At 42.2% G+C, this 288,358-nt stretch overlaps 2 protein-coding genes and 1 pseudogene across 2 annotated transcripts; all 3 read right to left on the bottom strand.

The window, feature by feature from the left end:
- Window positions 1-57,042: 57,042 nt before the first annotated feature.
- Window positions 57,043-164,825, bottom strand: LOC124805335 (galactoside alpha-(1,2)-fucosyltransferase 2-like). Its single transcript, XM_047265855.1, has 6 exons — window positions 164,763-164,825; window positions 151,116-151,821; window positions 124,142-124,314; window positions 82,360-82,507; window positions 79,198-79,326; window positions 57,043-57,613 (listed from the first exon to the last, which is right to left on the bottom strand). Exons 2-6 carry the CDS (start codon window positions 151,485-151,487, stop codon window positions 57,287-57,289), a joined length of 1,149 nt encoding a protein of 382 aa, XP_047121811.1. The 5' UTR covers window positions 151,488-151,821; window positions 164,763-164,825; the 3' UTR covers window positions 57,043-57,286.
- Window positions 164,826-179,654: 14,829 nt separating this feature from the next.
- Window positions 179,655-287,960, bottom strand: LOC124709054 (myrosinase 1-like). Its single transcript, XM_047240702.1, has 11 exons — window positions 287,795-287,960; window positions 271,166-271,299; window positions 250,325-250,459; window positions 244,546-244,668; window positions 238,386-238,569; window positions 227,018-227,112; window positions 215,368-215,515; window positions 203,769-203,911; window positions 192,816-192,953; window positions 190,337-190,443; window positions 179,655-179,825 (listed from the first exon to the last, which is right to left on the bottom strand). Exons 1-11 carry the CDS (start codon window positions 287,958-287,960, stop codon window positions 179,672-179,674), a joined length of 1,527 nt encoding a protein of 508 aa, XP_047096658.1. The 3' UTR covers window positions 179,655-179,671.
- Window positions 210,221-210,338, bottom strand: LOC124709307 (annotated as a pseudogene).
- Window positions 287,961-288,358: the final 398 nt, after the last annotated feature.

The following is a 288,358-nucleotide window of genomic DNA, read 5'->3' as shown; positions in this document are numbered from 1 at the left end:
ACAAATAAAGAAAAGATGTTACGTGGACATGTGTCCGGAAACGCTTAATTTCCATGTTAGAGCTCATTTTAGTTTCGTCAGTATGTACTGTACTTCCTCGATTCACCGCCAGTTGGCCCAATTGAAGGAAGGTAATGTTGACTTGTGTTGGCATGCGACTCATTGCTCTACAGTCCTAGCATCAAGCACATCAGTACGTAGCATCAACAGGTTAGTGTTCATCACAAACGTGGTTTTGCAGTCAGTGCAATGTTTACAAATGCGGAGTTGGCAGATGCCCATTTGATGTATGGATTAGCACGGGGCAATAGCCGTGGCGCGGTACGTTTGTATCGAGACAGATTTTCAGAACAAAGGTGTCCCGACAGGAAGACGTTCGAAGCAATTGATCGGCGTCTTAGGGAGCAGGGAACATTCCAGCCTATGACTCGTGACTGGGGAAGACCTAGAACGACGAGGACACCTGCAATGGACGAGGCAATTCTTCGTGCAGTTGACGATAACCCTAATGTCAGCGTCAGAGAAGTTGCTGCTGTACAAGGTAACGTTGACCACGTCACTGTATGGAGAGTGCTACGGGAGAACCAGTTGTTTCCATACCATTTACAGCGTGTGCAGGCACTGTCAGCAGCTGATTGGCCTCCACTGGTACACTTCTGCGAATGGTTAATCCAACAATGTGTCAATCCTCATTTCAGTGCAAATGTTCTCTTTACGGAAGAGGCTTCATTCCAACGTGATCAAATTGTAAATTTTCACAATCAACATGTGTGGGCCGACAAGAATCCGCACGCAATTGTGCAATCACGTCATCGACACAGATTTTCTGTGAGCGTTTGGGCAGGCATTGTTGGTGATGTCTTGATTGGGCCCCATGTTCTTCCACCTATGCTCAATTGAGCACGTTATCATGATTTCATACGGGATACTCTACCTGTGCTGCTAGAACATGTGCCTTTACAAGTACGACCCAACATGGAGCTCCTGCACGTTTTAGTTGAAGTGTTCGTACGCTTCTCAACAACAGATTCGGTGACCGATGGATTGGTAGAGGTGGACCAATTCCATGGCCTCCACGCCCTCCTGATCTCAACCCTCTTGACTTTCATTTATGGGGGCATTTGAAAGCTCTTGTCTACACAACCCCGGTGCCAAATGTAGAGACTTTTCGTGCTCGTATTGTGGACAGCTGTGATACAATACGCCATTCTCCAGGGCTGCATCAGCGCATCAGGGATTCCATGCAACAGAGGGATGATGCATGTATCCTCGCTAATGGAGGACATTTTGAACATTTCCTGTAACTAAGTGTTTGAAGTCACGCTGGTACATTCTGTTGCTGTGTGTTTCCATTCCATGATTAATGTGATTTGAAGAGAAGTAATAAAATGAGCTCTAACATGGAAAGTAAGCATTTCCGGACACATTTCCACATAACATATTTTCTTTCTTTGTGTGTGAGGAATGTTTCCTGAAAGTTTGGCCGTACCTTTTTGTAACACCCTGATGACATAATCGTGTTTTCAAAAGACGTCAAAGAGCATGCGATTTACTTACAAGAAGTTTTCCAACGTCTCAGGGACGCTAAATTAACATTAAATTTGGAAAAGTGTTTAGGCCATGTTATTAGCGAACACTGAATCAAAGCCGATCCATGGCTAATAACTGCAGTTAAAGGTTTTCCAACACTGCAATCTATCAAGGAGGCACAGAAATTTATAGGCCTCTTAAATTATCATAGGAAATTTGTAAAAGACTATGCAGAAGAAATAGCATAACCTATCACTCAGTAATTGAAAAAAAGGTATTAAATTTCAGTGGACAACAGAATATGACACAGAATTTGAAACACTGAAATACAAATTATACATAGTCCTGTATTAATCTATCCAGATTTCAGCAGAGAATTCATCCTGTCCTGCGACGCATCTAGACATGCTATCGGAGCAGTTTTGGGTCAACACATTTATGGTGCAGAACATCCAGTAGCCTACACATCCAGACAAATATGGCAGAAAAGAATTACACAACGGAAAAGGAGTTAGGTACTGAGTGTCATCTATGGTATAAAATATTTCAGGTGGTACCTGTATGGGAATAAATTCAAGATAATCACGGACCATGCTGCTCTCAAGTTGTTATTTGGGCTGAAAGATCCACTGAGTCTTTTCATGGTCTCTATGCTTCTCAGAAGTGGACTTGGAAGTTATTCATAAGCCAGGGAAGAAATATTATTATGCAGATTGTTCTTGTAGAAAGATATTAGAAAGAGTAGGTCACTATGCAGAAGAAAGGAAAAAATCACAGACTTTATATGCAGGTTGCAAAAGATATGCGACACAACTGTAGTTTTGCCTACAGGATGAGATCCTGTATCGAACAAGCAGACTCAGATCGAGAATCGTGGTTCCCAAACACCACTGATAGAAAGTCATGCAAGATGCCTATGATCACATTCTTTCAGGTCACAGTGGTCAAAGAACTACTGAAAGGTGCATTGCTGAACATTTCTGGTAGGAGGCAAGAAAGCACAATGTAGCACAATATGTGCGCAATTGCATACTGTGCATCCAGCGAGCAAGCTGTTGATGTCATCATATACTGTTACGAAGACTTTCAGAAGTGTCACACCCATATCAAATAGTAGGAATGGACATTTATGGTCCTTTAATAAAACACCAGCCAGGAATAGGTACATACTAACGATTAGAAAGCATTTCTCAAGATATCTAACTATAGTAAGTCTTCCTGATCAACAGGCAAACGCCATTGCACAGTCTCTGGTCAATAATTGGATTTTAAAATTCGGCATACCAGAAGCACTTATAGCCAACAAAGGCAGTAACTTCATTTCCGACCTTGTGAAACAACTTTGCCGTTTGCTGAAAGTACATAAATTACACACCACACCATTACAACCACAGGCAAACAGATGGACAGAAAGGGTCCACTGCACTAAGTAACTGCTTAGTTACTTTATCAACAAGTAACACAAGAACTGAGATATCATCTTCAATACTGCGTAAGCACTTAAAACGCAAGCTGGTTGAAACGTTTTGAGGGAGTAACAGATGCAATGCCACCAACAGTAGCAAATACTGTTCCAAAGAATGCTGAAGCACAGAAATGGAAGATCGCTGCTCCACCAACACAGAACATGCACTCGGGCCATATAAACTTTGGCCACATCTGCAATACAGAATCTACCATTCTAATGAAAATGTAAATAAACTTTGTATACTATATATTCTAGGGATAATGTAATAACAAGGAGTCAGGTACAGAAAAGGGAATTAACAGAATACACAAAGGGGAATTCTGGGTTTTAAATAATAGGATTAGACACCATGTGCTTAAATAAGTATGTCATTCAGTAGAATGTATTGATAAGGGTATCCAGGTCATACAAAGTCCACAATAATGTTTCTTTTGCCGTAATTATGTAAGATGCACTTAGCAATACTTTTCATGTTACAGGTATTGCCTCCTGCCACGATGGTGTCCTACATCATTGCAGCACTACTTTTCTTGTTTGCAGGTATGAATAACATGAGCTATAGATTACAGGTGCACCAGTTGAGGAGTTCTGTCACTTTTGCTAGACAGGACATGGAGGTACTAACAAATCAGCAATGGACAATAGTATTGGATTATAATCTTTGGCACATACATAATGAACTTTGATGGCTAGAACTAGAATTTAGTACCTTAAACTCAGATGCAAGAAAAGTGGAGATGTTTGATGAGATAGCAAGTGAGTATAAAGCTCTGCGTCAAATAGAAGGATTGATACCACATACAGTCAAACGAACAGGACTACAATTACAAAAACGGTTCAAATGGCTCTAAGCACTATGGGCCTTAACATCTGAGGTCACCAGTCCCCTAGGCTTAGAACTACTTAAACCTATCTATTTAAGGACAGCACACACATCCATGCCCAAGGCAGGATTCGAACCTGCGACCGTAGCAGCAGTGCAGTTCCGGACTGAAGTGCATAGAACCGCTCGGCCACAGCGGCTGGCGACTACAATTGCACCAGGTCTCAACAACGCCACTATCGCCTGTCACACCACGAAATTAAATGACTTAGAGCAAGCAGTATTCAATAGCACTAAGGCCATTAGGAAAGTTACACAAAAATTGAACAAGTTTCTCCAAGCTACCATCATGGCATTGAATACCGATTTAAAGACAATACAAAGCAGACTAGATATAGAGGATAGGAAGATCTCAGTGGTGGGATTACTTCGATTACTCACAGATCAGTTAGTGGATGCATGGCTAACAGCAGAGGACCTCAAGGAAAGCATCCACCATGCAGTACAGTGATATTTGTCGCCAATTTTACTATCGCTGACAAACTTTATATTCGTAAGGACCCAGATCCGTAAACATCACTACAATTAATCTTCCCTCCTGATAAGGAAGACTTGCTGCAATACTACCACTAAGCTAAGCTAAGCATATTAGCTATTGGACACAGATGACGTAAAATTACGAATTCATATTTCCTTCCCGGTGACTGGCAAAACAGATGTCTATGACTGTTATACAGTGCAGTCCTCAGTGAAATGGGGCCAACCTAACAAATTTGTACAATTTCAAACAAGTTAAGTATTCCTAATCTCAAACCATTGAATGCTACTGCAGTAATGACAGCTACAGAATTAATTAATTGCACACATGAGTGGTTTACCATAAGCCCGTCACATGTCACTGAAGTGTTGTGGTATCAGATGACAAATGCAGCGTGTTGACACCAAATGTAGTAGATGGGTGCCAGGAGGCGCCGTATTAAAACTCGGCCGAGCTTTTCAAATGATTTATTCATTTCCACTAAAGTGCTTCGTCGATCTCGGTCCATGTCACAGGGATCCTGCAATGCTGACTGGGACATTGTCACCCCATCTGTTGCTGCATGTAGCCGAGTGAAGTGATGCGCCCCATCATCCAGGAGAGCTGCCACACTTGAATGAATCTCGTTAGAAAATGGCACCTATTTATACTTGGCTGCTTGCCTCTGTTTCGTTAATGTGTCGCTTCGCGGCACATACGCATCAGACCTTGGTTGCGCCAGTGGGCCCCTTCTGCCTATAGCTTGCGCCATGTGAACTGCTGCGTTTACTCTTTTCAGCGATTCGACGGCCCTGTGGCCTCCATTCCACTTCACAATCGCTGGTCAGCGTAACTCACTGCTACCTGGCCCGCACCTGGCTGTAACTTGTGCTCAGAATATCGCACAAAACTAACTTTCTCTATCCTAAACGGTGGTGCCGCTACAGAATTACTGATAATTGTGAATCCCAGCTATTTTTTGAGCCAAACAAAGCCTCAAATTGCCCATGCAACATACTGACTGCTACACCATATGTTTTTCGAGCAAGTACGAGAACACCAGTTTTATGCAGTTAACCAACCAACTGGTATCTTTGCACATTATTTTGATCATGATGTTGCTACTACAATCAAACATGTTGAACTCAAAAAAAAAAAAAAAAAAAGTTCAAATGGCTCTGAGCACTATGGGACTTAACGTCTGAGGTCATCAGTCCCCTAGAACTTAGAACTACTTAAACCTAACTAATCTAGGGACATCACACACATCCATGCCCGAGGCAGGATTAGAACCTGCGACTGTGGTGGTCGCGCGGTTCCAGATTGTACCTCCTAGAACCACTCGGCCACTCCGGCTAGCTGTTGAACTCAACTTTGCAGAAGTGGACTGATAGTTAATGGCAAATAGTGTTCTCTCTCAGGTGTGAAATTTCACTTACCCACAACCATAACTGGTTTGAATATTGTCACTTACTTCATGGTACCCACTAATTTACTGGCCAGAAACACCTACGCAACTATTGGCTCTTTAGAATTTGACTTACCTAACAACTCCCTTGATTCCTCCATCCTGCAGTCATTAGATGTTCTTATTACTACACAAGAAGGCAAGATTGATGCCAATGCTATGATGCAGCATGATGTACAGTTGAAAAAGGAACATAAGACGCGAATTATGGTACTTGGCACAGGTATTTCTGGAACATTCTTGCTTATAATTATACTCTGTACTGCTTTCCTGTGTATCAGACGAAAGCCCAAGACACACAATAACACATCACTACGTCAAATTCCAGTTGAATGGTTACAAAAATCCTGAGCATATACATGTCTTGCTAAAATGTAGGTAGAGATAATTGTTGATTGCTGCTTCATTATATTGTTACTGATCGTCATTCTGCCGTATTTCTAACACTTCTTCCAGAAATTTATTTAATGTTGATGTATTTCAAGCTGTAGCAGAATGAACGTCTTATATAATTTTCTAGTCAGACTAAGGTTTCGACTTTGTTTTTGTTTCTTGTTTGTCAGCCATTTGTAGATGGACAGACAAATTTTGCGGATGGGGGAGGAATGTAGGGTACATAATAATTGTGTGTAAAAATAATGTGTTATTTATGGTTATTCAAAGCAGAGATCTGGCAGAAAAATAAGTAAAGGCTTATTATAGGTTAATTGAACATTTTATGGACTTTGACACATTAAGCCACAATATTTGGAAGCGGAAGCAGTCGAATAGGGATATCAATGGCCAGCGGAGTTTTCACAGCAGCAGTCAGCACTTCGACAGATCAACGACCGAGCATATGGGTAATCCTTCCAAGGAGAACAACGACCAGTGCAGTTCACACATCAGTGGTGAACCCTCCAGGGACTGTCATCATGCAGAACTCATGTGTGTGACATATCTGGCAGTGCAGAGGAAGACGACAGGGCACAACCACGCCAGTATAGAGGTAAAACAAGGAAAGTCAGTACATGTGTCGACAGTGGTCACTTTTCTGCCCAATGTGAGAAGCATAGATCAAGGACTGAAGAGTCAGTCGCCGGCCTAGAAACTTCGCGACATTGGCCAACACACCGAAAAAATATCTCCAGCAAATGGGCATGAAAGGGTTCTTTGAGGTCAGAAAGAAGAGGTGAAGAAACATCGCCTTAACAGATGGACCAATGGTGGACGTCATACTTCACTGCAACGACTTAGCCGCTACACTGCTCGACAGAAGAAGATGTCGGTACCGCGCCAATAGGTCAATGCAGAAGATGCTACCCCAGATGTTACCAGAAAGTAGTTCGTGTGGTACTTACCCAGGTGGCTGGTGAGGACGAAGGGTCACCTGCAAACCTAGGGGTTGATGGACTCCGCTAGAAGACGCCAAACCTGAGGATCACTGATTCGATTCCGGGACAGAGCACGCTGTAGGTGCTAGTTAATAACACAATGAGCGAATTCACAAGGAGAAGACCACGCCGCCGCCGCAGTGGGTCATGGGTACGGTACTGAATAAAAGAATATGCTGCCTGACGCTCTGCTGCAACACGAGCCGTTGCCGCATCACTGGTCCCTCTAATCTGCATGCTACGACTCTGCACCGCTGCCAGGTGGAAATGAGAGAGGTTAAACACAATATATTACTCTGTTATTTAAAGGGTGTTATGTGTCAATAGACGACTGATAGTGGAAACATCAATGTTTCACTCACACCTTACCCACTGAGCCAAGTAAAGAACCCATTCAGCCACCCACAAGATGTTGCTTTCCCTCCCACCATCTACGGCAAAACAATGACCTTTGCTCCCCTCTGTCACTTGCACTCAATATCTAGTGTCAAAAAACCCGACTCGCTACAGTGGTAACGGACAATCAATAATGCATGAAATAACAGCAGAAAGCAATGTGAGATTTACGACAAATGTATCCGTCAGGACAGTGCTGCGAAAGTTGGTGTTAATGAGCTATGGCAGCAGGTGACTGACGTGAGTGCCTTTGTTAACAGCATGACACGCCTGCAGCGCCTCTCCTGGGCTAGTGATCATATTGGTTGTACCCTAGACGACTGGAAAACTGTGGCGCGAGTCCTGATTCCAGTTGTTAAGAGCTGATGGCACTGTCGAGTGTGGCGCAGACTCCATGTAGCCCTGGACCCAAGACATCAACATGGCTCTGTGCAAGCTGATGGTGACTCCATAATGGTGTGAGCTATGTTTACATGCAATGGACTGTGTACTTTGGTCCAACTGAACCGATCATTGACGAAATAGTTATGTCAGGCTACTTGTAGGCCATTTACATCCATTCACGGAATTCATGTTGCCAAACAGTGATGGAATTTTTATCGATGATAATGCACTGTGTCACCAGGGCACAATTGTTTGCAACTACTTTGAAGAACATTTTGGGCAGTTCAAATGAATGATTTTCTCTCCCACATCGTGCAACATGAATTTCATCAAACATTTATGGTACATAATTGTGAACACAGTTTGTGCACAATATCCTGCACAGGCAACACTTTTGCAATTATAAATGGCTATAGAGACAGCTTGGCTCAATATTTCTGCAGGGGACTTCTGTCAACTTGTTGAGTCCATGAGTATTAGGAAGTATCCCAAGACTTATGTCACCTGAATGTATGTAAGCATTTTTCGAAGGCGATTTGTAACTATTTAGCTTGTAATATATACAGGAGTCACGAATCAAGTAGGAAAGGGAGATGACCTGATGATGTTAAGGAAAGAAAATATTAAGTTGAGGAGACTAGTATATAAGTACTCACAAAAGGAGAAGGCTTAATAGTAGGTGTTTAGGTGAACATAGTTCTAACTTCCTGACTATTAACGAGGAGGAGAATAATTTGCTAGGCACATGGCTGCCTTAAGCATTTGCACACTTGCCAGTTCACATATATATATATTAATTGCGAGAATTATCACCTATGAGGCCACTGTTTTAGATGCAACAAAGAAAGGAAGAGCTCTAACTACAACACTTTATATGGATAAAATGTTACTCATTGTCAAAGCTTTGTAGGTGTTAGAATAAGACAATAAGCAGACTTGAATGAGTATTTTCCTGTGAGCATATATTTAGTTCAGCTTTGAGTTTTATTTCATTCCATTTCTTGTTTTCATAGACTGTTGCTTTTGATTTGGTCTGATACTCTACACAGAAGCTGAGTTTTTCCCTGTAATAGATAATGTTGTCATATTCTATGTAACTGTGTTACCTTTATGAAAAAAATATCTAATGAGTTAGGCCAGGATCACACATAGGAAGCCAATAAATGAATATGAATGTATCTATGTGAAAGTCAATAAGCGAGATTCCTAAAAGGAGATGAATGTATATATCTATTTTGTAAAAAAATTACCTTGTTATTTTTTACTGAAAATCTTGGAATCTGTGTGGGAAATCGCCAGAGCATGGACTATAAATGATGTAATGTTAAACTATGTTATACTGAAATACAACTGTGATAGTAAATAAGATAAAAGAGAGGGCAATGCTGGACATATACCATGTGAACATTCGGAGTGTGTTATTACAGATGACAAACTGAAATGTTGGTGTAAGCTTTGCACTGGCTATGCACTTACCTTGAGATGGACTTTGTGAACTGCTAATTACTTCTGGTGTTGTGCTGAATTTTGAATCACACACATCAAAAAAAGTTTTGCATCACCTTGGTTCAGAGAGTTCTGGAACCTGTACAGAAAATTGGAATAGAGATCAACATAAACATCATTTCTGCCCTTTTTATTGCTCATGAAAACCACACATTGCCGTTCTACCACCATACAGCGAGACCTTCAGAGGTGGTGGCCCAGATTGCTGTACACACCGATACCTCCAATACCCAGTAGCATGTCCTCTTGCATTGATGCATGCCTGTATTCGTCGTGGCATACTATCAACAAGTTCATCAAGGCACTGTTGGTCCAGATTGTCCGACTCATCAACGGCGATTCGGCATAGATCCCTCAGAGTGGTTGGTGGGTCATGTCATCCATAAACAGACCTTTTCAATTTATACCAGGCATGTTCGATAGGGTTCATGTCTGGAGAACATGCTGACCACTCTAGTCGAGCGATGTCGTTATCTTGAAGGAAGTCATTCACAATATGTGCACGATGGGGGGGTGTTGTGGTTGCAAAGATGGACTTCACCATGGACGTCAGGAGTGAAGTTGCGCATCATGCAGCCTATTGTTGTTTGAGTTGTAACACGACGTCCTGTGGCTGCATGAAAAGCATTATCAATATGGTAGCGTTGCTGTCAGGGTTCCTCTGAGCCATAAGCCGTAGGTGGCGGTCGTCCACTGCAGTAGTAGCCCTTGGGCGGCCTGAGCGAGGCATGTCATCGACAGTTCCCACCCTTCTGTATCCCCACCATGTCGGAATAACATCACTTTGGTTCACTCTGAGACGTCTGGACACTTCCCCGGTTGAGAGCACTTCCTGTCACAAAGTAACAATGCAGATGAGATCGAACCACCATATTAACCATCTAAGAATGGTTGAACTACAGATAACATGAGCCCGTGTACCTCCTTCCTGGTGGAATGACTGGAAATGATCGGCTGTCGGACCACTTCCGTGTAATAAGCGCTGCTCATGCATGGTTGTTCCAACTTTGGGCAGGTTTAGTGACAACTCTGAACAGTCAAAGGGACTGTGTCTGTGGTACAGTATCCACAGTCAACGTCTATCTCAGGAGTTCTAAGAATTGAGGTGATGCAAACTTTTTTTGATGCATGTAACAAACACTGTGAATGAAATATAGTAAAGTGAGTTTTCTTGTTTGAAGATAAATATAACAGTAATTGGAAATCATCTTTTATTGCAGAGGAAATTTTTTCCTTATCAAGAAGTTCTACCAAACCTCATCTATTTATACAAAAAACGAAATTTTCATTTTGTTTAAAAATAAAAAATGTAAATGTATTTTTTGAAATTAAGTTCTATCAAACATTGTCTATGGAAATGATTGAAATTTTCATTCAAAAACTCAAAGGTACATTTCAACCATAAAAATTTTAATTTTTAAAAACCTAAATCTTCTCGATACAAATAAATGCGAAACAAAATGTACTCCAAAGCTGAGCTATTTCAAAACTTGGAAAATTATTGTTAAGAATATGTGGATTAAGTTATACTGATTTAACAAAAGATTATGCAAATGTAACTAGACAAGACCTAGGACAATTTATTGATTATTTTAATATGAAAGAAATGAAGAAGAGACAACTAAGATATAAAAATATAAAAAACCTTCGAAGAATTTTTAAACAAAAAATTTAAAAAAAATTCTTAACATAATAATCTATGTTATTATAAACCCTCTGTACAACGTTAATAGCAACAGTAAGGAATTAAATGAATAATGTTTAAAAGAACATCACAAAAACTGTAAAACAGAAAATTTAAAAAAATATTCTAAACTGAATAAACAACAATTAATCTCTTTAGATAAGAGAACAATAATAATAATGACAACAAATTGAATAAATAATTTTTAAAAGAACTTCAGAAAATCCATAAAACGAAAAACTTTGAAATTTGTTCTAAACAAAATAAGCAACAATTAATCTATCTTATCAATAGATCTGAGTGTAATATTAATAATATCGATATGGAAATTACTTTGAAATGCTTGTAGTAGATAAATATCAAAATATTAAACAATAAAACTACCTGATAAATGTTTCAGGTAATAATTTTCTAAATGATGACAATTTTTTAAATAAACTCATAAATGAATGAATAGAAAAGATTCTCCTTTTGAATCTAGAATAATAACCTATGAAATTGACAATGATGGTAATATTGTTGAACAAATAGAACTTTTAATTAAATTCAAGAAGAAGTAATCACTACATTTTAGAATATTATAATACAAAGAAGATCGATTAAAGATGAAATGAAATTTTATTCTAATTTTAAAAGAAAAGACTAAATGCAAGAATTTAATTTTGAAACATGTAATGAAGTTATAATGAGAAGAAGTAATTAAGAAGATTGTTATCAAAAATCAACAAATAAACTATTAAATGAAATGGAAGCAATTCAAAGAACAAACCTGGTTTGTCTTTATTTTATACAAATAGCTTAGAATTAAGTGTAAATAAACACAATCCAATTTCTGGTACTTCTTGTATCGATTTACCAAAAGAAATTAAAGATAAAAAGCTGTAATTAATGTTAAAATATAGATCAAAAATTTCTTCTTTATTCAATAAGTTCAACTTTATATCAAGTAGATAGTGATGGAGAAAGAGTTAGTAAATATTAAAATATTAGAAATATAAAAATATTAAAATTGGATAAATTTTTTGAAAAAGAAAAAAATCTGTTATCCTTTTCAGTTAACAGATATTCAAAAACTTGAAATAAGCCAAACATTTCGATTAAAGTTTACACTTTTGATGTAAAATTTATTGTATATTATTTGCACCATACAAAAAATAAACAAGAACAACAAGTTAATCAGCTTTCAACTTGAAATAAAAATAATTCCTATTACTGTTGAATAAAAGCCTCCCTAGATTAATTAGTTCACAAACAAGTGAACACAATGAAAAATTTTATCCTTGTGATGGATTTTAAGATATTTGCATTCATACGATTTTATGAAACAATCACAGAAAAGACTGTAAAGAGCATAAAGATAGACATGCCTATAAAAGGTAAAAAATTAAATTACAATATTATGGTAACTCATTATGAGTATCTTTTGTCATTTATGCAAATTTTGAATGTCTTTTAAAAGACGTTAACACTAGTCAACCCAATCCTGAAACAGCTTATATCAATAAATATCAAAAACATTTACCAATTTCGTTTAGTTATTATGTCAAATATTCTGATAATTATTATAAAAAATCTACTGCATATACTGACAAAGGTTCTTAAAGAAGAAAGAATTTATTGAAATGTTAAAACAAGAATCTAGAGAAATTGCTGAAATATATGATCGAAAAGTGTCAATGATAATGATAAATAAAGATAAAATAAATTTAAAAAGTCATTTGCGAAAAAGAATTTGCTGTATTAAGATCCTAAATTTATTCCAGTTACATCCATTAGTTGACAAATTATGATGTTCATTTGTTTATTAAGTTATTAGCAATAGAACAAGAAGATATTAATGCTATTCAAAATAATATTCAAAAATATATTTCATTCATTTAAAAGGCTGAAGACTGTTTAACATTAATATACTTGGATAATTTAAATTTATGGCTTCAAGAATTGATAAATTTTCTTTTAATCTTACAAAACAACAATTTAAAGAAACAGCAAAATATTTCGAAGACGGACAATTAGATTTAACAATTAAAAAAGGCGTTTATATTTATAAATAAATGGATACTGAAGGGAAAAATTAAAAAAGCAAAACTATCTAAAAAGAATGTATTTATGCGATATAATGAATAAAATATGTCTCATAATATCGCAAAAACAGTTTGGATGAAATTCGATATGAAAAATTTAGATAAATATATAAAAAATTATATAATAAACCTCATATTCTAATCCTAGCATATATTTTTCAAAATTTTAGAGATACATATATTGAATCAAATAAAATCAACCCATCTTTGTATCTTACAACACCTGATTTATCTTGTGATTCTATGTTAAAAAGGCAAAAATTGTATTAGATTCATGACTATTTTGATATGATTTTATTTCTTGTAAAAGAATTTCTCGAAGTACTAAAAGATATGGTAAATGAATAATAAATATAATGAAAAATTTTGAACCAGACAAGCAATCAAATTTTATTGCCCATTGTGATTTAAATAATTACATGGTTGAGCTGTGTCTCAGTTTTTACCATTTACAAATTTCGTGGGGATAGAACCAAAATATTTTAATTCTTAAAAAATTCTTAAAATATCAGATGATGATAAGTATGGTAATTTTTTAGAAGTCGATTTAGTAATTCCTAAATGATTTAACGATTTACACAAATTTTACTATTTGCCCCAGAAGCATGATATAAATTAATAATAACATTAAATAATAAAGAAGAATACGTTTTACATTATAGAAACATTAAATAGTGTTTAAATCTTGGATTAAAATTAATGGAAATTGTAATATTTCTGGCTTAGTCTGCCATGATATTAGACTCCAAGAAGCTGTTCCGAGAGCAGTGGAGATGCAAAAAGTATATAGATGACGAAATGTGATGTGAGGTACCTGTGACAGATGTTAGATTTGGTACCATTCCCGTGAGAAAGACCACCTGCATAATGCTACTGCTCTGTGATTGGCTACTGTGTTTGGAGGAAGGGCGCCAAAATGTTAAAGTATAGTTATTATTATTAGTTAAACTACTCATTGGAATGTCTCCACTTTTTAATATAAATATCTGACTATCAGTCAGCGATTTTAGAATTATTAAAAACAATTTAAATCAAAAACAAAAGACTGACAAAATTGCAGACAAAGCATTTCTACATGATTTAAACAGTTGTATTAATGTTCATCCAAAAAACAAAACAAAAATTGATTTCTTATGCGAAGTAATTTGTTGCATAGAGAATTAACTACAACAAATAATGAAAAAATTATTAGTTTTTAATATTTTTCTTGATGTGGTAATTTTTGACATGTTTTCAGATATATTTTACCAACAAATGTTCCACAAAAACGTTCAACGTTTTGATAATGCCTTTCTTTATGTATTTGAAATATGGAAGCTATTTCCTTTTTTTTGATTGATTAAAGTTACAGTTATGAATATTTTCAGAAGAGTTTTAATTTTCATGACTACATGTTTTCTTTATTTTAGTTATTAATAAATATCTTTATATGTTCATATTTACTTTCTGTATGCTTTTTTTGTTTCTTTTTTATACAGTCGATACAACCCATTTGTGAAGGTGTATCCTTATTCTTAATATTTATTTTTTGATGACTTTCTTTATCTTGTTTGCTAATGGACAAATCATTTTATTTTCGCTATCTAAAATTACTATGGTTTAAAAATAAAATTTAGTAAATTTTATTATGTACAAATGGAGTCATTGGTAAATCTAAATAGCCTACTGGCCATTAAAATTGCTACACCAAGAAGAAATGCAGATGATAAACGGGCATTCATTGGACAGATATATTATACTAGAACTGACATGTGATTACATTTTCAGCAATTTGGGTGCATAGATACTGAGAAATCAGTACCCAGAACAAACAGCTCTAGCCATAATAATGGCCTTGATGCGCCTGGGCATTGAGTTAAACAGGGCTTGGATGGTGTGTATAGGTACTGCTGCTCCTGCAGCTTCGACCCGATACCACAGTACATCAAGAGTAGTGACTGGCGTACTATGACAAGCCAGTTGCTCGAGCCCCGTTGGCCAGACATTTTCAGTTGGTGAGAGATCTGGAGAATGTGCTGGCCAGAGCAGCAGTCGAACATTTTCTGTATCCAGAAAGGACTGTACAGGACCTGCAACACGCGGTCGTGCATTATTTTGCAGAAATGTAGGGTGTCGCAGTGATAAAATGAAGGGTAGAGCTACGGGTCGTAACACATTTGAAATGTAACGTCCACTGTTCAAAGTGCCGTCAATGCAAACAACAGGTGACCGAGACGTGTAACCAATGGCACCCCATACCATCATGCCGGATGATACAGCAGCATGGCGACGACACATACACGCTTCCAATGTGCATTCACCACGATGTGGCCAAACACGGATGTGACCATCATGATGCTATAAATAGAACCTGGATTCATCCGAAAAAAAAATGACGTTTTGCCATTCATGCACCAACGTTCGTCATTGAGTACACCATCGCAGGCGCTCCTGTCTATGATGCAGCGTCAAGGGTAACTGCAGCCATGGTCTCCAAGCTAATATTCCATGCTGCTGCAAACGCCGTCGAACTGTTCGTGCAGATGGTTGTTGTCTTGCAAACGTCCCCATCTGTTGACTCAGGGATCGGGACGTGGCTGCACGAAATTTTAGACCCATGCGGATTAGATGCCTGTCATCTCAACTGCTGGTGATATGAGGCTGTTGGGATTCAGCACAGCGTTCCGTATTGCTCTCCTGAACCCACCAATTCCATATTCTGCTAACAGTCATTAGATCTCGACCAACGCGAGCAGCAATGTCGCAATACGATAAACTGCAATAGCGATAGGCTACAATCCGACATTTATCGCAGTCAGAAGCGTGATGGTACGCATTTCTCCTCCTTACACAAGGCATCATAACAATGTTTCACCAGGCAACGCCGGTCAACTGCTGTTTGTGTATGAGAAATCAGTTGGAAACTTTCCTCATGTCAGCACATTGTAGGTGCCGCCACCGACGCCAACCTTGTGTGAATGCACTGAAAAGCTAATCATTTGCATAGCACAGCATCTTCTTCCTGTTGGTTAAATTTCGCGTCTGTAGCACGTCATCCCTGTGGTGTAGCAAATTTAATGGCCAGTAGTGTAACAACAAGCTTATATATAATGATAAAAAAGTATTAATGATTGCTGATGAAAAATAATATGTCGTTTAAAGCAAAAGATATTTGTGGTATTTTGGATAATTGGAATCCTAGAATGGCTTTAGATAATAATATTAAAAGTAAATATATAAAAATTTATGAATAATTAAAGGGTAGCCAGATCTTACACTTATATTCAGATACAAATTATAGAAATGAACCAAATTATACTCTTTAACTATGAAATCCAAAATACTTTTTTCAGAATATTTTCAGTATTAGATTTATGAATTAATTTTACCATCAGTTCGTAAACACGGCGAAAATAAAATAGAGATTAATGTAAAACAACTCTTTGGAGGTAAAATACATTATTTAAAAGATCTAAATAAAATTAAGGATAATCAGATGAAACATATTATACAACCATAGAAATTTTATATGAAAAAAGAGCAATTAATAGTTAATTGCCAAATGTTTTTCATCAGTTAACTGATGAAAATTGCAGACCTAGTTTTCTAATTTTAATCTTACATGATAATATTTTTAATTATGATTATTATGTTATTTGAATACAAATAAAAATGTTGAAAATAAATAAAAATATTCAGAAATACACATCCAAATTGTGAGGAATGTTTAAGAATTAATTATGTACCAAATCCAGTAGATTTATATCAAGGAATGATAGGTACTTTAAGAATTATTTGCTATCGAAATTATTTCAATGCTATGAATAATTATTCACAATAATAATTGTATGATGATATAACTAACCTAGGAAACATAACTTCGAATGTAAAACTAAATTTTCAAGTATTTTTTTCATATTCAAATTTTAAATAACATTCATAACGATTTTTACATCCATCTAATAAACAAATTTCATTAAAAAATGGTTCAAATGGCTCTGAGCACTATGGGACTTAACATCTATGGTCATCAGTCCCCTAGAACTTAGAACTACTTAAACCTAACTAACCTAAGGACAGCAAACAACACCCAGTCATCTCAAGGCAGAGAAAATCCCTGACCCCGCCTGGAATTGTATGCGAGAACGCTACCGCACGACCACGAGATGCGGACAAATTTCGTTAAAACCCGTTTAAAACTTTTGCCCAAGTGTTAGCGGATTTCATGACTACTTGTTTTCCTGCAGAGGTGCTGACTCAATTTTATCACTGACAAAAGACAGTGTGATTATCTATGTACTTTAACTGAACAAAGACTCGCAACTTTTTTGTATTTTTCTCTTCCTGGTCAGCCATTGTCTGGTATGGTCATATAATATATATAGTTGATCTATGTTATGTAGAGATATTGTTATTTGTGCTCATTTTGCATAATAATACCTATTTAATTTCATTGTATTTGTTATCACGACTAATCATACTTTTTTTCCTCAGCTTTATTCATGAATTTGATACTTAAATGTGGCTTACTTTGTGTTGGGATGTATGTTAGTGAATGATCACTTATTAATGGCAGCAATCAGTCTACCATATTTGGTTTGCTTTCAGAGTAAAACCTGCATCTAAAATTTTTTTTCTCAGAAAACAAAGTTTGATAGCTTTTAGGCATAAGTCACGTCCCAAAACTGTATTCACCAGCAGACAGTCCCAGTAGAAGAGCTTAACTAAAAAATATGAACCATGATGATGGTAATTAAATTCCAATTTCAATATTAAAACATTTTTACATGATTTTTTAAGAACACAATTTTTCTTGATTTAATTGAAGACTTAGTTAAGCAAAGATAATCTGAATTTGAATCAGATTGCATTTGAGTTCAAACATTTTAAAAGCCAGAATAATATAAAATTAAATAATAAAAAATTAAAATAAATGATAATTTAAAACCAGCACTAAAAATGCTCCCTTACTATAGGACTTACTTATGTATGTACATATGTATGTAAATGTATTATTTAAAATTGTGGTATCTAAAAAAATGTATACTTTTGTTACATGAAAAACCACTGTAACGAGATACGAGACAATTTCAACAAACTGGGTAATATGAGACGTGGAGCACGATCCTTAAAAGAAAAAAACACGACCCGAGACGTTGCTGGAGCGCAGTAAGAAAGCAGGTAAGGAGATTACTGTTTTCCTTTGCCCTGGTGTGCAAAAATCTGTTAGGATGTGTTAAATTCCAAAAAACGTTGCTCATAATAGCCTGCTAATTTTTTGGTGAATTTTGCAAAACGAAATGTCGGCAAGATGGCCGCTTTCTAGAACGACTGAGAATCGTCACTAGATTGTTTTATCGTAAATCGCTATCTATTAACAATAATTCTTATAAAATAACTTTTGTATTGTGCACCTTGAGTAGAATTAACGACCAATTTCATTAAATTCAGTGAGGTGTCTTTTTTTTATAATTCATCGTCACAGTTGGTATAAACTTTAAAATGGCTACACCACGTGGAGTAGTGTCAGATGTACACAGTTACGAGCAAAATATGGCGAGTTGCGAAACTCAAAATAATGAATTATCGGCGGGTGAAAATGCAACTACGACCGAACATCCGAAGAACCCACCAAGAGTGAATCAGTACCTACTAATTTCGCTTAACTGTTCACATTTTTCAGAGAACAGATGCAAGTTTTATATCATGCTGTTCATGAACAAAATGCATACTTTATAGAAGTTCAGAAAAATGTAACAGACAGTTTAGATGCAAAACTACAAATGTGACAGACAGTTTAGATGCAATACTACAAAATGTGACTGACAATTTAGATGTAGAACTACAAAATGTGACTGACAATGTAGATACAAAACTGCAAACTGCAGCCACTGAAATCAAAACTAGTATGACTGGTAGTTGAGAAGCAAAACTTCAAAATGTGACTTTCAGCTTGAATAGAAAACTGCAAACTGCGGCCACTCAAATTCAAAATAATATAACCACATTATTAAACAAAAATTTGAGCGCCATAGCCCATCAGATACAAGAAAATGTTGCCACACAAATTCGTGACGACTTTGATAGAAAATTCAGTAACATTGAGTTGGGTTGTTTTTGGGGAAGGAGACCAGACAGCAAGGTCATCGGTCTCATCGCATTAGGGAAGGAAGTCGGCCACGCCCTTTCAGAGGAACCATCATGGCATTTGCCTGGAGTGATTTAGGGAAATCACGGAAAACCTAAATCAGGTTGGCCGGACGCGGGATTGAAGCGTTGTCCTCCCGAATGCGAGTCCAGTGTCAGTAACATTGAAACTAACTTCAAAAATATTAGTGATGAATTTGAGGAAATGCGAAAAACATACAAGTACTTGCCCAAAGCTGTCAATGTTGTAACCAAGCAGATGTTGTTGTTGTGGTCTTCAGTCCTGAGACTGGTTTGATGCAGCTCTCCATGCTACTCTATCCTGTGCAAGCTTCTTCATCTCCCACTGCTACCTACATCCTTCTGAATCTGCTTAGTGTATTCATCTCTTGGTCTCCCTCTACGATTTTTATCCTCCACAATGCCCACCAATGCATGGGGCAAATGTCGTGGGAATGTGTATTTGATAAGATGTAATCAGGGCAAAAATCTGAATGATGAACTTCGAGAAGGAAACAATCCAAGCTTCATTTCACACAGTAATAGGTGGAATACCAACCACAGTTACCGTTGACATGGGCACGGCTACAAATTGTATGTATTTTGAATTCTACAATAAGATTTGTGAAATTCAGGCACCACATAACCTGCTGGTATACAATTGTAGGATCATCGGTGCATTTGGAAACAAGTCAAAGGGAGTATGTATTCAGACTCATGTATTAGTTGAGGCAGATAATGGAGCTATGGAGAGCACATTCCAGATTTGTGAAGGTTTATCAGTGAGCTGCACATGAGGAATAGATTTCTTACAAGAAAGATTTTCCATAATTGACCTTTCATGTGGCAAATAAGCATTAAAAGTGAATAGTAAGGGGATAGCCCCACCACTCATTAAAGACAGACTGATTCACAGTAAGTTATGTCAAGGAGTCCGGATCAAATACATAAAACCAGATGTAATTTTATGTGACAGTCAGTTTCCCATGTTGCCAGATCAAACACAGCCCAGTCAACAGCAATTTGATGTCCAGTCTTGCAGACATGAAACACAAAGCAAAGTTTATGAATCAGTTTATTTAAACACTGTACAACAAAACGAACTGATTGACCTTTTAAACAAAGATGCACCTGTTTTTGATGAAAAGCCCAGTATAATTAAAGGATATGTGTGTACAATGCAAGTAAAGTCTCACGAAACTTTTGCCACTATACCTATTCTGTCCCGTGGGCCCACAGAGAAGCTGTATCAAATGAAATCCGTCGCATATTAGAACCATCCATGTCACTATACAGTAGTTCACTACGCGCAGTGGCTAAACCAGATTATAAAGAAATATTTTACTGAGTAAACATTTTCTAGACTGGATGTAGCTATGTAAACAATATGAGAATTTGTAAATGTGTTAGTATGTAAGACATTTCACAGTGTAAAGTCGTGGACAAAACGAGCGAGACCTCTCGCCTTTTAGTTTGCCGATCGGAAGAGTTCTAAAGTCTGCTACACAGCATAACAGGCAAGGCGACGAAGTGCTACCAACATACCATGCACAGGCGTGAAATTTAAAAACTATCTGAACTTTGTCAGACTGTTTTCAATCCTGTGTAAGACTATATTAATGCTGATTAGTGTGTTAAACGCAACACGTAAATATAAGATATAAATGAAAGAAGACACGCTAATTAGTATGAACCGTACTAATGTAAATGAATTTCAGCTTATCGAGATAACATAACTGTTTTAGTAAGACAAGGTACCCCGAGTCGTTACGAATTAGCAAAATATATTACACATTCAGCGGCGAAACGGTCTGTGTCAATGTTCACACCAGTCATACTGGATTACCGTTGCTGACCTACCATGAAAGTATGCAAATGTAGCAATGCTTGCAGATTCAGAACGAAATTCAGTTAAAAATAATTCAGTGCCACACTTGTATGAAATTCTACAAGTGTTTCATATTAACATCCACAGGGCGCTGGTATAGAATAAAGGTAGCAATAAAACGTATTGGGGGCGCGAGAATTTCTTGAAATTGCTTTACTGATAGTCTATCTGCCTCCATCGAGATTAGAACCGAAAACAAAGCAGACCTCCCTTGCAGTAGCCAACACCTTTCACAACGCTAGCAGACAAACCCAAGGAAACAGCCCACTATTATTACCCCAGACATGAATAAGCCGGGAATTTCGCAATGAAAATGGCAAAATGATCTGCAGTTTCTGTTGCATAGAGCTTTCTGGACTCACAAACATGAATTTCCTATCTTTATTTCACTGCTTATGTGACAATCATTAGGGATGTTTATCGAAATAACAAAATATTGTTATTAGCGAGTAAATTTAGTAGGATAATTCTGCTCCACCCCAGGAAATAAAGGGCTACATAGCTGCCAAACGTATTCTACAATGTTTCGAATTCTCCATTAGACTCGCGACAGCCAAAAACGTTCATTAGCCGAAGTGTTTCTTAAGCTAGCTAGCAATGAGAATCCTTGCACTTTTAAAACGCGGTGGTATTAATAGAATCTGAATAACAAGTGTATAGGCAAATGGATTTTATTTGCATTCCTGTAAACGTATCTATCAAAAGCGTAGCTACGATGAATATGCTGAAGTATCGACTACAATTAGAACATTTCGAATGTAGAGTAGGGGGTATTATTTATGCGGCCCTCATCTTCAGTAACTTTCGTAGCTATTTTAGTTGTTAGGATTTCGTCATCTAAATCGGTAAAGATGGAACCTTACTAGTCTCACTTTCTTGGCCGTCTATCAGTCTACCCAACCCTCAAAACCCGTTTACCTCGAGTACGGGTAGACATAATAAGCGGAAATGTATCGCACTTCCTGCGGTATACAGCCCTTGGTGGTGTAAAAAAGTGAGCTTCTATGTCAATCTAAAGATACGGCCGTTTATGTAAAGAAAATCTACACGAAAATTCAAAAAATGGCTCTAAGAACTATGTGACCAATCTGCATAGGTCACCAGTACCCTATACCTTAGAACTACTTAAACCTACCTAACCTAACACACATCCATGCCCAGGGAATGATTCGAACTGACGGCACAAACAGCAGCGCGGTTCGTGACTGAAGCACCTAGAACCGTTCGGTTAACGAACCCGGCGAAACCCTTTTCACCTCATGTATATGTTGTTGTTGTTGTTGTTGTGGTCTTCAGTCCCGAGACTAGTTTGATGCAGCTCTCCATTCTACTCTATCCTGTGCAAGCTGCTTCATCTCCCAGTACGTAATGCAGCCTACATCCTTCGGAATCTGCTTAGTGTATTCATCTCTTGGTCTCCCTCTACAATTTTTACCCTCCACGCTGCCCTCCAGTACTAAATTGGTGATCTCTTGATGCCTCAGAACATGTCCTACCATACGATCCATTCTTCTAGTCACGTTGTGCCACAAACTCCTCTTCTCCCCAATTCTATTCAAGACCTCCTCATTAGTTATGTGATCTAACCATCCAATCTTTAGCATTCTTCTGTAGCACCACATTTCGAAAGCTTCTATTCTCTTCTTGCCCAAACTATTTATCGTCCATGTTTCACTTTCATACATGGCTACATTCCATACAAATGGTTCAAATGGCTCTGAGCACTATGGGACTTAACTTCTGAGGTCATCAGTCCCCTAGAACTTAGAACTACTTAAACCTAACTAACCTAAGGACATCACACACATCCATGCCCGAGGCAGGATTCGAACCTGCGACCGTAGCAGTCGCGCGGTTCCGGACTGCGTGCCTAGAACTGCTAGACCACCGCGGCCAGCTCCATACAAATATTTTCAGAAACGACTTCCTGACACTTAAATCCATACTCGATGTTAACATTCTTCTTCAGAAACGCTTTCCTTGCCATTGCCGGTCTACATTTTATATACTTCGACCATCATCAGTTATTTTGCTCCCCAAACAGCAAAACTCCTTTACTACTTTAAGTGTCTCATTTCCTAATCTAATTCCCTCAGCATCACCCGAGTAAACTCGACTACATTCCATTATCCTCGTTTTGCTTTTGTTGATGTTCATCTTATATCCTTCTTTCAAGACACTATCCATTCCGTTCAACTGCTCTTCCAAGTCCTTTGCTGTCTCTGACAGAATTACAATGTCATCGGCGAACCTCAAAGTTTATATTTCTTCTGCATGGATTTTAATACCTACTCCGAATTTTTCTTTTATTTCCTTTACTGCTTGCTCAATATAGAGATTGAATAACATCAGGGAGAGGCTACAACCCTGTCTCACTCCCTTCCCAACCACTGCTTCCCTTTCATGTCCCTCGACCCTTACAACTGCCATCTGGCTTCTGTACAAATTGTAAATAGCCTATCACTCCCTGTATTTTACCCCTGCCAACTTCAGAATTTGAAAAAGAGAATTCCAGTCAACATTGTCAAAAGCTTTTTCTAAGTCTAAAAATGCTAGAAACGTAGGTTTTCCTTTTCTTAATCTAGCTTCTAAGATAAGCCGTACGGTCAGTATTGCCTCACGTGTTCCAACATTTGTACGGAATCCAAACTGATCTTTCCCGAGGTCGACTTCTACCAACTTTTCCATTCGTCTGTAAATAATTCGTGTTTGTATTTTGCAGCTGCGACTTATTAAACTGATAGTTCGGTAATTTTCACATCTCTCAACAACTGCTTTCTTAGGGATGGAATTATTATATTCTTCTTGAAGTCTGAGGGTATTTCGCCTGTCTCACACATTTTGGTCACCAGATGGTAGAGTTTTGTCAGGACTGGCTCTCCCAAGGCTGTCAGTAGTTTTAATGGAATATTGTCTACTACTGGGGCCTTGTTTTGACTCAGGTATTTCAGTGCTCTGTCAAACTCTTCACGCAGTATCATATCTCCCATTTCATCTTCATCTACATCCTCTTCCATTTCCATAATATTCTCCTCAAGTATATCGCCCTTGTATAGACCCTCTATATACTTCTTCCACCTTTCTGCTTTCCCTTCTTTGCTTAGAACTGGGTTTCCATCTGAGCTCTTGATATTCATACAAGTGGTTCTCTTTTCTCCAAAGGTCTCTTTAATTTTCCTGTAGGCAGTACCTATCTTACCCCTAGTGAGATAAGCCTCTACATCCTTACACTTGTCCTCTAGCCATCCCTGCTTATCCATTTTGCACTTCCTGTCGATCTCATTTTTGGGACGTTTGTATTCCTTTTTGGCTGCATCATTTACTGCATTTTTATATTTTCTCCTTTCAGCAATTAAATTCCATATTTCTTCTGTTACCCAAGGATTTCTACTAGCCCTCGTCTTTTTACCTACTTGATCCTCTGCTGCCTTGACTCTTGCATCCCTCAAAGCTACCCATTCTTCTTCTACTGTATTTCTTTCCGCCATTCGTGTCAATTGTTCCCTAATGCTCTCCCTGAAATCCTTACAGCCTCTGGTTTAGTCAGTTATCCAGGTCCTATCTCCTTAAATTGACACTTTTTTGCAGTTTCTTCAGTTTTAATCTACAATTCATAACCAATAGATTGCGGTCAGAGTCCACATCTGCCCCTGGAAATGTCTTACAATTTAAAATCTGGTTCCTAAATCTCTGTCTTACCATTATATAATCTATCTGTAACCTGTCAGTATCTCTAGGCTTCGTCGATGTATACAACCTTATTTTATGACTCTTGAACCAAGTGTTAGCTATGATTAAGTATGTATCATGATTAAGTATGTATTATGTATAATGTTAATGTATACTGTCTAGTGAGGATAAACTGTATTCGCCAGCAACTCAAATCGTTTTACCACGGAACTGTTACGAAGCTACATTCAAATTTTGTTCGAAGTCGTCTGCAATATCCACTTATAAACACCCTAGGAACGTCATCTGAGATATTCACCTCTGAGGACGCTGGCAGATACTGCAGTACCGTAACAAGCAGTTAAGAATTTATTGTTATTGGTCCATGCATGACATTTTATTTCAGTATCGATGAATTAGGCGTCCTTCCTCTTCTGCAACATGAAATATATTTTGGTTATTCTATCTCAAATGAACTGCACAGAAAACCATTCACCAGAAGTGAATAACTTTTTAGCAACACCAGATGATATTAACAGCTTACATTCAGGTTACCACCCTCTTGCTTTCTTGTAATCCACATGGCTACCGTCGACTTGTGAAGACCAATGGTTCTTGCTATATAGCCATTTGAAAATCCCTCTGCATGGAGTGCTATTATAGCGCTCTAGTCTGCCTCAGCCAGATGGGCCATTTAGCGTTGACTGAATGATTCGTCGCGGTTAGTATCTGCTGTGAAAACAGCGCTAGTAGGAAACGCAATGGCCGAGTATGTGTAACACGGAATTCGATGGCATAAACGAGAGATCGCAAGCCCGTACCCGTGTCATTACATAGTGGAGCAACTTTGAATCTGTAATTTTTCTCGGAAGGGACTTGTCCGCACTTGTCATGTCTTATCCTGCTAAATAATCCATGAAATGAAATGAAATGTTTACCTTTTGCATATACGGCAGGCCTAGCGCAAGAAACATTTCTGAAAAATCTGAGGCAACCTGAAGAACACTCCGTAAGTTTTAGCTGTAGAAGGTTGCCTTATAAGAAGGAAAACATGTTTACCTCGCTCGCCGTGTTTCCAAGTGGCGCAGTTTACTCTGAGGCATACATAGCTCTCGCCGGTCATAAGAAGCGACTCGACTAACGAGGGGAATTCGCCAGGTGCCATAGGCTGATTGTCCGGAAACTTTGCACAGTGAAGGAGAGGACAAAATAAGCGAACATGTGTTTCTGCTTATCTGCAGACACTCGACCGTTTCCGAGAAAACGACGGTCAAAGTTATGAACGCGCTGTTGCTATAATGTAGATACCTTTTGCGCCCGAGAATGCAATTGAAGCGGTGTCTCAGTGACTACTGTCGTTCCTTCTTAACTTTGATTCCCGAGTTCGAGACCATACTGTTTTTTTAATTATTTTTTCCTCCCTCTCTATCAGAAATATCTACGAATGTTTTTTCCAATTTATGTTGAAATAACGTTGTCGTTATTCGTCAGTTAACTTTCTGTGTAATTAATGAATTAAAAAGAAATAAACGAATGAGAAAATAATGTGAAATGTTTTTGAACCTCCTTACGGCCTGTAAGGTTGCAAGTACATTCACAAATATTTCACATCGTTTTCTCATTCGTTTATTTTTTTTAACTTCTTTCATTACACAGCTAATTAATTGACGAATAACGACAACCTCGTTTCAACATAAATTAGAATAAACATTCGTAGGTAATTCAGAGAGTGAGGGGGGAAAAAAAGGAACAACCGGGTTTTGAATTAGCAGCGCAAAGTTCTGAAGTCGCTGAGCCACCGCTTCAAGTGAATCCTTCCACGCTAAAAGGTATCTACACTATAACAACAGCGCTTTGAAGACTTTGACCGTCGTTTTCTCAGAAGCGGTCGAGTGTATGCAGATAAGTCGAGACACATGCTAGCTTATTTTGTCCCCTCTTTCACTGAGCAAAATTTCAGCAAGATTGGGGTATGACACTTGGCGGGTCCCCTCGTAAGTCGCGTGCGTTGTGATTCAGTACACAGAATGTGTCCACTTTCCTCGACTACTCATTGACGTGTTTGGAAACTCTCGTTCTTGTAGTGGCAGTTCGCATTATGAGGACTGGTTTTCCTGATAAAGATCTACTAATACACTTTGATCCTGATTTACGTTATTGTGTAGTAGACCTACTGCAACGACTTGAACCGGAAATATTTGGTTATTTGGATAGTCCGCTTCTTAGTTGCCATATTTCGCTATAATATTTTCCTTTGTTTCAAAATGGCAAGTTTAGACGATCACTGCAACTTAGTAACATCAGTAACAATTTAATACTTTGAAACAGTTACGTGTGGTGTACGAGGAGTGTACTCAATTGAACGAGGAATACATTAAACACGAAAGCTGCGTCCAGTAACAATAATTAACTTTCGGTTACATGACAAAAAACAAGTCAAAATACTGTCAATTCATCTCAGTACTTAGTAAAACTTAAACTGGAACGAACGCAAACGTACTTTTGTGGGGAAGGCAAACGAAAGACTGCGCTTTATTGGCCGCACACTAAGAATACGCAACAGGTCTACTGAAAACGTTGCCTGCACTCCGTTTGTCCGTCCATTGCTATCGTATTCCTGCACGTTATGGGATCCTTGACAGACGTCATTGACGGTGCACGCCAAAAACGTCCAAGGAACAGTAGCACGATTTGTAATGTCACGAAATAGGGGAGAGAGTCCCAGATTTGATAAGCGAGTTTGGGTGACATTCATGAAAACAAAAGCGTTTCTCGTTGCCGCGAGATCTTTCCACGAAATTTCAATCACCAACACCTGCTCTAAATGCCAAAACATTATTTCCTCGGGAACTTACACAGGAAGAAATGACCATAGTAATAATGTAATTCAGGGTTCGCAAGAAAAGATTGAAGTGGTCCTTTTTCCCGCACGCTGTTAAAGAGTGGCACGGTAGAGAAATAGTCCGAAGGTGGTTCGTGACGCCCTCTGTCAGGCACGTAAGACTGGACTGCAAAGAAATCCTTTAGACGTAGTCATGTAGATGTCACAACGAAATTATGTTGTAATTGCGACATGTGAGTTACATTTGATATGAACATCGATGTTGTTTGCTGTTTATTTATATTTTGTTCATTATTTGCTGCTGAAATAAAATGTCATGCATGGACCAATAACAATAAATTCTTAACTACTTGTTACGGTACTGCAGTATCTGCCAGCGTCTTCAGAAGTGAATATCGCAGATGACGTTCCTAGGGTGTTTATAAGTGGATATTAAAGACGACTTCGAACAAAATTTGAATGTAGCTTCGTAAAAGTTCCGTGGTAAAACGATCTGAGTTGCTGGTGAATACAGTTTATCGTCACTAGATAGTATATATTATCATTATACATTAGGTGCAAGGGGTTTCGCCGGGTGCGGAGGCCGAGAGGTTCTAGGCACTTCACTCAGGAACCGCGCGGCTGCTTGCATCGTCAGTTCGAATCATTCCCCGGGCATGCATGTGTGTTAGGTTAGGTAGGTTTAAGTTCAAAATGGTTCAAAAGGCTCTGAGCACAATGAGACTTAACATCTGAGGTCATCAGTCCCCTAGAACTTATAACTGCTTAAACCTAACTAACGTAAGGACATCATACACATCCACACCCGTAGCAGTCGCGCGGTTCCAGATTGAAGCGCCTAGAACCACTCGGCTACAACGGCCGGCGGTTTAAGTAGTTCTAGGTCTAGGGGACTGGTGACCTATGCAGTTTGGCCGAATAGTTCTTAGAGCCATTTTTTGACCTTTCGCGTAAATTTTCTTTACATAAACTGCCGTATCTTTAGATTGCGGTGACATAGAAGCTCACTTTTTTACACCACCAAGGACTGTATACCGCAGGAAGTGCGATACAATTCCGCTTATTATGCCTATCCGTACTCGAGGTAAACGGGTTTTAAGGGTTGGGTAGACAGATAGACGGCCAAGGAAGTGAGACTAGTAGGGTTCCATCTTTACCGATTTAGGTGACTAAGTCCTAACAACGAAAATAGGCCGGCCGGAGTGGCCGTGCGGTTCTAGGCGCTACAGTCTGGAACCGACCGACCGCTACGGTCACAGGTTCGAATCCTGCCTCGGGCATGGATGTGTGTGATGTCCTTAGGTTAGTTAGGTTTAATTAGTTCTAAGTTTTAGGCGACTGACGACCTCAAAAGTTAAGTCGCATAGTGCTCAGAGCCATTTGCAGCATTTGAACGAAAATAGCACGACAGTTACTGAAGATGAGGGCCGCATGATTAATTACCCCTACTCTTCAATCGAAATGTTCTAGTTGCAGTCGATACGTCAGCATATTAATCGTAGCTACGCTTTCGATCCAAATCACGTTTACAGGAATGCAAATAACAGCCATTTGCCTATACACAAGTGCGAGCATTCCCATTCCTAGGTGGCTTAAGAAACACTTTGGCTAATGGACGTTTTCTGGCTGTGGCGAGTCTGATGTAGTGTCCACTACTGTACATAGTAGTCTTAAGACAATTTTATTTTCGTCATTTTCATAAGTAGATCGTAAGTAAACCTTTTGCTGAACAAGAAACTTTCACATTACTAATAGAAGATCAGGAATAATCTTTTAAGCAAAATCATTTCATTAATACTATGAAAAGGAATGCGACAAGAATCTCATTTTGATGTAATCGTAATAATATTTTTATGGATGCAATTATTCCATTTCTTTTGTTGTGCAATTCTAAGTAAAGAAAGTAAGGCAGAAGACATACAGATGATAAAGTTTTTCTATCGTTACGTTTTAAGTGTTGAACAGATGCAATGATTTGTAGTATAAAATAATTTTCTGTTTATGCCTAGCATAAAGTTTGCAAAAATAAACAGCAAGCTACTGTGGATTGTAATTTTAAACTGAAGTGATAACACTATACAGATTTTAGTTCGATAGTAATGAAATGGCAACATTGTGCCATATGCAGATTCGTATTCTGCACTAATTCTTGCAACTAATTTCAAAGATACACACCAGATTGTGTGAGGTAAAAACAGTCAGTGATGTTCTTAGCTCCAGTAGTAATGTCTAAACTCACATTACATACCGAAAAATACTGTAAAGCAAGCCACACAACGAAATTAATGTCATGAAGAATTGTAAGAGGAAATATTTAGGAAGTTACAGCACATAAACACTATATAAACCATACAGTTAGTACCTATTACAAAACACATAAGCTGTGTGATTTTCCTCTAAGCACATTTGTAAGAAAGCTGACATGTACCAACAGAGGTTAAGTAATAAGTTGTCAATCACTGTCAGTGGTGAAGAAGTGCATGTAAATTTGCATTTCATGGGGCGGCTCTTCATACCAGAGCAAAGAGAAATATGTGTTATCAAGAGAAGTTATACATGTGATAATAACATTTTGCCTGGTGAAATAAATACAAACACTTTGCAGTAATGTCGATTACGGATGGCACTCTTAGTGGCGAGTGAACTTAATTTGTCTACTCACCCAGATAGATTGAACAACATCGGGGAGAGGCTACAACCCTGTCTTACTCCCTTCCCAACCCCTGCTTCCTCTTATAACTGCCATCTGGTTTCTGTACAAATTGTAAATAGCCTTTCGCTCCCGCGTTTTACCCCTGCCACCTTCAGAATTTGAAAGAGAGTATTCCAGTCAACATTGTCAAAAGATGTTGTTCAATCTGTATATTGAGCAAGCAGTAAAGGAAACAAAAGAAAAATTTGGGGTAGGTATTAAAATTCATGGAGAAGAAATAAAAACTTTGAGGTTCGCCGATGACATTGTAATTCTGTCAGAGACAGTATAGGACTTGGAAGAGCAGTTGAATGGAATGGACAGTGTCTTGAAAGGAGGATATAAGATGAACATCAACAAAAGCAAAACAAGGATAATGGCATGTAGTCTAATTAAGTCGGGTGATGCTGAGGGAATTAGATTAGGAAATGAGGCACTTAAAGTAGTAAAGGAGTTTTGCTATTTGGGGAGCAAAATAACTGATGATGGTCGAAGTAGAGAGGATATAAAATGTAGGCTGGCAATGGCAAGGAAAGCGTTTCTGAAGAAGAGAAATTTGTTAACATCCAGTATTGATTTAAGTGTCAGGAAGTCATTTCTGAAAGTATTCGTATGGAGTGTAGCCATGTATGGAAGTGAAACATGGACGATAAATAGTTTGGACAAGAAGAGAATAGAAGCTTTCGAAATGTGGTGCTACAGAAGAATGCTGAAGATTAGATGGGTAGATCACATAACTAATGAGGAAGTATTGAATAGGATTGGGGAGAAGAGACGTTTGTGGCACAACTTGACCAGAAGAAGGGATCGGTTGGTAGGACATGTTCTGAGGCATCAAGGGATCACCAATTTAGTATTGGAGGGCAGCGTGGAGGGTAAAAATCGTAGAGGGAGACCAAGAGATGAACACACTAAGCAGATTCAGAAGGATGTAGGTTGCAGTAGGTACTGGGAGATGAAAAAGCTTGCACAGGATAGAGTGGCATGGAGAGCTGCATCAAACCAGTCTCAGGACTGAAGACCACAACAACAACAACCCAGATAGCAGCTTTGAAGGGATGTTATATTCTGCTGAAGTGGAACACAGTGAAGCATTGTTACTTGAAACTCAGATAGTGTGTATCACACATAATCTGTGGGACAGACTGTAGCGCTGTAACTTAATGAATGTGATGTCATGAGTGACTATTACACGCCGATGTGAAGCTAAGTGCTTAAGAAACGAAAACTTTGATAAACACTTTGCAAACGTGTGTAATGTATGGCATTCTGAGGACACCAATGAATGTGCAGAAACCGAAACTAACATGAATGTGTTTGTGCAGTGACGGTGTTGATGTCAACTAACAGTACAGTGCATGAACAAAAACGACACATTAGACCTTTTGTATCACAATGCAAACATGTGTAGTATGTAACATACAGCTATCACTGAACCAACTGATGTAAATTAGTGTTGCAAGTTGTTACAACTATGTACTAATAAAAATTCTTTTTAGGGAATATGTATTAAAAATTGTGTCACTGGACGCCATCTATGAACGTTTCATTTAATGCCTGTATCCTGAGCTGAATGGATTCTGTCGAGTACAATGGGTCCAGAACTCTGCAATCTTCTTGGTCCATCACAGACAACACAGATCGTCATGGCTCACACGTATGCAGATTTGTCAACATCGCGAGCACGCCGCCATGACCGCTGTACATCACAGCAACGGCGAATGCTGCAGCACGACTGACTTCACCTACAATGCATCGCCATCGCCCTTACAACCATTGAGCAAGAATGACTAATGTTCAACTGAGTGAATTTTGTAAACTGTTGCAAAACCACATGTATTTCTGTAAGAAATTCCTAAGTGTTTAATATGAACATTTGAAAACTCAAAGTAAAATCACAAGGACAAATAACTGTAAAAAGTGCTCATTTCCGACCTTAATGTTCTTTTCTAATGATGTAATTTGTTCATCCTGATTAATTGTACTAAATGAACTTATTTTGTCAATGGGTAATGTTATTAAAATTTCATGAGAAAACATTGTGTACGAAAAAGGAACTGGATGCCTATGCCTTTCCTGTCGTTTCAACAGGTTACAGTAGGGCTGCACCTGAATGGGAAGGCAAATTACATTCCTGGCAAAGCAAAAACACACTCCAGCCCAAACGAATAAAATGATGAAAAAAAGGACAATCTAAAAACTAAAAGTCAATAAACTGAGGTAAATTTTTAAAACTTTTTACAAAGACTTGACAAAGTTTTGAAAATTTATGGGGCTGTATAATGTTTCCCCAAGTGTTAGCGGATTTCGTGACTATGTGTTTTCGTTCAGTGGCGATGAGACGATTTTATCACTGACAAAAGACACTGTGATTATCATGTAATTTAAGCGAACAAGGACATGCAACATTTTAGTTTTTCTTCTCTTCCTGGTCAGCCATTGTCTGGTACAGTCATAAACTATATTGCTTGGTCTATCTTTCGTAGAGATTTTATATTTGTGCTGATTTTGTATAATAATATCTATTTAATTTTGTTTGCTATTACGACAAATGAAACCTTTTTTCCTCAGATTTTTTGATGAATTTGATAATTAAATGTGGCTTACTTTGTGTGGGGTATCTGTTAGTGAATGATCACTCATTAATGAAACCAATCAGTGTAATACGTTTGGTTTGCTTTCAGAATCGAGCCTCCATCTAAAATTTCACTTTTCACAAAACAAAGTATGACAGCTTTTAGGTGTAAATCACATCCCAAAATTGTATTCGTCAACAGACAGTCCTGGTAGAGGAGCCTAGATAAAAAATATGAATCATGATTGTGGTAATTAAATTCCAATTTCGATATTTAAAAATATTTTTACATGATTTTTCAAGTACATAATTTTTGTGGATTTAATTGAAGACTCAGTTAGCCAAAGATAATGTTAATTTGATTCAGACTTGTAACAGCCACAATAATATAAAATTAAATAATAAAAATAAAAAAAAATTATAACCACCACTAAATCTTATTCCAAATTTAAAATTTTCAAATAATTCCTATATTAGGTCATTTCGTTAACCTTTATTTGAATAGCAAAAATATAATATATTCTCAAATAAAACATTAAGCTGATTGAATATTATATTAAGTACCAAACATGTTTAAATTTTCAATAACTAACTCCAATTACATATACAACTTTTTGCTATTATTTTTAAAAGTTACATTACTTTTATTTCCCCTACTAGTGTGTGAATTATGAAAACCTAACCATGCAATGTATACTTTATTACCTTTCTCATTTAAAACTTTTGTGTCAAGTTAAACATCTGGAAAATTAAATGTTAATAGATCTTGTTTATAAAAATTTCGTTCTATTTCTTCATTGTTTACATCTTTCAATTTAAATATGATTGAATTATAATGAATAACATCTCCAATTTCATACATCTGGGATGACCCATTTGCTATATATCCTTTTTCGATAATTCCTTTCAATGTATTCTTACTTTATCACCAAATTTATATTTAGCATTATTGTCTAAATAATTAGTTACATGAACAGGTTTAAATAACATTTTTTCATTTTCTATATTTTGGGTTAATTTTTATTGTTGAATATTTTGTTATACACACAGCAAGATTTTTAACTGTATCAACTAAATTTTTTCCCACACTGTTTATTTTAATGTTTATTAAAATCTTTCAAAAACATAAGCTTTTCTTTAATTAAAAGTTAAATAATAGTTAATATTAGCTTTTATTAATTCTTCAAGTTCTTTACTATAAAATTCTTTACCACTATCTGTTTGTAAAATTTTTGGATTTCTTGACTCAAATATTTTTTCAAAAGAATCAACACATTTTTACCTGTTTTTCTTAAAGTGGAATAGCCCATTATAAAATTTTGAAAAAGCATCTATGCCAGTTAATAAATATTGTATCCTTTATTTATTTATGAATTCTTTTTAATTTACCAGAATCCTTTTCGACTAAATCAACTTCCCATAAACAAACTACTCCAAAAGAAATTACATTTTTTCTATTAATATTTTTCTCATTGATTTATGTAATTTACTAATAATTTAATCAAAACTAATTAATCCATAGCCTATAACTGTTTTAACAATTTTTTTATTTTTTATTACAAATTGGACAAATTCCATCACTTCTTTGTTTTCCATCTTAGTTGTTGTTCTACAAGGATTATGTATTTCAGTAACCTTTTTACTCTTCAAACAGTAGATGTGATTTAAATTATTTCACCAAATATAATTAACTTTACATCTAGCGGAACTCTTTTAACAGGATCTTTGATTTATGGAATATTGTAATTGGTTGGATGAAATTAGTTATTTTGCAAAGTTTGTCAAAAACACTTATCGAAAGTTTAAAATCATTAATAGTGAAATCTCTGTTTAAATTTTTATCAGTAAGAGCAACTTCTTTAAGAATAAAATCGTTTTCATTGCAACTGTGCATTGTTTGTTCAACTCCTGTTATAACATTAAATCAAACAATTTGTTTATCATATAATTTGTCATTAAGATTACTTAAGTATGGAGTTATTTACGTTTTTGAAAAATTAATCTGTAAAAGCTTTCTCTATTTCTTTTTTGTAAAGTAATTTGTTAGATTAGTTTTATTAAGTAGATTAAAATCCGTTTTGCTGACTTAATTAATCAACAGCGTTAAAATACTATCACATTCAGATTTTCTAATGTATTCCTTTTCGACTGTTTAGTGACAGTATCATAGCCATTTATTGGAATGTTTTTGTCTTCTATTCTCCTACCTTTAAAATCAATATATTTCGTAGAGCCTGTGAAAATGTTCCATTATTCTTTATGAAATCGTATAATTATAAATTCTATTTTGAATTAATTGATGCTGCCACATTAACTGCGTTGACTGACGCTATTTTATTTTGAATTCTTCATTAATTTGTTTACTTATCTTGTTTCCAAAAATGTCCATCTATTAAATCTGAGAATCACTAAACTAATTATTCATGCACACTAGTTTTAAAACATAGACACATAAATAACCACAAATATGTTGGTTAAGATTTTGATTCCTTTTGTATTAATAATATTAATAATATAATTAATAATAATAATAATATATAATAATAATAATTAATAATATAAATCGTTTTTCCTAAATAATTTACCACTTCTGTTTCCTGCAAATGACTCAAAAAGAACGTTTATATTTTTATTCTTACAATAATAAATCCAATGAGTACCAAAATGATGTATCTATACTTTTCCATATTCTAAATTTTTTGTTTTGTCAGGTCATTCATCAATCATTTAAATAGCACGATATTATTTATTTTCTAATTATTTTACTAGTTATTTTATATCAAAGTAAGATAAATTTCATTACATTTTTTGATTATATCTTTGAATTTTTTTACCTTTTTCAATTTGTTTCGTTTATTTTGCATTCATGTAATGATGATCCAAAAGACATAAAACCAAATAAAGGAAATAAATATAATAATTAGGTGAAAACAATTTTTGAATGTTATTATCCTAGTTTTTCAGAAGAGATCTTAATGATTCATTTCAAATTGTTGGTGAAGATTCAGTAAAACCATATGAAGGAAAACCAGCTGAACGTACTTGGGTGAATGATGTTCATCAGTAAACTGATAGATAACAGTAATCTGTGGAAAACTGGCATGAAATAAAATTATCATAATGAAAAACTTGAAAAAAAATTACTTATAAAATTAATGATTTTATAATTAACTATCCAAAAGGAAAAACAATTTTATTAGAAATGTAAGCAATATACCAGGTACATTTTGGGAAATGGCTTCATTAATGATGCAATTAATAATTTCAAATCTGAAATGCATTTACTTGGTTACACTTGGTGTGGCCCTGGGACTAAAGTAAATGAAAGATTGACACAATATCATGGAATAAATACACTAGCTGAAGCATGTAAACTTGATACTTTTATAGAGGTAATAAAGTACTAAAAAAGATATGAAACTGAAAACAAACTTCATTTAGCTGTAACAGAAAGAATGTGTGCTTGATATGCTTCAATTGGTGAAAAATTAACTGAAAAATAAATTAAAGGAACAATGTAAGGAAAAAGAAAATCAGGCCTTGGATTCAATGTTAATGATAATGGATGGGTTTTATAATAAATTATGTAATAATTTTTCATCTATATAAAAGAATATCTTTAGTACTGATTGTACTAAACTTCCTAATTGTGAAATAAGACAAAAATCTATAACTTGCTCAGTTGCATCAATAACTGGTTGATCTTTTTTAAAATTTCATAGTCTGTTCTTGGGTGTATTTACAATGTTTTAACTCTTCTTTTAATTGTTCTTTTAGTTTACTTTTTCCTTTATTTTTTAACAATCTCTGGATCGTATTTTCAAAAATTAGCTAAGGACAGTAATACAGTAATCATTTTATTTTGTGTTCAGTTTCTATGTACAATATTTACGTTTAATGTTCCTTTTTAATGTTTAAAAATCTTTTCTCTCTATTTACCATTACCAATTTGACTTGATACCCATTGTACTGAAACAAATCTTATCTGTACTTCAATGTCTACTACACATTTATTTAAAATCGTCAAATTTTAAATTACCTGAAATAAATTCACTGTAAATATGTTTTAAATTTGTGTCATCTTGTATGAAAATATTTAAAAAATTGGATTATCTATAAGTAATTGTTTTGATATTTTTAAATAAGTTTGAGCTAAGTAATAACATGTATTCTTTTATGTCTCCTCTTCCTTTATGTCTCCTGTGGTAAAATATTCTCCAACTATATCGTGATTTTCAAGAATGAAAATGTCATCTAACAGGATAATTTCATCATTTTTTCAATAAAAGTAGTAATTTTTTCATTAATGTTATCTTGACATTTTTCAGATTTTGTTATAAATGACTGACATTTTAGTTGATCTAAACTTTTTGAATCAACATACAAATGATTAATTTTATCCAAGTTTCACCATACTCTGGCTACAATATTTCCACAACCACATGGTCCTATTATTGAACAACAAATAGAATTTGGTAACACCTTACTGTGTATATTTTTAACTTTTTCAGGTATTACTGGGTTTGGTTCCCAATCTGTCATTTACTTACTTAATTTTTTTAAATACAAATGAGCATATTAGTTCAACTGAGTGATTATTCATCTATTCTTAAAAACGATTAACTTTTCCAATAAAAGGAACTTATAAAAATGTTTCAAGAGTTCTTTTTTATTCAACTTTAATAACTTCAATTTTATAGAAGAAAGAAATTATATGCTAACGAAGAAATAATAGAAATTTCTGTTCATCAATATAGTTTGAAAAATTTGTTCAATCGAAAAAAACTAATATGCACATTTGAGAAGGCAAAATTTTAAACAGTAATGTTATTGAAAGTGCTATTAAATTGTTTGTGGTTGAAGAGAATTGTATTGGTCAAATTTTAGGATTTAATAAAAAAGTTATTGAAGCAAATGAAATAAAATTTACTAATAATTTTTCTAAAATTGTTCCATTTGAATTAATAAACATTAATTGTGTTGTAGGTGATGGAATGATTTTTATATATAATGATCATTTCCATACAGAAGCTGATGTCATTTCTTGAAATAAACCAAATGCTGATTCTGAAGAGCCAATAATTTATGAACCGAAATATTCCAATTTATGATACCACTCAAAATTTAATAATTACTATCAGTGAAGAAAATAGCAAGTTGATTCACTTCAATGGGACATGTGTAACAGTAATTTTAAAAATGACTGAATGAATTTTTGCCTTAATAAATCATAGACAAAATCGAGAGTTATCAGTATTACTCATTTCCTGTTCATGAGTAAACAAAAAATAATTTAAACATTCCTAACAAATTAATGTTGATAATAGTGACAAATTTATTTATACTAATTGATCACAACTTTATATGACATTTGATGTTATTTACACGGATGGAATGAATTTTTAGCATATGATGGTAAATCGAAATTTAAGTAATTTATGTGCTAAAATAGTTTGATTATATTACAATTTAAAAAAAGAAAAATATTTTGTCTAAAATAGACTTCCACTTATTTCTTCATCAACTCTTATTCGTTTAATTTTGTCTCTATCAAATTAATTAGGTATTGAAAGACATATTCTTAACAATGATGAAATTAAGAACAAATACATTAAATTATTTTATCCATTAGAATTATTTGGTGGATTTTTTAAGGATTTCAAAGAAATAATCTGGGAAGGAGATCCAACAGTAATTTTCACTTGGAGTTCAAGAAAAGAACAAGTAGATGCTATTCTTTGATGGAACTAATAATGACATTTGACTTCCAAAGGAAGGTGAAATTGTTAAAAAAGGTATGGGAATTCGTGTTCCACTTGTTAAATATGAACAAGAAGCTCTTTGAACTACCAACAATTGAATTTACCAGATTTTGAACTACATGTTACTAATTATCATGTTGAGTTGAATTTAATATAACTTACCTTAGTATCGTTGTTTTCCAAATTAATTGAAAAACAATCAGTTAAGTGATTCTTCTTTATTTGATCATGTTAAATTGCAAAATATCTGTGTAAAAAATGAAGGAACTGAAGTTTTCGCTCAAGAATCGTGGAATCTTCATCCTCTAATAACTTTTTAAAAGATTACTATGCTCTTAGAGATTATAAAAGAATAACACAATTATATACCAGTTAAAAGAAACTTCAATATTATTCACAATTATCCTTTCTATGTAAGAAAATGTCTAGAATAATGAATGTTTTAACTACTCAAAAGAACAACAATGGAATTATGTGCATTTTTAATGAAAATATACCAAATGATTCAATTGCATGTATAATTATATATGGTATAAAGAATGTAACTTACAATTCACAGTATAGAATCTTAAATGAACATTTTTAATTTCATAAATCAATAAAAAATTTAAAAATGTTTTGAAAGTGTTCTCTTCATATTTACTCTTCCTTTTGAAATATTTTCAGAGATATGGAGAAGATTAAAAATGAAAAAAAGATTTTCAAAAATTAGGGGAAACGTTTTAATTTTTTTACAATCAAGATTTTTAAAATTTTCGAAATTTACATTTTTGAAATTCTCGATTTAAAAAATTGGCAAATCTATATTTTTTCTATATAAATAAAAGCAAAATAAAACAAAGATGAATGACTTCATTAAAAAACAAGTAAATGAACTTATCAGTTATAGTAATGGTTATGCACAAGTGTTCACTAAATTATCAGAGCTGAGAAAATCTTACAATGTTTTAAAAGGCCGAAATTTTTTATATCTAAATATGGACAAAAAGTCTTATTACTTTTAGATGATAAATGTAAAATTATTCTTCCAGATCCCCATACTAGAATCTTTACAGAGCATGATGATAAATTACGGAATACTGTTGGATTAAATTTTATTTATCGAGGTGAACGAAATGAAAATCGTTCTGTTCATGTTATTTAATTTGCATATATTTTTTGTGTATTTTTAATTTAGTTTTTTGCATATTAAATTTTAATTGATTAAATTAATATTTTAATTAAATTCAAATTTGTTTCATGGATACAGATTAATTTCTGAATGAGGGAAACAGCAAAACAAAAATCTTTGTGTTAAATACGAAATTTTTTTTAAAGATGTGCTCTTTTTGCCAGAACTCTCATAAATATACTATTCCTAACACTTTAATCGATGCTGGATGTTACAAATTTCTCTTCTTCAGGAACGCTTTTCTTTTCATCGAAAGTGTGGTATTAGAAGCAGGAGCAGTGGGCAAGCTGATGAGGTGAGTGCCAATGGGCCGCCGCCATAATGGTTTTGCAGAGACTCTGTGGTGGGGAGAGACACATTGTATACACGCAAGTCTTAATTGGGTGTGAGGTCAAAATAACGTGCACGAGTAAGTGGTGTGTGCATGTGTCACAAATTCACAGCACACTTGTTAACTACTAGCATGTGACGTTGACAACGGCTTCTCCATGTGTGAGTGGACCCTCTGAAATCACAGAAATAACAGCTAAGTATTTTACTTGCAGCAATTTAAGCTGCACTCTTAGGCTCATGCCTAACCATAGCCACAGAAATCGCGACGTTTTCGGAGAAATCGGCCAGATATTTGTTATATACAAGAATACAAATGTCATTGCTGGTCATTTCACTTGCAGCCATTTCATCCTTTGTTTTCTAATCAGACAGAAGTCACAAAACCGAAGGAAATAATTCCTGAGACAACGCATATTTAAATAACATGGAATATAGCAGAAGACACTTGTGTTGCATTAATAAGAGAATATCGTACTGTTTTAAAAAACCCCAAGATGATACAAAATTTTAGTTTACAGCAGAATATGAACTTATTTCTTTTGAATCCATAGTCCACTTCCTTAATCATTACACTAAACTCTTCATTCATAGTATTCCGATAAATTGTTGGTATACGACAAATCGCACAAATCTAAGGGCTGTCAATTCGACTAAATACCTAGGAATTACAATTACGAGCAACTTAAGTTGGAAAAACCACATAGATAATATTGTGGGGAAGGTGTAACAAAGACTGCGCTTTGCTGGCAGAATACTTATAAGACGTGTCAAACCCACTAAAGAGACAGCCTACATTATAATTGTCCATCCTCTGCTGGAATATTGCTGTGCGGTGTGGGATCCTTACCAGGTAGAATTGACAGAGGACATCGAAAAAAGAGCAAAGAAGGGTAGCTCATTTTGTGTTATCGCGTAATAGGGGTGAGAGTGTCACTCATATGATATGCAAGCTGGGGTGGCAGTCACTGAAACAAAGGCGGTTTTCTTTGTGGCGAGATCTATTTACGAAATTTCAATCACCAACTTTCTCTTCCAAAAGCAAAAATATTTTGTTGACACCCACCTATGTAGGGGGAAATGATTATCATAATAAAATGAGAGAAATCAGAGCTCGAACGGAAAGATTTAGATGTTCCTTCTTCCCACAAGCCATTCGAAAGTGGAATGGTAGAGAAGTAGTATGAAAATGGTTCCATGAACCCTCTGCCAGGCACTTAAGTGTGAATTGCAGAGTAACAATGTAGATGTAGATGTCTTGAAAGCTTTTACGTTCAATGCATCATTAACCAACATTTAATTATAAGAAATTGTACCAAGGGCGACGTGTTTGTGGTAAATGTTCAATGTGCAATTGTGTTAAAGTGGCATACTGCGAACTATAATGCAGAAACAGTGGAATACATCAAAATCAATATGGTGGATTGAGTAAGAGCCTGGTCTTATATTTATTTTAGATGTAAAAATTTCTGTTTTGATAAATTATTGTACTTGTACTTCATGTACACTATGTTTACAATATTCTAATCTTGAGTATTTACATACTATATGCCTTGAAGTAATTTGCTGAACAGTGGGTTGGGTTGGTTTTCTGGGCGAAGAGACCAAACAGCGAAGTCATCGGTCTCATCAGATTAGGGAAGGAAGTCGGCTGTGCCATTTCAAAGGAACCATCCTGGCATTTGCTTGAAGCGATTTAGGTAAATCATGTAAAACATAAATCAGGATGGCCGGACGCGAGATTGAACCATTGTCCTCCCGAATGCGAGTCCAGTGTGCTAACCACTGCTGAACAGTATCTGAAGACTTTGTGTGTATAGGGCAAATCAGCATTTCCCTGACGTTTTTGACTCGAGTGGCAGCGACTGAATCAGCGTAGTTGAGCGGCGCACTTGGACTTATTGTTTTCCCTTATAGGAGCAGTTAAGTTGTCGTCAAAAGATGGACTGTGCAACATAAAGTGTTCATAGTAGATACATTCTATAAAGCTTCAGAATTTGTGACTACCACTCAGAGGAAGTTCCGTCTACAATTCAACGTTCTATGCACAATTCCATCCTGTAATACCATTATGCTATGGGTTAACAACTACTGTGAGACGGGTTCTCAATGTAAAAAAAAAGTAACCGTGAGGCAGCATGAAGACTACAACGCCATTTTAAAACATTGAAGCTATGCATCATGCAGTTCAACAGAGCCTCACCGAATTTGCAAGTGACATCTTTATTCTATTGAGCTATCAAATTCGTTTGTCCAACGCATTTTACACAGTGTGAACGTTAATCCCCACAAAACTGTGATTGTTCAGGAGTTGAATCGTCAGATTTTGTAAAAAGGACACTTTTGCTGGAGTTATGAGAGACATGTTCAACGAGGAACTTCAGATTATGATTTGTATGTCAGATTAGGCTCATTTTTTCCAAAACGGTAATGTTAATAAACAAAACTGTCGTTACTTGTCTCCATACAAACGTCACCAACTGCAGCAGCACTCATTGCATTGTGACTTTCAGTGTGAGCTGGGGTAGGGAAATTTGGTTTTGTAGGTCTTATTTATTAATAGAAAGTGGGGAAACTGTCACTGTGAACTCTGATGGTTATTTGATCATGTCATGAATTTCTCATCCTGGTACTTCGTCGTCTTGGCATAGATCGTCGAAATGTGACAGATGGTATGACAGATCATACTTTGACTGTGTGCATGGCTGAAGTGAGGACGTTGTTTCTGTGGAAAGTGGTATCCAACAGAGGAGATGTTGGCTGGCCACCCTGTCCTCCCAACCTAAATTGTGACTTTTTCTTGTGGGGCTTCCTCAAGAATAAAATATACATTAGTAAGTTACATTCCGTTTCACTTATAGGATGTCATTGATTGAGAGATTCATGTTATACCCTGTAATATGCTGGAGAGAATGACGACAAACTTCATGCAGAGGATCAATGAGTGTGCCAAAGAAGTGGGCCAGTGCTTAAAAGACATTATCTTTCACAAATGATTAATTTTTATCAAAATTAACATATAAGACGTAAACTGTTCTTCACCATGTATAACATAAAATAAAAGAAGCTGCTACATTTTAGAATGTCACTGAGTACTGTAAATTCAGAAACCATCAGATAATACAGGCTCACACTGCACAGTATCTGTAGGCGTTATTTGACATAGTTTACATTTTCGAATTGTTCACATGCTTCAATGGACATATTTAACCAAGAGACACACGTTTTATTATTCGCTTTTTGTACTTTTGTACTATATGCTTTTTGTTTTACAGAGTGTTACTCCTTTTACAAACTTCTCATTTACACAACTTGTTTGATATTTGCCCATCTTGATCACTTGGTGTTGTACATCAATGGGAAACAATTTTGATATTTGTGTCTCAGGTATGATCACATATGCTAGGATATCAGTAACTTAACCAGTCCAGGTAAAAACTGCCCATTTCTGTAAATGTTCAATGTGTGAAAGTGTTGGAGTATTGTCTTACTTAATAATGTTTGTGAAGTTGAAAGCTCATAGCTTGTCTGGATGGGATATTTACTTTTAAATTTCTTGGGGTTATAAGTTTTTATTTTTTGCCAGACTTCGTATTTTAAAAAACACAAAATGGTGAGGAGGTGAAGGTACTGTTATCAATATCATTACATCAAAGTTACATAGTCGATAAAGTACTGTACTATGGGGACAATAAACAGAAACTGTTCGTGACTGAATTACTAGCACTGAAAAAAAAAAAGCCGGCCAGAGTGGCTGAGTGGTTCCAGGCACTTCAGACTGGAACCGCGCGACCGCTACGGTCGCAGGTTCGAATCCTACCTTGGGTATGGATGTGTGTGATATCCTTAGGTTAGTTGGTTTAAGTAGTTCTAAGTTCTAGGGGACTGATGACCTCAGATGCTAAGTCCCATAATGCTCAGAGCCATGTGAACCATTCTTTTTGAAAAAACCATCCAATCTACTGAATGAAAAAATTAACTTCGGTTGCTCTCCACTTCTTGATACTACCAAAATGGCTACTGGTAGTGAGAAACCTTACTGATTGCCGAGTCTGTCTTTGTTAAGAGGTGCCACACTACAAATTCATTTTCCAATAGTTTATTTCAGATTTCAAATGCATTATTATGTATTCTTCGTATTAGCAGTCAATTTCTTTGATATTTGTAAATTCTTCGCCTTATAATAAATGAAAAGCGCTAGTTTGTTATTGTTCTACAGTATTAATTTATTATGTTGACCGGTTTTCGGCTTACAAGGCTATCAACAGATGTTGCTTTGTGTTTGCAGCAGTTTTCACAATGATATCCGTACCAGTGTGGTTGGAAGATAGCCTAACAATCCTAATACTAGGTTATGAATGCAAAAATAACAAATAGCAGGGAAACACTGGTAGAATGTAAACCTGTTCCTTCATAATCATTATTCTTCACCAACACTGAAGTAACAGAATTTTATTTTTCATTAGTTGCACAGCTTTAGGCAGCATCTCAGTTTTCACCCACAGACTCATATGGTACTATGTGTCAAGTTCTGCAGAGAACAGTCACATATGGAATTAGTCAGTTAACTCATCTGATAAGACATCAAGAAATTACATGCCAGCCTCTGCCGAATCGAGTCACAATTGAACCTGGCAGGTTATTTCATATAGCTGGATGTCAAGAACTTATAACACTGTTATCTTTGAAATGTGTTTACTCCACAGTGTAAAGTGCCTTAAATCACCTGCAAGCAACTCACTCTGACAATGGCCTAAAAATTTTCAGCTGAAATACCTGAACAATACCCCAGATGCACTCCCAAAAAATGTTGGAACATTGTACTTCTGGTCATTTTATATATAACTTCAAATATTAGAAAGAGTTTTAGGTAAAAGGTAAGAGACAAGTAAATCTTTATTTCAAACAGTAACAGTAGGAACAGTAAGTAAAAGCAATGAAAAAATTAATGTCGGTTAATAGCTTTTAAAAGAATAGGTAGATGTAAGGAACAATTTATATGTTTCTCGTATTTTAAAGATATTATGACCTATGGGATAGAAATGGGGTCAGCTGAGTGATGCAAAAAAATTCATATATATATATATATATATATATATATATATATATATATATATATATATATATATATCTGTGTGTGGATGTGTAGTTGTATAAAATACTACCATTTGCATGGGAACATAAAAAAATTCAAATACTACCGTTTGCATGGGAACATAAAAAAATTCAACACAAATGAAGATATACATAACTCGCTACAAGAGAAATAATAAAATCAAGAGTTCCACAATACAACACAGCTAAACTAGAAAGACATACTGAATATATGGCAATAAAACTGTACAAATGTTTAGCATTTCGTAATTTAAACGGTAATCTGGAAGAGAAGTTTAAGCAAGCAATAAAACTATTGCTCATAGAAAGTACTTTCTATTCAGTAAATGAATAAATACGAAATTCAAATAATTGTAAATGGACATACAGCGTAATGCAGTGAAGATGTGCTTCATAGGTACAAAATAAATTCAAGTCGTGTTCGTAAGTATGGTGGAACAGAAATAAAATATGTATTGGTAAACTGTGCATTAGATACAAAATGTGTAATTATGTCTGATGCTATTGTAATTAAAAATGATGTAGTTTGATATTAAGTAGTGTATGTGATCATTATTGTGTTATGCTGACAATGAAAATATATACTTATAACTGATCCATATATGTACTTCCAAAGCTTCTAAGAAAATAAATAAGTAAATAGTTAAGCTGTTAAAAGTTTCCACCAACTGGCAGTAGGTTATAACTCTTCCTTCTTTATGTGATAGGCTTTGGCATGTTTCATACTCTTTCTATTCCTCTGTTATTTGTCTTTTCTGGAGTCTCCATCTCTTGTTTCATTCATCTGACACTCCGTCACTGACAGGAAGATATTTCATTACTAATTCGGAATTCTATCATCTCTCAAATATCTGGTAATTTATGCAATTATTTCTATATTGCTTAGTGTACAAGGCACACCTCATTCGAAATTACACTGTAAATCTCGCTTCGAGTGATACTCACACTATGACACAGAACTAAAATCAGCAACAAAAACAAAGAAAGCTGTGTGGCTACCCTGTCCCAGTTCACACTACTTGAGCTGAATAAACACTAATAAAATTCGTAAGCTAACAGCCTATTTGCCAGAGTAATTTCTAGTCCACACAAAATCCATACACAATGATCAATATATCTGCTAACTACGTTTTCTGGTTAAACAGGTCAACACACCAACATTGGTTTATATCTTTGAAGTTACTGTTTTTATCTGTGCACAGTATCAGAAAGTCTTAGCGCCGAACTGAAGTCAGAAACAGGATTAGAGAAACATGTTAAGACTTTTGTCTCATTGATGCATAGCATCCTACAAACATTTTTGAAGACATAAGTGGCAACGGGTTTCCACTTTGGTCTTTTATCTTCCGCTGTGTTTCTCATTTCTCAATTCAGCCATACCGAAATTAACAATGAGGATTATGCTAGAGGTAGAAGTCCTGTATTTAAGTCTGTTCAAAATGTAAGTTTTTCAAATATTAAAGTCAAATATACTTACCTACAGTGAAAAAAGGTCATTGTTCAAAAATTATTGTAGCACAGTGATGTTTCCTCTTTCATGAGAAACTATGAAGACATGAGAGACAAAAAGACACAAAAACCAATGCAGTATAAATTAGATTGTTAATGACTTTGAAACCACAACGAATTTTACATTTCTGATGCTTAACATCCAACGTCTTTTAGGAGCTATGTGCCAATTTTACACAGGTGATGAGGGTTACGTGATCCTATCATTTGATACCCCTCACAGTTCCATGAATGGAGGCACTCACAATTGCGTAAATAACTTCCACACCCAGAAAATACCATATGATTGTGTAGACCCCCATCAGGTGGTATGTAAGTGCTTGCTGAAAGAGCAACCAATACATCAGGTATGTATGTAGTTTTCTCTGCTTAGTTTCTTTCTGGTTGGCTACTGTCTGTATACATGCAGCTGTCTAAGAAACTGATTGATAGATTAAAACTATACTAGGTGGGTCTCGAAACTGTGACTTTTACCTTTTGCTGGCAAGTGCTCTACTGGCTGAGCTACCCAAGTACCACTTATGACCCGTCCTCTTAGCTTTACTTCCGCCAGGAACTTGTCTCCTGCCTTCCAGACTTTACAGTTCTGAATGCACTGCAAGACAGGCCTCCTGGAAGAAATGGTAATTTTGGAGAAATCGCTTAGCCACAGCCTGCAGGGTTGTTTCCAGAGTGAAAGTTCTCTAGAAGCCATTTGAGAAATTTGTCAGTGCTTCCTAAGAGACTACAGACTGACAGGGCTTGCTTATCCTGCAGCGTTTTTCCAATGCAAGAGATGAGGCATTACCTGCAACACGTTGTTTTGATTCTGTTGCCTGAGCAATCCAAGTTCAAGGCTGGAACATTCCTTCTTCGGAGAGAGAACAATAAAGATTGAAAAATATGTACTTTTTATCCCTACTTCTTTTTACATGATTAGTTGGAATACTCTCTTTCAGAATACAGGGAGTGAAAGGCTATTTACAATTTGTACAGAAACCGGATGGCAGTTACAAGAATCGAGGGGCACGAAAGGGAAGCAGTGGTTGGGAAGGGAGCGAGACAGGGTTGTAGCCTATCCCCGATGTTATTCAGTCTGTATATTGAGGAAGCAGTAAAGGAAACAAAAGAAAAATTCGGAGTAGGAATTAAAATCAATGGAGAAAAAGTAAAACCTTTGAGGTTGGCCAATGACATTGTAATTCAGTCAGAGACAGCAAAGGACCATAAAAGCAGCTGAACAGAATGGACTGTGTCTTGAAAGGAGGATATAAGATGAACATCAACAAAAGCAAAATGAGGATAATGGAATGTAGTCGAATTTAGTCAGGTGATGCTGAGGGAATTAGATTAGGAAATGAGACACTTAAAGTAGTAAAGGAGTTTTGCTATTTGCGGAGCAAAATAACTGATGATGGTCGAAGTAGAGAGGATATAAAAAGTAGACTGGCAGAGGCAAGGAAAGCGTTTCTGAAGAAGAGAAATTTGTTAACATCGAGTATAGATTGAGGTGTCAGGAAGTCTTTTCTGAAAGTATTTGTATGGAATGTAGCCATGTATTGAAGTGAACGTGGATGACAAATAGTTTAGACAAGAAGAGAATAGAAGCTTTCGAAACGTGGTGCTACAGAAGAATGCTGAAGATTAGATGGGTAGATCACATAACTAATGAGGAGGTCTTGAACAGAATTGGGGAGAAGAGAAATTTGTGGCACAACTTGACTAGAAGAAGGGATTGGTTGGTAGGACATATTATAAGGCAACAAGGGATCACCAATTTGGTATTGGAGGCCAGTGTGGAGGGTAAAAATCGTAGAGATAGACCAAGAGATGAATACACTAAACAGATTCAGGAGGATGTAGGTTGCAGTAGGTACTGGGAGATGAAGAAGCTTGCACAGGATAGAGTAGCATGGAGGGCTGCATCAAAGCAGTCTCTGGACTGCAGACAACAACAACAACAGTTGCAGTAATTTCTCTTGAAATAAAGGTGATAACGAATTCTTGTGAGCATGTTCTCTGGCAACTCATTACTGACTGATGCCGCCTGCGCGGATGTGATATCTAGTTCTTAACTTTATTTGTCCCTTGGGACTGGCTGCGAGTGTGTGTAGGGTATAGTGGCATGTTTTTGTTGTATGACGACGAAGGAGAGGAGAGGAAATGCGTTGCCAGTTGACAGCCTACTCCTGTTGAATAGCAGCAGGATGGCTACACTATCCATGAGACACCATGGTATAGAATTTAACCTATGAGAATGCAATGGAGTCTGAGCATAGGTATCCTCACATGGCTTCTCCTTGCTGGCCAAAGAATATCGACAAAAATTTTGTCAGCATCAGGTTTCGAATGGGCTACCTCTGAGATAAATGCCAGCCACCACACAAGGAGCTCTTTTGAATCAAAAACAGAACAGCGCTATCTTCTAGGCCCATCCTTCGCTAGGTGAGCAGTACATGATAATTGCACATGTTTCATCAGAACGATGAAGCTTGATGGATTTCTGTGTAAATTTAGGACTGAAACTGTGAACTCTGATTAGACTTATGATTTTTTACAAGTAACTTCACCTCTGAGAATGTCATGTGTATATAAAAACCTAAATGTCAAACTGAAGTTCTCCTTATAACCAGTTCAATGAATATATTCCCATCTTAGAGGAAACCAATGTTATAAAAGCTCCAGAATCTCCATTAATAACAAAGTACTGTAGTGCTCCACCTTTGAGAAAGTGTCCGTTTTGCTTTACAGCGTTGCATTACTTTTGAATCTGTTAGAGAATAACTAAGTATTGAGAATAAATAATTCATTCTGCTTATGGTGCTAATAAAACAAAATCGTAGTTATGAAAGAATAATCATGGTAACATTTAAAATTTCATAGCCATAAAAGTCACCTATAGTACAATATTCTGAGGTATTGTGCTCCACTCGAATGAATTTCTTGAAAAAATTTCTTTGATTTCAGCACAAAAGCCCGCACTGTGTTAACGAGATGAAAAATAACAGTCAGGCGGTTGCAACAAGCATGAACGAAAGTAGACTCATAGAATGCTGATGGAATTCACCTTTACACTTTAGTCTGCAATATCTGCACTTACATTTACTTGTCACTGCCATATACTCTTGAGCATGAGGTTTCACCATCTTTAGAGTCTCATCATCATCACCATCTTGCCCAATACAGTACTGTGCAACACTGGACTGGTCCGCTTGGAAACAAAATTTTGCTCCTCACCACTAGATGCCAATCCAGCCAGGAATGTGCTGCATGTGCTACATCATGGCAAGGTGGTGTTTCTGTGTGTCACTATGGAGGCCGCCATCTTTGGATCGTCACTTCAAGATGGCAGCCTAGCAAGGGATACGCTGCGTTGTCTGGATATGTTAGGAACGCCATGGTTATACTTCTCTATGATGTCACTATGATGTGCTGGTACTCAGCTTCGAATGTTTGGATATCTGTCAACTTTCGTGGTCTTGACGAGTTAGATTTCATCGTTTTAACTGAAGCTGGTATTTTATGGGTTTTGTTTTCTAATTTATGTCCTGTGAATATACGCTATTTTAAAACACCAGCACACTGAGAATCTCTAGAAAACGTGTCAGTATTGGTACGACATGTTATAATTAAATGTAAAATAATGTTAGATCGGGGTTAAAGCTTTCAGGAAATATAAATTAAAGAGCATGGTCAAAAGTTACATGTGTTCCTGGTGGAGTATCAGCTTTGGACTATGGAGCTACAAAGTTAAATTTTTCTGGCTCGCATCCAGCTACTCCTATTTCTTTTTATTCTTGACTTTTTTAAAAGATTGTGGCACTTCCTTGATAATTTAATAAAAATATTTTCTGTAGTATCCAATGTTATGCACATATAAAGTGCATCTCACGAAGATGGACGCCGAGTGAGATCACAGGTATTTTCTTCGCTAAAAGAACTTATTTGAGAAGAAATAGTGTCAAATTTAAATTTTATTTATTTTGTATACTTGCTGTAGTGTCCATTCTTGTCACACAACTGAATATTAATGTCCCAGCAGAGCTTGTTCTTGAAAAAACTTGTTCTTTAGCTGAAGTCCCGATAATCGTGACATAACCCACATTTTGTGTGAGATAAACACAAAAAATTGTATTCAAGTTTTCTTGATAGTGCAAAATCCGTTTAAAAAAAGACAGCTACTAGTTTCATCAGTGTCTATTGTCGCAATAAAAGTGTAATTAAACGCATCTAAATCGTATTTAACTAACACATTTCGTATTGTTTACTTGTTAGATAGACGCGATCTAGGCTTAAATGTTCCGCGTTATAAACGTTTAAAAACCTGACCAAACACGACTGATAACGTAAATTCTCTAAAAGCAAAGTAACTACAAATTCATTCTTCTGTCATTGTACCTTTAAATCAGTAAAAAAACAACAGCCATCGCACATACGACCTTTGTGTCGTTTTTTGTTCACACACAGCCAATCTAGCGTCTTTGACAAATTTAAAACATTCCTTAAATTTAATTATTCTTTCGAAACTGACCGTGAGTGACAAATGTGGGAGCTGTTATAGGGGAGTGAATAGAGGGATTTGTTGCAATCTTGTAGGAAATATTTTCACTGGGTGGTGGTGGTGGGGGGGGGGGGGGGCATGCAGTGTGGAGAATGTCGCGAGAACAGAAGAGGCTCTCTCCTGGAACTGCAGAGTATGTAGTAGGAACATTTTGATTGGGGAACAAGAAAGGAAACAGTTGGAGGAAGCAAGGAAGGGACTCATAAGGATCAAGGATGATAGGGGGAGGAGAGCGGTTGGGAACTGGCAGCTGGTTGGAGGATAGGAAGAAAGGGAACGCGATCTCCACTGCCAGAGTTAAGTGAAGAAGAGCCTCAGGTAGAATGAGGAGCAGGAAATGTGCAGCACACTTAAACTGAGGCCAAGAAGCCTAGGAATGTTCAAAGTATTAGGAAGAAGAAAGGCTGCTGCTAGGTAGTAGCCATGGGTGAGGTGTAGGACCTCAGTTACAGGAAAGTTAGGGGCAGCGTACCAGGCCACCAGTATGTTCAAGCCAAATGCAGGGCTAAGTCATGTGATAGAGGACCTAGGGTCTTTATGTAAGGAATTTCTAAAAGAGGACCCTGTAGTGATAGTGGGTGGGGCGGGAAACAGTTTAGACAGGGATGGGGCATATGATATAGGTGGTGACCTTCCCTGACTTATGGCACCAACGTACACTTTGTTGAGTTGTTCCGGCATCATGATGGACCACACCTTGATGGAGCTCTGAGGCGAATCAATGTGGGGCTAGGAATGGCTTTGAGAACAGCCAACTTCGCTCATGTTTCTCTGGTGCCTGTTGGGACTATCAACAGATGAGGTTTCACTAGGCATGGCCTTCACGTAAACAGGACTGGGAAGGAAGATTGGTACAGTTGATTCATAGGAGTTTAGGGGGTGGATCTTGGGCCACACATGGACAAATACCTGTCATCATAGGTAGGAAATGTAGGTCTTTTTTAGGATAAATCCAGACAACAGGTTCCCCTGCCCAAAGAGTATCTCTATCAGTTTAAAAAATAATGAAACAATCACTCACAAGACAGATTTTAACACTTCAGATATCACACATACCACATGTCACAAAGAAAAACAAACCACTGGAAAGAGTAATATGGGGCATTTCAGAGACTTAACAATCCTCCATCAAAAAATGCAATCAATAAAAAATAAAATACAACTATTAGCAGTTGAGCTCCACTCTTTGAACTGCACAGTAGTTTGTATTACTGAGCACTGGTGTAGAGATCCAACATACAGTATTATCATTGTACGAAAGGGCAAATTCTTGTTGCAAAACTACTTCAAGGGGTAGAGGATCATGCATTTACATCAGAAAAGGAACGCAGTTCAAATCAAGACGTGACCTCAGTACAGCAAGTGAAGACAAACACTTTGAAATATCAGCTACTGAATTAACAGGGCTTGATATCACCAAGAAATTAATCAACTTGTGTGTGTATAGATCTCCCAGTGGTAGTGTGGACACTTTTTTCAATAAATTAACAGAAGTTCTAGATAAGTTCTCAAGTACAAAGGTCAACATAATTCTGTGTGGGGACATTAACATCAACACTAATATCATAAAAGAATCCAGCAGCACCTTCATAAATATCCTTCAAAGTTTTGGCATGTCCCTATCGGTCAATAGTGGAACTGCATCAGTAATTGACCATGTGGCCACAAATATGGACAGGGAAAAATGTGATGTAGCTGTAAAAAATCTTGGACTATCAGATCATCTCTGTCAAATATAAACAGTAAAATCAGGCATTGAATCATTCCCTAAACTACAAGCCTAGAAACGACATCTATCAGAAATCAAAATAAAAGATTTTTCAAAAGAACTAGGAAAACAAAGTTGGGATGAAGTGTATAAGGAAACCAATGTGAATATGAAATTCTCTAAATTCTCCACATTGTTTAAATTGAACTTTGAAAAGGCATTTCCAAAAGTATGCATGTCTTTATCAACAACTCACAAAAACAGATCGATATCAGCAGGTATTAAGAAGTCCTCCCAAACACTTAAAACACCTCAGTTCCATGAAAAAGATTCGCAATGATCCAGAATTCTTAAATTTCTATCATAGATACGAAAAGATCTATAGGAATGTGCTGATTGCTGCAAAAAAGTCATTTAATGACAAAAGAATATATAATGCAGAGAATAAAAGCAAAGCAGTCTGGTATGTTTTAAAAAAAGGAAACAAGGAGAGGCAAACAAATGCAGAATAACATACTGCTAAGGGAGGGGTATAAGGTAATAAATGATCCACAACACTTAGCAAACTATGTAAATGAGTAATTTTCAAGTATTGCAGAGAAGTTACAGCAAAAATTCCCCAAAACAAATATAAGACCTGTAAATAATGTTGCTCTAAATACATGATGTTATTCCAACTACAGAGAATGAAGTCAATAAAACTGTTCAAAAACTAAAAAATAAAAAGTCAGTAGGCTTACATGAAATACCAATGTGTGTACTGAAACAATGCATAGGGATTATACAAGGTCCCTTAACAAGTAAATGAATCTTTCACATCAGGGACATTTCCAGAGCAGTTCAAACAGGCAAGAGTTGTACCTTTGCTTAAGAAAGGTAGTGCAGGAGACATGGAAAATTACCAGCCCATTTCTCTGCTGTCAGCATTCTCAAAAATAATAGAAGCAATTATGAAAGACAAATTGATGAATTACCTGAATAAATACAATCTTTTAAGCGAAGCACAGTTTGGTTTCTGAAGTGGGAAAAATATGGAGTCAGCCATAGCAGAATTCACAAAAGTTGTACTTGATGCTCTTGATAAAGATGAGTGTATCACAGGCATATTTTTGTATCTTTCTAAGGCGTTTGATACAGTCGTCCACAAGATTCTATTAAATAAATTAGAAGCATTAGGAATAAGAAGGGTAGCTAATGGCTGGTTTTGATCATACCTAGCAGATAGGGTACAAAGAGTAGAGATAACACATACTTCAAATAGATCTAAACATTTAGTAAAACTCTTATCAGAACCAAAATACATTAATAAACGGATTCTGCAAGGTAGCATATTAGGACCAATTGGTCAATAAGCAATAAAGTGACATTGAACATAGAGAAAACTAATGCCATTAATTTCAGTTTGAAGAGGAAAAACGACAATGTTAAATTAAATGTAGATGGAACCTCTAAAGACTGTGTAACAAACGCAAAATTTCTTGGAATGAATATTGATTCTCAGTTGAAGTGGTGTGAACACACAAAGGTACTTGCAAACAGTGCCTTTTAGTTACATATTATTCATATGTACACTCAGTTCTTAGCTATGGCATTCTTTTTTGGGATGCAAATGCACAAAATATGAACACAATTTTCAAACTCCAGAATATAGCCACAAAATAATGACCAAAAATACTAGTCAAGCTCATTGTAAAGATCTGTTCAGAACACTGGGGATTTTAACTGCTCCATGTGAATAGATTTACCAGTCAGTTGTACACATCAAAAATAACATTGGTAATTACTGGACAAACAGCTCTATCCATGGCCATGCAACAAGAGATAGATTCAGCTTACATTTACCAAGAAAAAATAAATTTAAAACTTAAAACAGTATTTTCTACCAAGGAATAAAACTGTACAATAAATTCCCAAAGGAGATTAAAGAAATTGCAAAAATACACTTATTTAAAAAAGCAGCAAAAAGGTACCTGTTATACAATACATTTTATACATTGAAGGATTACTTAGATAAAACAGAGTAGAGGTATGATAAAAAATTTTATACAAAAATAATAATAATGATTATAAAACATCCAACATTCCACAGAACACCTTCAATTTATGTTTTTTCCTTCGTTTTTCCTTTCTAGAAATACTTACCTCCAAGCTATGCACAGCATAATACTAACACCTCTTCCTCTTTCTGAGCTCAACATCTCACTCATTATGGAGGGATGTTGACTGAATTTTTAAGGATAGCAAATAGGAATGGCCCAGAGATCGCCAGTGTGTGTGTGTGTGTGTGTGTGTGTGTGTGTGTGTGTGTGTGTCTGTGTGTCTGTGTGTAGTGAGTGAAGTGTTATGATAAAATGTGTGTAGAGAGTGTGCACCAACTGATAGTGAGATATGAGTGAACAGTGTGGCATTACACTATTAATTGAGTTATTTGTAAAAAACGTATTGTATACCAGGAGTAAATCTAATGATTGTCTCTAACAAGAAGCCTGTAAATATATGTGTATACGAATTAGCTTATTTTAAATTTGTCTAAACTTGTTAATACTTTGACATGTGCTATATCCTTGTAAAAAGAGATCTACAGATGAATAAAGGTACTACTACTACTACTACTACTATTACTACTGTTTCACAGGAATGAGTAGTAATTTTTAATAAGTTACAAATTAAGCATGAAACGCAGAAATACCAGTAACTGTTCAAAACACATTGATCATCTGGCCAAACAAACTGTCATTCTGAATAGAAAGCATGGAAAACATTGACACATTTGAAAAGGAAGCAAAAGGTAACTTAATTTCTGCTGGCTATAAAGTATAAAAGAAAATTTACGAGCTAGCTATTTAGGAGACTTCTTTTCCAAACAAGAACATCTTCAATTAAACTACACAGGAAGACAAAATGTATTGTGGTATCAGTAAATGAATGTGTTTTCCAATTCTTTGAGTTAATTTCAAGTGCGAAGGAAGAAGTTCATTTTTCTCACAGTGAATTGAAATTTTTCGCAAAAATTAGAACATACTTCAGACAACCAGCAGACGTTTACCATTGTAGAGCTTAATGTTGTGTAGTTTTCGTAATGCATATAAACAATGAATATGAAGTTTGCAAATTCTCATTTGCGGAGAAAGAAAAGGCAGTAATAGTTTCCAAAATTTGAATGAGAGTACCAACTGAAGATGTTATGAGTTCTTGCTTTAATCTGTGTACAAGAATCACTACCATAGTTACGATGATACACTGAATTTACAATCCTTTAACAGTTTCAGAAGAGTGTTATGATAGTACTACATTTAATATTCTGGTGTACAAAGCACTGATACTTTGTATATGTAGCTAAATGACATTACATTATGTGTGTGGTCCTCAAATGGATCAGTTAAAAGAAAGTCAAACTATTTCAGATTTGTAAACTGCTATTATAAAAATGTTCCCTAAGTGTTGGTATTGTATCAATATGATAATGGTGCCAATTCCAAAATGAAACTGGGAGACATAAGCTCACCAGCATCATATCTCCCCATATAGAACAACAAGATGGATGCCCTTTGCTCAACAGGTGGCTTATGGCACTCAGACTGCATGCAACCACAGAAGTTGATATACTTCCCTACACTGAGCGAGGTAGCGCAGTGGTTAGACACTGGACTCGCATTCGGGAGGACGACAATTCAATCCCGCCTCCGGTCATCCTGATTTAGGTTTTCCATGATTTCCCTAAATCGCTGCAAGCAAATGCCGGGATGGTTCCTTTCAAAGGGCATGGCCGACTTCCTTCCCCATCCTTCCCTAACCTGATGAGGCCGATGGCCTCACTGTCTGGTCTCCTTCCCCCCCCCCCCCCCAAAAAAAAACTTCCCTACAATCTAAATTGAACACAGACACATCCTAGTGGCATCATGGAGAAGTATTAGCACGTTGAGTCTAATGTTTCCTGGGTGAACTATATGGAGAGTTAAAGATGGTACTCCCACTGTCCGTCAAAGATACCATCTCGAGTTTCTAACTGCGAGATAGCAACCCAGTCAGAAACGTGTTTAGCGAACTGTATGATGCGTGAAATGGCAGCATTGTGGTGCTAGTGGTGACATGCCTACTGCCCCTCAGGTCCTCCATCTTAAGATCCTCACTGTGAGATGGCGACCCAACTAGGAATGTGCTGTGCGAACTGCATGGCAGGCGACACGGCGTCTCCCCGTTGCAGGTGGTAGACGGCGGCGCGCCCACCAGTCATTAGGGCTGAAAAGAGACCAAAGGTGCCATAGGCGAGCACAGAGTGGTTGCAGCTGGACAGTAGTGCCAGATCCCACTCCGGCTCGTCCAGCACGCCATCCCCCACTAGGAAGGTATGTCGCAGACCCAGGGATCGCAGGTGTGGCAGCAGAACAACCTGCACCCAGTACGGGTCATCGGACGCCACCACCAGCACAAGTTCGCCACCTGAGGGCACCACCTGCATAACAATTGCAAATTTTCAGGAAGGGTGGAAGATAGGAGAGGGGGAAACAGAGAGCACTCAGAATACAAACTGTGGCCTTCAGGGTCAAAATTATAGCCTAGAACTCCTCAAAAATGAATATACAACTCCAGTACAATTTACGTTTGGCAAACAAAACAAGGAAGATAAAGGAAAGCTCAGCTAAAATATATACACTGCCCAGTCATATTAATGTGACCACCTCACAAAAGCTTGAATAACCACTTTTTATTTTTTGTAGTCCAGATCACTGTGAAACATTCAGGAAGAGGGTCAATAAGGTTCTGAAAGTTACTGGAAGGTATGTGGAGCCATGCTAACTTCAGTGCAATGGCCACCTGCGCTAGGTTTTTCAGCTGAGGATCCATGGTGTGAACAACCCAGTCATTTGGGTTTAAATCTGGGGAGTTTGGTGGCCAGGCGAGTTCGGTAAACTCAACCTGGTGCCCTTAGAACCACACACGTACACTGTGAGCTGAGTGACATGTTTAATTATCCTGCTGGTAGATACCATCATGACGAGGAAAAACAAACTGCATTTAGGGGTGGCCATGGTTCCTATCGAAAAAAGCATACTTTGTTGATCCATTGTGCCTTTCAAGATGACTAGATCACCCAGGGAACGCCCTCCCGCCTCGACCCTTCTGACGATTGTTGCAGGATGTTTATTTTCAGAAGTTTCATGCCATACATGTCAGCAGCCATCTGTCTGATGGAGTGCAAAACGTGATTCATCTGAAAAGGCCACCTGTCTCCACTCAGTAGATGTTGAGATGCGGTACTAGCATGTAAATTCCAGCCTTCATCACTGATGAGCAGCAGTCATCATGGGAACTAAAATCTCCAATGTTTTTCGGTATGCAGGAGAAAAAGAAATTGCAATTGGAAACCTGTGTCCAAAACCGTCATCGATTGAGGCAGCCGAGTATGACATTCATAACAGATGATGCCTTTCTATGCAGCAGCTAGCTGCGTTTTCACCACTGTTGATAGTGGCAATCAGTTGCGATCACTGAACAACAAAAAACATAGCGACGTTTCACCTACGGTACGTCGGCGTACAAAGTCACGTTTACTGATGGGGTGGTGTAGTTGCAGGCGCTGGCGTCTATAACGCCGACGCCCTGCAGTGTCACTGGATGACGTTTCCAGACACAGGTTCCTATCCTCGATTTGTTCCTCAAGACACCCTCCACAACCTCTCGAAGTTTGTCTCAACATTGCTGTGACACGCTGTATATGGAACATAGGGTTTAACATATCGTCAAAAATGAGGTCATTAGCGAAGTGAGCACTAGCACTGGTTGGTATTGGGTGAGGAAGCAAATTGGAGACGTCTTTTGAAACGAACGATCCTGTCATTCGCCTAAGACTAGAGAAATCACCTTAATGTGGATGGATTCGTAATGTTGTATTCTCGAATATGAGTCTAATGTCTCATGACTGTGCAATCACATTTGACAGCCCATCCTCGAACCCCAAGAAGTAGCGAACGGAAGACATTATGCCGTTACTGTAACGTGAATGGTAACTGCAATGTTCAAATGAATCCAGATCGTGAGTACGTGTAGAATACAGTCGCATCTTGGCAATTCGAAGTTCAAGGAACCACAGAAAAAGTTTCAATAATTGGGAGTTCGAGCTAACGAATGTTTGACTGATCAGGGAAGACTCAAGAAAAATTCGAAGGATGGTCATCGCCTCCAGACACAAAAAAATACTGCTATAGTGTCAATAACAGATGTATTTCTTACTTTTATGATGTTTTGATTACCAACGAATTTTCAAAGTCTATATTCCTAGGTGATAATAAATATTCAACAATACGTGAATCATTATTTTTAATACAGGTCTATAGTATTTAACTTGCCAAGAAATCTAAATTCTTTCTTACGTTTTTACTATACCAATGTATTGTGAACGAAACAATCGTATTTACGATGTACTAACAGCCATTAACAATAGGTACGTTTCGCCTGTGATCGAGTATCCAGGAATAATTACTAGCGTGCCCCTCATAGTGCAGTTAGGCGTTGCAGTCAGGGTCAGTATATGCTAGACTGGGAATTACATTTATCTGCGAGAGGGCGAGAGGGAGGTTCAGAAATACACTGTAGAGTGTCGCCATGTTATTTGAAAAGTGTTTTTCCCTGAAGAAGATGGGTAGGCCCACTAGGTAAGGGTGAGAAGTATTGATTGAAAATTTGCCACGTTAATAGGGAGAGGTAAGATGCTGATTGTTTATGTGTTGTAGAATGTCAACTTTCGATGTCAACTTTCAAGATTTAATATACATCACTTTTGTCAGATTCAGATTTACCTTAGTTCTAGAAATGCGTACCATATCATTCCTTTCCACATTCGGCAGCGGTTTTCAGGAGAGCTAACAAGTGAACTGACTTATGACTTAACACGTATCAGTATGATAACGATGACAAAAACGACTAATTACTGTCCCAAAAGATAGATTACTGAAATACATTCATATAAATGACTGGTAAGCACACTGCGGTGAGATGTAACCATTCCAAAGACAGTGCCACTATCATTTTGCTAAAGTCCTAACTTGTTCACAGAGGGTCCGCAGGAAGAGCTGTCTGTAAGTCTTCTTATCAGATCGCTGTGTTTCTAATTTTACCATCATGACCACAGTATGAAAAATCTCCGTTTTAGAAATTTTAAGAATAAGTCTTTACATAACGAATACCTTCTCTACTGTAGCGTTCCCCATAGGAGATTACTGTCAGTGCTATCGAGCTGGCTATGTTCAATCTTTTCCCTTAACCACATGTGTTAGAGTTCCAGACTGGCAAAAAATACTGTAGATTCGTCTGACAGACTGTTTATTAAGAAAGGGGTTTTCTTAGGATTATCCCAATGAATCTCTATTTGTTACGTGGCTTCTTGCTCAGCTGTGGTTGGTCGGATTCTCAATATGAGGTTGCAGTTCATACAATTATTTTATTGCCGATGGTGGTTTTCCCACTTATTTAGGGCATTACATTATATTTGGTTCCGTAGAGGATCATTGGCGAGCATTTTGCAAAAAAAGTCATCATGTATACAGCTGTGTTGTCTTTGAAAAAAAATTCGTTTCATTCGCATATTTCCTGTGATATTCCGTTAAGGACATTAGTGGTTTACTAGGCGGTAGTTCAGAACTATAAGGCTCATTTTTAAAGACAAGCTTTTTAAATGTGTGTTTTGCCCGCCAGTATTTTGATGAGCGCTACAGTTACATAATATTATGAAAAGGATAGATTGCTTCTCACGATATGGGGGAGACGATGAGTAGCGGTTACGTTCAACAAAAGGACTGTCAAATTTAAAGAACCATTATTTAAAGGTGGCTGCCGAATGATTCTACTGCCGCCAACATATACTGCGCGTAAGGACACGAAGATAAGATACGAAAAATTAGGGCACATGTGGAGGCATATTTATAGTCGTGTTTCCCGCGCTCTATTTGCGAGTGGAACAGAAAAGGAAATGACTAGTAGTGGTACAGGATACCCTCCTCCACGCACCGTACGGTGGCTTGCGGAGTATCGATGTAGATATAGATATAGAAACAAGTAAGCTTTAAGCCAAAATAGCCTTCATCAGAAGTAGAAAACATATACGCACACACACTCACGCAAACACAACTCACACACACATGACCACTGTCTCTGGCTGAATCATCTCCACTAAATGGTGAGTGGCAATCTATCCTTTCCATAATATTGTCACTAACCCATCTTAGATTTTCTGTTATTCTACAGTTAAACAAGAAAGTACAGGATTTTCTCGACGTGAAAATTTTTTGTCACAGACAGAAAAACACGTCGATACTTTTAACGACTCAGTAAGCGCGAGGCACTGACACGCGCTTTATTTTTCTCTTTCGTATTCCTCGGTTTATAGCATAGTTTACGTTGAACTATCGCAGTATATGTGCCAGTGTGGTGCCTGTTAGTGGTGTGTGAAACAGTTTTAATTTTCGTTTTGTCTTTGGAAAATCATTACTTCATTTTTTTATTTACTCTTTTTCAATGCTACATTTCGATTGTATTGTTAAAGATTTAAATAATAAGCAAATATCAAAATCTATAGCATGAACAGAATAACAGTTCTTAACATTGGAGAAAGAGAATCAGGAGGCTGGACAAAGATATTATTTGTTATTGAGCAAACGAACATCAGACAATGACCAGCAGTGTGTGTGATCAGGAATGCTGTGTAATGGCTGTGCTCTGTAAATACACTACTGGCTATTAAAATTGCTACCCCAAGAAGAAATGCAGGTGATAAACGCGGATTCGTTGGACAAATATATTATACTAGAACTGACACGTGACTACATTTTCACGCAATTTGGGTGCATAGATCCTGAGAAATCAGTACCCAGAACAACCACCTCTGGTCGTAATAACGGCCTTGATACGCCTGGGCATTGACTCAAACAGAGCTTGAATGGCGTGTACAGGTACAGCTGCCCATGCAGCTTCAACACGATACCACAGTTCATCAAGAGTAGTGTGACTGGCATATTGTGACGAGCCAGTTGCTCGGCCATCATTGACCAGATGTTTTCAATTGGTGAGAGATCTGGAGAATGTGCTGGCCATGGCAGCAGTCGCACATTTTCTGTATCCAGAAAGCCCATACAGGACCTGCAACATCCGGTCGTGCATTATCCTGCTGAAATGTAGGTTTAGCAGGGATCGAATGTAGGGCAGAGCCACGGGTCGTAACACATCTGAAATATAAGGTCCACTGCTCAAAAGTGCCGTCAGTGCGAACAAGAGGTGACCGAGACGTGTAACCAATGGCCCCCCATACCATCACGCCGGGTGATAACGCCAGTATGGCGATGACGAATACTCGCTTCGAATGTGCGTTCACCGTAATGTCGCCAAACACGGATGCGACCATCATGATGCTGTAAACAGAACCTGGATTCATCCGAAAAAATGACGTTTTGCCATTCGTGCACCCAGGTTCGTCGTTGAGTACACCATCACAGGCGCTCCTGTCTGTGATGCAGCGTCAAGGGTAACCGCAGCCAAGGTCTCCGAGCTGATAGTCCATGCTGCTGCAAACGTCGTCAAACTGTACGTGCAGATGGTTGTTGTCTTGCAAACGTCCCCATCTGTTGACTCAGGGATCGAGACGTGGCTGCACGATCCGTTACAGCCATGCGGCTAAGATGCCTGTCATCTCGACTGCTAGTGATACGAGGCCGTTGGGATCTAGTACGGCGTTCCATATTACCCTCCTGAACCCAGCGATTCCATATTCTGCTAACAGTCATTGGATCTCGGCCAACGCACGCAGCAATGTCGCGATAGGCTACAATCCGACTGATAGAGTTGGAAACGTGATGGTACGCATTTCTCCTCCTTACACGAGGCATCACAACAACGTTTCACCAGGCAACGCCGGTCAACTGCTGTTTGTGTATGAGAAATCGGTTGGAAACTTTCCTCATGTCAGCACGTTGTAGGTGTCGCCACCGGCGCCAACATTGTGTGAATGCTCTGAAAAGCTAATCGTTTGCATATCACAGCATCTTCTTCCTGTCGGTTAAATTTCGCGTCTGTAACACGTCATCTTCGTGGTGTAGCAATTTTAATGGCCAGTAGTGTAATATGTGAATCGTCGTAAATTAAAGTGACAAAATGCTGAAAGAATGCAGGATGTCGTTTAATGCCATGGTGTATTAGCCACAAAATTACGCCTGACGCACTGCGAGACAGGAGAATGCCAGTCCGCCACCAACAAACATTACGAGTGCTACTTCGACGACGCGTACGTTCGCTAACACAGGTAAGTGGTACACTCATAGCTTAAATGCAGCTTTTGGAATTTTTTGAGTAGTTTAATTTTAAATATTAACTGTTGGAGTGGTTTCAGAGTTTTAATGACTATTTTCTCCATCATGATAAATTTATATTTGTGGTGAAATATCAAGTCAGTGGTTAAAATATTTAACTTGCATAGCTATGAAATGGTATTTTTAATTCTCCCCACTGTAGTCTGTGAATATCATATGCCACTAAATTCAATCTAAAGCACGTTATTTTCGCTTAACTAAATAGTTTTGTAGCATTACGCATTGAGAAATCGTCGCAGTCAGTTCAGCATCTACGAAGGCGTGCTGGAAAGTAATGTCTCCGAACTTTTTGTGTCAAAGCCCTTGAAGCTTTATAAAGCAAATGTTGCTTGCATTCTACATACATATTCTTCGTGTCTACACATCTGCAGTACCCTGCCGCTAGAGGACTCCGAATTGTAGCGTTAAACACGGAGTTGTGTAACGTAACTATGTCGGTGCATGAGAAACAGCGTGCTGTAATCGAGTTTTGACCTTCAGCATGACAATGCCAGACCACACACGACCACTGAGATATCTGCGACAGTCTCCTTAGGCCCACTGTCATCGATTATCCTACATACAGTCACGACTTGACATCGTATCATTTTCGTCTGTTTCCAAAAGTTAAAGAACGCCTTTGAGGAGGACTTCAATTTAATAAGGATGAAGCGGTACAACGAGAGGCGAAGTTGTGACTCCGTCAACGGAATCAAACATTATGCAATAACGGTATCAATAAACTGATTTCGTGGTGGGAGAAATGTGTTCATCGCCAGAGTAACTGTTTTCAGAAATAAATACGTAGTCGTGAAGAATAAAGATGGTTCTTGGGATGGATTATAATCAGTAATGCAATATTGCTGGCAAAAATTAATTATATTATGAATGAAATGATTTTACAAACGTTCAAACGAGACTTACTTTTTACAATAATCTTACAACTAGCATTGCGCAAACATACCTTCAGCAGTCTTGAGTTTCTTAAAAAAATGATTCAGTAATAATAGTTCCTCTTATGATAATAGTTATCTGATTTCTCTGTACATCCGTTTATAATCTCTTGTAAATCATAGCTGGTAGCTGGCAGACACACCGCTCCTCTCAACCTCTCGCTTCAGACCTGCTACCGACTCGCTTCACACCCCGCTTACCACTGACTTCCTACGAACGCTAAAATGCCGTCTCTCCTGCCAACAATGCTTTCTGGTGCAGACATTCCCTCCTACCATTACAAAATGTATCAATGCGCGGTCTTTCCCGCTCTTTTCTTAAAATGTTTCTATACGCTCTCTCTCCCGCCCTTTTTAAAATTATATCAATGTGCGGTCTCTCTTGCCAGCAATACTTTGGTGCAGACATTCCCTGCTACCACAATTATTTCTAACATGACAAATATTATTTCTACTTAATCCTATTAATAAAATATAAACATCTTTCATAAATTGTGGTTTGACAATAGAAATATACACGTCTTACATAATAAACGGCTAAAACTGTTCATGGTTCATGGTGTGCAGTTCCCAGTTAAGATCTACGTGTTCGTCTTGAGGCAGCTTAACTGGCCGCTCGCGAATACCTAGACTACATCATCCAGTATTAGAGAATGACAGCACTCAGAGGCTTGTAACAAACATTATACGTAATTTTAAACCTTAAACTTTTTCTCGCCGTCAGTCCACACAAAATAATGAGAGGAAACAAATTAATCGCTTTATACAATTTCGCTGTTCGTACAGTGAAACTGCTGCATAAAACATGACGATTCAATTTGTTGTCTCTTTAACGCTATTCGTAATGCACTGTGCAGACAGTATTTACATTTGCCACTGAATGTACCTGCAAAATTCTATCATTATACAACACATATTATAGGAGATATAACATCATAAACATTGAGATGTTGAAAAACTAGCTTTTTCTTAAAACGGAGCTCAAATTTCCCTGACTATAACGATTCAATATTTGACAATGAGAGCACCTAGCGACCTTAAACAAACTTAAGACATAATTTCAAACCTTTTCTAAACTTTTTTTTGATTGCATGTTAAATGTTCAACACATTAGCTCATCTGCAAATTAATCAGAAATTTGAAGAAGTTTTATACAGATTGTTTTTTTTTGGGTGGGGGGGGGGGAGGGTGTTACTGGTGTTATACTAACTGACCAGCAATTTCGTTGGTATATTCTTTTCGAAGAGTGTAATATTATATTTGTGTATGCTAAATAATAACGTACAACGTAGTGTGCTTCTATGTGTGTGTGTGTGTGTGTGTGTGTGTGTGTGTGTGTGAGAATGTTTTTCTGTGGCTGTGTTATTTATTGTTTAAATGCAACGCTGATAGTTTTTCTTACAAGGTGTACAACTTTGCTCCCGCCATTTGCCGATAGGTGGCGACAACGGTAAGTAGCGGTCGAAAGAAACAGATCGCAGACGTCAGGCAGTTAGCTTGGACCTCGGTCAACATAACCTCATTCAAACATTTGTCGGTCAGTGCCTGCTTTATAAAGTTGTTGATTGAAAATGTCAGTTTACGAGCCTAACTCTCGTCATTTGCGGGAGGTGTTACTATTTTGTTTCAATATGAAGAAAGCAGCGGCTGAGTCTCATAGAAGGCTCTCAAGTACGTATGGTAAGGACGCTGTTAGTGAAATAACGTGTCGTGAGTGGTTTCAACGCTCAAGAACGGTGATTTTAATGTCGTAGACCGGCATAGTGGTGGAAGAGAAAAGGTTTTGGAAGATGCAAAATGTTCAAATGTGTGTGAAACCTTATCGGACTTACAGTCCCTAAGTTTACACACTGCTTAACCTAAATTATCATAAGGACGAACACACAAAGCCATGCCCGAGGGAGGACTCGAACCTCCGCCGGGATCATCCGCACAGTCCATGACTGCAGCGCCTTAGACCGCTCGTCAAAGATGCAGAATTGGAGACATTGCTGAGTGGAGACACGCGTCAAATTCAAGAAGAATTGGCACGATTAGTGAGAGTGACACAGCAAGCCATTTCAAAACGTCTCAAGGCTATGGGTATGATTCAGAAAGAAGGAACTTGGGTCCTATGTGAGCTGGAACCAAGAGACGTTGAACGGCGTTTGTGTGTTTCTGAAAAGTTGGTTCAGAGGCAAAAACGGAAGGGATTTCTACATCGCATTGTGACCGGGGACGAAAAATGAGTTCATTACGACAACCCTAAACGCAGAAAATGATGGGGATGTACCGGCCATGCTTCCAAGTCGACGGCCAAACCGAATATTCACGGCTCCAAGATCATGCTTTGCATTTGGTGGGACCAGCTGGGCGTAATGTAATATGAGGTGTTAAAACCAAGTGAAACTATCACATGTGCTCATTATCGAAGGCAATTAATGCGTTAAAGCAGAGCATTAAAAGACAAACGGCCGCAATACAGCGACAGGCACGATAAAGTGATTTTGCAGCACGACAACGCTCGACCCCACGTTGCAAAAGAGGTCAAAACGTACTTGGAAACGTTAAAATGGGAAGTCCTACCCTACCCGCCGTATTCTCCAGACATTGCTCCCTCTGACTATCACCTGTTTAGATCAATGGTGCATGGCCTGGCTGACCAAGACTTCCGATCTCATGAAGAAGTCACAAATTGGATCGATTCGTGGATCGCTTGAAAAGATGAACAATTTTTTCAACGCGGGATTCGTACACTGCCCGAAAGATAGGAGAAAGTAGTGGCCAGCGATGGAAAATACTTTGAATGATACACGTGTAAACAATTTGTTTCATTAAAGCCTCAAATGTTGGGGAAAAAACGGAGGAAGTAAAGTTGTACACCTTGTATAACTCGTTGGCCGCACCTTCGTCAGACTTTATTATGTTACACGGTTCCCTTGAATTATTGAATTTAAAAAACGCACACGTAAAGGCACAGTGCTCATACTGTGTGCTTGAATTGCTTTTTCTTCCATTTTTTACGTGACGTTTGTAACTAGGAACTAAGTTCACTCAGAAAAAAATCGATGGCCTAATTACTTACTGTTCGCTGATGACATTACAAAAATCACTGATCAGAAACTGAGTCAGGTGCCTAATGAAAAGGAACATTTTCCAACAGAAGGCTAGAATATCCACATAAACACAAAGAAAACTAAGATAATGGTTTGCCCAAGAGTGGACATACTGGACGCCTAACTGTTAAACAGGAGGCAGATATAGTTTCCTGTTCTGGAAGTGCTCTGCGCAACACAGTTAAAGGATCACTTTTTCGGAACTCCGCAGCCGTCTCCCCCGGCGACACAGAAGTTTGAAATTTGCCTCAAACGTGCCTACAACCTTCCTTTGCAAAAGCGTAGAGTCCCGCAACGTCACACTCAGGCTCGGCACGCTTCAATCAGCGAGGTGTCGACACCGCCAGAGCTCACAAGTGTACGGTGTGTTAATGATGTCACGTTGGGACCACATTTCACCACAATTCTGCTCAACGCAGTCTTGGACTGTCACACGATGAGAAGTTCGTTGCACCCCCTCTCACATACATTTCACCCCCTCTTTTGGCGCCTCTGCAATGGAGCTCAGAAACGGCAACGCCCAACGTTGAAATCACGCACTTTTGTTAGGGGCCGCCGAGGAAAACATTTTACACCGCCACTCAGAATCGATACGAAGAGGCTGTAGGGGTGGCATAAAGGGCGTCGATACAATCACCTCTTTCCTTGGGGCGTTGATTCCCCCACATTTCACCGAGCGAGGTGGCGCAGTGGTTAGCACACTGGACTCGCATTCGGGAGGACGACGGTTCACTCCCGTCTCCAGCCATCCTGATTTAGGTTTTCCGTGATTTCCCTAAATCGTTTCAGGCAAATGCCGGGATGGTTCCTTTGAAAGGGCACGGCCGATTTCCTTCCCAATCCTTCTGTAATCCGATCTTGCGCTCCGTCTCTAATGACCTCGTTGTCGACGGGACGTTAAACACTAACCACCACCACCACCCCACATTTCGAAGTCGAAAACGACAGTTCGCAGTGCAGTGGGCAAGAGGGCGTCGTGCATGACAACCTTACACCCTGGACGATTCAAACCTTCCCTAAGGACATCGTGGACCAGCAACCCTACTGAAGGGCGATCGCACCCCTTTGGAGTGCAATGCGGCCGTAATTTTTGCTCTGGTGTACAGGGTAGAGCCACTAGGGAACGTTCAGAAACATTCGACGAAATTTGAGCGCCATCTGTAGCAGTAAATAGTGCTTATGCTTTTTCAACAAAGAAATTTCGTGCCTTTTTGTGGCGTAATCACGGAGGCGTCATTAACACATGTGTGAATAAGACGACAAAGGGTCCCTTTGAGATCCCACTGTCCGGAAACACGCTTGGTGCAACCTACCAACCTCTGTTAAGGACGTTATAGAAATGTACCAGTGCAGAGACAGACTGTGATGAGAGTCCAAGGCACCTGCAGACAGCACACTGACAGATCTTCGGACCCGTTTGCCTACTAGCAGGCGCAAGGGCAGCAGTGTAGCTCGCCTGCAGCGGCCTACAACCCTCAAGAAAGATGGGCGGATGGCACGAGGGTGTTGCCGAACTTGGGGCCCCTAGAGGGACCCTTTTCCCTTTTACTCACGCTCTGTCAATGTGGCACCCTTCCTTGATAACGCCAAAGGCGGGCGCGAAACAGGACGGTTGAAAAACATAAACGTCCTTTGCTACTTCGGATCACGTTCAAATTTTATCAAATGGTTTTAGATGGCCCTTAGTGGCTCCTCCCTGTATATCAGAACAAAAAGTAAGGTGAAAGTGTGCTCTATATGGGTACGATGACTTTTAGTGGAGCTGCTGGCCCACGATGTCCTTAGAGAAGGGTTGAATCGTTCAGAAGCTGTGCTGCTCAGTGTACTGCAAACTGTCGTTTTGGACTGCGAAATGTGTGGGAATGAACGCCCCAAGGAAAGGGGTGGTTCCATTGACGCTCTTTATGCCTCCCATAATGCCTCTTCATGTCGATTCTGAGCGGCGGTGTGTCCGAATCGTCTTCCTCGGCCGCCCCGAAGAAAGCGCGTGATTTCAACGCTGGGCGTTGCAGTTCTGAGATCCATCACAGAGGCGTGAAGAAAAAGAATGAAAAGTATGTGAAAGGTGGTGCAACGGCCTTCCAATAGTGTGACCGTCCATGATGTCGTCGAACGAATTGTGGTGAAATTTGGTGCCAGCGTGATATAATTAAGCAACCTTATACGTCACATCTACATCTATATACCAATCAGGTTTCCGTAAACATCGAAGCACAACATCCGCACTGATAAAGGTGACAGATGACCTGAAACTTGCCATGGACAGACATGAAGCGACTATCATTTGCTTCTTAGATTTCAGCAAAGCATTTGATACTGTCGACTTCGACACTGGACTCGCATTCGGGAGGACGACGGTTCAATCCCGCGTCCGGCCATCCTGATTTAGGTTTTCCGTGATTTCCCTAAATCGCTCCGGGCAAATGCCGGGATGGTTCCTTTCAAAGGGCACGGCTGACTTCCTTCCCCGTCCTTCCCTAATCCGATGAGACCGATGACCTCGCTGTCTGGTCTCCTTCCCCAAAAACAACCAACCAACCAACAACTGTCGACTTCGACATCTTACTAGCCAAACTTAGCGGTCTAAATTTCTCACCAAGTGCAGTGCAATGGTTTCGCTCATACATGACGTCTCGTCAGCAACGCATCCTGTCTGGGAATATAAAATCACAATGGCGGCAGGTAGTGTCAGGCGTTCCCCAAGGCTCAGTATTAGGTCCTATACTCTTCTCTCTGTATGTCAATGATGTGTCATCGGTTCTGACCTATTGCAAATATCATATGTATGCTGATGACCTTCAGTTGTATCTAAGTGCGAAACCAAGCAATCTCAAGAAAGCTATTGAAAATTTCAATACTGACCTCGATGCACTGTCAAAATGGGCACAGGACATAGGTCTAAAACTAAACCCATTTAAAACCCAAGCGGTACTTGTTGGTCACTCTAAGCTCATTAGCCCAAAACATCGGGAATCCGTACCACCTCTTATCCTAAATGGAACAAATATTAACTTCTCTCCCTCAGCAAAGAGTTTGGGACTAATAATAGATGAAAATCTAAACTGGACAGAGCACGTAACTGCAGTGTGCAAAAAAGCATCAGCATCCCTTCATGTCCTACAAAAATATAAAAAACTCTTCCCTTTAGATCTGAAAAAGAAATTAGTACAAACGCTTGTACTCCCAATCATTGACTACAGCGATATTATCCTACAAGGCCTCTGTCAGGAAAATTCCCGACGTCTAGAACTGGTCATGAATGCCTGCGTCCGATATATCTGTGAAGTTCGACTTTTTGATCACATTTCACCAGCATATGCAAAATTGTCCTGGCTGCGTGCAGACAAACGCAGAGATTTCCATACACTCTGTCTCATCTACTAGGTCCCTCATATCTCTCCTCGTCCCTAACGCTCATGTCGGAACAACATGACAGAAACACACGTTCCCACTATAATAAAATCCTCTCCGTTCCACTGCATCGCTCAGTCACCTTCTCCAAGTCCTTTACCGTAGCGGAAACCCGACTCTGGAATAACCTCCCTCGTTATGTTAGAGAACTTAAAAACATGTCCAGCTTCAAAAAACAGTTAATGACGTATCTACTTAAGCAACAGTAATGCCTTCCTCTGTACATGAATGCACTTCACCTCATTACTTCCCTCTTCCCCCCCTCCTTAAATCTCCCTTCCCCAAAACTCGCTATACTAGTAAACATCTACTTTACACACCAAGATATTAATGTACATCTGCACAAACCTTCATTACTATTGCCAACCTTTCTCATGTTTGTCATTATTATTTGATTTTTTTAGTGTTCTTGTTATTGCTTTTATCATAATCTGTATGTATAGCACCTGTTGTAAAAATACTGCCAGCATTTACTTTATTAGGTCTTAGTCATCTTTATCATTATTATTTGATTTTTTTACTGTTATTATTATTGCTTTTATCATAATCTGTATGTATAGCACCTGTTGTAAAAAAAACTGCCGCATTTACTTTATTAGGTCTTAGTCACTACTCTTTATTCATATTGTCACTAGAGTAAGCTAATTTTCTCATTTAAACCATGGTCATGATGTAACTCTGATGTGTGAAATGCTGCATGTGCGGAACACTGGTCCGATGTAAGAGAGGGCCTGATGGCCCTAATCTGATCAGGTTGAATAAATAAATAAATATCTACATCCATACTCCGCAATCCACGTGACGGTGTGTAGCGGAGGGTACCTTGAGTACCTCTATCGGTTATCCCTTCTATTCCAGTCTCGTATTGTTCGTGGAAAGAAGGATTGTCGGTATGCCTCTGTGTGGGCTCTAATCTCTCTGATTTTATCCTCATGGTCATTTTGTCATCTGGAGAGACTGAATGCAGCTGTTGACGCTAGAAAGTGGAGTGTCAAGTGGAGGAATCGGAACATTTCCGACATATTCTTCTTTATGAATTCAGTAGAGGGCTGAGGCGTCAGAAACTTTAGCGCCGTGTATGGGGATAAAGCCATTGGACTGAGCACGGCAAGAAACTGGTTTTCTCGTTCTAGGGAGGATCGTTTCGACATTGACTCTCCACGTTTAGGAAGGCCTTTGGGGTTTGATGATGATCGTTTAAACGTATTAATCCACATCGATCCACGTCAGTGTACTCAAGAACCGACAAATGTGATGAGCCCTGATCATTCCACCAGCGTGTGACATTTTCATGCAATGGGGAAGGTTCAAAAATTGGGTGTATGGGTGTCGCATGCTCTAAGCCAAAATCACAAAAATCGGAGGGTGGCCATATGTGCATCTCTGCTTGCACGTCATCGAATGGCTCGTGAACAACATCGACGATTCCTAGTCTGTTTCGACACTGGTGACGAGTTGTTTGTTGTGGTCATCAGTCCTGAGACTGGTTTGATGTAGCTCTCCATGCTACTCTATCCTGTGCAAGCTTCTTCATCTCCCAGTACCTACTGCAGCCTACATCCTTCTGAATCTGCTTAGTGTATTCATCTCTTGGTCTCCGTCTACGGTTTTTACCCTCCACGCTGCCCTCCAGTACTAAATTGGTGATCCCTTGATGCCTCAGAACATGTCCTACCAACCCGTCCCTTCTTCTTGTCAAGTTATGCCACAAACTCCTCTTCTCCCCAATTCTATTCAATACCTCCTCATTAGTTATGTGATCTACGCATCTAATCTTCAGCATTCTTCTGTAGCACCACATTTCGAAAGCTTCTATTCTCTTTTTGTCTAAACTATTTATCGTCCATGTTTCACTTCCATACATGGCTACACTCCATACAAATACTTTCAGAAATGACTTCTTGTCACTTAAATCCATACTAAATGTTGACAAATTTCTCTTCTTCAGAAACGATTTCCTTGCCATTGCCAATCTACGTTTTACATCCTCTCTACTTCGACCATCATGAGTTATTTTGCTCCCCAAATAGCAAAACTCATTTACTACTTTAAGCGTCTCATTTCCTAACCTAATTCCCTCAGCATCACTAGATTTAATTCGACTTATGCTAACATAAGGAAAAAAAACCGGAATGGTTGAGTCCAAACAGAGCAGCAACTCCCCGTACAAAAACCTGCTCGCATCCACAAAATATAATGTTATGTATCTGGTGGAACAGTGACAGCGTGGTGTGTTACGAATTGCTTCCCCGAGGCATAACCGTCATTGCTGATATTTATTGTAAAAAACTGAGACGTTTGACAGATGCAGTCCAAGAATAGTTACCAGGAAGACTGCGTATGTGATGCTACTCCACTGTAACGCCCGCCCACATTCCGCTAGGCAGGCAAAAAACACAATGCAGGGGCTAGGGGAAATCATTCCGCACCCACCTTATTCACTTGATTTTGCGCCGTAGGTTTTTACGTTTCTCGCTCTCTCTCGAACGAACTTAAAGGAACTTCCATTGTGGATGAAAATGCATTACGAACATGGATCGATGAGCACTTCTCCTCAAAACTAAGTGATTTCTACAGTTACAGAATGGAAAAGTTACCCCAGCGTTGCCAGAATGTTGTAAATATTGAAGGAGAATAAAGGATGAGCAAAGTCTTGCCCTGATTATAACAACTTATTACAGAGTAACGGTTTGACATAATAATTTACATTTGATGCCGTTACATAGGTTAGCGTTGCTAGTTTTTTTAAAGACCACTTACGTGTGCTCCCTTGGTAGCTCGGAGAATCTCGAGGCGGTCTTCCAGTTCCCGCCATGTGTTTCGTAAGATGTGTTCTGTCACAGTACCCACAGCAGTTCGTCGACTGGTGTCACGAAGACTTCCATACATGGCTACACTCCATACAAATGCTTTCAGAAATGACTTCTTGTCACTTAAATTCATACAAAATGTTAACCAATTTCTCTTCTTCAGAAACTATTTCCTTGCCATTGCCAATCTACGTTACTAGTTTTTTTTTAAGACCACTTACGTGTGCTCCCTTGGTAGCTTGGAGAATGTCGAGGCGGTATTCCAGTTCCCGCCAGGTGTTTCGTAACATGTGTTCTGTCACAGTACCCACAGCAGTTCGTCGACTGATGTGACGAAGACTCTGTCCTTGATACAGCCCCAGAAAAAAAGGTCAAGGGGCGTAATGTCTGGAGAGGGGAGTAATGTTCGGATCGGTGGATTGGAAGGAACGGTCCAACACCCTGGCCAACCCGCTCTCCAGACATTACGCACCTTGACTTTTTTTCTGGGGCTGTATCAAGGACAGAGTCTTCGTTACACTAGCTGCTGACGTCGACGAACTGAAGGCTTGGATACAAGCTGCTGTGGGTACTGTGACAGAACACCTATTACGAAACACCTGGTGGGCACTGGAATATCACCTCGACATTCTCCGAGCTAACAAGGGAGTATACGTTGAGGTTTACTAATGTAAGTGGTCTTAAATGAACTAATAACACTAACCTATGTAACGGCATCAAATGTAACTTATTATGTCAATCGGTTATTCTGTTATAAATTTCTACAGGGCGAGACACTGCACTCACCCTGTACATTACTGATGGCAAAAGTTTCTGTTATGTGTGTCTGTTGTGTTTATTAAACTTGTGGAAAAACGCTACGAAATTACGCGCCAATCCAATAGTTGACGATGTCGCTGGATCAACATGTGAAGAAGTAGGTGCCTGCTGTGTGAGCCTCAAGTTCAGCAGTGTGAATTGAACGGTGAGCGAAGAAACCACTCGTGCCTCCACCAGCATTGTCCGCCTTCGCCATATCGACATTCTCTGATGAGGTGTAAACATGCAACATTTCGTGGCCGCCCCGTGGTTTCACCGTTCTCCATCCACTTTCCGCTAATTCTCGCGTCAGCAGCACGCGAACACCAGACCAGCTTCCCGTTGCCGAGATGCTCGTTTCCAGGCGTCCGGCTATAACAATCTGCCCTGTGTTAAACTCGTTTACGCCATCTGATTTCACAATTTGTGGCCCGAATCGTCGCTAGAATGATTCCCTACCCGTCTCTGCTCCGCTTACCGCGTCGCGTGCCCGCCACGGCTCTAGGCGCCGTTCAGCCTCGCTTTCGTAATGTTTTGGCTCATCAGTGTAAATGGAACGATTAGCCTTCTTAAATTTGGTGTAACAGTAGACTAGTGTAACAGTAGACTATGGAAGAGCAGATACTTTGATAGGATAAGGAAAGGAAAAGTCTTGCAAACTGTGGCAGTAGATAAGACAGGTGTTGTTCGAGTTAGGCTGAAGTATTGGGAACATCTGGAAAGCGGCAGTAGTGGAGACCTGCACCAAACGAACGTTTGGGTAGGAAAACGAGCTATAAGCTGTAACGACAGTCATTCTTAGTTACAAGTTATATATTTCCTATCTGTTCGGAAATAATTACACCAGTGTTTTACATCATTCCAGGTCTGCAGAAATACAGAAGAATGGAAAACGAAGTTGATCATCTCTCAGGTGACGTTCTGTTTGGCTTAAAATTTGATAACGGCAGGAAGAATTAAGAATATTTGTCTACCTAGAAAAAGCGTTCAACAGTATAAAATGGTGCATAACGCTCGAAATTCGGGGGAAAATAGGAGCAAGCTATGGAGAAAGAAGGGTAAGGTACGGCGCTTATAACAATCTAGAGCGAACAACTACAATGGAAGACCAAGAACGAAGTGGTCGGATTAAAAACTGTGTAAGACAGGAATACACTCTTCCACCCCTCCTGTTAAGTGTGTACATCGAAGAAGCAGTGATGGAAATAAGAGCTTCAGAAGTGCCAAATACACTCTAAGAAAAAAGAAAAAGAACGGCGCCCCACGAAGGAATTATTCGAATGGGGCGAAAATTGGAAAACGAGATATACTCGTACATATACAAGCAAATGATTACAATTTGAGAAAAGTTGGATGATTTATTCAAGAGAAAGACGTTCACAAATTGAGCAAGCCAATAGCGCGTTGGTCCACCTCTGGCCCTTATGCAAACAGTTATTCGAATGGCTCTGAGAACTATGGGACTTAACATCTGAAGTCATCAGTCCCCTAGAACTTAGAACTACTTAAATCTAACTGACCTAAGGACATAACACACACCCATTCCCGAGGCAGTATTCTAACCTGAGATCGTAGTAGTCGCGCGGTTCCAGACTGAAGCGCTTAGAACCGCTCGGCCACAGCGGCCGGCGCAGTTATTCAGCTCGGCACTGACAGAGATGTTGGCTGTCCTCCTGAGGGATATCGTGCCAAATTCTGTTCAATAGACGCGTTAGACCGTCAAATCCAGAACTGGTTGGAAGGCCCTTCCCATAATGCACCAAACATTCTCAGTTGGGAAAGGCAGGGTTTGACAAGCACGAAGACAACTAGCAGAAACTCACGCCGTGTGCGGGCGTCCATTATCTTGCTGAAATGTAAGCCCAGGATTGCTTGCCATGACGGGTAACATAACAGGGGGTGTAATATCATCGACGTACCGCTGTGCTGTAAGGGTGCCGCGGATGACAACCAAAGGCGTCCTACTGTGAAAAGAAATGGCACCGAAACCATCGCCCCTCGTTTTCGGGCCGTAAGGTGGGCGGCAGTTAGTTTGGTACGCCACCGCTGTACACTTCATCTCCAGACACGTCTTCGCTGGTCGCTGGAGCTCCGTTCGAAGCGGCATTCATCACTGAAGACAGTTCTACTACAGTCAATGAGATTACACGCCGAAAATGTGTCTGGTGACGCCACAGACAGCGGTGGGATACCTACCTGACTGGATAGTGCACCATTGACCAGCCCACTACATTGACACCCACAATGAGGCCTCTTTCAGATTCGGTCAAATGCTTATAACGCTGTCCCACACAAGTACATGGCATCTCCCTGCCTTTCACAGTGATAACTCAGCATCTACGCTGCTCTCACACCTTATATACCCTACTTGACATGGTAAAAACATTAGATATGGGCCGGCGGGGTGGCCGAGTGGTTCTAGGGGCTTCAGTCTACGGTCGAAGGTTCGAATCCTGCCTCGGGCATGGATGTGTGTGATGTCCTTAGATTAGTTAGGTTTAAGTAGTTCTAAGTTCTAGGGGACTGATGACCTCAGAAGTTAAGTCCCATAGTGCTCAGAGCCATTTGAACCATTAGATATGGGCAACGCTAATGCGCTCTGGCGGCCGTTAAACGGTAACTGTCATAGAGGATTGGAACTCATAATCATCTACGTACCAGCCGATGGTGTGTATGTGTACACATTGATATTGACATCTGATCATTTTTTTTACCTGCACTGTGTTTCTGATCAGGCAACGTATTTTCGATAAAACGTGTGTAGTAGGCGATTTCTTATACTGGCATGTGGGACGACTTTTAATAAAATAATTGAAAAGCCACGATCGCTTCAATATCGTTTACAAGATGACCGGTTTCAGCACACTGAAGGTGCCATCATCGGATCTGAAACGTGGATTAACATTTCAGATCCGATGATGGCACCTTTAGAGTGCTGAAATCGGCCATCTAGTAAACGATATTGAAGCGATCGTGGCGTTTCAATTATTTTAAAAACAGAGTAATCGCCCCACGACACACCATGTGTTCACTGGAAAACGACTTTTAATTATATGGCGTCCGTGAAGTACACTATTTGATCAAAAGTATCCAGACACCTGGCTGAAAATGACTTAAAAGATAGTGGCGCCATCCATCGTTAATGCTGGAATTCAATATGACGTTGGCCCACCCTTAGCCTTGATAACAGGTTTCACTTTCGCAGGCGTACGTTCAGTCGGGTGCTGGAAGGTTTCTTTGTGAATGGCAGCCCATTCTTCACGGAGTGTTGCACTGAGGTCAGGTATCAACGTCGGTCGGTGAGGCCTGGCACGAAGTCGGCGTTCCGCAACATCCCAGAGGTGTTCTGTAGGATTTAGGTCAGGACTCTGGGCAGGCCAGTCCATTACAGGGATGTTATTGTCGTATAACCACTCCGCCACAAGCTGTGCATTGTGAACAGGTGCTCGACCGTGTTGAAAGATGCAACTGCCATCCCCGAATTCCTCTTCAACAGTGGGAAGCAAGAAGATGCTTAAAACATCAATGTATCCCTGTGCTGTGATAGTGCCACGCAAAACAACAAGGGGTGCAAGCCTCCTCTACGAAAAAGACGACCACACCGTAACACCACCGCCTCCGAATTTTACTCTTGGCACTACACAAGCTGGCAGACGACGTTCACCGGGCATACGCCATACCCACACCCTGCCTTCGGATCCCCACATTGTGTACCGTGATTCGTCACTTCACACAACGTTTTTCCACTGTTCAATCGTCCAATGTTTACGCTCATTAGCCGGCCGCGGTGGACGAGCGGTTCTAGGCGCTTAAGTCCGGAATTGTGTGACTGCTACAGTCGCAGGTTCGAATTCTGCGCCGCGCGGGATTAGGCGAGCGGTCTAAGGCGCTGCAGTCATGGACTGTGCGGCTGGTCCCTGCGGAGGTTCGAGTCCTCCCTCGGGCATGGGTGTGTGTGATGTCCTTAGGTTAGTTAGGTTTAAGTAGTTCTAAGTTCTAGGGGACTGGTGACCTCAGATGTTAAGTCCCATAGTGCTCAGAGCCATTTGAACCATTTACGCTCCTTACACGAAACGAGGCGTCGTTTGGCATTTACCGGCGTGATGTGTGGCTTATGAGCAGCCGCTCGACCATGAAATCAAAGTTTTCTCACCTCCCGCCTAACTGTCATAGTACTTGCTGTAGATCCTGATGCGGTTAGGAATTCCTGTGTGATGGTCTGGATAGATGTCTGCCTATCACATATTACGACCCTCTTCAACTGTCGGCGGTCTCTGACAGTCAACAGACGAGGTCTACCTGTACGCTTTTGTGCCGAACGTGTCCCTTCACGTTTCCACTCCACTATCACATCGGAAACAGTGGACCTAGGGATGTTAAGGAGTGTGGAAATCTAGCGTACAGACGTATGACACAAGTGGCCCCAATCACCCGACCACGTTCGAAGTCCGTGAGTTCCGCAGTGCCCCCCATTCTCCTCTCTCGCGGTGTCTAGTGACTACTGAGGCCGCTGGTATGGAGTACCTGGCAGTAGGTGGCAGCACAAAGCACCTAATATGAAAAACGTATCTTTTTGTGGGTGTCCGGATACTTTTGATCACATAGACTACCGAGGCTCAAGCTACCGGACACTCACCGTGGAGTTGAGCCAGAGGGCGGCCCGGCCGTAGTAGCGCTCGTCCGCCGGCCGGTCCGAGTTGTAGAGCAGGCGCAGGTGTTCCGCGTAGTCGGTGCGCCGCACGTGCACCCCCGCGAACACCACCTCCTGCGCAAAAGCAAACACCCTGAGGTGTTGCGCCATCTGGCAGCAGCCACAGTGCACCACAAGCTAGTCAATAACGACCACTACTTTGAAACGTACTGACAGATTAAATCTGTACGCAAGCAGGTACCTGGAACCTTGCCTTTCAGTGATGCTGAAACGATACTTTCATTTCCTTCGTTCCTTCTGTTCGAACAAAAACGCTAGTTGCAAGTTCGGCACAGTTTGAGAGTTCGACACACAACACAAGCTTCTGGTTGGTTGTGGTTACAGTAAGAATGAACACTGTGGGACACTGCAAGTCCGAGATGAAGCCCATGTCTCTCATACTGTTATGAAAAGTTCAGCCAAACACCAGACATAGTCCAAATTCGCAGCGTAACGCTCCAACAACAGAGAAGCTGGTGAATACAAGGTAATTACACTGGTCAGTCGATTTGGAGGAGGGAACCAAACAGCGAGGTCCCGTTAGTTGGGGAAGGATGGGGAAGGAAGTCAAGTGTGCCCTTTCGAAGGAAGCATCCCGAGATTTGCCTGAAGCGATTTAGGAAAATCACAGAAAACCTAAAGGTTTGAACCGTTATCCTCCCGAAAGCGAGTCCAGTGTGCTAACCACTGCACCACCTCGATCGGGCAGTTACACTGGTGAGCAAAGCTTAAGGACGAAATTAACTTTCACATCACGTGTCACTGCCCAGTAACATAGCTCGATAAAACTTCGGCTAAAGAACTGCTACAATATAGCACAAAAAGTAACTGCACGAAACACAGTGAGACGAACGGAAGTGACACTTCCATTCAAAGAGAATAATTACACTGAATTCCCGGCGATTAGGGATGGTCCCCTGAACATTACAAAAGGCGGGACATGTTTCTCAATATGGCACGTTATGATCACGGACAGAAAAGCATGCTCTGCAACGTGATCACATACCGGCAACAAGGTCGATAAGGATTTCTTCTGGTAGGGCGTACCATTTTTTCCACCAGCGTGATTGACAACTGTTGAATGGTTGTTGGTGCATGTGGACGTGGAGCAATTTGTTTTCCCAACGAATCCCACATGTGCTCGATCGAATTTAAGTTGGGGTTCAAATGGCTCTAAGCACTATGGGACTTAACATCTGAGGTCATCAGTCCCCTAGAACTTAGAACTACTTAAACCTAACTAACCTAAGGGCATCACACAGCCGGCCGGGGTGGCCAAGCGGTTCTAAGCGCTACAGTCTGGAACCGCGCGACCGCTACGGTCGCAGGTTCGAATCCTGCCTCGGGCATGGATGTGTGTGATGTCCTTAGGTTAGTTAGGTTTAAGTAGTTCTAAGTTCTAGGTGACTGATGACCTCAGAAGTTAAGTCCCATAGTGCTCAGAGCCATTTGAGCCATTTGACATCACACACATCCATGCCCGAGGCAGGATTCGAACCTGCGACCGTGGCAGTCGTGCGCTTCCGGACTGAAGAGCCTAGAACCGCTCGGCTTAAGTCGGGGGCGGGCAGGTCAGTCCCTTCGCCAGATATCCTGTTGCTCCACGAGCTGCTCCATTTGTGGAGTTCGATTCGGTCGCGCAATGTCTCCCATAACAATGAAGCCAGAGACAAATGCATCCCATAAAAGACGCTGTGGCACAAAAATTTTGATCGGTGAGTGCATTGTGCTAAGAGATTTGGAGGTCAATAGGCCTGTGCAACATTATGCACCCCCTCACTATAATATCTGGACCACTGAAACGATGATGTTCGACAATTCTGGACTACCTTCATATGGCGAAAGATGGGAACAGCTAATGCATCAAGGAACATAGTCCAACAGAGGTGGGATATTGCATGGGTGTACTGACCTCAAAGTCTTTGAACACGGTACGCCCACTGATTAACATTATTATCACACTGTCTTACTTTCCCATGTGCGTCTTTTCAGGGTGCATTTTGCTCTGACTTCATTTTTATGGATGACAATGCGCGATCGAATCGAACCGCCCAGGTGGAGGAGCTCTCGGAACGAGAGGATATTCGACGAAATGGAATGGCATGCTCGCTCCTCCGACTTAAATCCCATTCAACATGTGTGGGATGTGTTGGAGAGTCGTATCGGAGCATGCATACATGGGTAAACGAGCGTCCAGAAGTTTCCAGCCACGCTGATGGAGGAATGACATGTCCTGCCAAAGAACTCCTTGTGGCCAGCATGAGAGCCTATTGCAGAGCACACATTGCCACCCACGGTGGTCACAAACCCTATTAAGAACCGTGTTCTCCCTTTTGTAATGTCCAGGTGACCTCATGATCTGCAGTGACTTCGGTGCAATTATTGTCTTTGAAAAAAGTGTCATTTCTGTTCTTCTCATCGTGTAATTGTTTCAATTACCTTTTGTAATACACTGTAACACTTCTTTCAATGTGTGGTCAAAGATATATCGCGCTATGTAACTAGGCAGTGTCACATCATGGAAAAGCTATTTTCGTCCATAGGTTTTGTACATTAATGTACATTATTATAATAAAAATATTAGCCATCTATGGCTCATTAAATAGTGACACGACGGGAAGTTATATCTGGGAGGAGGGGGGGGGGGCAGCTTTGAGCTTGATGGCCCTCTCCTCCCAGAACAGAATCCTGGATCTGCGCAGGGGGAAGGTATAAGACACCACTCACATCAGTACAAATCGAGAGAGACCAAGAAAAAGAGTTGACAGGCAGTAAGGTTGGGGTTGTTTGGGGGAGGAGACCAGACAGCGAGGTCATCGGTCTCATCGGATTAGGGAAGGATTGGGAAGGAAGTCCGCCGTACCCTTTCAAAGGAACCATCCCGGCATTTGCCTGGAGGTTTAGGGAACCATGGAAAACATAAATCAGGATGGCCGACGCGGGATTGAGCCGTCGCCCTCCCGAATGCGAGTCCAGTGTGTTAGCCACTGCGCCACCTCGCTCGGTTCTGACAGGCAGTAAGGACCTAATGAAATATATACGAGTAGCCTTGCAACTTTACGAGGATATGAAAATTATTTTCCTATGGGAAAATGAGCCGCCACCTACCTTGACGTTAGGACTGGTCTCGAGAACGGTCCTCCTGAGTGACCGCAATTTGTTCTCTGCGTACTCGCGCAGCTTCGGCCGGTAGCGGAAGTGGCGCCTCACGTCGGCAGCCAGTGGAATTATCGTCTCCGGTAGGATGATCCATACACTGCAGAATGTCAGTCCTTATTTAGAATCACAACAGAAACCGAGGGGTGCGTAACAACATAAAGATAAATATTGATATTTTGTTACTGATACGGTTTCGGGTATAAAAGTTGCGGTAGGCGCAAGCAACACACCTGTCAGCAGAGAGACCAAATAGAGACTCGCAAGCAACGCACTGCCAACGGCCTCTCGACCGCTGGTTCTTAGATAGCCGCCACGGACCATAGGGCCCAACCAGTCATCCAGTGAGTCATCGAGTCGAGTCTTCAGTCGCAGCCCAGTTACTTGCAGTCACAGACAGTCAGTCTCAGGTAGTACATAGCGATCAGAGCAGAGTACACAGCGGACTTGTACTTCACCAGCAGTGAGGTTAGCGTGGACTATTACGGAAGAGCTCGTACCATAACACCTGGACTATCTTAAGTTAAGAAGCTTCCTGTTTAAGTTAATAAAGAACCCTATTAATACTTGTGTGCAGTTAGTATTACAGAAAGAGGATATTGGCCACCAAACAACATCCTCTCCTTGCTTCCCATGGTACAAGCCTACAGTGACAACGAGACGACACAATAAAAGATATCCTCAGTGACAAGTGACAATCACTATTAAAGACGAAAACTTGCAAAGAAACTCTGTAACAAATTACGTGCTAATATTACAGGTACGATAAAAGTTTTCTGCAAGAACTAATGCCCAGACTCAAAGACAATGGTGTGGAAAACATAAGGATGAAAGTAGTTTTCGCGTAACGTGTCAGTGACAAGTAACATAGTTCTGTGAAAATTGGACCATACATAGGAAGAACTGCTGCAGTTTAGTACAGAAGGTAACTGAAATAAATACGCAACGAGACTAACGATATGACACTTTTATTCAAAAACAATGAGTACACTGATGTCACCGCGATTCACGGTGGCCCCTGTACATTACAAACTGCGCGACGTGGGTCTTAATAGGATTTGTGATCACGAACGGCAGTGCATGCTCTGCAACGAGCTCCCATGTTGGCCGCAACACTGGGAAGGAAAACACTCACATTGGGAGGAAGTACAGTTTCACAGTTGACCGGTGAGTGTGCTCAAAGATAAGGAGGTCAGTACGACAACGCAACAACACCTGGACCACCAAACGATCATGTTCGACAAATTTTCTGGATATATTACGTCAGTACCATCGCAAATGGTGCTCCGATGTGCGGGTGTCAACGGAGCACAACGTACTGGTCGGCGTTGAAAAAGAGCACCCCACGCAGTCGTCGCTACACTGTGAAGTGTGAGATCGCGTGTCTTGCAGTCCTGTTGCAACTGCATCCGCTGTTTGACGTCGGTCCCTTCTTACCTGTTGCACAATACAGCGATCATGTGCTGCGGTAATTGGCCTGCTCGACCACCTCCTCTCCTTCGGGCAACAGTGTCTGTGGTTCGGAATACTCTCCATGCACGTATAACAATGCTGTGAGCCAACGATTTACACAAAGTCTACGTTTATATAGTGTCTCCATGTTACGTTACTGTGTCCTTCAAACATGTATGCACGCATAAACCAGTGGTAAATATGCCTCGAAGCGCTAAAATGACGGTAATAAAAATTTTCTCTCTCCTCGTGCAGGAATCACCAAGTGCGAGCATAGGGCATAGGGACAACATGACACATGGAAGTTTGCGGCCGTCCGGCAGGCGTGCATGAACAGCCAAAGTGGTTAAGGCGACCATTTGCGATAAGCAGAAAATCCTGGTTCGAGTTCTGGTCCGGCACAAATTTTCATGTATCACTAATAAAACGTACAGCTGACGTCAATACACAATCGCAATATGCGAATCCGTTTCGTAATTCTGTGAACAGTACTAAGCTCCTGTGCTACACTAGTCGTCCTTATTCCAGTTTCTCGATTATTCTTTCCGATGTTAAGTCATCCAGATGTTGTCTGCGAGCCATGGTTGTAAGGAAGAACAGCATCACATAGGGCTATGTAAGTAGGCTGTTTAGGTTCTTATACTGGTAACGCCACTGCCACCTATCGCTCTATATGATAATTACTGGCTGTGCTGTGTGCAGTCTGTGGCTTGGTGGCATTGTTGGAATTTGCTATTGTAGTGTTGGGCTGTTGGCTGTTAACAGCGCGTAGCGTTGCGCAGTTGGAGGTGAGCCGCCAGCAGTGGTGGATGTGGGGAGAGAAATGGCGGAGTTTTGAAATTTGTAAGACTGGATGTCATGAACTGCTATGTATATTATGACTTTTCGACACTATTAAGGTAAATACATTGTTTGTTCTCTATCAAAATCTTTCATTTGCTAACTGTGCCTATCAGTAGTTAGTGCCTTCAGTAGTTTGAATCTTTTATTTAGCTGGCAGTAGTGGCGCTCGCTGAATTGCAGTAGTTCGAGTGACGAAGATTTTTGTGAGGTAAGTGATTTGTGAAAGGCATAGGTTAATGTTAGTGAGGGCCATTCTTTGTAGCGATTACTGAAAGTCAGATTGCGTTGCGCTAAAAATATTGTGTGTCACATTAGTGAATGTTTGAGTACGTTCAGTTTTGCTCAGCTGTTTGAAAAGCAAATAATGTAAGAGGTTTATCAGCACAGTAATTCATAAATTTTTCTAAGGGGACGTTTCATATGTCGACCCTTAGCCGAGGATACCTCGCTGAAATCTTCTGATTTTTTCTTGTAGTTTGTGCAATTAGTGCAGCATTTGTTTATTGCTAGCGCGTAATTGTAGAGAGAATTTCCTTTGTAGTTGTAATTTTTCATTCTTGTATAGTAAAACAGTTGTGGCATGCATGTAGATTTGCACCAAGTATTTCGCAGCTGCGCTTGCAATTAACGAGATATTATTTTCAGTGCTATGTTAATGTGTTTTCTTATTTTACTCTCCAAATTGTGCTTTTCTGTGTTATCGTGTGAAATATTGTGTCAATAATGGCGTGTGAAAAACGTAACACTAGGCTCCAAAGTAAACTGAGAAATAATAGTGACGACGAGCGTAGCTTATCAGCACCACTGTGTAATGAATTAACAGACATTCAAAGTAGTAATTTGATAATTGTGCATAGGGAAATGGAGCGGGTGGCAAATAATGGCGTAGACAGTGAAACAATTAGTGAACAGGGAAGCATTATCGATCGATCGGTCGGCAATGGCTCGCCTCAGGAATCCGAAATGACAGGGCAGAACCTCGCAAATACTGTAGATTCAGGCTTTGGGTCCTCACCGTTTTCTCAAATAAGTCAAGACAAATTTTCTGCTTGTCAAAATGTGAATGTTGCCGGTGCAAATTCACTGCCGAAAAGCACTGAGGAACATGTTTCAGACACCAGTGCATTGTTATTACTACACTCCTGGAAATTGAAATAAGAACACCGTGAATTCATTGTCCCAGGAAGGGGAAACTTTATTGACACATTCCTGGGGTCAGATACATCACATGATCACACTGACAGAACCACAGGCACATAGACACAGGCAACAGAGCATGCACAATGTCGGCACTAGTACAGTGTATATCCACCTTTCGCAGCAATGCAGGCTGCTATTCTCCCATGGAGACGATCGTAGAGATGCTGGATGTAGTCCTGTGGAACGGCTTGCCATGCCATTTCCACCTGGCGCCTAAGTTGGACCAGCATTCGTGCTGGACGTGCAGACCGCGTGAGACGACGCTTCATCCAGTCCCAAACATGCTCAACGGGGGACAGATCCGGAGATCTTGCTGGACAGGGTAGTTGACTTACACCTTCTAGAGCACGTTGGGTGGCACGGGATACATGCGGACGTGCATTGTCCTGTTGGAACAGCAAGTTCCCTTGCCGGTCTAGGAATGGTAGAACGATGGGTTCGATGACGGTTTGGATGTACCGTGCACTATTCAGTGTCCCCTCGACGATCACCAGTGGTGTACGGCCAGTGTAGGAGATCGCTCCCCACACCATGATGCCGGGTGTTGGCCCTGTGTGCCTCGGTCGTATGCAGTCCTGATTGTGGCGCTCACCTGCACGGCGCCAAACACGCATACGACCATCATTGGCACCAAGGCAGAAGCGACTCTCATCGCTGAAGACGACACGTCTCCATTCGTCCCTCCATTCACGCCTGTCGCGACACCACTGGAGGCGGGCTGCACGATGTTGGGGCGTGAGCGGAAGACGGCCTAACGGTGTGTGGGACTGTAGCCCAGCTTCATGGAGACGGTTGCGAATGGTCCTCGCCGATACCCCAGGAGCAACAGTGTCCCTAATTTGCTGGGAAGTGGCGGTGCGGTCCCCTACGGCACTGCGTGGGATCCTACGGTCTTGGCGTGCGTCCGTGCACCGCTGCTGTCCGGTCCCAGGTCGACGGGCACAAGCACCTTCCGCCGACCACTGGCGACAACATCGATGTACTGTGGAGACCTCACGCCCCACGTGTTGAGCAATTCGGCGGTACGTCCACCCGGCCTCCCGCATGCCCACTATACGCCCTCGCTCAAAGTCCGTCAACTGCACATACGGTTCACGTCCACGCTGTCGCGGCATGCTACCAGTGTTAAAGACTGCGATGGAGCTCCGTATGCCACGGCAAACTGGCTGACACTGACGGCGGCGGTGCACAAATGCTGCGCAGCTAGCGCCATTCGACGGCCAACACCGCGGTTCCTGGTGTGTCCGCTGTGGCGTGCGTGTGATCATTGCTTGTACAGCCCTCTCGCAGTGTCCGGAGCAAGTATGGTGGGTCTGACACACCGGTGTCAATGTGTTCTTTTTTCCATTTCCAGGAGTGTATTAATACAACAAATGGGACAAACACAGCAAAAGCTTCAAAAGTTAGACACAATGGAACAAAATCTTCGAAAGTTAGACACAATGGAACAAAATCTTCAAAAGTTAGACACAATGAAACAAAATCAGAGACAAACACAGCAAAAGCTTCAAAAGTTAAACACAGTGGGACAAAATCTTCGGAAGTTAGACACCACGCTTGAACAAACACGTGGAGATTTAACTACTGAGTTACATAACATTGAATCGAAATGTCAAAAAGTCTGTAATGACGTAAAAACACAAATTTGTGTGCATTTTCAACCTATTTTTTGGCGGCATGAAAATGCATTACAGAATCACGAAGCATCCATAAAAGAACTGCAAACTGTTGTTCATGAAAATCATGAGACCTTGCAAGCTAAAATTCACTCAGCTGCATCTACCGATTCGGTTATGCAACTTGCTAAAACTCAGGAAAACTTAAAGGACACAGTAGATACTCTGAAAATTCGTTCAGAAAGACACATGGATGAAATTAGTTCATTATCAGAGAAAGTAGTTGAACTTAAGGATCAGCTAAATAATTTATCTACAAAGGTAGATGATAATCTGAATGACATAAAACCGGTAGTCTTTAATGACACAGAAGAGTGCGAACAAATTAGGAAATTCAAACAAAATCAGAATCAAATTAATGCGCAACACCAAAGAGAAATCCGGGAAGTACAAGATCAGCTGACACAGGTAATACAAGAATTACGTGTTTCAGAGGATACTCGCGCTCCAACACTGGAAGAGGGACTTAGAAATACGGAAAATAATAACACAGGGCATTTCGGAAATTATGAAATAAATTGGCAAGGTGCACCGAATTTTGAGATGGAACCGCCGACACGACGTAACAATGACCGATATGTGACTCGCCGACACGATGATTTTGACTATAAACTGTTCATTACTACACGTAAATTTAAAACATTTAAGAATTCTGGCAACGACATTCATCCACAAGCGTGGCTCCATCAATTCTCTCATTGTTTTCCTCCCAACTGGTCATTAGAGCACAGATTAGAATTTATGTGTGGCTATTTAGAGAATGAACCAGCTGTAAGAACGCGATCGGTCATTCACGATTGTCACTGTGAAGGAGAATTTTACCATGCCTTCCTCTCAACATATTGGTCTCAAGCTACACAAGACCGAGTAAAACATAGCATCATGATGACGAAACATGTTGAACAATCTGAATTTTCCAGTCTTGTCAAATATTTTGAAGACATGTTGCATAAGAATCAATATCTTTCAAACCCATACAGCCCTTCAGATCTCATCCGCATTTGCTTAATCAAATTTCCTGAACATTTAAGAAACATTATTTTGGCAGGGCGTTGCAAAGACGACATTGAAGCTTTTCAGGGACTCTGACAAGAATTAGAAATTGACACTGACAATCGTGGGACGCGAAAACAGGAGCACAACAATTACAGGTCACATCCGTCGCAATTCCGCGATGAAAGAAATAATAACTGGACACGACAAGGCTATTCTTACAACGTAAATCGTGACCAAAACAGACACCACCCTTATGATAACCGTTGGCAGAATAATAGTTACAGAGAAAGATCGTATTTCCGTAGTAATGAATATGACGGAGACAATCAGACAATATGGGAACCAAAATAATTATTATCACGGGAGACAGAATAACTTCAGATGCAACAGTCCACCGTGCAGTGATAATTCAGGGAGAAATTCTCCACCACTTAACCGACAAGAAAGAAACTACAGGAACTGCCGACATGACGACAGACGATATAATTATAATGACAGACGTGAATTTCATCAGAACTGGCGGGATTCTAACAGGGCTGGGCCCTCTCGACAAGGTGGATTTGTAGAAGTTAGGTCTCCAAATCCCAATAACGACGCGCGCCAACAAAGAGACAGACAATGACTTGCACCACAGGCAGCCACGTGCGCCAGCTGGCTCAGAGAAAAATAACATAGATGCTAACCTTGAGAAAAATTTTAGCATTCCTTACCGACGTATATCGCATGATAATTGCGTTCAAATTGAACCTCTGCGCACTAGGAAGAGTAAAGGATTGCACCACATTTCACATATAAAACCGTTTATTGAGAGATAATCTGCTTTTTAATTTAGTCTTTGCTATAAAATATTCCATTTCACGTTACTAGTACTCTTTGTCACATTTAGAAACTGTTAACATGCAACAATGTTTTGAAGTTAAATATCCAGTCAAGAACCAAGAGAACTTATTTAAACAGAAATTACGAATGCATTGTTATAGTGAACAGAGGACACGGTGTTATTGTGTGTGTACATTCTTGCTTGTTAATTGGACAATTACATAATGACTATAAGCCTTACATACTTAGAACATATACTGCTAATGAGATTTTAATGCAACATTTTGGTTTACTTGAAAAGACATTCTTTATTTGAAGTACTTTCTGTGAGATTAAAGATGACTTAGTATTTGGTTTCTTTGACAGCTACACGATTATATCACAATGCTACTAATGTGTGACATAATTTACATTGTTGCTTTTGCGGTGTATCTGTTTTATATCTGCACAGTTTTTCTGAATCCTTCTGGAAGGTAAAACATGTTTTAGTAGTAACTTTTGTGGTATAGCTACAATGAGACACCCTTTTTCGTAGCACAACAATACGTTACAGTATAGTACTTTCTTGATCACAGTAATGTACGTAATAACTACGATATCTATACGCATAGCATTTCACTTTTGTTCATGATTAGGTAGGTACATTGACTTCTGCAGAACTTAGCTTACGGAAGACGATAACTACGACACTTCCACAGAATTATCTTACAGTAAGACACACATTTAGCGCTAAAGGATACATATTTGAGTGATTACTTTTGTACTTAATACATTTATTTTTAAAGATTTTTGAATTACAAAGATACAAAGGTTTTCTGTGATACATTGCATTCCATTACTGTAATCTGCAACAGCTGAGGGTATAATTACATTAATCCTGAGGGGGGTGCACACTTACTTTGTGTACCATGTGTGTGGCAAGCACAAGGAGCCCTAGCTAATATGGTATTTGCTTATACAACGTTACACATCGGTACCATATTTCTACAACACAAAATACACAGCTACCTGATTATTTAACAGAGAGACAAACATTTTTTTTACTACATCAGTGACATGTTTACGCAATTACACAGTTGGATAACTTCACACTTATGAAATTGTATTTTGTCTGTACTTTGTGAACTGTTCATATTTTTTCAGAACCATTGTGATACTATGAGAGCTTTGAATGATGTATTTGGTAAGGGAGCATGATTTTTAAGTACGTTTGAGGTAGATGACACTATTGAAATGAGCAGAGAATTTTTTTTAGGTTTTTTTATTATTGCAGAAAGCTACGACGATTTTTGAGATTTGACTGAGGTGTTATGATGTTATTTTTACGACAACGATGTGTATTATGCTGTTGAGGTATGTTTATGATCAATAAGCTGAGAATCGTACTTTAAGTGTTATGAAATGTGTGTAAATGAGTGAATGTATCACAATGCAGGCGAAAATTTTTTGCACACTGTTATATTCATAGGATTTTGTTTCTACACATTTGCAACGCAAATTCTCGACCTGTGAAATTTTTTATATGAGACTGTCACTGTAGTGCAAACTGGTGTCATAAATATTTCGGTAAGAAAGTTAAGTGCCCTTCACGTAATGCGTCGTGGGCACCCAGCTGCGCGACAGTCGCCTGGAAAAAAGTCATTAGTGTGTGCCTTTCAGAGGCACAGGTGGAGTAAAAAAAAAAAAGAAAGGAGGTCATTATCCTCGCTATTGACATTTCTTTGTCGAAAGCATCACAAATACGACACGCTCAAACTTGAAAACATATGATTACACTGTGCAGCTCTTAATTTATGATATTTACTAAATTGCCTAATGAAATGATGAGAAACTTTTACATCTATTGTCTTTCTAGTTGAGAGATTGCTCATTTTGTTTAATATCTGGTTTCTAGCTGTGTTGCAGCATTGGCTTTATAAAATAAAATTAAGTGCATTTGCTAATGTGAACACTTTCTGCCAACAGATCTATTAAATAATAATTTTATGATCCATATTCTTTGATAATGGAACACTTGAATGGAAAGAACAATAAGAAGGGATTAATAACAGTAACTGCATACATAATTTTCTTTTCAACTACTTGGTAATTTTTTTGGTAGAGTAAGTTACCGTGATGCATCACTCTAGTGTTAAGATGTGACATAGGTATCAAACATGGCCATTTTTACTGTAATATTTTTTCTGCTTGAGCTTTGTCATGTTTAGATATAAGCTATTGCATTTGCTGCTGCTGTTTGCCAGGCATAGTGCTACTAAATTTCACTTTGTATTACTCTGTTAAGCCAGTTTTACTACTGATTTATTTTTCTTGTTGCTGCACATTGGCTCATATTAGTTGTAATGTTGCATTTGCTTGGTAATTTAGATTTACTGTAGCTTGCTTTGCCAATTTCCATTTTTTTTGTCATTGCTGCTTGTGTTAATTGTTTTGTGCTGCTGCATTGCCTTGTCCCTTAGTTTAGCATCGGAGCTCAGTAGATTTAAGTTAGCTGGGGTAGGCTATATGTGAGAACGAGTTGTGATGAATTGGAAGAAATGCATTGAGAAGCTATAAGAAAATGGTTTGGCCAAAAAAGTATTTTGAAATAGGATATGAACAAAAAGTAGGGTTTAGGGACAACAGGTTTAGGTAGGATTTTCTTGGAAATAAATGATGAGGTAAGATACTGGAAAATAAATAATGAGGTAAGAAATATGTGAACATATAAATACAGAAAGCATGCTAGGATAGGATTTTTTTTGGTGGAAACAAATGTTGAAATAAGAGGAAAGATCTATGGAATGAAGTTTTGGGTTGGACTGCAGTACCAAATGTTACACTGAAAACGAACCCTGTCTTTCCTTTTGTATTATTCCGCTATGTGTTTATGTACCCCTGTGTATTTGTCTTTTTCCTGTCTTTACGTGTTTAGCTAATAAGATTTATGTTGTAGAATTTTTCAAATACTATGTTATTTTCTTTGTAAAGATGTTTAGACATTATTTATTCTGTTCTGTTTTAATGCTCATGTGTGAAGTTGATGTTTCGAAAGTTATTCTGATCTTTTATGTATGTACTCATGTCATAATTCCTGTAACACTGATGTATATGTTATTTCGATTCTTTTGTAAAGCCTGTACTACAAATGTTATCTGTATTGTTATGTTCTTTAATGATGTATTTTGTACCTTTGTAATTGTATTCTTATGTTATAAAATTGTAATTGACACCAGTTCATCATATTATTAACTTGTAAGTTACATTTCACTACACACGTTTCTGTTAGTCATAGTATATGGACAATATGTGAGAAGTACGGACTGTTAGTGTTTGCACGTGTGTTAATAATTCAGCAAGGGACTGGTTAACAGCATTGCTGGTTCTAAGGACAATTCCAAAAACTTTGTGAGTACACAAGTGGTGGTTTATGGACTTGCTATATTGTCCGCAAGACTCTTCGATGGTGATTGTGCACCTGCACAGTCGCAACAGATGACTGCTAGCCGTCTTTACAAGGACTACAGTGGGTCTGCATCTTTGATGGCCCACCAACACCATTATTTCTACAATGACTGCACTGGGTCTGCACCTCTGGTGGCCCACCAATACCGTAACCTCTACAAGGACTACAGTGCGACTACTCTGTGATGACCTACCTACCAATATTCTTCAAAACTTCGTATGACTCTGCTGTGGGTTTGCTCTGTTGTGGCCCATTACCTGTCTGCATGTCGAGAGTCAGCACTGTCTTTCCGTTGGAAGGACAACGCTACTTCTTCAAGACTGCATGGAAATCCACTACTTCCGTGTGCATTTTCTATTACTGCTCAGACTTTGAGCAAAACACTGCAATTTTACTGTGATGAATGATCAGGACTGTCATTATGGACTGTGAGAAAATTTTAGCTTTTGACCAGCATTGTATCAATAAGTGTGTGCATTTGATTTCTTTGTTATTGTAATTATGAAAAATTTTTTCAAATCCGTATTGGCCACTGCCCAAAATAATTTGTAAAATTTTTTGTGGGGAGCATGGGGGCTATGTAAGTAGGCTGTTTAGGTTCTTATATTGGTAATGCCACCGCCACCTAGCGCTCTGTATGAAAATCACTGACTGTGCTGTGTGCAGTCTGTGGCTGGGTGGCATTGTTGGAATTTGCTATTGCAGTGTTGGGCTGTTGGCTGTTAACAGCGCATAGCGTTGCGCAGTTGGAGGTGAGCCACCAGCAGTGGTGGATGTGAGGAGAGAAATGGCGGAGTTTTGAAATTTGTAAGACTGGATGTCATGAACTTCTATGTATATTATGACTTTTCGACACTATTAAGGTAAATACATTGTTTGTTCTCTATCAATATCTTTCATTTGCTAACTATGCCTATCAGTAGTTAGTGCTTTCAGTAGTTTGAATCTTTTATTTAGGTGGCAGTAGTGGCGCTCGCTGAATTGCAGTAGTTCGAGTAACGAAGATTTTTGTGGGGTAAGTGATTTGTGAAAGGCATAGGTTAATGTTAGTCAGGGCCATTCTTTGTAGCGATTACTGAAAGTCAGATTGCGTTGCGCTAAAAATATTGTGTGTCACTTTAGTGAATGTTTGAGTACGTTCAGTTTTGCTCAGCTGTTTGAAAAGCAAATAATGTAAGAGGTTTATCAGCACAGTAATTCATAAATTTTTCTAAGGGGACGTTTCAACTACAACTTCTCACTGATTGACACACACTCTCTTTTTCCTTTCTTTCAACTGTCTCGTGTTATTTGACGCAAGAACCGCGCTGACTTCACGTCGTGGTAACGTCCAACTTTCTGTGCAGGTCCGGAGAACGTCTGGCAACATTTACACAGATAAGTTAATGTTACGTTACTCTACCTGGCTTGCTCTTAAGTTTTTCAGAGCAGTATATTTCAAAAACAGGATCACATCACGAAACCACCTGACAGCTGCTACAATGTCTGTCAACCAGTTTTCAATCAAGCAACCGTTTTCAGATCATTGGTATCATTACACCACGTTAAAGGGAGGTTCCTTGATATCAAGTACATATTACACTGAAGAGCCAAAGAAATGGTGCACCTGCCTAATATCGTGTAGTGCCACCGCGAGCAAGCGGAAGTGCTGCAACACGACGTGGCACGGACTCGACTGATGTCTTAAGTAGTGCTGGAGGGAAATGACAGCATGAATCCTGCAGGGCTGTCCATAAATCCGTAAGAGTACGAGGGCATGGAAATCTCTTCTAAACAGCTCGTTGGAAGGCATCTCAGACATGCTATATAATGTTCATGTCTGGGGAGTTTGGTGGTCAGCGGAAGTGTTTAAATTCAGAACCACTGTGTAGCAATTATCGACATGTGGGGTGTCGCATTGTCCTATTGGAATTGCCAAAGTCCTTCGGAATGCACAATGGACATGAATGGATGCAGGTGATCGGACAGGATGCTTACGTACGTGTCACCTGTCAGAGTCGTATCTAAATTTATCAGGGGTCGCATATCACTCCAACTGCACACGCCCTACATCATTACAGAGCCTCCACCATCTTGAAAAGTCCCCTGCTGACATGGAGGGTCCATGGATTTGTGAGGTGCATCCGCTCTATGCAATTTGAAACGAGACTCGTCCGACCAGGCAATATGTTTCCAGCCATCAACAGTCCAATGTCAGTGTCGTCGGGCCCAGGCGGGCGTAAAGCTATGTGTCGTGCAGTCATCAAGGGTACACGAGTGGGCCTTCGGCTCCGAAAGCCCATACCCATGATATTTTGTTGAATGGTTCGCACACTGACACTTGTTGATGGCCCAGCATTGAATTCTGCACCAATTTGCGGAAGGGTTGCACTTCTGTCACGTTGAACGACTCTCTTCAGTCGTCGTTGGTCCCGTTCTTGCAGGCTCTTTTTACGACCGCAACGATGTCGGAAATTTGATGTTTTACCGGATTCCTGATATTGAGGGTAAACTCTCAAAATGGTAGTAAGGATAAATTCCCACTTCATCGGTACCTCGGAGACGCTGAATCTCATCGCTTGTGCGCCGACTATAGCACCATGTTCAAACTCACTTAAATCTTGATAACCTGCCATTGTAGCAGCAGTATCCGATCTAGTAACTGCGCCAGACACTTGTTGCCTTACGTAGGCGTTGTCGACCGCAGCGCCGTATTCTGTTTACATATCTCTCATGCCTGTACCAGTAGACAAGTGTGATGTGCTACGAATACATAGAAAGAAAGATCCCATATCATTTAGCTACAATATAGCAGGTCAGTAACTGGAAGCAGTTAATTCCATAAATTATCTGGGAGTACGCATTAGGGGTGGTTTAAAATGGAATGATCATATAAAGTTGATCATTGGTAAAGCAGATGCCAAACTGAGATTCATTGGAAGAATCCTAAGGAAACGCAATCCGAAAACAAAGGAAGTAGGTTACAGTACACTTGTTCGCCCACTGCTTGAATACTGCTCAGCAGTGTGGGATCCGTACCAGATAGGGTTGATAGAAGAGATAGAGAAGATCCAACGGAGAGCAGCACGCTTCGTTACACGATCATTTAGTAATCGCGAAAGCGTTACGGAGATGATAGACAAACTCCAGTGGAAGACTCTACAGGAGAGATGCTCAGTAGCTCGGTACGGGCTTTTGTTGAAGTTTCGAGAACATACCTTCACTGAAGAGTCAAGCAGAATATTGCTCCCTCCTACGTATATCTCATGAAGAGACCATGAGGGTAAAATCAGAGAGATTAGAGCCCACACAGAAGCATACCGGCAATCCTTCTTTCCACGAACAACACGAGACTGGAATAGAAGAGAGAACTGATAGTGGTACTCAAGGTGGCTTGAGATGTAGATGTAGGAATTGCTTAGTAGAAACAGAAAAATACTAGGAAAAAATGGTGACTGTAATTTTTGTGATTGTTCACAAAGTTAAAAAGTGATTTAAATTCATAAGGGGCGATCAAAACGTTTCTGTTCGACGGCCGTACAGTCCAGAATCGGTATGATAACCAAGCAAAATAGCCGTGAGCGTTGAGACAATCATCCCAACAACGCACCGGGTTGAAGACACCCGTTTGGTAAAACAGCGTGTCCTGCTACGTGCAGGGTCCGTAACTGCCTGCCGCACATCCTCGGCCGACAGGAATCGACGACCGTTCACGGCCTTTTTTTAATTGTCCGAATGCATGATGATCGCATGGGGAGAGATCAGGCCTATAGGTCGTGCTCGGGTGTCTGCCACTTCAGTTGCCGTAGCTTCTGCGTTACGACATTTCCGATGTGGTGACATAGTTCTACATCTAGATCTACATGGGTCTGCAACTCACACTTAAATGCCTGTCTGAGGGTTCATCGAACCACCTTCACAATAATAATGTATTATTCCAACCACGAACAGCGTGTGGAAAAAACGAACACCTATATCTTTCCGTGCGAGCTATGATTTCCCTTATTCTATTATGATCGTTTATCCATGTGTAGGTCGGCGTCAACAAAATAATTTCGCATTCGGAGGAGACAGTTGGTGATTGAAATTTCGTGAGAAGATTCCGCCGCAACGAGAGACGCCCATGTTTTAATGATGTCCACTCCAAATTCTGTATCATGTCAGTGACACTCTGTCCCCTATTTCGCGATGATACAAAACGTGCTGCTGTTCTTTGAACTTTCTCGATGTACTCCGTTAATCCTGTCTGGTAAGGATCCCACACCGCGCAGCTGTACTCCAAAAGAGGACGTGCAAGAGCAGTGCACGCAGTCTCTTTAGTAGATCTGTTGCGTCTTCTAAGTGTACAGCCAAAACGTAGACTTTGGTTCGCCTTCCCCACAACATTCTCTATGTGTTCTTACCAATTTAAGTTGTTAGCAATTGTAATTCCTAGGTTTTAGTTGAATTTGTGGCATATAGATTTGACTGATTTATCGTGTAACCTAAGTTTAACGAATTCTTTTAGCACTCGTGTGGATGACCTCACACTTTTCATTATTTAGGCTCAAATGCCAATTTTCGCACCGTGCAGATATCTTTTCGAAATCGTTTTGCAATTTGTTTTATCTTCTGATGACATTACTAGACGATAAAAGACAGCATCATCTGCAAACAACCTAAGACGGCTGCTCAGATTATCTCCTAAACTGTTTATATAGACAAGAAACAGCAGAGGACCTATAACACTACCCTGGGGAACGCCAGAACTCACTTTTGTTTTACTCGATGACTTTCCGTCTACGAACTGTGACCTCTCTGATAGGAAATCACGAATCCAATCACATAAATGAGACGATGTTTCACAAGCACGCAATTTGACTACAAGCCACTTGTGAAGTACAGTGTGAAAAGCTTCTGGATACCCAGAAATACGAAATAAATTTGAACTCGCTTGTCAATAGTACTCAACACTTCGTATGAGTGAAGAGCTAGTTGTGTTTCACAAGAAAACGACGTTTTCTAAATCCGTGTTGATGTGTCAATAGACCGTTGTCTTTGAGGTAATACATAATGTTTGAACGCGATATTCACTATGTGATAAAAAGTATCCGGCACCCACAAAAACATAAGTTTTTCATATTAGGTGCATTGTGCTGCCACCTACTGCCAGGTACTACATATCAGCGACCTCAGTAGTAATCAGAGATCATGAGCGAGCAGAATGGGACGCTCCGCGGAATTCACGGACTTCGAACGTGGTCAGGTGATTGGGTCTCACTTGTGTCATACGTCTGTACGCTAGATTTCCACACTGCTAAACATCCCTAGGTCCACTGTTTCCGATGTGATAGTGGAGTGGAAACGTGAAGGAATACGTTCAGCACAAAAGCGTACAGGTAGACCTCGTCTGTTGACTAACAGAGACGGCTGACAGTTGAAGAGGGTCATAATGTGTAATTTGCAGACATCTATCCAGACTATCACACAGGTATTCCTAACTGCATCAGGATCCACTGAAAGTACTATGACAGTTAGGCTGGAGGTGAGAAAACTTGGATTTTATGGTCGAGCGGCTGCTCATAAGCCACACATCACGCCGGTAAATGCCAAACGACGCCTCGCGTCGTGTAAGGAGCGTAAACATTGGACGATTGAACAGTGGAAAAACATTGTGTGGAGTGACGAATACCGGTACACAATGTACCGATCCGATGGCGGGATGTGGATATGGCGAATGCCCGGTGAAAGCCATCTACCAGCGTGTGTAGCGCCAACAGTAAAATTCGGAAGCGGTGGTGTTATGGTGTGGTCGTGTTTTTCATGGAGAAGGCTTGCACCATTTGTTGTTTCGCGTGGCACTGTCACAGCACAGGGCTACGTTGATGTTTTAAGCACCTTATTGCTTCCCACTGTTGAAGAGCAATTCGGGGATGGCGATTGCATCTTTCAACACGATTGGGCACCTGTTTACAATGCACGGCCTGTGGCGGAGTGGTTACACAACAATAACATCCCTTTAATGGACTTCCCTGCACAGAGTCCTGACCTGAACCCTACAGAACACCTCTGGGATGTTGTGGAACGCCGACTTCATACCAGGCCTCACCGACCGACATTGATTCCTCACCTCAGTGCAGCACTCCATGAAGAATGGGCTGCCATTCCCAACGAAACCTTCCAGCACCTGATTGAACGTATGCCTGCGAGAGTGGAAGCTGTCATCAAGGCCACATTGAATTCCAGCATTACCGATGGATGGCGCCACGTACTTTTAAGTCATTTTCAGCCGGGTGTCCGAATACTTTTGATCACATAGTGTATGTTCCAAAATCCCGCTGCCTATCGACGTTAATGATACAGGCTTGTAATTGAGTGTATTACTCTTATTTACCTCGTGATGACTGAGTGTTGTGTGATGTCCTTAGGTTATTTAGGTTTAAGTAGTTCTAAGTTCTAGGGGACTGATGACCGTAGATGTTAAGTCCCATAGTGCTCAGAGCCATTTGAACCATTACTCTTATTGCCTTTCTTGAATATTGGTTGGACCTGTGCAAATATCCAATATGGATATTTCGTTGAATGAGCGGTTGTGTATGATTGTTAGTAGGGAGCTATTGCATCAGCACACTCTCAAAGGATCCTAATTGGTATACAGTCTGGACTGTATCACTTGCTTTTCTTCTTTTTACGTTCCTTCACTGCTCCGAGAATAGCTACTATTAGGCTACTCATGCTGTTCTTGACTCGAATTACGGAATATTTACTTCGTTTTTCTTTTGGTGAGGGAATTTCGAAAGGCTGTGTTCAGTAACTCTAGCTTAGTAGCACTGTCGTCGATAGTATTTCCATTGCTATAGCGCAGAGAAGGCATTGATTATGTCTTTCCGCTAACATACTTTACACAGGATCCGAACTTCTTTGGATTCTCTGCCAGATTTCGACACAAAGTTTTCGTTGTGGAAATTACTATAAGTATCTCTCACTGAAGACCGCGCTAAATTTCGAGTTCTGTAGAAGGTCGCCAGTCTTGGAATTCTTACGTTTGTTAAAATTTGGCGTGCTTTTTTCGTTGTTTCTGTAACAGTGTATCGACCCATTTTGTGTACCATGCTGGTTCAGCTCCGTCGTTTGTTAATTTATTTGGTATCAACCTCTCAATTGCTGCCGATACTATTTCTTTGAATTCCAGCCTCATTTGGTTATGCTTACCCTGTTAATTTGGAAGGAGTGGAGATTGTCTCTCAGGAAGTCAAGTGAATTTTTATTTGTTTTTTTGAATAGGTATATCTTTCGTTTATTTGTGGAGGATTTGGGGGTTACAATATTCAGTCTCGCTATGATAACCCTGTGTTCACTCATTCTTGTATTCGTTTTGGTGTTCGTTATTAATTCAGGATTATTTGTTGCTAAGAGGTAGAGTGTGTTTTCACAACCGTTTACTATTCGAGTGGGCTCAAGAAATAACTGCTAGAAATAATTTTCAGAGAGTGCGTTTAGCACAATTTCGGATGATATTTTATGTGTACCTCCGGATTCAAACATGTGTTTTCGACAACATATCGAGGATAAATTGAAGTCACCACCAACTATAATTGTGAGTCGAGTACGTGTTTGAAATTAGACTCAAGTTTTCTTTTAATTTCCCAGAAATTGTATCATTTGAGTTGGAAATAGGATCTGATTATTATTTTATTCCGGTTGCCAAGAGTGACCTTTTCGGCTGAACTTATCTCCGGTTTTAGACAGCTTCCATTGCGTATAACGATTTGAGCATCAGTGCTTTCTATTACCGCTTGGAGCTCTGGTACTTTCCCAACAGAGCTACGAAAATTTACAGCTGTTATACCGATTTTTTCCGAATCTAAATTTTTCCTGTGTTCATTATCATGAACTTGGCGCACCATTCCACAACGGTGGTTATCGACAGACATCCTTCTCCACACACATTCTTCATTCTCCGCTGGATGTCTACCGGTGTTTGTCCTTCGGTAGCCAAGAAAAGAATAACAGAACTGTTTGGAAGCTTTTAGTAATAACGTCGCCATAGTTTACGTTTCCGCATTTACCACACACACGTCGGAAAGACACGAATGCTACACTAATCCCCTGTGTACATGTCAGTGCTTATACACTCGCACCGGAGTCGCGCAACGTTGCATATACGCTCCAGCAACGCCCTCAAACGAAACTGTTTGAGCAGCCCTTATATACGAAACAGTCAAAATCTTCTGTTGCTTTTAGACATGCATGAACTCGCCTTATGATGTACAGTCGTAACATTTAAAATTCTTCTAAATTTTGTCTAAGGGTATGTTCAAAATGGTTCAAATGGTTCTGAGCACTATGGGACTCAACTGCTGTGGTCATAAGTCCCCTAGAACTTAGAACTACTTAAACCTAACTAACCTAAGGACATCACACACATCCATGCCCGAGGCAGGATTCGAACCTGCAACCGTAGCGGTCGTGCGGTTCCAGACTGTAGCGCCTAGAACCGCTCGGCCACTCTGGCCGGCACTCTAAGGGTATGTCCCCACGACAATATGTAAAGTGTCTCTGCTCGAACATTTGAAATTCTGGTACATCAACTGATTCCCCGGTGTCTCCAGGGATAAAAATCCAAAAGGGCGAATGTGCGAGCTGTAGTAGCACCCTTTCTCTGTGCCTGTCCGCCACATTATACTTCACCCCATCTCTGTTAGTATGACTAGAGCTTGCATCTAGTAGCCGCCTTACCAATAAGTCACACGCTTCTTCTCATAAAGAGGGCACTTTCTACGGAATATCTGGAAGAGTATTCCGTAAGTACGCACATCAAAAACGTTTTGCTTCACCCCGGTTCCCAGAACTTCGCCGGAATCTGCGGACGAACGGTTCTAGGCGCTTCAGTCTGGAACCGCGCGACCGCTGTGGTCGCAGGTTCGAATCCTGCGTCGGGCACGGATGTTTGTGATGTCCTTAGTTTAGTTAGGTTTAAGTAGTTCTAGGTCTAGGGGACTGATGACCTCAGATGTTAAGTCCCATAATGCTCAGAGCCATTTGAACCATTTGAACTCAGAACTCCTGTAGATAGACGTTGACTGTGGATATTGCATCACAGACACAGTCCCTTTGGCTGTTCAGGGTTGTCACTACACCCGCCCAGAGATGTAAACAACCATGCATGAGCAGCGTCTATTAGAAGGAGGGGGTCCGACAGCTGATCAGTTCCAGTCATTCCACCAGGAAGGAGGCACACGGCTCGTGTGGTCTGTAGTTCAACCATGCCTAGACAATCAACACCGCGGTTTGATCGCCTCCGCATTGTTACTTTGTGCCAGGAAGGGCAATCAGCAAGGGAAGTGTCCAGGTGTCTCGGAGTGAACCAACGCAATGTTGTTTGGACATGGAGGAGATACAGAGAGACAGGAACTGTCGATGACATGCCTCGCTCCAGCCACCTAAGGTCTACTACTGCACTGGATGACCGCTACCTACGGATTATGTCTCGGAGGAACCCTGTCAGCAAAGCCACCATGTTGAATAATGCTTTTAGTGCAGCCACAGGACGTCGTGTTACGACTCAAACTGTGCACAGTAGGCTGCATGATGCACAACTTCACTCCCGACGTCCATGGTGAGGTCCATCTTTGCAACCATGACACCATGCAGCGTGGTACAGATGGGCCCAACAACATGCCGAATGGACCGCTCAGGATTGGCATCACGTTCTCTTCACCGATGAGTGTCGCATATGCCTTCAACCAGACAAACGTCGGAGACGTGTTTGGAGGCAACCCGATCAGGCTGAACGCCGTAGGCACAGTGTACAGCGAGTGCAGCGAGGTGTAGGTTCCCTGCTATTTTGGGGTGGCATTACGTAGGGTCGACGTACGCCGCTGCTGGGCATGGAAGGCGCCATAAGGGCTGTACGATACGTGAATGCCATCCCCCGACCGCTAGTGCAACCATATCGGCAGTATATTGGCGAGGCATTCGTCTTCATGGACGACAATTCGCGCCCCCATCGTGCACGTCTTGTGAATGACTTCCTTCAGGATAACGACATTGCTCGACTAGAGTTTCCAGACATGAAACCTACAGAACATGCCTGGGATAGATTCAAAAGGGCTGTTTATGGACGACGCGACCCACCAACCACTCTGAGGGATATACACCGAATCGCCGTTGAGGAATGGGACAATCTGGACCAACAGTACCTTGATGAACTTGTGGATAGTATGCCACGACGAATACGGGCATGCATCAAAGCAAGAGGACTTGCTACTGGGTATTAGAGGTACCGATGTGTGCAGCAATCTGGACCACCACCTCTGAAGATTTCGCTGTATGGTGGTACAATATGCAATGTGTGGTTTTCATGAGCACTGAAAAGGGCGGAAATGATGTTTATGTTTATCTCTATTCCAATTTTCTGTACAGGTTCAGGAATTCTCGGAACCGGGGTGATGCAAAACGTTTTTTGACGTGTATCTTATGTATGAGATATGTTGAATGGACGTACTGATCTGTCAGAAACTCACGTACAGTTGTGACACTCTTATCGGGCTTAATTTGGTGCCCACGGTTATTCCGAACATACTATGAAGATTTTCGTCAGGCCGCGGCTATCAAAATTTGCATTAGAATCTCTCAAACATTTCTGCCTTTAACGACTTAGTCATTGACCGAAAATTAAACACTACCCTTCATACTTCTTTCTTCTCCTAAACCTTGCTGCATCTGTAGACTATCCATAGGAGATACACGGCATGTAAGCAGTTTGCACAGCAAACCTTTATTAAACATTTTTTTCATGGTGGGTTATTGAACTATGCAGCTGGTTGTTAAGTGAGCAACTACTGCGCTCCAGACTGAATGAATTTACACTTACAAAAACGTGAGATTAAACCTTGAAAAGACAGAAAAAGGTAAACACTTAATTTGCTGCTTTGTAGACGTGTATCAGCAGAGAGCTGCGGCCTGACTGGCTTATTAAACGAACGGACACTTGTTTCTAAAACAAAACAAATCAGCAACTACTGCGCTAATGACTGAATGAATTTATCCTTGCAAAATCTCGAGATTAAACCTCTTGAACAGAAAAATACGGCCGGCCGGGGTGGCCGTGCGGTTCTAGGCGCTTTAGTCTGGAGCCGCGTGACCGCTACGGTTGCAGGTTCGAATCCTGCCTCGGGCATGGATGTGTGTGATGTGTCCTTAGATTAGTTAGGTTTAAGTAGTTCTAAGTTCTAGGGGACTGATGGCCACAGATTTTAAGTCCCATAGTGCTCAGAGCCATTTGAACCATTTTGAGCCAGAAAAATACGCACGAAATTTAGTAAATATAAATATAAAATATAGGAAAAGATAAACGCGTAACTTGCCGCTCTGTAGATCTGTATCAGGCGAGAGTTGGAAGCTCACTGACTGGCTTACTAAACGAACAGACGCCTGGTTACGCTTGATCGTGGCATTGTATAGAAGTGTCGCTGAAATAATTAGCATCTCATTTAGACAATGAACTGCAATCATTTATTGCCGGAATGATGCCCATAGAGGAATTATGGGCAAAGTGTAAACAGATTATAAACCGTGCTCTGGACAAGTATGTGCGTAGTAAGTGTATTAAGGACGGAAGAGACCCAACGTCTATAGCGAAATTCGGAAAATGCTGAGGAAGCAAAGGCTGTTGCACTCTCGGTTCAAAAGAGGACACGTAAATGATGACAGGCAAACGTTAGTAGAAAAGATCTATGCGCGAGGTATACAACTGTTACCTCCGTCATACCTTGGCTAAATATCTGGCGGAGAACCCGAAAAAATTCTGGTCCTAGGTAAAATCACTAAGCGGCTCTAATGCTTCTCTCTCTCTCTCTCTCTCTCGTTATCCCAAGGAGATCTATGTGCCTCTCTTACTATTTTATGGTTGCATTTGTGATTTCTTCGATGAAAAAGTTTCAGCTGTGTAAAGAGAGAACATTAGCAATTGTAATGAAGAGTTTTAAAAGGCGTTTCAGGATGTATGCTCATCATCTTAACAGTATAATATTCTATTCATAAATTGTTACACATGTACTAAATATATAAGTCAATTTTGTAGCTTTCCATTAGATGTCGTCAGGATAACTGGGAATTGAAAACTGAAAGAGGAGTGAAGGAGTGAGGCAACGCGGTTTCATATCAGCAAAACAAGTGTCAGTAGCTTCAGGTTTCGTCTTTAGATCATTAAACTAAGGGAACAAAGCAATAATATGTGTACATCGATCGTGTCCCAACCACATCCATTTTGGTGATGACTTTTTAATTTACAGGACCCGCTACTTTGTCCTCGACGGCGAGTGTTCATCAGAGACAAGGGTATCGTCAGGAGTGTCCCATGGTAGTGTGATAGGATCGCTATTATTCTGTATGTGTATCAATGATCTGGCGGACAGGGTGGGCAGAAATCTGCAGCTGTTTGCTGATGACGCTGTGGTGTACCGCCAGGTGTCGAAAAATGTTCAAATGTTTGTGAAATCTTATGGGACTTAACTGCTAAGGTCATCAGTCCCTAAGCTTACACACTACTTAACCTAAATTATCCTAAGGACAAACACACACACACACACACACACATGCCCGAGGGAGGACTCGAACCTCCGCCGGGACCAGCCGCACAGTCCACGACTGCAGCTCCTTAGACCGCTCGACTAATCCCGCGCGGCCCAAGTGTCAAACCTGAGTTCAGAAATGGTTCAAAAGGCTCTGAGCACTATGGGACTTAACATCTTAGGTTATCAGTGCGCTATGACTTAGAACTACTTAAACCTAACTAACCTAAGGACGTCACACACATCCATGCCCGAGGCAGGATTCGAACCTGCGACCGTAGCAGTCGCGGGGTTCCGGACTGAAGCGCCTAGAACCGCACGTCCACCGCGGCCGGCTCGAACTTGAGTCATTGTGGCAGGAGACACAAGATGACTCAGACAAAATTTCTAGTTGATGTGATGAATGGCAGCTAGCCTAAAATGTAGAAAAATGTAAATTAATGAAGGTGAGTAAGAAAAACAAATCTGTAATGTTGGGACAGCATTAGTAGTGTCCTACATGACACAGACACACCGTGTAAATATCTGGGCATAACGCTGCGAAGCAGTATGAAATGGAAGGACCAAGTGAGGAATGCGGTAGGGAAGGCGAATGGTAGACTCCGGTTTATTGGGAGAATTTTACGAAAGTGTGATTCATCTGTAAAGGAGACCGCAGTAGGGCGCTAGTGCGACCTATTCTTGAGTACTGTTAGAGTGTGTGGGATCCGTACCGGGTCGGATCAGAGGAAGATATCGAAGCAATTCGGAGGCAGACTGATAGGTTTGTTACCGGCGGGTTCGAAAGACACGCAAGTGTTACGGACCTCCATCAGGAACTCAAATGGGAGTCCCTGGAGGGAATGTGACGTTCTTTTCGAGAAACACTATTAAGAAAATTTAGAAACTGTAGGACGATTCTACAGCCACCAACATACATGTCGCGTAAGGACCACGAAGATAAGATACGAGAAATTAGGGCCCATACGGAGGCATATAGACAGTCGTTTTTCCCTCGTTCTATTTACGAGTGGAACAGGAAAGTAAATGACTAGTAGTGGTACAAGGTATTGTGGCATGCGCCCTACGGTGGCCTGTTGAGTGCGTATGTACTGAAAGTTTGCAAGCACTGTATAACAACACTTACATTGATCTAAGACACTACGGCCATTCCTCACCGTGAGAATAAATGCCGCCTTATGGCGTTGCTGGCATCTGACTCGGAAAATATACAAAAGATACAGAGATGTATGGGGAACCATTCTAAAGACTATACAGGCTGCGAGGGGGAAATATAATGACATAATCGACTTTGGCAAAGAGTGGATTGTTACGGCTTGGTGACTGGGAAAAAGTATCTGGAAAGCGGCGAAGATGGTTGGTTGTCAGTATGCTACTGCCTTGAGCATCCACGGAAAGTGATTGAAGGACGGTGAAGCTACGAGTAGGTGACAAGGTGAGCATCCACATCTCATCACAGTACGTGGAGGTCGGAGGCTTGCCAGGTCTGTAAAGCAAGAAAGGCGACGGTGTATGGCGACAGAGTACAATGCTCGTGGAGGCACTAGCGCTTCGCAGCTCACTTTTCACCACAGATTGTTGAACGTGTGTTCCCTTGTTGACCTAATCACATAGTCAGTTACAACTGCAGTGGGGAAGAAGTCGTGGAACAATGGAAACGTGTCGCCTGGTCGAATGAATTACATTTGTTGTTACACCAGGTCGATGGTCGTGCCTGGATACGTGGTCATCCAGGAGAATGGCTGCTCGAAACATGCGCCGCGCCAAGGACGCTGGTCGATGGGTTCAGAATTGTGTGATGAATGCCTGCAGCATCCAGTAGGATGAGTGGTGGGGTTGTTTCCTGGTGCGGCCCAGTAGATAGATACACATTACATCATTAGCAATGTGTGGCAGACTCGCTCCACTCTTGCGACTCAGCCCGGAGAAGGTTCGTAAGCATCGGCTTACACCATGCCGAGAATTGGCAGTGTTAGCATCCCCTGATGCAGACGTCGGGCAGAGTGACGGTCAGTGTCCTATCAGTGGGCCACGGCCTTGACGTCAGCGACGCCCCGTGTTGTGCTGCGATTTGGTTCTGCAGTGGTGGACGCTCAAACTTGGTCCACTCTGGCCCCACGACGTCCACTGCTTGGGCGAAGGAAGACTGCCGTGCATGGAACATGACCCACTGCTCTCTGGCAGGAGTCTGATGGTGCCTTGCGCAGATGGCACGACAGCAGTGCTGTGGCAGTAAGCATCGCAAGGAAGCTCAGTGATAGCAGTGGCTGGCCTGACCTGGTCTCGAATCCATGGCTGCAGCTGGTGGTGGCCAGTCCTCTTATTGTCTGGCATCGACCTGGAGTCATGGTGGTGCTGCTGGACTCTGAAACGGAACTGTCTCAAAATCCACAGCTATGTGGCTCTGGGGTCCACCTGTTACACTAAAACCCCACACCTCGTCACGTAGCTCATAACACGAGTCTTGCCCTGGTGTTGTGATACTGCCCTCTTCACTCTGGCTATTACTGTTGCTTGGTGCTGTATTTTGCTGAGTACAGCTAGTCCATCTTGGAATTCTTTTGTGTACATGTTATTGTGACATACATGTCACCAAGTGCGCTTACTGACCAGTGGTTGCTACTGCTATACTTCACTTGGCAGCTTCTTCCACATTACTCCAAACAAGAACTAAGTAATGATTCTATGTATGCCATGGGCGATACTCACCTTCGCATCCATGTCAACACTGGAAGTAATCGAAGGCATAATGACAGCTGTAGAGTACATGAACATTATTGCGAACTACTTGCTTCTGTTCATGCTTGATTTCTTCTCTGACGATGGCGGTATCTTCCAGCACGATAACTGTCCATGTCGCCCATCCACAGCCGTGCTACAGACGTTTGAGGAGCATGATTGTGAACCGACTTTGGTGCCTTGGCACCAATTTCATCTGATCTGAATCCGACGAGAAACACGCAATCGGGCGCCAGCTCCATGCCACAAACTGCTGGACTGTAATTTATGGCAATAGTGTGAACCGCGGGTAGACACCTAGTGCCACATATCTAGCGACTTGTTCGAATCCACACACTATTAAGCAGGTGGTCAAAATGGATCAAATGGCTCTGAGCACTATGGGACTTAACATCTAAGGTCATCAGTCCCCTAGAACTGAGAACTACTTAAACCTAACTAACCTAAGGACACCACACACATCCATGCCCGAGGCAGGATTCAAACCTGCGACAGTAGGGGTCGCGCGGTTCCAGACTGAAGCGCCTGGAACTGCGCGGCCACTGCGGCCGGCTAAGCAGGTGGTCACAATCGTTTCGATCGTCAGTATGATTTATGATAATGATACGTGAATCTTTTAATGTGAAAAACATTCAGATCGGGAGGGCTGCTCAGCGTGCAGCAGGAAGACATATGTTGGGAATTAGTAGCAGAGACAGAAAAACAAAGAAATTCAATAAAATGTAGTGAAAGGTGTAATCATGAGTGTAGCGAAAGTGTAATGGAGGTGAGTTCCAGGAGATGGAAGACTGAAGCGGCGATCCACTGTAAATTCTTCGATCACTTTTTGGGGTGCTAACGAGATTAGAGGATTTCTTCGTATGAAGCACGCAGCATTTTATCTTGGATGGATATAGAAGTAACGTCAGACGTGCTCCAGGAAAATGTGTAGGGACCATTGTTGTTCATGTTGCATATTAATGATCTGGCAGAATATGTGTTAATGTTAGCTTCAGACTTTTGCAGATGATGTAGATGTTTGTAAGGAAGGACTATATGAAAAACTGACGTAAGTATTCAAGCAGATTTTGATAAGATATCAAAGTGGTGTAGTGATCAGCAGCTTGATTTAAATGTTCTCAGATGAAGAAGCGAGTGCTTCACAAAACACAAAAACACAGTATCCTGACAACAGTATCAGTGAGTCGCAACTGGAATAAAATATCATACCAATGCCTCAGTGTAACAATTTGAGGGTATGTGAAAGGGAGCAATCACATAAGCTTAATCGTAAATAAAGCAAGTGAGAAATTGGAATAATTGGTAGAATACTGCCAAAATGTACCTGGTCTAGAAACGAGATTGGTTACAAAGTACTCGGGCGGTGCATCCTAGAATATTGTTCTAATGTGAGGGAAGTAGATCCAGCATGGGGTTCACTAATGGCGATCGGTTTGTCTGGCACACGGGAGGGAATCACGGAAATTCTGAAGAACGTTAACTGGCAGACAGTCGATCATAGACGCCAAATATCCCACGAAAGCCTGCTTACAGAGTTTCAACAATCAGTACTGAGTGAGAAAGCTAGGAATGCACCACTGCCTCATACGTAACGCTCCAGTAACGACCGCGTGGATAAGATTAGAAGCATGTTATTCTCACCGCCTTAAATACCCGAATAGAACAGGAAGGAAATCTGTTGTTGTTGTTCTTGTGGTCTACAGTCTTGAGACTGGTTTGATGCAGCTCTCCATGTTACTCTATCCTGTGCAAGCTTCTTCATCTCCCAAAACGTACTGCAGCCTACATCCTTCTGAATCTGTTTAGTGTATTCATCTCTTGGTCTCCCTCTACGACTTTTACCCTCCACGCTGCCCTCCAATACTAAATTGGTGATCCCTTGATGCCTCAGAACATGTCCTACCAACCGATCCCTTCTTCTTGTCAAGTTGTGCCACAAGCTCCTCTTCTCCCCAGTCCTATTCAATACTTCCTCATAAGTTACGTGATCTACCCATCTAATCTTCAGCATTCTTCTGTAGCACCACATTTCAAAGGCTTCTATTCTCTTCTTGTCCAAACTATTTATCGTCCATGTTTCACTTCCATACATGGCTACATTCCATACAAATACTTTCAGAAACGACTTCCTGACATTTAAAACTATACTCGATGTTAACAAATTTCTCTTCTTCAGAAACGCTTTCCTTGCTATTGCCAGTCTACATTTTATATCCTCTCTACTTCGACCATCATCAGTTACTTTGCTCCCCAAATAGCAAAACTACTTTACTACTTTAAGTGTCTCATTTTCTAATCTAATTCCCTCAGCATTGCCCGACTTAATTCGACTACATTCCATTATCCTCGTTTTGCTTTTGTTGATGTTCATCTTATATTCTCCCTTCAAGACACTGTCCATTCCGATCAACTGCTCTTCCAAGTCCTTTGCTGTCTCTGACAGAATTACAAGGTCATCGGCGAACCTTAAAGTTTTTATTTCTTCTCCATGGATTTTAATACCTACTCCGAATTTTTCTTTTGTTTCCTCTACTGCTTGCTCAATATACAGGGTCATTCAAAAAGGATACCACAACTTTAGGAATTTAAAACTCTGCAACGACAAAAGGCAGAGGTAAGCACTATCTGTCGACGAATTAAGGGAGCTATAAAGTTTCATTTAGTTGTACATTTGTTCGCCATTTCAGCCAATAAAGTTTTTGGTCCCTTTTTCTTCGAAGGTGCTACTGTAACTGGACTACAGTATCTGGAGATGTTAGAGAATTGGCTGTTCCCTCAGCTCGAATAAGAAGCACAACAATTCATATTTCAGCAGGATGGAGCGCCACCACATTGGCACTTATCTGTCCGTAACTACCTGAACGTCAACTACCCGAGGCGATGGATCGGCCGCCAGGCAGCCCGTGACAGAGCACTTCATCACTGGCCTCCAAGAAGCCCTGATCTTACCCCCTGCGATTTTTTCTTATGGGGGTATGTTAAGGATATGGTGTTTCCACCACCTCTCCCAGCCACCATTGATGATTTGAAACGAGAAATAACAGCAGCTATCCGAACTGTTACGCCTGATATGCTACAGAGAGTGTGGAACGAGTTGGAGTATCGGATTGATATTGCTCGTTTGTCTGGAGGGGGCCATATTGAACATCTCTGAACTTGTTTTTGAGTGAAAAAAAAAACTTTTTAAATACTCTTTGTAATGATGTATAACAGAAGGTTATATTATGTTTCTTTCATTAAATACACATTTTTAAAGTTGTGGTATTCTTTTTGAATCACCCTGTACAGGTTGAATAACATCGGGGAGAGGCTACAGCCCTGTCTCATTCCCTTCCCAACCACTGCTTCCCTTTCATGTCCCTCGACTCTTAAAGGCTGCGTTCACACTGCCGGCCGGGCCGGGCCGGGCTGACGCGTACTGGCTCGGCTCGTGCCTATCCAGCTCAGGCCGACGTGTAGTGCATTCACACTGCGCGCCGCGCCGAGCCGGGTCGGCGAAATGGGGGAAAATCCACTTTCCCGATTTTCATGTTCTAAAAATTCTTAGCGGTATATAAGACTGCGCCACATCGTTTTATGAACTCATTTTTTCCTTAAAAGCGTTACTTACGTCGTGAAAAAAGAAAAAGTCTACTTTTCGTTTCGCGTGATTTCTTAGTTTCGCAACGCTTCCCAACCGAATTTGAAGAAAGTATGCGGCTAAAGAATCTGATTTTTGTAGACGTGGTAGTGCAACATCTTAGCTTCGTATTGAATCATTTATCTTTTCATATTTCTTAACAGTCATTGTGAAATGATGCTATTTGTCAACGTTGTGCACTTGATTTACAAATCTTGTAGTGAAAAAGTTATGTAGCGGGTAGCTTACTGTTAGATCCGTTTTAGACCATACATTGTTGCGAATGAAATGTAGCTAAAAGTACCAAAAAGTTTTTGAAATGATAATGACACTGATATCTGTCTCTGGTCACAAGTAATGCGAGATATTCAGTGGCGTCAGTGCCGCGTCGGCAAGCCACGGAGTTAGAGCGGTTACAGCTTGGTTTAATGTAGTCATATAATGCAGGACAGAAAAAAACTAATTACAAGTGATCAGTGGTGTAAAACTAATCACAAAAACAAACTGGAGATTTGTGATACGTTTACTGCAGAAACTGAAGCGCAATTCTGTAGTCTCGTTGCCTACTTTGACAGAAAAAATAATGGAGGGTTAATGAAACTACTGTACATCGACACAGATGTGCGTTTCATTGTTCTTCATTGTTTTTTTTATTTTCTTCCTTGGCGGGCTGCGCTGCACTGTCAAGGTAATCCCCACTCTTTGGCTAAATGGATGTCAGCTGCCGGAGGCCAAATAAATAAATTTTAAAAAATCCCCACCCTTCGACAGCTGACAAGCAAGTCTGTAGAAAACGCAGCTGCAGTCAACAGTTGCTCGCCTTTAGCTAGTCTGTGCTGTCGTGTAGAACAATGTCTTCACTCTTTTATTCGTATTGTTTTGAATCTGCTGTAACTCGTCGAGTTTTGAAGTACAGAAGAACTAGGAGGTTATGGATTCATCCCATAAATAGCGACAGACATTTAGGAGGGTTTTTTTCTTTACATGAAGAACTTAAAAACTATCCTGAAAAATTTATTCATATTACAGAATGAATCATAATACATTTTAGTATGTGCTGCAGAACATTCAAGACAAAATTTCGAAACAGAACACAAATTTAATTCTAAATACAGTAGATTAAATAACTGAAATAAAAGTAATTTCTCATGTATCATTATAATAAACGTAATTTTTCCTCACTGATTGTGAAATGTGAGGTAACATCTTAAAATAAAAGACGTGTGCAGTCACACTTGTGATGAAAGCAGAAGGGAGACGTGTGATGCGTGTACTGCAGAAGCAGTAGTGCTGCTCCACAGGCTCGCGCCTGCGGTCGGCTCGCGCCGGCAATAATAAACATTCGAGATGTCGCCGGCTCGGCTCCGGGAGGCTTACACCTACATCTACATCTATACTCCGCGAGCCACCTTACGGTGTGTGGCGGAGGGTACTTATTGTACCACTATCTGATCCCCCCTTCCCTGTTCCATTCACGAATTGTGCGTGGGAAGAACGACTGCTTGTAAGTCTCCGTATTTGCTCTAATTTCTCGGACCTTTTCGTTGTGATCATTACGCGAGATATATGTGGGCGGTAGTAATATGTTGCCCATCTCTTCCCGGAATGTGCTCTCTCGTAATTTCGATAATAAACCTCTCCGTATTGCGTAACGCCTTTCTTGAAGTGTCCGCCACTGGAGCTTGTTCAGCATCTCCGTAACGCTCTTGCGCTGACTAAATGTCCCCATGACGAATCGCGCTACTTTTCGCTGGATCATGTCTATGTCTTCTATTAATCCAACCCGGTAAGGGTCCCATACTGATGAGCAATACTCAAGAATCGGACGAACAAGCGTTTTGTAAGCTACTTCTTTCGTCGATGAGTCACATTTTCTTAGAATTCTTCCTATGAATCTCAACCTGGCGCTTGCTTTTCCCACTATTTGTTTTATGTGATCATTCCACTTCAGATCGCTCCGGATAGTAACTCCTAAGTATTTTACGGTCGTTACCGCTTCCAATGATTTACCACCTATGGCATAATCGTACTGGAATGGATTTCTGCCCCTATGTATGCGCATTATATTACATTTATCTACGTTTAGGGAAAGCTGCCAGCTGTCGCACCATGCATTAATCCTCTGCAGGTCCTCCTGGAGTACGTACGAGTCTTCTGATGTTGCTACTTTCTTGTAGACAACCGTGTCATCTGCAAATAGCCTCACGGAGCTACCGATGTTGTCAAATGGCTCCGAACACCATGGGACTCAACTGCTGAGGTCATTAGTCCCCTAGAACTTAGAACTAGTTAAACCTAACTAACCTAAGGACATCACAAACATCCATGCCCGCGGCAGGATTCGAACCTGCGACCGTAGCGGTCTTGCGGTTCCAGACTGCAGCGCCTTTAACCGCACGGCCACTTCGGCCGGCCCGATGTTGTCAACTAAGTCATTTATGTATATTGTAAACAATAAAGGTCCTATCACGCTTCCCTGCGGTACTCCCGAAATTGCCTCTACATCTGCAGATTTTGAACCGTTAAGAATGACATGTTGTGTTCTTTCTTCTAGGAAATCCTGAATCCAATCACAAACCTGGTCCGATATTCCGTAAGCTCGTATTTTTTTCACTAAACGTAAGTGCGGAACCGTATCAAATGCCTTCCTGAAGTCCAGGAATACGGCATCGATCTGCTCGCCAGTGTCTACGGCACTATGAATTTCTTGGGCAAATAGGGCGAGCTGAGTTTCACATGATCTCTGTTTGCGGAATCCATGTTGGTTATGATGAAGGAGATTTGTATTATCTAAGAACGTCATAATACGAGAACACAAAACATGTTCCATTATTCTACAACAGATTGACGTAAGCGAAATAGGCCTATAATTATTCGCATCTGATTTATGACCCTTCTTGAAAATGGGAACGACCTGCGCTTTCTTCCAGTCGCTCGGTACTTTACGTTCTTCCAGCGATCTACGATAAATTGCTGATAGAAAGGGGGCAAGTTCTTTAGCCGTGTCGGCGCGGCCCGGCCGCCAGTCTGAACACCGCAATTCAAAACCATGTGTTTGATATCAAAGCGGGCGGCGGCCCGGCCAGGCTCGGCTCCGCCCGGCCGGCAGTGTGAACGCAGCCTAGGCTAGGCGCAAATTGAGAAGCGTATAGCACGTGTGACGTGACACGACACTACAGCGCGACACGCACGTGCCTTGCCTTACTTGTAGCGTTATATGTCAGCTTCGTGGCGAAGTGCCCATCACCTCGCTAATGACCATTCTTATTGTGATGTACACATTTTAGTAAGACACTACGCAAAACTCAAGAAGTTTGCAACGAAAATTAGGGGTCGCTATGATTTTGCGTTTGGTGCGTATTACACCATATGTTGCTGCGTATGAAATTTAGCTAACATGCTGAATTTTTGTTTAGACTTGGGAGGAGATCTCTATCTGCCTCCGATCTCGAGAAAATGGATCCCATGTAGCGCGCTCACTTACGATCTCACGCCCGCGAGAATGAAATACTCGCAACATCTCTCGTATCTCCTAAACCGCTCGAGACATCGAAAGGAAAGTTTGGCGAATGATAGCACACAAGGAGGAGAGTGTTTTGCCACATACGGCACTTTCTTATCTATGGCGATATATCACTACTTATACTTCTTTTTTTATTTATTTCACTCCAGTGACTGTAATTTTTTAAGAGTTACCGACAGCTAGCGAAACAAGAGCTTCCTAGTATGAAAATAAACATGAAAGTTCTTCTTTTATGTTACTGCAAACCGACACTATGAGGTTTTTCGTAAGCTGTTGAGCTCTGTGATCGCCAATTACTTGTTTAATGATGCCCTCCGTTTCGGAATTCTGTCGCAATAGCTGCTGTGAGATGAGTTTGGCAAATTACACTGTGGCAAAGGAAGTACAATTAAACCCGTCACCAAGAGAATTGTGGCCTTTACTCATAAATGCTAATGCTTCTTCGAATGAGAAAAGGTTAACAACTCACACAAAAACAGATTGGCAATTCTGTTGGAATTTTGGTGAATCCCCGTAACCCATCGTATTTTTAACACTGAGCGACGGGAATGGAAACTTACCAAAGGATTTTATTCCTTCTCTTGATTTGAGCAGTATTAAAGTAATGATGAGCGTTCCTTCAGGCGGAATGATAGACACATGCCAGATACTGTTCACTCGCCTAGGGCTTGCCAAACTGACAATGCGCGATCGCGAATAAAATAGTTGTTATTGAGAAAAATAAACAATTGGTCTGTCGCACAACACAATGGTCAGTGTATTGTCAGCAGCAAAGGATAATGCGCGCGACAGGAATGCACGAGCTAGCCATGTGTGCCTTGTGAGATGGAGTTCGAAAAACATTGTCATGAAAGTAGATCTGCCTTTGTCAGCAGCACATTTCAACAAATTAAATATACCTAATCATAACACTCTTTTAGGATATTCCTACTTTCGTAATAGTACCGACCATTTTCTTCATTTGTATAGCCTGTTGTTGTACAATTAGTTTATTAATGCTGATAATGTCCATGCAACAATTGAAGTGTTTTTTCTCACCACGGCGAACCAATTAAAACATTGTTATTTGTGACTGCTTTTCGACTGTTTCCAGCTTGCAGTGGAAATATGTTGTTCACATGCATGTAGTACAGTGTGTCGTATTACATTATTACATCCATATCATAGTAATCACAGTGAAACTTCTGTACTTAGGATCTTGGACGCTTTTTACCACAAGAACAAAGGGATCACACCTGTGGAGATTATCCCTTTCTAAATTTTTGTAACAGATCGTACAGATACGCTAGCTTACTAGGCAGCGAGAATATAACCTTGCTTTACTTTTCTGCCTTGATTCTTAATCACATGATTTTATAATATTCCTTGCTTCCTTATTCACTACCCTCTGTCCCTTCTTGCGATCTGAAAACATCGCGGAGGCATATGGTGCAATTCCAGGGGCCAATGGCTCATCAGTTACTGAAGTATATATTTTTCTTGACAGAAGAAAAACAAAACAAAACTATGCAGATATAAATAACAGATAAGTATAACGTGCTAACGAAGAAAGCTGGAGCGTTTAAATGGCGAAAAACGAAACACTACCCAAAGGCAATAAAATTCAGTACACAGTAAGGCAAAATTTATCGTATTGGCGATACTACCACTGCTGATATGCGCCGTTCCGATGTGAGCATATGGCCGGGCTATTTCTCCGCTCCCCGCCTCAAATTTCCCACGGTGCTAGCGAGGCAAGCGCTACGCGCGTCGCGAGAAACTGTGCCTCAACCACAACGCCGCGCGACCTGGCGCAGGCGCGTGTCGCGTCCCAGTCGCGTCGCGTCGCAATTTTCGCGGTCTCATTTGAACCTGTGATGTTACAAAAACGCGCGCTGCGCTGCGTCGCGCCACACGCGCTATACGCGTCTCAATTTGCGCCTAGCCTTATAACTGCCATCTGGTTTCTGTAAAAATTGTAAATAGCTTTTCGCTCCCTGTATTTTACCCCTGCCACCTTCAGAATTTGAAAGAGATTATTCCAGTCAACATTGTCAAAAGCTTTCTCCAAGTCTACAAATGATAGAATCATAGGTTTGCCTTTTCTTAATCTAGCTTCTAAGATAAGTCGTAGGGTCAGTATTGCCTCACGTGTTCCGATATTTCTACGGAATCCAAACTGATCTTCCCCGAGTTCGGCTTCTACCAGTTTTTCCATTCGTCTGTACAGAATTCGCGTTAGTATTTAGTGATTTATTAAACTGACAGTTCGGTAATTTTCATATCTGTCAACACCTAAAGCAGGTGTTTTTGCCTTACTGTGTACTGAATTTTATTGCCTTTGGGTAGTGTTTCGTTTTTCGCCATTTAAACGCTCCAGCTTTCTTCGTTAGCACGTTATACTTTTCTGTTATTTATATTTGGGATTGGAATTATTGTATTCTTCTTGAAGTCTGAGGGTATTTCGCCTGTTTCATACATTTTGCTCACCAGATGGTAGAGTTTTGTCAGGACTGGCTCTCCCAAGGCTGTCAGTAGTTCTAATGGAATGTTGTCTACTCCTGGGGCCTTGTTTCGACTTAGGTCTTTCAGTGCTCTATCAAATTCTTCACGCAGTATCATATCACCCATTCATCTTCATCTACATCCTCTTCCGTTTCCATAATATTGTCCTCAAGACCATCGCCCTTGTATAGTCCCTCTATATACTCCTTCCACCTTTCTGCTATCCCTTCTTTGCTTAGAACTGGGTTTCCATCTGAGCCCTTGATATTCATACAAGTGGTTCTCTTTTCTCCAAAGGTCTCTTTAATTTTCCTGTAGGCAGTATCTATCTTACCCCTAGTGACACAAGCCTCTACATCCTTACATTTGTCCTCTAGCCATGCCTGCTTATCCATTTTGCAGTTCCTGTCGGTATCATTTTTGAGACGTTTGTATTCCTTTTTGCCTGCTTCATTTACTGCATTTTTGCATTTTCTCCTTTCATCAATTAAATACAATACCTCTTCTGTTACCCGAGGATTTCAATCAGCCCTCATCTTTGTACCTACTTGATCCCTTGCTGCCTTCACTATTTCATCTCTTAAAGCTACCTATTCTTCTTCTACTATACTTCTTTCCCCCATTCTTGTCAATCATTCTCTAATGCTCTCCCTGAAACTCTGTACAACCTCTGGTTTTTTCAGTTTATCCAGGTCCCATCTTCTCAAAGTCCCACCTTTTTGCAGTTTCTTCTGTTTTAATCTGCAGTTCATAACCAATAGATTGTGGTCAGAGTCCACATCTGCCCCTGGAAATGTCTTACAATTTAAAACCTGATTTGTAAATCTCTGTTTTACCATTATATGATCTGTCTGAGACCTTCCAGTATCTCCAGGCTTCTTCCATGTATACAACCTTCTTTCATGATTCTTGAACCAAGTTATGCTAAGTTATGCTCTGCGCAAAATTCTACCAGGCGGCTTCCTCTTTCATTTCTTAGCCCCAATCCATATTCACCTACTATGTTTCCTTCTCTCCCTTTTCCTGCTCTCGAATTCCAATCACCCATGACTATTAAATTTTCGTCTCCCTTCACTGAAGGAAACCAATTTACCACGAAGGAAACCTAATACGTGGTAAATTGGAAAGCACCCTCTTCCATGCACTTCACAGCGGTTTGAGACTTTGAATATGGACAAAGATGGGCATATGGTGTCAGAAAACGTGCATGACCTTCAAGGATGCTTGTAGCTGAAGAATTTCAACCGTGGGTGGTGTATCAACAAGATGGTGCACCGCCACACTGGGGATTATTCGTTCCTCAGTTCATGGATGAAACTTTTGCGGACCATCCAACATCATGGGCACCACGTTCACTAGACATAACCTCTCCTGACTTTCTTTGTGGTGTTGCGTTAAGGATAAAGTATTCAGTTCTCCAGTTCCTGATGTGCATACTCTTACAGCACGAGTACGAGGTGATGTGAGTCTATGACGGAAGAGATGTTGTCAAAGACATGGAGATACATGAAGTTTTGCTTAGACGTTCGAAGGGCAACAAGCAGAGCACACGGAGAAACGTATCCACAAAAGGACTTCTGATATTTGCAACAAGCTGCATTGCTACACTCCTGGAAATGGAAAAAAGAACACATTGACACCGGTGTGTCAGACCCACCATACTTGCTCCGGACACTGCGAGAGGGCTGTACAAGCAATGATCACACGCACGGCACAGCGGACACACCAGGAACCGCGGTGTTGGCCGTCGAATGGCGCTAGCTGCGCAGCATTTGTGCACCGCCGCCGTCAGTGTCAGCCAGTTTGCCGTGGCATACGGAGCTCCATCGCAGTCTTTAACACTGGTAGCATGCCGCGACAGCGTGGACGTGAACCGTATGTGCAGTTGACGGACTTTGAGCGAGGGCGTATAGTGGGCATGCGGGAGGCCGGGTGGACGTACCGCCGAATTGCTCAACACGTGGGGCGTGAGGTCTCCACAGTACATCGATGTTGTCGCCAGTGGTTGGCGGAAGGTGCACGTGCCCGTCGACCTGGGACCGGACTGCAGCGACGCACGGATGCACGCCAAGACCGTAGGATCCTACGCAGTGCCGTAGGGGACCGCACCGCCACTTCCCAGCAAATTAGGGACACTGTTGCTCCTGGGGTATCGGCGAGGACCATTCGCAACCGTCTCCATGAAGCTGGGCTACGGTACCGCACACCGTTAGGCCGTCTTCCGCTCACGCCCCAACATCGTGCAGCCCGCCTCCAGTGATGTCGCGACAGGCGTGAATGGAGGGACGAATGGAGACGTGTCGTCTTCAGCGATGAGAGTCGCTTCTGCCTTGGTGCCAATGATGGTCGTATCCGTGTTTGGCGCCGTGCAGGTGAGCGCCACAATCAGGACTGCACACGACCGAGGCACACAGGGCCAACACCCGGCACCATGGTGTGGGGAGCGATCTCCTACACTGGCCGTACACCACTGGTGATCGTCGAGGGGACACTGAATAGTGCACGGTACATCCAAACGGTCATCGAACCCATCGTTCTACCATTCCTAGACCGGCAAGGGAACTTGCTGTTCCAACAGGACAATGCACGTCCGCATGTATCCCGTGCCACCCAACGTGCTCTAGAAGGTGTAAGTCAACTACCCTGGCCAGCAAGATCTCCGGATCTGTCCCCCATTGAGCATGTTTGGGACTGGATGAAGCGTCGTCTCACGCGGTCTGCACGTCCAGCACGAACGCTGGTCCAACTGAGGCGCCAGGTGGAAATGGCATGGCAAGCCGTTCCACAGGACTACATCCAGCATCTCTACGATCGTCTCCATGGGAGAATAGTAGCCTGAATTGCTGCGAAAGGTGGATATACACTGTACTAGTGCCGACATTGTGCATGCTCTGTTGCCTGTGTCTATGTGCCTGTGGTTCTGTCAGTGTGATCATGTGATGTGTCTGACCCCAGGAATGTGTCAATAAAGTTGCCCCTTCCTGGGACAATGAATTCACGGTGTTCTTATTTCAATTTCCAGGAGTGTATATGTATCATGGAGCCTTAGGAATAAATTTCTGTAATTAGGGAAAGACATTCTCACCATGTATGTATTGATCGTTTTATTCTGGAATAGGACATGAGAAATATGAACACCTAAATCTTTTCGTGCGAGCATTGATTTCTCTTATTTTATTACGATGGCCATTTCTCCGTACGTAGGTGGGAGGCAACAAAATGTTTTGGCATTCGGAAAAGCAAGTTGATGATTAAAAATTCGTGAAAAGATCTCATCGCAACGTAAGTGGCCTTCCTTTTAATGAGTGAGAGTTCTAGGGTAAGTTATTCCTAAATACAGTGTAAGACAAAAATAAAATGAAATAAAAAATAGAGAAAATAAAACAAAACATTGTACCACTAAGGAGTTATCCAGATGGGACGGAAAGCGATAGACGTGATGTACGGGCACACACAAACAAATGGTCACCATTTCAGAAAAATTGGATGACTTTTTCAACAGGAGGAGCTACACAAATTGAGGATGTCAGTAACATGTTGTCCACCTCTGGCCCTTACGGAAGCAGTTATTCGGCGTGGTATAGTTGTTGGATATCCTCCTGTAGAATATCATGCCAAAGTTTGTCCAGCTGGCACTTTAGCTCGTCAACATGCCGAGCTGTTTGGAGGGTCCTGCCTATAACACTCCAAACGTTCTCAATGGAGGAGAGATCCGGCGAACTTGCTGGTCAGTAGGGTTCTACAAGCACGAAGACAAATAGCACAATCTCTCGCTGTATGCGGGCGTGCATTATCTTGATGAAATGTAAGCCATGGATGGCTTAAAATGAGGGGCAACAAAACAGGGAGTAAAATGTCGTCGATGTACCGCTGTGTTGTAAGAGTGCCGCAAATGACAGCCAAACGGGTCCTGCTAAGGAAAGAAATAGCACCCTAGACCATCTCTCCTGGTTATCGGGACGTATGAAGGGCGACAGTCGAGTTCATACCCCACTGGTGTCTGGGGCGTCTCCAGACACGTTTTCGCTGGTCATTGGGGCTCAGTTACAAGCAGGATTCTTCACTGGAGACAATTATACTCCAGTCAATTAGATTCCAGGTCAGATGTGCCCGACAACACTGCACACGAGCTTGTTGGTGTACAGAGGTCAATAGTAGTGATCGCAAGGGGCGCCGGGAGTTCAGCCTCTTTCTGTGAGCCATTGTGGTCACTGAAGCACCAGTTGCAAGTCGGCTCGCTGATAATGATGAATTCGGGGCTCTGATTGCCTCTCGGACGATTCCTCGGTTCTCAAGTTTTGTCGTCTCTCTGGTCGACCGCTTCCTACTTGAAGCTGTGTTCGGCTGTGGTTCACCCATATGTGCCAATATCGTCGGATTGTGGCATCACTTCTATTCAAACATCAAGCGATATGTCGATTACTCCAACCGGTTTCTTTGGGCCCAGCTACACGTCCTCTCTCAAATGCTGACATCTGCTTATATTGTTCACGCTCCTAGTTGGGAGGTGTAGTTGCTATCCAACTGAGTACACGGAATGAGGCCCTGGTATCGACATGTTCCCTGTTTACCACCCTTGCCAGCTGAGCGGTGAAACTAAGTTGCATCTTCACACATTCATCCATCGGCCGCCAAAGTTTACAGTTTTGTATTTTCCGTCGATACCTGGTTGAATATCACATTGGGCCCTCTTTGCATAGTTATTTCGTGTTGCGTCGTTTTTTTTTGTTTTTTTTTTTGCCTTAGAGTATATAAAAGAAAAAGTACAGTACTGAGGATGTTCTACAGTATTGTTGGTGACTGTAATTCCTAGGCTTTTAGTTGAATAGTAAATTTGTGTGATTTATCGTGCAACCGAAATTTAACAGAATTTATTTAGTACTCATGTGGATGATCTCACATTTTTTACATTGCCATTTCTCGTGTGATGTAAATATCTTGTGTAGATCATTTTGCATTTCGCTTTGCTCTTTTATATAGTAAACTATATAGTAAACGATAGTAACATCTGCAAACAACCCAAGATGGCTGTTCAGATTACCTACTACGTTGTTTATGTGGATTACGTATAGCACAAGGCCTATAACACTTCCTTGGTCTCTTCAGATATCACTTCAGTTTCACTAGATGACATCCCGTCATTCATCGACATTGTTTGGAGGAAGCTGTGCCACTGCAGCATAAAAGTTGCAAAACAGTCGAACTTCTCCTCTATCCCTATATTCCTCCGTTGATCTCAGTTCTTGTATTTTTTTCCACAGGCGTTGGTTGAAGTGAAAATTGCTACCGGAAAGAAATGCATAAGCGAACACTGTTTTCATAGTTTTCTTAATAGTGATTTCAAAGTCTAGCACTGCAGTTTTCTGTGACCACTCTGACATCGCATTTTTCAATCCAGCAAAGGTCTTTCATACGCATTTTGACTTTTGTGTGGGAGCAAAGCAAATAAAACAGGAAATAACTTCGTGTCTTCTTCCGTGGTACCGAGGTCAACGTGACTTTTCTTACAGGAACTCACAAATCCAGTCGTATAACCAAGACGATACTCCACAGGCACGGAAATTGATTAGAAGCCACTTGTGAGGAACGAAAAAAAACGAGATCCTTGTACAGGCCTTGAAGGTCCAAGGGCCCAAGGTATGCCGTATCTTGTCTGCCTTGCGGATGCGGTATGGAGAAGCATGTGATCAGCACACCGCTCTCCCGGTCATTTTCCAGACCGGAGAGCCGCTACTTCTCAGTCATGTAGCTCGTCAGCTGGCATCGCAAGGCTCAATACACCCCCTACGAGTCCTTCCACCAGCGAAAAATCCTTCGCTCTACCGGGAATCGAGCCGCGTGGGATTAGCCGAGCCGTCTAAGGCGCTGCAGTCATGGACTGTGCGGCTGGTCCCTGCGGAGGTTCGAGTCCTCCCTTGGGCATGGGTGTGTGTGTTTGTCCTTAGGATAATTTAGGTTAAGTAGTGTGTAAGCTTAGGGACTGATGACCTTAGCAGTTAAGTCCCATAAGATTTCACACACATTTGGACATTTTTGAACCGGGAATCGAGCGGGGGTCGTCTGCCTGGCAATAATCTGTACTGACTACTCAGTTATAGACGCTAACAACGGTGTCAAAAGCCTTCTGGAAATCTAGAAATATGGAATCACCTCACGATCTCTTGTCGATAGCGCTCTTGTCAGTCCAAGTTTTGCTAGTTTTGGTTGTAGCTTTTCTTGGAAAGCAGAATGATCATGGATATTCTTCTTTCTGTGGAGTATTTTTAGGGATAGCCATTCGTGTTATACCCATATCTAGCAGGTCTTTTTCTACCTCAGCGAAGCATTCCTCCTCGATTTTATTAAATTATTTTCAATATGGAAACTCAGCAGAACTATTTTAATTGCAAAACCACACATACTTACTCGAAGACGATGGGCACGTGCAGCTCCTTGGCGTGTGCGACAACCTCCGCTAGCGACTCCGTCTCTAGGTCGACCTTGAAGAGGCGCCGGCCAGCCTCCTCCAAGGCGTCCTCGGGGCACCCCGACTGCGAGAGGAACTCGAGCATGTCCGGCACACCCAGCGGCTCGAACACCTGCCGATAAGTCGACACGTCATCGTTAAGGCTGTGGAGGGTATTCCCGCACCAAAGCATGCACTGCTGGCTGTAAACCACTCATACAACGTAAACAGTGGGGAAATGTGGAAAAGAGGTTTGAATGTTGACCAGGGTTATCTCCAACAGGTGACCATAAGAAGAAATGAGAGGATCCACTGATGAGCCGAAACATGATGACCACCGCCCACAGAGGGACTGAGTGCTGCCTAGTGAGACTGGGAGCACGTGGCATGGTAAGGAAAGGTTGAAATATAGGTAGAAACGAATACGGAATCTATCGGGTGATACGGGCCACAAGTGGAGGAATTCGCTGATGTAAGTGACCTCGGCAAAAAGCAGCTCGCTGTGAGCCAGCGATTGGGAAAGAGTATCTCTGAAACAGCAAAACTTGTCGCCTGTTTGCATGTTCCTGTCGTGAATATGTAAGGTAACTGGTTGAAGGACGGTGAAACGACGCGTAGGGACAGACGTCCACATCTCATCAGAGACAGGATGTTTGGACGCTCTGTAAAGCAGAAAAGGCGGCGATCTGTGGGAGATCTGACGACAGAGTACAATGCAGGTGCGGGCACAAGTGTTTCAAAGCACTCCATTCAGCGTGCTTCTTTGAATATGTGGTTCCAGAGTTGAAGACTACTGCATATTCCAACGTTGACTCGATGACACCATCAATTACGATTGCGTTATTGCAGTGGACACAAGTTCATTGAGATTGGACTATGGATTAATGGAGACGTGTTGCTTGATCGGAATCATGTTTCTTTGCAGGCTGGTGCAGGCAGTATTATACTATGGTGATCATACATCTGAGTTGCCATGGCACCACAGGAAGTAATTGAAGACATCATGGCAGTTTCGCACTGTGTAAATATTATCTTGCAGCAGTACCATAGTGTCCTCTTGATGTTGGGCATGTCAAAGCTGGCATCCGGTGGAGGGAGGCTTTGACCAGCCTGTAGCTTCTGACTTGGTCATTTCTTAATCTATCTAAAGTGGCTTGTGGTCAGAGCTGGTACTTTCCCAGGCACTTTCCCATCCACTTTCCCAGTATACCTGGTCTTGTCAAACACTCGTTAGAGAACAAAGTTGTAAAAAACACTCGTTAGAGAACAAAGTTGTAACAGGAAATAGCACTTTCATACGAGTGGCAGAAATAGAGTGATTGACGGAAAAACATGATCTGCATCTCTGGGGCTAATGGCCTGAAATGCCTCAACGAAAAACAATTTTGTGGAAATTGTTGGAGACTGCAAGCTTTAAGCGTCGACCAACGCCCTCCCGGATGAAGGAGGCACATTGGTGACTGTTTAGTTTGGGGATTTTGCTACCATTCTCGTAACGCTCACAACGTAACTTTTCTGCTTTTACTTCCCCTTTATTTGAGATGCCCTTTCTTGAATAAATATTATTCAACAATTCTCTGTCGCCTGTATCAATAGAAAATATGTTATTAAATTATTCGTTTAACTTTTACTTTGCATTTCTGTGTATCTTATTAACTCGCAATTCTAGCCAATGCACAGATTATTTGACAGCAGGATCACAGCTACAGGTTATTACGTGCAGTGAATTAACTGCGAGGCATGAAAGCAGACTGTGCGGTTTGACTCTATGACTACATGGAGCTATTCTTTTTAAACAGAGCTATGCATAGTCCCAGTACCGAAAGTACGAGTAACCGCACGTAAAGAAGCATCTGGTTTGCTCGTATGACATGCTGTTTAGGTACTGTTGCAACTTTCCGAACGGTTGAACATGGAATGTACAGCGGTTATGACACAGTAGTATACTGCTTGAAGATCGTATGTTGTGTCTAGGATTCTCAACCATGACAATGGCAACTTCTTCTGCAATTTGTGGCGCAATTGGCCGTCGGCGTCCCCTAGAGCAATTTTCAAATCGCTGTTAGCTTGAACCCCAATCATCATCTTCAGTCCTGCTGCAGAACATGGACCTTCTGTATTCCTACAATGCCTCGATATGTGAGAAGAGCAGCAGCCGTATTGCTGTTGTTTTGATAAAACAGCTTTACGAGTAAAGCCCTGCTTCGTGATCCAAAAAGTTCTCCATCTTGTAAAAAAGTTGCCTAGAACCTACACTTATCATCTACTATGGTCCAATTTTCAGGGCTAACTCATTTATTTTCATTTAAAAAAACATGTTTTGCACTTACTTAGAAAAAATTAAGAAATATATTTTTTATTATGATACACAATTATTATAAAATTTTTCCTCAAAAAAGGTGAATGTAAGAAAATAAATGTAATATTTTTTTTAAAAATGGTACACAAAAGAAAAAATATGAACTGAATTATGGTGAATATAAGCAATCATTTCCTCACCTGAAATTATTTTAATTATTTCCTCTTGAGCAGCTGTAAGATTTTAATAAACTGTTGTTTGTAAATGTTTTTTAAGACAAGGTTTGGTTACAGTTCCACCACATTCACATGTAACCTTAATTTTCTGGTAGTAAGATACACTTTCTTTACATACCAACAATATCTATGTTTTTGATACTTATCTTTATCAACTTGAGTAATATTCTTTTCATTCAGTCAGTTACCACACTGCTTTAGGTGTTTTGGTATTGTATATTTAATAGAAAACAAACATTTTAAAAAAATTTTCAGAGTGAATTATAGGTCATGAATTTCATTGTTTCTATTTTTAAGTTTCTTCATTCATCTGCATTTCAGTTTCATCTGTCCTCCTTCAACCAATCGGAAATCCCAATCAGTAATTAATTTAGAATATCTGGTAAAATAATCTTAAACTTATTATTAAGCGCCATTCAAATTTTTCTCTATATCTAGTTTTTTAAAATATTCACAAGTAATACTATATAAAACCTTTATCTCTAACTTATTTTTAAAATCTCTTTCAAGACACTTGTGTTGTTGAGCTACTTGATTAGTCTCTATTTATCTAGAAAAAAATTATCATATTTTTACAGTGTGTAATGTCTATGTGATAATGTATCTATATTATTTTCCAAAACAAGACTTTTGTCATTATGAGGACTCAATGTCTTTTTGTTTATTTCAGATGTATAGACTACATGTTTTTCACTTAGAATCATATTAACTATTCTGTACTGTTCTCTATTGTTAAACAATCAACCTTTATAATATTCTAAACTTATTCTATTTTTAACAATATATTCCTTAACTCCTATAGATTTTCTTCTATTTGATCATTAAATTATGAGCAAACATTTTTGCTCTTAGACTGCAACATCCTTCCGTTATTTTTCCATTGTATTCATCTTTTTACTTACTTAAAACTTTCTTATTTACATGTGGAATTTCTTGAATATTATCTGTTGGATAATCACTTGTACAAAGTAATCAATCATCGATTTCATATGTTTATAAAAATCTTTAGTTTTAATATTGTAAATGTAACTGTCTGTGTCTTGATAATGATAATGAATATTTTGTCCCTCTTTTGGTTCCATTATTTTATAGTGAAAATCATACCTCAGTTCTTTAGATAAATCAAGTATACTCATACCAACATAGATAGGTTTACTAAATGTAATTTTTATTTTGTTCATAGGAAAAGCGACAAGATTTTGATTAAACATTGTTCTTCCTTTAAAGTTTGGTTTTGCTATAAGCTTATCACACTTTTCTTCATCTGATACTAACTTTATATCCACTCTATTTCTAATATTTTCCACTGTCTTGCCAAATACACATCTATTCATCAATTTGTAGAAATCTTTTCCAAAATCATTTTTGGCTTTAGGTTCCATCTCTACATTTCAATCTGTATGCTTCTTCATCCAATCTGATTGTTTAAATTTTTAAACTCTATTACTTTTGTTAATTTATTTCCTAATGGTAGACACTGTTTAAGATTTCTATAGTGAACTACATAATTATTTTTATTTTCTATCATACTTAACAATTTCCTTTATTTAGTTCCTGGCACAAATTCATTTTCAGGAGCTAATGGTAAATCTTTGTGTAAAATGTGTAATTCTTTTCGATATTCTAAATCTACTTCAAAAATATGTCCAATTTTAACACTACCTGATATTTCAGTGATTTTTGTACAATCAAAACTATTTGGTTCTTCCCATTAAAAGCCATAATATGGTAAACATTACTAATAGCATAACCATATAAATTATTCACATCTGAATATGCTAAAAAATTCTATATCTTTTTAGCATCATAATCGCTTATATATTTACTTTCACTTTAACATATCTCTTACAACACTGTGATATTTCTCCTCTTATTCCCTTTTCAACCATTAAAATCATATCATAATCATGTAATAAATCAAGTGGTTGCTTAGCCATTCTCAACACTGAATCCCGAAAAAACCTGGTTCTGTAAATACAAAGATAGATAAAGATGATATGCTTTTATACAAGTCCACCTAAACTTTTCAATTACATCAGACAGTAACAATACATCATTTTTAAGATACAGATATTGATATTCACCAAGATATTTTATATTAAATTTTTCGCAAATTAATTTTGCATGTTTACCCTCTTCATCACTTATTTCACAGTCAGGGAGTTCAGTATAAAATTCTTGTTTTGTTGTTTGATCACTAGATTGAATAACTCTTTGTGAGAAATTTTTTAAAATATTTTTCACTTGATCCTTTTTGAAATTTGAAGAAAGTGTGTTAGGTGATTAAACTATAAATTTAAATATATTAATAAATCTCATCTTCAAATTTCCTGCCTTCTTACCAAAACTATGTATCTATCATAGTTATTTGGTTTTAAATTTATTCATTTTTTTATCATAACAAAATTCTTTTACAAACAGATGCGACTCATATGTAGATAAATTATGCAAATAAATTGATATGAAACTAGGATGTTTTAACTGTAAATTACAGCTATTACATAATGGATTTATAAATGATAAAGGTAACCAACCTTTTTCTGTTGAATGATGACATTTATACAATGTACATTTTTATCGATCTAGCATAGCTTGATTGTTCTTCAGGAGTTAATGGTTTCATTTCTTCAATTTCAGAATAAATTCTTCAAATTTCTTCGTTTTCTTGTTTTTTTACATTCAATAATTTTCTTACAACAATTTGTCCCTCTATAAACAAAAGGGTTTTTCACGTTTTTGATATTTCATTTTATATGAATTCTCTAGATTTGATTGAAAGCTGTAAATATTTAATTATAAACATTCAAAATCAACATAAATAACGAATGGAACGTTTTGTGTATATTGCCAATTTTAAAATGAATGTATAAAACTACCTTTGGAATTTTTGCTTTTAATGGTTTGTTAAATAAACAGTGTGTTGCTTGATTGCTTAATTTCTCGTTACTAGTGAATTTGGGTAAACATACATCACAAATTTTACTTCTTCATGATTATTTAATTTGCTCGATACAAGTCTAAATAAATTTTTTACTTAACAATAATGTGAATTAATTCCATTCTTGAAATAGAGGAGATTTACTTATTTCTCTCATAAATTTCTTGATTTTTAATAGATACACTAGATAGTCTTCATCAAATGAATTAACTTTAATAGGTACATTAATTTTAGTCTTGAATTTTGGAATATAGTCAAATACTGCAGGATATACAAAATTTTCAATTTTCAAATTAAATCAGAACAACATTTTTATATTTTGTAACTCTTTCTGCATTTTCACATACAGGATATAATGCAGATTTTATAGCCCACAGAAAACATTTTTGATCTTTATTTTTCACAGTAATACATACTTTTTTACTTTCTATTTAATCTGGTAGTTCAATGTAAGATGATCCTATCAATGGATCTTTTCTGTTAATTCCTAGTTGTAAACAAATAACTGTAGTTCATGGCCATCTTGATCCTTGTGATTGAAAATTAAAATTTGTTGATAAAATGATCTGTTTACTTTTCTCTCTTTCATTTGTCACCTATTCGAAAGTGGAATTCCATCATATTTCTGTTTGTCTGTATTTGGTACCCACAATAAGATTTAAAAGTTACTCTCAATCTGTGATGTACTTTTAACTGTTTTTTACAATTTTCATAATTTTCGGTTTTCTGCAGTCAAGAAATGATTAGTTTCAACTGAGTTTATTTTCAAAATAAATCTGTTTGCTTATGCAATATCAACTAGATAATTATGAACTGTTCTTCTGTCTCTTAGTTTCTCAAATAAAATAGAATCAAACTAAAATAATTTTTTATCAGTAGTTCTAGTTTTTTAGTTCACAAACAAATTGGTAGAAAATGGAAACATTTCTTTATAGTGGATTAGTTTCATTATTTTGAAAAATTTCACTACCACATTCAATTTTGTAATAAGTTAATTTTTTCCAAACCCTTCCAACTTCCATTAGATAATGTCCATTAGTAAATCTAATTAGATCAGCTTTATTTACTTTACTATAACCTTGTAAATTATTTATTTCAAAATAATAATGAAGCTGAATAACTGAATTTCTCCATTTTTGCTTCCCAATTTATATAAAATAAAATTCACTAGATTTGTAAAAAATAACCTTTTAAATTCGACCAATAAGAAACCTTATGTAACAGATATTTAAAAATTAAGTACAAGATGATTCTCCTTTCTTATTTTTCATACACTCCAAACTACATTTTATTCATTCGTTATTGTGGCTATCCTTATGTGACTGATTAACATCGAAACAATTGTGTTTTTAATCTCTTGATAAGCTTTCTTTTTTATTTTATTTCTTTTGCTTGTTTTTCATCATTACTCACCGAAAATATTTTCGAATGTTGAATGCTCGGAATTCGTTGTAAGTGATTTTTGTAATAATATTTAGAAATATTTTTTCCACATAAACAAGGAATTCGTTTTCTGTTGTAATTTCTAACATAGTATTCGTTTACACATTGTCTACACATCGTTTTATAACCATTTTTGTGAAGTTAAATTATCAATTGGCTTATCGTTATTACAGTATTTACAAAATTTAGGTTTAACACAACACTGTTCAGGTTGATGAACCTGCTCCGTTATATAGAAAAAAATTTTATCAGGCAAACAAAAAGCCTATTATCGACGCCATTTCTTCTAAATGGGGTCAAATATAGATCTAATCAACAACATGCTTACAAATGATAATAATAAGTGTTTATGATCATTGATGAAAAGGATAATCCATGGTTTAAAGCAAAAGATGTTACTAAACTTTTAGAATTTACAAATACAAGAGACCAAGTAGGTATTGAAGACCAGAAAACTTATACTGAATTGAAAACTTTATCAAGTATTGAGATGTATATACAACCTCATACCGTTTTCATTAATAAGTTAAGGAATAAATTCATTAGTACAGAAACATAGAACAATTACTTCAAAAAATGAAATAGAAAACCTCTTTAGTGATTTTGATTTAAAATTAAATTTAGGCACGCAAACAAAGGAGCAAGAATTTATTAGCATCATAATCAAGTGTTTTAAAAATGAAAGATTTGAAACACAGTTCTCTATTGGGAAGTACGTGATTGATTTATATCTTACAGAATACAGAATAGCAGTTGAATGTGATAAAAATGATCACAATGATCAAAATATATCAAAACAAATTGAAAGATAGATATTCACAGAAGAGCAAAAGCTTCTAAAATTAAACATTTTAATCCTGATGAAGAAAAGTTTATTATTCATGTTGTCATCAACAAAATTCATAAAACATTTTAAAAAGAGTGAAGATAAATAAATAAAAATAGGGGTACCCCAATTCGTTGCTTTCACAAAAATTCAACTTTTAATGAAAAATAACTCATTCAAGATTTTTTATTTGTAAATTTGGGGTGGTTTTTCTTTAATCAGTCGTTATTATTTCTACTCATTTCCTGTACATAATAAAAGTAAAAATAATTGAAATGTACCCAACAAAGATACAGGGATTGAAATAAATATTGGTGGTGGATGGCTTTGTCCAAATCAGGCACAGTTATACATGAAATTTAGAATTGTTATAGCTAATCCTAATTGATTGGAGTCAGATTATCCAAGATATGATGGCAAATCCAATAAAAATTAATCGATCCTTATGTGGCAAAACTGTTTGATTTTGTGACCATAAAGAGAGAAATTAATATTTTATCTAGAATAAAAAATTATTTTATTTCATCAACAGCTATATTTTACTTTAACATTTATTTATAAAACAAGTATCAAAGGTCATATACTTAATAATGGAAAAATAAAGAGTAAGAAAAAAGAAGTGCTTTATCCATTAGCAGTGCTTGGTTGATTTTTTAAAAGATTATACAGAAATTATGTGGGAAGGTGATTTAACTCTAATTTTTACAATGTCTTGTAGTCTTGGAGATGCAATTGTTAGATGACTTGACTATAATGAAGATGGAGTTGAAATTAAAGATACACCTTCTAAGGAAGGAAAAATTATAGTAGAATCGATGGAAATTCGTGTGCCAACTGTGAAATATGAAAAAAATTACGTATTAGAACAACGAGAAAATATTCTGAAATATACAACAATTCTAATACCTTTTTATACACTACAAACTGCAGAAGTTGCAGGATTGAGTCGTAAGACAAATTTTGAACTTGTTATCACACATTACTGTAACTCTGTAGAATTTGTAGTCACATTTCAGACAAATTGTAAAAATAATCAATTACTTGACTCTTCATTATCTGATCATATTAATCTACAGGATATGTACTTGAAAAATTGAAGAAACGAAATTTTCCTACAGTAGGTGTAGGATATTAATCCTCCAAATAGTTTCCTCAAAGCATAAGATCCATTTCTGGATTGTAAATGAGTTAAACTACTGAAAGGAGATCTGGTTATTAGCGTACATAATTTCATTTAAAATTATCCATTCTATGCCATTAATATGACTTTGAGAAAAAATATTGTTAAATGTCAAAAGACGACTATGAAACTTTGTGCAACTTTTAATAAACAAGGCCCTTCAGATACTTAAGCTTATGGAAAAATATATGGTAAGAAAAATTTTATGTAATATGTACAACAAAGAATACTTACTGAAAATTTTTGATTGTATGAATAAATAAAAAATTTGAAAAAGTTATACAAGTGTTAACTTCATGCTTATATACCTTTTTGAAACATTTTAGAGAAGATGAAATGAATAAAAACTGAAAAGTTTAGTGTGTCGATTATAAGATGATATCTAAGTTTTTTCATTATATTATTTCCAGATAGCACTTACTACGTAGGTTATGGTAGTATTTTGAATATACAGGGTGATTCAAAAAGAATACCACAACTTTAGGAATTTAAAACTCTGCAACGACAAAAGGCAGAGCTAAGCACTATCTGTCGGCGAATTAAGGGAGCTATAAAGTTTCATTTAGTTGTACATTTGTTCGCCATTTCAGCCAATAAAGTTTTTGGTCCCTTTTTCTTCGAAGGTGCTACTGTAACTGGACTACAGTATCTGGAGATGTTAGAGAATTGGCTGTTCCCTCAGCTCGAACAAGAAGCACAACAATTCATATTTCAGCAGGATGGAGCGCCACCACATTGGCACTTATCTGTCCGTAACTACCTGAACGTCAACTACCTGAGGCGATGGATCGGCTGCCAGGCAGCCCGTAACAGAGCACGTCATCACTGGCCTCCAAGAAGCCCTGATCTTACCCCCTGCGATTTTTTCTTATGGGGGTATGTTAAGGATATGGTGTTTCAGCCACGTCTCCCAGCCACCATTGATGATTTGAAACGAGAAATAACAGCACGCCTGATATGCTACAGAGAGTGTGGAACAAGTTGGAGTATCGGGTTGATATTGCTCATGTGTCTGGAGGGGGCCATATTGAACATCTCTGAACTTGTTTTTGAGTGAAAAAAAACCTTTTTAAATACTCTTTGTAATGATGTATAACAGAAGGTTATATTATGTTTCTTTCATTAAATACACATTTTTAAAGTTGTGGTATTCTTTTTGAATCACCCTGTATATTTTGGCTGAGAAATTAACAAAAAAGGTTTTGTCCCTTGCCCTGTGAGCTATGCAACCAAACTTACTTCCATGTGTGTTGGGTAGTCATGTTTCAGGGAAACTGGCCTCTCCAGAAATGGAATAAGAATTCAATTATCTCCAAAAATAAAAAGTTACAGCAAAAAGCTGTACAGTAGATACATTTTACATTTGTTAACTGTACAGCTGTTGCATATCGTATGTGTCAAACTGTAAAGTTTTACATGCTTCAAAACTGTACATTAGTTAGAAAATCTGTCAACAGATGGCTTTGATGTTTGTTCCATTTAAATTAATAGAGGATCATTCTTGTCTTTAAATTTGAATAACTTTTTTTCTAATGTTAATTTGAGTATTGTAATTATCAGTACATGTTATTTACATTTCATCCCATCAAATAAAACACAGAGATATGAAGAAAATAATTTATTTACATCCAAAATAAACAGAAAAAATGACTAAATTGAAATCAACTTTGTTTCTCGAGTAACAACTATATATCCGATTTTTCAATGCTTGCCAAACTCCATGTAAGTGTTGGCAAAAGGAGTGCGCATTACTGGAGGTCATTAAAATGCAAATACATGAAGAGAGCTAGCCATTTGGCTAAAGCAACCAACACCCTTGCCTATGAACTTAGTAAAAGCCCCAATAAATAAAGTGGTTCTGTTAATTGAGAACTTAGTCTTAATGTAGCACTGGGTACATAGGGTCAGAGGAGTCTGAAGAAACACAAGTTATGTTAATGACAATGTGGCGGTTGTTTTGCAGGTTTTGATACTGAGTTAATTTTTTCATACATTCACATTTTGTAAAGAAATACACTGAACTAGTGAGCCAGTAAAATTATAATATGAATTATTCTTTGTGAGATGAATTAAATTTTTTTCTTAGGTGTAACTTTTATAAAAAAATTATTTTCTTATGTTCACCTTTTTTGAAAGAAATATTTTTTTGTCATAAGTGCACATGATAAGAAAAAATACTAATTTTTCTTAATTTTCTAAGTAATATACTATAAAATACGTTTCTTAATAAAAATAAATGTGTTAGTGCTGAAAATAGGTCTATAGTCAATGAAAAGTGCAAGTTCTATGTAACTACTCATAATAATGCGAATCCTTCTACACACAGTCAGAACAATCATTCCTACAAGGTTTGCTACCCTTACGATGAATAGCTTTCTGTCTACACTGGCTCATCTAACAGAAGTTCAGTTATAACTATTCTGTTCAGCCAAATACGTCTTCTTATATTGTTAATATGGGTCGGTTGAACCAACTGTGAACAACCTGGGATTGAACCAAAATGGTCCTTTGGCACAATACTGTGCAGCCACAACTTGCTGGATTACAAAACTCATAACTCAATGAGCAGATGTTGCACTGGGTTGCACCTATACAGAGTGTCACAGGAGGAATTGTCGGTAAGCAGGGGTATGACAGGAACGATCATTCAATGCAGAACTCTAGACTGTATACCTTAAGAGATAGGAGCCCCTCTTCATTTCAGATGCTATGAAACAAATTTCTACTGCAAGCTCTTTGCCTTTCACATTTTGGTGGTAGGTAGTACAGATTAAAAGAAGAAAAAATTGTCAACTAACAGATTCCTAAAATACCAAAGAGCTATGAGCGCTTGTTCAGTAGAAAAGATGTATTTCACAGCAGTGAAGATGAGCAAGTACTCTTAAGGTATGCACTTTTTGATCCATATTATCACCCCCAAAAATATGGAAAGCAAAGGGCTTGCAGTGAAGAAATTTGTTTCGCAGTATCGAAGATGAAGAAGCACTCATAGCTCTTAAGGTATGCATTTTAGAGCCCCTGTTTATTTGATTTTTTTGCTTCAAATGATCGTTCCTGTTATATCCCTGAATACTAACCATTCCTCCAGGAACACACTGTCTAGTTCAAGGACCATGTTATTCAAGAAGGTTCATATACTTTACTGACCTTGATTTTCACCATTTTTCGCTCTCCTAGCGCAGAAAATGGCATTTCTTCCGTATTTTGACCTAAAGATGCAGTATAGGTGAATACACTAAAAGTAAACCATAGTAGTGTTCCTCAACTCTGCTATAATCACTCTATCGCGTAAAACTGAATTCACTGCCAGCAAGCCTTGACAGGACAGATGCAAACCTACTGTTAAGATTAAGCTGTGCAGCAGGCGAAGCAGCTGGTACTGTGTGGATTGTGATGGGTGTCAGGCAGGTGGACTTTAGGCATGTTTGAACTGTGCTGGATGTTGTAACTGTCCCTTTCTGTAATTCGCTAATGGCTGTACGAGGAGGCGACAGAGAGAAGATCTGGTACTCTCTTTCAGCAATTTTTGGTAAAGGTTCACAACCACCAACATTGCAATATAACGCCGAAACTACTCCACGACAATAAAAGGTACAGTTTCTGGTGAACAACGTGACAACCAAACGATCTAGTGTTTACTGAAGTCACAGTGTTCCTCCTTGCATTCGTTAATGCTAAACCTGTGGTTGAGTGGAACTGGAGAGAATCATTTTTAGATATACGTGAGAATTCTGCAATTAATAAAGTGTACTCCAAATTCTGGGAGGAAGCAAGAGCTCCCTCTTGTCTCTTACACCCCAATCCCCCCTACCCTCCTTGCGGACGCATATGGCTAGAGGTGGCTTTTAATGAAGGTGCCTGAGATCTAAATGAAGCCAGTAAATTACATTTGTTTAAGTGGAAGTTTCAATTGAACCTACTTTTAGTCAAACCACAAATTTCTTCCTGTCCAATTCTATTCCAGATTTCGAGACAAAGTTTCGTTGTGGAAACTATTAAACGTTTTTGCAGGTATATCGTATATACACGACGGTACATGACCTTTCCCTGCCCAACTTAGTCATGTTTTTTCTACAATCTTGTAGTACTGATCAAGGAAACGTCTGAATATTCTTTTCTCCTTCCACCAATCCATCTCGATGGCTGACTTATCAAGACATCTCGGCAATACGTCAGTCACGTCTTTTGTAAGCAATCTCATTTGCGGATGAACTATAATTTGTCAGGTTTTCTGATCGCCTTTTTGGTGAGGGTTTTCCACTTTAAATATTTCGACAATGGTACCCACGAAATATTGGATAACCCACGAAGAATACAGAAAGCCATACCCAGTTGGGGGGAGGGGGGGCGGATTGACATATGGTTCCTGAAGAGAGGCAGCAGTCATTTGAATAGTTGCTGAGGCAGCAGTTTGAATGATTCGCTGTTCTGGCCTTGTTAATATTAGCCACCATAGCGTTGCAATGTTCTTAGGAGGAAACTATGGCTGTCATATTATCCAAGGACATGCTGCTCTACCACGTTATCCATCGCCATTCCCTAGAACTGAAAAAAACAGCATTCCACCATCTTTGTCTGCCTTGACACTGAAAAAGGAGTTTAACCGATTTCCTGTGTCCTTTTGAAATTAGTAACATTTTATTTGGTCATCGGTCTTCTGACGTGCTTGCTGTGACTCGACACGAATTTCTCTGATGTGGGAACCCCTTCATATCACAACAGCACTTGCACTCCACGACCTCAATTATTTGTTCGATGTATCCCAAGTTTTGGTATTCCATTCTTATATTTCGGCGTTAGTTTTTGAACATATTGCATATTACTCGACTTTCCCTATAGCTTACACCTATATTCATGGCCACAAGTTAAAACAGGTGTTCAGTATGGTCTCCCGATTCAGCAAAATGCTGCATCCGTAACGTGGCATGGTCCACATCTCCTCGCAACGTATGCTGTGTAATCAGAGCGATATGTCGTCGTATGCTACCTTTCAGATCAGGAAGAGACCAGATAGAAGCCTGATAGACGTGTTCCTTCAGATATCCACACTACCACAAGTCACGCGGATTTAAGCTGTACATCTGGAAGTAAACATATATTGAAATTACCTAGAGATATTGCCGTCGCTACCGAAGGTTTCTCGAAGCAAGTCTTTCATGTGGCAAGCGACAAGACGTGTCGACTCATCTTGCATGGTGGTAAATTGGGTATCTGTGGTAAGTTCCTATGGGACCAAACTGTTGGGGTCATCGGTCCCTAGGGTTACGCACTACTTAATCTAACTTTAACTAACTTACGGTAAGGACAACACACACGCCCATGCCCGAGGGAGGACTCGAACCTCCGACAGAGGGAGCTGCGCGAACCGTGCCAAGTCGCCCCCTTAGACCTCGCTGCTACCCCGCGCGGCCATCTTGCATGAAAATAGTGGTTTAGACACAATTGCGTTCCTTAAACCTGAAATCATGTGCTGCACAAGGATGTCTTTTTAGCATGTAGACGTCACTGTACACCTAACAGGCCCAAGAGGTGTCGTCTCCTCGAAGAAAAACGGTCCAAAAATGAAGGAGCTTGTGAAATCACACCACACTGTCACATAAGCTCAGTACTGTGGATGTTCCGGGACAACATGTGAGGGAGTAGAACGCTATATGCGACAGTTCTGTGCATTCACAGCATTGTGCAGAGTAAAATGTGCCTCGTCCGTCCAAAAAATATTCCCTGGCCATAAATCTTTCACTTCTATGCACTCAAAAGACGAAGGGCACAGTTACAGAATTTAGGCCTATCTTGGAGCTGCATTTGCTGCACACTGTTAATCTTGTAGCGATACTAGTTGTAATACACCAACTATGTTACATAGTAATGTATAAACCTATGCTACTTTTTCTTGTTACTTGCATTTGGTAATAATTGCAATAACTTAAAAGCTTCACCTAAACTGAAAGAGAAGAATTTTACGCCACCGATAAAGCGACGTGAATAGACTGCTTACTTTGTACTCCTATTAACATAAGAGGGAGCACCTGAAATGAGCCGGCCGGTGTGGCCGTGCGGTTCTAGGTGCTTCAGTCTGGAACCGCGTGACCGCTACGATCGCAGGTTCGAGTCCTGCCTCGGGCATGGATGTGTGTGATGTCCTTAGGTTAGTTAGGTTTAAGTAGTTCTAAGTTCTAGGGGACTGATGACCACAGATGTTAAGTCCCATAGTGCTTAGAGCCATTTGAACTAACCTGAAATGACACTGGGCAGGCACACGCCTGAACGTTACGTATAGAATACAGTGAGTTGCTAGGAGCAGGAAGGCACGAGAGCGACGCAGCCAGAATTAGTATGGGTGTGGCACTTACGCGGGAAAGCGGAGAACGTCTCGATGTTTCTAGAACCATCTTCGCGTGGGTAGACCTTTCCATCAGCTTAAAAGCGCATCAAACAGCTACGAGTATGTCAGAGGGTAATCCCCGTCCTGGTCTGCTATGGAGTATATCGAGGTATCGCAAAAGATGTTAAATAGTCCCAAGAGTTCTTAACCCTCCAGGTTAAGAAATATTTATTTTAATAGTAGTCTAAAGAAGGTAATAGAGGGCAATACCTAATGGGCCAGATTCCTCTGTTTCAGTTCACATGTTTTCATTCATTTTCAAAACTGGATACTTCTACTGTGACTCGCGAGCGTGAAAGTATATGTTTCAGTGGAGGGGATGCCAGCTTAGGTGTGAGTGTGCTCGAAACAATATGTCGCTAGTGAGCCGTCATAGAGGCAGTTCACGTAAATGAAATTGTTCATTTATCATGTAATGTAGTATTTCCTGAGTACTATCGCTTTTCAGAAATTGCTCCGAGTGTCTGAAAGAGCGTATGAGTAGTGACAGGTTATTCCACAAAGATCACAAGCAGTGAAGTGTAGGAATAGGAAGTGACTCTGAATGTGTGTACACACATCATTTCCAACCGTCATGATATTAGAACGATGGTAGGAGTGCGTTATCTAGTCATTATTCTGTCTGAATATAACGTGTAAGTGATTTTAGGGCATGGCTTTGCGCTTGCGAAACCCTCCGAGTGTCTGAAAGAGCGTATGAGTAGCGACAGGTTATTCCACAAAGATCACACACAGTGAAGTGTAGGAGTAGGAAGCGACTCTGAATGTGTGTACACGCATCATTTACAACCGTGACGATTATTAGAACGATGGTAGGAGTGCGTTCCCAAGTCATTATCCCGTCTGAAATGACGTGTAAGTGATTTTAGGGCATGGCTTCGCGCTTGCGAAATTTCTGATAGTAGTTTGTTCAAAGTGTAACCACTACATGGCCGACAGGTCCCATGGTAGTTTATTATGCACAGACGAGAAGAGTTTATTCTAGAATATAACTGAAAGATCTGCGCCGCAGTGAAAAATTAATGAATGCAAATGAAACTTCCGTTACATGATATTTTTCCGTGTTCTTCCTATTTTAAAATACAAAGTGCTTGGGGTAGATTTTTGGAATTCCAGAAATGACTAATGTGACTAAAGTTTCTCTTCGCAGTGAGTACTTGATTCATGAGAGGAATGTTATATTTGACATGCATGACTGAAGTATCATAAAACCGCTTAAGTTCGCCTAATATTGCTATCCTTTGTGTACTCTCGTCTTACGCAATAGATGTCAAACATATCTGTAGCTATCAACCCCTTGCTAGCGCAACTGCAGTTTATTAGAGGACAATGCACCTCTCAATTGCAATTGAAGGTTTTCTGCAGTTCTGTTTATTCGTGGAGTAATACGTCCGACCACGGTCACTGTCGCTAACTCGCCGCGAGCGGCCGAGGAGGAGGAGGGAAATGGATACCCTGGGGCGAGGACACTGCAGTCATTCTGCAAGCTCACTGCGGGATGCCGGGCAGACACGCAAGCCTTGCTCAAGGAGGGACACGTTGCGAAGGGCCTGTCTGACAACGAGATGCGTCCCGAGAACTGATGGACACCTGCAGCCATTAGGACGGAACGCCAAGAATGTAAGCGCGAAAGCATGTGAGTTCTTCTGGCCTAGCGGCAGTAACTTTACCTGCCTTAGAAAGCAGGGATGTACCGACAGTTACAACACCCCACGGGCACAGGGAAAAGCGTAGACAAAGCGCGGGGAACTGGCGCAGGGAGGCGTGTGAAAGGAGTCGGCGTTGTTAAGATTTTTTTTTTCTTTTTTTTGACAGTAAGAACATCGCGGATGCCGGTAGGGCTTGAGAAGAAGCCGAAACATGAGTCTGTCCTGGCCTCACGCAGAGACAGTGGTTTGAAAGAAGTGTTGTGTAGCTGTTCTCACAACAGCTTCGGAATGCAGGAAAACATCGTAAGAATGTGAAATCGTGGGGAAGATGCCGATTCACGAGACACAAGCCAACCCACGCCAAATAGGAAATTTCCACCCCGCACGGAGAGGCGTGACTATGAAACGGCGATGTGTCATTGGGCTACATTGAAAATTTTGTCCGCTAATGACAACGCTGAAAAGACGAAAATTTCGAAGAGGAGTTGAGCTGAGAGAGGAGGAGAATCGAGAGGGAAGTCGTGGAGACACAGCGGAAGCGAGAGGACATGGGCGCTCTTCCACCCCTGCCAAGATCCGCCTTCCGACACTGCGACAGCGCAGATTCGGCCACGCGACCGAGAATTGCCAGACAACGCGGAGATTGGATGTGGGCTCCGCCACAAAGCCGCGATTGCTGATGAGGGCAGCCGACTCGCGCCACACAGCTCTGAGGAGACGTGCTGAACCGACGCAGCGCCTGCCGCCGACAGCACTACACGACGAACGATAACAAATAATGGTGAGACGATTTGTCCCCTGAGATTTATAATTTTGTTTTGGTTTGTGTAAACAGCACGAAAATAAATACATTTATTTCATGTTTTGATCATATAAGCAATCTTCTACATGCATACGTTAACCTCTTAATTACGAACCAATTATATTCGATTTCATTTCATTATTAGTATCAACCAATTGTTGACTCCTAATGTGGGGCAATCTCATTAGTCATCTACTCGTCATTTCGTGTTCAACAGCAAAGATAAGGAATCACAGTTAGTTCACTACATTTCTGTGGCGCTCATGGTATCTTACAAATGTAAGATGACCCGTTGGCATGCCACCCACCCTGGTTCATGAAGAAAGTGGCACGTATGCAGTTAAGTAACTGCTCATTGACATCCAACCGATACGATTCAAACTTATTTAGGTTTTGATAATAAAATAGCATTCTTCCAGTTGACGAAATAGTCAGGAGGGATTGATTAATACCTTTTACAATTTGCCACCGTGCTGCTACGTTCCACAGTATAAAATGCGCCGCAAAATATTTTGAACTGTTGACCAAGGGGAGACATTTCCTGTGACACAGCTCGAGCACTGGCTACAAAATTTGAGGCGTGTGCTGCAGGGTCGGCTACAGCTATAGCAACTTCATCAACAGCTGCCATGAGAATGGGCCGCCTCCCTCTACCTACTGCATCATCTAACTCACCCATTTCTTCAACTTCCTTGGTCAAATTCATTAGCCCATTTACTGAATGGAGCCTCTTCGCAGTTGTTCCTGTCAGCGATGTTCCCGCAAGGCAGTGCTGCTACTGCTGGCGTTGTGATAAAACAATTTTACCAGCAGTGTCAACAGCCATTGCACTTTGTACGGAAAGCTTCACCTTCTTAACTCTTTACACAAATAGTCACTTCAAAAAAGAAATCGCCCGTGTGGAGTTTGCTGGTCTCCCATCGGGCGCCTCCCCAGGTGGCGGATAGGGGAATGCTCACCAGATATGGTGGGTACCGGGGAAATAAAATACCCGGGGTGGACCAAAACTAGCAACTGCTGCCTTGTAGTATGATATTGGCTTATCAAAGGCTAAAGGAAGAAAACCTTGAGTAAAAATTACCTGGTCCTCCAGGTTGGGGGTTGTGCAGTGGGCCAGCTCCTCACTCACATAAAAACATAAAAATGCTAAAAAACCTAATAATATGCCTCGGAAAAATTGGAACTTTGGACGACGAACTGGCAATGAGAAACGGAAAATTATGTTTGGATGCTGGAATGTGCAAGGTATTTCCACTAAAACAAATTTACTCACCGCAGAACTTGACATGTTCAACATGGATGTTGTCGTACTCTCTGAAACAAAGAAGAAAGGCCAAGGAGAAGAAGAACTGGATAATTATGTACATATCTGGAGTGGGGTATAAAAAGCAGTAAGAGCCAAAGCAGGAGTCTCCATTATGATAAAAAAATCATGGAAAGAAAGAATCACAAATTGGACATTCATCAATCAACGTATAATAACTGTTGAAATGACATTATTTGCTAGGGAAGTTGTGATTATTGGCGTATAGGCACCCACGAACGACACAAAAGATAAGGAGAAAGATACATTTTGGGACTGATTGGGATTGATTGCAATTTGTGTACAATTTGATCTAAAAATTACCAACACATTTTTCAAACATAAGGACATTCATAAATATACTTGGCAACAGAACACCAAAGAACTTCGTTCTATAATAGATTATATTATCATTAGGCAAACAAGTAGTTTCAAGGCGGTAGACGTCAGATCTTATAGAGGAGCCCAGTGTGGATCAGACCACTATCTAGTTAAAATGAAGTCTTTCTGGCCATGGAAGAATGCAAGGAGTGATACAAGTAACATAAATAAAACGAACCAGACTGAGAAAGATGAAAATTTACCTTTTAATATTGACAGCCTACAAGACGAAAGTATCAGAACACTCTTTGCGGCCAGGATGGAAAGGAAACTGGTTGAATCATTTGAAGGAAGTACAGAGGAAATATATGACTATATAAAAGCTAATGTGAAAATCATAGCAACAGAGATGTTGGGTAAAAAAGATAGCAACCACAACAGTGCAGCAGAGTGGTGGTCAGAGGAACTAGAGGTCCACATTAGAGAAAAACGAAATGCGTTCCTTCAGTGGTTGAATGATAAATCAGAAGAAACAAGGTCAATATACAAGGAAAAGAAGAATGAAGTGACGAAAAAAATAAGGATGGCAAAAAATGAAGCATGGGAAAGAACATGTGCCAAGGTGAATAGCAAATTAGGATTTGGGAGAGCAAAAGAAGCATGGTCAGTATTGAAAGGGCTTCGACAGGATACAAAAAGGAAAACTAATCTCCAACTGATAACACAAAAGGAATGGGGAGAGTATTTCCAAAAATTATTAAATGAGGACAGAGAAGAATATCTAGAAGAAGGAACAGGGAAAGATAAAGGACATGAAGATGATGAGATCCATATTTTAGAAAGTGAAGTACTTCAGGCGTTGAGAACAGGAAAGAATGGTAAATCACCGGGACCAGGCAATATCAATCTGGAGTGTCTGAAATATGGTGGTGACAAAATTGTGAAACTGATAACACAGCTCTTCAACAAAATGATACATGGAGATTCAATACCCAATGAAATGAAGGTAGGTTACATTAATACAATATTTAAGAAAGGGGATCGCAAAATTTGTTCAAACTATCGAGGAATTTGTGTTACAAACACATTAATGAGAATTTTTGCGAAAGTAATTAAAAACAAACTGGAAAAAAATTTTAGAACCCAAGAAGAACAATGTGGATTCACGGCTGGGAGATCATGTGTAGACCATATTTTCACATTACGACAGATTTTGGAGAAACATAGGGAAAAATCAAAAAGTATAGGATTAATTTTCATAGATCTATAAAAAGCGTATGATACTGTTCCAAGAAAATTACTTTGGAGAGCACTACATATGGCAAACATAAACCCTTCCTTGATTAAAATAATACAACAGATATAAAGATAACATTTGCCAAGTGAAAGTTGGTAATAAACTTTCACAGAAATTTAGAACAAGCAAAGGCCTTTTACAGGGCTGTCCCATGTCACCATCATTATTTAAAATCTATATAGATATTAGCCTTAGAACATGGTCTCGTAAATGTAATACTATGGGATTAGAAATAAGAGATGGAGTTTACCTACATCATTTATTATTTGCTGATGATCAAGTAGTCGTAGCACAAGATGGGGAGGATGCTAACTATATGTGCAATCAACTAACAGTAGCACACAAAACTTGGAGTTTGAAGATTAATTACCAAAAAACAGAATACTTGACTAATGATTCAGATGAGCTATACATTGAAGGAAAGAAAATCAAAAAGATAAACACTTTCTGTTATTTGGGATCCATTTTAGAAATCGAGGGAAAATCAGACCCAGAAATCAATAAAAGAATTAGTAGCGGACGGAGGGTCATTGGGATGCTTAACTCAGTCTTATGGAGCAGGAATGTAATGAGCAGAACTAAAAAATTAATATACAAATCCATATTAGAGAGTGTGGCTGGTTCTGAGCACTATGGGACTTAACGTCTGAGGTCATCAGTCCCCTAGAACTTAGAACTACTTAAACCTAACTAACCTAAGGACATCACACACATGCATGCCCGAGGCAGGATTCGAACCTGCGACCGTGCCGGTCGCGCGGTTCCAGACTGAAGCGCCTAGAACCGCTCAGCCACTCCGGCCGGCAGAGAGTGTGGTTCTGTATGGAACGGAGACCTGGACAATTAACATGAAGCACATTAAAAAATTACAAGCTCTAGAGATGGACTTTTGGAGAAGATCGGCAAGAATCTCCAGGAAAGAAAAGATAAGGAACATCGAAGTAATAAGGAGAATGGAAATAAAAGAAAGAATATATGACGTAATGGATAGGAAGAAATTACAGTGGTATGGGCATGTACGACGAATGGAGGAAGCCAGAATACCAAAATTGATACTGGAGTGGGAACCAGAGGGGAGAAGAAGAAGAGGACGACCTGTGACCACCTGGCTCCAAAATGTACAGCACACAATGAGGAGAATGGGCGCAGAGGAAGAGGACACGCAAGATCGAAACACCTGGAGAAATATTTTGAGAGTATAGTTTAAGAACGTTTATTGTTTGTATTGTCATTTCCAGGTAAATTATTATGTTGGAGATAAGCCTCTGTAATGAGGAAAAGCTCAAAATAATAATAAATAAAAAAGAAATCGACACATATTGCCAAGCGACAAACAGCATACTAAAGTTAAAACTGGAAATACTTCACATTCTGATTGCTTATAGCGCCATATTTTCACCTGTTGGCAGTAAGTGGAACTATTACTTTTTCAGCATACTCTGTGAGCAGATCGATTAATGAACACACCTGCGTTGTTTTAGCTTCCTGTGGCATATACAGCCAGAATTGCAGCACTTGGCACATGGTCAGTTTAATTAAAGCCACCCAGTAGCTGCAGAATATCAATCAATAGGAAAGTACTGATAAATTGATACTGAATGTAGAATTATGTCCTTTAGATTGACATACTGTGTGCTCATATTACTTACTATTTTTTGCATGGAATAACATGTATTCACAAAGAGGATTTCAAAACGCGTTGAGCAGATGGGTCTACCTTCCTGTCTATCATCTGTTTTCTCTTCCATCACTATCAGCTAATTGCGAATAGGAGACCTCTAACTGTCACTACTCCACTGTACAGTATTTCACGCTCTGGCAATAGGCGACTCCAGTGAGGTGGAGCGAGTGACAAACTGACGTGCGGGCGGAAGTTTAACGTGCGTTCTTTCAGAAGATCAGAACTTACTGGTACTAATGGAATTGTGGCCCAAATTTTCGCTTAGGGTCTATCCTTTTTTTTCTTTATTGTAATTTCACTCCCCAAAATGGGGCAGGCTGGCAGTGGCACAATACGCTGCTCTTCAGCTAAGACAGTTATAGAAAACAAACATAGTCAAATGAGAAAAGAACACATAACATTGCTGTTGTTGTGGTCTTCAGTCCTGAGACTGGTTTGATGCAGCTCTCCATGCTACTCTATCCTGTGCAAGCTTTTTCATCTCCCAGTACCTACTGCAACCTACATCCTTCAGAATCTGCTTAGTGTATTCATCTCTTGGTCTCCCTCTACGATTTTTACCCTCCACACTGCCCTCCAATACTAAATTGGTGATCCCTTGATGCCTCAGAACATGTCCTACCAACCGATCCCTTCTTCTGGTCAAGTTGTGCCACAAACTTCTCTTCTCCCCAATCCTATTCAATACTTCCTCATTAGTTATGTGATCTACCCATCTAATCTTCAGCATTCTTCTGTAGCACCACATTTCGAAAGCTTCTATTCTCTTCTTGTCCAAACTATTTATCGTCCATGTTTCACTTCCATACATGGCTACACTCCATACAAATACTTTCAGAAATGACTTCCTGACACTTAAATCTATACTCGATGTTAACAAATTTCTGTTCTTCAGAAACGCTTTCCTTGCCATTGCCAGCCTACATTTTATATCCTCTCTACTTCGACCATCATCAGTTATTTTGCTCCCCAAATAGCAAAACTCCTTTACTACTTTAAGTGCCTCATTTCCTAATCTGATTCCCTCAGCATCACCCGACTTGATTAGACTACATTCCATTATCCTTGTTTTGCTTTTGTTGATGTTCATCTTATATCCTCCTTTGAAGACACTGTCCATTCCATTCAACTGCTCTTCCAAGTCCTTTGCTGTCTCTGACAGAATTACAATGTCATCGGCGAACCTCAAAGTTTTTATTTCTTCTCCATGAATTTTAATACCTACTCCGAATTTTTCTTTTGTTTCCTTTACTGCTTGCTGCACATAACATAGAATGGTATAAAGTGATGAATCAACAAGAACAAAGATGGATGTGTATAAATGGTAGATTTAAAAACAACATAGACAAGAGCCACACACACATACTGAGAATGAACACTGTGAGTCGACACGATAACAAAGAAACACCACAGTGGGAACACAAATGAACAATGCTGGTGACACTGTTGGTGCTGATGGAAGGCAGCACTGCACCCAGCACTGGAACAACAAGGACACCACAAGGAAAACGTTAAAAATCAGCGCACCGAAGGGGACAAGAAAAGGGAGGAGGGGGGAAGAAAGGGGAGTAGGGGGGAAGAAAAGGGAGGAAGGAGATGGTAGGGGGAAGCCAGGAGAACGTGTAGTAGGGGGGGCAGTGGAGAGGAGAAGGAAAGGACCCGAAAGCCAAGGTGGGGGGGAGGGGGAATCCTTTTTTTTTTCCTTTATTGAATTTCAATTCCCCCTGAAGGGGGCAGGCTGGCAGCAGCTTAGTATGCCACTCATCAGCCTACAGACTTTGTTAGAAAGATGAAGAGAATAAATAATAAAAACAAGCGATAGAATCGGAGACTTAGAGTAACATGGCGAAAAGAAATCGTGGAACTTAAAACAAAGAACAGAGGGATGATGACGCTAAGAAAATACATACAAAGTAGACAGGTAAAACAGTAGACAGACAATTAAAAAAAACACGGCGACAGTCTGGTTTCTGTTCGCAAAAGACATAAAATTCACACCCAGCGACAGCATGGTTTCTGTTCGCAACACGAGAAAGATGAACAACACTGAACGGTCACTGGAACACTGCACTAAAAAGTTGGCAAATGTGACATACCATAGCCGAGAGCAGGTGGGGGTAAACTGGACAGATGATGGGAAAATAAAAAAGGGGGAGCGGGGAAAGGAGCTGATGGAGGATGAGGCCCCATAAGAGGGGTGGGGGGCGCTGGGCAGATGCGACAGGGAGTGGGGTAGGCAGAGGAGGGGGATACAAAAGGACTCGGGGGGGGGGTGAGAAGGGAGGTAGGGAGAGGTTTAGTGGGGAGAAAACAGGATGGAAGGGGGGAAGAGGGAGCCCAGGGAAAAGACAGAGGAAAGGAGGGGGAGTGAGGATCAGAGTTGATAGGAGGGATAAATGGAGGGAGAGAGGGCATCATCTGGGAGGGGGAGTTGATGGAAGCCACCTTGGGAAAGGAGATGTAGGGTGTAGAGATGGAGGGTAGGGGGGACACAACGGTGAAGACATGGCAGGGGGCGGGGATGGGAGAGGAGAGGAGCAACCAGGGGGTGAGGGGGTTCAAGACGGCGGGAGGTGTAGAGGATGCGGATATGTTCGAGGAATAGGAGCAGATGGGGGAAAGGAATGAGATCATAGAGGATCCGCGTGGGGGACGGGAGGCGTATATGGAAGGCGAGGTGGAGTGCAAGACGCTTAAGGATCTGGAGGGACTTATAGAATTGGGGGGGGGGGGCAGATATCCAGGCAGGACTGGCATAATAGAGGATGGGACGGATTAAGGATTTGTAGGTGTGGAGGATGGTAGAGGGGTGCAACCCCAATGTCCGGCCAGAGAGGAGTTTGAGGAGTCGGAGGCAGTTGTGGGCTTTGGATTGAATGGAGCGGAGATGAGGGATCCAGCTGAGGGGACGGTCAATGGTGAGGCCAAGGTAGGTGAGGGTGGGGGTGAGGCGGACAGGACAGGCACAGACAGTAAGGGAGAAATCCAGGAGCTGGAAGGAGCGAGTGGTATGACCTACGATGATTGCCTGGGTCTTGGAAGGGTTGAGTTTCAGGAGCCACTGGTTACACCATGCAGCAAAAAGGTCAAGGTGATTCTGGAGAAGGCGTTGGCACCGTTGGAGGGTAGGAGCGAGGGCGAGGAATGCGGTGTCATCAGCATATTGCAAGAGGTGTACTGGAGGGGGGTGGGGGGTTGGGGCATATCTGCCGTGTACAGGAGGTAGAGGAGAGGGGAGAGGACAGAGCCCTGGGGCAAACCTGCAGAGGGGTAGAAGGTGTGGGAATTGGCATTATGGATGGTAACATAGGAGGGGCGGTGGGAGAGGAAGGAGGCCACCAGACGGATGTAGTTGATAGGAAGGGCGTAGGTTTGGAGTTTAAACAGGAGACCGGGATGCCAGACATGGTCGTAGGCCTTTTCGAGGTCAAGGGAGACAAAAATGGCGGAGCGACAGGAGTTAAGCTGGAGGGAGAGGAGATGAGTGAGGCGGAGGAGTTGGTCATCAGCAGAGAAGGAAGGTCGAAAGCCACATTGGGTGTTTGGGAGGAGGTGGTTTTGGTGGAGGTGGTGATTGATGCCCCGAGAAAGGATGGAATCCAAGAGCTTGCTGAACACCGATGTGACACAGATAGGACGATAGGAAGAGGCATCAGATGGAGGCTTGTTGGGTTTGGAGAACATCAGGATGCGGGAGGTTTTCCACAGGTCGGGATAGAAGCCAGTGCCAAGGATGACATTGTAGAGGGTGGCAAGGATTGAAAGGAAGGAGGGAGGGCAGTGTTTGAGGTGGCGGTAGGTAACGTAGTCGTGGCCGGGAGCAGTGTTGCGTTTAGTGCGGAGTGTGAGGCTGATGTCCTTTGTAGTGATGGGAGTGTTAAGTTCAGATGGTGGTGTGTGGTCCAAGTACTGGAAGCTAGGAGCAAGGGGAGGAACAGAGGTATTCGTACGGTCCATGATGTCAGGGAAGAGGGAATAATCAAAGTGGGGATCATCTGGGATGGAAAAAACATCCGAGAGGTGAGAGGCAAAGTGGTTGGCCTTACTGAGGTTGTCAGGAAAGGGACGGCCATTAAGGAGGATAGGGTACTGAGGGGTGGGGCGGTTCCCAGTAAGGCGGTGGAAAACAGACCAATACTTGGAAGAGTTTATGGGGAGCGTGGTGTTGAGTTGTGTACATGTCTGGCGCCAGGCACAGCGTTTCTCCGCAGTAAGCAGGTTGCGGATGTGTCGTTGTAATTGCCGGTGGCGGTTAAGTGTATCCCAGTCACGAGTGCGTAGAAAAGAGCGGTAGAGGCGGCGGGACTCTTGAAGGAGAAGGACGGCCTGTGGAGGCTGGGCGGGACGGTGGGGGTGGATGGCTTTGGTGGGGATAGGGGGAATCCATGAGGTTGATATTTTAAAGTGTACTTTCCCCTCCTTAAAATACGAGATCAAGTGTTGGTCTGCTGCAGTGGCTGGAGTCAGATCCGGGACTCCAGAATTTTCGGGACAGAGTGAACGACGATACCTCTAGACCGTGGGATGCACTCCATTTACTCTCCATCTGTCTGAAAAACAAACGCAAAGCGTCCTACCTCGTGGAGGCGATCGCGCAGCTGCGGCGGGGCGAAGGCGGTGAGGTTGTGGAGGCGCGCAGCCGTCCAGAGGGAGAGGAACTCCATGATGAGGTTCCCCAGGCGGCCGCCAGCGCGCACGGTCGCGGCGCCACGTGGTAAGCACTTCACGCTCACCTCGGACAGCGCGACGCCAGGGAAAGGATGGTTGTTGCTGGAGAAGCGATACGCGTAAGGCGCGCTCGCCGCCGCCACGTCGTCTTCCCAGAAGACCGACCGTGTGTACCACGTGCGGTGCACGCAGAAGCAGACCAGCAACGCTGCCGACGTCACCAGTGCCCATCGCAGTCCTTCAGTGCGTGGGCGTTTCCTGGCCATGCACAAGTCATACATCACTGTCCACCACCAAGAGTCGCTGATGTCACTGCCACGGTACTAGGCGGCCAGGAACATTAATACGAGTTACACAACGGTCTTCACAAACCCGCTAGTGAACGATGGCGATCGCAGCCAAAATGTGTGCCGATTTACCGATCACAATGATAGTATCCACGTATCATTCCACTAGTTCACTCCCTTCTAGTACACTTCCTACCCACGAAGCTCACCAGTCACACGCTTTTCATCCAGTAACATATTTCCACGTGAAAAGAAGCCTGTTCCGCAAAGTCACTGCTGTATGCCTGCGACTCCTTGCCACTTGGATCGTCCGCATCGACTGGTCCTCCTGGAAATGAAATAAAGGAAGATGTAAATTTCTCTAAGTTTTCGGGCTTTCCTGGTTATTATTGAATGTAAAATCTTCTGAGCCGTTAGGCCGTGTCCACGCATGTGATCAGCCAACTAGAGGCCCCAGAAGATGTTATGTTTCTCGTTTATTGGCAGTATGATGAAAGCTGTCAATATAATGTTGGATTACCGAGAGATAGTAATTCCAGCCAAATAATGCCATGAATGGAAACTATAGCGTTGTGCAGCATAGCGTGGGGTGCGTGATCCAACTCATGAAACGACTGAAAAATAAGTTTCTCATATCCAACTGTCAGTCCACAGCAGGCTCTTATAAAGAACTATAGATCTTCATTTTTTAACACCAATGGCATATCAGATTTCTGTCCAATAGGAACACAAATTGAAACCCGTGGTATGGAGCTATGTACATGAAATTATCACATCTAAACAGCGTAAAAAACTGTGTATTGGTCAGCCAGGCAGAGCTAAGGCGATTCGGCTACGTGAACATTAGAGAAGCTGGAAACTAAGTAAGAAAGATTCAAATTTTGCTGAGTATCTTTTAGCAGAAAATCGTTCATACAATGTAGAATGTGAAATTTTACATTCTGTTAAAAGCAGGAAGATGACTCTACTGGAAATCATCAAACAGATGACACAGAATGCCAGCCTAGTATTAAACGATGACTCAGTGTCCATTTTCCCCTTTGTTAAATTAAGTTTTCTTTACAAATACTCAGTGTCCATTTTCCCCTTTGTTAAATTAAGTTTTCGTTACAAATACTAGATTCAGACTTTAAATTCATTTTATATCTCATCTGTTGTTAAATGCACCTCCACATAAAAACTTCGTTTGCACAGCCTTTTTTTGTTTACGTAATTATTTCTGTGGGACAAAAATGTAATGTTACACTTTGTCAACACTCCCATTTCAGTATCTTTCTGTACAAATAATATCTGTGTAAGTCGCATATCATATTTATCTGTGTTTACGACATTCGGTTGTCTATCACCTGAAGGTGGCATGAGGAGTGTGATGTCGGTTCGTGGCCAAATAAATATAATTTTGCGGAATATCAGGAGTTTAATATAACGTGTTGTGATAATAACTTCTTGAAAGGGCTCTCACTGACTGTACCTGTCACCTGTTCTCTTTTATTAATGCTATAAAATCTACACGACCTTACTAGTAGGAGAAGAATTTGGCAGTCTACGTCTTCAAAGGAAAGGAGATCAGCAGGTGAGTGACTCTGTCTGGTCTGGGATCATTTATCAATCTTTAATGCCAATAGCCGCAGATGCTTTGATCAAAGTAACGCTCTACTACTTCCAAATGATTATCAGATCTTCAGTTGCTACAGACACATCTATAAGAGTCGCGATACCGCGATGCGAGTGAAGAGAACGTTCGCCACGTTTGCTCAAAATGTATGTGTCCCCCTGCAAAGCCAGTGTGAAATGTTTGGCTACTACAGCCAGCCCACATCGTCATTTTATCTGAGTTAAGACGAGTCGATAAGTGACCAAAAGTCCTGAGGAAACTTCAGCAACGGTGGCTGAATGTCGACCGCAAGAGGAGAAATATAAGAACAACATGATCAGGTTTGATAGTCCAGGTGATGTGACATTTAACACATTTTCTGCCACTTTCTCTGCTATTTACTGGGAAATTACTTTTTCAGGTGTAACGATTGATTCTCCGTGACTGTGCGTGTAAACATAAAGTCTACATTTATGCGATCATCTGTTAATAGTGAGCTTCCGGGTGTGAAGCCGAGTTGTTGTTTCCATGTTCTGCATGGTATTTCGACCAACCCAGCCATCCTCTTCAGATGCTACGAGGTAAGCTACACTACTGGCCATTAAAATTGCTACACCAAGAAGAAATGCAGATGATAAATGGGTATTCATTGGATAAATATATTATACTAGAACTGACATGTGATTACATTTTCACGCAATTTGAGTACATAGATCCTGAGAAATCAGTATCCAGAACAACCACCTCTGGCCGTAATAACGGCCTTGATACGCCTGGGCATTGCCAAACAGAGCTTGGATGGCGTGTACAGGTACAGCTGCCCATGCAGCTTCAACACGATACCACAGTTCATCAAGAGTAGTGACTGGCGTATTGTGACGAGCCAGTTGCTCGGCCACCATTGACCAGATGTTTTCATTTGGTGAGAGATCTGGAGAATGTGCTGGCCAGGGCAGCAGTCGAACATTTTCTGTATCCAGAAAGGCCCATACAGGACCTGCAACATGCTGTCGTGCATTATCCTGCTGAAATGTAGGGTTTCGCAGGGATCGAATGAAGGGGAGAGCCACGGGTCGTAACACATCTGAAATGTAACGCCCACAGTACAAAGTGCCATCAATGCGAACAAGAGGTGACCGAGACGTGTAACCAATGGCACCCCATACTATCACGTCGGGTGATACGCCACTATGGCGATGACGAATACACGCTTCCAATGTGCGTTCACCGCGATGTCGCCAAACACGGATGCGACCATCATGATGCTGTAAACAGAACCCGGATTCATCCGAAAAAATGACGTTTTGCCATTCGTGCAGCCAGGTTCGTCGTTGAGTACACCATCGCAGGCGCTCTCGTCTGTGATGCAGCGTCAAGGGTAACCGCAGCCATGGTCTCCGAGCTGATAGTCCATGCTGCTGCAAACGTCGTCGAACTGTTCGTGCAGATGGTTGTTGTATTGCAAACGTCCGCATCTGTTGACTCAGGGATCGAGACGTGGCTGCGCCAACCGTTACAGCCTTGCGGATAAGATGCCTGTCATCTCGACTGCTAGTGATAGGAGGCCGCTGGGATCCAGCACGGCGTTCCATATTACTCTCCTGAACCCACCGATTCCATATTCTGCTAACAGTGACTGGATCTCGACCAACGCGAGCAGCAATGTCGCGATACGATAAACCGCAATCGCGATAGGCTACAATCCGACCTTTATCAAAGTCGGAAACGTGATGATACGAATTTCTCCTCCATATATGAGGCATCACAACAACGTTTCACCAGGCAACGCCGGTCAACTGCTGTTTGTGTATGAGAAACCGGTGGCAAACTTTCCTCATGTCAGCACGTTGTAGGTGTCGCCACCGGCGCCAACCTTGCGTGAATGCTCTGAAAAGCTAATCATTTGCATATCACAGCATCTTCTTCTTGTCGGTTAAATTTCGCGTCCGTAGCACGTCATCTCGCGGTGTAGCAATTTTAATGGCTATTAGTGTATTATGTGTACTCGCTGTCTTGAGACCAACTAGACTGTGAGCTGCTGTTGGTGTCACGTCGTTATTTAGAGCCAAGAAGTCCACTGCTTCCTTTGAAGCTCTTTTGTTTTACAGAGCCTCCACTGATACTCCGTGAAACGCAAACTCCGTCAGCATTTTACAACTCTGATGGATCTGATAGTCGCCGAGATTTTAATGAATTGAGTACCGGACACCTAGCGTTAGTTTAATTGAAACATCCATCCCTGTTTATTAGATTTTCTTACATCTTCATTTCGATAATCTCCTTAATTATGCTGTCCCTCAAACTCGGCTATAAACAGCGGCGTGAGCCCAACAATAGCTCTCTGTTGGTCGGAGTCCAGACAGCAAGTACACTTAACAGCAAAATTCGAAGCACCCGAAAAAGACGCCTGGTTAGGTCGTCGAAATATTGTACAGAAAGTGGAAACAAGAACTCGGCTCCACAACAGAAGCCCCCTATTAACCAGTCACGCCGAGAAATTTGGAAATTTGTGGTAAGATCTTATGGGACCAAACTGTTGAGTCATCGTCCCTAAGCTTACACACTACTTAATCTAACGTAAACTAACTTACGCTAAGGACAACACACATACCCGTGCCCGAGGGAGGACTCGAACCTCTGACGGGAGGAGCCGCGCCAACCGTGGCAGGACGCCCCAAGACCTCGCGGCTACCACGCGGCTCAAGCCGAGAAAATCTGAGATATGATCACCTATACTCCGTAGGCCATCTGACGGTGTTGTGGAGAAAGGTAATTCTGGTACCTCTATCTTCCCGCCCCCTCCCCCGAATGACACTTTGAAAGAACGACTGTTGGTAAGGCTCCATACAAGTACTAGTTTCTCTGATGTTCTCGTGGTAGGCGTTTCGCGAGACGTATATGCGAGAAATTAATATTTTGACGAACTCATCTTTGAAAGTGAGCTCTCGGAATTTCAACAGTAAGCCTGTCCTTGGTGCTCAACGCCCCTCTTGTAGCGTTTGCTACTGGATTTTGTCGGGCGTCTCCATAACGCTCTCGCGCTTACTAACAGTCGTATGACGAAAAGTGCTGCGCTTCGCTGGATCTTCTCGACCTCGTCTGTTAATACAGACTCATGAGCTTACCTGACGTTATGTAACACCGAAAATGCAGGATGCATGGCACCTGCTACGGGTATATAATTTTTTTAAATTGTATGTAAATATTTGTAATTTAAATACTTTCTTTTAATACGTAAGGACATTTCTTTACTATATGTGTACATTGAGGTAGAAGTCTGTTGACGTTTCATTGTATTTATCTGTGTTTTACTGTGAAACTTGGAAAAAGCCAAAGGAATTGTTATTTGCATCGACTAGCAAAGAGAATAGTGCTTGTGCGTTGTAAAATCTTTGGGTAGGGGGTTGTTGTGCAGAGCGCGCGGAGAGAGCGGGAGACGGGTTCCAGCGCTTGTAGTGTGCGGAAGTGTGGTGTTAATGCTCTCGCGGTAGAGAGTACCATTTCGGCGGTATCATGTACGCGCGCCGGCCGGATGACTAGTAGCAGGAGGAAGCGCAGTGGACAGGTGGAGGAGGTTACAGTTACCGCACTGAAGTGAGTATTACCTGAGAATACCGCGCTGATGAGGGTACTCTGGAATCGGTCAAACGACTGTTTTGTAAGCCACTTTCTTCGTGGATGTATTACATTACCTTAGCATACTCGCAATGAATTTCAATCTGGATCTGCTTTTCGTGCTGTTTGTTTTATGTGGTCATTTAACTTTACGAGGAGCAGCTATCGAGTTTTAATAACCACCTCCAAAAAACAGAATTATGTGTTTCTTTTAGATGCATGCCTGGTGTCCTGGAACACAATGAAATAGGCGCAGCATTGTCAGTGGGCTGCACGTTCTTGATTTACCTCCTCTAACGGTTTGCTAAGATACTGTGCATTTGGAGTTTCAACATATCCCAAGACTGCAATTAAGCAACTGAAAAAAGGCGTAAATTTTATTTTTTGAGGTGATTATAAAAACTCGATGGCTGCCCCCTGTAGGTCGATCCAGATGGCTAGTCCTAGGTTCACTGATGTGCAGAACATAAGGACAAAAGTACCTTTGGCTTGCTTTGTCAGTAGGAGGTAACACAGCTCGATGACATTTGGGTCCGCAGCTCGTGGTCGTGCGGTAGCGTTCTCACTTCCCACACCCGGGTTCCCGGGTTCGATTCCCGGCGGAGTCAGGGATTTTCTCTGCCTCGTGATGACTGGGTGTTGTGTGATGTCCTTAGGTTAGTTACGTTTAAGTAGTTCTAAGTTCTAGGGGACTGATGACCATAGATGTTAAGTCCCATGGTGCTCAGAGCCATTTGAACCATTTGAACTATATACGGGAAGAACTTCTACTGTACAGTGTAGAAGATAGCAGAAAGCAATACCCATGAGGCGAACAGAAAAGACACTTTTATTCAAAGGTAGTAATTAAACTGAAGTCACCGCGATTTGTGGTGATTCCCTAGACTTACAAAAGGCGAGAAATAGTATTTAACACTTTGCCGTCCGCACGTCTCGTACAAATTTATTCGCTTGGCGCCGGCAGCGCTAATTAGGATTACTAGGCTTGTCGCTGGCCGCTTGTCACCTTTCCGTTGATGACAAGATTCAAACACATTGACTTTTGCGCTATTTAATTTTACCGGAAATCCTCTATTTTGCCGTATCGTTCCACAAACTCGAATTTTCTTTTCAAGTTACTTCTCTGCAAGTTCTACACTGTTATAAAAATTATCCGTGTAGAGGTGATGCCACTTTCCATAAGAAGGTGTCAATAGTTCATCACTGTTTTTGCTAAAGGTTGTCCAGCACCGGAATATATCTTGAGTAAGGAAATGTATCCCGTACCCGAATCACACAGCATCCAAATGAGAATGCCATATTTCGTAATTTTCAACGGACTGTAAACTTTAAAATTTAATTGTCCACGCTACGGTATCATTCCTTCGCCAGTTGAGATGTTTTGACTTAGATTAAACGTTTCTTTAAACTTTTTGGAAAAATAATCAATTACGAATTGCACTTTGAAAAGCGGTTTATTGTTGCTGTCGGAAAAATTTAAAAATGGTAATATTTCTCTGAATCGGTTACGGGACATCGTTTTGCGAAATATCGGTGTGTCTATCAAGGGATTCGTCGACCAGTAATCATCGATCCTTGATTTCTTTACAATTCCCATAAGGATAGCAAGCCCAAACCATTTTCTATGTTCTGGTCCCGTAACGTCGACAAATTTGGCATTTTTTTATCCAGTTTCCTTCTATTGCAATTTTGACTGTAATACTTGTTGGTTTCATTGCTAAAATATTCAAGTAGATCGTTCCCAATATACAATTATACGATGTCCTCGACGCTCTGTGTATCTTTGGGAAATATGGTTTGGACCTGGAGATCCTTCAAATTTATTATTGGTTCTCAGTAAATCATAGTCTTCTTCGTCTGATTCACCCGTATCAGTTGGCAACCATAGCGTTCGCCGAATTCTTCTTAGACGTATTTCACTATCTTCCGACGATTCTGCTTCACTTTCATTTTTTTGATATCCACTGTCTTCTTCCCAATCGGTGAAGTCGTCCGGAACGTCTCACAAGACGACGTCCTTGCATCATTGTAAATAATCCTATTGTCTCTTTCGTCTGCCATGATGAAAGGGCACAAATACTTATAAAAACAAAAAACTTGTTGACGTGTGTAGCTTATTGTTACCTAAACAAAACACCATCAGAATGAAAACGATACTAAAGTGCTGTTGCTGGCCACTGCGCGATACTATGCACACGACACCACTATGGTGTCGCTGGCCACTGAGCAATACTATGCACACAACACCACTGTGGTGTCGCTGGCCACTGAGCGATACTACGCACACGACACCACTGTGGTGTCGCCGCCCACTGAGCGATACTATGCACACGACACCAATATGGTGTCGCTGGCCACTGAGCAATACTATGCACACGACACCACTGTGGTGTCGCTGGCCACTACGCGATACTATGCACATGACACCACTGTGGTGTCGCCGGCCACTGAGCGATACTATGCACACGACACCACTATGGTGTCACTGGCCACTGAGCAATACTATGCACACGACACCACTGTGGTGTCGCTGGCCACTGAGCGATACTATGCACACGACACCACTGTGGTGTCGCCGCCGGTCGTTGACCGCTATTTCGCGCATGACACCACTGCGGTGTCACCAGATGGCAAAGTGTTAATAGGCTGTGTGATGACTACTGACGACATGCTGGCCACAAGGATGGTGAGGAGTTCTTGACGTAGGGCGTTCCATTACTCCACCAACGCGTTTGACATTATAGCTGGATGGTCACTTAGGCATGTGGATGTGCTGCTGTATGTCTCCCCAACCCACATGTGCTCGATGGGATTTAAGTTAGGGAAGTGGGCGGGTTAGTCTATTCGCCGAATGTGCTCTCGTTCCCAGAGCTGGAAGGACAACAATGTTGTAATTACGTTGACTGGTGAGTTTATCGTGTTCCAAGATTTGGGGGTCAGTAAGCCCACGCAACATTATGCCTCCTCCCACCATATTGCCAGGACCACTTCAACGATCATATTCACCAATGCTGCACTTACCCTCACATGGCGAGAGGTACATCTAATCCTGCCAGGAACATTGTCGAACACTATCGTTGTTTGTGTCTAGAGTCAAGTCCTGTTCCTACACTAATTACTATCCATCCTCTGCAGGTCTTGCATCATTACGCAGCACTCTCTAGTGTTCGAAGCTTCCTACACACAACAGAATCGTCCGCGGAAAATGTCGCACAGCTCCTGCGTAATCAACTACATCATTTATAAACACTATAAACGGGAACGATCCTAGAACGCACTGTCGGGGTACTCCAGAAATTATCTTTACATAAAACAGATATCGCCACACCTGAGCATTTAATGGTATATGTTCATTATCCCCTGTTAGTCATACCTCATTCGGGTCCCACAGACTTGAGCAATGCCGGCCGGGGTGGCCGAGCGGTTCTAGCCGCTACAGTCTGGAACCGCGCGACCGATATGGTCGCAGGTTCGAATCCTGCCTCGGGCATGGATGTGTGAGTTAGGTTTAAGTAGTTCTAAGTTCTAGGGGACTAATGACCTCCGAAATTAAGTCCCATAGTGCTCAGAGCCTTTTTGAACTTGAGCAATATTCCAGTATGGTTCACAGGATATTTTTTGTAAGAAATCTCCTATGTAGACAGCATTTCCCCGGCGTTCTACCAACGAACCGAAATCTGTTGTCTGCTTTACTTACGATCAAACCTACACGATGTCTACCTTGGCCCTCACTGCTTCACTCCCATAGACTGTATGACTTAATTCAGGCATAGTCTCTTCCGAATATACACTCCTGGAAATTGAAATAAGAACACCGTGAATTCATTGTCCCAGGAAGGGGAAACTTTATTGACACATTCCTGGGGTCAGATACATCACATGATCACACTGACAGAACCACAGGCACATAGACACAGGCAACAGAGCATGCACAATGTCGGCACTAGTACAGTGTATATCCACCTTTCGCAGCAATGCAGGCTGCTATTCTCCCATGGAGACGATCGTAGAGATGCTGGATGTAGTCCTGTGGAACGGCTTGCCATTCCATTTCCACCTGGCGCCTCAGTTGGACCAGCGTTCGTGCTGGACGTGCAGACCGCGTGAGACGACGCTTCATCCAGTCCCAAACATGCTCAATGGGGGACAGATCCGGAGATCTTGCTGGCCATGGTAGTTGACTTACACCTTCTAGAGCACGTTGGGTGGCACGGGATACATGCGGACGTGCATTGTCCTGTTGGAACAGCAAGTTCCCTTGCCGGTCTAGGAATGGTAGAACGATGGGTTCGATGACGGTTTGGATGTACCGTGCACTATTCAGTGTCCCCTCGACGATCACCAGTGGTGTACGGCCAGTGTAGGAGATCGCTCCCCACACCATGATGCCGGGTGTTGGCCCTGTGTGCCTCGGTCGTATGCAGTCCTGATTGTGGCGCTCACCTGCACGGCGCCAAACACGCATACGACCATCATTGGCACCAAGGCAGAAGCGACTCTCATCGCTGAAGACGACACGTCTCCATTCATCCCTCCATTCACGCCTGTCGCGACACCACTGGAGGCGGGCTGCACGATGTTGGGGCGTGAGCGGAAGACGGCCTAACGGTGTGCGGGACCGTAGCCCAGCTTCATGGAGACGGTTGCGAATGGTCCTCGCCGATACCCCAGGAGCAACAGTGTCCCTAATTTGCTGGGAAGTGGCGGTGCGGTCCCCTACGGCACTGCGTAGGATCCTACGGTCTTGGCGTGCATCCGTGCGTCGCTGCGGTCCGGTCCCAGGTCGACGGGCACGTGCACCTTCCGCCGACCACTAGCGACAACATCGATGTACTGTGGAGACCTCACGCCCCACGTGTTGAGCAATTCGGCGGTACGTCCACCCGGCCTCCCGCATGCCCACTATACGCCCTCGCTCAAAGTCCGTCAACTGCACATACGGTTCACGTCCACGCTGTCGCGGCATGCTACCAGTGTTAAAGACTGCGATGGAGCTCCGTATGCCACGGCAAACTGGCTGACACTGACGTCGGCGGTGCACAAATGCTGCGCAGCTAGCGCCATTCGACGGCCAACACCGGGGTTCCTGGTGTGTCCGCTGTGCTGTGCGTGTGAACATTGCTTGTACAGCCCTCTCGCAGTGTCCGGAGCAAGTATGGTGGGTCTGACACATCGGTGTCAATGTGTTCTTTTTTCCATTTCCAGGAGTGTACTTCTGGCCAAAAGACAGTTCTGATAGCTGGAATCGGAGGGTTTTTAATCCCGGATTTTGAGTTCTTGTGGTGATTTCCGTGGAAATTTTCATCCCATAACACTTTATTACTTTTTGTAATGACTAATTCCAGGTAAGCCGCTAATGATTTATTAGTGATCCTTCTTTACTACAAGCTTATTTCGGCTTTAACGCCATTGTCAAGTAAACCTGTAGATGTTACATTTGGTGAGTACACTTACATTTATAAAAGTCGTACAGAAAGGTTAGTTCACATTCATGCTCACATCTAGTTGGAACAGATGCCCATATTGCATCAGTGATTAAACTCTCGACTGTCTGTTTGTTGACAGATTTTTATAATCAAAGTTTTGTTCGTATAGAATATTTTTGCGAAACACTTTTGACAGCTAGAATGACAGCTTATTTTCGTATGTGCTTTGTGTTTACAGTGCAGTCTTTGCTAGTCAGTGATGTGAGTTGCGTTTCATTGCTATTATAATGGTGTTATCATTTGTATCTATGGTATCTTGATCTGTATGATTTGAGATGAAATCGCTCCGCGAAAAATCCTATAACGGTCAAACAGGAAGAAATTTTATCATTAGATTCAAAGAACACACAAGAAATTGCGACAGCAATCAATCAAGCTTTTACCAGCAGCTCAAAAGCCAAAACCAAGCAGCAGAACATATCAAAAATACGTTACAGGTTTTACATAGAAAACGAAAGGACATACCATGGACATATTCAGAGAATTATAAATATATACATGGACAAAAAATTATCCAAACTATATCATTAATGAACAAATCTATCTCAAACACATAACTTACCCAGAACATTTTAGTAACGTTTTGGAAAACGAAAACAGATAAAATTCAGAGTAGATAGAAAACGAAAGATGCCATAGATACAAATGATAACAAAATTATAATAGTAATGAAATGCAACTAACATTCCTGGCTAGCGAAGATTGTTCTGTAAACATAAACAATCTAAGAGAATAAACTGTCATTCCAGCTGTCAAAAGTATTTCTCAAAAATATTCCATACAAACAAAACTTTGGTTATAGCGACCTATCAACAAATACACTTGACAGTTTACTCAATTATGCAATATGGGCATCTATTCCAACTACATATAAGAATGTATGCAAACTGACCTTTCTGTACATTTTTTATAAATGTATACTCGCCAAATGGAACATCTACAGGTTTACTTGAGAACGGTGCTATAGCCCAAATAATCTTGTAGTAAAAAATAAAGCTAACTAATTAAACCATTAGCAGCTTACTTGGAATTATTCATTACAAAATATTATCTTATGACGTATTCTATGCTGTGGGCCCGATTAAAAAGAAGACAGTTCTTTATTTCTAACCGATATAACGAAATATTTTCATAAAAATTTGTATCCTATGTTTCACCACCTTAGGGGTTGAATTTCTAAAAACACTGAAACATATATGTTTTTATCTCTAACTAGGAAGTCAAATACAAGTTTTCAGAAACGAAGCTTTAAAGCGTTTTAGTACTTCTTCAATAATTAATTTTCACCGCTTTTTGTGTTGAATTTCCAAAAATTCTGAATAACGTATCTTTTTGTGACCGAGAAACCATGTACCAAATTTCGTAATTCTAGCTTCAAAACTGTCTTAATACAGACATTTTTTAAAAAATCCTCATCTTATTTCACGACCTTAGGGTCGTCATTACAAAATTCCTCTGTATTTTATGCTGTATAAAAAAATGAGACTTAACATAAAAACATCAAATTTCTTCAGAAGTGGTCTAAGAAAGTACTTGGTAATGAAGCTTCACTTTGCATATTCGTCTTCAGGTTTGGCAAGTGACTCTAGACCGCTCCCCTCCTCCCTTAGTTGATTTTCACGTAGAATAATTTACAGGACACGGAAGAAAACTTGTCAGGCAACATTCTTTAAACACAGTGCTTGACAAAGAAAAAGTGAAGTACCAGAAGACATGGATATCATCAATTTAACTTGGTACAAGCAGCGGGTATCGTAAACGTGAATTTCCCAGGTTGCCTCAAATTTTTAAAATAATTTTGTATTCTATTTAAAGAATTACCATAGTTTCAGTTCTTGCTCACGTTAAGGAGTGGGTGTAGTCCGGTGAGTTCTCTTCCCCTATCCTGAAAAGCACCCTAAGTAAAAGTTAATAACAAAATAATGAAAAGATAAAAGTTTATCGCTTACTGCATTTGCGATGTTCATTTAGTAAAACTTCAGCATCAGGCATGAAGTTTAAATTTATTACTTACTTGCCGCTAACTCTATTCACAACACATTTTGCAGATAGTATCCACATATACCATTCAATCCATATGCAAGACTGTACCATTATCCGACCAACAGTTCAGGAGATATGATGACGTAAAAATTGAAATGTCTTCTCATTAACGTCAAATATTCAACCTATTCATTCATTTGCGAAGTAATTGGACGTGTGAAGCTGTTCTTTACATGAATTTAGATTCTTTAAGGAATCGGGGGAAGGAGAGCGGAGGGTTTTCATGTTAGGAAAGTACTTTTCGGTTTTCTTTTGTGAAATGCAGTTTTAGGTTTTTGCATATTTAAAACAAATTGTCAACGTTTGTACCCCTTTGAAATCTTTACAAGATATGATTGGATGTTTGTGCAACCTTTTTCAGATCCAGCTTCATTTTATATAATTAATAATTACCGGATAAGTAACATATAATCACCCAAAAGTTCCAAATGCAATCATTAACGCGTGATGCGATGCGGCGAAAGCCGTAGCTTGTGAAACGACTGTACGCACAACGGTATTTGAGCGAAGTCGCCAAAGAGCTCAGCTTACCTGAACTGGCGGCCACTCGCTCAGTATAGAGTACTTCGCACCCAGCAGTGCGGCCGAGTTGTAGCCAAGCCACGTCTGTCGTGCCGTCGCTTGCCCGTCCACCGACCGAGCCGTCATAACTGATAATGGGCACGTTCGCAAACTAGAAAACCTTGTGGATATCTTTAGATAAGTAAACGGTAATTTCCGCTTCCAAGAAAATACGGTGTATATTTTGACACTAAAAAAACTAGTGTGTGGTTTTTTCCCAAACTGGAGCATCACCAATGCATAAAAGTTGAGGTCGTTTCGCTGTTTCCACACTTGACAATGACGCTTGACGCAAGTAGTGGAAAACGCTCATTACAGATGACGTAAGTCAGCACTTGTCGTCATTAACATATTCTGTTAGCATCTCTTTTCTTCATTTGAAAAGCTGTCGAGCAAATATCTGTTTTCGAAGGCCATTTTCAACGAATGAAGCAATGTTTTAGATGTTGAAACTCGAGGAAAAGTGGAGATTTTTGGACACCAAGTTTCCAGCATTCTAAAAATGTACGCTAATGTCCCTTAAAAAGTAGGCTACACCACAACACTCTTTCTGCAGAAGAGAGGATCTGTACTGAAACTAGTCAATAGCCCTCCTTTCAGCATGTACTTGACCGCTTGATATGGGCGTCCAATTCACAACATGATCCAATAAAGTTGAAATTTTAATTCTGTACATTTCGTATAGTTTTAACGATACTGATGAGGTGGTCTGTACGGTCATATCCAGAGCGTGTGTTCGAATATGAATCTGGCATAAGAGATTAAGGTTTCGTTATTTGTCGAGGAACTTGGTTACTTATTATGTATTATATTTATTTCGAAATTTAATTATTCAGTATTAATTCAGTTTGAAGTTACTAAAGTTAACATTGTTAATTACAAGCTTTCAAATCAGCTTCAAATAAAATACTCCTTGAGTAATAAAAAAATAAAAAAAATTAAAAATACTGTGCACCATGAGGAAATTATCCAAATGGGACGGACATCGGCAGATTTGATGTTCCTGTACGTACAAACAAATGATTACAAATTTCACCAAAGTTGGGTGACTTGATCAAGAGAAGGAGCTTAACAAATTGAGGTCAATAACACGGTGGTTTATCTCTGGCCCTTATGCAGGCAGTTATTCGGCTGGGCATTGATTGATATAGTTGTTGGATGCCCTCCTAAGGGATATCGTGGCAGATTGTGCCCAACTGGCGCGTTAGATCGTCAAAACCCACAGTTGGTTGGATGGCCCTGCCCATAACGCCCCAACCGTTCTCAGTTGGGGAGAGAGCTGGCGAACTTGCTGGCCAAGGCAGGGTTTGGTAAGTATGAAGACAACCAGTAGAAACACTCGACGTGTGAGGGAGGGCATTGTCTTGCTGATATATAAGCCCACGATGGCTTGCCATGAAGGGCAACAAAATGGGGCGTAGAACGTCATCGATGTACGCCTGTGCTGTAAGGGTGCAGCCGATGACGACCAAAGGGGTCCTGCTAAGCATGAAAACAGGAATAAAATCTGCTTCCCAATTACAGAACAACTAACATGATGATCCTAAAGGTTTAAAATCTCCCAAAGAACCGCAAAGAACTATGCAAGCTTTTAGGGGAGGCATGTGCGCGAAGGGGAGAGGGCCTAAACCTAGGGAAAGTATACAAGAACTTCGTGAGGGCACACGGACATGTGCTTTTGGATTTTAAGGAAACCAGAAAGTGTTTTTCCTTCACTAGAGACTCTGAAGGTAATGCAACTAAAATGCCAGGATTGTACCCTTGTAAATACGGAATTAGGTAGGCTCTTAGATGAAACAAAAGCAGACATCGCCTGCCTTCAGGAACTCTTTCTGCGAGGCGGGAAGATTCCAGGGCTCTCCTTACGTTACATCACAATAGCAGAAACACCAAATGTGAAAGCATTAATAAAAACCCCACAGTAACACAAAAAACCCAGTTTTGCTCTGAACACATCGCCACAGCAGAAATAACAGACGGACAGAATTTATATAGCTCATGTCGTTTAATACGCTCATACTCGTATGATACAGAACCCTTCTTAGGCGAAATAAAGGACATAGAACGACATTCAGAAAGAAAAAGACTGCTCATTCTAACCGATATCAAAAGCAAAATCCCCCATGTGGAACTCAGACCTGACGACAGAGGAAAACTATTACTTAACGGTAAATGAATACAACCTCTTCATAGTGAATAGGGAGGGACAGCCACCTACCTACCACAGAGACGCCGGTGGCGTAAATAACATAGATATTTCATAAAATTGTGGGGATCCACAACCTCCAGATGCTTAATAAATGTAAATATAGTCCGTAGTAGGCTGTAATGCGATGCTTATTTAATTGTACGATTAACTAATTTTGACTAAGCGTATTTGTCATGCACCTGTAAAACCGACGTGGAAAAGCAGTACATTGTCTGCATACATCGCCATGTATAAATAAACTTTACACACCTCACATTAAGATAAAACTATTAGTTTTCTAGATTTGAAAATAATAAACTTAAGGGGTATACACATAAGTTTGGCATCCATCGTGAGCCAACGACAACCGATACCATCATCCATAACGACTCATGTCATCCTGTTTTACATAAACGTACCTTTTTTCAAGCAATGATAAGTAGCTGTCAAACATTCCTCCTGATAATAAGGAAGTGAGTAAAAAATTAGACATGTTAAGGAAATAACTTGTAGAAACGGTTATGATAGTAGAATGGTTTCAGCTATGCACATTAAAAGACTGAACACCTCTTCAGAAAATAATGTAGGTAATATAACACAAACAAAGGAAGAGCCTAACGAAAAAGTCAACTACGCTACGTTGCTATACTATGGACGCGTTTCTGATGAGACAGCTAAGGCTTTCCGTCATACGAAGGTACAGACAAGTTTTCGCACACAATATCAAATTGACAGATTCTACGCCATGATACCCACAACGCTGACGTAATGAAGCAATCTAGGATCTATAATGTCAGTTGTGATGACTGAAAAAATTACATGGGAAAAACGGAGAGAAATTTTGGAACTATACTGAGGGAACATAGGAATATTAGTACCAGTAACAAATCTTCGTTCAGCAATCACTTACTGCTAACAAATATACTGCGAACGGCCCTAATACAGTAGAAGTTTTAAATGTTACTAGTAAAGGTATATTAATGAATGTATATGAAGAAATGGAAATTTATATCGGTTTTATTAAGCGACCAGAATGTGTGCTAAATGAACAAACTGAGTTGAAAAGCAGGATTTTCCTGCAGAATTTTAAAAAGGTGTTATGTTAGGCTCTGTGCATTGTATTTCGATGTTGCTTTTTCATTTTAATGCAACCTCCGACCCTTTGCTGCCTGTCTTTGCCGTGCGTAATCTTTTTCATTTTTAACGGTTCTTGTTCAAATGGCTCTGAGCACTATGGGACTTAACGGCTCTTGTCTTTGACAATTTAGATTTACAGTGATCAGCTACCAAAGGGTTTTTACAGTTGTTGTAAGCTTATAACGTATGTTACATCGAGACAACAGTATACTTGTAATGTCTCTGTTACACTGTATGAACAGCAATGGCTCCTTCACTTCATATCGCAAGTATTATTTGTTTCCTGCCCCTCCCTACATTTGTATCTATTGAAACCGTGTTTATTATTAATAAATAGTTCATCTGTTACTCGGTGCGCATACAATAATTTATACTAATTCCTTCCTTAGTTCTGCTGTTGCTTACCATATACCTCTCCTCGAAGTATGTGATGCGTTTCTATGTATTTGTCAATATTAGAGGCATGTATATAATAGCGAGAACAATGTTTTGGCACCTTTACGTATCCAATAATGTGTGATATAGTAATGTTGAATATGTATCGTCACAAACTGCTCTGCTTTAGAACTACGGTTTATATCTCAATGTTAGGCCCAATTTTACTTGGCCTCATAACCTTACTAGTTTCACAATTTCTTATTTTTGCCGTTATTTTCTCACGTCATTTTTCGATATGATGTATTTTTATTGAAATGACCAAAATGTTTTTGTAGGTATTTTACAGTTTAATAACGGAATTTATATCGTGACAACAATATAATTGTTGTGTTGTGTACCCCGCGGTGGCTCCTGCACTTCTTGTTGCAACTGTTATGTGTTTGCCACCCCTCCCTACATTCTACAATTGTTGACACCTTTTTTATTCTTAATAAGTATCAGATCGTCTGTTTACTTGATCTGTGTCATACAATATTTTATACCTGTTCCCCTCTTAATTCTGCTATTGGTCACCACATATCTTTCCTCACAGAATGTGATGTGTTACCATGTATTTGCTCAATATTAGAGGCATGAATATGATTGGAAGAATGTTGTTTTGAAATAGAAACATGTACAACAATGTACGATGTAGTGAATTTTGACTACACAGTGTAACAAAGTGCTCTTCCTTTAGGAGTATGATATTGATTTTTACGCATTTTATATTATGGAGTTATGCTTACTTTATGTGGCCTCGTAACTCTTCCTGCTTTGAGGCTTCCTTTCTCCTCTTTTTAAAGTTATTCGCATGTCATTTCTCTTTATATTGAACCCATCCCATTTTAATATGTATTATATTATCCTATTATCATACACCGTAAGTCATGAAGTACTTGATGTTCCCAGTTTTGGTTGATACATTTTATGACGCAGGTGACTTTTGACTGCCACCTTTTCAAGCATTGCATATTGGTTGTTACTTCAGAATAAAAAATTATGTGTGTTACCTTTCTGTACAAATAGTCAGGTCTGGCTTCTATGTGCCTAGGAATAGCTTTCAGACACTGATGACTTATGATGTAAGGCAGTCGTTATACCTGACACACCAGCAGTTCGTGGAGTATTCTATTTCAATTATTTGTGGAATTTTGTACGTACTTCATATATATTTTTGTTAACATATGTTTAAAATAATGTAGTTTGTCTGGTGATATGCCATGTACTGTATACGTTATGTCCATTTGTGTGCCCTTAATGTATCCTTTGGTCGCTGACTGTTTTTGTACATGACATCAGCTAAGCCTGGCACGCCAGCAATATATGTAACGTGCCTATGATATGTGCTATCGAGAACCTTAAAGTCTTTTTATGAATATGTCGTTGTGGCCGAGCGGTTATAGGCGCTTCAGTCTGGAACCGCGCGACTGCTACAATCGCAGGTTCGAATCCTGCCTCGGGCATGGATGTGTGTGTTGTCCTTAGGTTAGTTACGTTTAAGTAGTTCTAAGTTCTAGGGGACTGATGACTTCAGATGTTAAGTCCCATAGTGCTCAGAGCCATTTGAACCATTTTTATGAATATGTATCTCTGACAACAAATTACCAGCTGCCGTCAGTTACCATGTCGTTGTACATAGTTCAGAATACTATCTTAAAAGGTGACTCTGTAGTGTGAAACTTTTCGTGAGATGACGAAATATGGCTACTTTTACTTATAATTAAGAGTGATTTAAGAATGACATGAAATACAGATGTTACAAATGTAAGTAAAAATTCGTGTAGTAACGTTTATCTTAATGTGAAGTGTGTAAAGTATTATTTACACGTGGCGATATATACAGACAATGTGGTGCTTTTCCATGTTGGCTTTACAGCTGCTTGTCAATGACGCTTAGTCGAAATTAGCTAATCGCACGATTACATAAACATCGCATTATAACCTGCTACAGACCATGTTTACGTTTATAGATTTTTCTCTAGAGAACGCAAAACCTCTTTCACTGGTCAACACATGGAGGGTATTAGACAGAGCCACTTACAGTGACAACAATGCAGTCCTCATAATTACAGACAGATATGTCAATCCACGTAGCATGTACCAGGAACAGCAGCATCTACTCATAGGAAGGGCCGACTGGCAAAAAGTTCGAGACATTGTTGAGGTATCGTCACTACACACTTTTCAAGGCAGTACTGATTTTGAAGCGCATGTTCTGACAGAAGTCCTACAAAGAGCACAGGAAGCAGCTATACCACGGGCAAAACTGGCTGAGAACAGAAATAACAGTTGTTGACAGAACTGGCAGGATTAAGGAAGGATTCACGGCACAAGAGAGAGTGCTACCAACAACCAAAGACGGCTCCTGAAAGACAGATGAGACTCGACCTGCATCGTGACGAAATACCAAAAACAACTAAAGACAACAAGGCAAGACTACTGACCAATTTCGTCAAAACCCAATTACGAAACGACATCTGGGGACAACCATTCAATATAGAAACAGAACGAGTTGAGACACCGACAGTTCTGTCAACACGAAAACAAGCCGATGAAACAACGGCTTATCGGAGGAGAAGCACAGCAGAATATCTCCTGAACAGACTCCTCTCAGATGACGAACCCAAACAAGAGGAGCGACACCTAAGATACAGGATGAGGCATCCATACGTCAAAGACAGTGTAACCGTACCATTCTCACAAGAAGAACTCGCGATGGCAATCAGCAGGCTTAAAAACCGAAAAGCAACTGGCCCAGACAGAAACGTTAAAACAAACAGTACCATAAGCCACACCTTTTCTTACAAACATGTTCAAAGAGGCACTACCAACAGGCAGAATTTCAAACCTCTGCAAAACTGCTAATGTAGCAATGAGAGAGGACAAGTTACTCTCTCACACTCTCTCACCTAATTTTTCGCATACAGAAAATTATTAAAGATTTCATTATAACCTGACACACCTTGAGCAAGACTCTAGAAAGTTAACAGCCTGAGCAGATGTTGATGGAGCCTGGTAGGGCGCTAAAAGTATGAGATATTTTTATGATTCTTAGCTCATAGAAACAGCTTGTTGGAAGTTGAAAGCAATTGGCGTCGAGCCCATCCCTTAGTAAATCTTGCCGGACAGGTCCACAGCCACACAAGGCAGACAGGGCAGTGCCTCATCCAGACAGGTCTCCAGCAGACCAGCAGAACAGTGCTGTGCTACCTGCTGTGGTGCCAGCTGAGGCATGGGCTGGGGCGATGGTCTGTGGAGTCGTAAACCAGGCATTGTGTGCAGAGCCATGCATAATAAAAATTCCCTGCTGCTACCTGTGGTGGCCGATCAGGAACCCTGTTTGGCCTCTGACTTCCCACATATAGGGTAGGAACTCTCAGACAGCCCTCGAGATGTCCACCTTGGTAGCTGTGAAGTCAGTGCAGATTGCTAACCAAAGGGATCCGGGTTCGATTCATGGCTGGGTCAGTGACTTTTCTCTGCTTGGAGACTGGGTGTTCTGTTGTCCTTATGTTCGTATAGTCACAATTGACATTCCACTCTTGAGGTGGCAGTATGGGCACGTCCTGAAAGCCAATAAACTGAAAAAAAACCTCGAAAGCAAACAATGTCACGTGCTCGCTTACAAATCTGTGATCTTTCTCAAACGATTGTAAAGATAGTATATCGGGAAGAAATTTGGTTCTCTCACATCTTATAGCTTCATTTATCCAGTTCATGATAAGCTCTCTGTCATTTCGTTAACGATCATACCTATTGTGATATATCGATATTAGGTAAACTACTGTAAGGAATTCTTGAAGTTCGCCGTGAAAAGTATGGATCGCTCGAATTTTCGTTTGTTGCATGTTAGGCCATATGTTGTTGCATATGAAATGAATCTAACATATTAAATTATTCTTTAAACTTGGAGGGATATTGTTGTCTATTACTAATCTCCAGAAAATGGGTTGTATGTAAAGCGCTTGGTCCCAAACTTGCATGGCACTGAAAAAACCAGAATGAAATATTCAAGATTCCTCGCATCTCATACACAGTTTCGAACCTAGAAACAAGATTTTGGCAAATGATAATGCGCAAAGAGGAGAGTTTTTCGCCTTGTGATAAACTTCCATAACTAGCGAAACTTCCATAACTAGCTTGATATTAAAGAAACTACAGATTTTTCGTTGAAATAGCCTAATATTTAAGCACCATCGACAGCTGATGAAACGAGAATTGCAGTGAATTTGGAACAAAATATGTGACGAAATTACGGTTTATTTTTATGTCAAGAATGAGCACTTTCACAAATCATAGTCGTGTCTTTCCCTCAGTCGTTAGTTTAATAACCCCTATCCCTACACAGAATGAAGGACTGCCCTTTTTCACCACAAACATGTTCTAGTTCGTCAAAGACATTCGTAATCTGTTTACACCTTGATGAGTAAGTGATGTGCTGCTGCAAGTTTAAATGTTTTCGTATTTCTCAGATCACTGCGATACAGCACATTAAAATCTGCTTCTTTCGCCAAAAAACAACTTACAGCGCAAGAACTCTCAGACAACGCCAGTTAATGCACGAAAGCAAACAAAGTCACCGGCCTGCTGCCCGATCTGTAACATTTCTCAAACTATTGTGAAGAAACTATTCGATTAAAAAAATTGATTCTCAAACAGGTTGTAGCTTCATTTGTCAGCTTCATGATGAATTGCAAATCATTACGTTAATGGCCATATATAGTGTGATATTCCGATAGTAGGTAAACTGCTGTAAGAAATTCTAAAAGTTCGCAGTGAAAAATAGGGGTCGTTACGAGTTTTGGTTTGTTGCATGTTAGGTCATATGTTGCTGCATGTGAAATGTAGCTAACATATTGAACTATTCTTTAGACTTTGGAAGGGGTTTCTTTCAACTAAATGAAGATTAGGGACCCTAGGCCGGTCAGCCAAATGTCGGGAGGTTTTAACAAGAATGCTTTTACTTGTTCACTTTGCCTACTGGATCGGGTCGTTGGCTCTGGCTGAAGGCCTATTATGAGACCCAACCTGTTAGTTAAAACTGCCCCTTCACTAATTTTGATTAATTTTAATAATTAAATAGTGTTCAGGGAACTGATCACTACTAAACAAACAAGGATAGCATTGAACACATTTGAACAACAATCTTCCTAACATCAAACTGAACAATGACACACATTTATAAGTGATAAAATTAAGCTAGTAATGGCAATGGCCCTTAAATTCCAAATCTAACTCTTAAGGTCGGATAACGTATCTGTACTTGTTATTTTCTACTCTCTCCCCTTGTCAGACGGCGTAAAATACGTCAGACAAACCTACTGCAATTAACAAATTCTGAATAAGAGCGTGGCTGGAAAACTGAGCTCTGGTAATCACAGGCGTGCGTAATACGGGATTAAATGCCGAAACTGAGCATCACATTACCAAATGCAGCATCGTGGACAGGTCAGCAAGCTGCCGATGGCGTCTGCGTCGTCGAGGAGCCTCAGTTGCAACAAAATGAATTTATTTTCGCAAACAGGCTTGCTGTTCGTAAACTCCTATTCAGAAGCTAATTCTGCCTTCTTTCCAATCGTCTCACACTCGTTAAGACGGGACTCACCAGCCCAAAGGCGGAATCCAGTAACATCTTTAATAAAGCGTGGCTCAAGGAAATTGCTCTGCTCCTGTCTGCTTTCTGTGAGACAGTATTCCCAACCGTAATTAGCGGAATCAGTCTGTCTCTAACAGTAAAACATGACAGTACCCCTAACTGAATACTAGTTTCAGTTGCAGCTGCAGACTTATTCAAAGTTATGCACTGCACACTGAAAAGAATTTACTCTCCTACAGCAGAGCCGAAAGCACGACGTCCGCTCGCTACAGGAGCTAAGACGCTTCTCTCGATAACAGCTCCAAAAGCTTCCCTCTGCAAAAATCAGCACCCCCACGCTATTTTTCGAGCTGGCCAATCCCGTGGCTCGAGACCAGCACAGTTCGCTACCCCTATTATTTCCTGGCTTCTTCCAGCCAATTAAAACATTCTGCGCCTTACTGCACCTAGAATGTTCTGGAACAAACTGAAACTCTGTTCAAAATTGAACCCACAAATCGTGTCACCGTGTTCGCCCTCGCGCGGGAAAAGGTCATTGCACTAGCTTAACCGCGTTTCTTAGAAAGCCCCAGAAAACGTTAAGATTCGTGGGAAGGCTCCCTTGGACGCCAGCTCATCTCGACATAGTGGCGTCGGCGTAACGTCCAGCGCCAACGAGGCGCCGTCCCTCGAAGGCCTGCCTGTGTTGTCCGCGCAATGGGTGCTTACCTGCTCCGGCGGTGCATCTCTCCCAGTGGGACGCTTTCGCATGCAGACTCGTAATAGTCGGTTGTAAACTTCCGCACCCCTCTGCCCTGCCTTTGACCAGTGCCGCTCTTCCGCTCCAGCCAAACTCCGTGAAAATATCACCTGAACCCCGACTTCATGTAACATGCGAATTTCTTAAAGTTAATACGCATCTTCTGCCGTCTGATACTCCCTATATTAATTTCAATAGGCTGAGTGCCTGATAAATAACATAGTAAGCGATATCTAACCCGTATTTGCAACAATTATTATATTACAGTAAGGTGCAAAAATACTGCTACCTTACAACTTGAAAGATATTGCTATCTATCACCAATCTTGGGAAAATGGATTGTATGTAAAGTGCTTCACACTAAACATGAGCGGCAGTGAAATAGCCCGAATGAAATATTCATAAACTTACTAATATCTCATATACTGTTTGAAATATCATAGTAAGATTATGGCAGTGTTAATACGCGAAGGGGATAGCATTTTGCCATCTGATTAATATGCAAATTTCCATGTGCAGCATGATACTCAGGCAACTGCAGATTTTTCCAAAGAACTAATGTAATTTTTAAGGGCTATCAACTGCTGGTTGAAAGAGAATTGCTGTGAGTTTGGAATAATGTATATGAAGAAATTACAGTTTTCTTTCATACAGAGAACAGGTATTTTCATAAACTATTGACTCGTCTTTCCCTCATTTGTTGGTTTAATAATATACTGTTGTGGTATTCTGCTGCAATTTCAACTGCATTAAGACGTTAGTGAGGTCAATGTTCGTAAACCGTGCGGTGTTTTGACAAAGGAGGCACATTTTCACTTGGTAAGAAGAGAATTTCTACTCAAAACTCATTACTAGTAATGGTGCTCAAAAGAAAAATGAAGGGAGTGAAAAGTTCAAGGGAAAAAAATCACTATTTATGTAGAAATTTTGGCGGAATCCCATGCCAGAGCATATTTTAAACAATGAACTGTATGGATTGGAATTTGACAAAGGATTTTATTTCTGAATCTCAGTTATCTAAGAAATATGAAAACAATGAATACACAACAACCCGTCTTTTACTTCTTACCTCTATATAGAGTGAAGGATTCTACTTTTCTGCCACAAACATTTTTTAGTTCATCAAAGATATTGATAATATGTTTACACATTGACGGTTAGTTGGCAGGATTCTACAAATTTAAATGCTTTCATATTTATGAGATAATTGAGATGAAGAAAAAACATCCTTTGCCCAGTTTCAGTTCAGATCACTCTTTATTTAAAATACACACTGGTACAGGATTACGTTGGAATTTTTATCTCAACTAGGGATTTATTTCACCAGACGTCTTATTCCCCTATCTTTTTTCAGAGAAACGTTATCAGTGACGAATTTGGTGTAATACTAAATTCTCTTCTGGCCTTGTTAAAATCTGCTTCTTTTGCCAAAACACAGCAAAGTTTATAAATATTCATCTCACTAATATTCTAATGCAGTTGAAATTGCGACAGAGTCATGAAACAGTGTACTATTGAAATAGCATCTGAAGGAAAAAAAATAAACTGTAGTTTGTTCACGTATATTGTCCCTAACAAAAGCAATTCTCGTTTCACCAGCTAACGATGACCCTTAAGAACTACATTATTTTACTTAAGAAATCTGCAGTAGTTGTAGTTGAATATCGTGCTAGATATGGAAGTTTCTCGTGTTAATCATATGGCAAAATACTCTCCTCTATGTGTACTGTCTTGTCAAAATCTTGTTTCTATGTCTCACACCGTTTACGTGTTAAGCGAAATGTTACAAACATTTCATTCTAGCTCTTTAGCTGGTGTGCAAGTTCAGCACAAAGTGCTTTAGTGCAACCCATTTCTCGGGATTGATGATAGATAGCAATTTCCTTCGAAGTATAAAAAATAATTCAGCATTTTAATTAAATTTCATTCGCAGTAACGTATGATCGAAGATGCAACAAATATAAATTCATAGTGAACCCTATTTTTCAAAGCAAAATGTGAGACAGGCTTTAAGCCTATTTCACACGGAGTATGTTTCGCCATTAGTCTGCCAGATGTCGCGTATGTCTGTCGTCCAGCAGGGAGCGATGACAACTATCTCGCATACTGAACTTCTCCTACGATGTGTGATTCCACTATGAAGCCAGGAGGCCCAGTTGATAGGGTGACGGGCAGACTTTCCCATTCTATTGTAAAGAAACTATTCACTAAAAAAATTTGATTGTTGCACATCTCATAGCTTAATTCGTCACAATCATGATGTACTGCCCATCATTTCGTTAATGGTCAATGATCGCTACTTCGGTTGAAATTTTGGCAGAATCATATATCTCAGTGTATTTTTAATAATGAATAAAACTGTGCCGGACCGAGACTCGAACTCGGGGACCTTTGCTTTTCGCGGGCAAGTGTTCTACTGGCTAATATAGGCAAGTACGACTCACGACCCGTCCTCACAGCTTCAGTTCTGCCAGTACCTCGTCTCCTGCCTTCCAAACTTGTGCCCGCGAAAGGCAAAGGTCCCGAGTTCGAGTCTCGGTCCTGCACACAGTTTTAATCTTCCAGGAAGTTTCATATCAGCGCACACTTCGCTGCAGAGCGAAGGTTTCATTATGGAAACATCTCCCAGGCTGTGGCTAAGCCATGTCTCCGCAATATCCTTTCTTCAGGCAGTGCTAGTTCTGCAAAGTTTGTAGAAGAGCTTTGCTATAGTTTGGAAGGTAGGAGACGAGGTATTGACAGACCTGAAGCTGTGAGGACGGGTCCTGGGTCGTGCTTGGATAGCTCAGTCGGTAGAGCACTTGCCCGCGAAAGGCAAAGCTCCCGCGTTCCAGTCACGGTCCGGCACACAGTTTTAATCTGATAGGAAGTTTCATACCAGCGCACACTCAACAACAGCTTGACGGGGACGCTGCTACAGATCGTCGCGCCGCGAGATCTTCGTCCACTGGTCGCCGTGGGCCACATAGCTCCGTCTCTTGCCCACATTCGAGATTTCCTGGTCGAACTGAGCTACATGGGCGAGGATCTACCGGCGACGTGGGCGCCGAGCTCGAGAAGATTACTATCGCATCTATTAGGCACGACAAACCCGTAACAACGTCGAACAACAACACCCAGCCATTCGCTGAACCAAGGTGTGGGGAGCTATCCACCTCCCATGCCTGCCCACGTACGCTCGTTCCTTGTCGTATGCGGTGGTGAACGGCAAATTAGTCACACGCCAGCGCCTCCATTCCATCCATCTCACTGACGACCCTGTGTGTCTACACTCCGCAGTCGTCGATTCGGACGCGCCCCGCTTGACATGTGCTGTGACAGGCAGCTGCTGGGATCTTGTACAACGTATGCTCGCGCTCCTGTTGCGACGACAGCCAGATTCTATCATGCCAGACGAATTCCTACATCCAGATACCGTATACTTTCCCACTACCAGAACGAACGCCGTCAACGGACAAGGACATGGCGCTGTACATTTTGCAAGCCGCGCCCGAAAGCCTCTGGGCTTGTTGATCCCCCTGACGACAACTCATGAGGCGTTCAGCCACCATGCATTGTACTGCACACGACCATCGAATTATTTAGGCGCATTATTCGAGGATCCTCCTGCCCATTGGGGCGTTCCGAGTACTCGAAGTTGCCTTGAAAATGATTCACGGCACACGATTGATCCTCTGGGAAAACGGTTTAGAGGGAGTCCCCCTTGCATTCATTACGCGAAGACGACTCTGAAGCCGGCCAGGGTAGGCGCTACAGTCTGGAACCGCGGGGCCACTACGGTCGCAGGTTCGAATCCTGCCTCGGGCGTGGATGTGTGTGATGTCCTTAGGTTAGTTAGGTTTAAGTAGTTCTAAGTTCTAGGGGACTGATGACCTCAGAAGTTAAGTCCCATAGTGCTCAGAGCCATTTTGAACGACTCTGAAGCTTCTGGTGGCGGTTGTAGGATACAGTTGGAAAAAAAATACAACAGTAAATAAATACATGAAAAAAGAAGATTATATACGTATTTATACTCATAAATAAATGAATTTGATCCAATAAAGCTCTCTTGATCATGTCAAACCCCTTTCCTTCCTTGGCTATGGGAGGACGGGAATGGGACATTGAGGCCAAGTCTCGGAAGGCGACCCCTGCCCTCTTTGTCCCCAACCCTTCTTTCAGGTCATTGACAGAATAAAAAACGGCAGAGCACTCGCCCAGGAAGGCAAACCTCCCGAGTTCGAGTCTCGGCCAGCACATATTTTTAATCTGCCAGGAAGTTTCATACCAGCGCACACTCCGCTTCAGAGTGACAGTTTCATTCTGATGAGCGATATGGATCAAAACTGGCCAAAGGGTTCCATTTCTATAGTTCAGCTACCTAAGAAATACGAAAACATATGATGACGGTGTAACAAGCTGAATGGCAGTTCATAACGAACTATTGGACTAATATTATTGTGGGAGATTTCTGTCCTGTTTTTAGGCTTAAAAATGTATTACCTACTAAAAATCACAAGTCTATTTGCGCTACAGTGGTTCTATTGTTAATCAACGAATGAGTCTTCAAAATTCGGGTAACTGTATTACAAATTATCTTGCTGCGGCACCGCCTGCGCGTGGTCATCTTGTGTGGAAGGAAAAGGGGGTGTTACATACTGAATCCAGCCACAGATCCGGTACGGTAAGTGTTGAGAAACAATAAAACTGCAGGTGAAGAAAGATGTACTTTATTTATTGTGTTTGTAAAAATTCGAAAGGCGGCCACTGGAAGTGGCTGACATCGTCAGACGGTGCAGGGCTGTCTGCAGAGGGAGAGCTGGTCAGAGGACGGGCGGCGTGGTGTCCGCGTCCTCGAAGTCCTGCAGCGGCACCTCCTTGCTCTGGTAGATCTGCCCCAGCACCGACACCGACGCCTTGGCCGTCCTCGGCCGCTCCGGGTCGTCGAAGTCCACGTTGTACAGGCCGAACTTCCTCCTGCCGGAACCGAAACCAACTGTGTTTCAAGTATGCTGGGTATTAATGTGGTGCGGTGCCAGGAAGAACAGGACGTCCACTCAGGTCAGTACGTGGTTATAAAACAAAATCAAATTGGAATAGTGGAGGGGAGCAAACAGTCGACACAACACGGTATACAAGCGGGATTACCCCGAGGCAACTTCCTGGGGCCCATCTTGTTTAACCTGTACACCAATGACTTCTCGGCTACACAAAATACGACAGTAGACATCTATGCGGATGGCACGGCCATCCTAACCCTAGACCCCTAGACTGGAAACCGTCAAACATTAATTCACGATTGCAGACAGCACTCAGAACTGCCGAGCCTCGGTTGGAACGGTGGCGTGTTAAAATGGTTCAAATGACTCTGAGCACTATGGGACTTACCATCTGAGGTCATCAGTCCCTTAGACTTAGAACTACTTAAACCTAACTAACCTAAGGACATCACACACATCCATGCCCTAGGCAGGATTCGAACCTGCGACCTTAGCAGCCGCGTGGTTCCGGACTGAAGCGCCTAGAACCTCTCGACCACAGCGGACGGAGGCGTGTTAAAGTAAACGTCGACAAGTGCGAGGCTGTTCTGTTCACACCCAAACCGAAACACCTGCACAAACATCAAAACTGCAGACAAATAACACTACACACACACCCAAATACGTTTCTGTAAGAAAGTCAGATACCTCGGTATCTGGCTTGACCAGCGACTTACACGAGTGGACCACACTGAATGCGTAACCATCTGAGCAAACGCGTGACTCAAACAGTTTTACCCCATGCTCAACAGGCAAATCACACTAAATAGGAGGGTTCCAGGTCCATGTACTCCACATTAATTAGAACGTTGATGATGTATTGTAATATGATACCCTCCTCTGACATTACCTTTCTTTATATAAATAGTCGACTCCAGGGACATTTTCGAATCTTGTATAGGTGAACATTATCTCGGCTGTTTCACTGAAAGAATTCCGTATGATTTTGTATACGATGTGTTGTATTTCAGGCTAAAATGTATAAAAAGAAATTAATTTGTTAAAATCGAAATTTACTAACTGCTTAAATGGCTGAAATTACTCTTCTTTTAGAAATATTTGAAATTACGAAATACCTGGCATACTTAAAACTCTTGTTATTAATTGCACAATCTAGCGCTAATTATTAAATTTATTTTTGGATTCATTTACAAAATAATGGTATAACTTGGTGATAATTCTTCTTTTGTGAAGAAAGATTGTGAACTCTTTTGTTTTGTAAACTCTTTGGAATGTGTTAGTGCCGCAGAAAGAGTTAGTAATAGTGGGCATGCCTCTGATGGAAACGGACGTACTTTTAATTTTGGCAATAGTAATGTAATTTCTGGTTTTATGAAAATGGAGATTGTGAAGTCAGTGTGATGTGGAAGAATGGGATAAAATAAAAAAAGAGTCATAGAAACAGAAAGTATTTCAACAGTTATTATGTCAACTGGAACCCACAAAGTCACAATTGCAGCCTCAAGAATCTACCGCTAAACGTACTGCAGCCAACAACGAGAAAATGAAGATAATTAAAACTTTTTGTGTATCTTATGCCTCTCGAAACTTTTGAAACTAATGAAGAGACTGAAAATTTACTGGTGATGTGAGAGAGGTTAAGATTACAGTATGCAGTTCCAGTTTGGGGATACGCAGCTCCAACACGGCTGCGCCGCCTGCAGATCATACAGAACGAAGTGCTACGCATCGTAAGCAACGGTCCACGATACACACGCACCGCGGACCTTCCAGAGAATACCACGTTAAGACTCTCACGGAGGTATGTAAAAAAATTGCCACACGGTTGTACAAGAAAACGAGACACTCGAACAATCCTTTCATCTTAGCCTGGCTAACTACGATCACAGTCGTAGGTGGAAACACAATCGCTCAAAACACTACTAGCTAGGGACAATTAACCATCTGTAGATAACGTGACAAATACTGGTGAATCCCTGCAGCACAGCAAAATTAACTGGCACTGACAGGTGTAAACTAACCGACCAATCGACAACGCAAGGAAGTCGTATTTCACACAAACCCTAGCAAATCCCTTACGCAGTGATTGATTAATAACCAATCGACCACTTTGACGACAATTTTTGCTTTATACAGGTACAGACGCTGCAGCTGGCCTAGGAGATTTCGCAGGTGCGCAGCCCAGCAGTACCCCTCCTCGAAAGGACTGACATTCTTTATGACGACCTAAGCTATGACAAGGGTACCGATCATTGCACGATACCCAAAAATAACAACCACCCTACCATTGCACGACCTGTCGCAGATAGCAAGAAACTGCTACTGCTCTTACTACTCGATCAAACTATGGTAGAGGTGTTTTCCTTTGGCGCTTGCCTTCGCACATTTTTTCCTCTGTCCTTTAAACCGCTACTCTTCGTTCGCTTTTCGTCCATTATCTATCTCCTCGATGCGACCGTGTTATTGGGTAATCTTACCAAGACGCACGGATAACATCACGGCTCCACATCCCGTGAAGTCCTCGATTAGTAACTAACAAACACAGAGGTGACAGTAAATGTTTTGAGATGGTCACCACGTCGATGTGGGCATGGAGGGGCTCCACCCTTTATAAAAAATAGATACGGAGGAGTTGATCTAATAGTGAACAAGGAAGTGGGAATGCGTCTTCGCTACTATGAACTTCATAGGTAACGCATTATAGTAACCAAAATAGCAACGAAGCCAACACCCACCACAACACTACAAGTTTATATGCTCACCACCTCCACAGATGACGACATAATTGGAAAAATGTATCTATAATTATTATAAAAACGTATGTATGTATCTATCTCCACATCATCTTCTAAACCACTGGCTCAATTTCAACCAAACTTGGTACACATATCACTTATTGTCTGCAAAGCACCATTATGGAGGTAATAACTACCTACATCTCCAAAGGGTGTGGATTAAAAAGAAGCATAGCTTATGACTCGCAAGTAGCCAGATTACATTCATCCAATACTCGAGAATTAGAGCACTTAGTGACTTGTGACCAACTTTACACATAATTTCAAACCTTTACGAGACTTTTTCTTGCTGACAGTACCCAGAAAATGATGAAAGGAAAATAGTTTCTCCCTTACTTCACTTTCCCTGTTCATGCAGTGAAACTGTCGCATCGTGCGTGACGTTTTAATTTAGTACTTCTTTACTACTATTTCAGTTCGCACCACATTTTAAAGATAGTATCCACATATACCAATAGCTGTACCAGTAAAATTATTTTAGTCTATGACACATAGTTCAGGAGACAGGACGTCATAAACATTGAGCTGCGTGAAATCGAAACTGCAGGGCGAAATTAGCTAGAGATACAGGTGGAATGTGTAAACAGATATGTGTGAAATATATATATGTGACAAGTGCGTGTGCAGACAAAGCCCCTGAACAGATTCCAAGAAAAACTAGGTTCACATATTACTTAGTATGGGGAAATACACTACTGGCCATTAAAATTGCTTCACCAAGAAGAAATGCAGATGATAAACGGGTATTCATTGGACAAATAGATTATACTAGAACTGACATGTGATTACATTTTCACTTAATTTGGGTGCATAGATCCCGAGAAATCAGTACCCAGAACAACCACCTCTGGCCGTAATAACGGCCTTGATGCGCCTGGGCATTGAGTCAAACAGAGCTTGGATGGCGTGTACAGGTACAGCTGCTCATGCAGCTTCAACACGATACCACAGTTCATCAAGAGTAGTGACTGGCGTATTGTGACGAGCCAGTTGGTCGGCCACCATTGACCAGATGTTTTCAATTGGTGAGAGATCTGGAGAATGTGCTTGCCAGGACAGCAGTCGAACATTTTCTGTATCCAGAAAGGCCCGTACAGGACCTGCAACATGCGGTTGTGCAATATCCTGCTGAAATGTAGGGTTTCGCAGGGATCGAATGAAGGGGAGAGCCACGGGTCGTAACACATCTGAAATGTAACGTCCACTGTTCAAAGTGCCGTCAATACTAACAAGAGATGACCAAGACGTGTAACCAATGGCACCCCATACCATCACGCCGGGTGATATCCCGGTATGCCGATGACGAATACACGCTTCCAATGTGCGTTCACCGCTATGTCGCCAAACACGGATACGACCATCACGATGCTGTAAACAGAACCTGGATTCATCCGAAAAAATGACGTTTTGCCATTCGTGCACCCAGGTTCGTCGTTGAGTAAACCATCGCAGGCGCTCCTGTCTGTGATGCAGCGTCAAGGGTAACCGCAGCTGTGGTCTCCGAGCTGATAGTCCATGCTGTTGCAAACGTCGCCGAACTGTTCGTACAAATGGTTGTTGTCTTACAAACGTTCCGATCTGTTGACTCAGGGATCGAGATGTGGCTGCACGATCCATTACAGCCTTGCGGATAAGATGACTGTCATCTCGACTGCTAGTGATACGAGGCCGTTGGGATCCAGCACGGCGTTCCGTATTACCCTCCTGAACCCACCGATTCCATAGTCTGCTAACAGTCATTGGATCTCGACCAACGCGAGCTTGCTGTCGCGATACGATAAACTGCAATCGCGATAGGCTACAATCCGACCTTTATCAAAGTGGGAAACGTGGTGGTACGCTTTTCTTCTCCTTACACGAGGCATCAAAACAACGTTTCACCAGGCAACGCCAGTCAACTACCGTTTGTGTATGAGAAATCGGTTGGAAACTTCCTCACGTCAGCACGTTGTAGGTGTCGCCACCGGCGCCAACCTTGTGTGAATGCTCTGAAAAGCTAATCATTTGCATATCACAGCATTTTCTTCCAGTCGGTTTAATTTCGCGTCTGTAGCACGTTATCTTCGTGATGTAGCAATTTTAACGGCCAGTAGTGTAAATACTGTGGGAATAATAATGAGACACCTCAGTGTGGACATAATAATGTGAAGAGAGAAGTTGTAGAAGGAGTCGTACAGAAAGAGAGGGGGCAGTAGGAGATGTACACAGATCTGGGGGTGGGGTGGGGAGGAAATGCTCAGAGAGAGGGGGAAGGAGGAGAAGGACTAATAGAAGATTGGAATAAATATATACCTAGGTCACGCTGGGTGCTCGGCTAGTGATAAAAGAAATTACTCAGATTGTTAAAGAAGAGGAAAAAGTAATTGTGCTGTGGGACTTGAATTCGAGAGTAGGGAAGGGAAGAAGGAAATGGAGAAGAACAAGGCCTGAGAGAAAGGAACGAAAGGGGAAGCCGCCTGATAGAATATGGCACACAACATAATTTAAACATGTCTAACATGTGGTTTAAGAATCACGAAAGAAGGTTATACACTTGGAAACGACATGGGTAAATCAGAAGGAAAGAAATAGGCTTAGAAATCAGATTTTGGACTGTAAGACATTTCCAGGGGCAGTCACGAATTATTTCCATAACTTATTTGTTGTCCATTGCAGTTTAAAACTAAAGAAACTGCAGAAACGTAGGAAATTTAAGAGATAGGACCTAGGTAAATGAAGGAACCAAAGGTGGTTGAGAGTTTCAAAGGGAGCATTAGGTAACGTTTGAGTCAATCAGAGGAAAGAAATCCACTAGAAGATGAGTGGGTAGCTTTGAGAGCAGCAGAGAATCAAATAGTCAAAAAGACAACGCCTCGAGAAGTAATCGGTTCACACACAGAGGATATTTGAACGAGGAAAGGAGAAAATAAAGTTAGCAAATGAAATAGGCAGAAAGGGATTACTCCTCCGTGTGAACAGGTCTGGGAAGACCCATCGGTAGCGAACAACCACCAAATCATCCTCGACCGAGAGGCATCTTTGGATGAAGATACGGAGGGGCACGTGGTCAGCACACTGCTCTCTCGGCTGTCGTCAGTCTTCGTGACGTGAGCCGGTACTTCTCAGTCAAGTAGCTCCTCAGTTAGTCTCACAAGGGTTGAGTGCACCCCGCTTGTCAACAGCGCTAGGCAGACCCGGAGGTCACCCATCCAAATGTTAACCAAGTCCGAGAGTGCCTAACTTCGGTGACAGTACGGCAACCGGAGTTATCTCTGCGGCAAGGCCGTTGGCCGAAAGGGAATACAGATGTCCAAAAATAACATTGACAGTAAACGCGAAACAGCTAAGCTTGAATGGCTAGAGGACAAATGCAAGGCCGCGGAAGAATGCGTGGCTAGGGGAAAGATAGGTGTCTCCAATTGGGAAATTGAAGAAACCATTGGAGAAAAGGGAAGCAGCTGAATGAATTCAGCAACTCTGATGACATACCAGTACTAAACAAAGAAAGGAAGGCTGAAAGGTGGAAGGAATATACAAAACGGCTATTCAAGGGAAACAAGCCTGAAGGCAATATTATAGCAAGGGAAGAGGAAGCAGATGAAGATGAGAGGAGGAAGATGTGATATCGCAAGAAGAATTTGAGGTCCCTGGAGTAGACGATATTCTCTCAGAATTACTGAGATCTTTGAGAGACCCAGCTGGGATAAAAGTGTTTCACCTGGTTTGTTAGATATATTGTGAGACAAGCGAAATACCTTCACATTTCTAGATTTATGTAATATTTCTAACTGCAAAGTAGGCAGGTCCTGACAGTCGTGAATATTACCGAACTATCAGTTTAATAAGTTACAGCTGGAAAATACTGACGCCAATCATTTACGGAAGACTGGAAAAGTGGCAGAAGCCGATCCCAGGGTCCGGGGAATCGTAGGAAGATGCGAGGCAATATTAATTCTACGGCTTATCTTAGAAGATAGGTTGAAGAACGGCAAACTTACTTTTATGGCATTTGTAGATTTAGAGAAAACTTTAGACACTACTGAGTTGAATACATTCTTTCAAATTCTTTAGGTATGAGGATAAAACGCAGGGAGCAAAATAACGTCTTCAACTTGTACAGAAAGCGGACAGTAGTTATAGGAATCGAAGGGCATCGAAGGGAAGCGGTAGTTGAGCAGTGTGTGAAAGAGAATTGTAACGTCTAACCGACGTTACTCAGTCTGTACGATGAGCAAGAAGTAAAGAAAATAAAGGAGATATTTGGAAAGAGAAGTGAAGTTGTGGGAGAAGAAACAAAAGGCCTGCTGAAACATTGTAATTCTGTCAAAGCCATCAAAAGGCTTATGAGAACAGCTGAAGGGGTGGATAGCGTCTTACAATGAATTAATATGTAGGGTCTTCAGAAATTAAGTTAGACACGTCACCACACGTTAAAGCTGTTGCGCAACAAAAGAGAGGCGTTGACAGAACAGAGTACATGTTCCCAGTTTCCTGCAGACTCAGATCTGCTGTGCTACGGATAACAGGTACGTCACAGTGTCGGATTGAAATGGCACAGCAGGCAACGTAGGGTTGGAGTAATCAGGACAACACTGTTCTCATGGTGAAAAGATTCATCACGAAAATGCTATGTCACATCCAGCCATAATGAACTGGTGCCGGCAATAAGACAGAGGGCACACAGACGTGGATGGTGCAGATCGGGAAGTCCAGAACTTGCACCATTTGATATTCATGTTTTCAGTTAGCTTAGAGAACATCTGGGAGAACAGCGGCTCCCTAATGGCTCCATGAACAAGGAGCGGTTTACTGTCGTCGAGAAACTAAACGATTGGTTGATCTGACCTTTTTTTACAGAGACTTCGTAACTATGCTGAAAAATAGTGTCTATTTGAAGTGTAGTGCAGCATTCAATAAAAGTTACCTGGCTTCCCAAAATAATGTGTAACTTACTTTTTGAAGTCCCCTCGTAAGATGAACATCAACAAAAGTAAACAACGGTAATGGAATGTAATTGTAATAAATCAGACTGTTGATGTGGGTATTATATTAGGAAATGAGACTCGAAAGGAGTGGGTGAGTTTTATTATTTGGGCTCCAAAGTAATTGAGGTGGAACACGTCTAGTTAGGTGCATGCACGACAGATATACAGACGCAAAAAGAGATCCCAAATGGTTGGAATATTGGCGTGACATATGCTGCACATAAAAAGGCGACAGCTTGGAATGTACAAACTGTAGGGGGATCACGTTACTGAACACCGTATATAAAATATTCTCCTGCCTGCTTTATACCCGTGTAAAGCCTTACGCAGAAAAAGCAATTGGGAGATACCAGGTAAGTTTTAGATCTGGAAAATCAACTATTGATCAAACATCCACTCTGAGGCAGATACTGAAAAAAAGGGAATACAATATAGAAACACATCATATATTTGTTGACCTTGGAGCAGCATATGACGCCATAAAAAGAAATAAGCTTATTGAAGCTGTGAATGAACAAGGCATGTCGCAATATCCGTACGTCTCATAATTTTGACCTTGGGAAAGTAGTGTGTGAAATACGGATACAGGGAAATTTAACATCAAGTTTCGAAACAATCTGTGGACTGAAGCAAGGATATGCACTCTCATATGTGCTTTTTATCATTCAACTAGAGAAGATAATAAGGACAGCTCAGGTCAACACAACATGCACAATATACAATAGAATGGTGCAGCTTCTGGCTTATGCAGAAGGTGTGGGTATTATTGCAAGATCCGAACTAGCTGCTGAATAAACATATAGGGCGCTGGTGGTAGCAGCAACAGTAATGGGAATGAAAGTAAATATTAATAGAAGCAAATAAATGCGAATAATGGACCAGAACTAAATCTAATATTAGAAATTGACCTGGTGCAAATAGAATCTGTTAGTGAAATTGTCTATCTGGGAGCGCTGGTAACATCATATAATGATATTACTGTGGAAATAAAGTGGCGTATCCACTATCTAATAAATGCTGTTGTGGGCTGGCCCCACTACTCAAGTACAGAAATCTGTTCAGAAGAACAAAGTATCAGTTGCATAAAAGTTTAATACGTCCAGTACTAACATATGGCTCAGAAACCTGGACACTGACACAACAGTGTGACTCGAACGAAAGGTGTTACGCAAAATCTATCAGGTCACTGACGAAGGTGGAGCATGGCGTAGACGATATAATTTTGAACTTTACATGTTATGTAAGGAGTTTGAAATCATAACGTTCAAGAAAATATACAGCCTGAAATGGGTCGGCCAGATTTTACGCATGGAATATGAAAACCCGGCAAAAATAGCACTGCTGCTGCTACCGTCAGTGCGACGAAGAAGCAGAAGGAGACAAAGACTTCGATAGTTGGATAATGTACAAGAAGGTTTTATAATTATTGGTGGCAGAGGATGGAGAGGAGTAGGAGGAGGAGGAGGAGGAGGAGGAGGAAAATAAGGGATGAGGGTCGAGCTAGAGAGTACAAAAAATGAAGACTGGCAATAGCAAGAAGAGCCTTTCTGAAAGACGAAATTGCAAACAACCAGTGTATGTTTAAATGTTAGGAAGTCTTTTCTGAAAGTATTTGTCTGGGGTGTATCACTGTACAGAAGTGTAACGTGGAAGATAAACAGTTCAGGTGATTAGAGAATAGAAGTTTTTTTAAAAAATTTGATACTACAGAAGAATGCTGAAGATTAGATGGGTAGACCGAATAACTAATGAGGATATACAGTAGCGAAATGGGAAAGAAGAAATTTTATGGTACAACTTGATTAAAAGAAGTGGTCGACTGGTAAGACATCCTGAGGCATCAAGGAATTCTCCGTTTGGTAATGAAGGGTAGTGAAATAGGTAAAAATTATAGAGGGAGATCAAGGCTGGAATGCAGTAAGCAAGTGCAAATGGATGCTGGCTGCAGGAGCTAAGTAGAAATTAAGAGACTTGCACAGAATGGAACAGCTTGGAGAGCTACATCAAATCAGTCTTAGAACTGACGACAACGAAAACATTAGATAGAGTAGAACAGAAATTGATGAAGGCTTCGAAGAACCGTTAGTAGACATGGGCAGATTGCTTACATCAAAATGTAGGCAAGGATAAACGAAAGAAAGAGATATGGAATGGAGAGTAGCACAAAAAAGAACAACCATCTAAAAGTTAAAAGGTGAAAGAATGATCCGAAATACGCAACAGGATTCAGCCAAGGAGGTCCTTAAGTGCAGGATATCACGGGAAAAGTAGCCTATGACAGAAGAAATAGACTTTTGGCTAGTTGTGGTCTAGCACTGAGTCGCATGCTTTGGATGTGCTCTTTTAAAATACAGAATGGTAGTTAACTAGTAGGTGGTCAGCGAGTGCAAGTGGGAATCAGACAGTGGAAGCATTTGAATATTGGGATACAAAAAATCAATGACGAAGATAAATTACAAGTTGAGGAGGTATTACGCAAGGCAGATAAGGAAGGTAAGGACAGGTTGGCGAGAGTGCTTTATGGAATACAAGCCTTGATAAATAAAGAACTGGAGGGATAAATTTAGCTGAAATTGTCAGGGGAGAGTATTCGTGGGATATACAGTTGAAGACTTTGGACGTAGCAATTGTGGAATTTTAAAGGGAGAAGGGCAGGAGAAATGCAGGTTAACTTCGGAACACGCACAGTGCAGATAGAAAAGGATAAACTTGTAAGTGCTGGTACTCACGTGTATCCACTCATCCACTCTAGAGTGTCGATGAGAGCCCAGACGCTGTAGCCGATCACCGGTACATCGTCCTCGTTGATGGCTCGCAGAACGGCCGAGAGGTAACCCTGAAAATAAATTGTCGTCTGAAGCTCGGGCTAAGACTCGATCAGTAATTTATTTTTCGTGTACGGATTACAAGATGCTCACTATCCATCTAACATTTAGCGGGAATTAGGTCTAGTTATCTGCAATCAGCTCACGTCCTTCTGAGCAGAGTCCTGTTTTCGTACACACCAGCAGCTGTTGAGCGTCCTGTGGTTCTCCACGGCAGTATTTATCATTTCCTCCTTTGTAGCGGCACACTGTTAATCAGTTCATGCTTTTTCACACAGGAAACGGCAGTAGGTAATCAGACGGTGATTCTTTGTTTAGCACTACCGTGTCATGGTTTTATGAGAATTATTAACTGATTTACACAGACGAGATAACCTTAAAAACTGCAAAACTCTGCTCAACCAATTTTATACTTTAAAAAATTTAAACAAATACAAACACAGTTTCAAAAATAAACTATCTTCGATTAACATAGCGCACCAACAAGAAATAATGAATAAGAGGGAAAATTTCTAAGTTGTTGGACGTACATATCCCCAAAAATTTAGTCTGGGTATACCATGTAGTAGACTTCCTGCTTTTTCCTATATCGTGATTAAGACCTAGGTGTTTTCAGGATTTATGAAAAGATACCTCTTTGCTACACTAGGAGATGAAATTGTTAAACGGATCGTTGAGCTAAAATGAGGGAAAGGGATGAACGACAACGAATACGTGTTATCAGCTTATTGGAGTAGGTACCTAGGAGTCGAAAGTTTTGAGACATCAGATTTGTACAGAAGTTAAAAGATGGATTTTTGGAGTATACCTGCAGTTGGATATAAAATTCGGGAGCGTGTGATGTTTGTTGTTGGATAAGACAGACAAGTGGGAAGGAAGCTATTAGTTGTATCCGACTGGAACAGCACATCAGTGAAGTCTGAACAGGAGAGCAGAACGCCATACACGGTCATTGGGTCTTTTAGTGTCTGGGGAAAGGAGGTGGGAAGATCGACACTTGTGGCGTTGCTGGTACAAGAGGTGGACTAGGTAGAAGGCATGACCACCATTAGGAAATTTAGGACAGAAGAAAGAGTGAAAGGAGGACTGCGGAAAGTATCGCTCAAGGTGTTTGTATATGCTTTTGGAGAGATAGGTAAGGTTGTAAAGCATAAAGTTACGATAATGTATTTGGCAGGTTGATTAAAAGAGGATCGTGGCCAAATGGGAATGTTTTTTACCTTTTCAAGGACGAGTCTGTCTCTAACAACTGGGAGGGTGTAGTCGGTTCGTTGACGCTTGATGGTGTGATACAAATGAAGGAATGTTTCATAAAACGTGTATGTTCTGATGAACCAGAGTACTGGTGATTATGGGTTTGTTGGTGCTTAGGGAGCGGATGTCGGAGTGAAGGACCTTGCACAAGTGTCAGCTGATTTGAGGTTAGGGAAGCTGGGTAAAGGGTACATTAAATTAAGTTTGATAAGCCTTTGAAGAGGAGGTGGACCTTCTTATGGGATTAACTAGTTGCTACAAAGAGACGGAAGATGAATTTGAACTGTAACGATATTTGTCGGAGTGTGCGAGGGCGTTGAAAGGATATATTATTTTGCAGGACTGTTGAGATAATTTGGTCTATGTTTTCGGCTATTGGAGAGGAGAACTGTGGTTTCTTAAGAGATGGCTTCGCTTTACGCGTGTGGGATTGCGTGGAGTTGAGTGGAGTTCGCTGCAGGTACTACAGGTGGTGGGAGAGTCCAGGTTGGGACATTCCTTATGCAGATGATGTGATCTGCAGTGAGAACAGATGGATGGATTTTTGTATTCACGGGTCGTTGTAATGCAGCCTGTGGTTGGAGTCTGGGCTTCAGACGGTTCCACTTCGTGACGTTGTAAGGAAAAGGCACGTTTTGGATAAGTTAGTCGCCAGGGCCAGAATGAATTTTTCACTTAGTAGCGTAGTGCGCGCTGATATGAAACTTCCTGGTTGAGCACTTGCCAGCGATAGACAATGATCCCGAATTCGAGTCTCAGTCCGGTACACAGTTTTAATCTACCAGGAAGTTTTATAGTCAACAGTGGTTGGTCATTCCATCAGCAATAAACCGAAAACTAAGCACAAACTTTATTTGTATTGGGCATTTGCACTATCTGCTGGTGTGAGGAAGAAGTTAGGAATAAAGAAAAAAAGAGAAAAAAAGAGAAAAAAATATCCATTAGTGTTTGCAGCTTGTATCGCGGTGAAAATGTAAAATGTAGCTCGAGTTCGTTCCCATAAAGGAAAATGGAAAAGAAAGCTTTAACGTAGATAACGAGGTTATTATGGACGGAGCCCAAGTTTGGACTTCACATCAATGAGGAAAGAAACTCGCTGCCTGTCGTCGAGCAGGGTGGTGAGACTCACCCTGTGGTAGTGGATGCGGCCCGTGTCGTTGAGAACGCCTGGAGGGTCAGCGAAGCCGTTCTCCGTGATGAAGATCTGGTAGCCGGGGTACTTCTCGTGCACCCAGTTGAGCAGCTTGCGCAGGCCCCACGGCACGTCCTGAAAACCGAGAGGGAGGCGTCAACATACGGTTCCGACATCACAACAAGTGGAGCCTGTTATGCCACTCTCTCCAAAGCGTTGCAACCCCAAACATTCTCAGACTGTAATGAAATTTGAACCACAGATTATCCGCACAACAAATACACATTTATAGGGTTAGAACTCTGCATGTGCTTCTCACTTTGAGGATATGGTAAGTCGTGAAACACACACATGCTCAAATCGGAGTCACTGAATGTCACTGCGTGGAATCTAAGAATGTCAAGACATGTTCATGGGGGAAAGGAAGATAGAGGTTGGAATGAAATAGAACAAATAACGGGCAACGCTGGGAATCAGTCCACTCTGAGATGAGACTGGCACAAGAGACGAAATCACAGTGTGCCACACAAACTAGTAAGAAAGCTGATGTACTCAACAACAAAAAAGTTAATGTGTGTTACATTAGGTTGAGGTTCAGTGTTTACAAAGTGATTGTGATGTTGTACGCGATGTAGCACGGCAGAAAATGGAGCCTGTGACCACGGGAGACATTGCTAGAGGTTAGAGAAAACTCGTAAAGACAACACATACATGTCGTATTATTTCACATAAATCCGCCTGATAATGAAGGCTTCAGCCTCTGAAAAGCGTAGTGGGAAAAAAAATTTTGACTGCAAACAGTAAAGCTGTTGTTTCAGTCGATTCAGTAACACTCACTCTAAAACCTAAACTATCATCTTCGTATTTAAAACCTGCATCTCCATCTACATACATATTCCGCAAGCCACCGTATACTGCCATGTCCCTAGTCATTTCTTTTTCTATTCTACTCGAAAATGGTGCGACCCCTTCCAAATTAACGACGGGATAGACCAGATGTGGCTCCAATTCAAAGAAATAGTATCGGGATCAGTTGAGAGATTTATACCAAATAAATTAACAAACGACGGAGCTGATCCTCCTTGATACCCAAACCGGGTCAGAACACTGTTGCAGAAGCAACGAAAAAAAAACAAACATGCGAAATTTAAAAGGACGCAAAATATCAAAAATTGGCGATCCTTTACAGAACCTTGAAATTTTAGCGCGGACTTCAATGCGAGATGCTCATAATAGTTCCCACAATGAAACTTTGTCTCGAAGCCTGGCAGAAAATCCAAAGAGATTCTGGTCGTATGTCAAATATGCTAGCGGCAAGACACAGTCAATGCCTTCTCTGCGCAATAGCAATGGAGATACTATCGAAGACAGTGCTGCCAAAGCAGGGTTACTAATCACAGCCTTCTGAAATTCCCTCACAAAAAAAGACGAAGTAAATATTTCAGAATTCGAATCACGAACAGCTGCCAACATGTAGAAGTAAATGTCCTTGGAGTAGTGAAGCAACGTAAATCACTGAACAATAGCAAATCTTCCGGTCCAGATTGTATACCTGTTAGGTTCCTTTCAGAGTATGCTGATACAATAACTCCATACTTAACAATCATACACCTGTTCGCTCGACAAAATAAACGTACTCAAAGACTGGAAAGTTGCGCAGGTCATACCTATATTCAAGAAAGGTAGTAGGAGTAATCCACTAAATTACAGGCCCATATCATTAACGTCGATATGCTGCAGGATTTTGGAACATACACTCCTGGAAATTGAAATAAGAACACCGTGAATTCATTGTCCCAGGAAGGGGAAACTTTATTGACATATTCCTGGGGTCAGATACATCACATGATCACACTGACAGAACCACAGGCACATAGACACAGGCAACAGAGCATACACAATGTCGGCACTAGTACAGTGTATATCCACCTTTCGCAGCAATGCAGGCTGCTATTCTCCCATGGAGACGATCGTAGAGATGCTGGATGTAGTCCTGTGGAACGGCTTGCCATGCCATTTCCACCTGGCGCCTCAGTTGGACCAGCGTTCGTGCTGGACGTGCAGACCGCGTGAGACAACGCTTCATCCAGTCCCAAACATGCTCAATGGGGGACAGATCCGGAGATCTTGCTGGTCAGGGTAGTTGACTTACACCTTCTAGAGCACGTTGGGTGGCACGGGATACATGCGGACGTGCATTGTCCTGTTGGAACAGCAAGTTCCCTTGCCGGTCTAGGAATGGTAGAACGATGGGTTTGATGACGGTTTGGATGTACCGTGCACTATTCAGTGTCCCCTCGACGATCACCAGTGGTGTACGGCCAGTGTAGGAGATCGCTCCCCACACCATGATGCCGGGTGTTGGCCCTGTGTGCCTCGGTCGTATGCAGTCCTGATTGTGGCGCTCACCTGCACGGCGCCAAACACGCATACGACCATCATTGGCACCAAGGCAGAAGCGACTCTCATCGCTGAAGACAACACGTCTCCATTCGTCCCTCCATTCAAGCCTGTCGCGACACCACTGGAGGCGGGCTGCACGATGTTGGGGCGTGAGCGGAAGACGGCCTAACGGTGTGCGGGACCGTAGCCCAGCTTCATGGCGACGGTTGCGAATGGTCCTCGCCGATACCCCAGGAGCAACAGTGTCCCTAATTTGCTGGGAAGTGGCGGTGCGGTCCCCTACGGCACTGCGTAGGATCCTACGGTCTTGGCGTGCATCCGTGCGTCGCTGCGGTCTGGTCCCAGGTCGACGGGCACGTGCACCTTCCGCCGACCACTGGCGACAACATCGATGTACTGTGGAGACCTCACGCCCCACGTGTTGAGCAATTCGGCGGTACGTCCACCCGGCCTCTCGCATGCCCACTATACGCCCTCGCTCAAAGTCCGTCAACTGCACATACGGTTCACGTCCACGCTGTCGCGGCATGCTACCAGTGTTAAAGACTGCGCTGGAGCTCCGTATGCCACGGGAAACTGGCTGACACTGACGGCGGCGGTGCACAAATGCTGCGCAGCTAGCGCCATTCGACGGCCAACGCCGCGGTTCCTGGTGTGTCCGCTGTGCCGTGCGTGTGATCATTGCTTGTACAGCCCTCTCGCAGTGTCCGGAGAAAGTATGGTGGGTCTGACACACCGGTGTCAATGTGTTCTTTTTTCCATTTCTAGGAGTGTATATTGTGTTCGAACATTATGAATTACCTCGAAGAAAACAGCCTACTGACACACAACCAGCACGGTTTTGGAAATCACCTTTCTTGTGAAACACAACTAGTTCTTTACTCATACGAAGTAATGAGTGCCATTGACAAGGGATTCCAAATTGATCCTGTATTTCTGGATTTACGGAAGGCTTTTGACACTGTGGGACAAGCGGCCCGTAGTGAAACTGCGTGCTTGTGGAACATCGTCCCAGTTGTGTGACTGTATTCGTGATTTCCTGTCAGAGAGGTCACAGTTCGTAGTAATTGACGAAAAATCATCGAGTAAAACAGAAGTGATTGCTGGCGTTCCCCGAGGTCATATTATAGGCCCTTTGCTGTTCCTTATCTATATAAACGATATGGGGGATAATATAAGCAGCTGTGTTAGTTTGTTTGCAGATGACACTGTCGTTTATCGACTAGTAATGTCATCAGAAGATCAAAACAAATTGCAAAACGATTCTACATTAACTTACATTTTTATGTGTTTAGAGCAAGCTGCCATTCATCACACGAAGTAGAAATTTTATCTGTCATCCTGTACCCTTCTACAGTCACTGAACGATGACAGCTTCCCACACATCACAGCAAACAGCCACAGACTGCTGCTCAGCCTGTCCGTCAGGTCATTTATGTATGTAGAGAGTAAGAGCGGTTCTATCTCGCACTCCTGGGGCACCTTTGGCGATATCGTTACCTCCGATGAGCACTCACCGTCGAGGACAATGTATTGGGATCTATTAATGAAGTTTCAGAGTCACTCAGATACTCGTATTTGGGAACCTATTGCAGTGGGACACCGTGTCGAACATTTTCCTACGTCCTCAATTATTTGCTTGACGTATTCCAATCTCTATCTTCCTCTACAGTTTTTGCCCTCTACAGCTCCCTCTAGTACCATGGAAGTCATTCCCTCATGTCTTGGCAGATGTCCTATCATCCTGTCTCTTCTCCTTATCAGTGTTTTCCACATATTCCTTTCCTCTCCGATTCTGCGTAGAACCTCCTCATTCCTTACCTTATCAGTCCACCTAATTTTCAACATTCGTCTATAGCACCACATCTCAAATGCTTCGATTCTCTTCTGTTCCGGTTTTCCCACAGTCCATGTTTCACTACCATACAATGCTGTACTCCAGACGTACATCCTCAGAAATTTCTTCCTCAAATTAAGGCCGGTGCTTGATATTAGTAGACTTCTCTTGGCCAGAAATGCCTTTTTTGCCATAGCGAGTCTGCTTTTGATGTCCTCCTTGCTCCGTCCGTCATTGGTTATTTTACTGCCTAGGTAGCAGAATTCCTTAACTTCATTGACTTCGTGACCATCAATCCTGATGTTAAGTTTCTCGCTCTTCTCATTTCTACTACTTCTCATTACCTTCGTCTTTCTCCGATTTACTCTCAAACCATACTGTGTACTCATCAGACTGTTCATTCCGTTCAGCAGATCATTTAATTCTTCTTCACTTTCACTCAGGATAGCAATGTCATCAGTGAATCGTATCATTGATATCCTTTCACCTTGTATTTTAATTCCACTCCTGAACCTTTCTTTTATTTTCATCATTGCTTCCTCGATGTACAGATTGAAGAGTAGGGGCGAAAGGCTACAGCCTTGTCTTACATCCTTCTAAATACGAGCACTTCGTTCTTGATCGTCCACTCTTATTATTCCCTCTTGGTTGTTGTACATATTGTATATGACCCGTCTCTCCCTATAGCTTACCCCTACTTTTTTCAGAATCTCGAACAGCTTACACCATTTTATATTGTCGAACGCTTTTTCCAGGTCGACAAATCCTATGAAAGTGTCTTGATTTTTCTTTAGCCTTGCTTCCATTATTAGCCATAACGTCAGAATTGCCTCTCTCGTCCCTTTACTTTTCCTAAAGCCAAACTGATCGTCACCTAGCGCATTCTCAATTTTCTTTTCCATTCTTCTGTATATTATTCTTGTAAGCAGCTTCGACGCATGAGCTGTTAAGCTGATTGTGCGATAATTCTCGCACTTGTCAGCTCTTGCCGTCTTCGGAATTGTGTGGACGATGCTTTTCCGAAAGTCAGATGGTATGTCGCCAGACTCATACATTCTACACACCAACGTGAATAGTCGTTTTGTTGCCACTTCCCCCATAGTTCGCAGAATAGCGCTCCAAAAAGGATAAGCTGAATTTCTCACGAACGAAGATTTCTGAATCCGTTATGATTTGTGAAGTCCGCCCTGATAGCTGAGTGATGCCGGCACGGTAGCTCAGCGTGTTCGGTCAGAGAGCTGGCTGGCCTCTGTAGAAAAAAATAAATAAATAAATAAAAAAAAACCTGAGTGGAAAGACCAACAAAACGAACTTCAAAGGATGTCATGTGACGTCCGCAACGACCAAACACAACGATCAACAACGAACAAAAATGAGAAAAAAAGTGGTCAGCGTGACGGATTGCCGTCCTACGCCCGGATTCGATTCCCGTTAGGGTCGGGGATTTTCTCCGCTCAGGGACTGGGTGTTATGTTGTCTTCATCATCACTTCATCCCAATCCGGCGCGCAGGTCGCGAATGTAATAAGACATGGACCTAGGCGGCCGGACCTGCCCCGTAAGGGGCCTCCGGGCCAATGACGCCAAACGCTCATTTCCATTTCCATGATTTGTGAACAGAAGCTTTTCTGTCTCAAGACTAGGTATTATATTCAGAATTCGTTCACAAATTATCCAGCGTACCGATGTCAAGGATATAGGTCTGTAATTTTGCAGGTCCTTTCTTTTATCCTCCTTACATGTAGCGCTTTTCCCCAGACGCTTGGGATTTTACTCTCCTGTGTTTTTAATTCACAACAGTTACGGTCTTTCTCAAAGACACGAGTCCGCATCTCGTGGTCTAGTGGCTAGCGCTGCTGCCTCTGGATCACGGGATCCCGGGTTCGATTTCCGGCCGGGATGGGGATTTTCTCTGTCCGGGGCTGGATGCTTGAGTTTTCTCCATCATCATCATCATCATCCCTGAGAGTGGATGGATTGGACTGTGTAGCTGAATGGACAGGGTGACGGATTGTCAATCCTCTAGGCCCGGGTTCAATTCCCGGCTGGGTCGGGCTTTTTCTCCGCCTAGGGACTGGGTGTTGCGCTGTCCTCATCATCATCCTATCATCCCCATCGACTGCAGGTGGCCGAAGTGACGTTAAATTGAAAGACCGGCACCCGGCGAACGGTCTGACCGACGGGGGGCCCTAGCTATATGATTAAATAAATAAAACTCCTGTAAGCAGCTAATGGTCTGGATTTAATTGCAGTTTCATTCTGCATGTATAGTCCGCAAACGGCAACGTGTGGCCTCGTTTACTTCTGGTTCTGTTCGCGAATGGTGTACTCACGCTTGAACAAGCATGCCGTTGTCTAAACCGCCCGTTTTTCGTTGGCCCTTGTTTAACGCTGTAAGGATACCGGACTGATGAATAACACTGTTCAATCGGTCGAACGAGTTTTTTATAAGGCGCATATTTTGTGTATGAATTACTTTTCCTTAGTATTCTCCGAACGAAAATCAGCCGGGTTTTCCTGCACCAAGCTCCAGTCGGTTAATACCAGCCGTTTTATGGTGGTGGCAGTTTCAAAAGACGTGTCATAAGCCCTGTAATCGAACAGTAGCGGATCTCTATCTATTTACACGTAATACGTTACATTTATTTGTAGTCAGGATCGAGCAACAGTCTGTGCACCAAATGTCGATCGTCTGCGTGTCTTCCCGCATTTCGTTACAATCTTCAGGCGTTGCAGTCTTGCTACAGACAACGCCTTCGTCCGCCAAAAGCTTCATGGAGAATCCAACGATAGATCAATAGTGCCGGCCGGGGTCGCCGTGCGATTCTAGGCGCTACAGTCTGGAACCGCGCGACCGCTGCGGTCGCATGTTCGAATCCTGCCTCGGGCATGGTTGTGTGTGATGTCCTTAGGTTAGTTAGGTTTAAGTAGTTCTAAATTCTAAGGGAGTGATGACCACAGATGTTAAGTCGCATAGTGCTCAGAGCCATTTGAACCATTTTTGATAGATCAATAGTAAGTATACTGAAAACAGAAAAGGCCCTAGCACACACCATCGGTTTACCCCCGAAATTACCTTAGACTAGTTCATTTGGAGCCTTAAAACAGAGTTCTATTTGCCAGTGAGTGCTGAATCCAGTTACGAATCTCGTCCGGTACTCGGTAAGTTCGCCTTTTGTTCACTGAACAGTAGTGCGGAACTGCTTCGAATGCCTTCCGAAAGTCAATTAACACATCGTCAACTTGGGCACCTTTGTCTGAGGCGCCCTGGTTCTCGTAGACGAACACAGCGAGCTGAATGTCACAAGTTGTCCGTTACAAAATCCGTGGTGATTTTTATGACGGATATTTTCGTTTTCTAAAAATGTCATGATGTGTGAGTTAAAACGTGTCACATAATTGTACAATATAGGGGGTTCTATTCAAACCTCCCACTTTTCAAAGTCACAGGGAAAAAGCTACAGTAAATATGATAATAAAATTGCACCGTGTGGTATAGCAGCTCAAAGAATGTATGTTTCCTCGTCAGACGTGTCAACCACACCGAAGGAAAAAAATAGCAACACCAAGGAGGAGTTGTGCGACATAAACGAAAGTTGGTAGACGTGTTTTTACTTCCGAAAGATGATGTCTAATCATATTTCGCTCTAGTCGCATAAGAGTAGCGCTAGTAGCGCCACTACGGAGATTCAAATCAAATTTGCTTTAAATACACGCAGTAACGGTCGCGAGCGTTAGTTACCTTTGAAATTGGGCGGGCTGAGTTGATGTTAGTCAAGAATGCTTTTAAGGCGACAAAGACGCCATCATCAACACATCACTTGGTTTGTGAGATCGTGTTGTAGGACTAAGAGAAGCTGAATTTTCCTTCTGCGATGCTGATGAGAGATTTGTTAGGAATGTGGCCACTGTACATTATTAATGGCCACTTTGTACTACCGAGAGGAAAGACCGACGTGTTCAGCGTATAGCTCTGTAGCATTGGACTGCATCATGAGCAGCAGTTGACACCAGACACAACGAACTGTTAGAAATCGGTTACTTCCAGGACAGCCCCGAGCTAGGCGCCCTGTAGCGTGTATTCCACTGAAGCCAAACCACCACCATTTGCGACATCAATGGTGTCAAGCGAGAGCTCATTGGAGGGCAGGGTGGCGGTCTGTTGCGTTTTCTGATGAAAGCTGGCTCTATCTAGCTGTCAGTGATGGCCGTCTGTTGGTTAGGAAGAGGCCAGTTAAGGGCCTGTAACCAACATGTCTGCGTGCTAGACACTGCGGACCTACACCTTAAGTTGTGGTCTAGGGTGTGATTTCGTATGACGGTAGGAGTGCCCTCAGGTTATCCCAAGCACCCTGGCTGAAACTTGTACGTCAAACTGATGATTCGACCTGTTGTGCTACCATTCATGAACGACATTGCAAGGAGTACTTTCCAACAGGCTAACGCTCGCCCACATACCGCTGTTGTAACCCAGCATGCTCTGTAGAGTGTCGACATGTTGCCTTGGCCTGCTCCATCGCCACATATGTCTCCAATCGATCATATATGGGACATCTTCGGACGGCAACCAGAGATATCCTGAAACAGCGTTAACTGTCTCTGTACTGACCGACCAAGTGCAACAGGGATGCATCTCCACCCCACAAACTGGCATCCGGCATCTGTACAGGACAATGGATGCACGTTTGCATGCTTGTGTTCAACATTCTGGCCGTTACAAAGGTTATTAATGTACCAGCATTACACATTTGCAATGGCTTACCTCGTGCACACATTTATCTGTGATCTTACAATGGTAATCACTTCAGTATCTGACCTAGACAAATGTATTCCCGAAATTTCATTATTCTACATTAATTATTTTTTGGCGTTGCGATTTTTTTTCTTCTGTTTATTATCGACAGAGCGCAGCATGAAAGCATTAAGTGAAAACGGCGACTCCACAACAGCTCATGCATGCAGTAGTGTGGTTTGCAGAAACAAAATCGCAAAGAAATTATCGTACGTTGTATTGATGTGATTCACCTAACGAGAAAATAATTAAGGAATGATGTCTTAAGTTTCTGGAAACTGCAAATGTTCTGAAACATTCTTGTGTTTCGGAACTGACAGTGGAAGAAACAACATATGACGTCGAACGACAAATTATGTCGACAACAGTTTGCTAGGGATATGCTGCAGCGTACTGATATGAATGCCAGCTTCCTGGATAGAAGATTATTCTTAGATGAATCAACTTTCCATATATCAGGAACGGTTATTCGGTATAATGTTCGGATTTGGGGCTCGCAACATCTGCACGCTATCATTTTCATGATAGCCGTAAACTGAAAGTCTAGTCAGGGCTAGTGCATGGCAAGATTGTTGGACCGTTCTTTGTAGAAAACACAGTAAATGGACTAGTGGTATCTGGGCATATTTGAGAAGTTTGCTTACCTTCAGACACAAGACTTGCAGTCCAGCATCGTCTTTCATCAAAATGGAGCTCCGTCGGATTGGTCAGCGGCTGTTCCCAGTTCCTGGATACGAAATTTCCCAATCTCTGTATCGGACGCGGAGGACCCAATGCCTGGCCAACACGTTCTCCGACGTTATCCCACTGGATTTCTTCTTGTTGGGATTCGTGGAGGGCCGCGTATGTGTGTCCAAAGCGGGCGATATTACTATGTTAAGACGTGTTATCACTGATCTGACTACATCAGTGACAGGAGCATGTCACGAAGAACATGGCAAGAGACTGAATACAGACTAGATATTATTCTTGCTGCAAATGGTTCACATGTAGAGGTGTACTGATGATTATAAAATAAATTCTTTGAGACATTCTAGCATATGGTGCGATTTCGTTATCATATCTACTGTAGTTTTTTCCTTGGGACTTTGAAATGTGGTTTAAAAGGGGCGCTCTGTAGATTGGCTTCAGCTTTATGAGCGTAAAACTATGTCTTTTTAACGTCGATGAGGTATTTGGGCTTTCACACTCCACTTCGACTGTTTTAACCTGAGGTAAAACTGACTCATGTTCTGCGTATCTGTACACTGTGTTTCTACATCTTTCTACAATACATATACATCTATAGTTCGCAAGTCATCCTACAGTATGTCGTGGAGGATACTCCGTGTACATTTGTCACATCCCCATTTGTTGTAGCAGTGGCGAATGATACGTGAGTACATTTACTGTTAATAAAGCTTTGTGTAAGCTCGAATCTCTCTAGTTTTACCTTCATGGTTCTTTGCGAGATATACCAAAGAGGAAGGAATATATTGTTCGACTCTTCTAGGAACATGTGGTCTCAGAATTTTAACAACAGACCACGCCGTGATGCAGAACGCCTCCTTCGTAGTGTGTACCGGTAACTCAAGAGATATATCAGCATCATACACACTTTCGTGCTTGCTGAACGAATTTGTGGCGAAAGGCACTGCTCTTCTTTGGATATTCTGTATTTCCTCAATCAATCCTGACTGCTGGGGCAGCACACTGACGAGCAATAGTCAAGTGCTGATCGATCGAGGGTCCTGCAAGAATTAACCACTTACTGCTGGAATACTGTTCTGCGCAGGCTACGCGTCTCGATTCGTTTGGGTCACGGTTTCTGGGTGTTGCAGTTTTCACAAACGTTGTTGTAGTTAACGTTAACGCGTCATTGGAAGTTTAAATTTGTAATTCCGTCGTCATGAATATGCGTTGCGCTGCCGTCAACTTACCGTCATTCCTTCTCCCGTCGGGTAGCCTTCGATGGCCGACGTGATGACGCCCGTGTCGTAATCCTTGGATGGGATTGAGCCTTTTAGTCCTGATGTTGCTAGCGAAGTTGAGTAGTGGTTAAGCCCCATGAAATCAGCGGTACCTGTGAGCAATAATACAGCCTGATGAAATCGTAACATCTTTGAGCTTATGTATGAAAGCATGGTTTCGCGGCGATATGAATTATTAAAATTTTCTCGGGCTTCCAGCTTGTCCGGAAGACTTTTCGGAGGTGGCTCATTGCCCTTCCTTGACGTCCTCGTTCGACGGAAAACCAATGGGCACCTCAGCCACAGTGTCTACAGGAAACCGACACACACAGATCGGTACCTGCACGCTCTCAGCCACCACCATCCGGCACAAAAAGGTGGCGTTCTGAATACCCTCCTCCATCGTGCTAAAGTCGTCTCAGACGCTGAAAGTCTGCCACAAGAACTGAGCCACCTCCGAAAAGTCGTCCGGGAAAACGGGTACAGCCACGGACATGTGTCACAGGCTATATCTGGTGTGACACGCAAGAAACACACCAACAGAGAAGAGAACACCACCGAAGAAGAAAGCAAGAAACTTGTGTTTTTGCCTTTCTGTGGTACAGTGTCGGGAAAGATTAGCCGGCTCCTGAAGAGATATAACATTTCATCGGTGTTCAGGCCTCCAGCAGAAATTCGTCAGCTCATGAGGCCTGTGAAAGACGATCTAAGGCTTAGAACGCCTGGAGTGTACGAGATACCATGTCAGTGTGGCTGTTACTACGTCGGCCAAACAGTACACACTGTGGAGCAACGCCGGACGGAACACGAGAGGTGCTTACGCCTACGCTACCCAGAAAAATCAGCCGTAGCAGAACACGCCTTAGAAAATAGACACCGAGTTCTATTCGACGAAACATCTGTCTTTATGAAGACGAAGGGATTTTGGAATAGCGTCATAAAAGAAGCTATTGAAATAAAAACCTCTGAAAACACCATCAACGAGGACGGCGGTTTGCAGTTCAGCGCAGCCTGGGACCCGGCTATCGCGATGTTAAAACGGGCGCGACGGACGCGGGACGAAAACATTACCGTACATGGGAGGAAGAGAGCACTAATGACGTCACAACCAGCAGTGCGGCAATATAACGACGCGGCCACGGCGACAGAGCAGTCAGTCTTACCAACTGACAATGACTCGGTCGAAAGCTCGTGGAATCTTAACCACCTGATGCTGCTAGAAGCTTGAGAATATTTTATTAATCTTTAAGGTTACCTGTAACCTTTCACCTAACAGTCCCTCCTCTTGTTTCTGGAAAAGTACAACACCTTGTAAAATAAAAGTGCCGAAAGGCCGATGGGTGGAACGGTAGGCCTACATCATTGACAAAATTTTGCTGTTTCTCATTGAGCACATGTTCGTAAGTTTATTTATGTGCGAAGAAACCTTTTGAAATTACAGGGTATATCGGACATAGCGATATGGCGACTCCAAAATGTCTGTGTCATTGATGACATCCACTATTGTAAGAAGCTGTCATTCATTCAAAGCTATTGTTGCAGTAGCCATTGTCGTTTAACTACACTGTCGGGAAAGAAATTAGTGCACCCTTTTAGAGGTTTAAAATTCACTCAATATTACTGTTGCAACAGTGCGTATGGAGCACATGAAATGATTACATTTACACATCAATGGCACAAGCGGTCCTGGGGTAGCAGGTATCGATCCATGCTGCAACACCTATGTTGTAGCCTCCACAAGCGGCAGTGCAGGCACCGACTCTGCCATACAGTAGAATATACATAATGGCCAATATTGTATTGGGATATGTCATGCCACGCCTGCTCGATCTGTTCATATGGTTCTGTAAGAGTTGTTGGTTGACGAGTCACACGGGTCACTTTTCATCCCATCATATCCGACACGTGCTCTATTGGAGACAAGTCCAGACATCGTGCTGACCGAGGAAGTTATTGTATGTCTTCCAGGGCACTGTAAGTATTACGGACAGTGTGTGGGCGAGCATTATCCTGTTGGAACAACACATCACCTTCCTGTTGGAAGAACGGCAAAAGAACGGGTCTGAGAACATTCTCCACGTACCGGGCGCTGGTTAGCGTCCCCTCTAGAAACACCAAAGGTGAATGGGAGTTATAGCTTATCGTACGTCAGACCATAAGACCTAGGGTGGAACCAAACTGCCTTCGACGAATGCACTCTACGACACGCTCACCAGGTCTATGTTGTACGCGCAAACGACCATTCCTTGTGTGCAAGTGGAGTCTACTCTCATCGCTGGAGACTATGGCGCACAGTTCCATCTTCCAGGTGATTCTCTGACAGCACCAGTCGAGCCGTGCACATGGATGCTGCGGCTTGAGTGGAAGAAGAGCTAGAGGTGCGCATGTTCGTAGTCCCACTCCTAATAACCGGTTTGCACAGACAAGAGGGCTTGTCTCTGCTGTGGTAGCTGTATGATCTGCCACTGCTGCCTTTAACAATACCACGATCTTGGCAGACGTTTTGAAACGTCCCTTAGAAAAATTATTGAATTACTGTGCTGGTAAACCTCTTACGTTATTTGATTTTCAAACAGCTGAGCAGATCTGAACATATTCAGACATTTCGCTCTTTACTTATTCTGATCAACACTAAACTGACACACAATATTTTTAGCGCAACGCAATCTGACTTTCAAAAATCCCTCCAAAAAATGACCCTGACTAACAATAACCTATACCTTTCACGAATCACTTATCTCACAAAAATCTTCGTTACTCGAACTACTGCAATGCAGCGAGCGCCACTGCTGCCAGCTAAATAAAAGGTTCTAACTACTGTAGGGACTAACTGCTGATAGGCATAGTTAGCAAATGAAAGATTTTGATAGAGAACAAACAATGTATTTACCTTAATAGTGTTCAAAAGTCAATATATATATATATATATATGTTCATGACATCCAGTCTTACAAATTTACTGTCTCTGATGGACACACGTCCAGGTCAGCCGCTCTCAAAACTCCGCCATCTCTCTCACCACATCCACCACTGCTGGCGGCTCACCTCCAACTGCGCAGCGCTACGCGCTGTTCACATCCAGCTGCCCAACACTACAATAGCGAATATTACAACAACGCCAACCAGCCACAGACTGCACACAGCACAGCCAGTGATTTTCATACAGAGCGCTGTGTGGCGTTACCAACATAAAAATCTAAACAGCCTACTTACAGTTTGTGCTGCGTGGACGTCCAGAACATCGTCTATGGGTGTGAGAATGTTCACTGACCACTGACCACTTTTCACTGAACACTAACCACTACTACTAGCATCGTTGCACAATTGATGCAGTACGTCCAACTTGTGTGGTGATTCTACGAAAGGACCACCCCACTACTCGGAAGGCAACGATCTGACCCTTTTCAAACTCGCTCAGTTGGCTGTAGGAAGTACGAGTCGTCTTCGCGGCATGGTTGCCTGCTTGCTCCGCACATTTACACCACACTAATTTTTGTTCCGTCAATGTACAATCTGTTCCCAGATAGGTGGCAGGAAGAAAGATTTCCTGATGATTCGCCTCGCGGCCTCGCGAAAAAATTGTGTAGAAAGTGTCACACCGGAAGCGTGAGATTCATGTAGCCTACACGAAGTGCTCCGATCACATTTTCTCGAGGATGTGGTAAGGCTTCTTCCCCGTCCTTCACAGCAGCTGCATATGTGAATTATTAAGTAGGCCGCGTTCCTCCACCGTTTCCCAGTGGTTGCTACCACTATATGCCCCATCGGATAACATCTGGAGGTGCGTTCGGTAATCGGAGATGGAATGACAAGAACAGTTAGGGTCAAGACTTTTGGACTAATTTCGTGGTTAAGGCAGCTGCTCGTGAAAAGAAGAAAATACAGATATGATACCCGGTCTGGGACGCACCCCATTTGATGGTTAGCCGCTCCTGTTGCTGAAAAGATTCTTTTTACTTCGTGGTCAGTGTCAGCTCTTATATTGAAGCCATTTTCTAGTGCAATCTGAAACTGACATTGTTAATACATCCAAAAGTTGTACATATTGATATAATGGACGTGCAAACACTTCACAGAACAGATGTGTAGGACTTTAGAGATGAGGAAAACGAGGTTTACAAATGAACAGGAACAGTGCAGAAAAGATGGGAAAAATGATTATATACGAAATTTTGAATATGGCAGTAGTTAGCAACTGTAGAATTACGGACGCAACGGAAATCAAATAGCTAACCAGTTGTATGTCAGAAGTTTATTGAAACCTTTACCTAGGTTTCCGCAGATATAAACCTGTCTTCCTCACAAGGGAACCTCCCCATCGCACCCCCCTCAGATTTAATTATAACTTGGCACAGTGGATAGGCCTTGATAAACTGAACACAGATCGATTGAGAAAACAGGAAGAAGTTGTGTGGAACTGTGAAAAAATAAGCAAAATACGCAAACTGAGTAGTCCATGGGACACATAGGCAACATCAAGGCAAAAGTGAGCTCACGAGCGCCGTGGTTCCGTGGTAGCGTGAGTAGCTACAGAAGGAGAGGTCCTTGGTTCAAGTCTTCCCACGAGTAAAAATTTTACTTTATTTATTTTTGCATAGTTATTATCTGTCCGTTCCTTCATTGACGTCTCTGTTCACTGTATTACGTTTAGTGTCTGTGTTTTGCGACCGCATCGCAAAACCGTGCGATTAGTAGACGAAAGGACGTGCCTCTCCAATGGGAACCGAAAACATTTGATCGCAAGGTCATAGGTCAACCGATTCCTCCACAGGAAAACACATCTGATATATTCTATACGACACTGGTGACGGCATGTGCGTCAGATGACAGGAATATGCTGTCGACCCATCTAACATGTACACTTGGCGAATGGGTAAAAAGATTCTTCTTCCTTGCCCGATTTAGGTTTTCTTGTGGATGTGATAATCACTCCCAAAAAAGTGATGAAAACATAAGAGTTTGTCACATAAACTGAAAATAAAAAATTAAGGTTTTCACTCGATGGAAGATTTGAACCCAGGACCTTTCGTTCCGCAGCTACTCACGTTACCACGAGACCACGGCGCTCCTGCGGTCGCAATTTCCTTGATGTTGCCTATCTTCCGATGAATTACTCAGTTTGTATATTTTGCTTATTTTTTCGCAGTTCCACACAACTTCTTCCTGTTTTCTCAATTAATCTGTGTTCAGTTTTTCAAGGCCTATCCACTGTGCCAACTTATAAATAAATCTGAGGGGGGTGCGATGGGGAGGTTCCCTTGTCAGAAGAGGTTCTTGCACGTGTTATATATTGTGCGAAAAGAGAAACGAAGTTCAAAAATGGCTCTGAGCACTGTGGAACTTAACTTCTAAGGTCATCAGTCCCCTAAAACTTAGAACTACTTAAACCTAACTAAGCTAAAGACATCACACACATCCATGCCCGAGGCAGGATTCGAACCTGCGACCGTAGCGGCCGCGCGGTTCCAAACTGTAGCGCCTAGAACCGCTCAGCCAGCCCGGCCGGCCAGAAACGAAGTCACAAGGCTTATTCAACAATAAAATGAGTCCTACAAATGCTATGGCATAGCCATAAGGCTTGTTCAACAGTAAAAATGATCCGTGTAAAGGCTAAGGCAGACAAGCGTGCGCGTTCGCGCGCCGTATGTGTGTGTGTGTGTGTGTGTGTGTGTGTGTGTGTGTGATGCACATCTGCCTTAGATTTTACATGGGGCATTTTTACTGTTGACCAAGCCTTATGGCTATGCCATAGCATTTACATGGATACTGTTGACTAAGCCTTATGACCGTTTCTGTTTTCACACAATATATAACACGTGCTGTTACTTCCTCTGCGGAAGACGGGTTTACATCGGTGGAAACCTAGATAAAAGTTTCAGTAAACTTTTGTCATGCAACTGGTTGGCTGTTTGATTCTCATTCCATCCAGAAAAATGTAAATTATTGTGTCGTGGTGAAACAAAGTCAAATGATTAAGGCGGTAGTCCTCTTTAAAAAAATCTTTCTGTTTTTTGGCTTAAAATGTTCTCTGGGATGTCTGCTTTATTGTAGCGTGGACCCCAAGTTCGCCAGAATCTCCGTTATCGAGTTACAAAATAAATGTCTGTGAAAATCATTGATTGCGGGAAATAAGCACTCGCCACGTAATTTCATCGTGGGCATAACAGGCATTATGGAAATTATGAAAACGCTCGATCTTGAAACTACTTCTCCACAAAAAGCACTCCGTCTTCAGGCCACGAGTGGCCTACCGGGACCATCCGACCGCTGTGTCATCCTCAAAGGGAGGAGGTGGATAGGAGGGGAGTGGTGTCAGCTCACCGCTCTCCCGGTTGTTATGATGGTATTCTTGACCGAAGCCGCTACTATTCGGTCGAGTAGCTTCTCAATTGGCACCACGAGACTGAGTGCACCCCGAAAAATGGCAACAGCGCAAGGAGGCCTGGATGGTCACCCATCCAAGTGCCGACCACGCCCGACAGCGCTGAACTTCGGTGATCTCACGGGAACCGGTGTTACCACTGCGGCAAGGCCGTTGCCACTTCTCCATAAAAGCGGAAGAAAAACTTATCGAGCGAGCAGAGCAGCAGATAACAGAAGTTGCCAAGAGGCCCGCAGGACAACCATAGCCACGAGGAAGATGGAGGAGGACCTCCTTTCGCATCTGGAAGGATTGCTGAATGATCCAAGAATCACTGATTAGAGGTTTGTTTAACTTAACTACTAAAGAAAAAAGAAAACAAAATACACCAAAACTTAAAGGCGTTTTCCTCGAAACTGTATTTTTCAATTTAGTGGAAAACATAACTTGAGAATGGTACATAAGGTTTTGATCGCAGTTTGATACCGGCATTCTAAAGTGAATTCTCCATCGACGTACTTAGGCATTTTGCGATATCTTCAGAAGTCTATTTTAGGTGAACGCTTATGCCTAGATCTTCTCGGCGAAGGAAATGACATTTGTTTCAGCACATCACAGTTTGTCAGAACTTTATATTTTTTAATTATGCTATGTAAACCGATAGAAAATATATTGAAGATAACTTATACAAAATACTTTGTTACAGGTCCAGTAGGAGGGCTTCGGGAATTCCCTCCAGTGACCAGTGTTCTGGCTACAAGGGGTCCTTTCTCCTGGTGCAGCGGTTACAGCGAACGTCGGATGTGTACACAGAAATGATTTCTTAAAGACAAAATGCATGGAATAAAACTTGAAACGTCCCCTTTGGAAAATTATAAATTACTGTGCTGGTAAACCTATTACGTTATTTGATTTTCAAACAGCTGAGCAAAACTGAACGTGTTCAGACATTTCTCTCTTTGCTTATTCTGATCATCAATAAACTGACACACAATATTTTTAGCGCAACGCAATCTGATTTTCAATAATCCCTACAAAAGAATCGCCCTGACTAACAATAACCTACACCTTTCATGAGTCACTTACCTCACAAAAATCTTAGTTACTCGAACTACTGCAATTACAGCGAGCGCCAATACTGCCAGCTAAATAAAAGATTCGAAATACGGAAGGCACTAACATCTGATAGGCATAGTCAGCAAATGAAAGATTTTGATAGAGAACATACAATGTATTTACGTTAATATTGTTCAAAAGTCATCATATATATATATATATATATATAAATGAAAATTATAAGACTGGATGTCATGAACTGATATATATATATATATATATATATATATATATATATATATATATATATATATAAGTCTTATAAATTTCATTTTTCTGGCGGACACACGTCCAGATCGTCCGCTCTCAAAATTCTGCCATCACTCTCCCCACATTCACCACTGCTGGCGGTCCACCTCCAACTACGCAACGCTACGCGCTGTTCACATCCAACTGCCCAACACTACAATAGCAAACATTCCAACAATGCAAAGCAGTCACAGACTGCACACAGCACAGTCAGTGATTTTCATAGAGAGCGCTACGTGGCGTTACCAACATAAAAACCCAAACAGCCTACTTACAAACTGTATCACCATATTTATAATTACTTTTTATTTTACGCGAAAAAATGCCCACTCGCGCACTGAGGGTTCCGTAGAAACTTTATCATGTACGCAGACAGTTTATCCATCCTGGCAGTCGAGGACACTGACGATTTTTGGATGTTATCGACACTGATACTGGCAAGCTATAGGTCCTAGGGACTCCGAGCTTTTCGATAAAATTTATTTTCAGGTACGAAATTGGATAGCAAATGATAAAACAAATACTTTTTCGTGGTATATAATTACAAATTAACAATTCTGGATTTTTCGCTTATACTGTGAATTCTTGCTTCTTGTGAAAATCCATGATTCCAGGTCAACGGGAAGTACCCTATAGTTTTGATGAGTGAGCTTTCGAGTATCAATATATGTGAAATAAATGGACGTATCTTTTGATTAAATTGACTTAGAAGCTTAAAAGTTTTATACCGCCAAGGGACTATTAACCTTAGTATATGACGAATTTCAACTTGATATTTCTACTCGTTCCTGAGAAAAAGGATCTCATCAGTCAGACAGACAGACAACAAAGCGGTCCTACAAGGGACTGAGTCACCGAACCGGAAAAACACGAATATCACGTAATTTTCATGCATTCAAAGAGGGCTACCTCCCTCAGTAAGAGTTAAATGAATACGAAAGTAAAAGCCCGGTAGACTTAAAAGCGCTGAGCCGAGTAACATCGTAGGAAACTGCATAAAATCACACATCCCTAATAATGAACATTCGTGCACCTCTGGTGTGCGTATTTCAGCATGGAAGAGGCAGCCAAGGCGACCACCCCTTCAAACAGAGGGACAGAATTGCCCAGTACTCAAGTCGATAATACGTTTCTGCATAGGAGCCCGGACTGACTGACACGAGGGCCCCGGCTGAGCAGTCAGGCACGACACACACACACACACACACACACACACACACAAACACACACACACACACACACACACACAGAGAGAGAGAGAGAGAGAGAGAGAGAGAGAGAGAGATAGAGAGAGAGCGAGCGCATTGGTGGCCTCACAAGGTACGCTACCTAATCAAATCCGGACATTCCTACACTACTGGCCATTAAAATTGCAACTCCAAGAAGAAATACAGATGATAAACGGGTATTCATTGGACAAATATATTATACTAGAGCTGACATGTGATTACATTTTCACGCAATTTGGGTGCATAGATCCTGAGAAATCAGTACCCAGAACAACCACCTCTGGCCGTAATAACGGCCTTGATACGCCTGGGCATTGAGTCAAACAGAGCTTGGATGGCGTGTACAGGTACAACTGCCCATGCAACACGATACCACAGTTAATCAAGAGTAGTGACTGGCGCATTGTGACGAGCCAGTTGCTCGCCCACCATTGACCAGACGTTTTCAATTGGTGAGAGATCTGGAGAATGTGCTGGCCAGGGCAGCAGTCGAACATTTTCTGTATCCAGAAAGGCCCGTATAGAACCTGCAACATGCGGTCGTGCATTATCCTGCTGAAATGTAGGGTTTCGCTAGGATCGAATGAAGGGTAGAGCCACGGGTCGCAACACATCTGAAATGTAGCGTCCACTGTACAAAGTGCCGTCAATGCGAACAAGAGGTGACCGAGACGTGTAACCAATGGTAACCCATACCAGCACGCCGGGTGTTTCGCCAGTATGGCGATGACGAATACACGCTTCCAATGTGCTTTTACCGCGATGTCGCCAAACACGGATGCGACCATCATGATTCATCCGAAAAAATGATGTTTTGCCATTCGTGCACCCAGGTTCGTCGTTGAGTACACCATCGCATGCGCTCCTGTCTGTGATGCAGCGTCAAGGGTAACCGCAGCCCTGGTCTCCGAGCTGATAGTCCATGCTGCTGCAAAACGTCGTCGAACTGTTCGTGCAGATGGTTGTTGTCTTGCAAACGTTCCGATCTGTTGACTCAGGGATCGAGACGTGGCTGCACGACCTGTTACATCCATGCGGATAAGATGCCCGTCATCTCGACTGCTAGTGATACGAGGCCGTTGGGATCCAGCACGGTGTTCCGTATTACCCTCCTGAACCCACCGATTCCATATTCTGCTAACAGTCACTGGACCTCGACCAACGCGAGCGGCAATGTCGCCACGATAAACCGCAATCGCGATATGCTACAATCCGACCTTTATGAAAGTCAGAACCGTGATAGTACGCGTTTCTCCTCCTTCCACGAGGCATCACAACAGCGTTTCACCAGGCAACGCCGGTCAACTGCTATTTGTGTATGAGAAATCGGTTGGAAACTTTCCTCATGTCAGCACGTTGTAGGTGTGGCCAGCGGCGCCAACCTTGTGTGAATGCTCTGAAAAGCTAATCATTTGCATATCACAGCATCTTCTTCCTGCCGGTTAAGTTTCGCGTCTGTAGCACGTCATCTTCCTGGTGTAGCAATTTTAGAGAAGCAATAACAGAAAAATATATCGGTTAGGAGTGCTCAGTAATTTCGAACATGAACTAGTCAGTGGTTGTCACAAGTGACAAGTCCATCAGGGACATTTCATGCCTTTTACAGTTGCCAAAGTTGGCTGTTGCTGTAAAATGAAAACGCGAAGGAACAACCACGGCTAAACTAAGACCATGAGACGGCAAGTACTGACGGACAGGGCGGTCAAGTATCGGGGATGGTGGGTGTGAGAAACCGAGTGAAATCAGCGGAAGGAATCACTCCTGAGTTCCAGAGTAATACCAGCAGCCCAGCTAGCGCAATGGCTGTGCGTAGGGAGTTAAAAATAATGGGTTACAATATCTGAGTGGCTTCTCATAAGCCACAAATTTCTATAGTCAGTCTAGAACGACACTTGAGGTGCTGTAAAGAGCGTCGCCAGTGGACCATAGATGACTGGAAACGAGTGATTTCGAGAGACGAATCACGCTATAATCTGTGGTAGGCCGAAGGAAGTGTCTGGGTTTGCTAAAGGCTAGTCTGCCATCCTGTGTAATGCCAACGGTGAGGTATGGAGGAGGTGGTGTTACGGTATGGGGTGTTTATCGTGGTTAGGGTGTGATCACCTTATTAAGCTTCAGAAAACGGTATATGCGAATGAATATGAATTGATTTTACAGCATTGTGTACTGAGTACAGTAGAGGAACAGATAGGAAACGATGATTGTTTGTACCATTACGAGAATGCACTGTGTCATATAGCAGCATCTGTGAAGTAATGGTTTGTGGTCAATAACATTCCTGAAATGGATTGGCCTCCCCAGAGTCCCAACTTCAACCCAATGGAACACATTTAGAGTCAGCTAGAACGTCGATTCCGCTCCAGACCCTATCATCCAACATCACTACTTTCTCCGGTTTCGGCTCTCGGGGAAGAACGGGCTGCCATTCCTTCACAGGTATTCATACACCCCACTGGAAGTGTACCCAGTAGAGATCAACCCATCATAAAAGGAAGGGAAAACATACCTCACATTAATGTCCACTAATAGGTGTCTCGATAGTTTTGATCAGACATTGTAAGCTCTGTCCCTCTCTGCATAGAATGTATCACTATTGGTGACGCTGATGACTCACCCTTGATGAAGTCTATCTCCTCCTGGGAGAGTGTGGGCAGCCGTGACCTGGTGCGGCCCTCTGCCTCGCTGTTGGCCGCCACCCTCTGCTTCACCACCTCCGGGAAGTCGCCGCTGTCCGAAAAGATGGGGTGTGCGTACATCCCCAGCTGCCAACAGCAGAGCACATTACGTCATCCACTGTGAGCTCCACGATATCAAGGCGGTTATTAGCACGCTGCTGGAACTGTCCGTGCCGAATATAGCTAAAATGTGCCCAATAATGGGATAAATTGTAGGTTAGCCGACCGACAACAAAGACTCTTCACACCCTCTCTTACATTCATTTGTACATTAACCTTCAGTCCCATAAATCCTTAAGGGGGGGTAGGACGTCAAACGGGCCGTCTTGGAGCAGGAGAGACGCCACAGGACATTTTAATTTCCACTGTCTATACTTCTACGAATAAATTCATAAACTTTGTCAGCATGACCAGCATGACAATCATAGCAGTGGAAGTTGAAAAAAGTAACAAAATAATTTTTTTACCTGTGAAAGTTCATCGTTTTTTCACTTCTATTGGCTGCCTTTGTTGCTATAGGTACACGTTTCTTCATAAGTAAGAGAGATTCTTCGATGATTTTTGTACAGCATAGAAACCATACTTACAGGTGTATGAAACTCTAGAAATTATTTAATTTATGAATAAATGAATGTGCTGTTACATTTTAAACATGATGTTTATAAAAAACTCAAATTTTATAGTTAATTATCTCAATTTTTACCACAGTTTTTAATAGATTTGGAAAATTCTAGATTTCATACACCTGTACGTATGGTTTGTATGCTGTGCAAAATTCATCGAAGAATCTCCCTTACTTATGAAGAAAAGTGTACCTATAGCAACAAATGCAGCCAATGGTAAGTGAAAAAAAGGTGAAATACAAATGTAAAAAAATAAATTATTTTCTTATATTTTTGGACTTCCACCACTATAAGTGTAAATCCTGTCTCCTTTCTGGTCACTCTGACAAAGTTGTCTGAATTTATATTTAAAAGTATAGACAGTGGAAATTAAAAAGTCCTGTGGTGTCTCTCCTGCTCCAAGTCGTCCCGTTTGACGTCCTACCCCCTTAAATTATGAATGTAATCCTTTTTTTTTTAATCCACAGCACAATAATCCTAAAAGCGTAATTGTTCAGTTTCTCCTGTCATATTACGCTGTTCACTCACCTTATTTAAGAGCTCACCAAAAGCCTGAATAACCACCTTTTGCAGCACAGACTGCTACGAGATATGGAGGGGAAGAGTCAGTGAGGTTGTGAAAGGTACTGGCGGGGACTGCAACCATGTAGACCCCAGTGCTGTGGCCAGCTGCGCTAAGTTTCTTGGTTGAGGATCGAGCTCGATCGAGCTGGTCCAACAGATTTTCAATTACGTTTCAATCTGTCGAGTCTGTTGACCCTGGGAATACCGTAAACTCGTCCTGGTACACTTAGAACCAGGCACGTGCACTGTGAGCCGGGTGACATGTTGCATTGTCATACTGGCAGATGCCATTGTGCCGAGGAAAAACAAACTGCACGTAGGGGTGGATTTGGTCCCCAGGAATAGAAGTATACCTGTGTTAATGCATTGCGGCTTTCAGAATGAATAGATCACCCAGGGAATGCCACGAAAATATTCCCCATACCTTAGACTTCCGACTCTGGCTTGTTCCATTTCGACAGTTGTTGCAGGGTGTTTGCTTACAGACGTTTCACACCATACACGTCAACGGCCCTCAGTCCGGTGGAGCACAAAAGGCTGATCCGTCTGAAAAGGCCACCTATCGCTACTCATTGGACGTCCAGTTGCGCTACAGGCATGCAAATTCGAGCCTTCTTCGCCAATGAACGGTAGACAGCATGGGTGCACGAGCCAGGCGCCTGCTATGGAGACCCATACGGAGCAACGATCACTGCACAGTTGTTGAGGAAATACTGTTGGTAGCCCATGGTTCATCTGGTTCAAGAATTGCACGTCTATTCGCCCACACATATCTCCGCATCCACTGTTCACTGCTGTTATCTATGGCCAGTGGTGCACTACATTTGTCGCTGCGCCAGTTTTGGATAGCGCCATTTTGCTGTGCATGGTATACTTTCACCGCAGCGGCACGCGAATAGTTTACAAACTTAGGGGTTTCGGAAACGCCTCCACCGTTGGTCGGAAGCCCAGTGACCGTACCCCTAATGAGCGCCAGATAAACTGCTCCATTTCGGCATTACGTCAACGACACACTGGTTTCCGCGTCTCCCGACAGGCTTTATATACCCTTCATTGCTAGTGCTGCCATCTCGCGTCTGTGAGTGATTATTGCACATTGATGTCAAACATAGGTGTTGGTCCCCTTACTGCGACTGGATCATGTAGTTGATCGAACAGACCATGGGTGCACTGCCAGTTTATAAACTACTGGCCATTAAAATTGCTACACCACGAAGATGACGTAAACAGACGCGAAATTTAACCGACAGGAAGAAGATGCTGTGATATGCAAATGATTAGCTTTCCAGACCATTCACACAAGGTTGGCGCCAGTGGCGACACCTACAACGCGCTGACATGAGGAAAGTTCCCAATCGATTTCTCATACACAAACAGCAGTTGACCAGCGTTGCCTGGTGAAACGTTGTTGTGATGCCTCGTGTAAGGAGGAGAAATGCCTACCATCACCTTTCCGACTTTGATGTCGGATTGTAGCCTATCGCGATTCCGGTTTATCGTATCGCGACATTGCTGCTCGCGTTGGTCGAGATCCAATGACTGTTAGCAGAATATGGAATCGGTGGGTTCAGGAGGGTAATATGGAACGCCGTGCTGGATCCCAACGGCCTCGTATCACTAGCAGTCGAGATGACAGTCATCTTACCCGCATGGCTGTAACGGATCGTGCAGCCACGTCTCGATCCCTGAGTCAACAGATGGGGACGTTTGCAAGACAACAACCATCTGCACGAACAGTTCGACGACGTTTGCAGCAGCATGGACTATCAGCTCGGAGACCATGGCTGCGGTTACCCTTGACGCGCCTGCGATGGTTTACTCAACGAAGAACCTGGCTGCACGAATGGCAAAACGTCATTTTTTCAAATGAATCCAGGTTCTGTTTACAGCATCATGATGGTCGCATCCGTGTTTGGCGATATCGCGGTGAACACACATTGGAAGCGTGTATTCGTCATCACCATGCTGGCGTATCACCCGGCGTGATGGTATGGGGTACTATTGGTTACACGTCTCGGTTACCTCTTGTTCGCATTGACGGCACTTTGAACGGTGGACGTTACATTTCAGATGTGTTACGACCCGTGGCTCTACCATTCATTCGATCCTTGCGAAACCCTACATTTCAGCAGGATAATTCACGACCGCATGTTGCAGGTCCTGTACGGGCATTTCTGGATACAGAAAATGTTCGACTGCTACCCTGGTCAGCATGTTCTCTAGATCTCTCACCAACTGGAAACGTCTGGTCAATGGTGGCCGAGCAACTGGCTTGTCACAATTCGCCAGTCACTACTCTTGATGAACTGTGGCATCGTGTTGAAGCCGCATGGGCAGCTGTACCTGTACACGCCATCCAAGCACTGTTTGACTCAATGCCCAGGCGTATCAAGGCCGTTATTACGGCCTGAGGTAGTTGTTCTGGGTACTGGTTTCTCAGAATCTGTGTACCCAAATTGCGTGAAAATGTAATCACATGTCAGCTCTAGTATAATATATTTGTCCAATGAATACGCATTCATCATCTGCATTTCTTCTTGGTGTAGCAATTTTAATGACCAGTAGTGTATTATCCAGAGGACACAATACATCGGCACGTCGCAAACGGCTGCCACCACCCCGTTCAGAAGAATGGGGCGCCCAAAACAGCAGTCCACAGGGTGCGAACCGTCTCAGATGCAGTCTCTCCAGGCAACCGGAACACCTCAGAACCACATCACACCGTTTAAACGTTACTGATACTTCACCCGCCGAAGTTCTTCATGGGGACATATGCACCAAAACAACCTCCGCCAAGGTTATGCCCCATTCTAGCCTTATGCAGCCAACGCGGCTCTGGCTCTCGTGCCGACCAGAGATCTGTCGATAAAGCTCCAAGCGTTCTCAAGTGTGGAGAGATTCGGCGACGTTTACTGGCCAAGGTAGGGTTTGGTAAGCACCAAGACAAGCAGTAGAAACTCTCGCCGTGAGCAGGCGGGCATTACTTTGCTGAGATGTAAACCCAGAATGGTTTGCCACGAAGGGAAACAAGACGGGGCGTTGAATATCGTCGACGTATTGCTGTGCGGTAAGGGCGCTGCGGATGACAACCAAAGAGGTCCTGCTCCAGACATGTCATCGCTGGTCATCGAGGTTCAGTTCGAAGTGAGACTCATCACTGAAGACACGTCTACTCCAGTCAATGGGATTCCAGACGAATGTGCTCGACACCAGTGCAAAGGGCTTGTTGTCGTTCAGAGGTCAATGGTAATAGACGCAAGAGCGCCGTGAGCTCACTCCCCTTTTCTGAGAGCCACCTTACGTTGGTTAATGATAGTCGCATGTAATGATAGTGGCATGTAGGTTCGATGATAATGATGAATCTGAGTGCCTCTATGACGCGTGTTCGGTGCTATCATTCTGTCGTCTCTCTAGGTCGACCGCTCCCTTCTTGACGCTGTGTTCGGCCGTGGTTCACCCATTCCTGCCAACAACGTCGAACAGTGGCATCGCTTCCATTCAATTTGCCGATTAGTCCTACAAGCTTCTTTAAGCACAACCACACGTCCTCTCTCGACTGCTGATATCTGTGTGTATTGTTCCTGCACCTGTCTGCGAGTCACAGTTTCTGTCCAACTGAGTACACGGACTGAAATTCACAAAGATTTTATGCCCTGTTATCGACATGTCCCCTATATACTATCTTTTCTAGCTGCGCGGTGAAATTGCGCTGCAGCGTCACACGTTCATCCATCGTCCGCCAGAGTTTAGCATTATGCATTTTCCGTCGATACCTGTATGAATATCAATTTGTGACCAGTTTGCCTAACTCCTTCGTGGTGCGTCGGTTTTTTTTACAGTGTACTTTTGAATGTGATGCTTTTTGACTTTTAAGCAGAACTCACTTGTGTTTCCGTGAAGAGGATAGTTACGAGAGTATACACGGGAATTCCATCATTATGTTACACTCTCTCAGGGATGATGTAGAAGGTAAATGCAAGAAAGGTACCCTGCTCCGGAAACTACCGAGTCGAAAGTTATGAGCGAAAATAGTTCTGATATCTCTGAGCGTGGACCTCTTCTACTGTCGGCCGTTGTGGTCGAGCGGTTCTAGGCGCTTCAGACCGGAACCGTGCGACTGCTACGGTCGCAGGTTCGAATCCTGCCTCGGGCATGGATGTGTGTGATGTCCTTAGGTTAGTTAGGTTTAAGTATTTCTAAGTTCTAGGGAACTGATCACCTCCGCTGTTGTCCCATAGTGATCAGAGCCATTTGAACCATTTGAACCTCTTCTACTGCGAGCTCTTTGCTTTCCATGTTTTTGACGGAGGTATTATGGACCAAATCAAGAGAAAATTCTGTAGTGAACATGGGCTCTAAATGCATACCTTAAGAATTATGAGCATTTATACATGTACAGTATACGACATGTGTTCCACAGTAGTAAAACTTCTCAGTAGTAAGACCTTAGACCCATGTTCACTGGACATGTTTTCTTGTTTCGGTCTCTGACACCACCTCTCCAAAAATGGAAACCAAAGAGCTTGCTGCAGAAGAGGCCCATTGACAGAGAACGATTTTCGTTTATAGCTTTCAACTGTGCCGTTTCCGGACCAGGGTCCCGTATCCCAAACTGATACACTTACCTTCTCCATCATTCCTGAAAGTCTGTAACATCACCACGGATCATCTTGTATAGAGGCCCAGCACGGTTGCGGCTGAAGGGATTGTTTTCCATTTGCAGCGGTGATGTAGTTTACATCTTTCCTAGAGGTAGCCCATTGGAAAAGGACTGCAGTGCCAGTTTTTCGTTCTGTTTTTGAGAGAACCGCTAGTTTGGTAGGCCTACCTCAACCATGGGAAGGTGCTGGCTTGCTACAGAATACTGCCTTATTCCGACACCGACTCGGTCCAAGTGATAGAATTTCTCTGTGTTAACTGCTACAGGGCTTTGGATTTGGAGCTGGTATGTAACAAACTTATATGGTAACAATATTGAAAGTGATGTTATCAATTGGTTGTCTGCACACAAGGTTTCTGAGAACTGCATCAGCATTTATTTAGCGGTGAGTATTTGAATAAGACAAAGATGTACTCTTTCGCCATTGCTGTTGAAGCTATACAGGGCTATTACAAATGATTGAAGCGATTTCATAAATTCACTGTAGCTCCATTCATTGACATATGGTCACGACACACTACAGATATGTAGAAAAACTCATTAAGTTTTGTTCGGCTGAAGCCACATTTCAGGTTTCTGCCGCCAGAGCGCTCGAGAGCGCAGTGAGACAAAATGGCGACAGGAGCCGAGAAAGCGTATGTCGTGCTTGAAATGCACTCACATCAGTCAGTCATAACAGTGCAACGACACTTCAGGACGAAGTTCAACAAAGATCCACCAACTGCTAACTCCATTCGGCGATGGTATGCGCAGTTTAAAGCTTCAGGATGCCTCTGTAAGGGGAAATCAACGGGTCTGCCTGCAGTGAGCGAAGAAACGGTTGAACGCGTGCGGGCAAGTTTCACGCATATCCCGCGGAAGTCGACGAATAAAGCAAGCAGGGAGCTAAATGTACCACAGCCGACGGTTTGGAAAATCTTACAGAAAAGGCTAAAAGCAGAAGCCTTACCGTTTACAATTGCTACAAGCCCTGACACCCGATGACAAATTCAAACGCTTTGAATTTTCGGCGTGGTTGCAACAGCTCATGGAAGAGGATGTGTTCAGTGCGAAACTTGTTTTCAGTGATGAAGCAACATTTTTTCTTAATGGTGAAGTGAACAGACACAATGTGCGAATCTGGGCGGTAGAGAATCCTCACGCATTCGTGCAGCAAATTCGCAATTCACCAAAAGTTAACGTGTTTTGTGCAATCTCACGGTTTAAACTTTACGGCCCCTTTTTCTTCTGCGAAAAAAACGTTACAGGACACGTGTATCTGGACATGCTGGAAAATTGGCTCGTGCCACAACTGGAGACCGACAGCGCCGATTTCATCTTTCAACAGGATGGCGCTCCACCGCACTTCCATCGTGATGTTGGGCATTTCTTAAACAGGAGATTGGAAAACCGATGGATCGGTCGTGGTGGAGATCACGATCAGCAATTCATGTCATGGCCTCCACGCTCTCCCGACTTAACCCCATGCGATTTCTTTCTGTGGGGTTATGTGAAAGATTCAGTGTTTAAACCTCCTCTACCAAGAAACGTGCCAGAACTGCGAGCTCTCATCAACGATGCTTTCGAACTCATTGATGGGGACATGCTGCGCCGAGCGTGGGAGGATCTTGATTATCGACTTGATGTCTGTCGAATCACTAAAGGGGCACATATCGAACATTTGTGAATGCCTAAAAAAACTTTTTGAGTTTTTGTATGTGTGTGCAAAGCATTGTGAAAATATCTCAAATAATAAAGTTATTGTAGAGCTGTGAAATCGCTCCAATCATTTGTAATAACCTGTACATCCAAGAAGCAATGACAAAATAAAAGAAAGTTTCCAGAGTGGGATTAAAATTCAAGGTGGAAGGATATTATTGATAAGATCCACTGATGACATTGATGCCTTCAGTGAAAGTGAAGAAGAATTATAGGATGTATTGCATGCAGTGAACATTCTGACGAGTACAGAAGATGGATTGAGAGTAAATCGAATAAAGGCGAAAGCAATGAGAAGTAGCAGAAAAGAGAATAGCGAGGAACTTAACATTAGAATTGCGGATCACGAGGTGTTCGAAGTTATGGAATTCTGCCACCTAGGCAGCAAAATAGCCAATGAAGGAAGGAACAAGGAGGACATAAAAATCAGACAAGCACTGGCAAAAGCGGCATTCATGGTCAACGAAGTCTGCTAGTATCAAACATAGGCCGTAGTTGTGAGGAAGAAATTTCTGAGGATGTACGTTTGGAGTACAGCATTGTATGGCAGTGAATCATGGACTGTGAGAAAACCAGAAAAGAAGAGAACAGAAGCATTTGAGATGATATGTTACATCTGATGTGTTACAGAAGAATGTTGAAAATTGGGTGCACTGGTAAGGTAAGGAATGAGGAGGTTCCCCACAGAATCGACGAGGAAAGGAATACGTGGAAAACACAAAAAAAAGGAATAGGACTGTAGGACATCTGTGAAGACATCAGGGAATAACTTCCATGGTACTAGAGGGAGCTGTAGAGGTAAAAACTGTAGGGGACGGGAGAGAGGGGAATACATCCAGCAAATAACTGAGGAAGTAGGTTGCGATTGCTACTGTGATACGAAAAGATTGGCACAAGAGAGAAATTCGTGGCGGGAAGTATCAAACCAGTAATAACACTGGTGATTCAACAAAAATTGATTAAACAGCTACTTATTTGATTATTTGGACTCTGGCATTTTGTTTCAGTGAATAAATTCACTTCAGCCTATTTTCATTTGTACAATGTATCCAACCGTACACTAAGATCTAACTGTGATAATATTGATGTGACGCATTCTAAAAAATTGCAATGGTCGTTGGCATTTTTGAAAAGTCAGGCTATGGCATTTTTTGCGCCAGAATAATAGATTTGTACGATTCGCTTGTGTATGTCTGTCAAGAAATTACGAAGTGGAAATACATCAAAAACGGGGATTTTCGTGCTGATGTTTGACTGAGGCGCCGCCCGTAAGTGCACGCCACCCTTGACGGAAGCAGCTGCCCTATAGAGATGGACATTATCGCTTTATTTATTGCATTGTTGTAATCATAGTAACGGTGTATACTTAAAGGTTGTTACTGTTTTTCTGACCCACCACTAAACAGAACTACGAGTAGATGTTAATTCTATGGTCTTATACAAATTCATGGTTGCTTCGACATCGAGTACGTTGCAGTTACTTGAATTTTGTCAAATGCAGAGACTGACTGGAGGAGAGGGGCGAGAGAAATGAGCTTGCAATATTTGGAGACATTCTTCCACGCTATTTTCATGTGTTGTCGTAGCTGGGCAAGGAGTGCTTTGCGTAATGCGTCCCAAACGAAATGCCGTCCCTACATATTCAGTTAGGGACATCTCTGGCGAAAGTGATTATTGTATGCTGGAGCGCGTTTTGGTTCTCTTTTGGTCAACGCCTTACTCGCAAACGGCCATCACTGACGCAAAGCAAGAACCCAGCCTCTGAACACCACTCTGATCCGTTCATCCCACAAGTTGCTTCTTCTGCCACAGGAGGATGGCTGCACGCGGCCGTGACGTGGGAGAAAGCTGACACCCTTGGAATATGATTGCCCCCATCTAATATGTGTTACGGCATTCACGCGGTCAGCAGTGATAGCTCGTGTGACGCACAGTCATCAGTAGTGACCCACAGCTGAAACATACGGTCGAATGCTTTGGGCAGTACTCCAGGACATTCTTCAAAAATGTTCAGATGTGTGTGAAATCTTATGGGAATTAACTGCTAAGGTCATCAGTCCCTTAGCTTACACACTACTTAACTTAAATTATCCTAAGGACAAACACACACACCCATGCCCGAGGGAGGACTCGAACCCTCGCCGCGACCAGCCGTACAGTCCACGACTGCAGCGCCTTAGACCGTTCGGCTAATCCGGACATTCTTCCAGTTTCCTACATGTCAACTTGTTACCTCGCTGAAATACAGTTATTGTTCGAATTGTGATTGTCGACGTCATCTTAAAAATTTTGTTAAGCAAGCACGACGATCTAAACAAGAGACCTCTCGTCCAGGAAGGAAAATTTAGCCGCTACATGCTTAGGGTTTTGCTTCCTACTATTTTCATTGGACAGCGCTTTAAATTACTATCTCTACGGTTGTCAATCAGTCTCCATAAAAATATTGTGTTTCTGTGGAATACATTCAGCGGTTTTCATGTGTATTTTCTTCTAGAATTTTACTGTGCTCTTCACAATGTCCTAGAGAAGGTTAAATGTTATAGTATGACAGATCTTCTGATAATAATTTTCGCCGGCCGCGGAGGCCGAGCGGTTCTAGGCGCTTCAGTCCGGAACCGCACAACTGCTACGGTCGCAGGTTCGAATCCTGCCTCGGGCATGGATGTGTGTGATGTCCTTAGGTTAGTTAGGTTTAAGTAGTTCTAAGTTCTAGGGGACTGATGACCTCATACGTTAAGTCCCATAGTGCTCAGAGCCATTTGAACCATTTGAATAGTTTCCGTCAAAGCAAAGAAGATGCAAGTGTTGCGTTAAGAAACTCATGGAGAGTACGCAACAAAAGATCGTTATCTGAAACTAGAATGTTCACTACAGTTGTACCACAAGGAACCATAATGAGACCACTCTTCTTCTTGTCAGATATAAATGTTCTAGTATCACACATACAAGAAACAGAAATTGTTATGTTTGCTGACCATGCGAGTATAATAATCAAACCTAATGGAGAAACCTTAACATTTGAAAATCTAAGTAATATTTCCTCAAAAATTAATAAGTGGTTCTGTGCAAATGTACTGTCATCGAACTTAGATAAAACACAATACATGGAATTCAGTATAGAACAGGGCTTGACGACTCCATTTCACATAAAGCGTGAAGTAAATAAGTAAGTGAACGAGAACATTCTAAATTGTTAGGTGTTTATATTGATGAGAACCTAAACTGGGATTCATATGTTACACATCTTACCAAATGCCAAAGTCCTGTAACTACTGTGTTATTAATAATATAACAATTTGGCGATGAAGATGTCAAAAACTGACTTACTCTTTCTATTTTCGTTCACTAATGTCTACGCGTTATGTTCTGGAGTAAATCGTAAATCAGCGAAACAAAATATTTGCTGTACAGAAGCGTGTGATAAGGATAAAAAGTGGTATCCATTCTAGGACCTCTTATAGACGGCTGGGCAAACTGTCAACAGTTTAATAATACATTTACTCCTTTACAAAGTTTTGTTGCTGAGAGTTAACAAAACAACAGTAACATTCTTAAATATAATGGTATAAAGAAAAATTACTTACGCTGTCTATCAGTCATCTTCAGTGTGGCACTGGAAGTGAAGATTTAGCCATAAAAATTCTTTGATGGAAAGAATGTAATGGATAATATTAACTTCAAACAAAAACTGAAATCATGTCTGCTTAACAACTCTTCCTGCTTCACAGAAGAATTTCATGTGTGTGTGTGTGTATGTGTGTGTGTGGTTAAGAGACAGCAACTGAACATAATGAAGTCTAAATGACTGTATGTAAAATAAAAAATCCACCACACCCATTAATTCGATCATGTGAATGGTCGGCATGTTGTCTTTCTTTATTGAGAAATTGTGAATTGTAAAACTGATTCGTTCCACATCACAGCAAGTGGTCGTATTTTTTGTCCACAGAATGTGCAATAAAGGAAATTTTTTTTTTAAAGTGTGAATGCGTGCATGACAGGCCGTCGTGGAGCCATTAATGACGCCGCGCGGTCGCTGCTTACCTGGAACTGGAGCTGTCGTTCGGCGGCGTCTGCGTCCTCCGTGCTGTTGGTGAGGGGCTCGTACCAGTCGCAGTCCAGGGTGATCCCCACCCTGCCTGCAACACACCAGCGTCCAACAATGAGTCTCTACCACGCACCCCCGCAAAGTCCCCTAGCACAGACTTTGTTGCACGTGCTACAAATTTGACACTTGAATCCAACAAACGTGTTATTCTTCTTTAGTTTCTCCACGTGTATTTGATGGAAAAATATTCCATGGGCTTAGTGCTGGCTTTTGTTCACCGAAAGGAACGAAACTGTGTCGCTCGATCCTGTTGTCATCAGTTGTGCTTATGAAGTGAGCGCTCGGGTCAGCTTGTATCCTCTCCGCCCCCACACCTCCTGCCAAGAGCGTCGACTGGCACAGCATTCGGCGTTTTGTTCGCGGTTCGATCCACGCGGCACACGTCAGCATGGTGGCGGTAGTAGCCCCGTCGCTCCCAGAGCTCAGTTACCAATGTCTGACCGAGCAATTTGGGGTGACGATCCAAGAGGGTGCTGAGTCACCATGCGGTCTCCTCATCAGCGCCACTGATGATAGTGGCAGGATCGCTTTTTACATTATATTTGTCGTATTCCAAGGATCTCACAGAGATGCTTAAAGGAGACAGAGAACTACATTTAATTTACTTTAAGTAACTACAGCAATGTGACTTTAAACTAGTGTATTGCAAGGCTAATTATAATTAAAAAGGAACGTATAACAACAAATTTAACAGTCTCTGTGAAATACACTCTAAATTGTTTCTATGCACCGAGGAGAGGTAATTGGTATTCCCAATTCTTTGGAAAGGCTTGTGCAAGATATTTTCCAATTCACATTACGAACAATTAATATTAGATGGTTTTGGATTCGCAGAATAATAGCTTTGTTTGACGAATTAAGACAAAAACAGATCCTGTATGACAGTAAAGGATAAAAGTAAGCAACGTAAGGCAGCTTTCTTATTTGTATTAGGTTTCTTTAGTTAAAACTCCCGGGCTGAGAGGCCGTGGTAGATGTATAAAATTTCCATCTAACGTTTCGGCTCCATCTGCGGGAGACATCTTCTGAGGTCGTTCGGCTACTGCCACTGAGGCTCCAGGTACACTCGCATTTATAGAGCGCATAGAGGGCACCACCATTCGTCACGTGATGCCGACGGTATGCCTATCTTTGGAAGGCGTCATCATTCTCGATTAAGAGTAATCGATTGTCATTCTGCAGGCACAACGTCACATCCATATTTTGTCCAACTTTAAGACTTCCTCCTTTCTAATAAAATTATTATGGTGTTTGTGAATCTCTATTGCCTCTCTATAGAGGGGTAATATAGATTCACCGGCCGTGGAAGCCTACATTTGTATGTATTAGGTTTGTTCGCAGGTTTGCAGCGTGTATCCATAAGTTTAATAAACACAACAGAAAAACATAACATTATCCTTCATTATTTACAACAGTCTGCCAACACTGACGTAGCTTTTCGATTCTGTGACTAGAAATTATGTGGTTTTGAGGAGAAGAACTTGTCAAGTCATTTTCCGAGCGCATTTTCAAACGGAAAGGAAGTTCTTTGAAAATTATTTGATAGAGAGTGGAAAAGGTGAAAATCTCAGGGTGCAAGATACTGTGAATAAGGTGGGTGCAAAATGACTTCCCAACCCAACTTCTGTATAGTGTTCCTTTTCTCAGTCTAGCAAAGTGGTGAGTATTATTACTTCATGCAGTTTTCCTGGTTGTTGTTTTCGGATTGCATCTGCAAGACATCTCAGTTGTTGAGAATAAATGTCAGCGGTGTTAGTTACACCTCAGGAAAGTAATTCGTAGTACATCAACCCGTCTCTGTTCCACCAGGTACAAAGCACTATCTTTTATGGATGCGCGAAGGACTTTGTACACGGAGTCGCTGCTTTGATTGGGTTCAACCATTCCTTTCTTTTCTTATGTGAGCATAAAGATACCATTTATCGTCACCAGCAGCGATTCAGGACAGGAATGGTCGGTGTTGTTCTCGAACCAACTGATGACAAGCAAGCACAGATGCAAATGTGACCACCCGTTGGTTTGTGTGATTGCATGCGGTATCCATACACTCGATTTTCGAGCCTTTCCCATTGCATGCAAATGTCTCATGATGGTGGAATGACCACAGTTCATCACATTTGCCAGTTCGAATTCACTGACGTGGATCATTGTGGATTTATGCATTTAAACGATCTTCATCGAACCCTGACGGTCTTCCTGAATGTGGAGAGTCTCTAATGTCAAAACGATTCTTGTTAAAACGAGAAAATCATTTTCTTGCCGTGCTCCGTCCAGTGGCATTATCCCCATACACGGCTCAAATGTTTCTGGCTGCCTTAGCTGCTGTCATCCCTCCATTGAACTCAAACAGAAGAACATGTCAGAAATGTTCCGATTTCTCCACTTCCACTTCATTTTCTAGCGTCCACAGCTCGATTTACTACCTCCAAGTGTCAAAATGAGATTATGTAAAATCAAGTAGCAGCAGTTAACTGCAAAGAAAATACTAACAACCAATAAATCAACCCACAACAACAGGAATACTAACATGCAAAACATAAACGCTACGAACTTGTAACAACATCTGCATTGCAAATAAAGATTTGTTGAACTGCCTTATAAACTGTATAGTATGTTCCTCCCAACTGAATTTGCTATCAATCTGTAACGCCAATAATTTTACACTGTCAACCGCTTATTTCTGCTTGTCATCGTTTGTAAGGTGTTTGCTGCATGGAAACCTACACTCCTGGAAATGGAAAAAAGAACACATTGACACCGGTGTGTCAGACCCACCATACTTGCTCCGGACACTGCGAGAGGGCTGTACAAGCAATGATCACACGCACGGCACAGCGGAACACCAGGAACCCCGGTGTTGGCCGTCGAATGGCGCTAGCTGCGCAGCATTTGTGCACCGCCGCCGTCAGTGTCAGCCAGTTTGCCGTGGCATACGGAGCTCCATCGCAGTCTTTAACACTGGTAGCATGCCGCGACAGCGTGGACGTGAACCGTATGTGCAGTTGACGGACTTTGAGCGAGGGCGTATAGTGGGCATGCGGGAGGCCGGGTGGACGTACCGCCGAATTGCTCAACACGTGGGGCGTGAGGTCTCCACAGTACATCGATATTGTTGCCAGTGGTCGGCGGAAGGTGCACGCGCCCGTCGACCTGGGACCGGACCGCAGCGACGCACGGATGCACGCCAAGACCGTAGGATCCTACGCAGTGCCGTAGGGGACCGCACCGCCACTTCCCAGCAAATTAGGGTCACTGTTGCTCCTGGGGTATCGGCGAGGACCATTCGCAACCGTCTCCATGAAGCTGGGCTACGGTCCCGCACACCGTTAGGCCGTCTTCCGCTCACGCCCCAACATCGTGCAGCCCGCCTCCAGTGGTGTCGCGACAGGCGTGAATGGAGGGACGAATGGAGACGTGCCGTCTTCAGCGATGAGAGTCGCTTCTGCCTTGGTGCCAATGATGGTCGTATGCGTGTTTGGCGCCGTGCAGGTGAGCGCCACAATCAGGACTGCATACGACCGAGGCACACAGGGCCAACACCCGGCATCATGGTGTGGGGAGCGATCTCCTACACTGGCCGTACACCACTGGTGATCGTCGAGGGGACACTGAATAGTGCACGGTACATCCAAACCGTCATCGAACCCATCGTTCTACCATTCCTAGACCGGCAAGGGAACTTGCTGTTCCAACAGGACAATGCACGTCCGCATGTATCCCGTGCCACCCAACGTGCTCTAGAAGGTGTAAGTCAACTACCCTGGCCAGCAAGATCTCCGGATCTGTCCCCCATTGAGCATGTTTGGGACTGGATGAAGCGTCGTCTCACGCGGTCTGCACGTCCAACACGAACGCTGGTCCAACTGAGGCGCCAGGTGGAAATGGCATGGCAAGCCGTTCCACAGGTCTACATCCAGCATCTCTACGATCGTCTCCATGGGAGAATAGCAGCCTGCATTGCTGCGAAAGGTGGATATACACTGTACTAGTGCCGACATTGTGCATGCTCTGTTGCCTGTGTCTATGTGCCTGTGGTTCTGTCAGTGTGATCATGTGATGTATCTGACCCCAGGAATGTGTCAATAAAGTTTCCCCTTCCTGGGACAATGAATTCACGGTGTTCTTATTTCAATTTCCAGGAGTGTATTATGAGTTCTGAACTGCATATGGTGTTCGTTTTTGAAGTTTAGTGACAAAGAATTGGCCTCAAATCCTTTAGTAATGTCCATGAAAATGTCATTGACAGCTATTTCGAAAACTACACTTGATTTGCTATTTATTGCAATATTTTTATCACCGGCAAAGAAAAGCAATTAGGCACCTGTTAATATCACAGACGAAAGGTCATTAACATGCACAATTAAAACGCAGGGCCTTAAGGTGAAAATATTTTGAGATACTAGACTCACTGGTTTCTCATTTAGATAATGACTGATAGCTTAATACAAGAATCTTTCCTGTTGTCATACTTCAATTCCTTCTAATTTTTTCTCCTTAAATAAAGCTTGTTAAGTGAAAAATTTAAATTTGGCACTATTTCGCAAACCACCTTCTCCAGCCCACTGTAGTGGTAACTTCTTCATCAGCAGATGCCAATACTGCAGTCACTTGCAAAATGGCCGACATCGATGATCGTGTTAGACAGCGCTCTGTGATAGAAACGTTGAATGCAGAAGGTACAACGCCCATTCACATCCACGAAAGACTGAAAAATACGTACGGCGATGCAACAGTGGATATCAGCATTGTGAGACGATGGGTTCGTTGCTGTAACGAAGCTGACGGGCAAACACCGTCGGCTGACGAAACGCGGAGCCTCAGGCCGGTGACAGCAGTGACTCCACACAACATCCAGCGACTGGATGACGTCATTTGTGGTGACCGCCGGGTGACTGCAGATGATTTGTGTCGGATTACCTCCATCAGTAAAGGCAGTGGGATATTCAAAGGTTTGTGCAACGTGGGTACTAAGAATGTTAACCGATCAGAATAAAGACACAAGAAAAACAATTGAATCCCAAGCCCCTTAGTGCTTCTGTTTGGAGAGAGAGCAGTTTCTGGGAAACTATGGCCGGAGACGAAACATGGATCATTTTTTTGAACCAGAACAAGGACGCGGTCAGTGGAATGGTATCACAGAAACTCAACGAATAAGAAAAAGTTCAAAACTGTGCGATCGCAAAGTAACGACTACAATATTCTGGGATGGAGAGGATGTGATTATGGTTGATTTTTTGGAGAAAAGTTGCACAACAAATTCTGTAAAATGCGGCAGAAGCACGTCTTCAGGTAGTTCGCCCAACAAAAGCTGTGGTGGATGTTCTTCTTTTGCATGACAATGCAAGAACACACACCAGTCGTCGCACTACTGAAGAAATTATGAAAATTGGATGGGAAAACTTGTCTTACCACCCATACAGCCCTGACCTGGCACTATCAGACTTCTCTCTATTTGGGGTGCTAAAAGAAGCTCGTCGTCGGATTCTCTTTGAAAATGAGGAGGCTATGAACAGATCTGTGTTTCAATGGCCTTGGAAGCAGGACGGTGCGGTTTACCACACTGGTATGCATACCCTTGCTAAAAGATGGACCAAAACTGTAGAAATGGACGAAGATTATACTGAAAAGTCATAACTTAATCGTCGGTGTTGTGGTTTTCAAACTGCGTAGCTTCATTGGAAGTTCTTGACAAATACTCGTAAAAGAAAAAAGGAGACACTAATTTTGTTTTTGTAATCAGATGATCATAAAGACAAAATATTGTGCCCTTGGACAGCAACATTTGGCATTTTACCCATGGACTATTTTGTCAAGAGTCTCCAGATATGTCATCCACACTAAAATAGATCAGATGGATAAATATATTGCTCATCTCACGGTACGGAATTTGCACTTATGTTCACACAAGAGCCATATGAAGAGGAACATCTGGCAGAAAGAGCATCAACAGTGATTAGTCGGCAAAATATCAATCATGCCCAAGAATTACCCAAAATGTTGGTAGATTCTGTTGCGCCAGTACCTTTCAACTCTGCAGGTGCAACCCATGAGCGGGGAAACAGAAAGCTGTCACCGCATCCTGATGCAAGAAGCTAAGAATCTGCAGAGAGGCCACACTGACGTGGCAGAAGCCTCTGCCGTGGCCCTAGGGCGAGGTCACTTAACCACACGTCCATTAGCCCTGTTCGGCATCGTCCATAACATTCGGTTCCGTAGGATAGCCTCAGTATGACGGCATTTTCAGTTCGGTAGCCGAAATTGCTATTCTGTACGCTCCTGAGGCCTGTTACCGATTGGTCCGCCTGCTGAATTTTTGTCCACTGTACCGAGACGTGGTGAGTTGTTGGTAAGGCTGTTCATTCGGTTTGGTGTGTATTGACTGTGAAGACAATTTGTTATTTTAGAAATATTGAATGAGTTTTAGTTTTGGATGTAGTGATTATGCTTTATTGAAGAATCACTGGAATGTGACCATGTGGAAAGTGAGTTCATAAGGGTTATTATGCAAGCATTTCAACCGAGAATCAAGAAGTGGACATGGTGTGCATGGTACTTTTAAGGAGAAGCAATTTCGACAAAGGCAGGGAAGATTTGTTTGAGGAACTACAGCCATGCATGAGAGCCCATCAAAGAGCTACAGCGAATCCTTTAAACATGAAGATGTATTTGTTTAGAAAGTCCTGAAATCACTAAATCAATTGATTAATCCATATCAGTTACCAAATTTTTTATACGAAGCCCAGACATACTGATCGAAACCGATCAATAATAATTTGTTTCAAATATAGCACACATAAACAACAGAGACATGCGAAGCCATTTCAGTGTCATTGGGATGTGAGCGTAACAACCTTCTTATTTTCTTCCACTTTTTCCACTGATATCTTATGCGACCAACGTTATTCGCTGTAAACACACTTTCCGAAAATAATAGTGGGAATAGTGTGTATGGTAGTTGTGTTAGCTGGCCTCTTTGGGTGTGGGACGCCGTGCCAGGTGTCCAGTCGTTGGGTGAGCATGCCTGCAGCTATGGTCACATGTAATGATTACAAAGAATCCGCCTCTATTGCAAATAGAAACCGGATGTTGATCTAGGTTTCGTCGCGAATAGCCACGCCTTCTTCGGAACACACTAAAACTACAAACTGCCTAAAGTAGCATGGTCCAACATTAATACAGAACGCCCAAAAGGGCAAAAGACTCGGATAAAATGTAAAATAAACGGTACGTGTGTACCATGTCAATGGCTGTACTTAGCTCAAACCTCAGAAGCGTGCTTCCTCACCCCAGCCAACGTTCGGTGCGCCGCGGGCTCTCAGGTAAACTGAGGTGGCGCCGGCAGTTAGGCTGTGAGAATGTCAGAAAGGAACACGCATGTGCAAATTGAAAAATCGTCTTCTTCCGTGTGATTGGCATAAAACGTGTTACGAAAGTGATCCGATGACCGGATCAAAGGCGCACGAAGTTGATGCGTGCGTATGTATAATGTCCTAGCTCAAGGACAATTTTATAGATCTATATAACGTGGATAGGCTGAAACTTTATATGTGGGATAGCAAATTCCACGGATGATCAAAACGCATGCACGCAGGACAGACAAAATACCATCAGCTAGAAGCAGGCTAAAAATATGGGTTAGGGTGGGGGGGCGGGTGAATAACCCGTTTTTCGATTACTTGGGGTCGGTGATAGTATTTGATGACTACGCTGGCACAAGCGTGTCAAGTTACTATATTCTATTCTGTTCTATTCTAAGCGCTACTGACCAGAAAAGGGTTAAATTAGTATGGCAGGCTTAAAGTAGTTGCGTGAAAGGACGTACAACGTCGCCTTCATCGGCCTTAATATCTAATGACCGACAGAGGTAATTTTGAATAGTGCTGTCGGATATGTACCAAAATAGTATAAAAATAACCTAAAGCTAAACTAGTTTCTTAAAATCAGGTACTTGAGGTACTGAACCATGAAGCTTAATCAAGTGAGGTCTGTGAACGCGTATAGCGTGGAACAGACAAACTACCTTTGTGTTCTAATAGCTGTTGACGTCAAAGGTCGAATAATGTAACGGGCTTTAATATACATGTGTGAAAGGACGTACAACGCCGCTTTCATAGCCCTTATTATCTACTGACCGATAAGTACAGCTATTGACATGGTACACATGTACCGTTTATTTTACATTTTATGCGAGTCTTTTGCCCTTTTGGGCGTTCTGTATTAATGTTGGACCATGCCTCTTTAGGCAATTTGTAGTTTCAGTGTGTTCCGAAGAAGGCGTGGTTATGCGCGCCGAAACCTTGGTCAACATCCAGTTTCTATTTGCAATCGAGGCGAATTCTTTATAATCATTAAATTATTCACGATTGCTGACGCGCTGCAGTGTTGAATGTTCTCATGGTCACATGTATTTGATTGGCTGGAGCGAGGAGGTACGCCAAAACGGCACGGACCCGCCTCGATACTCCAGGAGCCGTATCGGCTCTCTACCGAATTGCACAGAGGCTCAGTTGCGCTAACTCTAGCGCTCGGTGCACTCAACTTCCGACCCGATCGGCAGAACTACCGAACGGTACAGAAAAATGCTGCAGCCACCGTTGCTGTGGCAGGCCTGGAACAATGCTAACACTTTCAAGCATGGCGCTGTGCTGCTTCGAGGGCGTACAGGGTCAGAAAGGATTGTAAGTAGGCTGTTTAAGTTTTTTTATAGGCTGTTTAGGTTTTTTTATTGGTAATGCCACCTCTGTATGAAAATCACTGGCTGTGCTGTGTGCAGTCTGTGGCTGCTTTGCATTGTTGTAATACTCGCCATTGTAGTGTTAGGCAGCTGGATGTGAACAGCGCGTAGCGTTGCGCAGTTGGAGGTGAGCCGCCAGCAGTGGTGGATGTGGGGAGAGAGATGGCGGAGTTTTGAAATTTGTCATGAACTGCTATATTTATATATGATGATATCAAGGTAAATACATTGTTTGTTCTCTATTAATATCTTTCATTTGCTAAATATCCCTATCAGTAGTTAGTGCCTTCCATAGTTTGAATCTTTTATTTAGCTGGCAGTAGTGGCGCTCGCTGTATTGCAGTGGCTTGAGCAGCGAAGATTTTTGTGAGGTAAGTGATTTGTGAGAGGTATGGTTTAATGTTAGTCAGGGCCATTCTTTTGTAGGGAATTTTGAAAGTCAGATTGCGTTGCGCTAACAAAATATTGTGTGTCAGTTTAAGCACAGTCGTGTAAAAATTGTTCAAAGGGGACGTTTCAGGATGTCTGGCCACAAAACAGTGAGGTCGGGCAACCGTAAATACCAGCCAACTTGGCAAAACAGGATCTGTCATCGTCTGAAGCCAGCTCTGAGAAGTACTGCAAAACAGTCTTCGGCCTGATACGAGCTGTTCCATTTCATTTCAGACAGAAGGAAACCTTCAATTTTTTGTGGTGATTCAGTTTTCTGTCATCTAAAGCAGATGTTAGGTTAATGCGTTTTGTGTTGTTTTTCTCCCAGTATTTCATTCATTTGTCAAAGATAGGGACATAGCTCAGAGATGGAAAGAGTACTTCCGACAGCTGCTAAATTGTGATGAACCCGAACTGCAGTTTGATTTCCAGTACCCAATTACAGCCTATGCAGATGATCCCCCACCTACCCTGGATGAGATAAAAACCAGAATCAGACACGTTAAACAGAATAAGAGTCCAGGTGAAGATGGAATACAGGCTGGAATGATCCTGGCAGGAGGAGAGAAACTTGCAGAAAAAATAGACCGACTGATACGGGCAGTATGGACCAAAGAAGAACTACCAGGAGAATGGAAAACAGCTCTGATTTGTCCAATACATAAGAAGGGCGACAAACTGAAATGTGACAACTATCGAGGAATCGCCCTGCTTAACATCTGCTAAAAGATCCTGTCCAATTGCCTCATACATAGAATTCAGCCATTGGAAGAATCGGTGACTGCGGAGTACCACGGAGGTTTCCGGCCAGGACGGTCAACAGTACATCACATCTTCAGTCTCCGGCAGCTTACTGAGAAACTGGGCAAATATGGTAAAGATTTGCATATTTTATTCGTTGATTTTAAGAAGGCCTATGATTGCATACATCGCAAGAGCCTGCTCAACTGTTTAAGGGAGTTTGGCATAGCAGAGAAACTCATCAATTTGATAAAGACCTGCCTGAACGAAACACATACAATGGTGAAGATGGGAAATCGCGTAACTGAGGAGTTTAAAATTGTAACAGGACTCAGGCAAGGAGATGGGTTGTCGCCTATCCTGTTCAACTTTGCCCTCGAGAAGATCGTACGCGAGACCTTCCAAGAGAACGAAGGGATTGAAATCGAAGGAAAGAGACTGGCATACTTAGCCTATGCAGACGACATCTGTTTACTTTCTAGGTCGGAAGAGGAGCTGCAGCAAATGACCAAAGCACTAAAGGAGGCTGCCAGCAAATTTGGGCTAAACATAAACGAAGCCAAGACAGAGTACCTTGTTATGACGCGTGGTCATTGTCAGACTGCTGATCATTTACAATCACTGCAGGTTGGGGACCAGTCCTACAAGAGAGTGCAAGAATTCAAATACCTAGGGGCACTTTTCACGGAGAACTCGTCATGTGAAGCAGAGATCAATGCCAGAATACAGGCAGGAAACCGATCTTAGCACAGCCTAGCACAACAGCTTCGGTCCAGATATCTCTCCAGACAGTTCATAATTCGACTGTACAAAACCCTGATCCAGCCTGTTGTTCTATATGGCTGTGAGACATGGAGTATCCGGAAACAGGACTTCCATAAGCTCCTTGTTTTTGAGAGAAAAGTGCTTCGGAAGATCTTCGGTCCGGTTCTGGATGCAGACAAAGGGGAATGGAGGATCAGATACAACCAAGAGCTTGAGGAACTATACCAGCAGCCCAACATAGCAGGAACTGTCAACGCCAAACGAATGCAGTGGGCCGGCCATGTGGCCAGTTTGGAGGATCACAGATGGCCTCGGAAGCTCCTGGATTTCACACCTACAGGAAAGAGACCGCCAGGGAGACCCAAGAAGCGTTGGAGGGATGGACTCTATGAAGATTTAAACCAAGTGTCAATAGATGTGAACGGATGGCGGATAGCAGCAATGGACAGAATACAGTGGAGGAGGAAACTTGTAGATGCGTGCGGTCCTCTGGGCCTGATCACATAGTAGTAGTAGCAGTAGTAGTATTTCTTTCGACCACGGCATAACGGCCGGGAGAATTTTAATAATTGTGAAGACAGACTGCTGTGGAGAAGGCCGCCCCACTCTCACTCATCCCTTAGAAGGCTTACCTTGCTGAGCCTCACGGAACTGCTCATCGTAGAGCTTGTAGACACGCGCGTGCGCCAGCATGATGGTCTTGGCCATGAGGTAGTCGGCTATGCCGGACGAATTGGCGCCGGGCGCCAGGCCATTGGCGGTCGAGTAGCCGATGGAGAAGATGTCCGGCTCGTTGAACGTCAGCCACAGCTTCACCTGCCAACACGAACCGAACCTGGGTTATCATTACTGATTCCTGTAACTACAAGAGCGGCTCAATAAGAGCCTGTGTCAAGAATGTGTGTAGCACTTTTCAAATACACTACTGGCCATTAAAATTGCTACACCACGAAGATGACGTGTTACGGGCGCGAAATTTAACCGACAGGAAGAAGATGCTGTGATATACAAATGATTAGCTTTTCAGAGCATTCACACAAGGTTTTCGCCGGTGGCGACACCTACAACGTGCTGACACGAGGAAAGTTTCCAACCGTTTCTCACACACAAACAGCAGTTGACCGGCGTTGCCTGGTGAAACGTTGTTGTGATGCCTCGTGTAAGGAGAAGAAATGCCTACCATGACGTTTTCGACTTTGATAAAGGTCTGATTGTAGACTATCGCCATTCCGGTTTATCGTATCGCGATATTGCTGCTCGCGTTGGTCTAGATCCAATCACTGTTAGCAGAATATACAATCGGTGGGTTCAGGAGGATAATACGGAACGCCGTACTGGATCCCAACGGCCTCTTATCACTAGCAGTCGAGATGGCAGGCATCTTATCCGCATGGCTGTAACGGATCGTGCAGCCACGTCTCGATCCCTGAGTCGATGGGGACGTTTGCAAGACAACAAACACCTGCACGAACAGTTCGGCGACGTTTGCAGCAGCATGGAGTATCAGCTCGGAGACCATGGCTGCGGTTACCCTTGACGCTGCATTACAGACAGGAGCGCCTGCGATGGTGTACTCAACGACGAACCTGGGTGCACGAATGGCAAAACGTCATTTTTTCGGATGAATCCAGCTTCTGTTTACAGCATCATGATAGTCGCATCCGTGTTTGGCGACATCGCGGTGAACGCACATAGGAAGCGTGTATTCGTCATCGCCATACTGGCGTATCACCCGGCGTGATGGTATGGGGTGCCATTGGTTACACGTCTCGGTCACCCCTTGTTCGCATTGACGACACTTTGAACAGTGGACGCTATATTTCAGATTTGTTACGGCCCGTGGCTCTACCCTTCAAACGATCCCTGCGAAACCCTACATTTCGGCAGGATAGTGCACGACCGCATGTTGCAGGCCCTGTACGGGCTTTTCTGGATACAGAAAATGTTCGACTGCTGCCATGGCCAGCACATTCTCCAGATCTTTCACCCACTGAATACGTCTGGTCAGTCGTGGCCGAGCAACTGGCTCGTCACAATACGCCAGTCACTACTCTTGATGAACTGTGGTATCGTGTTGAAGCTGCATGAGCAGCTGTACCGATACACGCCATCCAAGCTCTGTTTGACTCAATGCCCAGGCGTATCACGGCCGTTAAGGCCAGAGGTGGTTGTTCTGGGTACTGATTTCTCAGGATCTATGCACCCAAATTGCGTGAAAATGTAATAACATGTCAGTTCTAGTATAATATATTTGTCCAATGAATACCCGTTTATCATCTGCATTTCTTCTTGGTGTAGCAATTTTAATGGGCAGTAGTGTTCAAGGTGCCCATAGGTGCCCATTTCAAACGTCCCACGTTTCAAAGGTCTAAGAGAGAGAGAGAGAGAGAGAGAGAGAAAAGAAAACGACACTAGGCATGATAATTAAGTTGTACCAGATGTTAGAGCCTCTCATCGAATTTGTATTTCCGCGTCAGCCTTCAACTACTCTCGGCAGAATTCAGCATGATCGCAAGTAAAATGGCGACTCCATAATGGCGCCTGCAAGCAGCAGCGTGGCTTGCAGAGTAATGATTAGACTTTGATAGTTTCGGAGAAATGAACTGGTGGGTCCCTGCATCACACAGTCAGTCCAAAAAGAGGCATCAACACCTGGCTTACTGAATACGAGACGAATTTTAATCTCGGCAATGATCTGAATAATGTTGAGGAAATGTTGGCTTCTCTAGAGGCCTAACGCCTTTCATCATTGTCAAATTCTTTATATCACCCATCTCATCTTGATCTGTTTCGTCTTGTCTTCCTATAGTATTGCATTCAGTTTTATATTTTTCGTATAGCCTTTGAATATATTCGCTCCACTTTTCAGCTTTCCCTTTTCTATTTAGTACTGGCTTGTCACCGAGCTTTTGATATTCATACAGCCGCTTCCCTATTTTAGAAAAGTTGCTTTAATTTTCTTATAGGTGACACTATGTTTCCCGTAGCGTCCATGTCCTAAAATTTGTGTTCTGAGTATTTCTGCTTAGACATTTTACATTATCCGACAAATTAATTTTTTAGACGTCTGTATTCTCTTTCGCCTGCTTCATTTGCTGGATTTCATATTTTTCATTTCTTCAGTTAATTTGAGTATCTCCTGTGCTACGCAAAGACTTCTAATAGGCCTTACTTTCCGTCTATTTGATCCTATGCTGCCTCCACCGTTCCATCTCTCAGAGGTACCCATTGGTCTTCTATTGTATTCCCTTGCTATATTTGGTTTTGTTTTCCTTTTCACTTAATCTGTGCCTAATGCTCCCTCTGGAATTCTGGACAAGCTGCGGCTCTTTTAAATTATCCAGATCCCATCTCCGTAATTTTTTATCTTCCTTCAATTTCTTCAGTTCTAATATGTAGTTCATAACCAAAGTATTATTGCCAGAGTGCGCATTTCCCCCTGTAATCGTTTTGTAGTTTAAAACTGGTTTTGAAATCTTTGCATTATCAGTACGTAATCAATCAGAAACTTTACTGTGGCTCCAGGTCTCTTCCTAGTACACAATCTCCATTCATGATTCTTCGACGAAGTGCTAGCGTGTTACCTAGTTGCGTTTGCAAGCTGTAACCTATTACTCGTAATTAACAATTTAGCATATTCCTTAGAAAGTTGTCAAATATCTATCCAGCTTCTATTACAGATACCAAGCACATCGCTTTCATCGATACCAAAGTTGTTCTGCAATTAGGTTACCTTATTAGTCCATGAAGAGGTTCCCAGTAAATTCACATATCCGTGTTCTATACAGAAGTAGTGGAGGGAGCATCTACACGAAGTGTGGTAAAAATGTAGAGTGATGCAGGCAGTCATGGTATTATTCCCCACTCTTTTGGTTACAAAACCCTGTTTTTCAACGCAATCTCCGTTCAATGCGACGGCCTTACGCCTTCTGTATGCCCGCGTGGTACTGCTCTACTGGTGGACGACGGAGCAACGCCTTGCTGCCTCAATAACCTCCCCATCGTCCATGTACTGCTTCCCACGGAGTGGAAGGTACGAGGCCAGGCTGCAGGATGATTGAGGAAGAACAGTAAAATGAAGTTTTCTGAGCTACTCTCGAGTGCACAGACGGTGTGGGTCCTTGCGTTGTCACGGAGAAGTAGAAGTTTCTTTGCGTTTTTGTGATGACGAACACGATGAAGTCGTTTCTACAGTTTCCTGAGGGTAGCACAATACACTTGAGAGTTGATCGTTGCGCCACGAACATCAAACAGAATAACTCCTTCACGATCCCGGAAGACTGTCGCCATTACCTTAGGTATGAACGTTTCTTCGGCGAAGAGATGGTGTAGCGCCACTCCACAGATTGCCTTTTTGTTTCCCGTTCGAAGTGATGAATCTATTTTTGATCGCCCGTGACGATGTTCAACAAAAAATTGTCACGATCAGCCTCGTAACGCGCAAGCAATTCCGCACGGGTGGTGCTTTGTTGTTCTTTATGGTCTTTTGTTAGACGACGAGGAACCCAGTGGACAGACTCCTTTGAGTACCTTAACCGGTGCCAGAACTACCAACAGAAACGTCCAGTTGAGCAGCGAGGTGTTTGTTTGCCATCCGTCAGTCACTCAAATGAGAGTGTCCGCACGTTCCAGCATTTGAGGAGGCATAGCTCTGTGCCGCCGACCGTCACGCAGGAGATCGGGCGGTTTTGCGTGACCTTGTTGCGATAATGGCAGACACCTCGCCCAACGACTCACCGTGCTTTTGTTCCCTGCCAGGTCTCCGTAGACATTCTGGATCCCCTATGAATATACGCAATGCTCCGATTTTCCGCCAAAAGAAACTCAGTGACAGCTCTCTGCTTGGAAAGCATCTCCGTTAAAGACGCCATTTTGAAGGCTGCTTATAACGCCTATCGGAACTTCATCAAACTATTGGGACCGAAGCAAGAATATTCCACGATCTCCCACAACAAATTCCGCATTTTGTCAATCGACAATGGCCAATAAAAATGTGTGCCTTTATAAAAGAAACTATCAGCCTCGATTGCAGTAATGAAACCAACCTTTACCTAGGTTTCAGCCCAAATAATTCAGCCTTCTTCAGAAGATAAACCTGAATCTATCATCTGTCTAAGAGGATTCAGGTTTATCTTCTGAAGAAGGCTCAATTATTTGGGCTGAAACCTAGGAAAAGGTTGTTTTGATTTCCGCAATCGAGGCTGATAGTTTCTTATATATAAGATTATCACGATTTCTGACTGTGCTGCAATGTTGTAAGTACAAAAATGTGTGGCATTACCTACTGAACGCCCCTCGTAGTTCCTAGCGTGACCTTTCTGCTACTGTAAGTGAGGCTTACGTTTTTTGATATTTCTTGGAGGGGGGACCCAAAAGTAACCGGAATCGTAATGCTGCACATCGTGTTCTTGTAGTAGCAGGTTGCGCCGCCAGAGAGTTGCAGTAGGAGCTCTGCTGAGTCATTCTGCCACGCAGCGTTACCCAACAGTGAGAAGTGTGGTTTCTTTGGCAGTTCTTTAAGTGTGCATACGTGACACGATAAAATGGATAGTTCTTACGAACAACGTGCGACAGTGAAGTTTCGTTCCTTGCTCGGCAAGAACGCAGTAGAAACTGTTGCGATGATTCAGACAGCCTACAAAGACCATGCTCATAGTAAAACGCAAGTGTACGAATGGTTTTGTCGGTTTAAAAAGGGAGAAATGGTGGTTAAAGATCAGCGCCGTTCCGGTCGACCTTCAACTGCTCGAAGCGAAGACAACACCGACAAAATCCGTGATCTCATCAGTGAAGATCGACGCAGGACAATCGACCAACTCGAGAACTTGTCCGGGTTGTCCTGTAGCTCAATTCAGCGCATTTTGACCATCGATTCGAGGATGTGAAGAGTGGCAGCAAAATTCGTGCCGAAGCTTCTTACCAGAGATCAAAGGGAACGTCGCGTTTAAGCCTGTTTCGAAATGAAGGACGTGTTCAAAGATGATTTACACTTTTTCAACAAAATCATTACAGGTGATGAGTCATGGTGCTATGGATACGATCCAGAAAGTAAACAACAGTCATCACAATGGAAGTCACCTGGATCACCTCGACCAAAAAAGCTCGACAAGTGAAATCGAATGTGAAAACGATCTTGATCTGTTTTTTGACGTCAAAGGGATCGTACACTCTGCATCCGTCCCTGAAAACCAGACAGTAAACCAACAATTCTATTTGGAGGTTATGAAACGGCTTCGCAGAAGTTCGCAGCGAAAACGTCCGGCTTTTTGGGATTTTGGCGTGTGGTTCCTGCATCACGACAACGCTCCCGCGCCAGTTTTTGGCCTCAAAGAAGACGACTACCTTGACCCACGCGCCCTATTCGCCGGATTTAGCACCCTCGGACTTCTTCCTATTCCCGAGGATGAAAAGAGACTTGAGAGGGAAGCGTTTTTTGGATGTGGAAGACGTAAAACGCAATGTCATGAAAGTGCTAGCAGGTATCAAAGAGGACGAATTTAAAAGGTGCTTCGAACACTGGAATGAACGTTTGGACAAGTGTATTAATGCTAATGGAGAGTACTTCGATGGAGATTAAGGTTGTATTTGAAAATAATAAGGTATATGCTTTCTAGAAAGACATTCCGGTTATTTTTGGGTCCCTCCTCGTACTGTAACTAATGTACTACAGAGAATTATCAGTGGTAGCCAGTACTTGGTCCGTTCACAAGTGGCGAACTTAAATTCTAGACTAAATGACCGTCACAGTTGTTTTCATTGTTACTTGTTTCGGTAGGAGAGAGAGGCACTCACCCGGTCTCCGAAGTTCTCGAAGGCGATGCGAGCGTACTCGACGAAATAGTCTGCGAGGACGATGTTGGGCCAGCCGCCCAGCTTCTGCAGCTCCTGGGGGAGGTCCCAGTGGTACAGCGTCATCTGCAACCAGGCGAAACACACGTGTAAAAGGAAAGGGAAGTTGTTTGCTAATACAGGACTGTCGAGGGGTGATATGACATTACAGCCTCTAAGACTTGTCTCTAACGTGGTTAGCAGCGTAGACAAGCTACCACAAATGTACCTAGCTGGCCATTAAACCTGCTACGCTATGAAACCAGCGTACAACAAACGCCAGCTTCGCGTGACAAGTACTGCACACTTCGATATGCAAATGATTTGCATTGCTGCACAAACACAGAAAGCAGGCAGTAGTAACGACAGCTAGAGGCTGACAATTATTGAGTTTTAAGAAAAACCGTAAATTAGTTACAAACTACGGCGTGCACATACTTCATTCAACGTGTAAACCTCGCTACAGATATTCGGATTTAGGTTATGACATGTTTGATATGCCTGTCATCATTGGCGCTGATGTGTCGCAGACTAATAGCGAAATTCTGCATGACCCGCTGAAGTGTCGGAACATTGATGCTGTCGATGACCTCCTGAATGGCTGTTTCCAGCTCAGTAATGGTATTTGGTTTATTGCTGTACTCTTTGTCTTTTAATATAGCCGTACAAAACGGAGTCACATGTGTTCAGATCCGGAGAATATGGCGATCAACCGAGGTCATGCCAGTAGCCTCTGGGTTCCCCAAAGTGTCCTCCTGGACATCAAACACTCTCCTGCTTCGTTGGGGTCGAGCACCGTCTTGCATGAACCACATCTTGTCGAAATCAGTGTCACTTTGGATAATGGGGATGAAATCATCTTCCAAAACCTTCACGTACAGCTCGGTAGCCACCGTACCATCAAGGAATATCGCACCGATTATTCCGTGACTGCACATTGCACACCACACAGTCACCCGTTGAGAGTGAAGAGACTTTTCGATTGCGAGATGCGGCTTCTCATTCCCCTAAACGCGCTAATTTTTCTCATTGACGAACCCATCGAAAAGAAAGTGGGCTTCGTTGATCAACTACACCATACGTACATAATAATTCCAATCATCGCCCACGGCCAACGGTACAGTTTCAACGTCCTAACGCAAACAGTTGAGAAGTTATGACGATTTTATTTCATATAGTTCAATAATTGTCACACTGTACACTCTATATAAAACGTGTTTCTTATACAAAGATAGCATTTGACTGTTGTTTTTTTGTGAGAAGATCGGAGTATGCCTCGTGTAAAAAGGAGAAACCTCTGCCAGCATATGTCAGAATCCGCCAGTGACAGTGAAGTAAATTAATGAGAGAAAGTTATGCCTTGACTTGTTGATAGCGACTAGTTCATATCCAGATTTCTTTTTCTCAGTTTTGTCGTTTCGCTGCAGCATAGCCTCAAGTAGAGGACTAACTAACTAGCAAACAGTGACGAATCCTTGTTCTGGAGCGCGACTCTAGCTCATGGGTCCTTCGAGATGAAAGTGGGGGGTGATGGAAACTGTTGCCACATTCTGTACGAACACTCAGTGGAACTGTGTGGCTGACCAGTGTCTGTGATTCCATCTCAACCAGTCAACTAGTCGCTGTCTACAATTCAAGGCACAACTTTCTCTCAGTTTTATGAAAGTGGGTCCCCTTCGGCTTGGCGGTTGCATCACTGCCACAGGCTTACCACCCCTAAATGGAGTGAGTGTGGAAGATGGCTGCAGTAGCGGCTGGAAATTCTGAGTCCAGATCTGCCCTGTACTCTGCCCTCTCCTACAAATATCTTCTTCAGTGTCCCTGAAGCAAGCAAACCCTTTAACGTCCATGCAGTACGTGCGCTCTGACTTTTCTCTCCGGAACAAAGCAGGATTTGCCAGCGTCAGAATCTCACCAGCCAACTGCACCAGACCTTACAAGTTCTGACCAATAGTAATTTTATAAACAAGTTTGACAATTTCCTGGTCTCATGGATTTTGTCGTTGTCAACCAATAACAGTGTGACATGGCAAGGAAGCCAGAAAATCTCTCCCACTACATCACAGATTTCCAATCCCGGCCAATGAAAAACCTTGCACATAGGCACATACAGTAAATCGCGCCTATTAACGATGTAATTAGTGTGAGCCAATAACAGACCCTCTTACTCAGGTCTGAACGAACACGAACATTCCTGCACTGTACGTCAGCGTCCAATGTCTGGTCTCCATGCTTTTCATCCCACGTTCATTTCTTATGTAGTCTCGCATAATGCAGTTTTTGTGGAATGCAGTTTGCCCTCTCCTATATTCCTGCTGTGCGGACATGGGAGAATGCTATTTTGCTATTTGACTGCTCTATACCTGTGTAGATACAGCTTTCGGTGCTGAAGAAGATTATTACTCTCTGGCCCATCTGAGTCAGCTTCCTTGTCGCGAGCCAATTAAAGATCGCCGTCAACACTGCAGAAATAACGGACCTCTTCTCACTGTATTATGAGGAAAGGAGAAGAAGAAGTAATTAACTGTTTAATCATTGGCAGTCGTGAACACTGCAGTTTTCATGCACCGTTAAATGATTGACTGTACTGTCCAATGGTATCTGAAAATTGCATTATAAAATAAGGTTATGTGAGAGTTTGCGCATGAACTGCCACGAAACAAAATGTAATCATAGTTCTCTTGGAAGTCGTTATGTCAAATGTGAATACTAAACCTGACACCACACTTCCTTGATATGCACCAGACATAAAGGACACCTAAGGAACTGAGTATTGCTACTGCGCAACACCCGCTAATTCAAATATTCGGACAGAAGTTAGTAAGGAATTATTTAGTTCACTTAGTTGCCTCATTCTCTCATGTATTTATTTAGCATCTAAATGCACAGCATTTTAGCCATACACATGTGTTCGAAGTCTACTGGAAACAAAACAGCACTGTACTCAACTTTATACGGCTCTCACACGAGATTTGAGCCTGTTAGCATGTTAAGCCTTATATCCTCGTTGAACCCAATGGTCCATATCTTTTTCATTTTTTTGGGAGATGTGTTTTACATCTGAGAGGTGTAATACTCACATCTCAGAAGATGCGATGTAACACACTGCATGTAGTTTCGTGGTTGTGGTGCAGCGTTTGTTTTATCATAGTTTCGTTCATACTTCTTTGGTTATCGATTACCAGCTCTCTTGACCAAATATATCTCTGCTGCCAATTGCTTTTCATTTGTCACTGAAAGTACAAGGAAAACAAAAAGAATGATATTCGTTCCTTCTTGTCCTGGTAGCAGTCATAACGATTGGATGCATGTCAAAAGCGCTTTCGCGCATTGAATCAGATTTTACTTCGTATATTGGCAAGTTTAAAAAAAAATTGATGTTACCTACGTTACTTCAACTATCACCGAAAACTTGACATTGTCATATGTTCAAGAGGAGAAGCAGCATCCAGAATACAGAAAACAAAAGTGGAGAGGAGACTGCAGATCTAGAAAGATCGGAGCTAGAGATTTCGGGAAAGGAGGGAAGGATTTTTTGTGATTTTGTTAGAGAGAATATAGCATATTTTTAAAAAATGTGAATGTTTTGGTTAGGCTTTACCGTGATTGTTGTTGGTATCGAATAAAACAACAAGTTTACTCTAACCATCGCTAATAATTTATTTCCGTAATGCGTTCCGGAGGTTAAAACTTCCACCATTAGGTGGATTCATGTGGATTAATAAAGCATTTTATGTCGTATTACAACTTTAGAGTAACCTGAGCCACTGTTCAACAGAGAAAAACAGAACACTGTCGCAATACATGGCACAGAGTTTTGTGGTAAAAAAGAAGTACCTCCAGTAGTTCATGTTGCTTTCTGTGTCGTGTTACATCGTATACGCCACCAAACTTTGTAAACACTGAGGAGAGCAAAGATGGCTTCTAGAATCTAACAGCTGCAGAGAACATATAGCAAAAGAAAATGCTATTTTTAAGAAAGTCTAAAAGCTTCGCAGAAATTTTTCGTTGCGTGTGCAAATATCTCCAGTGGTAACAGATTATTTTCTGTAACTGTTTCTACATAGATCTAACAGGTCCATCATCTGAGATTTGATTCAAGAAATACATGGCACCAGTAAGAAATAAAGACTACAACAGTGCAGAAACTTTTCAAAATACTATATCTCGTAAACGACTCGCAGTAGAATCCCACAACAAACACCACTGACATTCTAATTCACCCTACTCTTAGTTTGTTAATGTTAGTAGGGATTGTTTCGTTTTAAAAAAAGTGCATCTTTGCACATAAAATACACATTCTAAGTATTATTACAGTATGTTGAATGGTTAACAATCCATTCTGCCAAATCTCACAATCCATTCTGTGAAAACCACACATCAATAGCACTTCCCATTTCCGTAATATTTGCGGTGCAAGTTTTAGGTGATTCACTCTGTACAGTTCATAATCGATGTTTCACTTCAAACATGTCTTAGACACAGCGTATAATCAGGCATAATCTTAATAAACCACAGCTCTGTCATAACCAAACCATTATTCTCCTTTTATCACTCCTCTAACTCATCATCTCTGAATGCTGTCCTCCCAAACACACACACACACACACACACACACACACACACACACACACACACGCATGCATACACACGCGCACGCACGAACGCACTACCAATGTAACTTAACAATAGTAAGTAAAATGTTGTTTGTATGTAAAGTAGCACTTACCCACAGCTACGCCTGCACACATGTAGGTATGTGACATTTATTGTGGACACCTCCTCCTCCTCTCTCTGCCCCCCTCCTTCCCCCTGTCTCTGTCTGTCTCATCCTCCCCCCCCCCCCCTTCCCTTCTCACTATCAATGTCCTCGCCCCTTCACTATGCTCAGCAGTATGCATCCCACCCTTGGAGCACATTCCAGTACTACCGACGTAATATGCCAGTCACCTCCATCCCCATCCCCATGGGAGCTAGGTGGTTCTTATCCCAATAGCGCTGTTTCCTAGACAATTAATGTTATGTAAAAGATGTTTGGTGTCAATCGATCCTGTGGTGTAGGAGAAGATGTGGAATATATAAAGACATATACATCCATTTATATGATTATACCAATTTTTTGCGACAAAATTATTAGTTGTAAAGTTTCTAACATGTCTTCTTGTTTACTTAAATGTGTGCAAAGAATAAAGTTATGTGAACCTTGACAGAAGAGTATCTGTGACCAGCGAAGATAGTTACTGTTACATTTCTACTTATCTATTCAACCAAAGATCTCCACGAAGCTTTAAGACTTGCTCTGAAACAGTGTTTTGTTTTACGCTCTTTGCACTTACATTCTTGATGCTATCTCTGCTCTCGTCATTGTTTGCAAAGTGTGATGGTGCATGTGATGTAAAGTTACAGAAAAAGGAGCCCGTGACCACTGGAGGTATTTTTTAATTTTTTTCTCCCACAGAACTGTGAGCATTTACTGTAATGGTGTTTTGCTTTTCTCTATTAGAGAGTGCCACAGGTTACTCCAAAGGTATAACACAACGCGTACATGCCACATTAACCCACATAAATCCACCCAAAGATGGACATGTAAACCTCTGATTCTAAGCAGAAATAATAATAAGCGACTGGTAACAGCAAACTCGTAGACTTTTTCGACAATATTTTTTGGAGACGTGATATCGCCTCACAGAAAGAAGAAGACGAACAGCTGACCGCGATCGGAGCTGGGCGCGCACTCACTCACCATGGGCTGGATGCCGTTGGCCAGCAGCTCGTCGATGACGTCATTGTAGTGGTCTATGCCCGCCTGGTTGATGTTGTCTGTGTCTCCAGTGGGCAGGATGCGGGGCCAGCTCAGCGAGAAGCGGTACACGTTCGCCTGAAATTCAACAGCTCTCACTGCAAAAGTCTCCACGCACTGCAGACGAGTTTACTGCAACGAAATTATGTCAGGCCGTCCAATGAGAAGCGCATTCGACTGCTCAGTTTCATCTTTTGGAGATTACGAATCAGACACTGTGAGTTCGTCAATACTCTGGACGGTAAGGTGCGTATGACACAAATAAAAAAACCGTTCTGTCCTTACATGTAACATTAGTGTGAAAATTAGTAAGAAACTGTGAACAATATTCTTAATATGTCAACAATCATAGTAAGTAAGCATAATGCAAATATTTTGGGAAAGTTGCCATATCAAAACAATGCTTACCACTGAAATGAAAGTGATACCGTCATCATCATCATCATCATCATCATCAACAACAACAACAACAACAGCAATATCATCATTACCATCTACCATTTGACACTCAATGCTTTTCCAGGTACTACAATCTTCCTCCATACCATTTTTACTCTTCTATTTATTCTCTTCGCGTCCATCCAGTCACAGTCTTCAACTACAGTAGATGTAAAGACTAATCTTTTGTTCAGCGACTTCGCTATTAATTTATACGAGTTTCTTTTTTATACTGGTTATACAGTTTTTTAGTTTAATTGTAACTGATTTTTCAAAACTATTTTCAAACCTGCTCTATTTAGTTTTTCCGTTATTGTTATTTGCATGCGCTAGAAGCATTCAGAATAGTGCCACTATAAAAAAGAAAGCTGATTGTTGACAGTCAATAGCTATTCAACAAGAAAACTCATATTAATAAATTTCATATTAGAAGAACGAATGAGTTACGCTCTCCTTCACTCAAGCTTAGCACAACACAGAAACATCCTCCTAGTGGAGGATGTGACAGGTCATAAAATTAACTTTAAACACAAACTGAAAACCACATACAAAAAAAAAATAATAAAAATCGCAACACCGAGAAGGACTTGTGCGACATGAACGAAAGTTGGCAGGTGTTTTCCAACATCTGAACGATCATGTGTATTCCATAGAGCCGCTATGCGGATGCAAATCAGATTTGCTTTAAATATACGCTGTAACAGTCGTGAGTGTTGGTTACCTTTGAGATTGGGCGTGGTGACTTGATGTTGGTCAAGAATATCTTTAAGGCGACATTTTAAGACGTCATTATCAACACCTCACTGAGTATGAACTAGGTCGTGCAATAGGATTACGAGAAGCTGGATGTTCCCTGTACGATACTGCAGAAAGTCTTGGCAGGAATGTAGCCACTGTACATGATTTCCGGTAACGGGGTTCGCCAATATGTACGGCCGCAAGAAGGGCAGGCTCCGGACGGGAACGTGGCACTGTCGAGAGGGAATATTACAGTGTTCGGTTTATGGCTCTCGCATATCGTACTGCAAATGCAGCAGCAGTTCGAGCAGCAGTTCGAGCAGCAGTTAGGACCACAATGAACGACTAACTGTTACCAGTCGGTTAATTCAAAGGCAGCTCCGAGCCAGATGCCCCTTAGTGTCCATTCCACTGACGACAAACCACCGCCATTTGTTACTTCAGTGGTGTCATGCGAGAGCTCATCGGAAGGCAGACTGGAGGTTTGTTGTGTTTTATGATTAAAGCTGGTTCTGCCTCGGTGCATGTGTTGATTATAAGGAGGCGAGTTGAGAGTCTGCGATCAACCTGTCTGCGTGCTAGACACACCGGACCTACACCTGGAGTTACGGTCTGGGGTGCGATTTCGTACGACAGCTTATCCCACGCACGATGACTGCAAATTTGTGCGTCAGTCTGGCGATTCGATCTGATGGGCTCTCATTCATGAACAAAATTCCAGGAAGTGTTTTCCATCAGGATAACGCTCGCCCACGTAGCGCTGTTATAGCTCGATATGCTCTACAGAGTGCTGACATGTTGCCTTGGACTACTCGAGCACCAGATCTGCGTCCAATAGAGCACATATGGGACATCATCGAACGACAACGCCAGTGTCATTCACAAACAGAATTAACCGTCCCTGTACTGATCGGCAAAGTGTTACAGCCGTGGGACTGCATCCCACAAATAGACATCCGACTCGTGTACAACATAAGCATGCACGTTTGTATTCTTCCATCCAACATTCTGGGGGCTACACCTGTTACTAATGTATCAGCGCTTCACATTTACAGCCGCGCGGGATTAGCCGAGCGGTCTTAGGCTCTGCAGTCATGGACTGTGCGGCTGGCCCCGACGGAGGTTCGAGTCCTCCCTCGGGCAAGGGTGTGTGTGATTTTCCTTAGGATAATTTTGTGGTGTCACCGCCAGACACCACACTTGCTTGGTTTGTTGTTGTTGTGGTCTTCAGTCCTGAGACTGGTTTGATGTAGCTCTCGCTACTCTATCCTGTGCAAGCTTCTTCATCTCCCAGTACTTACTGCATCCTACATCCTTCTGAATCTGCTTAGTGTATTCATCTCTTGGTCTCCATCTACGATTTTTACCCTCCACACTGCCCTCCAATGCTAAATTGATGATCCCTTGATGCCTCTGAACATGTCCTACCAACCGGTCCCTTATTCTTGTAAGTTGTGCCACAAACTCCTCTTCTCTCCAATTCTATTCAATACCTCCTCATTAGTTATGTGATCTACCCATACAATCTTCGGCATTCTTCTGTAGTACCACATTTCGAAAGCTTCTATTCTCTTCTTGTCCAAACTATTTATCATCCATGTTTCACTTCCATACATGGCTACACTCCATACAAATACTTTCAGAAACGACTTCCTGACACTTAAATCTATACTCGATGTTAACAAATTTCTCTTCTTCAGAAACGATTTCCTTGCCATTGCTAGTCTACATTTTATATCCTCTCTACTTCGACCATCATCAGTTATTTTACTCCCTAAGTAACAAAACTCCTTTACTATTTTAAGTGTCTCATTTCCTAATCAAATTCCCTCAGCATCACCCGATTTAATTTGACTACATTCCATTATCTTTGTTTTGCTTTTGTTGATGTTCATCTTATATCCTCCTTTGAAGACACTGTTCATTCCGTTCAACTGCTCTTCCAATTCCTTTGCTGTCTCTGACAGAATTACAATGTCATCGGCGAACCTCAAAGTTTTTACTTCTTCTCCATGAATTTTACTACCTACTCCGAATTTTTCTTTTGTTTCCTTTACTGCTTGCTCAATATACAGATTGAATAACATCGGGGAGAGGCTACAACCCTGTCTCACTCCTTTCCCAACCACTGCTTCCCTTTCATGCCCCTCGACTCTTATAACTGCCATCTGGTTTCTGTACAAATTGTAAATAGCCTTTCGCTCCCTGTATTTTACCCCTGCCACCTTCAGAATTTGAAAGAGAGTATTCCAGTTAACATTGTCAAAAGCTTTCTCTAAGTCTACAAATGCTAGAAACGTAGGTTTGCCTTTTCTTAATCTTTCTTCTAAGATAAGTCGTAAGGTTAGTATTGCCTCACGTGTTCCAACATTTCTACTGAATCCAAACTGATCTTCCCCGAGGTCCGCTTCTACCAGTTTTTCCATTCGTCTGTAAAGAATTCGCGTTAGTATTTTGCAGCTGTGACTTATTAAACTGATAGTTCGGTAATTTTCACATCTGTCAACACCTGCTTTCTTTGGGATTGGAATTATTATATTCTTCTTGAAGTCTGAGGGTATTTCGCCTGTCTCATACATCTTGCTCACCAGATGGTAGAGTTTTGTCATGACTGGCTCTCCCAAGGCCATCAGTAGTTCTAATGGAATGTTGTCTACTCCCGGGGCCTTGTTTTGACTCAGGTCTTTCAGTGCTCTGTCAAACTCTTCACGCAGTATCATATCTCCCATTTCATCTTCATCTACATCCTCTTCCATTTCCATAATATTGTCCTCAAGTACATCGCCCTTGTATAAACCCTCTATATACTCCTTCCATCTTTCTGCCTTCCCTTCTTTGCTTAGAACTGGGTTTCCATCTGAGCTCTTGATATTCATACAAGTGGTTCTCTTCTCTCCAAAGGTCTCTTTAATTTTCCTGTAGGCAGTATCTATCTTACCCCTAGTGAGACAAGCCTCTACATCCTTACATTTGTCCTCTAGCCATCCCTGCTTAGCCATTTTGCACGTCCTGTCGATCTCATTTTTGAGACGTTTGTATACCTTTTTGCCTGCTTCATTTACCGCATTTTTATATTTTCTCCTTTCATCAATTAAATTCAATATTTCTTCTGTTACCCAAGGATTTCTATTAGCCCTTGTCTTTTTACCTACTTGATCGTCTGCTGCCTTCATTACTTCATCCCTCAGAGTTACCCATTCTTCTTCTACTGTATTTCTTTCCCCCATTCCTGTCAATTGTTCCCTTATGCTCTCCCTCAAACTCTCTACAACCTCTGGTTCTTTCAGTTTATCCAGGTCCCATCTCCTTAAGTTCCCACCTTTTTGCAGTTTCTTCAGCTTCAATCTGCAGTTCATAACCAATAGATTGTGGTCAGAATCCACATCTGCCCCTGGAAAGTCTTACAATTTAAAACCTGGTTCCTAAATCTCTGTCTTACCATTATATAATCTATCTGATACCTTTTAGTATCTCCAGGATTCTTCCATGTATACAACCTTCTTTTATGATTCTTGAACCAAGTGTTAGCTATGATTAAGTCATGCTCTGTGCAAAATTCTACAAGGCGGCTTCCTCTTTCATCTCTTCTCCCCAATCCATATTCACCTACTGTGTTTCCTTCTCTCCATTTTCCTACTGATGAATTCCAGTCACCCTTGACTATTGAATTTTCGTCTCCATTCACTACCTGAATAATTTCTTTTATCTCGTCATACATTTCATCAATTTCTTCATCATCTGCAGAGCTAGTTGGCATATAAACTTGTACTACTGTAGTTGGCATGGGCTTTGTGTCTATCTTGGCCACAATAATGCGTTCACTATGCTGTTTGTAGTAGCTTACCCGCACTCCTATTTTTTTATTCATTATTAAACCTACTCGTGCATTACCCCTATTTGATTTTGTATTTATAACCCTGTATCACCTGACCAAACGTCTTGTTCAAAAAAATGGTTCAAATGGCTCTGAGCACTATGGGACTCAACTGCTGAGGTCATTAGTCCCCTAGAACTTAGAACTAGTTAAACCTAACTAACCTAAGGACATCACAAACATCCATGCCCGAGGCAGGATTCGAACCTGCGACCGTAGCGGTCTTGCGGTTCCAGACTGCAGCGCCTTTAACCGCACGGCCACTTCGGCCGGCTCCAAACGTCTTGTTCCTCCTGCCACCGAACTTCACTAATTCCCACTATGTCTAACTTTAACCTATCCATTTCCCTTTTTAAATTTTCTAACCTACCTGCCCGATTAAGGGATCTGACATTCCACGCTCCGATCCGTAGAACGCCAGTTTTCTTTCTCCTGATAACGACGTCCTCTTGAGTAGTCCCCGCCCGGAGATCCGAATGGGGGACTATTTTACCTCCGGAATATTTTACCCAAGAGGACGCCATCATCATTTAATCATACAGTAAAGCTGCATGTCCTCGGGAAAAATTACGGCTGTAGTTTCCCCTTGCTTTCAGCCGTTCGCAGTTCCAGCACAGCAAGGCCGTTTTGATTAATGTTACAAGGCCAGATCAGTCAATCATCCAGACTGTTGCCCCTGCAACTACTTAAAAGGCTGCTGCCCCTCTTCAGGAACCACACGTTTGTCTGGCCTCTCAACAGATACCCCTCCGTTGTGGTTGCATCTACGGTACGGCCATCTGTATCGCTGAGGCACGCAAGCCTCCCCACCAACGGCAAGGTCCATGGTTCATGGGGGGACTTGCTAGATGGTAGCCTTTAAATCGGCCGCGGTGCGATAGTATACGTCGGACCGGCGTGTCGCCACTATCAGTGATTGCAGACCGAGCGCCGCCACACGACAGGTCTAGTCTAGAGAGACTCTCTACCACTCGCCCCAGTTGTACAGCCGACTTTGCTAGCGATGGTTCACTGTATACAGACGCTCTCAACTGCAGAGACGACAGTTTAGCATAGCCTTCAGCTCCGTCATTTGCTACGACCTAGCAAGGCGCCGTATTCAGTTACTATAATCTGAACAGATACTACTGTGAACGATGTACCGTCAAGAACGACGTTCATCATTAATGGATTAAAGTTAAGTATAAAACTAATTACGTCCGCTTTCTGAATTCTAATTCCTTGTCATGTTCCAGACGTCACGTCAGTATAGTACTTCCCTCCTCACGCCAGCCTGCGTGAGCTAAAACGCGGCCTCCTCTAGTAACACGGTGTTGGCACTTCTGCCAACACAACAAATTTAGGTTAAGTAGTGTGTAAGCTTAGGGACTGATGACCTTAGCAGTTAGGTCCCGTAAGATTTCACACACGTTTGAACATTTTACACATTTACATTGGCTTTTCTTGCGGTTACATTAACCTGTCATCCAGCAATGTTGATCACTTGAATATGTCACCTACACAAATGTATTCTCGAAATCCCATTACTCTACATTAACTGATTTTGGTGTTCCATTTTTCTTCCATCAGTGTATGTTCGACAACTTATTCTGCTCCACAGAAAAATTATGGATTGTGTAATAATACGGCGTGTGGGAGAGAAAGAAATAGGGAGAGAGAAAGAGAAGGAGAGGAAGAGAGATTGAAAACATTTAAGTATAAATCCCAGTAAAAAAAAAGAGTTAAAGACATTCACGTATGTGGTCAAAATTATGCCAATGTGGCACTGAGAAAGTGTACTATCAGTATAAAACTGACTATTTTGAAGTCTCGTTCATGTTCTACATTGATGAGGTTATAGAAAAATTTAAACATAGCCTCAGGTTTTTCTCAGATGGTGCAGTTATCTATAATGAAATACCATCTGAGAAAAAACCTGCAGAGATACTAAGTCAGGCCTCGATAAGAGTTCACAGAGGTACAAAGACTGGCAATTTACTTTAAACGTTCTGAAATGTAAAATTGTGGACCTCACCAAACTCGAAAAAGTAGTATCCTACTATAGCAAAGTGACACAATGGGAATCAGCCAACTCAAACAAATTCCTGAATGTAAAAATTTGCACGGATATGAGATAGAACTGTCACTTAGGTTGAATAGTACGAGAGTATTCTGTAGGTAATGCAACACTTTCTTTTTCTCGGCCAATTTCGGTGGAAAAAATGCGAAATTTGCTGTGGGCATCGTGAACTATTTGCGCTTCGGCCCTTATAGATTCACGAAGTTTCGGTAGATGATGGTGCTATGTGTAGACTTCAAAATGGCGTGTGTAACAGAGGTGCGTTCGAAGACAGATCTGTCACTGAGTTTCTTTTGGCGGAAAACCGGAACATCGCAGACATTCATAGGAACTTGCAGAACGTCTAAAGTGGCATGGTAGTCACCAAAAGTACGGTGAGTCTGTCATCATCGCAATAAGGTAGTACAAAATTGTCAGATCTCCCGCCTGCCGGCCGGCCGCTCACAGCTGTGACTCGTGCAGCGTTGGCACGTGCAGACACTCTCATTCGAGGTGATCGACGGATCACAATCAAACACTTCGCTGCTCAACTGGACGTCCCTGTTGGTAGTGCTGAGACCTTCGTCCACCAGATGGTGTGTTCGAATGTGTGTGTCAGCGGTGTCCTGGCCACCTCAAGAAAAACCGCAAAGAGCAACTGAAGACCATCCGTTTCGCCCAATGTAGGAGACACTCCGCGGGAAGCAGTCCATGGATGATAGCTTACTGATGGAGCAGGGCACTGGCTCCGACGTCGACAATAGAGTGTTACCGTGCAGGTTCTCCCAGTGAGGTGGCGAAGGATCGTCTCATTGAACGGAGAATATGTTAATAATAGGGTTTTGTAGCCAAAAGAGTGGCATATAGTGTGGTATATTGAAAACCTGAATAAAACCAACCTAGTTTCAGACAAAAAAAGTGTTGCATTACTTCCTAAACGCTCCTCGTAGATTTGTTGTTTTGATTTTAATGGTTTATTACAGTGTGATGTGTTATAGTCTTCGCCGGCCGGAGTGGCCGAGCGGTTCTAGGCGCTACAGTCTGGAACCACGCGACCGCTACGGTCGCAGGTTCGAATCCTGCCTCGGGCATGGATGTGTGTGATGTCCTTAGGTTAGTTAGGTTTAAGTAGTTCTAAGTTCTAGGGGGCTGATGACCTCAGCAGTTAAGTCCCATAGTGCTGAGAGCTATTTTGCTATAGTCTTCGTTTCATTATATATTTCTTACAACTCGCACTTTATGCTATTTTTATTCTTTAAATATTGTGATTCTTTTTTAAGAAGAAAAAAGAAGGTATCTCTCTTACCACTGCTGGCCACAATTTGCATCTCTTTAAAGAATAACCTTGGCCATTTGTTTTAGTCTATAACACACCATCTTGGGAAGCGAGCATCACGACTGCACTGCCTTTATTTAAGGGTTACACCCTACTCCACGCGTTTCCTATGACAGAGAAAAAATGTTTTCTAAACGTTTCTGGCTTATTTATATATTGTGATTTGTTGATCATGAGATAACTTGATGATAGTAATTGGTACCGAAACAGATAGCCAGTAGGTAAAATTTAAAAAAAAAAAATGCGGCCATAGACTATAGCAAATGTTTCCTGCTTACTTAACCACCCTTGGGCACGCTGTAATTAGTTCAGTCTGGACTTCGCTTTAGCTACGGGAGCGCTACTTAGGGACTTGTAGACTATTCCTAAGGCTGCTTTTTGAAAGAAGAGTTTCGTGGGAGACATGGCCTCAGTCTTCCGGTGTCTACAAGTTCAGGTTTCTCGGCATCTCCTTGGCGCTCCCCTACGTCTGAAACAAACCTGTGGCCACTATACCGCCCTTCTTTGTCTATCATCGATACATATCTGTTCGGGCAACCTAGTACTGGCCCCACACCCTCGACAGTATTCTAGGCTGGATCACAGAGACTTTTGTAAGCATACTCTTTTGTAGACCGATTGCACTGCGCCGGTATCCTACCAATGAACCGAAGTCTGCCTCCTACTTTAGCTACAAGGGGCGTTCAATAAGTGATGCAACACATTTTTTTCTGAGAACAGGTTGGTTTTATTCAGTGTGCCAATACACCATATTATTATTCACTGTTTTGGCCACAAAATTCTATTTTTGAACATAATCTCCTTTGAAAGTGACGGTCTCACGCCATATTGCTAGGCAAGCCAGTATACGCGCATGGTATCACTCTATCAGTCGATGGTGGAGGCAGCTTTTTGCCACATCAATAAGCTCATCACCATTCGCGTACTGCTTTCCGAGCAGCGCATCCTTCATGGGCTAAACAGATGGAAGTCGGAAGGTGCGAGGTACGGGCATTTTGTAACCCAAATTGTCCGGGGAAAAAAGTGTTGCATTACGTTCAGAACACCCTCGTACTATTCAACCTAAGTGATGGTTCTATTTCATATCCCACTATGTCTGCTGTAGTAGGATACTACCATTTTCCGTTTGGTGAGGTCCACAGTTTTACATTTCAGAACATTTAAAGTAAATTGCCAGTCTTCGCAACACTGTGAATTCTTATTGAGACCTGACTCAGTATCTCTGCAAGATCTTTTTTCAGATAGTCTTTCATTATATGTAACGGCATCATCTTTGAAAAATTTGAGGCTATTTTTAATTTTTTCTATGAAGTTATTAATATAAAATATGAACAATGAGGCTTCAAAATAGTCAGTTTTATGCTGATAGTACACTTTCTCAATGACACATTTATACCTAACTGTTTTCAATCTCTCTTCCTCTTCCTATGTCTTTCTGTCACACACGCCGTATTATTACACAATCCATGATTCTTCTTTGGAGTAGAATAAGTTGTCGAACGTACACTGACGGAAGAAAAATAGAACGCCAAAAACAATTAATGTAGAGTAATGAGATTTCGAGAATACACTTGTCTACGTAACATATTCAAGTGGCTCAAGAACATTGCAAGATCACAGGTTTATGTAACCGCGAGACAAGCCAATGTAAATGTGAAGTGCTGGTACATTAGTAACCGACATAACCCCCAGAATGTTGTATGCAAGAATACAAACGCGCATGCATTGTGTTGTACAGGTGCTGGATTTTCTGTCTGTGGGATGGAGTTCCATACCTGTAGCACTCGATCGGTCAGTACAGGGACAGTTAATGCTGTTTGTGGATGACGATGGAGTTGCCGTCCGATTATGTTCCGTATGTGCTCGACTGGAGACAGATCTGGTGATCGAGCAGTCCAAGGCAATATGTCGACACTCTGTAGGGAATATTGGGGTAGAACAGCGCTACGTGGGCGAGCGTTATCCTGATGGAAAACACTTCCTGGAATTCTGTTCATGAATGAGAGCCCAACAGATCGAATTACTAGACTGACGTACAAATTTGCAGTCATGGTGCGTGGGATAACCACGAGAGGGCTCCTGTTGTCATACGAAATCGTACCCCAGACCATAACTACAGGTTAGTCGTAGGCCCTCAAGTGCCCTCCTTATAATCAACACATTGCACAAAAGCGTGTAATCAGAATAATTGCTGGAGCTCATCCAAGATAGTCCTGCAGACACTTATTTAAAGAGCTAGAGGTCTTCACTGTAGCCTCACAATATATATATATATATATATATATATATATATGGTGTTTCAAAAAGGTATGGCCAAACTTTCCGGAAACATTCCTCACACACGAGAAAGAAAATATGTTATGTGGACATGTGTCCGGAAACGCTTACTTTCCATGTTAGAGCTCATTTTGTTACTTCTCTTCAAATCACATTAATCATGGAATGGAAACACACAGCAACAGAACGTACCAGCGTGACTTCAAACACTTTCTTACAGGAAATGTTCAAAATGTCCTCCGTTAGCGAGGATACATACATCCACCCTCCGTCGCATGGAATCCCTGATGCGCTGATGCAGCCTTGGAGAAAGGCGTATTGTATCACAGTCGTCCACAATACGAGCACGAAGAGTCTCTACATTTGATACCGGGGTTGCGTAGACAAGAGCATTCAAATGCCCCCATAAATGAAAGTCAAGAGGGTTGGGGTCAGGAGAGCGTGGAGGCCATGGAATTGGTCCGCCTCTACTAACCCATCGGTCACCGAATCTGTTGTTGAGAAGCGTACGAACACTTCGACTGAAATGTGCAGGAGCTTCATCGTGCATGAACCACATGTTGTGTCGTACTTGTAAAGGCACATGTTCTAGCAGCGCAGGTAGAGTATCCCGTATGAAATCATGATAACGTGCTCCATTGAGTGTAGGCGGAAGAACATGGGGCCCAATCAAGACATCATCAACAATGCCTGCCCAAACGTTCACAGAAAATCTGTGTTGATGACGTGATTGCACAATTGCGTGCGGATTCTCGTCAACCCACGCATGTTGAGTGTGAAAATTTACAATTTGATCACGTTGGAATGAAGCCTCGTCCGTAAAGAGAACATTTGCACTGAAATGAGGATTGACACATTGTTGGATGAACCATTTGCAGAAGTGTACCCGTGGAGGCCAATCAGCTACTGATAATGCCTGCACACGCTGTACATGGTACGGAAACAACTGGTTCTCCCGTAGCACTCTCCATACAGTGACATGGTCAACGTTATCTTGTACAGCAACAACTTCTTTGACGCTGACATTAGGGTTATCGTCAACTGCACGAAGAATTGCCTCGTCCATTGCAGGTGTCCTCGTCGTTCTAGGTCTTCCCCAGTCGCGAGTCATAGGCTGGTATGTTCCGTGCTCCCTAAGACGCCGATCAATTGCTTCGAACGTCTTCCTGTCGGGACACCTTCGTTCTGTAAATCCGTCTCGATACAAACGTACCGCGCCACGGCTATTGCCCCGTGCTAATCCATACATCAAATGAGCATCTGCCAACTCCGCGTTTGTAAACATTGCACTGACTGCAAAACCACGTTCGTGATGAACACTAAGCTGTTGATGCTACGTACTGATGTGCTTGATGCTAGTACTGTAGAGCTATGAGTCGCATGTCAACACAAGCACCGAAGTCAACATTACCTTCCTTCAATTGGGCCAACTGGCGGTGAATCGAGGAAGTACAGTACATACTGATGAAACTAAAATGAGCTCTAACATGGAAATTAAGCGTTTCCGGACACATGTCCACATAACATCTTTTCTTTATTTGTGTGTGAGGAATGTTTCCCGAAAGTTTGGCCGTACCTTTTTGTAACACCCTGTGTATACACTCCTGGAAATTGAAATAAGAACACCATGAATTCATTGTCCCAGGAAGGGGAAACTTTATTGACACATTCCTGGGGTCAGATACATCACATGATCACACTGACAGAACCACAGGCACATAGACACAGGCAACAGAGCATGCACAATGTCGGCACTAGTACAGTGTATATCCACCTTTCGCAGCAATGCAGGCTGCTATTCTCCCATGGAGACGATCGTAGAGATGCTGGATGTAGTCCTGTGGAACGGCTTGCCATTCCATTTCCACCTGGCGCCTCAGTTGGACCAGCGTTCGTGCTGGACGTGCAGACCGCGTGAGACGACGCTTCATCCAGTCCCAAACATGCTCAATGGGGGACAGATCTGGAGATCTTGCTGGCCAGGGTAGTTGACTTACACCTTCTAGAGCACGTTGGGTGGCACGGGATACATGCGGACGTGCATTGTCCTGTTGGAACAGCACGTTCCCTTGCCGGTCTAGGAATGGTAGAACGATGGGTTCGATGACGGTTTGGATGTACCGTGCACTATTCAGTGTCCCCTCGACGATCACCAGTGGTGTACGGCCAGTGTAGGAGATCGCTCCCCACACCATGATGCCGGGTGTTGGCCCTGTGTGCCTCGGTCGTATGCAGTCCTGATTGTGGCGCTCACCTGCACGGCGCCAAACACGCATACGACCATCATTGGCACCAAGGCAGAAGCGACTCTCATCGCTGAAGACGACACGTCTCCATTCGTCCCTCCATTCGCGCCTGTCGCGACACCACTGGAGGCGGGCTGCACGATGTTGGGGCGTGAGCGGAAGACGGCCTAACGGTGTGCGGGACCGTAGCCCAGCTTCATGGAGACGGTTGCGAATGGTCCTCGCCGATACCCCAGGAGCAACAGTGTCCCTAATTTGCTGGGAAGTGGCGGTGCGGTCCCCTACGGCACTGCGTAGGATCATACAGTCTTGGCGTGCATCCGTGCGTCGCTGCGGTCCGGTCCCAGGTCGACGGGCACGTGCACCTTCCGCCGACCACTGGCGACAACATCGATGTACTGTTTAGACCTCACGCCCCACGTGTTGAGCAATTCGGCGGTACGTCCACCCGGCCTCCCGCATGCCCACTATACGCCCTCGCTCAAAGTCCGTCAACTGCACATACGGTTCACGTCCACGCTGTCGCGGCATGCTACCAGTGTTACAGACTGCGATGGAGCTCCGTATGCCACGGCAAACTGGCTGACACTGACGGTTGCGGTGCACAAATGCTGCGCAGCTAGCGCCATTCGACGGCCAACACCGCGGTTCCTGGTGTGTCCGCTGTGCCGTGCGTGTGATCATTGCTTGTACAGCCCTCTCGCAGTGTCCACAGGACTACATCCAGCATCTCTACGATCGTCTCCATGGGAGAATAGCAGCCTGCATTGCTGCGAAAGGTGGATATACACTGTACTAGTGCCGACATTGTGCATGCTCTGTTGCCTGTGTCTATGTGCCTGTGGTTCTGTCAGTGTGATCATGTGATGTATCTGACCCCAGGAATGTGTCAATAAAGTTTCCCCTTCCTGGGACAATGAATTCATGGTGTTCTTATTTCAATTTCCAGGATATATATATATATATATACTCCTGGAAATGGAAAATAGAACACATTGACACCGGTGTGTCAGACCCACCATACTTGCTCCGGACACTGCGAGAGGGCTGTACAAGCAATGATCACACGCACGGCACAGCGGACACAGCAGGAACCGCGGTGTTGGCCGTCGAATGGCGCTAGCTGCGCAGCATTTGTGCACCGCAGCCGTCAGTGTCAGCCAGTTTGCCGTGGCATACGGAGCTCCATCGCAGTCTTTAACACTGGTAGCATGCCGCGACAGCGTGGACGTGAACCGTATGTGCAGTTGACGGACTTTGAGCGAGGGCGTATAGTGGGCATGCGAGAGGCCGGGTGGACGTACCGCCGAATTGCTCAACACGTGGGGCGTGAGGTCTCCACAGTACATCGATGTTGTCGCCAGTGGTCGGCGGTAGGTGCACGTGCCCGTCGACCTGGGACCGGACCGCAGCGACGCACGGAAGCACGCCAAGACCGTAGGATCCTACGCAGTGCCGTAGGGGACCGCACCGCCACTTCCCAGCAAATTAGGGACACTGTTGCTCCTGGGGTATCGGCGAGGACCATTCGCAACCGTCTCCATGAAGCTGGGCTACGGTCCCGCACACCGTTAGGCCGTCTTCCGCTCACGCCCCAACATCGTGCAGCCCGCCTCCAGTGGTGTCGCGACAGGCGTGAATGGAGGGACGAATGGAGACGTCTCGTCTTCAGCGATGAGAGTCGCTTCTGCCTTGGTGCCAATGATGGCCGTATGCGTGTTTGGCGCCGTGCAGGTGAGCGCCACAATCAGGACTGCATACGACCGAGGCACACAGGGCCAACACCCGGCATCATGGTGTGGGGAGCGATCTCCTACACTGGCCGTACACCACTGGTGATCGTCGAGGGGACACTGAATAGTGCACGGTACATCCAAACAGTCATCGAACCCATCGTTCTACCATTCCTAGACCGGCAAGGGAACTTGCTGTTCCAACAGGACAATGCACGTCCGCTTGTATCCCGTGTCACCCAACGTGCTGTAGAAGGTGTAAGTCAACTACCCTGGCCAGCAAGATCTCCAGATCTGTCCCCCATTGAGCATGTTTGGGACTGGATGAAGCGTCGTCTCACGCGGTCTGCACGTCCAGCACGAACGCTGGTCCAACTGAGGCGCCAGGTGGAAATGGCATGGCAAGCTGTTCCACAGGACTACATCCAGCATCTCTACGATCGTCTCCATGGCAGAATAGCAGCCTGCATTGCTGCGAAAGGTGGATATACACTGTACTAGTGCCGACATTGTGCATGCTCTGTTGCCTGTGTCTATGTGCCTGTGGTTCTGTCAGTGTGATCATGTGATGTATCTGACCCCAGGAATGTGTCAATAAAGTTTCCCCTTCCTGGGACAATGAATTCACGGTGTTCTTATTTCAATTTCCAGGAGTATATATATATATATATATATATATATATATATATATATATATATATATATATTCACTTATGAAATTTGTTATTAACAATCCAAATTAATTCAAAAGTAATAGCAGTGCACATGGCTACAACACTAGGAGAAAGGATGATATTCACTACTCAAGGTTACATCTAACTTTGGCTCAGAAGGGGGTAAATTATGCTGCCACAAAAGTCTTTGGTCACGTACCTTATGGCATCAAAAGTCTGACAGATAGCCATATAGCATTTAAAAGGAAATTAAAAAAATTCTTAATGGCAACTTAGATGAATTTTTGGATATAGTAAGTGAGTAATTTCCCCAACCCCCACAAAAAATTAAATATTAAGTGTCGTGTAAAATTTTGTGTAGTGTAATATCTTGTATAGACACCTTTTATTAACCTGACACGTTCCACATAATTATGAAGTGTCGTATTCATGATCTATGGAACAAGTTCTAATCTAATCTAGTGCCAGGTCTTTGTAGACATTCTGCAAGCGCCTATGATGCGATGTTTGATTTCATGGCAAAAGAAACGCAATGACTGCTCTCTGCTTAGAATACACCTCTGTTACAGACCCCATTTTGTAAGCTACGTATAGCTCCACCGCCTATCGGAACTTCATCAAAATGTAGAGGCTGAAAGGCCAATACTTCACCATGTGTCACAAGCAATTCTGCATTTTTTCGTCCGAATGTGACCGTGGAAAAAATGTGTTGTATTAGTTATTTCACCCCCTCGTAGGTTTCTTTGTTTCTATGCACTGTTTGTATTTGATGAGTACCACTATAAAATATCATTCTAACCTTGAATTAGTTAATCAAATGTGTGCTTTCATTATAATTGCATTATTTACAGAAAACCAAAATTATTTGTGCTGAAAAGTTACACAGCATTCATAGGGAACAGTGGCTCAGTGTGACTACGTGCAAGGGTAATCCTAAAAGTAAGGTCTCCTATTTTTTTTATTAGTACAGAACTCTGTTTGTGTGGCAGTTGTTCACACTGTTATGAGTCCTTCACGCGGTGTGTGTAAACATGCGCACGCCGCGCTGAGGCGCTCAGTCTTGGCTTGGCAGCCGTTGAGAAAGGAGCTCCCGTTGGATGTTACCGTCAAGTGCAAACTGCGTGCAGTTATTCGGTTTTTGAACGCAAAGGGCACTACGCCGATTGAAATCCACCACCAATTGACGGAAGTGTATGGTGAGTCGTGCATGGATGTCAAAAACGTTCATAAGTGGTGTAGAGATTTGCAGATGGTCGGACCGAAATTCGCGACGAAGAAAGGAGCGGGAGACCGTCAATTTCTGAGGAGACAGTGTTGACGGTTGAGCAAAGCATGCGTGAAGATTAGCGGATCGCCCTGGATGATCTCTGCACGTTGGTTCCTGAGGTCTCCCGAAGCACCGCTCACAGAATTTTAACGGAAACATTGAACTTCCGGAAGGTGTGCGCAAGATGGGTGTCACGCATGCTGACTGAGGACCACATGCGGCAACGAGTTCATACTTCCCGCGCATTTCTTCACCGCCTTGCAGCCGAACAGGACAACTTTCTGGACTCTATTGTCACAGATAACGAAACCTGGTCATACCACTTTACACCTGAGACCAAGGAACAAACACGTCAGTGGCGGCATCGTACTTCGCCAAAGCCGCGGAAATTCGAACAAACAGAGTCTGCCGGTAAAGTCATGACAACCGTTTTTTGGGATCGGGAAAAGGTATTGTCGGTCGACTTTATGCCAACTGGGACCACAATTAACGGTTACAGGTACTGTGAGACTCTGAAAAAACTCAAAGGGGTAATTCAGAACCGGAGAAGAGGAATGGTGAGCAAGGGCGTGCACATTCTCCATGACAATGCTCGCCCATACATCACTCGGCAAACCGTTGCTCTCCTGCAACAGTTTCAGTGGAACATAATCACCCACCCACCCTATAGTCCTGACTTCGCGCCCAGTGACTGTCACTTGTTCCCTAAGATAAAAGAACATTTTGCCGGAAAGCGATTCATCTCGGACGACGAGGTGAAAGAAGAGGTTCATAACTTTCTGAACAGCATGGCGGCGAGCTGGTATGACATGGGCATACAAAAACTGCAACAGCGCGTACAAAAATGCATCGACAGAAATGGTGATTATGTCGAAAAATAGCTAAATGTTCAAGCTGTAAACTGGTGTAAATCATTGTAGGAATAAACAGGTCTATGTGCTTATAAAAAAAAGGAGACCTTAGTCTTGGGAGTACCCTCGTATTATTCGGCAACTCTCAGTTGGCGATCTTTGGCCGCACTTCCAGCTTCCTTTTCGTGCCAGCAGTGTCCATGTGTACCGTGGAACTCTTCGGCACTTCCCTCCACGCCGAGTCGCAGTTCGTCAAGCCGACACGTTCTTAATAGCCACCCCTCGTACATAACGTGCTGTCGTGAAACGCTGCATCAGTGGGATTTGGTAGTAGCGGAAGACCGCAAAGAACGTCAACGCTAATTCCTCATTCTGGTGGTGCTGTACGGAAGGAAGGAACGTAAATTGGGTTTAGCGCCCCGTCGACATCGAGGTCTTTAGAGACGGAGCACAAGTTCGAAGGAAGGAAATCAGCCGTGACGTTTCAAAGGAACTATCCCGGCATTTGCCTGGAGCGATTTAGGGAAATTACGGAAAACCTAAATCTGGATGGCCGGACACAGGTTTGAACCATTGTCCTCCCGAGTGCGAGTCCAGTATGCTACCCACTGAGCCACCTCGCTCGTTTGTGCTGTATGGCTATGCGTGATGAGAAAACTTTTAAGGTCCCACTCTGTACCACTCGTCCCCTATCATAGGGATAAATATTTTGAAAACGTTCGTTAAAGAGTTAGTTTAAGCACGTATCGTGATTTTTGGTAATAGGATGGCCTAATGATAATACTTGGTACCGAAAGTGGTAGCCAGTAGGCAAAATATATAAACTTGTACTGAAACGTCCCTTTTGAAAAATTAATGAATTACTGTGCTGATAAACCCCTTACGTTATTTGATTTTCAAACAGCTGAGCAGGACTGAACGTACTCAAAAAAATGGTTCAAATGGCTCTGAGCACTGTGGAACTTAACATCTGACGTCATCAGTCCCCTAGATTTAGGACTACTTAAACCTAACTAGCCTAATGACACCACACACATCCATGCCCGAGGCAGGATTCGAACCTGCGACCGTAGCGGTCGCACAGTTCCAGACTGAAGCGCCTAGAACCGCTCGGCCACATCGGCCGGCGAACGTACTCAGATATTACTCTCTTTACTTATTCTGGTCAACACTAAACTGACACACAATATTTTTAGCGCAACGAAATCCGACTTTAAAAAATCCCTACAAAAGAATGGCCCTGACTAGCAATAACCTATACCTTTCATGAATCACTTACCTCACAAAATCTTCGTTACTCGAACTACTTCAATACAGCGAGCGCCAATACTGCCAGCTAAATAAAAGATTCTAACTACTGAAGGCACTAACTACTGATAGGCATAGTTAGCAAATGAAAGATTTTGATAGAGAACAAACAATGTATTTACCTTAATAGTGTTCAAAAGTCATTTTATATATATATATATATATATATATATATATATATATATATATATATATATATATATATATAATGACTAGACCATTCTGGCACAGTGGCTTGGCACAGCTGCACGGGCTACCATAGCACGCCCTTCTCCTCAGTGGGATGTTGGATTGAGGAGGGAAGCGTGCTATAGTAGTCTGTGCAAGGGTGGCATAAGTGGTTGACGCATCTGCCAAGTGAACAGGAGATGGCCAAACTTTCAGGAAACATTCCTCACACACAAAGAAAGAAAATATGTTATGTGGACATGTGTCCGGAAACGCTTACTTCCCATGTTAGAGCTCATTTTATTACTTCTCTTCAAATCACATTAATCATGGAATGGAAACACACAGCAACAGAACGTACCAGCGTGACTTCAAACACTTTGTTACAGGAAATGTTCAAAATGTCCTCCGTTAGCGAGGATACATACATCCACCCTCCGTCGCATGGAATCCCTGATGCGCTGATGCAGCCTTGGAGAAAGGCGTATTGTATCACAGCCGTCCACAATACGAGCACGAAGAGTCTCTACATTTGGTACCGGGGTTCCGTAGACAAGAGCTTTCAAATGCCCCCATAAATGAAAGTCAAGAGGGTTGAGGTCAGGAGAGCGTGGAGGCCATGGAATTGGTCCGCCTCTACCAATCCATCGGCCACCGAGTCTGTTGTTGAGAAGCGCACGAACACTTCGACTGAAATGTGCAGGAGCTCCATCGCGCATGAACCATATGTTGTGTCGTACTCGTAAAGGCACTAGCAGCACAGGTAGAGTATCGCGTATGAAATCATGATAACGTGCTCCATCGAGCGTAGGTGGACGAAACTAAAATGAGCTCTAACATGGAAATTAAGCGTTCCCGGACACATGTCCACATAACATTTTTTCTTTATTTGTGTGTGAGGAATGTTTCCTGAAAGTTTGGCCATACCTTTTTGTAACACCCTATATATATATATATATATATATATATATATATATATATATATATATATATATATATATATATCAGTTCATGACATCCAGTCTTACAAATTTACTGTCTCTGATGGACACACGTCCAAATCACCCGTTCTCAAAACTCCGTCATCCCTCTCCTCACATCCACCACTGCTGGCGGCTCACCTCAAACTGCGCAACGCTACGCGCTGTTCACATCCAACTGCCCAACACTACAATAGCGAATATTCCAACAATGCCAACTAGCCACAGACTTCACACAGCACAGTCAGTGATCTTCATATTGAGCGCTACGTGGCGTTACCAACATAAAAACCTAAACAGCCTACTTACAGTACCTAGGCCGGGATTCGAACTCGCATCTCCTGCTCACTAGGTAGATGCGCTAACTACTGGACCATTCTGGCACAGTGGCTTTGCACAGCTGCGCGGGCTACCGTAGCACGCCTTCCTCCTCAGTGGGATGTTGGATTGAGGAGGGAGGCGTGCTGTAGTAGTCTGTGCACGGGTGGCGTAGTGGTTAGCGCATCTGCCAAGTGAACAGGAGACCCGGGTTCGAATCCTTGCCTTGGTACAAATACTTATTCGCCGTTTGAATCTGCATTTACATACAAAGTCGGAGACTTGAAAAAGTCTCCAGGACCAAATAGTTCCATTTGAAAACAAAAAAGTGACATAGAATAAAGAAAACAATATTTCCTGATTCTGTTGCTCGGTGGTCCAACCGACAGCACGTCAGCAATAGATGATTAATCAATCGGTCATCCCATGCTCTAGATGCGAGTGGGATGGGAAGAGGCCCCAATAAATGGCACATTGGGAAATACCCTCTGCCACGCACTCCGCAGTGGCCTGCAGGAGTACGGACGTAGGCACTCACGTTGAGTCCGACCAGCGCCTGCACGTCCTCCTTGTACTTGTGGTACGAGTCGGCCGCCACGTCGCCGTTAAGGCCGTCGGCCGTCAGGTTGGGCTGCGTGTGCAGCATGTGGTCCCAGATGCTCTCTCCCTTGCCTGCAACACGCGTAAGCCGCTCGCTCTCAGATATCCAGCTCACTGCCAAAGTGCTTCTCACAATGTTCCGTGGAACATACTCCTTCAAATTCTGGAGCAAATTTGGGCAAAATAGTGTAACGAAAGTGTGCGTACAACCTGTGCAGAAACCACATTGCACTTGTAACTTCTGAAGGATATGGAAGGGAAGTGGTTGTTATGACGTGAATAAGACAGGTTTGTAAGTTATCACCCATATTATTCAATACGTACGCTGAGCAATCAGTACGAGAAGCCAACTAGAAATCTGCAAAAAGGAAACTCAAGTTCAGGGAGAAGTGAAAACTCCAAGGTTTACAGGTGTCATCGTTAATTTTGTTGGAGACGGTAAACCGGTTAGAAGATACACTATGTCATCAAAAGTATCTGGACACCCTCAGAAACATACTTTTTTCATATTAGGTGCATTGACCTGCCACCTACTGTCACGTACTCCATATCAGCGACCTCAGTACTTATTAGACACCGTAAGAGAGCAGAATGGGGCGCTCCGCGGAACTGACGGACTTCGAACGTGGTCACGTGATTGGGTGTCATACTTCTGTATGCGAGATTTACACGCTCCTAAATATTCCTGGATCCACGGTTTCCGATGTGATAGGGAAATGGAAAAGTGAAGGGACACGTACAACACAAAAGCGTACAGGCTGACCACGTCTGTTGACTGGCAGGGGCCGCCGCCAGTTGAAGAGGGTCGTAATGTGAAATAGGCAGACATCTATCCAGACCATCACACAGGAGTTCCAAACTGGATGCGCTATGACAGTTAGTCGGGAGGTGAGAAAACTTGGATTCCATGGTCGAGCGGCTGCTCATAGGACACACATCACGCCAGTAAATGCCAAACGACGCCTCGCTTGGTGTAAGGAGCGTAAACATTGGACGATTCAACGATGGGAAAACGTTGTGTGGAGTGACGAATCACGATACACAACGTGGTGATCCGATGGCAGGGTGTGGGTATGGCCAATGCCCGGTGAACGTCATCTTCCAGCTTGTGTAATGCCAACAGTTAAATTCGGAGGCGGTGGTGTTATGGTGTGGTCGTGTTTTTCATGTAGGGGGCTTGTGCCCCTAGTCGTTTTTCGTGACACCATCACAGCATAGGCTTACATTGATGTTTTCAGCACTTTCTTGTTTCCCACTGTTGAAGAGCAATTCGGTGGTGGAGATTGCATCTTTCAACACGATCGAGCACCTGTTCATAATGCACGGCCTGTGGCGGATTGGTTACACGACAACAACATCCCTGTAATGGACTGGCGTGCACGGAGTCCTGACCTCAATCCTATAGGACACCTTTAGAATGTTTTAGAACGCCGACTTCGTGCCAGACCTCACCGAACGACATCGATACCTCCTCTCAGTAAAGCACTCCGTGTAGAATGGGCTGCCATTTCCTAAGAAACCTTCCAGCACCTGACTGAAGGTGTGCCTGCGAGAGTGGAAGCTGCCATCAAGGCTAAGGGTGGGCCAACACCATATTGAATTGCAGCATTACCGATGGAGGGCGCAACTAACTTTTAAGTCATTTTCAGCCAGGTGTCCGTATACTTTTGATCACATAGTGTATGTTGAACAGAATGTATAGCGTCTTAAGAAAAAATTGTAAGACAGACATCAACAAAAGTGAGACAAGAGTAACGGGGTGTAGTTAATTAAATCAGGAGATGTTGAGTGAATTACATTAGGGCATGACACTCTAAAAGTTATGAAGCTTTTATATCTGGACAGCAAAATAGCTGACGATGGTCGGAGCGGAAACGATACAATATGCAGACTGGCAGTAACTAGAAAAGCTCGTCTGAGAAGAGAAATACGCTTTGTGTTATAAAACGAACGAGAATTTTGTAATTTCACGTGTTATATCAGTTATATTCAAGTTCTTCTTTCGTTTTAGAACTGGTAACATGTGAGAAAAGTCAATGTGCATTGTTAGCCATTGTCGGCATTTAGTCCGGTGTCAGTTGCTGAAAAGGATACATACATTTAGTAATATCTGCTATCTTTTTTTTTGTATAAAAATGCATAAGAGAATTTGTATTAAAGTTTGCTATGAGACTGGAACAAACTGCAGCAAAGTTTTAGAAATGGTGAATATTGCTCTTGGTGAATCAGCTAAGAGTAAAACAAAGGTCTGCAGGTGGTGTAAGCATTTCGAAAAAGGTGCTGAAGCCTTTGAAGATTACAACCGCCTTAGACCAACACCGACTCAAAGGAAGTATATAATATGCAATGGGAACTATTTTGAAGGTTATATCATTGCTGCAGACAAGAGTTCCCCAAACTGTGTCCCTCAGAACACTAGTGCTCTTCGGGAAGTGATTAAATGCTCCGCGAAAATAGTATATCGCATTGAGCATAAAAAAGTTTATGGAACAACTTGACTAAAAGAAGGGTTACGACCAATCCTGGAGCATCAAGGAGTGATTAATTTGGAAATGGAGGGACATGTGTTCAAAATAGTAGAGGGACAACAAGGCTAGGGCGTAGTGAAGAGGTTAGAGTGGATGTGTGTCACAGCAGTTTTGCCGAGATGATGAAACTTCAACGGGATAGACCAGCAGGGGAGCAGTATCGTAGCAATATTGATTGAAGATCACAACATCAAAACATGGAATTCACGAATGTAACAGTTTACCAATTTACTAGTATCTTGCAAGAGCGATTTCTTGCTTCTGGGGAGGAAATATTGGCATCACAGGTTGCATGTTACGAGTACTTGTACGAAGAACTCGCTTCCTGTGCCGGCCGCGGTGGCCGTGCGGTTCTAGGCGCTCAGTCCGGAACCGCGTCACTGCTACGGTCGCAGGTTCGAATCCTGCCTCGGGCATGGATGCGTGTGATGTCCTTAGGTTACGGGGCAGAGAGACTCCATGCTATACAGTTGCCTACTTAGCAGGTTTTAAGCGGAGAGAGACCATTCAGCTAAAGCCGTAGTTTAAACGCGACCTATTGAGGGAATCGCCTGCTATGTGGGCGAAAATAGAGCGTTTCTCGCTATCGGTCAGCCTTCCGGGTATTTACGTGGGCTGCACGCCGCGACGAGCGGAGTTACGTGGAGAGGCAGCTGCGTCTACTTCTGAGACCGACTCTACTCTGCGCAACAGAATTAAAGGATCACTTCTTCGGAACCCCGTACCTGTTACCATAGCGACGTATAAGTATGAAATTGGACGCAAATGTGTCTACAATCTTCTTCTGTAGTGATGCAGTAGCGTGGCACCCTGCAACGTCACACTCGGACTCGACGACCCTTCAGACGGCAAGGTGCCGACACATGTAAACAAAAGGCCAGAGCTCAGTTCATGTGGGTTACTGATAGCACATTGGCACCACATTTCACCAGCATTGTGGCCAGCGCCACCGTGTGCCTTTCACACCTTGGAAAGGTCATCACACCCCTACTTACGCACATAGCACTCCTCCTCTTGACACTTCTGCGATAGAGGTCAGAATAGCAACATCCAGCGTTGAAACGACGCGTTTTGCTTATGGCTCACCGAGGAAACGAGTTCAGGCAAATAGTCACTTAGAATCCACAAGAAAAAGGCCTCGGGGGGTGGCATAAAGGCTGTCAATGAAGCCAACCTTTTCCTTGGAGCGTTGATATCCGTACATTTCGCGGACGAAACCGAGAGTTCTCAGTGCGATGACATACAGGACGACGTTCTCGTCAACTTTTGACGCTGCTGATGCACTCGGACATTTCAACTCCTCTCTAAGGGCATTGCGGGGCTATACGCACATTGAGCGTTATCGTACCCCTTTGGAGCGCAGTGCGGCTACATTTTTTGCTCTCGTGTAAAGCTTGGAACCACTAGAGATCGTTCAAAACCATTCGACGAAATTTGAACGTGATGCGAAGCAACGGAGGGTGCTTATCCTTAAAAATGTATATTTACAAATGTATATTTACAAACAAAACCTGTTGTGTAGTCCTAGGCGTGTGTAGACAGGCAACCTCTCGACACCCCTCATATTCCAGCTGCCTGCTTACAGGGGTCTAGGACTACGTTGCAGGTTGTCTCTGCAAAGGTACATTTTCAAAATTCTCAGTAACGGTGAGTGGGTGCTACTGGGAGTGTTGCCAAAATGGCGGGTCTTGGAGGGACCCCTTGCCATTTACGTCACGCATGTACACTACTGGCCATTAAAATTCCTACACCGAGAAGAAATGCAGATGATAAACGGGTATTCATTGGACAAATATATTATACTAGAACTGACATGTGATTACATTTTCACGCAATTTGGGTGCATAGATCCTGAGAAATCAGTACCCATAACAACCACCTCTAGCCGTAATAACGGCCGTGATAGACCTGGGCATTGAGTCAAACAGAGCTTGGATGGCGGGTACAGGTACAGCTGCCCATGCAGCTTCACCACGATACCACAGTTCATCAAGAGTAGTGACTGGCGTATTGTGACGAGCAACATGTGGTCGTGCATTATCCCGCTCAAATTTAGGGTTTCGCAGGGAGCGAATGAGGGTAGAGCCACGGGTCGTAACACATCTGGAATGTAACGTCCACTGTTCAAAGTGCCGTCAATGCGAACAAGACGTGACCGAGACCTGTAACCAATGGCACCCCATACCATCACGCCGGGTGATACGCCAGTATGGCGATGACGAATACACGCTTCCAATGTGCGTTCACCGCGATGTCGCCAAACACGGATGCTGCCATCATGATACTGTAAACAGAACCTGGATTCATCCGAAAAAATGACGTTTTGTCATTCGTGTACCCAGGTTCGTCGTTGAGTACACCATCGCAGGTGCTCCTGTCTGTGATGCAGCGTCAAGGGTAACCGCAGCCATGGTCTCCGAGCTGATAGTCCATGCTGCGGCAGACGTCGTCGAACTGTTCGTGCAGATGGTTGTTGTCTTGCAAACGTCCCCATCTGTTGACTCAGGGATCGAGACGTGGCTGCACGATCTGTTACAGCCATGCGGATAAGATGCCTGTCATCTCGACTGCTAGTGATACGAGGCCGTTGGTATCCATCGCGGCGTTCCGTATTACCATCCTGAACCCACCGATTACATATTCTGCTAACAGTCATTGGATCTCGGCCAACACGAACAGCAATGTCGCGATACGATAAACAGAAATCGAGATAGGCTACAATCCGACCTTTATCAAAGTCGGAAACGTGATGGTACGCATTTCTCCTCCTTACACGAGGCATCACAACAACGTTTCACCAGGCAACGCCGGTCAACTGCTGTTTGTGTATGAGAAATCTGTTGGAAACTTTCCTCATGTCAGCACGTTGTAGGTGTCGCTGCCAGCGCCAACCTTGTGTGAATGCTCTGAAAAGCTAATCATTTGCATATCACAGCATCTTCTTCCTGTCGGTTAAATTTTGTGTCTGTGGCACGTCATCTTCGTGGTGTAGCACTTTTAATGGCCAGAAGTGTATTAATGTCATACCCCTCCATGAGGACGCTGCGGGAGGGGGCGAAGCACGAGGGCTGAAAAAGGACGAGCACACTTTGCTGCTACCTGCCACCTTTAAATTTCGATCAATTATTTTGAATGGTCCCTAGTGACTCCAGCCTGTACACGAGAGCAAAAATATGGAGTCGCACTGCATTCCAAATGAGTGTTGCCATGTTCAATGTGGGTGAAATCCAACAATGTCCTTAGAGAGGAGTTGAAAAGTCTGATGGTTGAGTAGCGTCAAAGGTTATCAAGAACTGTCGTTTCCGACCGCGAAATTTACGAGAATCAACGGCCACAGGAAAAGGGTAAGTTCACTGACGTCCTTAATGCCGTCCCCTGAGGCCTTTTCGTGTCTGTTCTGAGCGGCGGTGTGTCTGAAATCTTTTCCTCTGCCAACCATAAGAAAACTGCGTCGTTTCAACACTGGGTGTCGCTGTTATGAACTCCGCTTCTAAAGGAGGAGTGAAACGTGGGTAAGAGGGGTGTGACAACCTTCTCATCATGTGACACTTCCACGGTGGCGATGGACGGGGTCTTAATGAAATTTTTTGCCAATGTGACGTCATCACATTACACATCACATCAACTTCTGATTTGCGGCGTTTCTTTTCCGCATGTGTCGACACCTTGTTGTTGGAAGCGTCGTGAGCCCGAGAGTGACGTCATAAATCGCCCCTCTCTTGCACCATTATAATTTGAAGGCACCTTCCGGCCATATTTCAAACTTAAATGCTGCCATGGGAGACAATTACAGAGTTTCGAGAAAGTGAACCTTTTGCTATGTTGCATGTATTTACGACGAGCCGCCTTTGACGGCGGCCGCTCGTCCACCCCGTTCATCCCTTCGTGAGGGGGCTTAGAAGAATTTCTTAGAAGTATGCCCCAACTTGATAAGGACTTTTATCTGGAGAGATACTTGTCGAATATTGCGCCTGAAGTCGGATCTCTTCCAGACGATAGTTATGTATTTTATGTAACTGATTGCATAGTAAATAGTCTGGACCTTGACCTGAACAGCTGCTCAGTAGCTGAGTAGGTTGCAGTCATTTTGGTAGAACTCAGGTAATCACTTTTACGTGGGTTAATTGTTGTAGAACATTGATACCTGGCAAACCTCTTTGGCGAATTGTACCTTGTAACAGAGCACAATACGACAGTTAATGAAACTGTTTCGACGGGAGATACATTGGGGAAACGTTATATGGCTTACAAAACGGTCGTTCATCCAATACTTGAATATTTCTCGTCAGTATGGGATCCGTACCTGTCAAGATTGATAGAAGAAATTGAGAAGAACCAAAAAAGAGCAGTGCGTTTCGTTACAGGTTCATTTATTAAGTGCGAAAGCGTCACGCCGATGTTCAGCCAACTCCTGCGGCAGACGCTGCGTTCTCCATCATTGTGTGGTCTACTGTTAAAACTGCGAGGGCGTACGTTCCTAGAAGAGTCAGCCTATGCATGTCTCGCCAAAAGATCATGAGGACAAAATATGAGAGATTCGAGCCCACACAGAGGCTTACCAGCTGTCGTGCATCCCGCGAACCATTCGCGACTGGAACAGGAAAAGGCGGAAGCGACACTGGTACTCAAGGTACCCTCAGACACGCACCGCAAGGGAACCACAGTTCATGTTTTGGGAAGCGTGAACTACTTAAACCGTTTACTACATGTATTTCTGAATCTATTTAACTTTATTGGTTCAGACGAATTGTAACAAACTTTTCACTAATCGACAATGTACAGTAGTTTCTGGATCCTGTGTTGTTATTTTTAGGGAAATGTTTATGTATTGTATGTAACAGAAATGCAGTAATCTCAGCAGTTAGAATTTTAGATGTGAAAGAATTTTTATCGATGCGATACGCACTGCAAGAATACATTATTTTTATTATTGTTTCGAGGTTTGGTCTTGACAGCTTTCTGGAGGAACACTGAGTATGGTCATACTGTGGCGTAAACTGAAGCAATAAAGTTGACATCTGTTGGCAAAGCAAACGTGCTAATTAAGACAGCACGTTACAACTGGAAGTCTTACTTAGTAGTTACACTGTGTGATCAAAAGTATCTGGACACCCCCCAAAACATACGTTTTTCATATTAGGTGCATTGTGCTGCCACCTACTGCCAGGTGCACCACACCAGCGACCTCAGTAGCCATTAGACATCGTGAGAGAGCAGAATGGGGCGCTCCGCGTTACTCACTGACTTCGAACGTGGTCAGGTGACTGGATGTCACTTGTGTCATACGTCTGTACGCGACATTTCCACACTCCTCAACATTTCTTGTTCCACTGTTTCTGATGTGATAGTGAAGTCAAAACGTGAAGGGACATGTGCAGCACAAAAGCGTACAGGCCAACCTCGTGTGTTGACTGATAGAGACCGCCGACAGTTGAAGAGGGTCGTAATGTGTAATAGGCAGACATCTGTCCAGACCATCACACAGGAATTCCAAACTGCATCAGGATCCACTGCAGGTACTATGACAGTTAGGTTGGAAGTGAGAAAACATGGATTTCATGGTCGAGCCGCTGCTCATAAGTCACACATCGCGCCGGTAAATGCCAAAGGACGCCTCGCTTGGTGTAAGGAGCATAAACATTGGACTATTGAACAGTGGAAAAACGTTGTGTGGAGTGACGAATCACGGTACACAATGTGGCGATCCGATGGCAGGGTGTGGGTATGACCAATGCCCGGTGAACGTCATCTGCCAGCTTGTGTAGTGCCACTAGTAAAATTCGGAGGCGATGGTGTTATGGTGTGATCGTGTTTTTCTTGGAGGGGGCTTGCGCCCCTTGTTGTTTTGCGTGGCACCTTCACAGCACAGGCCTACATTGATGTTTGAAGCACCTTCTCGCTTCCCACTGTTGAAGAGCAAATCGGGGATGGCGATTGCATCTTTCAACACGATCGAGCACCTGTTCGTTATGCAAGACCTTTGGCAGAGTGGTTACACGACAATTTAACCCTGTAATGGACTGTCCTGCACAGAGTCCTGACCTGAATCCTATAGAACACCTTTGGGACGTTTTGGGACGCCGACTTCGTACCAGACCTCACCGAACGACATCGATACCCCACGTCAGTACAGCACTCCGTGTAAAATGGCCTGCCATTCCCTAAGAAACGTTTCAGCACCTGATTGGACGTATGCCTGCGAGAGTGGAAGCTGTCATCAACGCTAAGGGTGGGCCAACACCATATTGAATTCCAGCATGAGCTTATGGAGGGCGCCACGAACTTTTAAGTCATTTTCAGCCAGGTGTCCGGATACTTTTGAGCACATAGTGTATCCTCTAAAAATAAATGACATACCAAAGTAGTCTGTATAATATTTGTGAGTGGAGAGGCCTGGTTTCTGTGTTCAAGCACACAATCTGCTGATTCTAGAATAAGTGACACTTGTCGCAGAGGAGTTGATTAGCTGAGTCGTTCATTAGAAGTCGATAAGAGTGAGTGTAGTGACGTATTGTAGGCAGTGCCGGAAGCATGCACATCACGTGAAGGAATTGCGTTGCGGTCGACTGTTAAACAAGGAAAGCATTGGTTGGAATAATTAAAGATGCCAGACAAGCGAGCTATCGGCCACTTTTTAGCCCAAGGTAGGGTAGTATGTAGTGCTGGTGATAAGTTCACGCTATCGAGGGAGGAGAAAATAATGATGACTTTCGCGTCGTTAAAAACTGCTCCAGGTTAAGATTTTATAGGATTGTGGAACACATGATCTTAGTTAAAGCGCATTCCGAAATCAGTTAATATGATCTAAAATTGCTTTAATATTTGCTTTATTCGCTTGCACCCTGTGTGTCAGTTATTACTAAGCAAATTATTGTTAAATACGATTTGAAAATCAAATGTTATACCTAAATTCATGAATGCTTCCAACAAGTACTGAAATTCAGTAAGTTATGTTTTTTGTTGAGTATAAATGTCTCCAAAACTATGTTCCGTGAACTATTCTAAATACATTTTGTTTGACAGTCATCATAATGTGTGAATTTGCTGAATGTGAATGTGTAACATATACGTCAATTGCTGAACGGGAACAGAGTTTTAAATTTTGAATATTGCACAAGTTTTTGATGGCGATTGTTTCTGTAATCTTCAGCTACTGGTGTGATACCTACTTGGTAATGGACGCTCGATCTGTTGGGAATAAGTTCACTCAGCTGTCTGATCTCAGTATTCATTTAAATAACAAAGAAATGTACTACCATCGTATGGTATCCTATCATATTCAGGTACCATATTGTCTAACCAGCTCTGCCGTGTTAGATTCTCTATCAATCTTTATTGACTTTCACCTTTAATATATCACCTACGTTATCTTTTATTTGAACAGAAGGCTCTTCATTTTACTCTGGAAGACCACTACACTAAACGTTGTGGGTGTCACACAGTATACAAAGGGCGTTCAAAAAGTTTCGCATAGTCGTCTCTAATTTTTTTATTTTTTGCAGGTGGAGAATAAAATTTTTCTGAACATACTTGGAACATTTAGCTATAAGTTAGTATATAAAAGTATTTTCTTTTATTTACAGATGAGCCATAATGGACCGTGAAGTAGTTGTGAGGTTGCGACAACCGTCGCAGCAGTATCCAGCGGTGGTTGCAGAGGTTTAAAGAAGGTGATTTCTCTCTATTGAACAATCCACGATACGGTAGACCATCGACGGCAGTGAGTGATGTGAATAAGGAGACCAATGATCAAATCATCCAGAATGACGGACGTGTGACGACACGACAGCTTGCTGAAATGACTCGTTTGTTATTGAGTATCACTGGTACAGTCACTAGGGTACAGAAAAATCTGCGCACGTTGGGTGCCTAGATTATTGACAAGAGAAATGAAAACGATGAGGAAGAATGTGTGCGAGGGTCTCATGAAGACCTTTACTGAAGAGTGGAAACAGTGTTTTGACGGCGTCATTACCCAGGATGAAAGATGGTTGTTTTTTGTCCGAACCTGAGAGTAAGACCCAGTCCATGGAGCAGCGTCATTCGAATTCCCCTCGGAAGAAGAAACCAAGACTTTCACGGACAGCACGCCGAAAGGTGATAGCCTCCTTCTTCTGGGGTCAGTGTGGTGTCATTTTCATTTACTTTTTCGACCTGGCTCCACAATTAACAGGGACCGTTACTGTTTGTCATTGGACAAGCTGCGACCTGCCATCAAGACCCACAGACCACAGCTTCAGGGTCAGCTCATCAGACTACACCATGACAATGCCAAACCCCATACAGCCCTTATGACGCAGGAGAAAATCAGAAAAATGGATCGGAAAGTTGTTCCTCATCCTCCCTACAGTATGGACTTGGCTCCGCCTGATTTTTACCTCTTTGGTCGTCTGAAGATCCATCTACGCGGTAAAAAATGGCTCTGAGCACTATGGGACTCAACTGCTGAGGTCATTAGTCCCCTAGAACTTAGAACTAGTTAAACCTAACTAACCTAAGGACATCACAAACATCCATGCCAGAGGCAGGATTCGAACCTGCGACCGTAGCGGTCTTGCGGTTCCAGACTGCAGCGCCTTTAACCGCACGGCCACTTCGGCCGGCTTACGCGGTAAAACATTTGAAAGTGAGAAAGACCTTATTTCCTGTGTCAAGCGATGGTGTAAAAGTCAATCCCCAGAATATTACCAAAGTGCATTTACATCACGGAAAGAACGTTGAGCCAGATGCGTCACAGCTGATGGAGGCTACATTGAGTAGGCTCAATGTATAGCTAAATGTTCCAAGTATGTTCACAAAAAATTTCATTCTCGTCCTGCAAAAAATAAAAAATTAGAGACGACTGTGCAAAGCTTTTTGAACGCCCTTTGTACATTGCCACTGGAGGCTGCCTAGCTATATTCCGTATGGCGAACCTTGAGCCTCAACAGTAAAAGTGTGCTTGGTGTGGTAGATTTGCACATCTGCCACAATCAATCACGTAACTAACTTGTGTTATAGTCTCGAAGACGTCGTGCCATTCTCCAGGCTCACTTACATTTACTGGCTAAATAGATATCGTATCTAAGGTATTCCAAATTTATATTTCAAAATTTGAAATCTGCCAGACGATGACTTAACGTCAAAACTAGTAGCAGAACAATACAACTTTACCAGCTGGAGGTGGTTTTAGATCAGAATGTATTCTGGTGCTGCCCCGCCAATTTCCTTCTTTGTCCTATCTTTCATCCCGTACCTGCGCACGGTCGACATGGTTATTAACGAATCTGGCATGTCGATGTCAGAGCGTGGGCGGATGTCGTTCCTGCACCGTCAGTGTTCCCCACACAAAACTACGAGGGCAGTTCAATAAGTAATGCAACACATTTTTTTTCTGAAACAGGAGTTGTTTTATTCAGTATTGAAATACACCAGGTTATTCCCCAATCTTTTAGCTACACAACACTATTTTTCAACGTAATCTCCATTCAGTGCTACGGCCTTACGCCACCTTGAAATGAGGGCCTGTATGCCTGCACGGTACCATTCCACTGGTCGATGTCGGAGCCAACGTCGTACTGCATCAATAACTTCTTCATCATCCGCGTAGTGCCTCCCACGGATTGCGTCCTTCATTGGGCAAAACATATGGAAATCCGACGGTGCGAGATCGGGGCTGTAGGGTGCATGAGGAAGAACAGTGCACTGAAGTTTTGTGGGCTCCTCTCGGGTGCGAAGACTTGTGTGAGGTCTTACGTTGTCATGAAGAAGGAGAAGTTCGTTCAGATTTTTGTGCCTACGAACACGCTGAAGTCGTTTCTTCAATTTCTGAAGAGTAGCACGATACACTTCAGAGTTGATCGTTTGACCATGGGGAAGGACATCGAACAGAATAACCCCTTCAGCGTCCCAGAAGACTGTAACCATGACTTTACCGGCTGAGGGTATGGCTTTAAACTTTTTCTTGGTAGGGGAGTGGGTGTGGCGCCACTCCATTGATTGCCGTTTTGTTTCAGGTTCGAAGTGATGAACCCATGTTTCATCGCCTGTAACAATCTTTGACAAGAAATTGTCACCCTCAGCCACATGACGAGCAAGCAATTCCGCACAGATGGTTCTCCTTTGCTCTTTATGGTGTTCGGTTAGACAACGAGGGACCCAGCGGGAGCAAACCTTTGAATATCCCAATTGGTGAACAATTGTGACAGCACTACCAACAGAGATGTCAAGTTGAGCACTGAGTTGTTTGATGGTGATCCGTCGATCATCTCGAACGAGTGTGTTCGCACGCTCCGCCATTGCAGTAGTCACAGCTGTGCACGGCCGGCCCGCACGCGGGAGATCAGACAGTCTTGCTTGACCTTGCGGCGATGATGACACACGCTTTGCCCAACGACTCACCGTGCTTTTGTCAACTGCCAGATCACCGTAGACATTCTGCAAGCGCCTATGAATATCTGAGATGCCCTAGTTTTCCGCCAAAAGAAACTCGATCACTGCCCGTTGTTTGCAACGCACATCCGTTACAGACGCCATTTTAACAGCTTCGTACAGCGCTGCCACCTGTCGGAAGTCAATGAAACTATACGAGACGAAGCGGGAATGTTTGAAAATATTTCACAAGAAATTTCCGGTTTTTTCAACCAAAATTGGCCGAGAAAAAAAATGTGTTGCATTACTTATTGAACTGCCTTCGTACATATCTAATTGCTCTTGGGTTACGAGTCAGTTTACTCGCATGAAACATGAATCAACAGACCAGCACTACGCATGCAGCAGACAAAGCCGCATTTTCTCTCTGCTTTTCTAGTACCATCGTCGTTGCGGTTCAGTACAATGTTTCTTGGTCATGCAACAAAATATCTTTATATGCTACTATACGGGACAGTCACGTTAATATGAAATCCGCCTACGTTCGAAGTCAACATGCAAAAACCACTCACAGAGTCAGGTGGCAGCACTAGCAGTAGACGGTACGTAACGTACGTCGGTGGGACGTTGGAAACAGCGTAGCCGTTTTTGTAATGCGGAAACGGAGAGATTTATCTGACGTCCAAAAGGGCATGATCATTGGCTTTTGGGCCAAGGGTGGAAGCATTTCTGAAACGGTTAAGTTTGTAAACTGTTCGCGTGCCGCCATGGTTAAAGTTGCCGTGTGTGGCGAAGGGGCACTATCCAAAACTGACACCGAGATAGCTGTGCTGCACCACGGATGAGATGTGTACGGGCGATTAGATGCGCAACTGTTGAGCGACTAACCGCCTGCCCCAGGGCTACCAACAGTCTCTCCTCAACGACCGACCAGCGAACGTTGCTGCTTATGGTCCTCCACAGAAAAGTGAATGGTTCATGCACCCATGCTGACTGCTGTACATTGGTGGCGAAGTCTGCAATTTGCAATACCATTCCGAGGTATTCACCGTTAGTCACAATCGGTGATGGCACTAACAAATCTCTATCCTATCATCTTTTTATATTCTCGTTAAAAACAATAAAATGTTATTTGTATTTCAACCTTAAATTATTCTAAAACGTTGTGGATAAAAACGAAAACTGTAAGATGTATGACCTGTTTTTAAAACATGAGATAACAGGTCTATAATTTGGCAATAAATGAATAAGTAAATAAATTTGCAATACCGCAACCTGGCGTCCACTTAGTGGCCTTCACAGATGAATCATATTTTATGCTCCATTGGACCGATGGGAGTTGGCGTGGACGATGTGAAACATCTGAAAGCAAACTCTCAGGCCGGAGGAGAGAGCGTTATAATCCGAGGAATGTTTTCGTGGCATTCCCTGGATGATCTCGTCATTCTGGAAAGTACAATGTATCAACATGAGAGTGTATATATCCTTGGGGACCATGTCGACCCCTACATGCAGTTTGTTTTCCCTTGGCACAATGACATCCACCAGCAGGACAGTACAACATGTCACGCAGCTCGCCTTGTACGTACGTGGTTCAAAGAGCACCAGAATGAGTTTCCCTTTCTCCGCTGGCCACCAAACTCCCCGGCTTTAAACCCAATCGAGAATTTGTGGGACCAACTCGATCGGGCTGTTCGCGTCATTCATCCTCATCTGAGAAACGTAGCGCAGCTATACACGGCAGTGGAGTTGTCATGTCTCCACATCCCTGTCGATACCTTTCACAACCTCACTTGCTCTCTTCTTGCACGTCTTGCAGCGGTCCACGCTGCAAGCAGTGGTCATTCAGACTTTTGACAGATGATCGCATTAATGTGACTGGACAGCATGTATCACAAACTTTCACAAGAAACATCTATCAGTCTTACTTTCAAAACGCAGAATGATGTGGAGCTATACGAAAAGTTTTTTCTTTTTGTCGGCCGGAGTGGCCGTGCGGTTCTAGGCGCTGCAGTCTGGAGCCGAGCGACCGCTACGGTCGCAGGTTCGAATCCTGCCTCGGGCATGGATGTGTGTGATGTCCTTAGGCTAGTTAGGCTTAATTAGTTCTAAGTTCTAGGCGACTGATGACCTCAGAAGTTAAGTCGCGTAGTGCTCAGAGCCATTTTTTTTTATTTGTTGTACTCGGAACGTATTAGATAAGAATAATGTGGATAGTCTGTCTTTTGCAGCATGTAATGGAATTTCATTTCTACCTGTCGTTTTGTCTAGCTGTGGCTGAGATAGAAACTAATGTCTCTATATGTCCATCTTTTTAGAGATGGTTGCAGGACTCGGCTGTTCGATACAGGATGTCAAATTAAATACCTTTCAGCCATGTGGTTTCCATCCTTACGTTGTTTGGTAACCAGTTTCAGCGTTTTATTACGTCATCTTCAGGCCCTTGACCGACGTGTAGGAAGGTTCTACCTCGGTTGTGATCAAAACAGGTGCCAGCAATACGGGTATCAGTAGATTTTTGCAATAGAGATCATTTCAGCCGTCATCTGATATCCAGATTGCTCCCTCTACTGCACTCCATAAGCTCATACAGAGAGAGATAGAGACAGAGAGACAGAGAGAGAGAGAGAGAGAGAGAGAGGAGGGGAGGTGCAGGAGGAGGAGGGGCAAACACGAGTGTGTGTGTGTGTGTGTGTGTGTGTGTGTGTGTGTGTGCAAAAGAGACAGAGTGTCTGCCACAGTTTGGAAGACAATTTTATTGCTGACACAGTGGCGATAAGATTTACTGAAAGCGCGAATTCTACACCCACTTTGGCATCGAGAGGTTGTAACAATGGAAAATTGTACTGAAATGCAAGAGGATCTGCAACTAATTGACGCATGGTGCAGAGAATGGCAACTGAATCACAATGTATAGAAGTGTAAAGTGCTGCGAATTCATAGAAAGAAAGAAAGATCCTTTATCATTTAGCTACAGTACAGCAGGTCAGCAACTGGAAGCAGTTAATTCCGTAAATTATCTGGGAGTAGGCATTTGGAGTGATTTACAATGGAATGACCATATGAAATTAATCGTCGGTAAAGCGGATGCCAGACTGAGATTCATTGGAAGAATCCTAAGGAAATACAGTCCGAAAACAAAGGAAGTAGGTTACAGTACACTTGTTCGCCCACTGCTTGAGTACTGCTCACCGGTTTGGGATCCGTACCAGATAGGGTTGATAGAAGAGATAGAGAAGATCCAACGGAGAGCAGCACGCTTTGTTACAGGTTCATTTAGTAATCGCGAAAGCGTTACGGAGATGACAGATAATCTCCAGTGGAAGACTGTGCAAGAGACGTGCTCAGTATCTCGGTATGGGCTTTTGTTGAAGTTTCGAGAACATACCTTCACCGAGGAGTCAAGCAGTATATTACTCCCTCCTACGTATATCTCGCGGAGAGACCATGAGGATAAAATCAGAGAGATTGGAGCCCACACAGAGGCATACCGACAATCTTTCTTTCCACGAACAATACGAGACTGGAATAGAAGGGAGAACCGATAGAGGTACTCAAGGTACCCTCCGCCACACACCGTCAGGTGGCTTGCGGAGTATGGTTGTAGATGTAGATGTAGATATTAACAACCCAGTTTATTTTATCCTCTAGTTTCCCGTTTGCACAGCATGTGAGAACGCGGGACTCACCATCTTCGTCCCAAGCGCCCTCGATCTGGTAGGAGGCAGTGGATGCGCCGAAGTAGAAGTCGTCTGGGAACTGGTTGACAGCTCTCTGTGCCGCCGCTCTAAGGGGAACCCCCTGCAACAGACTCAGGGCGGCCAACGCCGCGGCAAGTAACGCCGCTCCCTGCATTTCGTACCGACACGGTCTCGACCGTGGCCCGTCATTTCAGTGCCGTTTATATACGTCTCGTGCTTGCAATCTGTAGCCGCTTGTTTCAAGTACTTATTACTTTCAGAGAGTCTATTGAAGAAAGCATGTTAAAAATGTACGTGATTGTATCGCGACAGGAAGTAATCAGGGCTGATAAGATTGTGAGGTGCCCTTGATGCCGAGAAGTACTTACAACCACGAGAGATTAAATTAATAATACCTGCTGCGTTGGTGACAGACTGAGTAGACAGACGGGTTCGAGGACATCTTCCATTACTGGTCGACGGTGGGACATTCGAACCAGAGAGAGGCAAAAGTCGTGCGGGCACTAAGCCGTCCGTGCCACGGTGCAAAGTTGCAGTGGCAGGAAGTAGATG

This window comes from Schistocerca piceifrons, chromosome 7 (genome assembly GCF_021461385.2).
Source record: "Schistocerca piceifrons isolate TAMUIC-IGC-003096 chromosome 7, iqSchPice1.1, whole genome shotgun sequence".
Taxonomy (NCBI): Eukaryota; Metazoa; Arthropoda; class Insecta; order Orthoptera; family Acrididae; genus Schistocerca; species Schistocerca piceifrons.
This window is presented reverse-complemented; position numbering and strand designations above follow the sequence as displayed.

What these genes read in the sequence shown, in the direction of transcription:
- LOC124805335 (XM_047265855.1), bottom strand. Translation starts at nt 151,487, where the DNA reads ATGTATGACTTGTGCATGGCCAGGAAACGCCCACGCACTGAAGGACTG. An exon ending in TGCGCGATCGCCTCCACGAG is followed by an intron (nt 124,315 to 151,115) that starts GTAGGACGCTTT and finishes ACTTATCGGCAG; the next exon opens with GTGTTCGAGCCGCTGGGTGT. An exon ending in AGACCAGTCCTAACGTCAAG is followed by an intron (nt 79,327 to 82,359) that starts GTAGGTGGCGGC and finishes GCTTTTGCGCAG; the next exon opens with GAGGTGGTGTTCGCGGGGGT.
- LOC124709054 (XM_047240702.1), bottom strand. Translation starts at nt 287,960, where the DNA reads ATGCAGGGAGCGGCGTTACTTGCCGCGGCGTTGGCCGCCCTGAGTCTG. An exon ending in CGACGGGAGAAGGAATGACG is followed by an intron (nt 192,954 to 203,768) that starts GTAAGTTGACGG and finishes CTCGGTTTTCAG; the next exon opens with GACGTGCCGTGGGGCCTGCG. An exon ending in GCCGCATCCACTACCACAGG is followed by an intron (nt 190,444 to 192,815) that starts GTGAGTCTCACC and finishes ATTTATTTTCAG; the next exon opens with GGTTACCTCTCGGCCGTTCT.